Raw genomic sequence first — 288358 nt, forward strand, 5'->3', positions numbered from 1 at the left:
GAAAAGACCCTGATACTGGGAAAGATTGAAGGCAGGAGGAGAAGGGGACGACAGAGGATGAGATGGCTGGATGGCATAATCAACTTGATGGAAATGAGTTTGAGCAGGCTCTGGGAGCTGGTGATGGACAGCGAAGCCTGGTGTGCTGCAGTCATGGGGTCGCAAAGAGTCAGACACTTCTGAGAGACTGAACTGAACGGAAGAATGTATGTTTACATACAGGCTACAGGGAAAAGGTGCTATTTAATCCAAAGGAACCTGATGCCAGTGATGGACTTCTGGCTTCCTTGGCACTTGGGTAGATTGATAAAGGGATATTTTTGATCATCACTGATACCTTTCAGTCGCATCCTGCTTGACTGTTTCTCTTGTCTACTCCCATGCCAGGTGTAGGTTTTATTTGGCAGACAGAGGAAGTAGTTCTTTTTTCATTTGCTCTTGGTTCTACTTATCCTGGCAGTAACATTTCCCTAGAGGAAGGCAAATACTCCCTCAAGTTGAAGATCTCATTTGCAGTGGTGTCATTTGAGGTGATTGTCATTTGTACACTGTAGAGGAATGATTTTATTCATATGAGTGAACAGATGGGTTAACAAAGCTGTCTGAGGTTGTAACAGGGTTCAAAAGCTATTTTTGGGACATCCATCACGGCCATGATGCGGAATGTTGAACCACCAATAGTCTATTATATTATAAGTACCTTGAAAACCAGGGTTAAAGCTTGTGTAAACCAGGCCCATTTCAACACAGAGTAGAGAAGTACAGTTCACCTCTAAGTTTTAAAGGTGATGGGGTGTTTGTTACTGTTATGTAGCACAGAGAAAATATTTAAGCTATCACAATAAATGAATTTCATAAAAAAGAACTAAAGTGAGTTTTGTGCTATTTTATTCTAAATGTGTTTTCTTTATTACCTAACTTGTCTAACTACAAAATGGCTTTGACATCTTGGAAGAAATGATCACATAAGTGCAAACACACTTTTTAAAGAGTTGACATCTTATGAGCTTTAGGTGAAGGCATTCTTTTAAATTTGTTGTTTTAATTATGTTCTCAAGCTCTCCTACTCTTGTAGTGAGCTTGGTTTTGTTTTATGGTTCACTGCAGTATGCACTGAATTTGTTTTGAAGCCACATGAGAGAGGAAGATACCGAAGACAGTGGAAGTTGCTGTCTTGCTGGACCTCTGCTTGAGTCACTGTCTAGAGTGTACATCACAGGCCCCATTGATGCTTAATAGCATAAAGCAGTGATTTTCAGCCTTGGCTGCATGTTAAAATAATTTGAAAATCTTTTAAAACATACTGATTGAGTCAGAACCTCTGGCGGTGGGACTTTGTCTTCGGTATGCACTAAAATACGCTAGGTGATTCCAATGTGCAGGCAGTTACTGAGAATTATTGGCAAAACAGGTGTGAATATCAGTCCTTGAATTCAAGTGGTCAAGAAACTGAACTCAAATTGTTTTTTGTTGCTAATCTCAAGTTTGCTATTAACCTCAGTCTTTCTTATGGTTTGCTTATCCTCTCCCTCACACAGTTCAGTGTTGTTAAATAGCACAAAATTGGGAGATCAGAGGAGCCTCTTTATTTGTAGGTCATGTGTCCTGGTGGGTGTCCACTCTCCACATGACCCTTGGGGTCTAGTGGTGTCGGAGCACTGGTGTCTTTCCATGTTGTGCTTTGTCCAGGCACCAAGACTAGGGCTAAGGGAGTGCTACAAAATTCACTTATCACATAGATCATAATTTAATGAAAAATTTACAAAATATAAATTAATGCAAAAAATCCATGATGAACAATATATCACAATTTTAAAGAAAGATAGGAGCTATATACCCTCCATCATCAGGCATTCTCCTTGTGGGAAATACAGCCTCTCTAGCAACACTGCATTTTTTTTCCTGACTTCTAGTTGAGGAACTCTCATTTAATCTAAGAAAAGTCCTTTTGCCATCATGCTGGCATATTTGGCTTGCATATTTGATCTTTTCGAGAATAGTTCCTCTTATCCCTGTCCCCAAAATGGATTTAGACATTTGGAAGCAAAGTATATGAAGAAAGGTATTAGTGGGCGACTTTGAATTTTTTTTCTATTTGCTACACCTTTCTTTGTCCCTGAACGTTTAATACATTACCCAAGGTATGTGTGTGTAGTTTGTGATGTGTGTGTGTGTGTGTATGGGGGAAGAAGGTATCATAAGTTCTTTTCTTTCTTTTTCTCCCTTTCTTTATTTCCTTTCTCTCGCTCTTTCTTTCTTTCCTCTCATTCAATAAAAACAAATTGCAGAGATGTGAATGGACCCAGACACTATCACACAGAGTGATATAAGTCAGAAAGAGAAAAACAAATATTGCATATTAATGCATGTATGTGGAATCTAGAAAAATGGTAAAGATGGTCTAATTTGCAAGGCGGAAATAGAGAAACAGATGAGGAAAACAAACCTATGGATAGCAAGTGGGGAGGGAGGAGTAGGATGAACTGGAAGGTTGGGGTTGACATATGTACATTACCGTGTATAATACAGATAACAATGAGAACATAAGGAGAGCCTACAGCACAGCACAGTGAACTACTTGGGCTCTATGGTGACTTAAACGAGAAGGAATCCCAAAAAGAAGGGTTGTATGTACATCTATGGCTGATTCACTTTGCTGTACAGCAGAAACTGACACAGTGGCATAAAGCAACAGTTCAGTTCAGTTCAGTTCAGTTGCTCAGTCGTGTCCGACTCTTTGTGACTCCATGAATTGCAGCACGTCAGGCCTCCCTGTCCATCACCAACTCCCAGAGTTCACTCAGACTCATGTCCATTGAGTTGGTGATGCCATCCAGCCATCTTATCCTCAGTCGTCCCCTTCTCCTCCTGCCTCCAATCCCTCCCAGCATCAGAGTCTTTTCCAATGAGTCAACTCTTCCCATGAGGTGGCCAAAGTACTGGAGCTTCAGCTTCAGCATCATTCCTTCCAAAGAACACCCAGGACTGATCTCCTTCAGAATGGACTGGTTGGACCTCCTTGCAGTCCAAGGGACTCTCAAGAGTCTTATCCAACACCACAGTTCAAAAGCATCAATTCTTTGGTGCTCAGCTTTATTCACTGTCCAACTCTCACATCCATACATGACCACTGGAAAAACCATAGCCTTGACTAGACGGACTTTTGTTGGCAAAGTAGTCTCTGTTTTTCAATATGCTATCTAGGTTGGTCATAACTTTTCTTCCAAGGAGTAAGCGTCTTTTAATTTCATGGCTGCAATCACCATCTGCAGTGATTTTGGACCCCTCAAAAATAAAGTCTGACACTGTTTCCACTGTTCCCCCATCTATTTCCCATGAAATGATGGGACTGGATGCCATGATCATCGTTTTCTGAATGTTGAGCTTTAAGCCAACGTTTTCACTCTCCTCTTTCACTTTCATCAAGAGGCTCTTTAGTTCCTCTTCACTTTCTGCCATAAGGGTGATGTCGCCTGAATATCTGAGGTTATTGATATTTCTCCTGGCAATCTTGATTCCAGCTGTGCTTCTTCCAGTCCAACGTTTCTCATGATGTACTCTGCATAGAAGTTAAATAAGCAGGGTGACAATATACAGCCTTGACGTACTCCTTTTACTATTTGGAACCAGTAGTTCAATTAAAAAAAAATAAAGGCAAATTGATGGAGAACACAAAGCATTTATATTATTTTTCAAAAATAATGATTTTGTCACTAAAATGTCCTGTCTCTTATACCAAATACCAAGTATTTCTTTGAGTAGGTCTTATATAGGTTCTTCACCCAAAATTTCAACCCAGCAGGGCACTTCCAATGCACTAGAAGCATCCTTGGCATCTGCTGCCATCTTAGATGTACATGAGAGGATGCTTAAATTTCCCACTCCACATTTTACTATTTGAAAAATTAAAAAAACCCGCATGTGTGTCTCCCTGGTGGCTCAGATGGAAGGGAATCTGCTTGCAATGCAGGAGACCTGGATTCAATCTCTGAGTTGGGAAGATCCCCTGGAGAAGGGAATGACTACCCATTTCAATATCCTTGCCTGGAGAACTCCATGGACAGAGGATCCTGGCGAGCTACAGTCCATGGTGCTGAAAAGAGTCGGACACGACTGAGTGACTAACACAATGTTAGGGGTATGTTTCTGTCTCCAGAGCCCTTTGGGGAAAGAAGTCCGCCATCCATCTCTCAGAACTTTGTGGTCGAGGAATCACCATCATCTTGTCAATATTTCCTGTCTCTGTTCCCTGATCTTTGTGAATAAAATATTCTTCCTCCTATGGCCATATAGATATCAAGGGCCACACAGGAGTTAACTCAGGCGAACAGTCTTCTCAAGGAACCTCTGGGCAGAAACATCCAAACATCAGCAGCTCATCTGTCTTGGCTTTAAGTTTGACCCTGCTCTTTCTCCCACGTGCTCCACATCCATCTCTTTAGTAAAACTTATCAACTCTAACTCAGGATATACCCTTTTAGTTTCCACCAGCTCAACTGGCATGGTCCTGGTTCCAATCAGCATGGTCTTCCCTCTGGATAACTGCAGTAGCTTCCTACGTGGTTGTGGGCAGGAGCTGCTAGTGCTTAAACAGGTGTGTGTTCTTCCCTCCTTGGTTGGCACAGCACTTGCCTACATGGCACCCAGGAGGAGCTGTAAGACTGGTCCTCACCACTGGTATGAGAGTGGATGTTGCCTGCCTCCTCAGGTGGAGGAGTGTGTGTCCTTCCCCACTCTTTCTCTTTCTACATTTTCCAGCTAAATGGAGAGAGGAATATTGAAGATCCGGGGGAGAACTGGGCCACAACATGGGAAACATTACCATATGCCCGGAAGGAGGATCAAAAGCATCACGTGAGCAAAAGATAAACCCATTGTGCTGATCAGTGCTTGGCTCTGTGCCTTGATTTCTCAGCAACACCTGTTCTGTCCACCCCGTTTAATTTTAATACTTAACGCCTATCCTTCTCTGCTCTATTTTTTCTTCCTAGCACTTATCACTATCTAATACTATACGCTATTGATTTACTTTATTTTCTGGCAAGGGATACCAAACAACTGATCTGTTTTTATCAAATTGGGAATGGGAATCTTTTTAACTGATCGTATTTCCTTCCCTCTCTTTTAAAAATTAGCTCTAATAAGCTCAGCAGAATTTGTGCAAGGTCTAATTAAAGAACTGTGTACTAACCCTTCCTGACTTTGTCTTACTATTTGATCATCATTCCCCTTCATTCTAATTTAAAATTATATCTACTTTCGTTCCAGATCTCTTTTGAAGTGGGGCAAGTTGTAGATAAGGAATTTATCTTTATAATTGCTCATACCAGCAAAGTTTGTGTACATATAGGTTTTTAAAAAGAAGTTTAATAAATATAATTAAATTGTTAAAAAATTCCCACATTCTATTTTTGGAGAAGTTTACACTTACTTTTTTATTGTAAAGAGCATCTTTTCAAATGAATACAATGTTAATTTATATCAGCATACATTGATTTAGTTTGAACATTTTGGGGGCATATTTTAGGACAGGGGAGAGAAAAAATAAAAGAGCAAAACCAAGTCCCTCTAAGAGGAAGTCATGATTTCAGTATGGATGGTGCTCTTGCCTCCCCTTTAGCCCCATCCTTTGATCCTTCATAGTGTCATGATTTTCACCTTGGTTTAACAAGATCTCAAAATTTGAAAAGGGCCTTGATTTCCAACTCAGCTCCTCCAGAAACTGAATGAGGAAGGGTAATTCTTACCTCCTTGTCACACTTTAAAGGGAGGGGTTGGATTAGCTCAGCCATTCCTAAGGTTGGATTCAGCTTAAGTGACATGAAGAGCTTTTAAAAAATCCAGTTCCTCCTTGGAAATTCTGACTCATTTTATTTGAATGAATTGGGGTTTTTTTAAAGTTATTTTTTTTTTTTACTGCAATAAGCATTTGGGCATGAGACCCGAGCACTAGGATATTTTTAAAAGGCTCTCCATATCATTCTTTTGTGCAGCTGGAGTCTAGACCATTGGTCTCACTCATGTCTCTCCCAGCTTGTGACTGGGTGAATAACCAGATCTTTCTAGTTGTTCAGTTGCTTAGTCGTGTCCGACTTTTTGTGACCCCATGGACTGTAGCATGCCAGCCTTCCCTGTCTTTTGCTGTTTCCTGGAGTTTGCTCAAACTCATGTCCATGATGCCATCCAACAATATCACCCCCTTTTCCTTCTGCCCTCAATCTTTCCCAGTATCAAGGTCTTTCCCAGTGAGTTAGCTCTTCGCATCAGGTGGCCAAAGTATTGGAGCTTCAGCTTCAGCATCAGTTCTTCCAATGAATTTTCAGGGCTGTGAAAAGTCAAATCAGAATCCCTAGGGATTTCTGTTGTCTCTTGGACGTTATATTATATAGTGCCACTAGATGGCGTTAGCAACTCTAGGGAACGAGAAGATTCTGGTTATTTTGGATTTTTGTTTTCCCTGTGTGATACACTTGAGACACTGAGCTTAGGAAGCTTCATGGGGACATAACACGTTAGTTCCTTTCCCTGAGCTAGAGGCCCAGAGGTGCAGCTGTTTTCTTAGACAAGTTGATAGAGACTCGTTAAATAAGCGTTCTATCATCTGAAGAGAGAGAGTGAACCCCTGCATAAATATTAGCTCACATTTTTCTTATTATTTCCAGTGTGTGTGTGTGTGCTCCTTCTCTGTTTTCTGTATTTTTTTCTCTCTTTTTCTGTCAATGGCCTCTCTTTTCCTTTCTTCTTTTTTCTTGATTTCTGCCTCTAACCTCTATGTATAATTTGGTTATAATAACTAATGAGAGAATACAATTTCTTTTGCTGCCTTTGCGGTTGATAAAAATTTCAGGAACCTAACAATGATTCAGATCTAACATTTTCAGAAGGAGGAACATATTCAGTTACAATGGGAAAATTCTTATTCAGGGGGCTTCTCTAACATCTGTGGCAGCACCAGCCAAATCCAGGAAGAAAGGAAGAATTTTATGTGCCCTATCAGAGAAAAACAGTCAAAATCTTCTCCTTTTTACAGCAGAATTCGGGTGAGGGCCAAACCTCTGGGTGCACATATAAGTAGGGGTTTTGCACAATAATAGGGAGTGCTTCTCCGCTGCTTTGCATCCCAGAGATCTCAAAGCGCACACTTGCTGCTTTGTTCTGTTGAGCTGCCTGTTTTCCCTGGGCTGTCAAAATAGGAAGATGTGCTGTGACTTTTTTTTTCCTCAAAGAGATTGCATTCCTTCCATGGCTTTGTTCCAGCCCAGCTGCTTGTCGTTCAGGGAGACGCTTTGCTGTTGGTGCCAGGATATACCATTGTGCTTTCTTCTTTCCTGAGTGACACATAGCAGTGGGTCACTGCCCGGAACAGTGGAGCACAGCATGGTGTGTGTTCACCCGTGAAGAACTCTTGTTGTTTAACTATTCTCTGATCTCCATCTGGCAGCATCCCATACCAATCTACATTAAAAAAACAAAACAATCAACCAACCCTCCCCCTCAAAAAAAAAAAAAAACAATGTTAAAAACCAAAAAATACTAGAAAAAGTCTTTCTTTAGTTTATTTTTGCTTTTGTTTCCAATATTCTGGGAGGTGGGTCATAGAGGATCCTGCTGTGGTTTATGTCGGAGAGTGTTTTGCCTGTTTTCCTCTAGGAGTTTTACAGTTTCTGGTCTTATGTTTAGATCTTTAATCTATTTTGAGTTTATTTTTGTGTATGGTGTTAGAAAGTGTTCTAGTTTCATAGTCAGGACATGGAAGCAACCTAGATGTCCATCAGCAGACGAATGGATAAGAAAGCTGTGGTACATATACACAATGGAATATTACTCAGCCATTAAAAAGAATACATTTGAATCAGTTCTAATAAGGTGGATGAAACTGGAGCCTATTATACAGAGTGAAGTAAGCCAGAAAGAAAAACACCGATACAGTATACTAACACATATATATGGAATTTAGAAAGATGGTAATGATAACCCTGTATGTGAGACAGCAAAAGAGACACAGATGTATAGAACAGGCTTTTGGACTCTGTGGGAGAGGGCGAGGGTGGGATGATATGGGAGAATGGCTCTGAAACATGTAAATTATCTTATATGAAACGACTCGCCAGTCCAGGTTCGATGCATGATACAGGGTGCTCAGGGCTGGTGCATTGGGATGACTCAGAGGGATGGGATGGGGAGGGAGGTGGGAGGGAGGTTCAGGATGGGGAACACATGTACACCCATGGTGGATTCATGTCAGTGTATGGCAAAACCAATATAATATTGTGGAGTAAATAAATAATAAACCTGAAAAAAGAAGTTAATGTTTAAAAAGTGCAGTATGCCAGGTATTGTTTAAAACAATTGACATATATCTTATCATTGAATCTTAACATTAATGTCCTGATCTATGGTCTGGGCTTCCCCAGTGGCTCAGAGGTTTAAGCGTCTGCCTTCAATGTGGGAGACCTGGGTTCGATCCCAGGGTCGGGAAGATCCCCTGGAGAAGGAAATGGTAACCCACTCCAGTATTCTTGCCTGGAGAATCCCATGGACGGAGAAGCCTGGTAGGCTACAGTCCATGGGGTCACAGAGTCGGACATGACTGAGTGACTTCACTCACTTCACTTATGGTCTATTAATATCCCCATATTATGGATGAGGAAACTGAATAAAAGCAGGGGTAAGGAAACTGCTCAGTGCTGCACAGCTTAAAGTAGATGAGCCAAACTCTGAGCATAAGCAACCTGACATTAGAGACTGTGATCAATTAACTCTACACCTAGGTTCTAAAGAGTCAGGTATTAGAGTCCCACAGAAATAAAGGATAGGTTTTCAATTGGATGGTCATTGGGAAAGGGTGAATTTCCTGTTATAGTAACTATCTTTCCTTTGGTGTAAGATTGAATAGATGCTCCAAACACAGTTTTGGAGGACCTAAGTGCATTCCAAAATTCCCACTTCTTATTGATTAGGCAATCAAAAGGAGGGAAACTTCTCCCTTAATTGTGATTGACATCATGAAGTATGTACATACCGTCTTAAATAAGTTTGAGAAACAAGCAACTAGGAACATGATTCCTGTTTGTCTGTTGCTGGCTTACGTCTGCATTACCTGAGAGGGGGCAGAGACAGAGACATATATATATATATAAAACTCTGGACTTCCCTTGTGGCTCAGACAGTAAAGAATATGCCTGCTATGTTGGAGACCTGGGTTTGATCCTTGGGTTGGGAAGTCTCCCTGGAGAAGGGAATGGCAACCCACTGCAGTATTCTTGCCTGTAAAATCCCGTGGACAGAGGAGCCTGGCAGGCTACAGTCCATGGCATTGCAAAGAGTCAGACACAATTGAGTGACTAGCACTTTCACTTTTTTTTTTTTTTTTGTATATAAAACTAACAGATGGCATTTGGATGGAAGCTTTTCCTCCTAGCCATACACTAACATCTTTAGGTCAACAGAAGTCTAGAAGAAACACAACTTCAAACAAGGAGAGAGCATTCTTAGTGTAATTCATGTGATTTAGGGCCTTCAGAGAGCAGACAGTAGCTCTCTGAATGAGGTATTTTGGGGACACATAATAGTATTATGAATGGAAAATCTAGAAGGAAGAAACTTATAACCTTTGTGGCTTTGAAATCCCTTCGACCAATATAACATGAAGCTGCAGAAGAATAAGTCTCAATAGAAGAATCCAGGAGTCAGCATTGCTGTGCAGACATCCAAAGGAGCTGATGAAGAGAAACTCATTGTTCAAAGACCTTCATGACTCTGTAAGCAAAGACTGAGGCTTAGAAATAAGCTCGCTTCACACTGCTGATTTAGCCACATGGGACAAGGACAATATGGTGCAAGCCTAGAACAACATGGAAAGGCTTTTAGAGAGGCTCTTACCTGAACCACGCTAACTGAGGGTCAATACCAATTCTCTGGGCTTTCCAGGTGGTGCTAGAGGTAAAGAACCCTGCCAATGCAGGAGACATGAGAGAGGCAGATTCAGTCTATGGGTTGGGACGATCCTCTGGAGATGGGCATGGCAACCCACTCCAGGGTTGCCCAGGAGAATCCCCATGGACGGTAGAGCCTGGCGGGCTATACTCCATAGGGTTGCAAAGAGTCGGACATGACTGAAGCAACTTAGCACAGCACACGGAACGGCACACCAATTCCTTAGTGAGAAAGGACTAGATAAAACTCCAAATTGACTGATACCTTTTACATTTGGGCATATTTTTTTCATTTATACATTATCCATTTATACATTGAAGCTTTGATGGTTCTCAACAAACTTATTCATGTCAGTACACTTCTCTAGTTACAAAAATTTCTCTCAGTTTTGTTCTGTGTGAGTTACTGCACCATGAATCATACTCTTTCAGATTCACAAATGCCCCCTGACATTACCTTATGACCCAGAGGTAGTTCAGATTGAATGCTAACCATAATCAAAATGAAACTCACCATCTTTCCTCTGGACCTCTTAATTTTCCTGGAAGCCATATTTCAGAGAATCGACGAGCTACTTCATTGCTCAAACCTGAAACGTGGTTGGTAGCATCTCACACTACTCTCTCACACCTTCATCCTATCAATCTACAAATCCTGCAATTTCCACCTCGTAATACCATTGAATCTATCTTCTTTTCCTATTTAAGTGCCTTTCAGTTCAAGATTTTGTCCCTTCTCTCTTATTGCCTTTCGTTCTCCTCTTTGACAACATATCTATGTATCCTTCTCTTTGGTTTAGTGACTTTTTTTGTTTTGTTTTGTTTTAATTTATTTTTTAAATTTTAAAATCTTTAATTCTTACATGCCTTTAAAAAGTGCATATCTGATCATGTTGCTGCTGCTGCTGCTAAGTCGCTTCAGTGGTGTCCGACTCTGTGTGACCCCATAGACGGCAGCCCACCAGGCTCCCCTGTCCCTGAGATTCTCCAGGCGAGAACACTGGAGTGGGTTGCCATTTCCTTCTCCAGTGCATGAAAGTGAAAGTGAAGTCACTCAGTCGTGTCCGACTCCTAGTGATCCCATGGACTGCAGCCCACCAGGCTCCTTGGTCCACTGCATTTGCCAGGCAAGAGTACTGGAGTGGGTTGCCATTGCCTTTTCTGATCATGTTACTTCTCTGCTTAAACTCCTCCAGCAGTTCCATAGAACTTTCAGGATAAAGTGAGCTCTGCCTAAGTGCACGGAGCCCTTGCAGCTTTGAACCCTGGCCCCCTCTCTACATGCACACCCCCACTTCACCCTTACATGCTGTTTGCTATGGCATGTCTGTCTTCACACATCATTTCCCTCTACAAACTCCTACTTGTCGCTCAAAACTCAGCTCATGCCTCCCCCTCCAGAAAACCTTTAAATGACAGACCTCATCTGTACAATTAAGACTTCAATTTTCCTTTGTCTCTCCAATAGTTTTCATTCCTTCCTTTATCATTTCCTTGGTGTCAGGCTTTTCTTCCTCTTTGTCAGTTACTTATTAAAATATTATTTTCCTTTTTTGCTACTATTCTTTTAAAATTGTTTTATTATTTTTATTATTTCTTTATTTTTTGACTGTGCTGCATGACATGTGGGATTGTAGTTCTCCAACCAGGGATCAAACACACACCCTCTGCATTGAAAGCACAGTCTTAACTACGGGGTCACCAGGGAAGCCCCTCTACTATCCTTTTATTAATCCCTCTCTTCCTTATCTTTGTGCATAGATTAATATTTACTAAGTTTTGGTCTACTGTTTTCTATATCCTTTCTTTATTTCTATAAATATTTGCCCTATACTCTTTTGTGGAAAAGTAACTACTTTATACAGAAATTTTAAGTCCTGCTTATTCATTGATATTAACCTAAGGAAAATCCAGAAATAGACACACTGAACTTCTCTACCTAATTCCTTTAAATTAGTCTTCTTACTGTAAAAATACTGTTCTCAGCAGTTAAAGGTTTGTCTGTATCAAAGGTTAATACAGTTTATTGGTGCATAATCTTCAAAGAGAGTCTTAAAGTCTACAAATCAGAGAACTAGCACAGGGATGGGTCAGAAGTTCAGGGTGCAGTCATATGTGTGACTTATGGCAAGGTAAGGTTTCTATTTGTCAGTGATAAGATGGGTAGGCTAAGAGCAGCCCCATTCATAAATTTGGTCTGGGTCAAATCCAATTCATAGATATTCAACCAACAGAAGTGTGAGTTGCAATTGTTCATGGCCTTGAACTGCTCCACGTTGGATCCTGGGAAATCAATGTGGCTTTGTTCAGCACTGACTGCCTGAAAGGACCATAAATCAGGAGCTTCCATATACACCTTTTATTGTCAAGGTAATGGCAAAGAAAAATGATAGCAGTTATTACTCTTACGCAGTTTAGCCTTTTTCCTTTCTCATTGATGTTTCTTCCAGTTTTCTTTCCTTTCTTTTTATAATCTGACTGATGGGAGCATATAGCTCTTGAATTTTTTCTAGAGGATGATGTTATACAAAACAGTACATGGTTCTTAGAGGGATCTTAAATAATTTTATTTGTTGAAACACATTCTGGGTATGCCACATTTTGAACTTGTCCACCAAGTGATTATCCAAAATGGGAGTTTTTCATTTTTGATAGCTGCAAGCCATCTTCTATAATTTCATATCATAATTATATATCAGACTCAGAACATTATACATTCTATTAATGTGGTTGGGATTTGTTTATTTTCCCCTATACAGCATGTTTACTAACCTCCTATGGTTGTGCAGTGATAGTTTAACCACCACCACCATCAATGAGGTTTTGTGTATTCATGATACCCTGACAAGTTGATATGTTGTGATCTGTTGTGTCTTACAGGTAATTGATCACTAACAATTAAGACACCCAAGACTGTGAAAGATTTTGTTTTTCAGTTAGATTGGACTCACAGTAATTCTTTGGATGATGTTACTGCCACTTTATTTGGGGGAAGAAATAGTAGTGCTGAAGTCATTTGTCTTACATTTTTATGCTAAGTGCTAATTATTACCCAATATCTGGTCACTTCCTTTTAGTTAAAAAAACCATAATTTTTTAGCTGAGTACATGCATAGTTAGAATAAAGACCATATAAAAAATTAAAAAAAAAGAATAAAGACCATATTTCCAAGCTGTTCTTGTAGATAGGTGTAGCCATTGACTAAATTCTGGCCAATGGGATGAAAGCGGAAGTGGTATGTGCAATTTATAGGAAATGTTTTTAAAGGGAGAGAGCATGCTCCTTTGTCATCTTTCCCTTTTTCTGTTGACTGAAGTATGGCTATGATGGCTGCGTCTCCAGCAATCTCCTTGCGCCGTGAGATAACTTTGGTAAAAGAAGTCACTTAAGAAATGGAACTAGCTCCCTGATTCTGTGCAGCCTTCCACCAGCCCAGCTTCTTAATGAATGTGAAAGAGAACCATGTTTCTAATTTGTTAAACTTCCACTACTATTTTTCTGGACCTAATTCTCATTATAATGAAATCCAAGCAAAAGAAAGGTTGAGAATTGAAAGTAATGAGTCCAAGATTCCTAGAACTCAGACCAAAACTTCTGATTTCTGAACCTTTCCACGTAGATGACCCAAATTTAACTCATTAGCTTCTTGTCCAAATTTGCTCCTATTATGTTCTTCATCTCTGTTAATTCTAAACTAAACCTTGAAAGATCTTTATTTCTTTTCCTTCTCATGCCGTTATGAGAGAATTTACTATAGTCAAGAAGATTTTCTCCCTGAATTGGTCTTGAAAAAATCAGAATACATCCTTGATTGAGTCTCTTGATCAGTTTCTGTAGAAAAATAAATGTACTTACCAAGTTGTGTCCAGTTGTTACTTGTAATTTGTATACCTACTTCAATTTTTCTGGCATCATAAGTTAATTCTACCTAAAGAGGCAGAGTTGCTATTTAATACTCTAATTCAGTGTTTCGAGACCTGATTGCGTTTTGCCCAAGGTGTGACCATTGCTTTCTGAAATTACAAATAAGTTATGTGAAAATTCCCTGAGATGTAAAGAACATATGTATCTAAATTTCTCTAATATACTTCATATTTCTGATGCAATTCTGAAAGTAAAACTGTTTAATGCATCTCTTTGGCATCACTTCTAAGCATTAAATGAAGAAAAATATTAGAGCTAAAGTCTGAAGTATGAGAATTTACAAAATTTTCTTTCCTAGAAAGTTTATGTTAAAGGAAATGTTAGTAGTTAGGCTTAGGTCTAGTCTGCATAACAATTGTAGTGGACATCTATCATTATTTATAGCTGCCGATTAGTTTCTAAACTCCTTTTCTGTCTATGGAAAAGCTAATTTATCAAAAGTATGTCTTATTTTAGTTGGATTTTGAGCTCATATTCTCAGCTTTTGCATGTAGCTGAGTACCAGACGTATGACCCAAGGCTTACCATCAGGTGAACCTGAAAAAGACTTCAGTTCAGAAGTGGGCATTACAAAGCATCAGTGGAGTTGGCACTTTTCTGATATAAGTATTGGCAAAGATATTTGGCTTTAGGAAAGGGCAATGAGCTTTGGAGAAGTTCCTTATGAAAAAGTGCCATTGGTTTTGGTGGTTATAGTGATATTGTCAGAGATGAGTTTCAGTGTACAATGTTCAGAGAGAGCAATGACAGCTGTGGTTTCTCACTGGCTCAAGTTTCTACCATGTTCCTGGAAGCACATCCTTATGTTTATTTTTTTATATGCTTATATATTTTTTTCTTATGCTTATTTTTATATCCTTCAAACCAGTTCTGAGAACTACCAATTATTATTTATTATTGATATTTTATCAGTTGTTAAATTTATTCTTGTATCCTAGTTCATGCTACGATGGTGATATATGCTTTGGTATTGATTTTGGCTAAATTTATATGATTTTAAAACATATACATATAAAACAGATGCATGTATTTATTTAACAGGTTTATTGAGTTATAGTTGATACCCAATTCTGTCACTACAATCAAGATAATGAATATATCCATCACCCCCAAAGTTTCCTTACACCCTTTTGTAACTTCTCCTTTTATGTAGCTTTTTGGATCCATGGATCTTATCATATTTTTAGGTAATTAGAAAGAAAGAGCGTATCATTTGATGAGACCTCAAATGGAAAAATAGCATGCCAAATTAAAACCTCTTATAATCTATGGCTCTTATGAGAAGCTTGTGCTCCATTTCATTGGGTAAAATTTGACTTGAGAAAAGCAGTTCTGAGAGATTGAGGGGAATAATTAAATCAAATGAAAAAATACTATTTAATGAACAATCAAGGTAGTTAATCTCTTACTTTTTATTGTAAACAACTTAAGGCCATCATGGCATCTCAATATCTGAGTGATCTTCAGTGAAGTAAGATGAGAATTTCTTTAGGAGATGGGAGACCCAAGTTCAAGAACCCATCCCAAGACTAACTAACTTTGAGATATTGAACAGCTCACTTTTCTTATCTGAGATTCTGATCTGCTGTCTTCAGCATGGACTGGATATTGGAGAGTTTCTTAGGCTTGAATCTGTCTTTAGATAATTATCTGGAGACATTTTCTTTTTTAACCTCAAACCAGCAGTCTTTATTTTAAGACAGAGTAATTTGGAGTTTTTCTACTTTAGATCCTAGAGTCCAGGAAAGTTCCTGGAAAGGTGAGCTGACTAAATTCTGCATACATTTAAGGAAAAAATGCTCATGTAGACATGTATATAAACTGCTTGCTGTTATTTCCTGCAGTGGGTATGCTTGAGAGTGAGGGCAGTGTAGGGCAGGAAAATTTTTTTTTTATTTTTTCTGACCTGTGATGTTTATCCTTTGCTGTTTATCAGAGCCAAGGGCCCCATTGTGCAAAACAAACATGTGCTTAGTGGAGGCCAAAATTCAGCTGTACACACAATTATGAAGTAAATGAAGGTGCATTCTGCAGTGATTGTTACTATTTGTATGTTCCCTGAAGTTTTGATATAAGAAATTTAGTGATACTCATAGGTAAACATTCCTGCCACAACAACTGTCAGAAAATAGGCAGTCAATGAATATTACTTTCCTGAGCATTGAAGAATTGATGCTTTTGATCTGTGGTGTTGGAGAAGACTCTTGAGAGTCCCTTGGACTGCAAGGAGATCCAACCAGTCCATTCTGAAGGAGATCAACCCTGGGATTTCTTTGGAAGGAATGATGCTAACGCTGAAACTCCAGTACTTTGGGCACCTCATGTGAAGAGTTGACTCATTGGAGAAGACTTTGATGCTGGGAGGGATTGGGGGCAGTAGGAGAAAGGGACAACCGAGGATGAGATGGCTGGATGGCATCATGGACTTGATGGACATGAGTCTGAGTGAACTCCAGGAGATGGTGATGAACAGGGAGGCCTGGTGTGCTGCGATTCATGGGGTCGCAAAGAGTCGGACACGACTGAGCGACTGAACTGAACTGAACCTTCATTTTCTTCTATGTCTTGCCCCACAACACGTACTATGCTATTTATCCTTCTAAATATTGTTCTCTCTTCATCCATATTTCTCAGTTAAAATCTACCTCTGGCTCTGATTCTTTTTTAAACTTTTTTTTTTAACTAAAACTTACCTGCCGTATATATTTTTCCTTCTTGGACCCATTAGGTAACTAGCTAATAGAACGAAAGGGCAATTTATTTAGAGACAAAGTATTAACTTAGCACATAGTTATTGAGTGCTTACTATGCTAGGTAATAGTCTAGTGAGGAGGATACCTTTGGGAACAATGCAAATAACAGTTTCTGTCTACATGGAGCTTACATTCTAAATGGTGAAAAGTAGGGATTTGAATCAGTAATAGATATTTCACTTTTGCTGTCCCCAAGTCCATTTATCTACCTTCTTATTTAATGGTAACTGTACCCCCAATATTTCTATGGCAAACTTGTCATCTTCCTTTGATTAAAGTCTTAGTGGAACTGAGCCCCAAGCTACTCCTATCTCCTTCAGCCATTTGGGGCACATGGCCATGCTGGACCAATCAAGTGCTTCATCAAACTGCATAATGAACTGAAAATTATTGGAATGAATTCAACTCAAAGATGGCACTCTGACAAAGGCCACTGACTCCTGTAACCTAGAACCTCAGAGTTTAACTAATTTCCTATTAATTCCAAAGGCTTTATTCTTTGACTGCTCCTTCTGTGCAATTTTCCTTCAGTATTTCTTATTTAAGTTATTGAGTTTTGCGTTGCCTGGAAACCAGTAATCCTAACTATACTAAATTGGTTAAGTAAGAAGTATCACATTTCTTTACCTCTCATTATTAACTTAAATTCAACTCAACCTTACCCACTGTATTGAGTGAGTTAGTGAGTGAGTGAAAGTCGCTCATCCGGGTCCGACTTTGCGACCACATGGACTATATAGTCCATGGAAGTTTCCAGGCCTTTCCCTTCTCCAGGAGATCTTCCCAACCCAAGAATCAAAGCAGGGTCTCATGTATTACAGGCAGATTCTTTACCAACTGAGCTATGAAGGAAGCCCATCCACTGTTTTGGCAGGAAATTAATTTTTATTAGCAAGTCCTCCTTCCTTTTAGGATAAAAACTCAGGAGGTTCCCATTGTCTTCAGCCACTTGTGTGCATGGGTCATTGTTGAAATATCCACTACCCCAGCATCTGTGCCATTCCAGGGATAAGGAAATCTTTGGTGTGGCTGGACATGCTGAGTTAGGGTTCAGCTTCTACAGATACACCATGTAAAACTTAGTATATATAAATATATATAATTTCTCTGAAACTTTGTACTCTCCAGGTAATTATTCTGATGCAAAACCTCTCTCAGACAGTTAACTTATCTGAGAGCCTATGCAATCTTCTAAGAACAAAGGGCAAACTCTCATGTTCATTCTGTCTTGTTCCCTCACCTGTCCTCTCTAAATGATCCTGGGTTTGTGTAGTGAACTGGGAACAATTCAAATATTTATTCACTTAGCATGCATTTATTAAGTTTTGGTTCTGTTGGAGGCCCTGTATGAGGCTCTGGAATTACAAAGAATAATTTATCACAGTTTCTGCTTGACTGTGACTCATAGTCAGAGGGAGGGAAGTTGGGTAGCAGCAACATGATGGCTAAATAATCAAATAGCTATGGCAGTGATAAGTGCTGCAATAGGCATATGAAAGTAAGCAAGATGGGAACAAGAAAGAAGCTCTTGAATCTGTTTGGAGATGTCCAAGGATGGTGTGCAGAAAGAGAGGATAGCTGGGCTGAGTCATAGGGAACAAATAGAAGTTTGGTTAATATACAGGTAGAGTAAGAGAAGGTCTTCTCTGGTGGCTCAGCTGTCACCAGAAGAATCTGTCTGCCAGTGCAGGAGACACGGGTTCGATCATTAGATCAGGAAGATCCCCTGGAGGAGGAAATGCAGCCCACTCCAGTATTCTTGCCTGGAAAATTCCACGGACTGAGGAACCAGACAGGCTACAGTCCACAGTGTCTCGAAAGAACTAGACATGACTTAGTGATCGAGAATGCTCCGAGTGAGAGTAGTATACATTCCAAGCAAAGTAAAAGACAGAGGCAAAGACACACATACAAGGGAGAGAGAGAGCTGAGAGGGCAATGGAGGAAGAGGAGGAGGAGGAGAGGGCTGGGAAGGGGAGATGAGCGGATAGCAGAAGTGGCCTGTGCTAGAAAACACAGATAATCCAAGATGAAGAATTGGGGAGAAGAATTCACGGGGGGATCATGGGAAATGAGCCTGGAAAGGTAGGCAGAGGACAAAGCATAGTGGGTGAAGGATGACTTTTATAATTAAGTTGCCCTATGTGAAAATTCAAGTTCTGCCCCTTTGGTGCTGTCAAATCAATAAAGACACTTAACCCAATGTCCTTATCTATAAAGGGAAAAAGGTAGCTGTACCTCCTTTTTAACATTATGCAAGGATTACATGGATTCATGAATGTAAAGTACTTAGAATGGTGCCTGCCACATAGCAGAATCCAAGAAATGTTTCTCTCCCCCCTACCCCGCACACACCTTAGAATTTATCACAAAAGCCATAAAAGCTGAAGGTTGCTGATAAAAAGTGCTTGGTGGATGCACTTGGGAAGCAGTGAAAAATTGATTGAAGAGAGAGGATGAAGCTGGCTTAAAGAGAGCCTTTGAAGCTGGGTAGAAGTCTTTGTGAGTTAAAGTCACAAGCTTAAACATTATTTAATTGAAAGCATAGTATTAAAAATGACAACGGGAATCGATGATACAAATTGCAACAATCTTGTTAGCTAATCAATCAATACTGTCATCTATCCCTGATGTTTCTATTAGGTAAAGACCAAAATATCTACTAGTTTCAACTTTTACAGTTTTGTAGGATTAGTATAGATAGGATATTTATATTTGAAGTTTCACTTAAAATTAAGCCCTGATATTTTTTTTCAGTCACTTGACAGCCATTTTTTCTGTATTTTTTCCTACTTACTTTCTTCCCCTTAGGAAATCATTGTTAACAACTTGATGCGTTTCCCTCCCATATATTTCTCTACATTCATAAAACTGTATACAAATAAAACCACCTATACTAAATTACTGTTGTTCATTTTCCCAGAAATAGAATAACCATATATGTTTCTTTGTAACTTACTTCTATTATACAAAAATCCATCAAGGACATCCAGCTAATCATAGGACTCCCATAATATGGAATTGTATGCACATATTGAAAACTGATTATAGAATCTTTAGATCTATAACAGACCTTAGAGATTACCTAACTTAGCAACTCCCAAAGATATGTTTCCCTGGTTTAATTATTTTGCTGGTAGACAGGTTTTAAACATAAGAGAAGTGTTGAAAGCTCTATCAGAGATTCCTCTGGCAGTGGTGGGGAATTTGAAACCATCTTTCAAGACTCAACTCTAATCTTATTTCCCTTGGGGAAGCATTCCCTGATACTCCTGACTGGGATAAGTTACCCTCTTATGCGTCCAAATACACTTTCTATTTGTTATTTGTTACATTCACTGGCATATAAAGAAATTATTAGTTATTAATAAACTGCTTATTGTCCATCTTTTCTGCCCATTATATTTTCAATACCTAATACAATGCTTGACAGATTAAAAAAGACTCAAAAATGAATGAATGAGCAGGGGAATTTTTGCAGGGGGTTGATTATACAGATGTTGAAATTTAATGCCGCTGAGTGGAAGTGAAGGATGAGTCAGTAACAAGAAGGTTTCATCAGGGACTCAGAGACTGATATTTTGTTTGTGAGTTCATGGCAGTTAAAGTTATATTCCTTAATATTTTAGGGACATATCCTGATCTTTTCAGGGCTTCCCAGGTGGCGCTAGTGGTAAAGAACCCCGCTGCCAATGCAGATGACGGAAGAGGTATGGGTTCGATTCCCTGGAGGAGGACCCAGCAACCCACTCCAGTATTCTTGCCTGGAGAATCCCATGGAGAAAGGGGCCTGGCGGACTACAGTCCATGAGATTGCAAAGAGTCAGACACGACTGAGAGACTGAACACACACACACACACAATGGCTAACTGAATGTGAGTTAGGAAAGAAAAGAATGAATTTTTAAAAAGTGCTAGCTTTTACAGCTTGGGGTGATTGGGAAAATAGTAGAGAGGAGAGAAGTTAACATGCAGAGGGCTATTTATGGGCAAAGGAGAGAGGAAATTATTTTATGTTTGGCTTTATGCATATTTAAATTTATCATGATGATGTGATGTCCAAGTTTAGGTTTTTCAAAGGAGTTAATGTGCAAACAGGACTGGAAACATAAAGTCAGCTGTTCGTGTAGCCATGAGAACAGAACACTCCACTTCCAGGAATAAAGTCTGTGCATCTCTGACTCCTGTAGTTTCCTTGTACATAGGAACCATGCCTTATCCACCTTTCAGATTCCTAAGGCTTAGCACTTAGTAGGTGCAAGAGAAGTCATTCTGACAATAAATGGAACTGAAGTTTAGCGAGATAAGAGTAGAGTGCTAAGAAAGTCCCACTTTTCCCTGGAACTGGTTCAAAATTTCATCTTCATTTTTTTAAGGCTCTGCCAGCATAAACCTATTTTAGAGGCTACCTCTTTATGTAACCAGAGATCCCAGCATATATTGCCTTCTGTCAGGTTTATATGACTAGAGAAGGGTTGTTTTCATTTGCCTCCTTTGGTTGTTGGGTTTATTGCATTACTTAAGTCCTAAATATTGGCATCTTGAAAGAAAACAATGAAAAACATCTAAGTCTGCATTTCCCTTTGATTCTGAAAAAAAAAAAAGAAAAAAGAAGAAAAACTCTGGAAAGATAGTATTCCAGAATATTTTTGCTTACTTTTCACTACTTAATCAATACATTCACCAGCAGCGAAAGACAGAATGTTTTCCTTCACAGTGAGAGCAGAAACTAGGTTAGACACCCTGATAATAAGTGACAGTATTGTGGAGATGGATGGGGAGGGGGAAACTACAGATTTTATTTGGTTTCATCTTAACTGCATTTATTCTGTCCCCTTTTTATTGCCCATTCATTGCTCCATGTCAGTTCAGTTCTATTCTATTTCAACTTGAGATATACACACAATATAATGCTAGGCATTTTCACTCAAAAGCATTTTCAGATCTTGTCACCAGCTAAATTCTCTTCTTATGGATTTCAAGTTTCCTGTAATGAATTTTAAGGATTTTAAGCTCCTACTTTTTCAAACTTGTAGACTTTAAACATTTTATTAAAAATGCATGACTGTAGTATCTGGGTAAGGATTGTCTGTCTGTGTGCTCAGTTGCCCAGTAGTGTCTTGCTATTTGTGGCCCCATGGACTGTAGCCCACCGGGTTCCTCTGTCCAGGGATTTCCCAGGCAAAAAAACACTAGAGCGGGTTGTTTCCTTCTTCAAGTGATCTTCCCAACCCAGGGATAGAACTAGTCTCCTGCATCTCCCGCACTGGCAAGCGGATTCTTTACCACTAGCACCAACTGGGTTACCACTTTATAATTATTCCATGATAGTTGATAGTAAACACAATTTAGGGATTTTCATAAAAGATGAGGTCACTTATCTAAAAGTTGTGAAAAATTATCAAACTCCTATACAGAATAGCTTGTTTATACTATTAAGTGCATACAATTTTTAATGGGTGGAGTTACTAAATTCTACATGAGTTCTAATCATGTCTGTGGAAAATGACAATTTGCTTTCCTAAATGCCACTGATTCTTAATAAGATAATTTGACTCATCATTTCTTCTATCTTCACAGAGAAAATTATTCCCTCTTCTCCACCAAATTCCCTCTTGATGTCACAATAATAGCAAAATGATTAAGCATTGACTAGAACGCAGCTATTTTACATAAGGTAGGTACTCATTCGGAGAAGGCAATGGCAACCCACTCCAGTACTCTTGCCTGGAAAATCCCATGGATGGAGGAGCCTGGTGGGCTGCAGTCCATGGGGTCACTAGGAGTCGGACACAACTGAGCAACTTCACTTTCACTTTTCACTTTCATGCATTGGAGAAGGAAATGACAACCCACTCCAGTATTCTTGTGCGGAGAATTCCAGGGACAGGGGAGCCTGGTGGGCTGCAGTCCATGGGGTTGCACAGAGTCAGACACCATTGAAGCGACTTAGCAGCAGCAACAGCAGAAGGTACTCATTATGCTGATTTTACAGAGGAAGAAACCAAGGCTCATAAATGCTCATTGATTTGCTCAAATAAATGGTGGTATTAACATTCAAATTATTCAACTCCAGAGTCAGCACTTTTGACCACTATTGCCTCCCATTTCCCAGATAGTTGTCTTTGGTATACACATGAAAGACATGATGAGCGTCACAGTTACTGAAGCAAAGATTTTTTTTTTTTGTTCTGGGCTGCTGTGAAGGGTGTTTACTTTGATTGAGAGTAGCTATCTTTTATTGAGTGTTTTCAATACTGTAAAGCCAACTTTCAATAGTGCTGTGGGGTAGGTTATACTGTTTTTAATTTCTCAGATGAGGAAACCGAGCTTGAGTTTACATAGCTTAACCTCAAGAAGCAGTTGTGACTGGTGATGGTAAAGTCTGTAGATAAGTCAAGTTCCAAAATCTCCCTTTAGGATCCCAAATGTGCTTAGTTGCTCAGTCTGACTCTTTGTGTCTGACTGTGATCCTTTGGACTGTAGCCCACCAGGCTCCTCTGTTCATGGGATTTTTTAGTTAAAAGTACTGGAATGAGTTTCATTCTCCAGGTATCTTCCTGACCCAGGGATTGAACCTGTGTCTCCTGCTTTGCAATTGGATTCTTTACCCACTGAACCATCAGGTAAGCTAGCATCACAAATAGTGGCTCTGTTTTTTTTAACCTCAACTTCCATTTGCACTCTAGTTCTGAAGTGTGTGTAGCTGACAACCACCTACTTCAGAATCAACTGCTGTGCTCAGTTGCTTAGTCGTGTCTAACTCTTTGCAGCCCCATGGACTATGGCCTGCCAGGCTCCTCTGCCCATGGAATTTTCCAGGCAAGAATGTTGGAGTGGTTGCCATTTTCTACTCCATGGGATCTTCCCAACTCAAGGATCGAATCTACATCTCTTGAGTCTCTTGCATTAGTAGGCAGATTCAGCCGGAATGGTGGTTAAAAATGCAGCTCCCAGTTCCAACTGTAGCCATTCAAATTTAGTAAGTCCTGAGAGCGGCTCAAGACTGTATTTTAAACTATTATTCCGTGCCTTTTTTGTGCACAGTAAGCTTGGAAAACAGCTGTCTTACTTAATATCAGGAAAATGTTCATGAGAAAGGTAATGGCTTTTTAATCTTGATTCTTACTTAAGTATTACATATTCATTTTGAAAAACAAATGGTAATATTGTACTAAAAATTCTACCATGTCACCAGTTGAATAAAACTACAAGACTTGAAAGCTCTTTAAGACCCGACTTAAAATTTCTGGTTTCTGATATAGGAAAAATGATGACAGGAAGAGCAACTTGTATGCCCGTTGAAAGATCATGGCCTTGGGGCTGAAAGCCATAGGGAATTAATTTTAGCCAGAGTGGGCAAAGACAGGGAAAAAAAGTGTGAACTCTGCAGAACAGATAATTCTATGTTCAGTTTGAATTTTGAACAGAACTCTTCTGCCAATCCTTAGTTCCTGTGGTTTCTATTTAGCATTGTGTAATGGTCTCTCAATTGTCCAGTGATTTACTAGTTATTTTAGGATTTCTATTTCTTTGGTACATATCATCCCTGCCTACTGAAAAAGTGAACAATAAAAGTAATCAATTGGGAACATTTTAATGAGACAATCCAACCCAAAGCTTTGCATTCAAATATTTATACAAATTTGAGGAGGTTATGCCTCCAGCTTTGTTTCACTTGGCCTAAATGAATGAGAAAAAATTATAAGAAAAAGATCAGAGAATTTTTGGTAACTTGAGCAGCAAAAAACATCATTTAAGAGAAGTAGTTTGTAGTAGAATATTCTTTGAACAGATGGTTTGTTTAAATTGTTTACAATATACTACCAAAAAGGATGTGGGAACAAGATTATAATTTGGTCTTGATTTGAAGTGAGACTAGCCATGTTGTTGGATGAACTGAAGGTTAAGATTTAAGCACAAATGGATGGTTATAACTCTATTTTTCTGATCCTCTATGTGGTACTCTAGACTGCATTCTTATGAGGTGGAGACTCTGAATATAATTTTTCCTATTTAACTGTTGAAAAAATCTACTTTTGTGCATTAGGTTATCAGCTTCTGGTCCCTAAGGCAGTGAAAAGAGGAGGGTTTACTGATTGGCTGACATGATGCTCTCTTCCTAGGGTACAGAGTTTTGTTAACTCTGAACACAGTTCTCTGGTAATCTTGATTAGTTAGGAGATCAAACCAGTCAATCCTAAAGGAAATCAACCCTGATTATTTGCTGGAAGGACTGTTGCTGAAGCTGAAGCTCCAATACTTTGGAAACCTGATGCAATGAGCTGACTCACTGGAAAAGACTCTTATGCTGAGAAAGATTGAAGTCAAAAGGAGAAAAGAGCTGGCAGAGGATGAGATGATTAGGTAGCATCACCGACGCAATGGACAGGAATTTGAGCAAACTCCGGGAAACAGTGAAGGACATAGGAGCTTCGTGTATTGCAGTCCATGGGATTGCAGAGAGTCTCAACAACAATTGGTTAACTCCAGATTTTTATGTCATGGTGTTTGTTTAAGGCCCTTGGGTTGGAAACTTAAGCATGTCATTTGTGTTGACTAGATCACAAAGAACCAAGAGAATTTTAAAGAAGTGTAATTAATTTTGGAGCACTTTCATGGTGGCTCAGATGGTAAAGAATCTGCTTGCAATTCAGGAGACCTGGGTTTAATCCCTAGGTTGGGAAGATCCCTTGGAGGAGGGCATGGCAACCCGCTCTAGTATTCTTGCCTGGAGAACCCCCATGGACAGAGGTGTCTGGTGAGCTACAGTCCATGGAGTTGCAAAGAGTCAGACACTGCTGAGTGACTAAGCAGCAGCAGCAAGCCTATCAAATATATAACACCTTGATGAACTCTAATATAAACCATAGAATTGGGCTTCCCTGGTGGCTCAGATGGTACAGATCCGATTGTAATGCAGGAGACCTGGGTTCGATCTCTGGGTCAGGAAGATCCCCTGGAGAAGGTAATGGCAATCCACTCCAGTATTCTTGCCTGGAGAATCCCATGGACAGAGGAGCTTGGCAGGCTACAGTCCATGGGGTCACAAAGAGGCAGACACAACTAACACCTTTAATTAATTTTGGAAGGTTATATGACAACTCCAAACTTCAAAATAAAATAGCAAAGTCTGTAACATTGCCGAGTTTAAAGAGAAAATGTTCATTAGTCTAAGACCTTAGGGTCTTTTGGAAGGGGCCATGTCACTTGGAAAGTAGAAGATGAAAAAATTATTCTGAAGAATGGAGAGAGAACCTGAGAAAATGTTCAATGAATGGCTTTCAATGTAGCAGTCCTAAATAACTCTCTTGTTTTGAAATAGTGTTACATGAAACTGAAGTAGATGTATATTTTTCTTCCTGTTATTATTATTATTATTGATTGTCCTGAGTGGCATGTGGGATCTTAGTTCCTTGACCAGGGTTTGAACCTGTGCTTCTTGCATTGGAAGTGTGAAATCTTAACCATTGGATCTCCAGAGAAGTCCCCTCCCTCCCATCTTTCTGTTAAAACTAGGGTGGTGACTAGAAATGGATACTTGTGCACAAGCAATAGCTAATAGTTATATCTTGCCTTTTAATTTGGAGTTTCTTAAATCAAGAAAGATAGATATCTAGATTTTCTTGTAGTGGTATGTATTCTGATGCTCATAATTCTGGGTTGTTTTATTCAATTAAATAGTTTATGGTTACTTTGAAGTTATTTATTTAAAATTTTGGTTTGCTGCTGCTGCTGCTGCTGCTAAGTCGCTTCAGTCATGTCCGACTCTGTGTGACTCCATAGATGGCAGCCCACCAGGCTCCCCGGTCCTGGAATTCTCCAGGCAAGAACGCTGGAGTGGGTTGCCATTTCCTTCTCCAAAACTTTGGTTTAAGAGCTGCTATTTCTAAATAAAAATATATGTTTACCAGCAAGTTTAGTACTAAAAATCATTCCTGTACATGGTACCTTATTCCAGCTCTATGAGTTTGACAACAGGTTTGGCTCACAGTTCAGTTGGGAAGATTTTTTTTTAATGATACACTATTCAGCCTTGACATTCTAAAAAACTAAGACCATGGCATCTGGTCCCATCACTTCATGGCAAATAGGTGGGGAAACAATGGAAACAGTGACAGATTTTATTTTGGGGGGTTTCCAAAATCACTGTAGATGGTGACTGCTGCCATGAAATTAAAAGATGCCTGCTCCTTGGAAGAAAAGCTATGACCAACTTAGAAGCATATTAAAAAGCAGAGACATCGCTTTGCTGACAAAAGTCTGTAATAGTCAAAGCTATGGTTTTTCTAGTAGTCATGTACAGATGTTAAGATTTGGACCATAAAGAAGGCTGAGTGCTAAAGAATTGATGCTTTCAAATTGTGTTACTGGAAAAGACTTGAGAGTCCCTTGGATGGCAAGGAGATCAAACCAGTTAATCCTAAAGGAAATCAACCCTGAATATTCATGGAAGGACTGATGCTGAAGTTGAAGCTCCAATACTTTGGCCACCTGATGTGAAGAGCCAACTCCTTGGAAAAGACCCTGATGCTGGGAGAGATTGAAGGCAGAAGAAGAAGGGGCGGCAGAGGATGAGATGGCTGGATACCATCACTTACTCAATGGATCTGAGTTTGAACAAACTCTGGGAGATAGTGAAGAATAGGGAAGCCTGGTGAGCTGCAGTCCATGGGGTCACAAAGAATTGGACATGACTTATAGACTGAGCAACAATTCAGCCTGAAGATCACACTCTTTTACCATGATTATCTGAGACTTCTAGGTAAAACAGGTCTTCATGAAAATGATCCTGCAAGATGTAATCTCAGTTATTGTCAAGGTCAAGTGGCAATCCTGTGAGTGTCAGTGACCGATGAAATTGTGAGGGGCAGGGGAGAGCAGTACAAAGAAGGGAAGTGACTTTGGGTGAAAGATTTTCTTCAGTTCAGTTCAGTTCAGTTCAGTCGCTCAGATTTTCTTGGAGAGTGGCATAACCACAAAGAACAAGAAACTCACATCAGCAGGCCTGTCATCATCCTTGCACTCTCTCAAATGGATGGAATCTTATGGACTCAAAGAGGACAAGGATGAACAGGGTTCCCAATATTCTGAAGGGTTAAACTTAGGTCAGAGATTTAAAACCAGCAACTTTTCATAAGTAGGCTGTCTTGAGATTGCAAAAATAACAATAACGACAATGATAAATGAACATGTCTATGACACTTATTCTATGCTGGATACTGTTCCATCTATGATGCATGGCTTCCCTGGTGGCTGAGATAGTAAAAAAAATCTGCCTGCAATGCAGGAGACCCTAGTTCAATCCCTGGGTTGGGAAGATCTGCTGGAGAAGAGAATGGCCATCCACTCCAATATTCTTGCCTGGAGAATCCATGGACAGAGAAGCCTGGTGGGCTACAGTCTGTGGGGTCTGTAAGAGTCAGACATAACTGAATGACTAACTCTTTCACTTTTTTTTCCTATAATGCATGCATGCTCATTCACTCAGTTGTGTCCAAGTCTTTGCGAATCTGTGGATGGTAGCCCAGCGGGCTCCTCTGTCCATGAACTTTTTCAGTAAGAATAATGGAATGGGTTGCCATTACCTCCTCCAGGGGGGCTTCCTGACTCAGATATCGAGCCTGTGTCTCCTGAATTGGCCAGCAAGACTCTTCACCACTGAGTCACCTGGGGAGGCCTTCCATCTACAAATCACTCATTTAATTCTCACTATGATCCTATTGGGTAAGTGATGTCTTTTTTTTTTTTTTAATTGGAGTATAGTTGATTTACAATGTTGTGTTCATTTCAGGTGTACCAGAAAGTGATTCTTTTATACATATTCGTATATTCATTATTTTTTAGTTTCTCTCCTCATATAGATTATGAGAGTATTGAGTACAGTTCCCTGTGTATAGAGTGCATTGTTGTTGGTTATCTATCTTATAGATAATAATGGATAAGTAATGTCTTCATTCTGACTATACAGATGAGAAACTGAGGCAGAGAAAAGGCAAGTAGGCAATTTTCTGGAGTTCACATATTTAGTAAGCGGTGCAGTTAGGAACTGAACCAGTCAGTCAGACTCCTAAGTTCATGTTCCCAGTTACAAAACTGCACAAAGAACAGGATTCCTAAGGCATATCACCATGAAGTGAAGCTGTGCATGTCCAGATTCATAGGGCTGGAAGCAGTAGGAAGACGCTATATATCTGGCTTTCCAAAGCAATAAAAAGTCATCTGCTTTCTGGAAAGGAACCATTTTGGGTTATTTCCTAGCTTTTCAATCCAGGGGTGTCTCAATATCTATTTCTGGAAGGCACCTGAGGGATCATGTACCAGCTGCCAGTGGCCAAGGGGGAAATCAATCAAATGATCATTAATAAGCACCTTGGGAACAGGTTCATTTCAGAGTTATCAAAAATGATCCTTTGTTCTTCTTTCTCTTCAAAAGAAAGCCGTTGGGGAAGAGGGAAACTAACTGTTAGAACTCTCTCTGTCTGGTTTAATCAGATAGCGAAACATTGAATCAAGCCGATGTCCTTAACTGCCCTTTCTTAGCTGTTCTTGATTAGGCCAAGAGAACTGTGAGCGACAGAACCATGTTGGATGTTCGTGCCACATATTCTGATGAGCTAGACCTCGACTGCTCCTTCTTAAAAGGAGCATTAGGATATCCTGTGGGGAAACGAGCAATGTTTCAAGTGCAAAAAGGCTACTTGAGAAGGGGCTGCCCACAGTGGCACATGCTTGCTTAGGTGCACAGCCAGCCCTGCAGTGACTGATGGATATACTTTTCTCTTCATCTGTACGGAGAAAAAGGATGAAGGGCACCTTTGAAGGAGGAGGGACCATGTGTAATTACATCGTGTTCTTTCGTTTAAAGCCAATGTGTTCTGGAAAAAAAAAATGACTGTCTACTGTAGTAACAACGACCAAATACACTAATATACATTACTGTGGGTCAGATCTGTACATTTCTAGGATTATTCTGTGGGGACAAATTTATTGGATTGATTACATGCTTTCGTTAACTTGAAAGTATCTTAGCAGAAATAGGCAACGAGTCTCCAGGAGTTAATGCGCTTTACATGGAAATACAGAGTTGATAAGATATAGCAGAGCCAAAACTTACAGTCATAACTCAAATGTACAGAAATTATTGTTTATCTCTCTATTGTTGTTCTGTCTCTCAGTTGTATCCTACTCTTTGTGACCCCATGAACTTCAGCACACTGGGTTTCCCTGTCCTTCCCTGTCCCCTGGAGCTTGCTCAAACTCATATCCACTGAGTCAGTGATGCCATTCAGCCATCTCATCCTCTGTTGCCACCTTCTTCTCTCTCCTGCCCTCAATCTTTCCCAGCATTAGGGTCTTTTCCAAGGAGTTGGCTCTTCACACCAGGTGGCTAGAGTATTGGAGCTTCACCTTCAGCATCAGTCCTTCCAATGAATATTTAGGGTTGATTTCCTCTAGGATTGACTGGTTGGATCTCTTTGCTGTCCAAGGGACTCTCAAGAATCTTCTCCAGCACCACAATTCAATCCCCTACTCATTCCATTGTTTGAAAACTGTTACTTTTGCCACTTTAGCTTCAGTTACTTCCTGTCTATTCAGTCAAATTCTAAGGTTATCTTTCTGGCCTTTCTTTGATTGTCTCTAGACATGATCTCAGTTGCTGTGCAGCTTATGAGTAATCCTGCCACTGGGAGAGGAGTGTCTTGGACCTCCTGGTTTCCTCTGAGGTCGAGCGGGTCTTTCTAGCCTTTGGGCTTCATGTGCAGCATGTGGTGCTGATGTACTTGGCCTGACTCTCTTAGGACACAGGGCCTCTGAGCACTTCTGTGTTTTCCTTAGAGGATGCTCAAGAACTGATAGCTTTTTGTGCAAAAGATAGACTTTTTGGCACTCTAGGAGGCTTCCTCTGTCTCAACTGTATTGCCTTCCCCAGCCATTGTGATGGCCCTTGCACCATGTTGCTTTGGTGCCAGGCTGAATTTTCCTAAGAACTTGTGGTGTTTCCTGGCTATGCTTTGAGAAACAAAACATTTGAATTCCTGCTGTGGGTATTTTAATTGCTCTTCAATTCTGGATTCTTAAACATAATGGGGTGGGTGGGTAGGAAGATTATGCATCCACCCATGTCAGTGTGCTATAAAATACCCATCTCCCTGGTGGCTCAGAGGTTAAAACCTCTGCCTGCAATGTGGGAGATCTGGGTTTGATCCCTGGGTTGGGAAGATCTCCTAGAGAAAGAAATGGCAACCCACTCCAGTACCCTTGCCTGGAGAATCCCATGGACGGAGGAGCCTGGTGGGCTACAGTCCACGGGGTCACAAAGAATTGGACACAACTGAGCGACTTCACTTTCACTTTCACTTCTGTAAGCCTCTCAAGGGGTTCATCTCCTTCTCTCCTGCACCAACCTCCCATTAAAGGCTTTATCCACCTTTTAGTATTGGAGAGACTGCATGTTTTATCCCTGTTCTAAGTTTTATATTATAAATACTATGCTGAGTCACTTAAACTCTGACGTGTGGGAACCCACAAGTTTGTTTTCTCACAATAATACCTGAAACCCTTGCTTTTCAGACTATTGTCTCAGCTACTGGCTTTTTTTTTTTTTTAATGAAAACAGTATTATTATAATTATTTTGATTGGTATTATCTTTTTCACTGTTTATTTTTCTGTTTATAAATATTAATAAAGTTATATTCTGAGTGTAAGCATGTACTCCTACCCAAATTTATTGTCCGAGTGAGCAGGTTCTTTGTATTGTTTTAAATTTATTTTTAATTATTGTGTTGACTTCTGCCTGCCACACAACAGTGTGAATCAGCTACAGACACATATGTCTTCTCCCTCCTGAGCTCCCCTGCCCCACCTCATGCTACCTTTCTTGGTTGTCACAGAGCACTGGCTTGAGCTCCCTGTGTCCATACAGCAGCTTCATTAGTCATATTACACATGGTCAGTTCAGTTCAGTTCGGTCGCTCAGTAGTGTCTGACTCTTTGCGATTCCATGAATCGCAGCACGCCAGGCCGGTAGTGCATACATATCAGTGCTGCACTCAGTTCGTCCCCCCCTCTCCTTCCCCTGCAGGGTCCAGTCAGTTCTGTATGTCTATTCTATTCTGTATGTCTATGCATCTCTATTTCTGCCCTGTAAATAGGTTCATCAGTACCATTTTTCTAGATTCCATATATATATGTGTTAATACATGAAATTTGCTTCTCTTTCTGATTTACTTCACTGTGCATTACAGGCTCTGGGTTCATCCATCTCAGTAGAACTGACTCAAATGCATTCCTTTTTATGCCTGACTGATATTTCATTGTCTATATGTACCACAACTTCTTTCTTTTTTTAATTTACATTTCTGTTGATTTTGAATTTTAGTAAATGGTGTAGGTCATATAGTTATCACATGATCATAACACAGAACAGTTTCATTGTTCTCCAAAACTCCCTTGTGCTCTCCTTTTGTAATGAAAAACTCCCCTTTCCTGAGCTGTCCTGTGCTTGGTTAACTGCTGAGTTCTGTCCGGCTTTTTGCGACCCCCAAGGAGTGTAGCCCTCCAGGCTCCTCTGTCTATGGGGATTCTCCAAGCAAAAATACTGGAGTGGGTTGCCATGCCCTCCTCCAGGGGCTCTTCCCAACCCAGGGACTGAACCCAGACTTCCCGCATTGCAGGCAGCTTCGTTACTGACTGAGCCACCAGGGAAGTCCATGCATACTGGAGTGGGTAGCCCATCCCTTCTTCAGGGGGCCTTCCCGACCCAGGAGTTGAACCAGGGTCTCCTGCAGTGCAGGCAGATCCTTTTTTTCTTTAATTGAAGGCTAATTACTTTACAATATTGTGGTGATTTTTTGCCATACATCGACCTGAATCAGTCATGGGTGTACGTGTGTCCCCCTATCCTGAACCGCCCTCCCACCTCCCTCCCAACCCCATCCCTCTAGGTTGTCCCAGAACACCAGCTTTGAGTGCCCTGCTTCATGGATTGAACTTGCACTGATAATCTATTTTATGTAGGGTAATATACATGTTTTAATGCTATTCTCTCAAATCATCCCACCCTCGCCTTCTCCCACAGAGTCCAAAAGTCTGTTCTTTACATCTGTGTCTCTTTTGCTGTCTTGCATATAGGGTCATTGTTACCATCTTTCTAAATTCCATATATATGCATTAATATACTGTATTGGTGTTTTTCTTTCTGACTTACTTCACTCTGTATAATAGGCTCCAATTTCATCTACCTCATTAGAACTGACTCAAATGTGTTCTTTTTTTGTTGTTGTTCTCATTTTTATTTATTTTTTAATCAATGCTTAGTCACTTATTTTTCACATTTTTTTTTTCCATTTCAACACAGGTAGTCTCCGACTAACAAATTTACAATGTTTTGACCTGAAAAAAAAAAGTGTGAAAAATAAATGATTTCCATTTCTTTATAGCAGTCATTTTCAAATTGTCCTCTAAGGAGTTCCATAGGGGTCTGAAGAGGTTCCTTGGGAGATGGGAGGGCTTGAGACTCTTTGACTGATTTTAGCTTTGAAGTGAAGCGAAGTCGCTCAGTCGTGTCTGATTCTTTGCGACCCCATGAACTGTGGCCCACCAGGCTCCTCCGCCCGTGGGATTCTCCAGGCAAGAATATTGGAATGGGTTGCCATTTCCTTCTCCAGGGGATCTTCCCGACCCAGGGATCGAACCCAGGTCTCCCACGTTGCAGGCAGACACTTTAACCTCTGGGCAGATCAACAAATAAAACTGTAAAATATTTAATGTGTGCATTGTGTTGGTTTGATATTTGTATACATTGTGTGAAAGGCATCCCACTACCTAGTTAATTAACACATCCATCACTATGAATATTTATCTTTCTTTTCTTCCCTTTTCTTTTCTGTCAGTCTTTTCTTTTTGTGAAGAAATTTAAATTCTAATCTCAGCAAGTTTAAATACACACTACTCCCTTTTTTCAAGTTTATTCAGGTGACTCATGTAGATGCCATCTCTGTAGAAACAATAAAATATTGCTCTGAGGTTGCAGATAAATAAATTGTGGTTGCTGTTTAGTCAGTGGTGTCTGACTTTTTGTGACCCCATGTACTGCAGCATGCCTGGGTTCCCCGTCCTTCATTATCTCCTGGAGTTTGCTCAGACTCCTGTCCATTGAGTCTAGGATGTCATCCAAAAATAGGGATGTTAATTAGTTAAAATGGTTTAGAATCTATTGGTCTCTGCAACCAGAAGACAATGCCACAGTATGTCTTTGAACTCCAAATCTCTTCAAAATGGGGCATGGTAAGAAGAAGGAGGACCATAAACATTGGGTTTGGCTTTTTTGCTTTGTTTTTATTTTATTTTTAAAAATTAATTTATTCACTTTAATTGGAGGCTAATTACTTTACTATGTTGTGGTGGTTTTTGCCATACATCGACGTGAATCAGCCATGGGTATACGTGGATCCCTCATCCTGAACCCCCCTCCCCACCCCATCCCATCCCTCTGGCTTGTCCCAGTGCACTGGCCTTGAGTGCCCTGTTTCATGCATTGAACTTGGACTGGTGGTCTATTTCACATATGGTAATATACATGTTTCAGTGCTCTTCTCTCAAATCATCCCACCCTCGCCTTCTCCTACAGAGTCCAAAAGTCTGTTCTTTATATCTGTGTCTCTTTTGCTGTTTCGCATATAGGGTCATCATTACCATCTTTCTAAATTCCATATATATGCATTAATATACTGTATTGGTGTTTTTCTTTCTGACTTACTTCACTCTGTATAATAGGCTCCAGTTTCATCCACCTCATTAGAACTAATTCAAATGCATTCTTTTTAATAGCTGAGTAATATTCCATTATGTATATGTACCACTGCTTTCTTATCCATTCGTCTGCTGATGGACACCTAGGTTGCTTCCATGTCCTATCTATTGTAAACAGTGCTGCGATGAACATTGGGGTACACGTGTCTGTTTCGATTCTGGTTTCCTTGGTATGTATGCCCAGCAGTGAGATTGCTGAGTCATATGGCAGTTCTATTTCCAGTTTTTTAAGGAATCTCCACACTGTTCTCCATAGTGGTTGTACTAGTTTGCGTTCCCACCAACAGTGTAAAAGTGTTCCCTTTTCTCTGCACCCTCTCCAGCGTTTACTGTTTGTAGACTTTTTGATGGCAGCCATTCTGACAGGTGTACAACTTGTTTATCCATTCATCTGCTGATGGATATCTAGGCTGCTTCCATGTCCTGCCTACTGTATTAATGAATAACACTGCAATGAACATTGGAGTACATGTATCTTTTTCAGTTATGGTTTTCTCAGGGTATATGCCCAGTAGTAGAAATGTAAATTGATATAGCCACTATGGAGAATAGTATGGGGTATCCTTAAAATACTAGGAATAAAACTACCATATGATCCAGCGCTGCCACTGCTGGGCATATACCCAGCTACTGAATTTCAAAAGGCAGTTTTGAATATCAAAGTTGAGGAATGACATTTTGTTTCTCTGCTGTTTTCATCCTCTCCTGGAAGAAAAAATGCAGTTGTTTGATTCAATGGGTAGAGTAAGAAACAGTAGAGACTACTGGGGAAGAAAATGCGTTAGTTACCATTTCAAAAATACTATCTTAGCTATGATACCTGTTTTTTTAACTTCACGCACTTAAAATTTTTCTCTCTTCCTTTATTTTCCTTCTCTTTCTTTGATGACATTGAAACTTCCACATCTCTGGGTGGAGTTCTAAGCAACTGCAGCTTAACCTCTGCTCCCCCAAATCCGATTGCTGCCCATCTGTAGGCCATTTAAAATGAATGCTGCCTATGTGAGAGGCACTATTATGAGTTTTCATTTTCAGATGAGAAAACAGATTTCAACAGACTATGTCCAGTTTCACTCAGCTAGGAAGTGACAAAGCTGAGATTCAAACCCAGGTCTGTAATTTCCTCTCCAAAATTTCTAAAGATGACACTATACTGCTGTTTCCAATTCTAGTCTATTTCAAACTTACTACACAGACATTAAGCTAAATCCATCCTGAATACACTACAAGGAAGTTAATTTCCTATAAAAAGACTTTGCATATATACAGCTAAGAAATTACACACGTTTTAAATTTGAAAGAAAATCAGCTCTTCAGTTTCTAGTTATCTCAAAGTTTTTTTCTCGATATCTAGAAACATCATTCTGATTAAACAGTGCTTAGGTAACTCTTTAGATATGAGCTCCATTGACTGGCATATGATATACCTCTGGAGCTTATCAGCATGTCAAAGTACAAGAGTCTTTAAAATTCCTGGTAAGAGTCTTTAAAATTCCTGGTAAGAGTCTTTAAAATTCCTGGTAAGAGTCTTTAAAATTCCTGGTAAAATGCATCTGGTATCATTAAGAAAGGGAGTGGGTTTTAAAATGTGTCCATATGCCATCAAGGAACACTGGAATTACAAATACCAACTGTATGGATTTACATCGTAACACCTTTTTAGAGAATTTAATTTGCCTGAAAGACCTTATATCCATTAAGAAGGAAATGAGAGTAAGACAGAAAGAACATAAGAATAAATTATTGGATGGAACACTTGAATAATTTTTAGATCACTTCTAAAAAATTATATAGCACAAGATAAATAAATATGAATAGGAAAAAAGTTTTTGTAGTATTAACAGGTGATTTCACTGTTTCAAGTAGTAGAAATGTCAGCAGTTGAAATCTGTGATAAATTTATGTCATATTTATGAACATACCAGAAACGCACTCCCTTCCTTAATGATACCAGATGCATTTTAACAGGAATTTTTAAGACTCTTGTACTTTGAAATGTTGATAAGCTCTATCTAGAGGTATATCATATATTATCTAAAAATGAATTATCAGGTTTAGATTTCTATTTCCTCAAGTCACCACCAAGTTCAGTTACAGCACATTGTTAAGGGGTTAATTTTCAAACCAATGAGTGGGGAGAAGGGCTACTGATAAGAGAACGAGACAAAAGCAATTATAATTGGTAAAGTTCTTTCCATGTGAATATTTTTCTTTTTTGTAATTGCTGTGTGTTCCAGAAAGAACAATCACCTAATTTAGTTTGGTTGGAATAACAGGCATGTGCTGTGGGTGCTGTGCTTAGTCACTCAGTTGTGTCCATTTGCAACCCCATGAATTGTAGCCTACCATACTCCTCTGTCCATGGGGATTCTCCAGGCAATAATACTGGAGTGGGTTGCCATGCCTACCTGCAGGAAATCTTCCTAACCCAGGGATCAAACCCAGATCTCCCGCACTGCTGGCAGATTTTTTACCATTTGAGCCACCGGAGAAGCCTAAGAGTACTGGAGTGGGTATCCCTTCTCCAGCGGATCTTCCTGACCTAGGAATCGAAACGGGGTCTTCTGCATTGCAGGTGGATTCTTTACCAGCTGAGGTACCAGGGAAGCCCCAACAGGCACGGGGTTTTAGTAAAGACTCTATGTACAGGACAGCTAGTTTGCTCTAGCATGGAACTGCCTCCTCTTCCAGTGATAGGCTTGCCACATATAAATGAAAAACATAACACCTGCCAAAACAGCTGCCTGAAATACTGAGTACTGACATACCCCAGTGTTCTCTATATATTACAGCAACAATATTCGACTCTGTCTTTTTAAAAAATTAAAAAAATATCTTTATTGAATTTATTGGAGTGTTGCTTTTTTTTTTTTTTTGGCTGCAATGCATGTGGGACTGTTAGTTTCCCAACCTGGGATCCAACCTGCACCTCCTGCATTGGAAGGTGAGGTCTTAACCACTGGACCACCAGGGAAATCCCAAATCACAGTTTTAATCAAATATGATACCCTGATTTCAAGGCGAATGTCTTATACCATCTATCTGTAGTAAGCTACATTTCCCTGAATGGCATGCATGTCATTTTATGTGAAAACTCTTAAGACAGCAGTGATTCTTTTAGGATCACCAGATGTGATTATTGATGATGTGCTGTCTGGCCTTGCACAGAGGCTACAGCAGTCTGTACAAAACACATGCCATTTGCTCTTCTACACTACTCTCCAGTACACTAATCTTTACAGGCTGCGAGAACAATAGTGTAGAAATGGATTCTATTCCCATAGAATACGGGTGCTTTGATCCTCCTGGCCTAGGGGAAGGCAATCCTTTCATAATATCCTCTTGGATGATCCATTTTCGTTTGTGGAAGGATCAGAAATAACAATAGAGATTGTATACTTATATAATGAAATTATCTTCCAAATTAATAAGGTGCTATTTTCAGATTTTGTATCTTGTCTCAAGACACTATTAAAGTTTTAAAGGCCATTATAAATTTTACAGGAGCCTGGATTTTATATCTTAATAATAAGCCTGTATCCTTAATTCTTTCCATATTTATGTATATATGTACATAATTAGGCCTCACTTGAAATGCTCAATTTTGTATATTAAAAATTATATGATATAGCCCAAGGGTGAAGGTTCATTTGATATTTGAAAAAAAAATTAAAAAAACTAATTTTAGTGTGTAAACTAATTCATTATATTAAAATGAGATATCTTTATGCATCTAAGTAAAGATATACATTTTAATTTCAATAATTTACTTCACATTCTTCTATTTTTTAATAGAAATGATCTTATCTCAAGGAACTATTTTTGTTTGTGTTAGTGTTCTTGAGAGAATGCTATTGATCCCTATTTAATTGCTGTTGCATGATTAAAAATCAGTCTAATAACATCTGGTGGGGATGGTAGGATGAATGTTGTGCAATTTATTAACTTTCAACATTACCCAATACACATGCTTGCATTTTCTTATAATTTCCTGTAATATAAGAATACTGAAGATAAAGTAGAAGATAAAAAGTTATATCATCATACTCTCACACCACCATTTTTTTAGTAACATATATTTTTATCAACTTAGCAATGCAAAGAATACATTGCTGTAGTCTCAAAATGAAAAATTAAAGCATATGGATAAAGGTAAAATCTTTGACAGCACTCCTCTCTATGAAAAAACTCTTTCAGCTTCTGAGGAGAATATTATTACCAACTTGATGTATCTTTTCATGTCTTTTCCCAGTTTTTTACAGACAAAAATCAGAGGGTGTTGGTTTTTGCCTCTGTGTGTTTTCTTAATATTATGCAGTAGGCATTGCTCTATAAATCGCCTTTCTCACTCACCAGTGTGCCTCAGAAATCTTTCTGTCAAGACATCAGCACTAATTAGTAGGGGGATCTTGAGAAGACAATGTAATTTTTGTCTCCGTTTCCTCACACAAAACGTGAGAGTAAGAACAGAATCAGTGTGACGTGTTTGTTGAAGGAAGAAGAGGGTTAACACATGTGAAGCACTAAGTGTGGAGCCAATTCACAGAGCAAACGCTGTGTCAGTGTTTGCTCTTACTCTTCGTGCGTAAAGATCTGCTTTAATCTTTTAACCTGATGCCAAACAGTCCACAAAATTGACATACTGTGTCATAGCTCCATTGGATATTTTGAAGTAAGGTTTAAAATTACCCACAGAAGCCTCAACTTTGCAAAGGAAATGTAGCTTATGTTTTTAATTTTTTTTTAATAATTAACCTGATCTATGTTACCTGCTAAAAATTAATCTTTAATCTGGTAAATCTGGTCTTGAGTCCAACGCTGTAATTCAAACACTCCTTTTGGGTAACCCTGTCCCCGCTTGGTTGACCTATATAGATGCTCAGTTTTTCCATATCCCATTGGCTCACTTGATTTCATGAGGGCATCTGTCTGTCAGGCTTATGTGATTTGGTGGTGCAGAAAGGCAGGGTATCTGGATTGATGTAGTGTCTATGGACCTTTGTTGATATCTACAGAGGGACTGAGCTGGTCTGCTCTCTGTGCTGTCTATCTATATATCATTTGGTTCACGCTTTAGTATCTCTTGATGTATGTGTGTGCTCAGTCGGGTCCAACTTTGCAACTCTCTAAACTGTAGCCCCCTAGGCCTCTCTGTCTGTGGGATTTCCCAGGCAAGAATACTGGAGTGAGTTGTCATTTCTTAATGCAGGGGACTTTCCCCACCCAGGGCTTGAACACATGTCTCTTGAGTCTCCTGCATCGACAGGTGGATTCTTTACTACTGTGCCACCTGGGAAGCCTTCCTTTAAGTCACACACTGAGAGCTGTAACTGCCATAGAGTATGCACATTTTACAGTATATATTTTACTATATAATGATAAATTGTGTTACAAAGTGACTATACCGATTTACACTCACCCTATGAATGACTGAGAGGATCCTTTATCATCAGTATCAGACCTTTTACATAACTTATTCCACTTACATCCTCTCAACAGTCCTTCAAAGGAGGGATTCTATTTGCATTATATATATGGAAACCCTGAGATTCAGACAGTAAAAGCAACCTGTTCAAGGTCACACAGACAGTAACTGGCTAATTTGGAACCTTTTAAAGCAAAGCATAAGACACCTACTACTTAATCCCTCCATTCCAGACATTTGTCTTTATTTGGGGTTAAGCTTTATGATATTGATTACCGCTGTTTTCTCATGTCCTGGTTAATGATCTATGATAAAATGGTAAATGATGTACAAGTCATGGAAAAATAGTGCTATTTTCTTAGTTCAAACACCTATTTACTGGTCAAGGGTAAATAGTTTCCCCCACATCTTTTTGACTCACAGTCATTAGTGATATAGGAGAAGGACACAACTCAGTTGAATGAAGGGCTGGCTCTGCAAGTAGCTTTAGGACTAGGAATTTTGAGGCCTGAGGCATCTCCCCAAGACTAATCATCAGGGGTGCATGGTGCAGAGGGACACAAACCTTCAATGTTTGTGTCACCTGCTATTACAAACATCTTTATTGAGACTGACAGAGTGAATTCCTCAGGTCAGAAAACAGAACTCTTTCAGCTGAGTCGTGATATTTAAAAACCTCTCTTCTGCTCTCTCGCCTGGCCAATCAAACTGTCCTTGCAGAACAAACCGATGGATAATGAAACATAGATACTGTAGCTGAAAAGTGCTGTCCTATTTACAGCACCCGCTTCAGCCCGAGGCACATCTCTAGCTGCTCCATTTCTATCTATAAGTTAAAGCAATGGCCTCGGCAAGCAGTACACTCTGTACAGCAGCTGCAACTCGTTATCGGCTTTGTCCAGAATAACAAGCAGAACAAACACATTTTGCAAGGGCTTTCCCCCCCTCGTATGTAGAGAAGGAGGAATTAAGCAATCAGTGAAACGCTGATTGATCGGTTGTGCTGACTTGGAGAAGTTCAAGGCCGCATTAGTACTATTAACCCCTGAAAAACAGAACAAAAAAGTTTTTAGAACTTTCTTTGAACCCATATTTTTGAGCTGTATCTGTTCTCAGAGGGGAAAAACTGGAAAGTATTTGTCCTTCATTGAGCACAATTTACTCGAGATTGCTTTGCAATGTCATGATGGTTAATTATTTTTGTAAAGAGAATTCATGTTTTCTGACAGGTGTTGGTTGACTGCAGAACACTGGAGTTGTGTGAACTGAAGGGTATGATAAAAGTCAGTTTTAGCAAACTAACTCACCCCTATGCCTTAACTTTGACTCCAGCCACCAACTTCTGTGGCCACATTTATACCTGTCTTTACTAGAAATTGAACCACCTTCAGAATTCAAACATCCCTCTTTCCACATGCTGCTTCCTTATTCTTTGACCCCATGAACTCAAGTATTCACACTCTACATAATTTTTTGAGCACCTTGTCTTATGTAACTTAGAGTCTAGGGTATACCATTATGATCATTCCTTTCTAGATATTCTCAGCTTCCCCACCCCGTCTCTCTAACTGAACTGGAAACGCTCAAATCTTTGGTGAACAGTCTTCTATGTCAGTTAGTTCAGTTGCTCAGTCATGTCTGACTCTTTGCGACCCCATGGACTGCAGCAGGCCAGGCCTCCCTGTCCATCACTAACTCCTGGAGCTTGCTCGAATCATGTCCATCGAGTCGGTGATTCCATCCAAACATCTCATCCTCTGTCATCCCCTTCTCCTCTTGCCTTCAATCTTTCCCAGCATCAGGGTCTTTTCCGATGAGTCGGTTCTTCGCAGCAGGTGGCCAAAGTATTGGAGTTTCAGCTTCAGCATCAGTCCTTCCAATGAATATTCAGGACTGATTTCCTTTAGAATGGACTGGTTTGATCTCCTTGCAGTCCAAGGGACTCTCAAAGATCTTTTCCAACACCACAGTTCAAAAACATTAATTCTTCAGCACTCAGCCTTCTTTATGGTCCAAATTTCACATCCATACATGACTACTGGAGAAACCATAACTTTGACTAGATGGACCTTTGTTGGCAAAGTAAAGTCTCTGCTTTTTAATATGCTGTCTAGGTTGGTTATAGCTATTCTTCCAAGGAACAAGCATCTTTCATGGCTGCAGTCACCATCTGCAGTGATTTTGGAGCCCAAAACAACAAAGTCTATCACTGTTTCCATCATTTCCCCATATATTTGGCATGAAGTGATGGGATTGGATGCCATGATCTTAGTTTATTTATTTATTTATTTATTTTCTTAGTTTTTTTTTTAATGTTGAGTTTTAAGCCAGCTTTATGATTTTCCTCTTTCACTTTCATCAAGAGGCTCTTCAGTTCCTTTTTGCCTTCTGCCAGAAGGGTGAAGTGATCTGCATATCTGAGGTTATTGATATTTCTCCTGGCAATCTTGGTTCTAGCTTGTGCTTCTTCCAGCTTGGCATTTAGCATGATGTACTCTGCATGTAAGTTAAATTAGCAGGGTGACAATATACAGCCTTGATGTACTCCTTTCCCAATTTGGAAATAGTTCACTATTCCATTTCCAGTTCTAACTGTTGCTTCTTGATCTGCATACAGATTTCTCAGGAGGCAGGTCAAGTGGTCTAATATTCCCTTCTCTTTAGGATTTTTCCCTATTGCCTATATTGATATATATTGTACACAGCTAGAGAAAACCACATACATGAACATTCTAATGTCACTGTAAAGTCGTGATCACCAACTTCCAATGGGAACTAGTATACTGGATCTTCTGTGATGGTTCTTTAATGAAACCATGATCTAATTCTTCACAGGAATTGTTTTAAACCTTTCCATCCTCAGTTAACAACCATGCATCCTACTTCATTGTAAACTAGAACCATAAAGTGGCCATGCTCACGTCTTTATACTACCAAGTCTACCAACCCTTAGCTAGAGAAGGGATGTTTCATACATCTGCTCCTATGGCCTTCCTGTTACAATGGTAGAAATGTCCCTCCTTCTACGAATCCTTCATCATGTTCTCTAGATTTCATCTTAACTCTCCCAAAGCCTTCGGCTTTTGCTTATACTCTCATGAAAATTTATACTCCCCTTTCAGATAGAACAGTCTCATCAACTGCAAATATACCTTGATCACTTTTCTTTTAAACACACAGATGTACAGAAAACAAACTCTTAATTGCTTCACCATTTCATCGAGTTTCTATTATTTTACTTAACTGCTTTTCTTCCCATGTTGTCTTCACTTTGTTATGTCCCATTCACTGTATGCACTTCAATCTGGCTTCTCCCATCAACACTTCAATAAAATTAAATATGTGGTCTCAGATAAATTCTAGCCTTAGTCTGATCCATAGGAGAGTGCTCTGGAGCACAGATCACATAGCAACGTTGTCCCCTCTGGAGTGAAAGAGTTTGGTCTTTCATGATCTATGGTGGAGCAAGGCAATGCTCATCAAGCAGGGAAATTCTCTGGAAAAGGTGTCAGATGTAACAGAGTAGCAACCAGTCCTCACAGTGGCTGTGAGATGGATATGCTGGCCTGGTAGAAAGCCTCTGGGCAGGGCACACAGTCAGGTCTGCCATAGTTAGCTTTTTGCATGGACTCACCTCACATGTGATGCATTCTCTCTAAAGCAATCAGATTCATCTCTTTATAGTATAAGTAATTAAACTTTCTTTGTGCTACAGGCTGAATTTTTATGTTCCCCTGTCTCCATTCCCCTCCCCCCCCCAAATCCAGCCAAATTCATGTGTTGACACTCTAATTCTCAATGCCATGGTATTTGGAGATGTGACCCTTTGGGAAGTAATTATTTCATGAGGGTGGATCTCTCCTGACGAAATTAGTGCCCTTATAAGAAGAGAAACAAGAGAGCTTGCATCTTCTTTCTCTCTGCATTGTGAGAAAACTAGGAAGGGTCTCATCAGAACATGAGTATGCTAGAATCTTGGTCTTAAAACATCTAGCCTCCAAAACTGTGAGAAATCAACATGTGTTGTTTAAGCCACTCAGTTCATAGTATTTATTTTAGCAGCCTGAGCAGACCGACCCTATGTTAAAGTCCTTTAATGACATCCTATTGTACCATGAATGATAAATGTACATCTTAACATGTCCTACAAACCACTATGCCCTCCATGAATCTCAGCCTCATCATGGAGAAGGGGCTTGCATAACTCAATGAAGCTCTGAGCCATGCCATGCAGGGCCACCCAAGATGGATGGGTCATAGTGGAGAGGTCAGACAAAACGTGATCCACTGGAGGATGGAATGGCAAACCACTCTATATTCTTGTCACAAGAACCCCATGAACAGAATGAAAAGATAAAAAGATGACATCGGGAGATGAGTCCTCCTTGTTGCAAGGTATCCATACTACTGGAGAAGAGGAGAGGGCAATTACTAATAACTCCAGTAAGAATGAAGTAGCTGGACCAAAGCAAAAGCAAAGCTCAGTTGTGGATGTGTCTGGTGGTGAAAGTAAAGTCTAATGCTGTAAAGAACAATATTGCATAGGAACCTGGAATGTTAGCTACATGAATCAAGGTAAACTGGACACGATCAAGCAGGAGATGGCAAGAGTGAACATCGATATCCTGAGTCAAGTTAACTAAAACGACAGGAAGGGGTGATTTTAATTCAGATGACAATTTTATCTACTACTGTGGGCAAGAATCCATTAGAAGAAATGGAGTAGCTTTCATGGTCAACAAAAGAGTCCAACATTCAGTACTTGGGTACAACCTCAAAAATGAGAGAATGATCTTGGTTCGTTTCCAGGGCAAACCACTCAACATAATAATAATCCAAACCTATGCCCCAACTGCGAATGCCAAAGAAGCTGAAGTTGATCAGTTCGATGAAGACCTATAAGACCTCTAGAATGAACCACAAAAAAAGATGTCCTTTTCATCATAGGGGATTGGAATACAAAAGTAGGAATTCGAGAGGTACCTGGAGTAACAGGGAAGTTTGACTTATAGTACAAAATGAAGTGGGATAAAGGCTAACAGAGTTTTGCCAAGAGAACTCACTAGTCAGAGCAAACACCATCTTCCAACAACACAAGAGACAACTCTATACATGGATAACACCAAATGGTCATTCTGAAATAAGATCGATTATATTCTTTTCAGTTGAAGATGGAGAAGCTCTACATTGCTGTTTCTGTTCAATCACTGTCATGTCAGACTCTTAGAGATCCCATGAACTGCAGCACATCAAGCTTCCCTGTCCTTCACAATCTCCCAGAGTTTGCTCAAACTTATGTTTACTGAGTCAGTGATGCCATCCAACCATGTCATCCTGTCTTCCCCTTCTCCTCCTGCCCCTAATAATTCCCAGCATCAGGGTCTTTTCCAATGAATTGACTCTTCCCATTAAAGTAAAGTCGCTCAGTCGTGTCCAACTCTTTGTGACCCCATGACTGTAGCCTACCAGGCTCCACCCTCCATGGGATTCTCCAGGCAAGAGTACTGGAGTGGGTTGCCATTTCCTTCTCCAGGGGATCTTCCCAACCCAGGGATCGAACCCAGGTCTCCCACATTCCAGGCAGATGCTTTAACCTCTGGGCCACCAGGGAAGTCCAATTCAGTTCAGTTCAGTCACTCAGTCGTGTCCAACTCTTTGCGACCCCATGAATTGCAGCATGCCAGGCCTCCCTGTCCATCACCAACTCCCGGAGTCCACTCAGACTCACGTCCATTGAGTCAGTGATGCCATCCAGCCATCTCATCCTTGGTCGTCCCCTTCTCCTCCTGCCCCCAATCCCTCCCAGCATCAAAGTCTTCTCCAATGAGTCAACTCTTCGCATGAGGTGGCCAAAGTACTGGAGTTTCAGCTTTAGCATCATTCCTTCCAAAGAAATCCCAGGGTTGATCTCCTTTAGGATGGACTGGTTGGATCTCCTTGCAGTCCAAGGCACTCTCAAGAGTCTTCTCCAACACCAAGGCGTCCAAAATATAGGAGCTTCAGATATAGCATCAGTCCTTCTAATGAATATTTAGAGCTGATTTCCTTTCAGATTGACTGGTTTGATCTCCTTGCTGTCCAAGGGACTCTCAAGAGTCTTCTCCAACATCACAATTTGAAAGCATCAGTTCTTCAGTGCTCAGCCTTCCTTATGGTCCCTGCATGACTACTGGAAAAACCATAGCTTTGACTATATGGATCTTTGTCAGGAAAGTGATGTCTCTTTTTAATTTGCTGTCTAGGTTGTCATAGCTTTTCTTCTAAGGAGCATGCATCTTTTAATTTCATGGCTGCAGTCACTGTCCATAGTGATTTTGGAGCCCAAGAAAATTCTGTCACTGTTTCCAATTTCTCCCCACCTACTTTCCAGTAGTCATGTATGGATGTGAGAGTCAGACTATAGAGAAAGCTGAGCATTGAAGAATCGATGCTTTTGAAATATGGTGTTGGAGAAGATTCTTGAGAATCCCTTGAACTGCAAGGAGATCCAACCAGTCCATCCTAAAGGAAATTAGTCCTGAATATTCATTGGAAAGACTGATGCTGAAGCTGAAACTCCAATACTTTGGCCACCTCATGTGAAGAACTGACTCACTGGGAAAGACCCTAGTTCTGGGAAAGACTGAAGGCAGGAGGAGAAGGGGATGACAGAGGATGAGATGGTTGGATGGCATCACCAACCAACCAACCAAACTCATGGACATGAGTTTGAGAAAGCTCCAGGATTTGGTAATGGTCAGGGAAGCCTGGTGCTGCAGTCCACTGGGTCTCAAAGAGTCAAACACAACTGAGTGACTGACATGAACTTGCCATGAAGTGTCATGAAGTCGGACCAGATGCCATGATCTTAGTTTTTTTGAATGTTGAGTTTTAAGCCAGCTTTTTCGCACTCCTCTTTCACCTTCATCAAGAGGCTCTTTAGTTTCTCTTTGATTTTTACTATTAGGGTGGTGTCATCTGCATATCTGAGGTTATTGATATTTCTCCTGGCAATCTTGATTCCCACTGGAGCTTTTCACATGATGTACTCTGCATATGGGCTTCCCTGGTGGCTCAGTGGTAAAGAATCCGCCTGCAATGCAGGAGCTGTAGGACATGCAGGTTCAGTTCTTGAGTTGGGAAGAGAATCCCATGGACAGAGGAGCCTGATGGGCTACAGTCCATAGAGTCACAAACAATCAAACACGACTGAAGTGACTTAGCACACACTCATGCACTCTGCATGTGAGTTAAATAAGCAGGGTGACAATATACAGCCTTGATGTAATTGTTCCCCAGTTTTGAACCAGGCCGATATTCCATGTCTGGTTATGGCTGTTGTTCCTTGACCTGCATACAGGTTTCTTTATTGCCTTCAAGGCTCCTATGTCTATGGGATTCTCCAGGCAACAATACTGGAGTGGGTTGCCATGCCCTTCTCCAATAGGTTTCTCAGGAAATAGTTAAGGTGGTCTGATATTTTCATCTGTTCAAGAATTTTCCACAGTTTGTTGTGATCCACACAGTTAAAAGCTTTATCATAGTCAACGAAGCAGAAGTAGATGTTTTCCTGGAATTCTCTTGCTTTCTCTATGATCCAGCAAATTCTGGCAATTTGATCTCTGGTTCCCCTGGCCTTTTCTAAATCCAGTACATTTTGAAGTTTTCAGTTCACTACTGCTGAAGGATGAAATGGTTGGATAGCATCACTGACTCAATGGGCATGAGTCTGAGCAAACACCCAGAGAAAGTAAAGGACAGGGAAGCCCAGTGTACTGCAGTCCATTAGGTCACAAAGAATCAGACCTGACTTAGCGAATGAACAACAACAAAACAACCAACTCCTATAGGATCTGGAGGCTGACTATATCTCAGATCTCTTCATGTCATACTCCTCTCTTGTTCAGGACCGTTTTATCCCACCAATCCATCCCTGAAAGGTAGCATCGGTTCTCAAAGCAAAGTCTTCATGCATGGTGTCCCTCTGGCTAGAATACTTTTCCTCTTTTACTACCCATTTCATTAATATGTACCATTCCATCTTAGCTTGAATATCACTTCCTCAGACTGTCCCGAACCATCAAATCTAAATTTTGCTCCCCACAATTATTTTCTAGCTAAATACCCTGCTTTTCTTATATAAAGTTGTAATTATATATTGTAACATAATTTGTAATTATATGTTGTGTGATTGATTACTGAATTGTCTTCATACACTGAACGTCCTGATTCATTCATATTTGATGTCATAACCATCTCCTATGAGGTATCATGAGATTTGGTGCCATGTCAATTCACTTCACCATTGCATAATAAAGTATCAGGTATGTGGTAAAATGTACTCAACTTGTTGTATGACTAAATGAATGAATGGATAATGATGAATACATTAGATGTACAAAACCAGAGGATCAAGAAACTCTCTTGTGGTCTCTGGTTATCCCATAATAATTCTACTAAGGGTATTAATATAAGGTTATTTGATATTTAATCAAATTGGTGTCCTTTGCTGCTCTCTTTTGAGATCACAGCACTTGAAAGATATTCTCTCATTAAATTTTACACATTTCTTCATTTATTGACTTGCCCAGTTTTTAGAGAAACTGTGATATCTAGTCAGTTCCGTCAGATCAGTTCAGTTGCTCAGCTGTGTCTGACTCTTTGTGACCCCATGGACTGTAGCACGCCAGACTTCCCTGTCCATCACCAAATCCTGAAGATTACTTAAATTCATGTCCATTGAGTCAGTGATGCCATCCAACCATCTCATCCTCTATTATCCCCTTCTCCTCCTGCTTTTAATCTTTCCCAGTGTCAGGGTCTTTTCCAATGAGTCAGTTCTTCACATCAGGTGGCCAAAGTATTGGAGTTTTAGCTTCAGCCTCAGTCCTTCCAATGAATATTCAGGACTGATCTCCTTCAGAATGGACTGATTGGATCTCCTTGCAGTCCAAGGGACTCTCAAGAGTCTTCTCCAACACCATATTTCAAAAGCATCAATTCTTCAGCACTCAGCTTTCTTCATAGTCCAATTCTCACATCCATACATGACCACTGGAAAAAATATAGCTTTGACTAGATGGACCTTTGTTGACTAAGTAATGACTCTGCTTTTTAACATGCTCTCTAGGTTGGTCATAACTTTTCTTCCAAGGAGTAAGCATCTTTTAATTTCATGGCTGCAATCACTGTCTGCAGTGATTTTGGAGTCCCCCAAAATAAAGTCTGACACTGTTTCCACTGTTTCCCCATCTATTTCCCATGAAGTGATGGGACCAGATGCCATGATCTTCGTTTTCTGAATGCTGAGCTTTAAGCCAACTTTTTCACTCTCCTCTTTCACTTTCATCAAGAGGCTTTTTAGTTCCTCTTCACTTTCTACCATAAGGGTGGTGTCATCTGCATATCTGAGCTTATTGATATTTCTCCTGGCAATCTTGATTCCAGCTTGTGCTTCTTCCAGCCCAACATTTCTCATGATGTACTCTGCATAGAAGTTAAATAAGCAGGGTGACAATATACCGCCTTGACACACTCCTTTTCCTATTTGGAACCAGTCTGTTTTTCCATGTCCAGTTCTAACTGTTGCTTCCTGACCTGTTGTGTCTAATTCTTTGTGACCCTATGGACTGTAGTCTGCCAAACTCCTCTGTCCATGAAATTTTCCAAGCAAGAATACTGGAGTGGGTTGCCATTTCCTTCTCCAGGGGATCTTCCCAACCCAAGGATTGAACCCATATCTCTTGTGCCTCCTGCATTGGCAGGTGGATTCTTTACCACTTTGCCACCTGGGAATCTCCATTTATACATGTAAATATTACTTAAAATATGCTTAAGCCATAAATTAGTTTCAGTTGGCTTTAATGAGAATTTTCCTCACATTGGTTTGAGAGTATAGATAATCCCTGAAGTAAAACAATGACATATGATTTGAAATATAATTGCAAATAAAATTTGGATTGTATTTCTGCTGGTTATGTAAAATATGGCATGATATTTTGAAGTATAATACATTAAGTATGTCAAAGAATGGTTGTCAAATTTCATCTTGAAATTCATCGAAATATAGGGGTATATCTACTAAGGAAATGTGTTAATTTGAAGTTTTTTAAATTGAATTAAAGTATCTAGTACTTTTTTTTTTTTTTCAACCTATACTAATCCTAAGTCAGGTGATCTGGCAAGACCTCTAATTCTATTGGTATTAGAATTTAACCTGTCTCCTGGACTTTGAAGCCATGTCTTTTCTTCAGAGGAGATAAGGAAAAGTCTCTTATCTTAGGTCTGGAAGAAACACGGAATCCAGTATCAAGGTAGTGGAGTACTTATTTTCCCAGACATAGCACAAGGTTTTCAAGCCTGAAGAAAAAGATTAAGCTCCCTAAAAAAGGACTTTGCTAACTTGGGCCTGGACATGGCAATCCTGTTTCCAGCCATCCTATATATAAGCTTTAGCAGTCAGAAGTTTGTTTGCTTTAATTTTGATGTGGCTCACCTTTTCTTAGCTGCTTGTATTCAAGATTTGGAAAAGAAGGAACAGTGGTGAGCTGAGTGATTCACTGGATTCTGATGAGGAACTCCTGAGAAATTTTATTTTTCCTGAGTTTTAAACCCTTGTGACTTTAATATAAATTTGGTATGACTCTTGACTTTTTTTTCTCTGCCTTTTAGTAATTATATTTTGGTTTTCCTATTGAGTGTGATAGCAGCTATACATTTATAATTCATGGGTGTTTGGGATTTTGTTTTTAATTCACTATTTTTTTAATATGATGTCCTAAGTGTTTGTAATTCAGTATTAAACTAAACTTGTTTAAAAATGTACTTTATCATAAATATCTGTTTTTCATGTGTTCTTCAGAAAGCATTTGGTTTCTTAAAGCCATTAATGTGAGAGTTCAGGGTTTAGTTCTTTGTAGTCACACGTGGTATGGATATTTACCGTTTTCTCTAGTTAATTTGTTCAGTGTTGATCACTATGTCCTTTAGCCAAAATTGGCTGGTGAAGAAGTGTTAATCTTTTTTTTTCTCTTAAGAGGTTGTTGGATCTGAAGTAGCTTCTAAGGTGTGGGTCAACTCATCTGGGAAATGAAAGATGATATGAGGATTTTTTACTTTGTAAAGTGCTTTTAACAGGTGATCACATTTCATCCTGGGAGTGCTGCCGGAGAGGAATATATATTGATTTGGCTTTTGTTATCCTTGGGTCTTCCAGGTCTTGAGTTTCTTAAGTCTTTGGTTCTTTTTCTTATTCTTTATTGTTCAATTTGAGAGTAGAAAATAGATATCATGTCTCTTCTTAAGAATAAACCTGAAAGGCTTTTCAAGAGTGAGCTGTTTGGGGGACAAGTTTGTGTTCTCAGCCTTATTTCTATTCTAGGATTAAGCATTGTCCTTGGAACGTAAACAGCCTTCAATAAACAAGGAAGGGAAGAGTTAGAGAATTAATTATCACTTATGGCTTATGAGAGGTCACAGTTACTATTCTTTCCAATTCATTGATATAAAACAGAGACAACAAAGAAATCACTTAGGATCAATCACACAATGTGAATGACATAGAAAAGATTTTTAAGTGGTAGAAAAGAATATGTGTTGCATTTTTAGTTTTGTACTGTAGTCAAGAAGCAATGAGGAGCTATTTAATGATTTTAATCAAGAAAGTATCAGTGTATAAGTTAAGAGTATGTAAATAGCAACTGTATGGTATAACAAGATGGAAATTTTTTGGTAAAGTTTGTAAAGTAAGATTTCATGTAGCTTTGAAGAATTGACAGGATGTAGACTAGTTGAAAAAATTAATCCAAGAAGCGTACAGTCCTAAATATTGTCATCAGATTCTACCATCTTATGTTGGTTAAATGATTCACAATCTGTTTTGTTAATTATTCCTCATCATTTTCTTTATCTACTGCATTTTATAAAGAGACAAGTTCAATATAAAGAAGTTGTGTGGTCTTTGACACCATTGACAGTGTGCCAAGACACTGTGAGACAGATTTACAAGTTTTAAATGTACAGTCTGAAAATCTGAAAATCACACATTTCTCCTTTGACTTCTCTTTTTTCTTATTCCTTGTAGTCATTCTATCATGTCCTAAGCATTTTCTCTGGTGAAATTTGCATGGCAAGATGAGGAAAAGAAGAGAAAAAAGTAGTCAGAGGTGGGAAGTACTAAGACGCCTTGGGTTCTAGCTGGTGGCCTTAGTTGAAGGTAGTTAACAAACATCAGTAGGGGCTCTAGTCTCTGACAGGAGCCAGTCTTGGTCTTCAGTGTTAATTTTTTTTGTTTTTTACATAGGACTTTGCCTTGATTCCTTATAGTGTTCTTATGAAATAGCTGTATGTCTCACCTTGAGTGTTTAAGAAGCATCTGGGCATTTTACTGCCCCCACAAACTTGTGTCTGCCCGGAAGCTGAGCAGAAGACTCTGCTTATAAAATGCAAGGACTGAAAATAACAACTAAAAATGTGATGGTGCTTCATAGATATATTTAGTGGTTTTGGGGGTCAGTTATCATAATAAGCAACTTAAAATTTTTTTTTTTTACTTTATTTTACTTTACAATACTGTATTTGTTTTGCCATACATTGACATGAATCCACCACGAGTGTACATGAGTTCCCAAACATGAACCCCCCTCCCACCTCCCACCCCATATCATCTCTCTGGATCATCCCCGTGCACCATCCTCATGTAAACATCATTTTTTTAAAAAGCACTTTCTCTTTAAAAGACTGATTTTCACTGCAATTCATTCTGGCCTTTAAGCAGAGACTTAGACACAAAGACAATTTGCAAAATATGCAGTCAATTCAGTAGTTTAATTTTAAGTTTAATTTTAAACATTTTAAAATCTGTTTTCAATTTCAGTTCACTGTGATGTTTCAATTGCTTTTAAGTATTACAAAGATATGTATTAGGATATCTTTACAATAAAGAAATGTCCAATTTTTCTTATTCTGTACATTAAAAATGAAAGTAAAATGAGAGTTATGTAGTCCCGTGGGTAGCAATTCTTTTCATGTAATGTTCATAGTATGATCATTAGATCATAGGTTCTCTGATTTGCATGTGAATGGGGAAATTAAATAACACTCCTGAAAGACCTTTAGTTGAAGGTTTTAGTAACTTTCACTAGGGGTCAAGTCTTCAAAATTTATATGAATATAAAAATATTGATTGATTGACTAATTAGTTATTAATTAATCCAGTTAATTAATGGTAGAAAACTAGTCACTTTCGGAAAGTGACTTTATTGTTGGGATTTTTAATAATTTAAGGAACGCAGTTACCAATTTTAGAAAATAATATTCTAACTCGACAATCCTTTCTTTTCCAAAGTTACGTATTGGTGTACCATCCAGAGCAACTAATATAGTGCTGATACTTCTTTCTTTCATTTGTCTTTCTTTCTACAAAATGTCTAACCATTTCTTTTGTAGGATTTTTATTATTACTCATTGACTTCAACATCTATACCCAGATCATTAGCTTTTAAAAACAAAATTTTGAAACTTTGAAACTGTCAACTTTGAACAATCAATATTTTGCTCTTTCAGTGCACAAAACATTCAAGAATATTCTCTTGAAATAATCAATCCCTTAATTTGAGTTCAATTTGCAACAACATTATGTATTTCCCTCTTCCTGTTAGCTGAGGATGATCTTGAATAAGTGAAGAAGAGGTTTAAAATAAATGGTATCAAATAACCAATACCAGAATAAAACAATTAACTCTTCATCACCCTAGGAAATGTCAGGAGTTAACATCCAAATAAGCATTTTTAACTGTTAGCAGTTTGTAGAATTCAAGTAACAGGATATTTTTTCCTTCTCTTATTTCTTCCCTTCTCTGTCTCCTTTTCTTTTTTCTCCTCTAGAACATTACTTTTCTCCATATTTTTTTAACCTTGATAAAAGAAAAAAGGCACCCTGTCTTTCAGTGACTCAACTTAGACAACTCTGCTCTGTGTTATGTGGCAGCCAGGATGGGAGGAGAGTTTGGGGGGAGGATGGATACACATAGATGTACGGCTGAGCCCCTTTTCTGTTCACCTGAAACTATCACAACATTGTTAACCAGCTATATTTAAATACAAAATAAAAAGTTTAGAAAAAAAGGAGAAATTTCCAAAGCTGGAAGAAGCAATAGGTGTATGTCCATTCATGGGAATTCGTAATAACAGTTTGCTGCTGCTGCTGCTAAGTCGCTTCAGTCGTGTCCGACTCTGTGCGACCCCATAGACGACAGCCCACCAGGCTCCGCCGTCCCTGGGATTCTCCAGGCAAGAACACTGGAGTGGGTTGCCATTTCCTTCTCCAATGCATGAAAGTGAAAAGTGAGAGTGAAGTCGGGGAAATTTACTGTTTGTGAGAGTGGTGGTCTGGTCATTAGGAGGTCTGAATACATCTTCCTGGACCAAGCTCTCTTGAAAACAAGAGGTCACGAAGGAAATCACATTAATGTAGCAAATGTACTGTATGAGGGGGTAGAGTAAAAATGTGTGTGGGTGACCTGTTTTAGTTAAAAGAAAAGAAAGACTTCTACGTCATTACCATGTAAATTGCCACCCCTTACTTCAGTACATCGGTAGTTTCAAGACATGTTGCACAATTTGCTTCTTTGTGATTCCCAAATATATTTAATTTAAAGAGGGTCCAATATTCTCCCAGCCCATGACCTAGATTACCATTGGTAACCCCTCCTCATGGTTAGGGTTGCTCTTTAGAGCCTTGCAAAATCTTTTGTATTTACTCTGGGCAGAAGTTAAGAATTAACAAGCCCATCAGAGCTGTTCATTCTGTTCAGCACATTAAAAGATGATTTAGTTGCAGTGATAATCATTGTGCAAAAAAGGCTGATGATGAATTAAATTTAAAAATTTTCCTTAGAAATATTTTACTCTTTAGAATGACAATTGTCTAATGATTTAGCCATTCTATTTTATGAAGTTTATGCTGTAGGCAAGTTTAGGCCAAAATTTAAGGAAATGTTTAGGCTAAAATTAAGTGTAGAGTTTGATTTATGTAATTGTTAGTTTCTTTCACTAACTGTTTCATCATTTACAAAATTATTTCTATTTGAAGTGTAGTAATTGTTAGGAACTTATGTTTCTACAATGATTTCTACTAAAAACTTTAGATTTGGTGTTTAACTCAAAAATTATGAGATAACTGTTCATTTAGGTATCTATTTCTTGTATCTATAAAACAGAGCAGTTGGAAAAGATGATTTTAAAAATAACTTTCAGCTATATAAAACTATCACAAAATTATGTTATCTGATTGATGAGAATTTAGGCAATACTTTTAAAAAGAAATTAATTTCCTACAAAGTATCTTTTAGTTGGAAACAATCCTGCTTTCTGATAAATAGAAAGCACTCAAGAAGTAGTCCCTAAATTATTTTCTAAAACCAGTTTCTTTTTTTAGCAATTCTAGACTTTAAAAGCAATGATGAAAATTCAATGACATTAAATTATTCAGATTCTGAAGTAACTTAAAATAATAGGATCTAACATAGAAAAATATAAAATTTCCTTTGCTATTTTAGGTAAGTTGGGCTGAATCAGCCAACTAGAAGTATGACTCTCAGACCAATTAGTTTCACTAGATAGATTGCTAGAAAAATTTTATAGTTTCATTTCTATATTACCTTCTTCATGTTTATATTATTTTAATTTTAAACATGATAATAAATCAAAGAAGCATGAATGCTTTCTTCTCATTATTTGATTTTTACTGAACTTACATTTTATCCATTTCCAGGTCATGTCATAGTATTTCTAGCCTTGCAAGCTCTACAATCATGTATTCTTCCTGTGAAATTAATCTTAACCAGCCCACTCTTTCTAAATCATTTCGTGTTGCTGCCTCTCTTTTTCCCAGATATAGTTGACATGTTGGAAAGAGGCTGAACATTGGCTAAGAGCTGAGTTCTCATCTTGGCTTTGCAACTTATTAGCTGTGTGATCATGGGCAAGCTACTTAACTCCCTGGGACCCACTCAATATCTTCACCTGTAAAACAGGGATATAATTAACCACAATTTAGCATAGAGATTGCTTTTAAGGTTAGCAAAACTGGTATTCCAAGTGCCTTGCCCAAGATATGGCACTTAGTACGTGATCAAAAAATGGCAAATACCTCAACTATCAAGCAGCATCATATTTATCATCATTGGACTCATTAAAATTGATTTATTTAAGTACTTATTTGCACTTACTGGCATAATAGTGAGTAATATATATATCTCATAGATGTAAATATATGCTAATATATTATGGTTACAAATTACAATGTTTTAAATTCTATTGTAGGATCTTAAAAATTCAATACCCAAGAATTTCCCCTTTAAAACATTTTTTTAAAGACTTTTAGGAAGACTGAAAATTTTTGATTAGGAATCCTACATGACATGGTTTTAAATCTGTAGTTCTCTCATGGTCAAAATTTTATTTTTTGTGTGTGTTACAGGTTATTCGATATTTAACTTCTTAGTGAACTTTGAATTTTCTTTCTTAAATTTGACTCTAAATTCTGACTTCTATGTATAATTTATGACTTAATGATTTATAACTTTAATGATTACAGCACACTATGATTAACTTTGGGCAGCTGCTATATTTTATGACTACTATATATGCTTTTTGGCTTATTTCTATATAATCCTCTACAATTTGTGTTTGTGACTTGCTTTTCTTCCTCTTTTTGGACTAACTTACATTTGACCTCACTTTGCTTGTACTTTCATCTGTTTGTGTTTGACTATGTCTCCAGTTTGCCAAGGTCACTGTGATTTCTGAATCAACTTTCTAAGCCATTGCCCACTATGTTCTTCTCATCCCACAAATAGAAAGATTGTTTTGCTCACTGTGTAATTCAGTTTCCTCCTACATTTATATGCGTTCTCCAGTAAATGTATATGTACCTAATAATGCCCTAGAATGTATATTCAATGCACTTGAAGTAGCTCATGTCTAACATTTCTACAGAGTCTAGTAATAATGTCTTTTTTAAAGGCAGAAATTGGTATGACAAGATTTATTCTTTACAAATACATGCTGCTTGTACCAACTAACTTGCTCTCTTTAAGTTTTTTTTTTTCAGTCTTAAAAATGATTTCTTTTTTATTGCCCTAGAATATAATCACATGTACCTAGAATTTTAATATGTGAAATCATTTTGACAAGGTCTCTTTTCCAGCTTCATTTTTTCTCTTCCTTTGAATCACTTCAACCTTTATGCTATCAAGTGTTAGATTGATAAGCACATTCATGAAAATTGGTTCTTCACCTTCTATTTCTTAAAATGCCAATTGAATCTTAATGAATGTATCTTAATGATTGGATTTTCAAAGACATCTGATTATTTAAAAATCTCCTCATCTAACAGCCTAACATCTATTGTCATTATAGACAAATCTTCTCCCTGGTCAGACTTTGAGGAATCCTTCTTCTAGCTTATCCTAGTTTCTATGATGAGAGAAAGTACTCCTTTTTATGTGAGTACAAACCTGCGATGCTTTTCTTCAAAGAGTAGCCCTTTTTTGGTCCATATTCTCATTTGTGACAGTGTTTCTTGTTATATTAGGCTAATAAAAATCAGAATTGAACCCAAAAAATCACTTCTACCTTTTCTATTCCATTTTCATGCGTCTTTACTCAAATACTAAATAAAACTTTTTTCGGAAGTGGTGGTTCTTTACCTTCTTTTACTCTGAATTGTTTGCTCTCCAGACATACTTTGCTTCTTGCTGTCAGTTTATCTTTTCAAAATAGTCTTTTGTAGAATTCTTAACTGACAGCTTTCTTTTCCTTTTCCTAAATATCTTTATTTACTCTTATGTTCATGTGACATAATTTTACCTTCTTTTGCTTAAATAAGCATCATTGATCAGGCAGGAACTCAATATACAGGAATCCATTCATTCATTCAATCATTTTTCAAACACACCTCTTGCATGCCTGTTATATTAGGGACTTTTTGAAAGATGTATCACTATCTTAGAGTGTTTCAGATTCATTACTTAGCAAGATACACTTCAAGAAGGCTGTTGGCAGTTTTTGCACTTTTTAAAAAAGAATTGCTAATGCTATATTTTCTCTTTATTCTAAAACCTAAAGCCTTTATTATCCAGGATGAGCTGGTTTCATTTCTTCCAACTGGTAACAGGTCTCCCTCACTTATACCAGTGGATCATCCAAAAGAAGGAATTAGTACACTTGAAATTAGTGCAAATATAGGCTGTTAATCAGTGTTGTTTTATGTTTCATTTTAAGAGGTTTTCTTGATCATTAGTGTTAATGGATTAATGGGAGCAAAAAGATACAAGAATATACTAACTAATAGTGCTAAACAAAGGCATATGGAAGTGTTTGACTTCATGAGTAATTTAAAATTCAAATGAAAACAAATATAATTTCCTGTGTTCAAATAAGCAAATAAGAAATAATACCTGAAGTTGACAAGTGTGCATTAAAAGAGACATGTACATATTGTGATTGGCATGTAGAGAGGTGCATTCTTTTTGAAGAGAGATTTGGCATTGTTTATAAAATATGGCAATATTGATATGCATTATAGCAACAATAGAAGCAATAAAGATGAAAGATTTTTGTAGCCATTTCAGTTAAAGTTTGAAAAGAACATGTAATAACATTGAACATACCTTAAATATAGTATTACTCTACAAAAGTATATGATCACTGTTTTCAAAATTATGATTTGCATATAGAAATAAATGATAGAGGAAGATATGCTAAAACATGAATAGAGTTTATGTTTGGGTGGTAAGCTATTATCTATTTTTCAGTATTATCCACGTTTCTTTAAATAACAGATGAAAATAAATACCATTTAGTGATGGATATAGTAACATTTTCAATAACAGATATCCTAATGACAAATTCATCAAATTAAATCTCCTCAGGGGTTTGGAAGACTGAATGTTTCTATTTCTCTTAAGGAATGATAAATAATTATGTTAAGGATATTTTACTTGCTCTCTCTATATAAATATGTATATGTTTTAATCTCCTTATATACATACATATATACATATTTATTCATACAAATATTTAAGGCATTTTCCAATTTATGGAAGAAATAAAAAGTTTTATCAGCACTAGATTAAGAAGCACTAGAATGTATTACATTTAGAATGGATAAACAACAAAGTCTTAATGTATAACAAAGGAAAATATATGGTGATAAGCCATAGTGTAAAAGAATACAAAAAAAGAATGTATATATGTGTATAACTGAGCCACTTTGTAGTACAACAGAGAGATTGGCACAGTGCTGTAAATCAGCTGTACTTTGATTAAAAAATGTAAAAAAAGTAGTGGAGCATTGCTCCATCAAAATTGAGAAATATTTAGCTTAATAATTCTTAATTTTCCAAATGGCATTGTATAGCAACAGTAGCCTAGTACCATAAACAGTGATAACTATGATAAAAGTACCAGTAGAAAAGAGGGGGTAAATTCATAAGCAATATTTTGCTGTTTTGAGTGAGTGACTTATATGATTAGAGGACTCTGAATGACATGGGTCACCCAAAATACATTTCAAATACAAATTCCCTCAATCTTCTGTGTGTACGTGTGTGCATGCCTTTCCCTGCTTAGTGGTATGCAGACAGCTTATGTGAGAGGAGGACCATGTAAATGTGACTAGAGAAAAAAAATCATTCTAGTCTAAAAAAATATTCTTTTAAAATATGTTAAAAATTCTTTCATAAAAATGTAATATTTCTACTAATATTTTTATCTCTTTCATATTGACTATTAATCAGCTATCACCCCACTCCCTTGATTGGTTGTTTAGTCACTCAGTCGTGTTTGACTCTTTGTGACACTATGGACTGTAGCTTGCCAGGCTCCTCTGTTCATGGGATTTTCCAGGCAAGAATACTGGAGTGGGGTGCCATTTCCTTCTCCAGAGGATATTTCTGACCCAGGGATCGAACCTGAGTCTCCTGTTGTTCTAATGTAAACTCCCTCACCGATGTAATTTTCTTTTTTAGTTTGGTTGTAGATTTCAGTTCATCTTGATCACTTAAATCTGAATCTACCCACCATTTAATTTACTGGTCTTTCCAATTCCCAAGATGTTTGTAGAATCATGATGCACTAATTTTCAGAATATTTTACCAAACTCCGAATCTTCTGCCCCTTCTCCTTTCATTAGGATAACTAGAAACATGGACTGTACCCTATATCCAACATGTTTTACTAAAAAAATGAAAGCCCATTACAACTGTCAGGCTTATAGTTTTTGTTAGATTCTAGAGTCATGGAATTATATCCTAAAGTTGTTGATACCTTTTGGAAAACCAAGTTTAATTTACCATGCTTTTTGGCCAACTGGTAGAAGTGATTATGAAGTCAGTTACTAATGTCTTTTCCTTGTTCAAATTCTGAACTCCTCAGTATCCCAACTGTCATATTTAATCAAAGTGCAGAGAATAAAGGGGGAAATATCCCACAGTATTCACTCATGGGTACTTCTGGGTAATGAGGCTATGACTGTTTTAAATTTACTCTGCATCTTGAAGACTTTCATGATAAGTACATGTCATTTTTCTGATGCTTTTAAACTGTGGTGCTAGAGAAGACTCTTCAGGGTCCTTTGGGCAGCAAGGAGATCAAACCAGTCAATCCTAAAGGAAATCAACCCTGAATATTCATTGGAAGGATTGATGCTGAAGCAGAAGTTCCAATACTTTGCCCACCTAATGCAACAAGCTGACTCACTGCCAAAGACCCTGATGCCAGGGAAGATTGAGGGCAGGAAGACAAGGGGGTGACAGAGGATGAGATGGTTGGATGACATCACTGACTCAATGGACATGAGCTGAGCAAACTCTGGGAGATAGTGACGGACAGGGAAGCCCAGTGTGCTGCAGTCCATGGGGTTGCAAAGAGTCATACACAATTTAACAATTGAAAAATGACAATTTTTCTAATTAGAGAAAGACAAACCTCCTTTTCTCTATGTAAACATGTGAAAGTGAAAGTGAAAGTCACTCAACTGTGTCTTACTCTTTGTGACCCCATGGACTATACAGTCCATGGAATTCTCCAGGCCAGAATACTGGACTGGGTAGCCTTTCCCTTTTCCAGGGGATTTTCCCAATCCAGGGATCAAACCCAGGTCTCCTGCATTGCAGGTGGGTTCTTTACCAGCTGAGCCACAAGGGAAGCCCAAGAATACTGGAGTGAGTAGCCTTTTCCTTCTCCAGGGGATCTTCCTGACCCAGGAATCAAACTGGGGTCTCCTGCATTGCAGGTGGATTCTACCAACTGAGTTTTGAGGGAAGCCCCTATATAAACATATGCATGTATATGCAGACAGGATGAGTTCAAGGCCCATTGTACTTACTGATCCAAACCAGTAAGTGTTGATTCTTAGTTCTCTAAGTTGAGAGCTTTTCTTCTGCTATTTCACCCTCATTCATTTTGCATAATCTTTCTTTCACACAGATTTCACCTTTGTTCAAAACATTTCCATGACTACCATGAATGCTCTTTATGGATTAAGACCAACCATTTTAAAGCACACAAAGTCTTCCATGTAATGGCTCCTTTTCATTTCCCCAGCCTGTACTGTGCATCTAGGCTTTAGCAGAGTGTGTTAGCCTTTTATTTTAATATGTCGTATGATTTCACGTGTCTGTGCTGTTGCTCATGCTGTCCCTCCTGCTTTTTACCCCTCTAGCTACAGTTTTTACTCTTTGTATCCTTCAAGATAATATCGTTCAATGTGATCACATATTTAAATTTTACTGGACATACACAGGGAGCTGATCTTTTCCTTCCTTCCCTTCTTTCTTTCTTTCTTCCTTATTTCTTTATCTCCCCTCCTTGTCTCCTGCTTCTCACCTTCTTTCCCTCTCCTCTTTCTTTCTGCATTGTATTTGGACACACTAGCATAACATTGCTTATTTTATTAATTATATACACTAGACTGAGCCTTATTTTTTCACTTTTCTAACACCAGTTAATATGAAGTAATTTGGCTTCAGAGAATGTTTGTACATTATTACTTTAAGTAAGATAGAAGAAGACTGAGTTTAAACTTTGTTCTTTAAAAAAAAAAAAAAATCTCATCATACCCCTCTCCCAGTTCTAGCACTTATCCTACATTGGTGAAGTTTACAATCTTTTATGCCATTCTATGTCATCTTTCCCACAATGGAAAGCTCTAGAAGGAAGTCTTTATTTCTTGTCTTCTTTTACAAGAATATAATCTATATAAGCACATGACTTAAGTGAGAACTTTCTTAAGCCAATGAGACCTTTTGGTTGCCTGATTAAATGTGGGGTTGAGGGCTAAGTGAATTGATTTCAACTCAGATTGAAATGCAAATATTTTCATTTGGGGAATTTTATATTTAATAGTTTAAAAGCTAAAAAAAAATTCAATTTAGGAATGAGCATTAATTAAAACCAATGTTTACTTTGGTTTAAACCAAAGTATATGTTCCATATACCTTTTACATATTGAAAAAGTAAGAGAGATAAAAATAGGCTGCTTTTCTTCAGTTGTGTTTTAGTTAATATTACTGATTGCTTTAAAATTTGGAACAGAAAACAATGCAATGGTAAGAATGTAATACACTGTTAAACTAAAAAAAATGTAGAAGGGTTTATTCTATATTTGTGGATAAAAGCTTGTTCTAATGTCTTTTTTCCTATGTGTGGTGTCCATTGTCTTTTCCAAGCAGAAAATGGCTAGTCTTGAGTTTCTTTGGGAATTCAAAATGTCTTTTAAGGCAAATTAGACATCACATCTAACACAAGCAAAAATCTTTGACCCTTAGCATTATTAGGAATTTGTTACTCTTTAGGGTAAGTGATATTCCTAAGGTTGTCCACTGTGTCTAGGTCATTCTATTCAGCTGCATAAGCAATTCCTTTGACAGATGACTGGTTTTCCACAGCACTAGCATTATTTCAGCAGGAGAAGGTAGTGTTTGATGTGTTGCAATTTGTATTACATGTCCACGGAACATCTCTGGACATTACCTTGGGAGGAGGGCTTAAGAGAAGGAGGAGCTGTGGCTGAAGACATTTAATGACAGAATGAATGGAAATCCAAAGATCACTGTGCAGTCAGCCTTAACACGACTGCACATCTCCAGCTTTCTTCACATTAATTAAAAAACCTTATAACAAAATTCTCATAAAATATATGTAATTTTATTCGATTTTAGTCACAAATCGTCTTCAAAATGACAAGGATTTTGACAGCTTGCAAAGTGGTGAAGACCCTGAAGACAAGCTTTGGCTTAACCAAAGTGACGGCACACCATCAATGGAAATTTGCAAGACCTGGCATCAGACTCCTTTCTGTCAAGGTAATATTCCTATATTCATTAAAAAAAAATTTTATGGGGTATAGTTTAGTGTGAAACAAAGGTGTCACTAACAAAAGAAAACCAGAGTTCTGAACTGCCTGCTTATTAAAATTTGCTTTGCTAGAGAACCTACATATTTTGCAAATAATCATTATCTGCTCTGATAATTATGCTCTGAAAATTAAGAGTTTTCACTCAATGTAAAGAAGAATCACATGTCCTGTGAATATGTAAAATATAAGTGTTTTGTTTAGAAAACAATTTTCTAAAAAGGCTATTGGGGCTCTGTGCCTAGACAGCATTGCTCATGGAGGTGTATATATGTGCATGAGCCAGATGGCAGTAGATAGTGTGCTCAGCCTCTTATTCTCTGTTGGCTCACTGGTCAAGTATTCTAGGAAAAGATTTTGGAAGGAAAATATCTACATAATTTTGATATTTATAGATCATCATGTAGACACTGCCTTTGCTTTTTGCTTTTTCCTCTCAGCCTCTTTTTTTAGAAGGACAAATTTATTACTTTTATTTTGAAGATTAAGACATTAAGGCAATTAGCAGCTGATGAGTCTGTCTCTCTGAATGTACATAACTGAGGAGCAGGTCCAGGAAGAAGACATTAGATGTTCTTCCCCCACCCCACCGTTGAGTTAGGAAATTCCAGTAGGAACTTCTGTTCCTTCTTATACTTTTATGAAGACATTTATTACCAGAGAAGTCTGAAATTACTACAAGGAAACTTTGCCAATAAAAGTCATATTTAGTGAATATAAAATTTAAGTAATCAAAGAAGCTTTAAATATATTGCTTCTTAGTAGTAAGAGTTGTAAAAGTGAAGTAGGAAGAAAGCCCCAAACAACCTCTCCCTGTTGATGTAAAAATAGATTGTAATATTTTGAGTGTTCTGTTTCTACTTTGTGTGCTCAGTGGGTTGACTAAAAGTCCTCCAAATACTTTCCCAGCTTCAAGTGCTTAGGTTGCTGAAGTAAGAGGTTAGCATGACCTTAGCCCTGAATGATATCTTCAGGGTTAAGCAATGCCTATAGATTTTTGTGACCTCCACTGACAGGAGTGCGAGAGAAAGAGGAGTGAAATAAACAGAAGGAAGAGGGAGACATAAAGAGAAAGGAGGTGTGAAGGAAGAGTTATGGTGGTGGGAGAGAGAGAAAGAAAAAAGAGAATGAGAAAGCTCAAGATCTCAGGAGAAATATAAAAAATTACCATTTTAGGGACTTCCCTGCTGGTCCAGTGGTTAAGACTCCATGTTTTCACTGCAAAGGACATGGGTTTGATCCCTGACTGGGGAACTAAGATCCTGCATGCCATGTAGCATGGCTAAAAAGATAAAGTAAAAATTAAAAAAAAGAAACTACCGTTTTAAATTAAGAAACCCAGGAACAACTATTTTCTAGGATTTGGTGTATTTGGAACTAGAGAGCCAGAAGGAGATGTGTTTATCATCATCAAAGATAGAGTGACAACATATAAGCTATCAGAGTGAACATTTGTGTTAGTAATATCTCAAGGGTACTCATATATCACTTCAGAGAGAATAAATAGTGATGAATAGAATTACCTAAAGTTAGATGTGCCTTTTAAGACTTCAATGTTGTGTGCCTTGGAATAGCTTTTCCTTTTCACAAAAACAGGTAGAGAGTTAGGTGTATCTCTATCATATGAAACAGAGAAATTCAGTGACCACATAAAATGGCATAGATGTGACTGATATGAGAAACCAATTCTCCACTGTCATAATAAGTGCTCTATACAACCACAACTACAATAAAATGGTTTAATTATGTGGATGGTCCACTGTGAAAGTAGTTTTAGCTCATGGTGGCAGATCTGTTTTAAGGGTCTGCCAAAGTTCACAGCTAAGAATGACAAATTTGTAGGAGGAATAAGCCATTATTTCCTAGTGTAAAAGCCATTACTCACACTCAATCATTTCTGGCCAAAGTTTTGGAGGAATGCCAGGCATGAAAAATAGAAGTTCTTAAACTTCACAATAGTGAATAAAAATTCTATACAGCAGTCCAAGGCAACTTGTGCTATTATTCACTTATTTTGAAACAGTCCTCTACCTACTTTTCTTCATACCTTCGCTTTTAAAACTCAGTTCTCTTGGAAAGATATATTTAAGCTTAAACTCTTTTTATATGAGCATCCTATTTTAACGACAGTTAAAATCATTAGGATATAGTTACATATGGTTAGTGAAGGGCAATGAGAACAATCACAAAAGGTTAATAGCTTTATAGCCAGTTATAAATAGTTAAATGGATTGTGGAAGAGACTCTGGGATCAGATGTATAAGCACTGCAGTGTAAATTGATTGCCTTTTCAATGTCTTTGGAGGTCACCATCTCCTTGGCAATTGACAAGGAGAGTGAGTTAGAAGGCAGCAGTGATGCACTGGTACTTCTATGTGGACCTTCCTCATGTATTTGTAGGTAATATTTATAGAGTGTACCTTGTTAATAGACATAGGCTTCCCTGGTGACTCAGATGGTAAAGCATTTGTCTGCAATGTGGGAGACCTGGGTTCTATCCTTGGCTTGGGAAGATCCCCTGGAGAAGGAAATGGCAGCCCACTCCAATACTCTTGCCTGGAGAATCCCATGGACAAAAGACCCTGGTGGGCTATAGTCCATGGGGTTGCAAAAAGTTGGACATGACTGAGAGACTTCACTTTCACTTTCTTTGTTAATAGACACAGTTGTATTTCATTTGTAAGGAAGAAGAAATAATTTCAGGGTACTCTTTGTTTTAAAGGAGTTTTATATCAAGAGTATCAAACTATCATAATGTACAAATCTCTAGATAGTAATCTTAATGCTCATTATTATATTTAGTCATTTTTATCTGTGCAGTGGTAAACACACTGGATAGGAACAAAAGACCTGGATTCTAACCTTTCTCATGCATTTATCAATGTTCTAAACTTAGGTCACATATTCTCTCTAAACCTAAATTTTGCCATCTTTAGTGTGGAAACAATTCTCGATTTACTCCAAGAATTGTGTGACCACCAAACATGATCAGTGCTAAAAATCTATAATATATTTTAGTAAAAAACTGTTCAGCAAGGTAGCAGGGTACAAGATTGATATACAGAAATAGATTGCATTTCTTTACACTAACAATGACATATGATAAAGGAAATGTAAACAATCCCTTTTAAAATCACATCAAAACAACAACAACAACAACAACAACTTAGGAACAAATCACACCAAGGAAGTGAAAGATACATGTTGACAACTACAAAACATAAATAATGAAAATTGAGTCATCACTCAAACAAATGGAAAGATATCCCCCATGCTCTTGAATTGGAAGTATTAATATTGTTAAAATGGCCATATTGTCCAAAGCAATTTGCAGATTTAATGCAATATGTATCAAAATATCCATGAAATTTTTCACAGAACTAGAATAGATAAAGTTAAGATTTATGTGGAACCATGAAAGACTCAGAATTTCCAAAGCAGTCCTGGGAAAAAAGAACAAAAGAGGAAACAGGACCCTTTCAGATTTCAGGCAATCCTGCAAAGCTACAGTAATCAAAACATTGTGGTATTGACACAAAGATAGACATATGGATCAACAGAACAGAACAGAGAGCCCAGAAATAAAACCACACACCTATGGACAATGAATATTCAACCAAGGAGGCAAGAATATACAATGGGAAAAGATAGTCTCTTCAGCGAGTGGTGTTCGAAAAGTTGGACAGCCATACGTAAATCATTAAAGCTTAGAACACATCCTCACACCAATCTAAGCTCCAAATGGCTTAAAGACTTAAATATAAGACAAGGTACCATAACAATTCTTGAAGAGAACACAGGCAAAACATTCTTGGACATAATTGTACCAATCGTACATTATATATATATTGTACAAATCAAAGGTTTCTTAGGTTAGTCTTCCAAGGCAATAGGAATAAAAGCAAAAATAAACAAATGGGACCTAATTAATTTTATAAGCTTTTTCACAACCAAAGAAATCATAAATACAATGCAAAGACAACCTATGTACTGAGAGAAAATATGCACAAATGATGAAACCAACAAGGGCTTGATTTTCAAAAAGTAAAAACTGGTTACTTAGACAAAATTCTATTCTACACATTTTAGTATAAGGATCTCATAAAGACTTAGATCAGAGTTTCTTCATGTGTTTCTGGACTATAAATTATTACAGTGACATAATACCTGATAAAAATTCTCAAATACTTATAATGATTTTTTTCACCTGTGCCGTAATAGTAAACCTATCACTAGGTTTACTTATAACAAATTAGACTCAAGGACTATGAAGCAAAAATTTTTTTTCACTATGGTAAATTCAATTCCAAAAGTACAGTGAATTGTGTACATCTTAATATCCTACGTATTTATTTACTTAGCAAAAAAATATGAAACTTGTATCCTGGGAGTATACATGCAGAATAATAAGTGGATAGTCTCTGACTGCAGGAAACATACAAATTAGAAAATTCTGAGTTTGCAAGTCTTAGAAAGTCACTAAGACTAAATAGTTTTATTTTTACTTGCAAATGAATTTGGAAATCAAAGGTATTAAATTGAAAAGATCACTAACAAATAATATGATAAATTCTTATTAGATTAAAAAAAAGAAAAAAAAGGTTAAGTTCCTTATGAGTAGAAAAAGATTCAATAAGTACTATTTCTAACATTAATCTACTCTTTAAAAAAAAATGGTGACCTGTGTTATAATTAAGCCAAGAATCTAACAATCTAAGTGTCCTTCTCTCTGGTACTTCAGATACAAATGAGCCCTTGGAATCACCACTCCTTTTGAAAGGTTTTCATTTTCTAAGATGTTGTATTTTGATTTTAACATAGAAGTAACTATTTAGTTTAACCTTGAGGAGCTATTGTTATTTGCTTAGAAATTGGCAACTGCAAAAACTCCTACAATTAGAAGCATCTAGTTATCTTGCAGTAGTTTTAAAGACATTCTTAGGAAATAGAATTCATTATTATATAAGAGTCCTCTTTGTACATATTAGAAGTGGTGGTGGGAATAAATTTCTTATACACATTTAAGAATAATGATTGTATTAGGCTTTTACTACATATAAATACATTTTAGGGCTGAATTTCTTACATGATAATTCTCTTTTTAAAATAATAAATTGGGTTCCAATCCCAAATGAGATGTTGAATTAATTCAGATGATTTAGCAACTTGGCATATTTTTGGTGGACAATATTTTATTAGTTGAGAGGGATCCTCTCTTTTGAACATTTTTGTTTATTTACGCTACCTTTTAACCTCCCTTTTTAAGGTATAGACTCATCTGTTTGTTTGTCATCAGCAGTTTCTTCATATTATGAGCTTCTTGCTATGCTACTCAGAGAAGGCAATGGCACCCCACTCCAGTACTCTTGCCTGGAGAATCCCATGGACGGAGGAACCTGGTGGGTTGCAGTCCATGGGGTCATGAAGAGTTGGACACGACTGAGCGACTTCACTTTCACTTTTCATTTTCATGCATTGGAGAAGGAAATGGCAACCTATTCCAGTGTTCTTTCTGGGAGAATCCCAGGGACAGGGAAGCCTGGTGGGCTGCCATCTCTGGGGTCGCACAGAGTTGGACACAACTGAAGTGACTTAGCAGCTATACTACTGCTTAATCACTTCAGTCATGCCTGACTCTGTGTGACCGTATGGACTGTAGCCTACCAGGCTCCTCTATCCATGGAATTCTCCGGAGTGGGTTGCCATGCCCTCCTCCAGGGCATCTTTCCAACCCAAGGATTGAAGCTAGGTCTTGTGCATTGCAGGCAGATTCTTTACCACTGAGCTACCAGGGAAGCCCAAACTTCTTGCCATGAAGCCCTTAAGCAAGCTATAGTTGGACAGGGCTCAGGCTAAGGTAGGTGAGTGAGACATCTAATGTCCAACATTGAAGGAAGTTCTCACTACAAGGCTGACAGTGTGGCCCCTTTGATATTGTGCCCTTGGCATCTCACTCACCTCCCCTGGTCCCAGCCCTGGATCAGAAGCTAATACTGGATAAGGAAATGCCAGAACAACTGGTGCTCATCTTGGCCTCATGCAGCCCTCTCCTGCTGATGGTGCCTTGAGTTTCTATCTGACCATGCTTACCAGATTTGCTATACTTGTTTGAACAAGTATAGATTTCACTGCTGTGGAAATAGAGAACATTACTCTGCCCTCACATCTTCTTTCTTCATGTTTCTAGGGGCTTCCCTGGTGGCTCAGAGGATAAAGTGTCTGCCTGCAATGCAGGAGACCCAGGTTAGATCCCTGGGTTGGGAAGATCCCCTGGAGAAGGAAATGGCAACCCACTCCAGTCGGAGGGTGTAGTGGAGAGTTTCCAGTATCTCTTGGGCAATTGTCATACCAGAACTCACTTCAAGGCTTTTGGAATTTGCTATGAAAGACCAAATGTCCTTGATGGGACCAGTATTTCCTAGGGTCTTTACACTGACCGAGAGTTCAGGAAATCTACATGGGTCAAGGTCAGGCCTACTGTTGGACTGCTCATCCCTAGCAATCCCTAGCTTACTCTTGATTTCCTTCATCCTTCATCTGGTCTGAGTGAGTGAAGTCGCTCAGTCGTGTCCGACTCTTTGTGACCCCCGTGGACTGGAGCCCACCAGGCTCCTCCATCCATGGGATTCTCCAGGCAGGAATACTGGCGTGGGTTGCCATTTCCTTCTCCAGGGGATCTTCCCAACCCAGGGATTGAATCCAGGTCTCCCTCATTGCAGGCAGACACTTTAAACTCTGAGCCACCAGGGAAGCCTAGTCTAAATGAGTTCAACTCATGAAAACATTTTCAAGGCTCTTTGATTATTTTTCTCTTTTTTTCACCTTTATAAATGCCATGCGTGCATGCTAAGTCACTTCAGTTGTGTCCAACTCTTTGTGACCCCAGGGACTGTAGCCCACCAGTCTCCTCTGTGCATGGGATTCTCCAAGCAAGAATACTGGAGTGGGTTAGCATGCCCTCCTCTAGGGGATCTACCTGACCCAAGGATTGAACCCCCACCTCCTGCAGCTCCTGCATTGCAGGCAGATTCTTTGCTGCTTGCCACCAGGGAAGCCCCAATAAATGTCATGCTGCTAAGTCGCTTCAGTCGTGTCCGACTCTGTGCGACCCCATAGATGGCAGCCCACCAGGCTCCCCCGTCCCTGGGATTCTCCAGGCAAGAACACTAGAGTGGGTTGCCATTTCCTGCTCCAGTGCATGAAAGTGAAAAGTGAAAGTGAAGTCGCTCAGTCCTGTCTGACTCTTAGCGACCCCATGGACTGCAGCCTTATATTGATCTAAATATCATAGGGAGGTTGTTGGCTAATCTGAGGCTCTTACAAATGAATTAATAAAGTTGCTGTGTTACTAAGAATTTTACTGAATATATTTATGATGTAGAACTAAATATAAGACCCATAATAATTTATAATCATAAAATAAACAGCTTACAATATAGCAGATCCCTCCCAGATTCAGAATGATTTACCACATAGCAAATGCCCATTAAGTGCTTGTTAGTAAACCTTCACTTTATATGTTTTTGTGGTAGAATTTTTCTGAATGCTATTTTTTATTTATAATAAGAAACATAACTAGAATAAAAATTACTTATGAATCTGACTCATTTGTTTATAAATGTCCAGAACATAGAAATATTCAAGTAAATTAACCTTGTAATTTTCCTCCCAACATTGGTTTATCTTTAACCAAAGGAAGATGACTTAATATTAACTTAGGATGTTGTAAGGGTATTAACCTAAGATGTTGTAAGGCTTAATTGATTACTGCTGTTACAATACTTTGAAATACTGAAGTATTAGGCACTGTAACTGCAGAGAAATCTCATTAAATATTCTAGATGTAGCAAATTTTGCTTTAAATCTGAATTTTAAGAATCCATATTTTGAAAGTATTAACTCCAAAATAAAAAAAATAAGATTTCACTTACTAATAAAGGACACTTGAAGATTTTAATTTTTTATCTTATTATCTATGCAGTAGTAAACTAAAATACATTCTGGCTTATGCTTCTTACCTTCCAAAGCTTGGTTCAGATCTATTTTATTTCTTAAGAGGATGAGCACTAATGGCAACTAATAACTAAGAAACCTCAGGTGAGCCAGAAATCAAATGTTTTATATAGCTTTAGGCTTTGGTGAAAATAGAAATAAACAGATGGGGCTTCTATCTTTTTTGATATGGAAATAATTTACATAGACAAATCTTTTAATGGCAATACAATTAAATTCCCAGAGTAAATAATTTTCATTTTTACTACTAGCTTAAGGGGATTATTGTATTTAATAGCTATAATGCTTTATATTCAAATCTTTTATGAAACTTATTGCTAAATTGGCTTGAGGCTTTACATCCAGAACATTTTGTTGATGAATTCTCACTCCCAGGGGGAGAAACAGTGCTGTTATTCCCATTTCATAGATGTGTAAGTGCTGTAGTTAATATAAGGATATGTGGATGTCTGTTTCTGCATATAAAGTGAATATATACGTTGCAAATCTGGCTAGAGTTTTCACTGGGCCTCAAACATTATATGGATCTTTTGAATTTGGCATTTTGTTAGTGTGTTTCTATGAATATCTGAAGCTGTATTTGTTGTTTAACATGGCTTCCCCTGTTAAATTTTATTTCTTACTTGAGTCCATTTATGTATTCAATACTATATTTCAGTACAAAATAAATCAGGTTTTTCTTTTCCTTTCCTACCCCGTTTTCCTTTTTTGGGTTCTATTTCAAGAACAGGTTAAGTCAAAATATCAGTGAGGATTCCTGCTTTATATGGCTGTTTGTAATTCTATAAATATGGTATTTTAGGGTAGTGCTACTTTGTTGACATATTTCTTCCATTTCAACCTAAACATTGTCATGTGTTTGTAGTGAAACATGCTGCTTTTCAATTTTCAGTTTCTTTCTTTCTCTTGTAGTCCTGTAAACTACATGCACAAAAGTCTAATGTGGTACATGTTCATATAAGCAAGTTTTGGCTCCTTCTTAGAACCAAAATAAGTCTTATCTTGACTTACATGAATGAAAGGACTCAAAGAAAGCTAGCTCATGGTAAATAATTGGTATTCTCAAAGTTAGTCCTGTATGATGCTGGGATATGAAATGATTAATGAGCAAGTGGATAATTTTTAAAAACACAACACCCTGTTATTAGGCAAAGGAAAACCTAATAGTAGTAGTGCATGCTTGGCTGTTTCAAAACTTTTACAGACTTTTACGGGTCATATTATAAATTCTGTATGAATTTGACTGTTCCTTCTTAAGACAAAACTCTCTAAGTCAGTTGAGCGTAGGTACTTGGGATGTATTTTCAAAGCTTTTTGAAGGAAAATTTAGCTGTGTCTTCCATTAATTATTTTTGCATTGTTCTTGTCCTGGAAATTGCTTTGGGACATCTAACTTTTTAAACTTGATCTCAGACTGATAGTATTAGAGTATAAAATTCTGGTCATTTATTTGTGGTCCCATAAAGCTAATCAGGGCTTCCCTGGTGGCTCAGATGGTAAAGAATCTGCCTGCGATGCAGAAGACCTGGGTTCAACCCTTGGGTTGAGAAGATCCCCTGGAGAAGGGAATGGCTATCTAGTCCAGTATTCTTGCCTGGAGAATTCTGTGGACAGAGGAGCCTGGTGGACTATAGTCCATGGAGTCCCAGCGAGTCAGACACAACTGAATGACTAACACTGATACTAAAGCTATTCTATCATCAGGAAATGAAATAGGCCTTTAAATACTGGTTTGCAATAAAACTTAATTTTAAGGGAAAATGAAAAATCTTAAAGAGTGAGACATTTAGAGAAAATGTCACGTCTACCTGCAGTGTTACATTCTTTAGAAAAACTTTTTGGGCCCACCATGCATCATGCAGGATCTCACCCAAGACCAGGGATTGAAACTGCTTCCCCTGCAGTGGGAGTGCAGAGTTTTAACTACTCAGGGAGGTTCCAGTACACATTCTTGAAATGTCACATAATAGTAACATCCATTGCAGATAAGCCAACCAGTAGAGAATTTATTGCATGTAAATTTATCTATTTACATGCAATCTCCCTTACAAATATGTGTTTTAAGAAAAAATCAATTAAAATTTAGAATCCTCAGAGTTTATAAGTACTAGAAAGCACAATACAGAGAAGGCAATGGCACCCCACTCTAGTACTCTTGCCTGGAAAATTGCATGGACAGAGGAGCCTGGTAGGCTGCAGTCCATGGGGTCGCTAAGAGTCGGACAGGACTGAGCGACTTCACTTTCACTTTTCCTTTCATGCATTGGAGAAGGAAATGGCAACTCACTCCAGTGTTCTTGCCTGCAGAATCCCAGGGACGGGGGAGCCTGGTGGGCTGCCATCTATGGCGTTGCACAGAGTCGGACACGACTGAAGCGACTTAGCAGCAGAAAGCACAATATACAAAGATTGCCCAGTTTGTTAAAAATGCCTATTTCTAAAATATAAGAATAAGGCTCATATAGTTATGTAATCCATTTTAATGTAGAGAAAGATATAATTATGAAATAAAAGACTAAAAATGGAGCAAGTGCACGTTGTTCAGTTGCTCAATCATGTCCGACTCTTTGAGACCCCATGGGCTGCAGCACACAGTCCTGTTCTTCACCTTCTCCCAGTTTGCTCAAACTCATGTCCATTGAGTTGGAGATGCCATCCAACCATCTTCATCTTCTGTCATCCCCTTCTCTTCTTGCCTTCAATCTTTCCCAGTGTCAGGGTCTTTTTCAGATCTTCTTTACATCAGGTAGCCAAAGTATTGAAGCTTCAACTTCAACATCAGTCCTTCCAATGAATATTCAGAGTTGATTTCCTTTCCTTTCCAGTCAAACCAGGATTGACTGGTTTAATCTCCTTGCTGTCCAAGGGATTCTCAAGAGTCTTCTCCAGCACCAAGTTTGAAAGCATCAGTTCTTCAGTGCTCAGCCTTTTTTATGGTCCAACTCTTACATCCGTACATGACTACTGGAAAAACCATACCTTTGACTATACGGACCTTTTTCAACAAAGTGATGTCACTGCTTTTTAATATGCTGTGTAGGTTTGTCAAAAGTTTTCTTCCAAGGAGCAAGGGTCTTTTAATTTCATGGCTGCAGTCACCATCTGCATTGATTTTGGAGCCCAAGAATATAAAGTCTGTCATTGTTTCCCATCTATTTGTCATGAAGTGATGGGACTGGATGCCATGATCTTAGTCTCTTGAATGTTGAGTTTTTAAAATTTTTTTATCTATTTCTTTTTCTTTTTAAATTTTTTTTTATTGGAGGCTAATTACTTCACAATATTGTATTGGTTTTGCCATACCTCACCATGAATCCGCCATGGGTGTACACGTGTTCCCCATCCTGAACCCCCCTCCCACTTCCCTACCTGTACCATCCCTCTGGGTCATCCCAGTGCAACAGCCCCAAGCATCCTGTATCCTGCATCGAACTTAGACTGGCGATTCATTTCTTATATGATATTATACATGTTTCAATGCCATTCTCCAAAATCATCCCACCCTCTCCCTCTGAGTATAAATGTTCGCTCTACACATCTGTGTCTCGTTTGCTGTCTTGCATACAGGGTTATCATTACCATCTTTCTAAATTCCATATATATGTGTTAGTATACTGTATTGGTGTTTTTCTTTCTGGCTTACTTCACTCTGTATAATAGGCTCCAGTTTCATCCACCTCATTAGAACTGATTCAGATGTATTCTTTTTAATGGCTGAGTAATACTCCATTGTGTATATGTACCACAGCTTTCTTATCCATTCATCTGCTGATGGACATCTAGGTTGTTTCCATGTCCTGGCTATTATAAACAGTGCTGTGATGAACATTGGGGTACACGTGTATCTTTCAATTCTGGTTCCTCGGTGTGTATGCCCAGCAGTGGGATTGCTGGGTCATAAGTCAGTTCTATTTGCAATTTTTTAAGGAATCTCCACACTGTTCTCCATAGTGGTTGTACTAGTTTGCATTCCCACCAACAGTGCAAGAGGGTTCCCTTTTCTCCACACCCTCTCCAGCATTTATTGCTTGTAGACTTTTGGATCGCAGCCATTCTGACTGGGGTCAAATGGTACCTCACTGTGGTTTTGATTTGCATTTCTCTGATAATGAGTGATGTTGAGCATTTTTCATGTGTTTGTTAGCCATCTGTATGTCTTCTTTGAAGAAATGTCTGTTTAGTTTTTTGGCCCATTTTTTGATTGGGTCATTTATTTTTCTGGAATTGCTGCATAAGTTGCTTGTATATTTTTGAGATTAGTTGTTTGTCAGTTGCTTCATTTGCTATTATTTTCTCCCATTCTGAAGGCTGTCTTTTCACCTTGCTTATAGTTTCCTTTGTTGTGCAGAAGCTTTTAATTTTAGGTCCCATTTGTTTATTTTTGCTTTTATTTCCAGTATTCTGGGAGGTGGATCATAGAGGATCCTGCTGTGATTTATGTTGGAGAGTGTTTTGCCTATGTTCGCCTCTAGGAGTTTTATAGTTTCTGGTCTTACATTTAGATCTTTAATCCATTTTGAGTTTATTTTTGTGTATGGTGAATGTTGAGTTTTAAGCCAACTTTTTCACTTTCCTCTTTCACCTTCATCAAGAAGTTGTTTAGTTCCTCTTCGATTTCTGCCATTAGGGAGGTGTCATCTGCATACCTGAGGTTATTGATAATTCTCCCCACAGTCTTGATTCCAGCTTGTGTGTCCTCCAGCCCAGTGTTTCTCATGATGTACTCTGCATAAAAGTTAAATAAGCAGGGTGACAATATACAGCCTTGACACACTCCTTTTCTTATTAGGAACCAGTCTGCTGTTCCATGTCCAGTTCTAACTGTTGTTTCCTGACCTGCATATATGTTTCTCAAGAGGCAGGTTAGGTGGTCTGGTATTCCCGTCTCTTTCAGAATTTTCCACAGTTTGTTGTGATCCACACAGTCAAAGGCTTTAGTGTAGTCAATGAAGCAGAAGTAGATGTTTTTCTTGAATTCCCTTGCTTTTTTGATAATCCTGTGGACGTTGGCAATTTGATCTCTGGTTCTTCTACCTTTTCTAAATCCAGCTTGTACATCTGACATTTCTTGCTTCACATACTGTTGAAGCCTACCTTGAAGGGTTTTCAGCATTACCTTGCTAGCATGTGAAATGAGTGCAATTTTGTGGTAGCTTGAACACCCTTTGGCATAGTCCATGGGGTCACAAAGAGTCGGACACGACTGAGTGTCTTTCAGTTCAGGAAAGTCAAGGTAGCCCTCTGCAACTGAGGTAGATCCTGCAAGAAGGTAGACCCTGGTGACCATCCACTGACCTCACTCCTTGCAGCAGAGTAGCAGGTCTTTCCTGGAGGAGGACTGAGAGAAGCATCTCCACACTTATATTACCTGTGGTCCTAACAGTCTTGAGAACTTGAGAATTCAAGGGCCTGGAATCAGTGTAAAGAGTTCTCAAAATCTGCTTATTCGCTTCAGATTATAGGGTGTAATTAATGAATTGACATTTCAGTCTAATGACTTACAGACTTATAGATAGGTAACTCTGGGTTGATCTGGTTATGTTGTGGCTTATCCACGGCAGTTTTGAATTAAAATTCTTATAAGTAAATTTAACTAAACCTTATGATTGAATTGCTTTTTTATTCTCATTTTATCAGATAAATGAAACCATGCAGTATTTGTCCTTCTGTGGCTGGCTTATTTCACTTAACATAATATCCTCAAGAGTCATTTCTATTGTCATATATGGTGGAATTTCCTTCCTTTTTAAAGGCTGAGTAATATATCATAGTTTGTGTATGTGACATTTTCTTTACCCATTCATCTTAGATAGACGTTTAGGTTGTTTCCATATCTTGGCTATTGTGATGAACATTGGAGTGCTGATATCTTTTTGAGGTCCTGATTTCAATTCTTTGGATAAATATCCAGAAGCAGGATCACTGGATCAAATATTTCCAGTTTTAATCTTTTTGAGGAAACTATGTACTGTTTTCCATAGTGGTTGTATTATCTTGCATTTTCACCACTAGTGGAATTATTTTTAATTAGAACAATGATTATTTAAGTAACTTTACATTCCAGATGTGATTTGAGCTTTATTCCCAAGAAATATTAGGAAAAAGATGCCAAAGGGAGAGAAACTATAACTCTAATATCTTCCTGCTACACTTAATGTCTTTGGGTTTGAAAGATTTGTAAGACGAACCACTACTAGAAAAATATTGAATTAGAAAACTATGTTTTAGAAATGAGTTCAACCAAAAATAAAACAATTAAATTTAATTTTAAAATGTGGTTATAAGTAAATTTATACCAAATATAAAATGAAAAAAAATGAATGTTTAATATTTTAAGTATGAAAAGAAATAATAGGGGTGATACATGTAAGTTAAGAGAGTGTATACTTTTATTGTTTCATGTTGTAACCTTTCCTCTTTCACTGAGTTAGCTATTTAATAATTTAGCTGCAGTCTACTAAATAATTAGTAGATTTTCTGACTGAAGTAATTTTAGTGTGAATAAAATTTAATCATGATGTAATGGTTTTATCAAAAGGAATTGCTGTACCCGCTTACATCTCTATTGGTAAACTATGGAAGAAAAAATACTGTTGAAGCAGGTGATCTGTATTCCCTTAACTAGTTTCCCAGGAAGTAAATCACATAAAATTAAATACAGCTAAAAACTGCTCATTGCTTCTCATATTTGTGAGTAAAGCCTAAGAGGAATAGTTAAAATACAACTGCTGCTAAGTCGCTTCAGTCGTGTCCGACTCTGTGTGACCCCATAGACGGCAGCCCACCAGGCTCCCCCATCCCTGGGATTCTCCAGGCAAGAACACTGGAGTGGGTTGCTATTTCCTTCTCCAATGCATGAAAGTGAAAAGTGAAAGGGAAGTCGCTCAGTCATGTCCAACTCTTTGCGACCCCATGGACCGCAGCCTACCAGGCTCCTCTGTCCATGGGATTTTCCAGGCAAGAGTACTGGAGTGGGGTGCCATCACCTTCTCCGATATAAAATACAACTGGAGCATAGCAAAAATGCAATTTGCAAGCCAGTTATGTCTCAGAGAAACAGAAGAATTATGCAGCATCTTTGCTACCTGACAGCCATTCATGCATACATTCATTCAACCAGTCAGTATTTGCTAGGTCAGTTCAGTTCAGTCGCTCAGTGGTGTCTGACTCTTTGTGACCCCATGAATCGCAGCACGCCAGGCCTCCCTGTCCATCACCAACTCCCAGAGTCCACCCAAACCCATGTCCATTGAGTCGGTGATGCCATCCAGCCATCTCATCCTCTGTCATCCCCTTCTCCTCCTGCCCGCAATCCCTCCCAGCATCAGAGTTTTTTCCAATGAGTCAACTCTTCGCATGAGGTGGCCAAAGTATTAGAGTTTCAGCTTTAGCATCAGTCCTTCCAAAGAACACCCAAGACTGGTCTCCTTTAGGATGGACTAGTTGGATCTCCTTGCAGTCCAAGGGACTCTCTTTGTTAGGTATTTACAATAAATAGGAATCTAGCAGTGATAGTTAATCACACCTCCTCCTTAACCTCTAAATTTAGGAGCAGTTGAGAAACAAAACAGAGTGTCCGAAGACACAGAGATCTGAATATCAGCTTGATTACTATTAAAGCTATTTGGAAAACCAGGCCTAGATCTGTAACCAGATAGACTTATTAGAGCCCCCATTCCCTGAAACAAATGTATTTGCTCACAGTTGCAAATTTCCCACATTGATGTGCAACTGTAAATAGGTTTCTTTGAAAAAATTATTGAGAAGATTTGAACCAGTCTTGCTCAATTCCGTTTTCCAAAGTCAGCAATAACACCTGTTACTTTCCCTTGTGGATCTGGGGTTAAATGACTCCAAAGTCTCTGAAAATTTAACATCACTGGCCTTGGTATGAATTCATAGAGGTGCAAAATGGCCTCCCTGATCACCTACTGTGTGCCAGATGCTGTGTTATATGTCAGTGATACTGTGTTTGACACTTGAAAAGGCAGGGTCTCTCTGCTTGATATTGTCTGGTTTTGACCATAATCTTATTGGAGAAATTAGTCATATACTTGGATATAGGGCAGTAAAATTTAAGTGCCAAATTTTACTTAGCTTGTGTGTGTGCTCAGTCGCTACAGTCATATCCAACTCTGCAACTTTATAGACTGTAGCCCATCAGGTTCCTCTGTCCATGGAATTCTTCAGGCAAAAATACTGGAGTGGGTTGCCATGTCCTCCTCCAGGGGATCTTCCTGGCTCAGGGATTGAACCTGAATCTCCTGCTTATCCTGCTTTGCAGGCAGATTCTTTAACTACTGAGATACCTGGGAAGCCCCATTTTTACTTAACCTTTACTTTAAAAGTGACAATTCCTTCAATGCCTGTTTAGTTAATGTTAAAAGATGATTAGCTTTAGTTTCTAGCAGGAGGTAGAATTTGGGTATGTGGAAGGAAGAGAGGATATGTGGCAGGAATGAGGGTAAGTACCTGGGCATTCAGGAGTCATTATGCCCATTGGTCTTCAAGATTTGCTTCTTAGAGAAGTCTCCAAGAAGTCTCCAAGAGATCTGCACAGTTGGCTTTTAGTATGGAACAACTGATCAAATCAAAACCCAAACTAAGCAAACAAACATACAAACAAAACCCCCAAATGAGTAAAATCCATATTTTAACAGGCAGGGTGTGGAAGGGAAGGAGAAAGCCAGATAATGAAAGGTGAAAGAGATGATCAAAACTGTTCTCTCCAGCCTAACCCCATTTATACCCCTTCTTTCCTTACACCAGAGCACAATTTCAAACAGTTCCTAATGGATAGGGCTGCTTAGGGTGGGAATAATAAGGACATGGAACAGGAAGTGATTTAGTCTATGAATTTTATTTATTTTTATTCATGCATCTGCTCTTCTCACTGCTTTTCTTCAGAAGTATGTCCTCTTTATACTTAAAATAATTCCTCTGTAGTTGGATGAAAAATTATATTCTACTCATATGTGGAAATGTCTTTTTAAGCTGGTTTACAATTTAGATTAAGAGTATGTAAGCAGATTTAGGTAATAGTTATTTAGGGAATAGTAATAGATTATACGTATATATGTATAATTATTTTATCTTTCAAAATCTATGATCTGAGCATTTGCCAAGCTATTGAAAGAAGATTTCTAGATAGAAGCTTAATGTTTCTGCTGCCCCTTGTCATAAAGTTCTTATTATTATCTTTAATAGACTATGAATATTTGGGTTGATAAACAACTTTGAGTCAAGGATTGATTTACATTTGATTAACTAAAGCAGTTTAAATATCTCTTAACTTCTAAGTCAAAAATTAGTACCAGTAGAACCTGAAACTTTGTTATATTTCAGTATTTTATGTCTAATTGGTTAAGTCAATATGAATAAAAGATAACATCAATGACATCTAACTAGTTCTTTGACTCTGAAGCACTTAAATCTAAAATCAGATAATGAATTAAAAGTTAATTTTTTCTAATTGACTATGATCTTGAGAGTTGAAGAATATTCTTATGATTTCATATGCACTTAAATAGTGATGAAGAATTAGACTATAATGAAAATGAGTACCCAATTAAAATTAAGCCACTAAGTGGATCCTGTCATATGTGGAATTTAATTTACAAGGAGGTTTTATTGAGAAAAGTTATTGGAATTTTACCAAGAGACTCAGAGGAGAAAATGTGAAAAGAAGAGCTGCAGGACATATTAAAAGAATTGAGGCTGTTTATTCCGAATCAGGGAAAAAAGTAAAGTGAAAGGAAAAAAAAAAAAAACCCAAAGTAGTCATCTGACAATAATGTTTATATACATATTCATATTTTGGAAAGAGAAAAGTTGTTCTTTGTGTCTAGTGAAAGCAAACTGATCAAAATCCTCAATTCTACTAAGAAGGAGTCAGATTAAACTCACTTTAGAATTTATTGTCTGCTTTATTGCCCTGTAGTGATCAGGCTAGAGAGAAGCAGCAGACTCAAATTTCAAATTGAACTGGGTCAATCTTAGTCCATGCTAATTCAACCAATTTTGATGATTAAAAAGTTAAGAGATTTCAATATTCCAAATAACTTTTGATCTCTTTGAATTTGGCTTAGACCTTTCACTTGAATTTGCTATGGCAAAGATATGTGAAAATAACATGAGAAAGATGTTTCTGCAAAATTCATTTGTATAAGCTATTCTAAACCTAGGTAGAATACAGGATTTTCTTTCTGTACTCCTATATTTTAGGATACACTGGGTAAGGATAGCATTCTCATTTTTTCTATATCTTCAAAGTGAGAAAGGGGCTGAAATAATTTGTCATATAACTCAAGCACTTCAGCCTCTTTCATGTGAAGTCCCTAGTAAATTGATATAAATGATCCTTTTGTTTTAAATTACCATAATATTTGTTTTAACTCAGCATAAGGTGTATTTGAACACTCACATGCAGCATTCTCAGTATGCATATCCTGGGATAACCATCTTCTAACCTTTCTCCCTCAATGTCAGTCGCATCTCTTTCCCACCATAGCACCTCCAAGTTGACTGCACTTAAGCCACTGTTGTGAAAAGGCAACTCAAAACAGATATTTGTTATTTCAAAATTTATACCTAGAACAAACTAAAACTGAATGTACAATCATGCTTTTCAGTATTTTTAAGGTAGTATTTTCTTTAGATAATCACTTAGTGATGCTTTATTCATCCAATAAAATTTAAATGACTGTCTGCTCTGTACCAGGCACTGATGTTGGTCCTGAAGCAGGCACATCAGTGAACAAAACTAACCAAATCCTCTGCCCACATGAGGTTCACTTTCTAGTGGGATAAGACAGATATTTTAAATAAGACACTGGATGATAAGTTAGAAGGCAATGAGTGTTGTGAAGAAAGAGTAAACTAAGGAAATAGAGTGCTGAGGGGCATATTGCTATTTATTTCCACTCTTTTTTAGATTCTATTCCCATACAGGTCATTACAGAGCATTTAGTAGAGTTCCCTGTGATATACCGTAAGTTCTTACTAGTTATCTGTTTTATATGTAGTAGTGTATATGTGTTAATCCCAATCTCTCAGTTTATTCCTCACCCCCTTAACACTCTTCTGTAAACATGAATTTGTTTTCTGCATCTGCGACTCTGTTTCTGTTTTGTACATAGATTTATTTGTACCACTTTTTTTTAAGATTCCATATATAAGTGATATCATATGATATTCATCTTTATCTGACTTACTTCACTCAGTATGACAATCTCTAGGTCCATCCATGTCACTGTAGTTGGCATTATTTTATTCCTTTTCATGACTGAGTAATATTCCATTACATATATGTACTACATCTTCTTTGTCCATTCCTCTATCAATGGACATTTAGGCATATTGCAATTTTAAATAGGTCTTGCCAAGAAGACGAATGACTTCGAGTAAAGATGTGAAGGAATCGTTTAACTTTAGATTCAAAATTTGATGTTTTCTTCTTAAAATTTTAACTTTTATTACTGACTGAAATCATTGGCCTGCAAGAAAATTAAACCAATCAATCCTAAAGAAAATCAACACTGTATATTCACTGGAAGGACTGATGCCAACGCTGAAGCTTCAACACTTTGGCTGCTTGATATGAAGAGTCGACACATTGGAAAAAGACCCTGATTCTGGGAAAGATTGAAGGAAGACAAGGGGGCAACGGAGGATAATGGTTGAATGGTATCATTAACAGAATCGACATGAGTTTGAACAAACTCTGGGAAATAACGAAGGGCAGGGAAGCCTAGTGTGCTGCAGTCCACGGGGTTGCCATGAGTCAGACATTACTTAGAAACTGAACAACAATAACTGAGATCATGAATGGGAAGGAAAGGGGAAATTGTTTTATTAAAGAGAAACCTCTGAATGGAATGGATGTATTTTTATCTTTGTATTTCCAGGTGTTTTAGAGGTATCCTTTTTGAGGTTTCCTCTATTTTACCATCCTAGCACATATCCGGCCTTTTTACTAGATTCAATGGGAGGGGGACTGAGGACATTTATCCATGTATCTTCAGAGCCCAGCATGGTACTTGGCACATGGTAGGAGCTAAATAATGTGACCTGAAAATCTAAACTGTTTTATTGACATATACATTTTTTATTAAACAGTTAGGGACCATGTCATGATAGAGGTCATTTATTTTATAGAATTCATATTTATATAGTTTTTGGTTACTTTTCCTGACATTCTATGAGTGTGTAGACTTCTCTTCATTAAGGTTTACTTTGCAGTTTTATCATTCAAACTACAAAAGTGCTCTGGTAGTAGGCATTTGAATGATCACTTAAGGTTATAGTCTAAATCCTAGACTATGCACCTCTTTCTACTAGGACTGAGGCAACTAAAATATCCTTTGATGGTAACAGTGATTTCTTTCAGACTCATTGGAATGAAATAGCATTTGGGGACCTGTTAGCTAGAAGAGGGGATTCCAAATAATAGCTCTTTGTTCAGAGTATCTCCAGTGATTCATAGATAAGTCAGTTGGCACCTATCATTTGAAACTCATCAGAGGCCAATGTAGTTAAGTGGAATATAAAGGATAGTACAGGCAGTAAACAGAAGACTTGTTACAATATAATGTGCAGTGGAAAAGAGACTGGAAGATCAATAAAAGCTGCAAAAAAGAACAAAAAATATAATTAAAGGGGCAAAAAGACATACTGAACACAATCTCAGGGACTATTTCAGACAGCAGTAAATGTCTCCTCAAATATATCTTTAAAAGACAAAGTAGAAAATAGTCCCATGGAGAGAAGAAGAGAAATACCAAATAGAATTGTAGGAATAGGCTAATAAGAGTCAGATTGCTTATGCTAATTTTTACCTTTCTTTAAAATAATTAGATGGTGTCAGGTAGATCAGGGAATCTGAAATTCTTATATGAGAAGAGGATCAGTTCAGATCAGTCACTCAGTCATGTCCGACTCTGTGACCCCATGGACTGCAGCATGCCAGGCTTCCCTGTCCATCACCAACTCAAGGAGCTTACTCAAACTCATGTCCATAGAGTCGGTGATGCCAACCAACCATCTCATCCTCTGTCATCCCCTTCACCTCCTGCCTTCAATCTTCCCCAGCAACAGGGTCTTTTCCAATGAGTCAGTTCTTCGCATCAGGTGGCCAGAGTATTGGAGTTTCAGCTTCAGCATCAGTCCTTCCAATGAATATTCAGGACTGATGTCCTTTAGGATGGACTGATTGTATCTCCTTGTAGTCCAAGGGACTCTCAAGAGTCTTCTCCAACACCACAGTTTGAAAGCATCAATTTGGCGCTCAGCTTTCTTTATAGTCCAACTCTCATATCCATACATGATTACTAGAGAAACCATAGCTTTGATTAGATGGACCTTTGTTGGCAGAGAAGAGAATAGAGAAAAGCGAAGGGAAAAGTATAAACAGAGGTGTTATTTTAGGCAGGTACAACTGAGTACAGTGGATAAATTGGCATATATAAGACAACTGAAATTTTCAGTTCACATGCCAAGTTTTGCCAGCTAAGTACAGTTATTTTAGGTTCTAAGAAAGTTAAATATTATTTTAAAAAATATCAGGAGGTAAATGTTTCCTGACTTACCTCCATTTTATGAAAGCATTTGACTACACATGACTTCCTCAAGAACAGAAAATAATACTTTCAGTAGAAATTATTTTTTGACAGTGTATTTCCATGACTTGAAATGAGGGTTTGCATCTGCTGAAATACATCAGAGATACCTAGGACATTTTCCCAATAAATTTACCCCTACTGAGAAGCACCACCTTATACATTTGATTAACTTATAATCTTTGGAAATGTACTGAACATGATCACTTTTACTTCCTAAAATCATCAGCCTCTGTCCTGAATTACAAATAAAGAATGGCTGACAAGTTAACATGTAAAATAAGAAAATCACATTATGAGAAGTGACATGCAAAGATGATTTCCCAGACAGAAACAGAATTCAGACTGGCTAACTGTGTGTTAAGCCAGTGTCTGTCGGGGAAGTCTTGTTATCATGCATTAATTATATTAATTAATTACATACATTAATTACTTATTGTGCTTTCCTCTGTGCTAATTCCAAAAACTTTTTAGTTTAGTGGCTGAGAAGGTAAATCATGACTATTTAAAGATAAAGTATCAAGCTTGAGATCTTGAACACTGGTTCCAAGGTTGTAGATATAAGAAAACTTTGCCTCAAAGATTATTTGATAAGTTAGGTGAAGGATAACATACTTTTGGTTAACTCTGCTCTTGGAGTCTCATATACACACTGATACAAACACCTATAAAATGTGCCAGATAGCACTTTGTCCAACTTTCTGAAAGGAACTTGTGTACTTTGCTACTAAAGGAGGCACTGTATTTCTAAAGAGGAGTGTACAACAGAAAAATGATGAGGTTTTACCATCATGCACTTTGTTAAACTAGAAGAACATAGAAACAGAGGTCTAGAAATCATGTATTGTGTTCCTATTGTATACCAAGGTTGGGATATGTGTGTGTGTGTGGTAAGACTGGAGGTGAGTGGTAGGGTAGAAAAAGATTTGACACCATGGGATCCAGAGCTAAAAATGTGAGGAAAGGAAAGGAGAGAATTAGTATATTTCTATCTCTGATGGCTGCATTTCACCCTTGAAGAGAGAATAGCATCGTGGTCGTCTTTACTTACATGATTTCAACTCATGGCCAAATTTGTTTCATTCACATCTCTATTCATTCCCCCACCCTCAACTTCTGATTATTTGAAGAAATCTCAGATATGATATTAGTCTATCCTTAAGTATTTCAGTATATATCTTAAAAAATGAAAATTCTTAAAAATATAATAATGCTATTATCTGTCTTAAAAATTGTACTGAATACAATAAAATATCAATTTAGTTCCATATTTCCTCAATTATTGCTGAGATATTTTTCTTTATAGTTTACTTTTAATAACATCATAATGCTGGGGGCTTCCCTGGTGACTCAGTGGTAAAGAATCCATCTGCCAATGCAGGAGACATGACTTCCATCTCTGGTCTGGGAAGACCCCACATGCTGTGGAGCAACTAAGCCCATGGGCCACAACTATTGAGCCTGGGCTCCAGAGCCTGGGAGCTGCAACTTCTGAGCCTGTGTGCTCTAACTCCAAAGCCTACGTGCCCTAGAGACTGCGCTTTACAACAAGAGACGCCACAACAGTGAGAGGCCCAGATTAGCTCCTGTGGCTAACTTGTGCCTGAACTCTTTTGAGACCCCATGGACTGCAGCCCACCAGGCTCCTCTGCCCATGGGATTCTCCAGGGAAGAACAGGGGAGTGGGTTGCCATCTTCTAACTTGCATCTCCTGCATTGGCAGGCAGATTCTTTACTACTGAGCTACCAGGGAAGCATCCTGGATATAATTAATTCTACTAAAAAGCAAAATGCGATGTATTTTCAGATGTTCCATAAGTGCTTGCTTTTGCATCAGTATTCATAGAACAATAAAGTTTTAGTTTCTTTATGATCCTAAAGCTCAGGGAAGGGGCAGCACTTGAGGTAAGTTCATCAAACACAAGAGGTCTGTGGAATACAGTTTGATAGATAACCTTGAAGATCCCTTTTAGTTCTAAGCCTCAGAATCCTGATGAGCTGTATGGTACAATTCAGTGTTATTTCCCTTAAGTTATACTTGAGCAAAGCGAAGGAATACTAATAGGGAAAAGACAGACACATAGCATTTCAGCTAAATTGAAGTATTTCTGGGTTGTCAATAATTCTACAAGTGGACTGAGGATAGACAAAGTATTGATATGCTTCAGTTCCTCTTTCAAGCAAATCAAAACACCTGCCAGTGAGAAGAGCCATACATTTGAAGAAAAGTGGTCAGTAACAGGATATCAACTTCAAATCTAGAGTATGGTTTCATCAAATATACTGTGCATTTATTTAACACATTTGCATATTGTAATTTTGGATTTTTTTTCAGCTAGTTGTGCTTTATATTTTGTATTCTGCTAAGATTCACACATCTGTTTCTGTAGGCACAGACAGCACACATTGTCCTGGAAGATGGAACTAAGATGAAAGGTTACTCCTTTGGCCATCCATCCTCTGTTGCTGGTGAAGTGGTTTTTAATACTGGCCTGGCAGGGTGAGTAATGCTTCTCTTCCAGGGCTTTCTTCTTCCTTGATATAGAGGAATAACTGGATGATATGACTCATGGTGGGAAGTTGAAATCACCGCATCATCATCACACTACACATTATCCTGAAGTTGCCTTGTGCTTGTACACAGCTCGAACCTTGGACACAAACTCCTCCCTGTGGCTGTAAATGAAAGAGAATATAGACACTGGTGCTCCCCTGGTAAAAAAGAACAAAATTAATTCTAGAAACTTAGGGTAGGTAATCCATGGGAGACCTGGTACATAGATCTGATATTTTCAAAATTTATCAAGTGAGACTGAATTTAGTATTTAAGATCTGCTAATAGATATACATCAATGAAGGTAAGAGTTGCTACAGAAATTATGCAGCTGCTTTTATCTAGCCAACAAATGTTCATCTGGCAACCAGGAGGCTGAAGTTCTAGTCTCAGTGCTAATGGTAACTGATGTGTGATATTGAGAAAATTACTCAGGCTTTCTAAGTCTTTGTTTCCATACGTAAAGAGTGAGGGAATTGGATCAGCTAGTAATTTATAGCTGGGGATTTAAAAATTATGTCTTAAAAATTAGGTGGTTTCAAAAAGTTTCCATTAAAGATTCAAAAGACTAAACGTAAAATAGTTGATGAATTCTTAGGGAAATTCAGTTAGTCTTACCTTATAAAGACAAAGAGGCATTGGGTTAACTGATATTGAAGATATTGATTGACCAAGCTTCCATTATATCATTAATGTACATTCTTCACTAGACTCTTGCTCCCTGTTTGGAATAAAGAATATTAGATGATTTTTAAAATAGTTCTACTGGTAAGAACATTAAATTACAGAGTATGAAAACTGTTTGCAAAGTTTTGCTTCACCAGGCAATTATTTAAGCCTTTCGACAGCACTAATTACTAGCTGTGTTAATATACCTGCCAACAAACAACTGTTTAATATAGATCAGAATGATGGAGGGCACTAGAGTTTTCTTCTCTGTGATAGATTACGGGTAATAAATCTTGTCACATCACAAAAGTCAAACAGGACCTGATGGATTAATTTGCTTCCAACACTGCAGCTCTCTAAGACAAGCTGTATTTATTCATTTACTGGAGAGAGCATTGTAAGCTTATGTTTAAAGAGAGCAGCCAGTTCTTTTATGGAGAGAAAGAAGAAAGGAAGTAAAATTAAATTAATTAAAGGGTTTTTTTTTTCATGTAGAGAAAGGCGTTCATTAATAAGTTTAGTCCACAGATCCTATTTTCCATTGAGAAATGCTGCTTTCCTTCATTGAGTGGCTCACCCAGTAAGGTGGTTAATAATTAAAGGGGTTATTTTGTTTTTCATCTGCAAGAAATGCATTTATATTGTGTGTAAGCTTTGGTTTTAAAAATTATTAGTTCCTGACAGGTCAGAGCATTTGAGAAATTAGCTGATGGGGGTGTGGGTATGTGTAAATATCACAGCACTTTCGTCACTTAAGAGTTTGCTGAGCTGAGAAGCTATTCTGTTGACAGGGGAGTTCTGGGAGGAGTTAGTCTGGGTGGGGGTTAAAGAATTCATGTTGACTACTGCCCTACTGCCGGAGCTGAGGTTTTGAAGTTGTCATTCTGTCCCCCTCAGCACCTAAATTCAATTTCAATAGTAATCCACAAGAAAGACTAGGTTTAACTTGCTCTGTGGGAAGTAAAAATGTAGGAGAGTGAAAAAATCTCATTGCAGTATATTTCAAAATATGGAATAGCTATAGATAGATCCTGAATAAAATTTCATATTATTAAGAATAAACATTTTATATATAATTTTATTTATTATAGAACAAAAACAAGAATACATGTCTTTTTATTTTTTCCCTCCTTACACTTTAAAATAAAACCCTCTGCATTTATTCTTAATTCCATATCCTTACTTTAAAATAGTTACTTGGAATCTTTTAATTTAGAAGACAGAAATGCTTTTGATAAATTTTTGTAGCATTGATTTTACTCTATAAAAAAACTATCAAACATATACTATCAATAATAACTTGATAATTATCAAACATAAACCTTTCTATAACTAAAATATTTAAAAATCAAGTATTTAAAAATTTATTAATTTTTTCATAGAAAATAAATCAATATTTTAAATATTCAATACATTTTAACAAGCATATATACCAGGCAGCCACCACTGGTGTGATCAGTATGTTCTTCAGTATGCTAAAAGATAAAAAGACTTTTCAATTTTTGACAGTTAATATTTTGGCAAAACTGTCATCCATCAGTAGTAAATATCAGTTTGGACTCACTCATATCTGGTACTAGGGGAATCTTTGGGAATTAAAATATCTGCAAACTTTAAACAGAGCAATATTGGGATGGGGGACACGTGCACCCATGACTGATTCATGTCAGCTTATGGTAAAAACCACTACAATATTATGAAGTAACTAGCCTCCAATTAAAATAAATAGATTAATTTAAAAAATTAATACATTATGAAGAATTTTTCAAGGTATTAAAAATTTAAGAAAGTGAGGGAATAGGAAATTAAATGAGAATATGCCATAGTACTTAAGAGTCTTTTCATATCAGTAATATCATGGGATATATTTCCATATTTTACTGCAAAATTTCCCTAAGTTTGGCAAAATCTAGAGACAATCTCCAGTGTTCTTGCCTGGATCATCCCAGGGACGGGGGAGCCTGGTGGGCTGCCGTCTATGGGGTCGCACAGAGTCGGACACGACTGAAGTGACTTAGCAGACGCAGCAGCAGCAGAGACAAGCTTGTAAGACTTTATTCTCATGTTCTTTAATTTTCAAGGGTCAAATAATTCAGATCATGGATGCAGAATCAGAATAAATTAGATCATGTGTACAAATCAAGAATTTGTTGGTAATATTTTGGCTTCTTTACTCAGGTACCCGGAAGCTCTTACTGACCCTGCTTACAAGGGGCAGATTCTTACCATGGCCAATCCTATTGTTGGGAATGGTGGAGTCCCTGACACCGCTGCACTGGATGAACTGGGACTCAGCAAATATTTGGAATCTGATGGGATTAAGGTAGTACCAGTGATGACTATTTAAAAAGTATAGTTGATTTATTTTAAGAATCTAGGCTGGACAAAGTTTCAGCCTCTGTCCTGTAGTAAAAATAATTAAATTTATAGTCTCAGTCTCATTCCTTGGTATATGAGAATAAGTTTTATCATGGAACTATTCTGAATTTCATTTCTCAGGGCACTTTGCATTTATTCTTAATGCTGTGGATGAAATGTGGCTTCATTTGGAAAAATGTTGTTTTAAGTTCAGATAACAGCGATGCTATAAGAATTTGTGTTGAATCACTTTTTAAAAGGATTTTAAGAATCAAATCTGTATTAGTTATTTATATTTTAAATCTTACTCTCTTTGGGAGATAAATAAAAGATAACTTGTATGCCAGCCTAAAAGTAGAAGTAAACACAATGAAAATTTCCTATTCAATGTAAATTTGGGTAATATCATGGGGATATGAACTATATAAATTATTCAAAAATTTATAGAGGGTGCTGAGAAAGGAGATCTAGTTTAGCCTCCTGATTTGGCAAACCAGGTAAGACTGTCTGCCACATGACAATTAAGGTAGTGACTATATATCTTAAAAAATTTTTTTTTATCATATTTTGTTCTTCAAGTCTCCAAATTTTAAGCATTTTGTTGATTGGTAATAAAAAATCCGAGCTGACTCAAGTTACAAGAGTTGGATAGCATTTTGTGATCACTTTAAAAAACTGACTGCCTGTCTTTCTAGATTGCAGGTTTGCTGGTGCTGAATTATAGTGATGACTACCACCACTGGCTGGCTACCAAGAGTCTAGGACAGTGGCTACGGGAAGAAAAGGTGAGAAATATCCAGCAGCCAGTATCACCGAAGGATGATTGGTGGGGTCCTGGAAAGTTGGGAAGGTGTATGTAATTGCAAAGGGCCAAACAGATGCGGTAGATCACGTAGTTTGGGATCCTTTTGTTTCAGAGAGCGCTTCCTTCTGTTACTACAGGCTGAATGTCCAGAACTCGTTCTTTAAACAAAGGAACTTATCAGTTCAGCCGATCAGTCATGTCTGACTCTTTGCAACTCCATGGACTGCAGTACACCAGGCTTGCCTGTCTATCACCAACTCCCGGAGCTTAATCAAACTCATGTCCATTGAGTCAGTGATGCCATCCAACAATCTCATCCTCTGTCTTCCCCTTCCCCTCTCATCTTCAGTCTTTCCCAGCATCAGAATCTTTTCCAATGAGTCAGTTCTTCACATCAGGTGGCCAAAGTATTGGAGTTTCAGCTTCAGCATCAGTCCTTCCAATGAATATTCAGGACTGAGTTCCTTTACGGTGGACTGGTTGGATCTCCTTGCAGTCCAAGGGACTCTCAAGAGTTTTCTCCAACACTACAGTTCAAAAGCAACAATTCTTCGGCACTCAACTTTCTTTATAGTCCAACTCTCAGATCCATACATGACTACTGGAAAAACCATAGCTTTGACTAGATGTACCTTGACTAAGTAATGACTCTGATTTTAAATACGCTGTCTATGTTGGTCATAACTTTTCTTCCAAGGAGCAAGCGTTTTTTTAATTTCATGGCTGCAGTCACCATCTGCAGTGATTTTGGAGCACAAAATAATAAAGTTTGTCACTGTATCCACTGTTTCCCCATCTATTTGCCATGAAGTGATGGGAACAGACGCCATGATCTTAGTTTTCTGAATGTTGAGTTTTAAGCCAACTTTTTCACTCTCCTCTTTCACTTTCATTAAGAGGCTCTTTGGTTCTTTCTTGTTTTCTGCCATAAGGGTGGTGTCACCTGCATATCTGAGGTTATTGATCCCAGCTTGTTGCTTCATCAAGCCCAGCATTTCTCATGATGTACTCTGCATAGAAGTTAAATAAGCAGGGTGACAATATACATCCTTGACATACTCCTTTCCCTATTTGGAACCATTCTGTTGTTCCATGTCCAGTTCTAACAGTTGCTTCCTGACCTGCATACAGATTTCTCAGGAGGTAGGTCAGGTGGTCCGGTATTCCCATCTCTTTAAGAAATTTTCCAGTTTGTTGTGATCCACAATGTCGAAGGCTTTGGTGTAGTAAATAAAGCAGAAGTAGATGTTTTTCTGAAACTCTTGCTTTTTTGATGATCCAGTGTATGTTGGCCATTTGATCTCTGGTTGCTCTGCCTTTTCTACATCCAGCTTGAACATCTGGAAGTTCACGGTTCAAGTACTGTTGAAGCCTGGTTTGGAGAATTTTGAGCATTATTTTGCTGGCATGTGAGATTATATTTTCAGTTTATCCACTAGGTGGCACTCATACATGCTTGGTGAAAGTGAAAGTCGCTGAGTCGTGTCCAACTTTGTGCGAACCCCATGGACTATATAGTCCAGTGAATTCTCTAGGTGAGAATACTGGAGTGGGTAGCTTTTCCCTTCTCTAGGAGATCTTTCTCACTCAGAAATCAAAGCGGGGTCTCCTGCATTGCAGGTAGATTCTTAACCAACTGAGCTACCAGGGAAGCCTTTCTCAATCTGGAAAGGGGTTAGAGAAAATTTTAGAATTCTCTGTAGTCTGGAACAATTTAACTACTCCCTCCCCTTTTAACCAGATATGTAACTTGTTTCATAGATTCTTGTACCAGGTCAGTCATTAACTAGCTGTGTGACCTTGCTCTGGTCATGCAATCATACCAGACTTTCTTAATTTTAGTTTTTAATGAATGTGTACAGATTGCCATCAAGTCTTGGTGGGCTTAAAGGTTATGACTCAATGACATATAATTGGATATCATCTCATTTGAAGTAATAAATGAAAAAAGTTACTAACTTTACTTTGCATGCTAAGTCGCTTCAGTCATGTCTCACTCTTTGCAACCATTTGGACTGTAGCTCACCAGGCTCCTCTCTCCATGGGATTCTGCAGGCAACAATACTGGAATGGGTTTCCATCACCTCCTCTAGGGAATCTTTCCCACCCAGGGATGGAACCCACATCTCTTATGCCTCCTGCATTGGCAGGTGGGTTCTTTACCACTAGTGCCACCTGGGAAACTCTATATCTGCCTTTCTTTGAGTATTATTTTCTAATCAAATAAGAGTATTCTCCTGGGTAGAATGTCAGACATATTTAGAGTAATTAGAGTTAATGGACCTGCTATATTAAACCTCATTTCTACCATTATAGTGGCTGCTTTTTCTTAAGTTGCTATTGGGCCTGTAACTGACAGAATTTTAATCTGAAAAAATTCTGACACTCCGATGAGCACCTACTGCATATGTATGCTTAGATGCTCAGTTGTGTCCGATTCTTTGTGACCCTGTGCACTGTAGCCCGGCAGGCTCCTCTGTCCATGGGATTCTCCAGGCAAGAATATTGCAGTGGGCAGCCATTCCCTTCTCCAGGGGATTTTCCCAACCCAAGGACTGAACCCAGATCTCTTGCATTGCAGGCAGTTTCCTTACCAATCTGAGCCACCAGGGAAGCCCAAACATCTACTAATTGGGGCTCAATGTTACCTCTTCCTAACAATTAAGAAGAATATTGATCTTAGTTTCCTGGATATCATTACTGCTAAATGTTAAAAGAGATAGTAAAGTATCTGTAGTATCTCCCAGATCTTTTCTAGTTTCTTTCAATCATTATCTGAATTTACCTCTTTGTAGTTGTCCTTAATGCTTCCTTTGTGTTATGTAGGCACCTGATATTATAGCTGCTTTGTGTCAGAATTAATAGTTTAAGCTTAATCCATGGTTTGTTAGCTTGTTTTAAAAATGTGCCTTGAGTCTTCTTCCATAATCATAGACACATAGAGCAGAATAGGGTCTAAAATTATAGCTAGTTTTCCTCCTTCTATGGACAGGTGAGGGGAAACACCTTGCTCATACATCACTCAGATAATTGGTGGAAGAAAAAAGAACTAGAATCTGTTTCCTCCTTCTTAACTCATTGCTCTTTCCCCTCCCTTTTATCCATGGGGAAAATGTTCCAAGACACCCTGTGGATGCCTGAAACTGTGGATAGTACCAAATCCTATATATACTAATATGGCAGAAATTGAAGAAGAACTAAAAAGCCTCTTGATGAAAGTGAAAGAGGAGAGTGAAAAAGTTGGCTTAAAATAACATTCAGAAAACTAACTTCATGGCAAATAGATGGGGAAACAATGGAAACAGTGAGAGACTTTATTTTGGGGGGCTCCAAAACCACTACAGATGGTGACTTCAGCCATGAAATTAAAAGATGCTTGTTCCTTGGAAGAAAAGCTATGTTCAACCTAGACAGCATACTAAAAAGCAGAGACATTACTTTGCCAACAAAGGTCTGTCTACTCAAAGCTACGGTTTTTCTAGTAGTCATGTATGGATGTGAGTTGAACTATAAAGAAAGCTGAGCACTAAAGAATTGATTCTTTTGAACTGTGGTGTTGGAGAAAACTCTTCAGAGTCCCTTGGACTGCAAGGAGATAAAACCAGTTAGTCCTAAAGGAAATCAGTCCTGAATATTCATTGGAAGGACTGATACTGAAGCTGAAACTCCAATACTTTGGCCATCTGATGCAAAGAACTTATTCATTGGAAAAGGCCCTGATGCTGGGAAAGATTGAAGGTGGGAGGAGAAGGGGAAGACAGAGGATGAGATGGTTGGATGGCATCACTGACTTGAGGGACATGAATTTAATTAGGCTTCGGGAGTTGGTGATGGACATCGAAGGCTGGTGTACTGCAGTCCGTGGGATCGCAAAGAGTTGGACATGACTGAGCGACTGAACTGAACTGATATATATACTAATGCTATATTTTTTCTTATATATACATACCTATGACAAAGTCCGATTTATAAATTAGGCACAGTAAATGAATATCTGAATTTCCAACATCACTTGTGCTTTGGAGCTTGTATTAAGTAAAATAGGGCTGCTTGAACACAGCACTGAGATATTGCAGCCATAAACCTGATAATTCAGTTGGCTGCTAAGTGACTCAAGGTGGGATTCACTGGACAAAGGGGTGGTTTACATACACTATTCAAAATGGTACACAACTGAAAACTTATGAATTGTTTATTTATGAAGTTTTCCATTTAACAAATATGTTTAGACTGTTGGCAATAGCAGGTAACTGAAACCACAGAAAGCAAAACTGGATACGAGAGATAGATACCACATCTATCCCTATCTAATCTAGTCAAAGAAACTAAATCAAGGGGAGATGTTGCCTGATTGACCAATAGACTAGGCCAAATTTAACACAGGTGCTTAAGAAGCACCTCCAGGAAACTCTGGGGGTTGGTGAAGGACAGGGAAACCTAGTGTCCTGCAGTCCACAGGGTCACAAAGAGTTGGGCACAGCTGTGCGGCTGAACAACTAGAATAACCTCCAGGTAAACCCATTGATTGCCTACTATGTGTCAGAAGCATGGATTTGCATAGAATTTATGTAATTTTGCTTATGAAATTCACTTCACAAATTCTTTTTGTTTAAAATAGACACGTATATATAAAATTTTGTTACGTGTTTAACATCCTGGATTAAAAGCAACAAAACTGTAGTAGAAGATCGATGTTCAGAATTTCCCATTTTTCATTCTGAGGAATGGTCTGGGTATTAAGAATCCTATGCCCAAGAGGAACAGCAATTTACCTTGTTCTCACAACACAGTCACGCTACATCAGAGAAAAGAAGGCGTAGGGAAATTATTTACTGCTCAAGTAGACAGACGATGTTAAGTTGGTAACTTGAAAATACTATGCTGGACCTAATTTCCTCCAATGTTACTGTCACTACCCTTTTTTTTTCCCCTCCACAGGTCCCTGCAATTTATGGAGTGGATACAAGAATGCTGACTAAAATAATTCGAGATAAGGTATGATAATCATATTTAGCCAAATCTATGTTTATATATATATATATGTTCATGTATACATGCACACATATATATACACACATATGCATATATGTGTGTACATATACGTGTATATATACATATGTCTGTATGTACATATGTTTTTTCTCAGTGCCCAGGGAACCCGTTGGTATGTAAAAGAACAAATCCAGCCCATTTCTGTCACTTGGGTCTCTGTCATCCTGTTTTACTTTTTCAAAGTTACTTGATGTGACTTTCAAGACAATACTTGATTGGGATGTTTGCTCATGAGTGGTTTTGAGATTAATTCCCTCAGCAGTAGTTAATTGAGTGCCCACTCTATGTTCACTATCCCAGGCAAAACCTTGGAGATTCAGCTCATGTGACAGGGCTAGTGAGACAAGTGGAGAAGGTAACTAGACGCATAAGAGTTTTGCCTAAATTGAATACCTACCTGCTGAAAAATGCAAAGCAGGAAGCGTGCAGCACTAGGGCTGTTATTTATTTAGTCCTCTTGAAGGAGTTTGTGAAATTTGTGAGTGTATTAAATGAGCCCTCTATGTGCTACCTCAATTAGTCTTTCTTAAAGTTTTTCTAGTGACCAAGATGAAGGTGAGTTTGTCTATTGCTTTTCTATCTGCTTGCTGAAATATTTGACCCTTCCCCTGAGAATGCCTAGTCACCATCTGCTTCCTTCTCCTTGTTATAACAGGTGGACACTTTTTTCTTAAATGAAAACTTCATATCTCAGACCAGAAAGAAACTTTATCTCGTGAATATTAACTAAATTCCCTAAATGCCATTAAAGGTTTCTCATTATATTCTATATATTTGCTTGAAAAGGAAAGAAAGATACAATTTCAAAGTGAAAAAGGTTCTCCAAGAAAATCTGTTGTAGATTCCTTATTAGAATACATATTGACTCAGGATCTCTGTAAAGAGAAAGAAAGCTTTAAAAATAAGAACATGGCCACATACTTCGGACCAGAAGGAAGACAGAGAGGATGTTTGCAGTCCTACTCTGCCTCTGATTTCATTCCCTCCTCCATGATTTCCTGAGAATAAATGGTCTAGGTTATATATGTAGATTATACATCCCAGGTAGACTTTTGCATTTTCTTAGCCCAATGATGTTGTGGGAGCAGTAAAGAATGATGAGAGTGCCAGATGGGAGGGGAATAAAATTGGGAAATTCAGCTGTAGAATTGGCGGATTGGATACAATATAGACAGGCTTAGTAATTTAGGAAAATATAAGACCGTATTATGTTCTTCATGCGATATATTAGTTTAAGGTGAACCTTGCTTTTGTCAATGGAGTATTAATGGCAACTCACTCCAGTATTCTTGTCTGGAAAAATTCCATGAACAGAGGACACTGGCAAACTGCAATACCTGGGGTCTCAAAAAGTCGGACACGACTGAGCACTGCTTTTTATCAGAGGTAGTTAGGTTTTCAAAATCTGGTTGAATAGATTAGCAAGCAAAATAGTAGTATTGCCTATTATATTTGATTATGAGTAATATGGGCTCATATTAAAAATGTATGTTGTGGCTTTTAGTTCTGTGAGTCTTAGGTTGGAGAGTAAGGGTGTTTTTCATTCAGCATGCTTAAAGTAAAAGGGAATAAGAACTGAAAACCCAATTTCAAAATTAGGGATCCATAAATATAGTCAAGGAATTCTGTGATTTGGACTATAAAAGTAACTGGAGACCACCATGAAACTTAATAATCCAGTATGGAAGTGAAAGGTGGTTTTCACTGTCTTTCCCAGAGTTTGAGATAGTACTCTGGTTGTAATAATCACACTGAAATAACTGTCTGGATGATGTGCTAGCATCACCTCACTCCCAAGTTACTTCTTCCCATAAGAAATATGTTTCAGAGGGAAATAAAGACTTTCTTCTATTCCCTTCAGTGCAACAATTTCCTTGGAGAAAAGCAAATCAGTAAATTATTTTGATCTCCTCCCCCTCTCAATAAAGTCATCATTATGAAACATAATATGCCATTTTTTATAAATCTTTTCCCCTCTCAATAAAGTCTCCATTACTAAACATAATATAACATTTTTCTAAATAGGTCAAACTAGATTTACTAATAAATAAGCTAATCTCAGGACAGCAAAGAATAATATGAAAACATTTGTCATGTTCTGGCTAGCAAGGCTAATTTGTGAAAACTTTATAGAAGGTTAAGCCTTCTCTAAAGTTCAAGCCCTTATTAGCATATGTGAAAAATGAAACTTTCATTGCCATTTCTCAAAGTTTGTGACTTATACAACATTTCACATTTTTTTTTGCATGTGAATTTTACTCTTTAAACTATTTCCGTTCTTTTTCAATTTTCAACAAGCTTTATATTTCCTTTCTTTTTCTCAATCTATTATCTTGCCACATAGCCAACGAAATAGTTTTAGGTCATAAGTACACTAAATACTCTGATTTGTACTTCCTGGCAACCCAAATTCTGTTATCCTTTGACTTCACTTACCCCAGGTGACTATCTCGGCCCTAACAGAAGTAATTTTACTACCGAGCATGTCTCCCAAAATGTACCATACAAACTGCTTCATCTTTCCAAGTTGAGAAGATGAAGATCTGCTGATGGTTATGAGTAGTTATAAAGACATCTAAATATTGGAGCAGCTGTGTAAGTTCCTGTGAATTTGTCCTGCCAGCACCTGCATCATTGCCCCCTGTTAACTCTCTAATTTTTTAATTTGATAGGGTACCATGCTTGGGAAGATTGAATTTGAAGGTCAGTCTGTGGATTTTGTGGATCCAAATAAGCAGAATTTGATTGCTGAGGTTTCAACCAAGGTGAGAGATTTTTTTTCACATTTTGTGGTTTTATTTTATCCCCTTTAGACCTTTCTATTTTATAATACCAAAATCTACATTTAAGCAAAAATCATCTTCCACAAGCATCAGAATTGAAGGGAAAACAGTTATAAATTGATATATTGCAAAAACAGTGCATTTAAAGTTAGCAACTTCTACTTATAGGGAACTTGCATGGCTTGATTTAGAGTCTGTTTACTATTATTTTAATTTTTCTTATTTCTTTTTGTGGTTCCTTCACTCAAGACTTTAAAATGTCAAATACAAGGGTCATTCAATTGCCAAAGATAGGTACAGTGACAATTGCCAAAGATAGGTACAGAGCTAATGGTCTGCCAGAGAGTTGAGAGCAGTTTATAGAATTCAGACCCAATATTGTAATGAGAATTTGGGGTTATTTTGTCCAGGGAAAAGAATTCCTGTGCACACTGAAAATTTAGTGTATTATAGCTCCCTTCAAAAATTAAGTGTTCTTCAGGACGGCTATATCACTCCAAAGTGAGATATGTATATTGTATATTTACAAGAAGGCATACAATACATCTAAGTATTCTACAAAATCAATACATGTGTTGATATTGATTAAAGTTGTGAGTCTCTTGGGCTATAGTTTCTGTTCTTGGGGACTGTAGAGTTTGGCGGGGTACGCAAACAAGCAATCATCATGGAGCAAATACTGTAATAAATGCTGTCCTTGGAGTGTGCACAAGACACCATAAGGTCATGTGTGGGGAAACATCCAGTTAAAGAGGTAGATTAGGGGAGGCCCTGCAAAGGATTCAGGCTTGTCCTGAGACATAAAGAGTAAGTCAGTAGATGGTGAACTAGGAGAGCTTTGTTTTAGGCAGAGGAAATGGCACGTGTTGAAAGTGAAACAATATGGTGTGTTTGAAAAGTTATGCTTAATTTGGTGTGTCTGACCAATGGGCTCACAAATACAACTGTTCACATTTGGCTAAAGTTGAGTGGAGATGGACGGGGCCAGAGCTAGAGGATTTAGTGTCATTGACTCAATGAATCAACTGAACTCCAAAATCAGCAACATTTTGGAGCAAAATAAACTGGATAAAAGAGCAGGTAACTAGAAAGTTATTGCAGTTAATTCGGACAAAAGTCATGAAAGCCCAGACTGACCAGGAATAGCAAGAAAAGAAACAGCAAGATGGTTTAGACAAATAGGAGAAAGAAGGTGGCTTAGACAAATAGAGGGCTTCCCAGGTGACGCTAGTGGTAAAGAGCCTGCTTGCCAATGCAGGAGACGTAAGAGATGTGGGTTTGATCCCGAGGTCAGGAAGATCCCCTGGAGGAGAGCATGGCAACCCACTCCAGTATTCTTGTCTGGAGAATCCTGTGGGCAGAGAAGCTTGGCAGGCTATAGTCCACAGGGTTGCACAGAGTTGGACACGACTGAAGAGACTTAGCAGCAGCAGCAAACAAATAGGAGATAGAGATTTCAACACACTTTTCTATGAGGACTTCCCTGGGGCTCAGACTGTAAAGCATCTGCCTCCAACACTGGAGACCTGAGTTCAGTCTCTCGATTGGGAAGATCTCCTGGAGAAGGAAATGGCAACCCACTCCAGTATTCTTGCCTGGAAAATCCCATGGACAGAGGAGCCTACAGTTCATGGGGTTGCAAAGAGTCAGACACAACTGAGCAACTTCACTTCACTTCCCTTCCCTATGAAGAGATGAGACACAGCATGATAGAGGGCTATTTTTATAGAATTTTATTAGAGTTTAGAACTAACTTGGGGTTGCATTTCCTGAATGTGAGAAGCACTGGCCTGGAGAAAGTCACCTTAAAAAAATTCTATGGTCAAATAAGGTTGAAAAACACTGCATAATGTATTCCTCTCTTGGAGGGTCCTAGCAAATTCATGTATTCCTATTTCTATGAGGTCTTGCTTACTCTGTACAGAGGGTATATGGTGTGTTTGTGAAGAGACCAGATTGCAAATTTCATCCAAAACTTTTAAGAAACTTCGAAATCATGGTAAATTCAGAGTGTGTTTGCTGACTCTTGAAGCTGGAACCAGTGAAGGCACCCAGCCCTCTAGGCTTTCTATTTCTATTATTTCTTCTTTTATGACTTTGGGGAACTGCTTCTTGGGTAAATGCCTGTGAAAATGGATCTGACTCCAAGCAGTGCTTAAAACGTACATAATGATTATGATATGCTCTGGGATCCTTTTATGAAGTCTACCATTTAAATGCAAATGATTAGACAGTAACCTAAAGGGACCAGTGGTCTACACTAGCTTAGCAATTCCTCTGACTCAGACTGATTTTATCCATTAGCCCCACTTCCTAAGCCTCATGCACAATAGCTTTACCTCATCCAAGCTTTATTGCAAGTTGAGGATCAAGAGGTGTTTAAAGCATGATGTATCTATTATTACATCTGTTTAGTGCTGAATCAGGCAATAGTACTTGGAAATTCCATTGCTACTGGTTGTTAATGAGGCAAAACATGGGAAAAAATGTTTGTTAATTATAGAAGCAACCAATTTCTTAGGGATAATTGTTATTACTGTAATCAACATTTTATACAAAACAGCAAAATACTTTGTTCTCATGAACAAGATAGAGTTTGTGGCATTTGCTATGTCTTTCTTACAAACTGATTGTTAACTGCCAGCCACTCCCTAGTAGTTAGCTATCAATCTGTTACCAAGTGCAAAGCATCCTGAGATGTGTTTATGATATTGATGTGTTGCTCATGGCTGGACATTCCCTCTGACTCTGGTTTTTAAAATGGCAGGATGTCAAGGTGTATGGCAAAGGAAATCCCATGAAAGTGGTAGCTGTAGACTGTGGGATAAAAAACAATGTAATCCGCTTATTAGTAAAGGTAAGTAATTTGTTCCATCTCAAGGATGGGGGTTTGTAATACTGATCATTAGTATTAATCTGATTTTCTCTGTTTCAGAGAAAGCTTGTATGCTTTCTCAGAATGTCAAAGGATATATTCTCGCTGCCTTTGGTCTATGAGATAATACATTTATCCCTGTTAAAATTAGAGATGTAGATTGCTATTAAAAACAAAAAAACGTTCAAAGGTTACAACACACAGAAGAAAATATTGACTGTTCTTTTCACTTATTGATTGACATTCTGAGACCTGGCACAAGCACTGATTAATTTTATTAACAAAAATGTGCGTGGACTCATAAACAGTAGATGCTGTAGATGGCTTAGCCATATGGCCCTCTTATTTTATCATTTTAAGCCATTTTGTCCATCTTCCAATTGCAAGTGTCTGCATCTCATTGCCTGAGGGCTCTCTTTGGTTGGTTGGAGGCTGCTGGCAGGCAGGAAATGATATAGAATTAATGATCCCTGGAGCAGTCTCAATCAATGACAGTGTCAATTTCCCGGCTCCTTTGCCACATGGGTAGGCTGTTTTCAGGTGAATATTCTATACTGGCTCTCAGAGTTCCCCAGTGATCCAAAGCTCTATTTGTGCGTTGTGGTATCTGATTGATAACGCATACTTTATTAGGGTCTTTCACCGTGTTGCTTGCTATTAGTATTTCTTGGAAACTTTTCCAAAGAAACTTCTTTCTCTCAAATTCTTGACTTGCTAAATGCTTTTAGCAAAACAATCAAAGCCATCTTCCATCCACTTTTGTATAGAAAAGTTCTAAATTTTCTATTAGAATATAAATATGAAAAAACCCCAGGAAAGAAGGCTGATTAAAATTTGGTAAGGTAAAAAAACGAGGAACTGAAAAAGGTGAGAGGTGGACCAAAAGAAATACTGGAGGAAATAGGGTTATCTGCTGTTTTGCCACTCCCTTTCCTGGAGTAAGTGAAGATAACCTGTGTTCTTGGGTGCCCAGTCATGAAGCCTTTAGGTTTGCAACCTCCTGAAGTGAGAGGAAGTATGGGAAAGCACATTATCTATTTTTTTAGAATCAAAACTTACATGCTATTTTTTTCCACATTTTATTGCAGAGTCCCTTTCAGTTCCACCACACAAAATATGTCACCCTAAATAATTTTTGCTCAGAATTATTTATCTGAATCATGTACTCTGTTTCTCTTCCCTTTTGGGAATAATTAGCCAAGAGAAGGTTAAGCACTTTGGCAAAGAAAAATATTATTAAATTGAATTATTAAATACTATTAAATTCTTTTTTTTCTTTTTTTTTTGATATGGGCTATTTTAAAGTCTTTATTGAATTTGTTAGAAAATTGCTTCTGTTGTTTATGTTTTGTTATTTTGGCCATGAGAATCTTAGCTCCCCAATCAAGGATCGAGCCCATACGCCCTGTGGAGCACCAGGGAAGTCCCCAGCTGACCATTCTCGTGTTTCTTTTCCAGCGAGGGGCAGAAGTGCATGTAGTGCCTTGGAATCATGATTTCACCAAGATGGAGTATGATGGGCTTTTAATTGCTGGAGGACCTGGTAACCCAGCTCTTGCACAACCACTAATTCAGAATGTAAAAAAGGTATAGTGAACCGGGAGAGTGTGTGTCTGTGTATGAACTGGAGGGAGTCTGTTCTGTAATATACTTTATTTATACAAAAATATTTTTTGTACTTCTGTTTGTGACTTATGAGGTAGTGTCAGCACAGATAGTGTATAGGGGGAACGAGCTAGGTGAGAGTTCTACAGGAGAAAGAGCAAAGACCTTCAGGCAGAGCAACTGGGATTGTGTCCTTGAGTGTTGAGAGCTGGAGTCTGATTTCCAAATGTGTTGTCTGAACAATTGTAAAATGATAACTTGTGTTACTCACCGTGATCTTGGGACCTACAAGACTTTCGAATTTCTAGAGAAATAGTAAACTAGATTTAATTTAGTCTGGATGTTAAGTATATTCTAATGAATTTTAATGCTTGCAAATTGTCAATCCTGTCCTTATTCATAATCTAACTTTTTATTCAATTACTATTTTCAATTTTATTCAATTACTATTCAATTATGCTTCATTTTACTTCTTTCAGAGGTTGTGTGTGTATATATATATTGGACCTGATCTTTTGGAGTAATAAAGTTTTTTTCCTAATTTAGATCTTGGAGAGTGATCGCAAGGAACCATTGTTTGGAATCAGCACAGGAAATTTAATAACAGGATTGGCTGCTGGTGCCCAAGTCTACAAGATGTCCATGGCCAACAGGTAAGGCAGTTATGCTTCTGTTTACATGTCAGACTGGCTCTGAAATACTGTTAGTAACCAAACCAAAAAGGCTTAGAGAACTTACATGCCATTTTCTTCAGAATAAATAGATAACCACACTATTACATAGTTCACAGTTGTCTGACTACCTGATACTATTTTTATCACATTTTGGAAAGGCAGCCTTCTCTAACAATAACTTTGTCATAATTTAAAGTTATTTTCCTTTCTGTGACTTAAATTGAAGTTATAATACTCAAATGATATTCTGAGGGAAATTTTTCAGATTTTGAGCTTGATTTCAGAGCACTGCTGCTGCTGACAATATTATAAAACTAGTGTAACTCAAGAACCCAGAAATCTTCAGATCCTATTAGTTTTACTTCCTTAAGCTAAATGATGTTAATTTATTCAACATGGAACTTTCCCTCCCAGTCCACCCTCCACATGAAGTATAATTCAAAATGATTCAGGAATGAGGAGTAACCTCTTTATTATCCCCCAAGTACTCTCTTTTGGCTTTAAAATTACTGTAGCAGCCTTAAAAGAAATTGCTTATATTTGTCTGTCTCTAAGCTAGTAAGCATATCTTAACATTTTTGTTGTGAGTACAATTCCCCTTTTTTAAAACCGATCATATAAGTTTAATAGACCTGATATTTAGCATACAACAAAGCTTCCTGAATTGATTTTTTTTTTTTGCTAAAATTATTGGGATTAAGAATCTGTGATTTTTCTCATGGAGTAATTTTTCACTAAGCAATTGAAACTTTTGAATTTTAATTGTCTTTTCTTACTCTCTATTTTACATCTAATGCATTTATATTATTTTCTTTGCTTTTTCTTTTCTATCCTTTTTCACCTCTTCTATCCAGAGGGCAGAATCAACCTGTTTTGAATATCACAAACAGACAGGCTTTCATTACTGCTCAGAATCATGGCTATGCCCTGGACAGCACCCTTCCTGCTGGCTGGAAACCACTTTTTGTGAATGTTAATGATCGAACAAACGAGGTAAGTGAGTGAAGAGAAATTCAGGAGTTTTAATACTCTGTTTTGCAAATACCTTTCCCTTAATTATGTGGGCTTTTCTAGGGTATGTATGTGGAATAATTCTTGTTATAGATTATTTTCCATCAGTTCAGTTCAGTTCAGTTCAGTCACTCAGGCGTGTCCAACTCTTTGCGACCCCATGAATCGCAGCACGCCAGGCCTCCCTGTCCATCACCATCTCCCGGAGTTCACTCAGACTCACGTCCATTGAGTCCGTGATGCCATCCAGCCATCTCATCCTCTGTCGTCCCCTTTTCCTCCTGCCCCCAATCCCTCCCAGCATCAGAGTCTTTTCCAATGAGTCAACTCTTCACATGAGGTGGCCAAAGTACTGGAGCTTCAGCTTCAGCATCATTCCTTCCAAAGAAATCCCAGGGTTGATCTCCTTCAGAATGGACTGGTTGGATCTCCTTGCAGTCCAAGGGACTCTCAAGAGTCTTCTCCAACACCACAGTTCAAAAGCATCAATTCTTCGGCGCTCAGCCTTCTTCACAGTCCAACTCTCACATCCATACATGACCACTGGAAAAACCATAGCCTTGACTAGATGGACCTTAGTCGGCATAGCCATCTGCTTTTTAAAAAAGTAATTTTTTTCTGTCTTATTCCCTTATCAGTTGACTCATTAAAGACCCACAATTTGAATGGTTAATCAATGACTGTTTTACACATTCAATGCTATGGATTATTGGTGGAAGGAGATCTGTTTGGGACCAGTCTATGCATGTCTCTGCAACTCAGCACTGAAGTAGCCTTTGAGAAACCCTTGGAGAAGTAATTTAGGAGTTGGTTAAAAGAAGAGGATTTAAATGATTCTGATCAGAGCCTAGAGGGGCCTGAAATGTTATAGAACAAGCTAGTTTTTTTTTTTAAATAGGGGAACCACATCAGTTGCGTCTTTATTGGCCTAGTTTTATTAGTACTGTTTATTTTTAAAATGTTCTCAAACTTTTAACTTAGTTTTGAAAATTTGAACTTCATTGTCCACTGATTCATACCTATTCCTGGTTGACATTCATTGTTACTGTATGAATTTCTTCCAATTTCTTATTCCTTTAGGGGATTATGCATGAGAGCAAACCCTTCTTTGGTGTGCAGTTCCACCCAGAAGTTGGCCCAGGGCCAACAGACACTGAGGTATGTCAGAAAGATGAGGTCTATTACATATTAAAATTTTTTAAAATCAGAAATATACTTATGTGAAAAATTGAGAAACCAAAATAATTACCTAGGTGGTCTTGGTACAAAACATTCTTAAAAAGAGTGCTTTGATAATGCCTGTGTTGTTTGAAAAATTTCCTCATGAATATCATGGAGGAAACTTCAATCTTTTTAAAAATTTGAAGTCAGAAAGCCCTTAAGAAACTAATGCAATGTGATTTTTATTTAAATGATTATCATTTTAATATATTTAGTTCTGAAATTTACAATTGTTGCACTATGCAAATGAATTCCCTCTTGCTCTCTGGTTCTCATAACTGAAATGAAATTTTAATCCCCCATCTGTGACTTCACGAAAATCCCTATGGCAACTGGTTGTGTAGCCATAAAGGGGAAATAAACAGCAGCGGGAGCAAGAAGAAGAGCAGGGTTGTGGGGAGTGGGGAAGGTATACTTGCACACACATATGAGTCAGATGGCTTAAGCAAAGAACCATAAGGAATGCCTAGAGGAGTTTTGTTTTAAATTTAATATTGTTACTATTTCATGTGAGTTTTTGCTTCAGTGTTCAAGAACGTTTTTCCAAAAAGGGCTTGTGGAGATATTCAGAAAAGTCTGGGAAGTCTGAAGTGACTCTTCCTCTTGTACTTGCTAGGGCCTGCATTAGTGATACTGGCAATTCTTCCTTGTCGGCAGATGCTCTCAGAAAAGACAGCTAGGCAAAATGAAGAGGAGAATAGGAATTTTCCCTTTGTAGACTCTACTTCCTCATCCCTGAATTGCCCTTTTCAGATATTTATATTTTGTTCTTGTTTTGATATTATTAGGAAAGAATGGTTCTTAATAGCCAAAGTCAGTACAACATTATCTACACTCAAAAATAACATTAGTTACATACATATACATCTATTGCCTAATGTGTGCTAAATACTTTTTTAACTTAAAATTTAGATTATTTGCCTGTTATTTGCCTACTTCAGATTAGGAACACTGAAATTAAAATATGTGATATCTGGTCTCACTTAGTTCTTTTTTTCTGCCAAATAGTTGCAAAATGAATATATTTGTTGAAATTTGTCGTGTCTAGTGTAACAGTGGAAATAAATTCATTGTAAAGCTTATGAATCTTAGAAATATTTGTATATGTAACACAATCTTCAGAGATATTTTTAGACCTGATAGACAATTAAAAATCCAGTTAGTTCTCACAGTAGGGTACATAAGTAGTATAGCTTCCTTTTGTTTCTTTTTTTTTTGCATAGCTAGAGTTTTATTTAGGAGAAAATTCTTCTTAATTAAGGGGCTAAAATGACATTTTCAGAAGGCATTATCTGAAATGTTCATTGTCTGCTGAAAGTGTTCTTTTAATAGAAATTGACACGAGGAGTTAGAAGTGTTTATTTGATCTAATTCTTATAGTAATAAATATTTAGTTTTGCTAGCTTTGGCAACCCCCACCCCCAAACAAATATTGCATAGGAATACTTATCCTAAAAAGTTATTTGTTGCTTATCTAAAGTTCAAGTTGAACTGGACATACTATATTCTAAGTGACAGTTTTGTGAGTTTTGCAACTTCTAACTAGTTGGCTCTAATTTTTCTAGTACCTGTTTGATTCCTTTTTCTCACTGATAAAGAAGGAGAAAGGAAACACCATTACATCGGTACTCCCGAAGCCAGGCCTAGTAGCATCTCGAGTTGAGGTCAGTATGTGTGGGCTCCTTTTTGGTGTATGTATTTTGGATTTTCTCTGTTGTGTGATGCTGTTATTAAGCGGATGAAGTAAACTGTTTTGATGGCTATGAAAGATGATTGGTAATATTGCAATCACCCGTCGTTTTAGCAGCTAACTATTTGGTCTGCTCTACATGAGTCATTGGATGTTCACTGGAATCATCATGTTGTGATTTAAAAATCATGTCTTTTAAAGTTCACCTCTTCTAGAACATTTTTAATAAAAATAATTTAATGAGGACTAAGAATTAATTTAATTTCAAATTTGATGAATTGTCCATTACTCAATAAACCAGAGCCCGATGCGTACTTGAGATACAGTTCAGGCTACAGTCGTTATAATGATCACATTTTTTTAACTAGAAGATCTATTATTTAACATCATGAATGGAATAATATTATTTTACCTCTAAAGAGCAGATAGATAAGGATTAATATAGCCTAAGACCTGAATTCTTATTTGTTTGAATATGTATGTTAATATGAAAAGGCTTCACTCATTTCTTTCAAAGTTAAGGCACACCTACATCATTATTACATAAAATGTAAAAGGCTGTAGATGTATTTTTAAGTATATATAAACATATGTAAGTATATATATACATATATAAGTATACTTATACATATATAAGTATATATATACATATGTATATATAGGTACATACATACATGTACATATATATGTATATTATATATATGTGTGTATATATATACACACATACACACATATGTATGTAAAATCCTCTTATGAACAAAAATAATTGATTTATATGCTTACATAAAATGATAAGTTGAATTAGACAGTTTGTTTTAAAGATTTCTATGACAGCCTCTTTTACTGAGATGGAGAGGTTGGAGGTAATCCAGCCACTCCATGTGAAATCAGACTGTGGGTTCTCCATAGCTAATGAAGCCATCCACCATATAGTGTTTTTCTCAACTCATCTTTTTCAGATGCCTTCCTTTTTTTAAATGGTGAGGTAAAGGGGAACTTGGGATTCTACATTGCATTACACATAGTAGGCACTCCATTAATACAAACTGTTTCCTAAGTCCTTGTTTCTTGCAGTGACCTAGAACATCTTCTTCCTCTGAATGGCTTGGCAGTTGTGGTTAAAAATAAGCAGTATTATTACTTGCTTGAAGTCATATGTATAACTTGTATGAATTTCAGGATGTAGCTAAAACATAATCTTTTTATTATCATATTTTCTGTGAATATTTCTGGATTGAACCACAAAGTAAAGTCAAAATGTAAATATAAAGGTGTCCCTGTTTCCCCTTGCCTTCTGTGTTTTCTCTTCATTTGTTAGGAAAGGCTCACAGGCTTGTTTCCGTTTAAGCCCATTATTTGTCCAGCAGAAACCCATGGAATAATAATCCATTTAGTCAAATAAATTTTAAGGAGATTATCTAAAAATTATATATAAATTATATTTATTATAAACATATATAGATATACATTTTCATATATATGTAGTTATTTTTAGATATTTATATATGTTTAAATAAAATGTAGACTTCTTCCAAAAATTTTTTGTTTAAGTAAAAAAAGCTTCATGATCTTTGGAAATTGCTTTTTGAGATGTTTAAATTGTTGATCTTTTTACTCATGTATATTTCAAAACATTGTACTTTAAATCCCCATATAAAGCCAGCCAATCTAGTTTATATTTACCATACTTAAAAATGGCTTATTTTCCTATATTAGTAATAAAAGTGATGTCATTTTTTTTATTGCTTACAGGTTTCCAAAGTCCTTATCCTAGGATCAGGAGGTCTGTCCATTGGCCAGGCAGGTGAATTTGATTACTCGGGATCGCAAGCTGTGAAAGCGATGAAGGTGAGAGACCATGATCTTTCCTGGAATTAATATACTCCCTTTAATGAGTCTAATTAGTGTTTTATAATTTAGATTTATGACACTACCTCTTTTCAAAGTCACTATAATTAATTTCCTTCACTATTCCTTACACATCTTATATAAAAGGAAGTTTGATCACAGACAAGAGTTTTAGCTTTCTCAACTGTGCACACCTGCAAATTAAGAAGATTGGATTGATCTCCAAAATTATCTAAGATATCTCTATTTAAACTAAAAACATATAAGTCTACACTATAGATAGTACTTGTTAAGGCAGTGAGCTTTTGAAACGTTTGTCTTTCGTGTAAAAGGGAGTTTGGGCATACCTGGTGCTGTAAAGTACTTCGAATATTCTAAGGGATACTTCAGGCTTCTCTTCGGTTGAAATGGGGAAGACCCAACCAGAAGAGTAAAGGCAACAACACCTTTTGTCCGATCTTTAGAAGTTACTGTGGGCCACCTAATTTCACTGTCTGTGACTTGGACTGGATGACTTACCAGGATAGTATAACTGGATTTTTGAGTGGAATAGAGGGTTTAATAACTAAGTTGCAAAGAATATCCTCCCTGTTTCTTCAGTCTCTGGAAATCTCCCCCATCTTTATCATAGTAAAATAAACCTGTAGATGACTCACTGTACGTGTATGCTATTTCTGTTGAAAAACTAACTTGGCTTCTCTTTGGTGTCCTTATTTACAGAATAGTCCACATTTTAGCGTTAATCAGGCCATCCAAAGGCAATGTCGGGGTGGGGGGGAGGTGGGAGGGGGGTTCAGGATTGGGAACACGTGTATACCCGTGGCAGATTCATGTTGATGTGTGGCAAAACCAATACAGTATTGTAAAGTAAAAAAAAAAATAAACCCCAAAACAAACAAAAAAAAAAAAAACAAAAAAAAAACAAAGGCAATGTGTGCTCTCTGTGACATTGCCACAGGCTTTGTGGTGTCAAGCCACTCTTACAAAGAGACTTGGCTAGGAGAGAGCTACATAGGGAAGGCAGCAAGAGGCCAACCAACATGAAAGATGGCCAAATTTTTTGTTTTTCTCTTTATTTTATTCAGTACTCTATATACAGAGATTTTTCTCCCAACAGATGTCTGTTGAAAATAGACATAGCCCCCAGCCCCAATTACTTTACTCTTCTTTCCATTTGTTTTTAATACTCTTCTCCATACAGTGTGTTCACCCACGTGCACACAGGCTTTTTATGTACATTTTCAAAATGTGCTTTATTTCACAGTTCAGTTCAGTTCAGTTGCTCAGTTGTGTCCCACTCTTTGCGACCTCAAGGACTGCAGTATGCCAGGCTTCCCTGTCCTTCACTATCTTCCAGAGTTTGCTCAAATTCATGTCCATTGAGTTGGTAATGCTATCCAACCATTTCATCCTCTATTCCACTGTATTGAGGTTAAACTTATCTTTAGATAGATAATTAGTGGGTGTCCAATGGTTAAGATTGGTTAGAACACAATTTAAATGTGTTTGGAGTTTAGAACACATTAAACTAGCCTGCAGTTTTTTTTTATCCTATTTGGTAGTTTTATTAAGAACTAATATTTTCATAGCTTGTATTAATATTTTATATGCATTGTATCCAAAAGGTGAAGTTATACATTTTAGATGAAGAATAGGAATTATTAGATATAGTACTATAATTAATTAAGAGGTTAATAGATATGAATTTATGAATAAATATGTAAAAACTTATGCATACATTATAGCTGGAAATAGAAAAAATGATGTAACATTTATTTAAAAGGTTTGAAATTATTTCTAAGTTTTAAAATGAATAGAAGCTCATTACATGCATTTATGGGAACTTTTCCTATGTAATTTGATTTATAAAAAGTTATATTCATTGTATAGCACATTCAAGAAAACACTTAACAAATATACTTTTCTGTTGTTACTTTTCTAGAGCAGTGAGACCTTCTATAACTTCTGTTAATGATGTGTTCTTCATTTGGACTCAATTATTTAAATTCTAACATATTTTAAATGCATCTGATTATCTATCTGTATCCATTCAATATTTTGTTAATAATACTCTTTTTGAAAAACAATTCCTTACAGTTTTAGAGAGGAAAGGACATAGGACTTGAATCCTAAGACTTGGATTACAGTCCTAATTTTGTTTTTTATCACCTGTGTCATCTTTGGCAAGTCACTTAATCTTGTTAAATCTCAATTTCTTCATCTGTAAGATGAAACTTTCTTTCACAGTTTTGCTATAAAAATAATGTAAATCAAGTAAAAATAACATCACAAGTTTTAAGGCACTATTTGAATTTAAGGTAGCATGAAATATATCTCATTTTTCATCCAGACCCTTCCCCTAAGGATATGTAGGGCTTTCAAGGATGATTTCTATACTTTCATTTGAATATTTTGTTGACTATTTAGAAGAGTTCAAAATTGACATGTTGATGGGTAAACAAAAAAGAATCATCAGGCCATATTTCATAATAATTATTTTACTGTCACCCTTATCCTGGTTTATATAGTTATTATCCTTAGTACCCTACATGAAGAATTATTTTAGGGGTCTCTCCAGATGTCAGGTGGGGAAGACAATGGCACCCTACCCCAGTACTCTTGCCTGGAAAATCCCATGGACGGAGGAGCCTGGTGGGCTGCAGTCCATGCCGTTGCTAAGAGTCGGACACGACTGAGCGACTTCACTTTCACTTTTCACTTTCATGCACTGGAGAAGGAAATGGCAGCACACTCCAGTGTTCTTGCCTGGAGAATCCCAGGGACGGGGGAGCCTGGTGGGCTGCCATCTATGGGGTTGCACAGAGTCGGACACGACTGAGGCGACAGCAGCAGCAGCAGCCAGATGTCAGGAATGAGATAGGGCTATGAATATTGTCACATACACATATACACACAAATTTTTCTTTTTTCTTTTTCTTTGCCATACGGTCATTTTCTTTTTATATTATATGTATAAACAGTTGTATAATGCTCTTTGTCAAAGCACTACAGTAGGCATGAAAATCTAAGGAAAATGGAAACCAGCAGAAGGCTCTCAGTGCTTCCAGCTAGATGGAAATACATTATCTTGCATTTAAAGCACATGCTCAATGTTATTTTTCAAGAAACGTTAGAAAAGGAAGCAGTTTTGATGTCTTTTTCCATTTTATATTTTACTCATTCAGAAAAAATCAGAATATTTTATTTTTTTAAGGTCAGTTGAGCTGTAAAGTTGTGTAGTATTTGTGGACCTCTGGTCAAATTCTATAGAAAACATCTCCAGCTTTCCTTGATACGTGTAGTGACAAGGAATTTAGAATGATTGTCATGAGGTAGCTAAGAGTTGGCACGACTGAGCGACTTCGCTTTCGCTTTTCACTTTCATGCATTGGAGAAGGCAATGGCACCCCACTCCAGTGTTCTTGCTTGGAGAATCCCAGAGACGGAGGAGCCTGGTGGGCTTCCGTCTATGGGGTCGCACAGAGTCAGACATGACTGAAGCAACTTAGCAGCAGCAGCAGCAGCAGCTCTTTTTGGATAGTTTTATTTACAAGCAATTTTCGTTCTTCCTCTCACCAAATGTTTGCCATCTTTTAACTTCCATTCACAATGGTCCTGTTACTGATCTCTGCAGCCCATAACCTAAAATTTTGTTACCCAATAATCCTCATTTGAATTATGACTATTCTCTTTAGATCACGTGTTAAGATTCTAGATCCTTTTGTTTCTTTCAGGAAGAAAATGTCAAAACTGTCCTGATGAACCCAAATATTGCATCGGTGCAAACCAATGAAGTGGGCTTAAAGCAAGCAGATACTGTCTACTTTCTTCCCATCACCCCTCAGTTTGTCACGGAGGTCATCAAAGCGGAACGGCCAGATGGGTTAATTCTAGGCATGGGTGGCCAGACAGCTCTGAATTGCGGTGAGTTCTTTTATTTGCAGAGTTTTGGTTTATGTACTTATATATAGCAATTTGTTTTCATTTATTTAACAGTTGAGCTCTATGTGTTCATAAAAGCTTTCCTCTGTGTGAGGAAGCTTATCAGACAGCCACTTGATAATGTCACATGATGAATATTACCAGTTTATTTCCCAGAACAGCTGGGGGACAAAAGGGAAACCTTTTCCTTTAATGCTTTGCGGTAGTTAAGTAGGTTTTTTTGAATCCCCTCCTCTGTCCCATGATACTGCTTTTCTCTGCTTCCAGTGAAACTCTGAGAACTATTATGAATGAAAAATGAAAATTAACATTGATTAAGTGCTCTGTGCTCTTATGTGTCACATATATTTTCGTGGTCACATAGATGAGTCTCTCTATCATCCCTTCACACAACTGCTGAGTCTAAGCTCTGTTCTATTTAAAATGTTTTAAACCTTTAGAAATAGATCATTATTGAGAATCCCATTGCTAGTTCCAGGAAGCAGTTGGTGATGTAATGTGTATATCAACTGTAAAAAGCAGCCAAAATTGATGTCAAATTAGTGGGAACACAAACAATTTTTATAATTTTTAGCCCAGATAGAAACCCGCATCAGTGGGATTATTTAAATAAGAGAAGTTCATTATAGAAATAGACTTTTCTTAGAAGGAAAGGAAATATACTAAAATCTTAAGCCTTACAGTAATCCTATGATTTTTATTAATTAGAATAATGAATTTTATTCTGAGAATAAAAGTGAACATACATATAATAGTAACAAGAACAAAGTGCATGTGTGTGCCAAGTAGCTTCGGCCATGTCTGACTCTTTGCGACCCTAGGGACTGTAGCCCTCCAGGCTCCTCTGTCCATGGGATTCTGCAGGCAAGAATACTAGGGTGGGTTGCCAAACCCTCCTCAAAGGGATCTTCCCAATCCAGGGATCAAACGCACATCTCTTAAACCTCCTGCATTGGCAGGTAGGTGCTTTACCACTAGTGCCACCTGAAAAGCCCAGTACCAACAAAAACTTTTTGGAAAAATAAATTCTGAAGATATTTTAGCACCAACAAAATACGTTGTTAAAATGTCTTCAGAATTTTTCTTTCAAAACTTTTATTTACCCTAAGTATAATTCTTTTGTGGCTGATGGGGGTTTTTTGTAGTTAAGATTTTTTTTTTAAAAAGTTGCATTCAGATATCTGTTATAGAAAACATAAAATGTTTTAAAAACAGATTTATTTTGCTTATTTATTATTGTTATGTATTGATTTATTTATTTTGTTGTTCTGTAGGAGTGGAATTATTCAAGAGAGGTGTGCTCAAGGAATATGGCGTGAAAGTCCTGGGAACTTCAGTTGAATCCATTATGGCCACAGAAGATAGACAGCTGTTCTCAGACAAACTAAACGAAATTAATGAAAAGATTGCTCCAAGCTTTGCAGTGGAATCGGTAAGAAGTCATTGTTCTAGAGAAGCAGGGCCATTATCTGTCTTGCATTTAGAGAGAATGATTTATCATGCTGAAAAAAATTTCTTTACATATATTTTTTCCAGAAATGTGTTAGTACTTCAGAGACACTGTGTATTAATTGCAACATTCAACTGAAACATTAGGGATACATATTAATATTTTATTTTATGAAAAGGGAAGCATAAACCCACAGGTGATATGGTTTATCAATGGCTGAAGTGCCCTGAGTATCAGATCTCCTGAATCAAAACAAAGAAGCATTTCAACTTGCAATGCCAAAGTAATTTTTATCTTCTTCCTGGGATTAGTCACATATTTTGTGAGAATGTCCTACAAACAGGAAATGATTAATTTAAAGGTTTTTGTTAGAATGTAATAAACATTTTACAATAAAATCATCTACAAAAAAAGGCCATTGGATCTAATCAGTAATATTTATAATTGAGAAACCTGTGGCTTAGTTGTTTAAGGAGGAAAGTTTGTTTTGCATTTCTCTTAATCATGTTCCATAGTGTCCTGTACCTATTGATGGGCTTTTACTGGGTGCCAGGAAAAAGTCAGACTTTCTGTATATCTGTTTTTGTCTGTGACTTTATTCCTGATTTCAGGCATACAGTCAGTGAAATGGGGGTAGTGGAAGCAGTTTCTGATGCAACTTCCCCATTGTAGAAACAGGCAGATCTTCTGGGATAAGGCAGATACTGCTGGGACAACTAAAAATGGGCTATGTGTGTTTTCAGAAAAGAGCGTTATCAAGTACATAGCATGTTGCAAAGCTGTCAATCAGGAATAGTCCCAGGATAGCTCTGCTGAACATTTGGAAAGCTCCTGCTATACATTTATTCTTTCATTGCCCGATTTAATTATGTCCTTGCTTCCTTAGGATGAGAAACAGGCATATGGGAAAGGTGTAATTACACTCCCATTGGTAGTGTAATAATATTCCATGACAGAAAAATATAGCCACCATATGTTGTATTCTGTAAGTTTAAAAAAAAAATTCCAAGTTTCTGGGAGTACTCTCTGACTGAACTTCAAAAATGAAAACTCTTGTTCTATGTAGCGTTCCAGTTAGACTCTGTAGTAGAAAGCCTTTTTTTTTGTTAAGAGATGAAAACTTTTACACTGAATTTAAAATTTCAATATGGCCCTCATTCTCAAATTAATGACAATTATTTTGCCTTTGATCATTATTTTTATTTTTTAACAATTTATCATTGTTTTAATATTTTTATTAAATTTTAATAAAATTTACCCCAAAGGGATTAGAAAAGAGCCTTCACTGTACATTAAAAAATCCTGAAATTTAACTTAAAATCCTTAAAATACTACTTGTTTCTCAGAAGGCAATGAGGGAATAATCGAACATGGTCTTTTCCCCCAGATAAACTGACACACTTGAATCACCAGACTCTCTTGGTTGGTCTTCTCTGCTAGTGTGGTCAGCATTTACAGCTTTGAGTCCATGTTCTTGTTGACAGATTGAGGACGCACTGAAGGCAGCAGATGCCATTGGCTACCCGGTGATGATCCGTTCTGCTTACGCCCTGGGCGGGTTAGGCTCAGGCCTCTGTCCCAATAGGGAGACCTTAATCGACCTCAGCACAAAGGTACGTGTTTTTGCAGACCAAATTCTTACCGACCAAGAAAATTCCCTGATATACTCTTTCAATTAAAGAAAGTCACATAGATGGAAAAAATGACCTTTTTTCTGTTTATAAATCACTGCCACATCTCTAAATTGTTGTCCAAGAGATGACTCTTTTGAAATGGAGGTACAGTGCAGTTATTTACACTGGACACAGCCTTAACCCAATCCCAGGGACGGGAGCCTGGTGGGCTGCCATCTATGGGGTCGCACAGAGTCGGACACGACTGAAGTGACTTAGCAGTAGCAGCAGCCTTAACCCAAGGTCCATCTTCACTGTACGGTCTACTGATTTCATTGTTGGGCAGCCAATCCAATTCCATCTCCCTCTGCTTCAAAATCTGCTCCAAAACACATATGATGTTAAGCTTATTTTAGTGGCTTAAAGAAACACCCAGAATATAATATTCCATTTTGCTGTTATGTTTTGAAACAATTTGACGTGGATGGTGTCCAGTAAGGGAAATGTAACATACTGAGCAGCTTAGTTTTACTTCAAATTTAGGTGTCTAAAATAAATACAGTATAAACCTCATAGTGTCATGAATGAGTGGTATCTCTGCCAACTGCCGCACACACATATAAGCAAAAGTGAGATTTGAGTGCTTCCAATTCACTTTTCAGCAAAATCACTCTAACGTATTTCTGAACATTTCTTTTCTTAAGTATTAAAGGGAAAATCTTGAGAAAATTCAGATATGCTCCAAAAAATAGATATTAACAAAGAAACCATGCTCCATGAAAGCAGTGACTTTTGTTCACAGTTAATGAATGTGTTTGTGCCCAAGAGGCTCATATAACTTTCCATGGGGCAGTTATGGATACAAAGCTGACAGAATTATTGTGATGGCTATTTTGGGGGGTGTTGAGTAACTATCAAGCAGAGTTTATACCTTTATCATTACTTTTTGGAGTGAAAGAAAAAAGAATGAGGTCCTTGAATTGTAAGATTTTGAGAATAGATAAATAAAGTTAAATGTGCTTAAATAACTGCAGGGCTTCCTTGGTGGTTCAGTGATAAAGAATCCACCTGCCAAACAGGAGACATGGGTTTGATCTTTGGGTTAGGAAGATCCTCTGGAGAAGGAAATGGAAACCCATTCTAGTATTCTTACCTGGGAAATGCTATGGACAGAGGACCCTGGCAGGCTACAGTCCATGGGGTTGCAAAACAGTTGGATTTGGACTTAGTAACTAAACAACAACAAAATAACTGCAATGGCAAATTTACATGTCCAAAACTGGGACTGAGTTTTTCTAAAGTTGCCAAACAATCCCCTACAAAGGGAAACATATCTAATATGAATGTTTCTTGTTTCCATTCTGGACTTTTGAATCCTGTATTTAAAGAAAAGATGCTTATGGAGGTATACATTTTTTTTCCTCTAGCACATTAGATGTTCCTAATGTTTTTAATATTAATTACCTCATTATTACTGTCAATCGTGAAGGCATATTTATTGTCAATTAACATTTTTTTTACAGTATAAAAGCACTCTGAATGTTCAGTCATCCAAAATATTTACAATGAAGATTAACTTTGGAATGGGATACTTTAAAATTATTTATACAGCTAGCTTTTCCCGTGAGAAAAATGATGTGTATTGTTATAGTATAAGCAAAATAATCTGCCTGCAGTGTAGGAGATCTGGGCTCAATCCCTAAATTGGGAAAATCTCCTGGAGAAGGGAATGGCAACCCACCCCTATATTCTTGCCTGGAGATCCCATGGACAGAGAAGCCTGGTAGGCTATAGTCCCTGGGTTCACAAAGAGTGGGAAACAATTGAGTGACTAACACTTTCACTTTCAAGCTACCCCTGACTCTCTTGAGATTATATTTAGCATCATGAGAAACTGCATTAACCTGATGTAGGTCCCTAAATTAATCTTTGGATAAAATCTGAGACTTGAAAGAAAAAGAAGCTGAGGCAACAGCAGAAGCTGATCTTAATTGTCCTTGCGTCCAGTCTATTCCATTAGAATGCAAAAGGCTTCCCCCTATTCATCTCCTTTGTTTCTGAGATTTCTTCTATTAGCAGGTAATCCAAATGATAAATTAATCTTTATTAAGTTGTTCACACTGGCTACAGAGTTTCTTAACCACTTTGAAAACCTCATCATGGGTAGCGGTGAGGCCAAAAGTGTTACATTTTCAAGTGCACATGCTGGAGCCTGTAGTGTTGACTGAGGTTAAAAAAAATAGTGTTGAGGCACATCACAGAATAACTAACATTGAGTTATTATTTCATTACGGTACCTGCTAATAATTTGAAAAATTTCAGACTACTTTGTCCAGTTGCTTTTATTGCCTTCACAAATCAAATCTATTATGAGACAAAGGGACATTTCTTCCTTGGATTTTTCAGCAACTAAATGTCCTAAGGTTAGAGACTGCCTCTTTCAGATTTGGGGTTCAGCATTCTACTTACCAATGGGTACAGAGTAAATAAGGAATGATAATTATACTAATTCATATCTGTTTAATCAGGCATGCATGATATATGACTCAATATTTAAGCACTTAGGCAGTGATTACCCATAATAATAGCTGCATATGATTCTTCTAATTCCCAAGTTTCATATGCCATCTTGGCTAACTGTTTACAACCATCATCATCTCCTTTCTTCTCCTCATCAACATCAAGTGACTTTTATTGTGCATGTTCTTTACAAAGCATCCTCAGCTATTTTAGAGAAAGACAGAGTCTTTAGACTTATTTTTCCATATTTATTTGCACTTATCACATTTTCGGGTTTCACAGAAGCCTAGCTACTGAAATAATTTCATTTTCCTTTGCCTGATTGCTCAATTATTTTCTCTTTTGCCTAAATTAGTTTGATTTAATGTCATATCAGCACTTTGAATGGCAAGCCTCAATAATATAAATCAAGCATATTCACTGCAGGATGCTATTCCTAGTACCTCACTGATTTTCTGACACATGGTGCCTTCTGGAGCATAGAAAAGGATGGAGACTAGGCTTGAGACTTCAGTGGGACCAGGGTTTAGGCTGCGGCACTTTGCCAAATACATTAAACCTAGTTCCTTTCTTATTCTTTGGTTTCTTTTTTCACCAATTTCCAGGCTTTTGCTATGACCAACCAGATTCTGGTGGAGAAGTCAGTGACAGGTTGGAAAGAAATAGAATATGAAGTGGTCCGAGATGCTAATGACAACTGTGTCACTGTCTGTAACATGGAAAATGTTGATGCCATGGGTGTTCACACAGGTAGGCAAAGAATCTCCAAGCATTATGGTAATGCCTTCAACTCATGTCTCTGATGGCTCAGAGCACTTGTTATTAAGTTCCTTTCTTTAAATTACTATTCTTAGCAGGCACAATAGTGATAAAATTTTACACATACCTGCTTCACAGGATTGAAAATACTCCCATATTTAATTGCATCTTCATAAGAACTCTCTGAAGTAGGGGATGTATTATTATCTTGATTTCACTTGAGGAAGGGGTCAAATATAAGCAATATAGTGAAGGTAAAATATGTAAGACTTGATGTTGAGACATAGGGCATGAGATTAAGAAGGCTTAAAGCAGACTGAGTTTTAGTCACCAAGTGAATAAGAAAATAGTCACAGTGAATAGAAATAGATGAAATAAATAGGTTTCTCAGGAAGTGAAGCTGGTTAGACAAGAGGGCAAAGACGATGACTTAGGATTTAGAAATGCTAAATTTGAAGGGTGGGTGTAAATCCCTAAAAGAGGTTTGAGAATATAGAGTTGTAATTCAAGACAAAGGATAAAAGTAAAGAAGTTAATGCAAGGTTATTGGAAGTCTTGGTATAAAGGAAATAGTGGAAACTGGAAGCATTGACTAAGTATTCAAGACCATAGGTGTAGAAAAAAAACTAGAGTCAATGATCAAACCCTGGGAAACAGATTTATAGGGCAGAAGAAAAAGAAAGGATTGGTGTCGAAGAAAAGAAAGGGAGTGATAGTTACCAAGTAAGCCAATGTAGGCACAAATTTTATAAAAGAGCTTTGATTTTGGCTGTAGCAAATACTATGAAAGCTAAAAAATGAGGATTTAATGTTGCTTTTGGATATTTAAGAGAACAGTTTGAATGCAAGGTCGTTATGTGAGCCATGTGGAAAGGAATTATATGGCTACGAGTGATGAGTAGAACTGGTAAACTTTCAAGAGGTTTAGTCATTAAGGAATGAGAGAGATGTTTCTTGTAACCATCTGGCAGTTGGGAAAGGGGCTTTTTGAGCTATAGTGATTAGAGCTTGTTTGTAGGCGGAAAGGATGGTGACTAAGGAACAATGTATTGAAGATACAGGGACTGTGATGCGAGAGAAGTGAGAAAATGGGAAGGGATGTGATGCAGAAAACTGATGGATGAGCCAGGATAGGTGAAGAGGAGTTGATATTTTATGGAAGGAAGAACTTGAGACATGATTTATGATACAGAGAAGAGAAACTGAAGAAGTTAATGTCAGTCGAGTAAGTAGATGACTAAGCCTTGATTGCTGGATGTGTTTGGGAAAGCTTAGAGTGATTTCTGTAAACATGTCTGAGCTATCATGGCTTCCCTGATAGCTCAGTTGGTGAAGAACCCACCTGCAATGCAGGAGACCCTGGTTCAATCCCTGGGTTGGGAAGGTCCGCTGGAGAAGGGATAGGCTACCCACTCCAGTATTCTTGAGCTTTCCCTGTGGCTCAGCTGGTAGAGAATCTGCCCACAAGGTGGGAGACCTGGGTTCTGTCCCTGGGTTGGGAAGATCTCCTGGAGAAGGGAAAGGCTACTCACTCCAGTATTCTGAGCTGGAGAATTCCATAGACTATGTAGTCTATTGTCCGAGTAATATAGGTGAAACAATCAGAGGGAACATGCCTTGTATGTATTTCCTTAAGATAATTCTATTCCCAGCAAACCCTTAGCCTATTCTGTGTCTTGGGTCACGCAAATGGATGGTTAAGTCACTAAGTTGGTTTAGATATGCTTCCAAATAACAAGTGTTTCTTGGATGTACAGGTGATTCAGTTGTTGTGGCCCCTGCCCAGACACTCTCCAACGCGGAGTTTCAGTTGTTGAGACGTGTTTCAATCAACGTCGTTCGCCACTTGGGCATCGTGGGTGAATGCAACATTCAATTCGCCCTTCATCCTACCTCCATGGAATACTGCATCATTGAAGTGAATGCCAGATTGTCCCGAAGCTCTGCCCTGGCCTCAAAGGCTACCGGGTAAGACCAGAACGATTGACCGTGGGTCTGCAGATTCTTTACAGACTGATTTGGAAGAGTGACAGCTAGTGAAAGACTGTGCTGCATTTGCAAATTATAGTTCCCATTTATGTAGGCTGGCTCCCAGTCACGTCCTCTATAAACGTGGTTATTAATGAGCTTGCTGCCAGATTGAGGCAAACGGTTTTGTGAGCTGCCTTTGTTTGCTGGCTAATCATAAACTAATCAAAATCTGGGTGGTCAAAACCGGCTGTGAAAAATCTGCTTCTTAATTGCACTTTGCAGATGTTGTTAAAAGTGCAAATGAATCCTTAATTTTAGTCCTCAACTATCTTTTTCAGGTGTATAGCAAGCGTTAGACAAAAAATATAGTTCTCTTGACGCAAGGATGTAATCACATTATTTATTTCAGCAAAACTTCACAAGACCAAGTAACATATGGTTTGTCTATAGGTAAATCTCACAACTAAAGGAATTTATATCTATTTAACAATTGCTAGCAAGCACAACTGGAAGGAAAATTAATTAATGCCTTTTGTATCTTTTAATATATTTAACATCTGGTATTTAAATTCCATGCCATTTATATGAAAATATATTTACCTCTAAAGGTATTTTGGGGGCTTCCGTGGTGGTAGCTCAGATGGTATATAATCTGCCTGCAATGCAGGAGACCCAGATTCAGTCCCTGTGCTGGGAAGAACTTCTAGAGAAGGGCATGGCAACCTTCTCCAGTATTCTAGCCTGGAGAGGCCTATGGACAGAGGAACCTGGTGGCTTTATAGTCTATGGGGGTCACAGAGTCGGATATGACTGAGCAACTAAGCACACACAAAGGTATTTTTATGTAGCTACAGTGTTTCATGGAGTTTTGACCTAAGAAAGAGTCAGAGAACCTGAATTATCCTTTTAATTCTTCCATTGACTGTGGGACTTTGGATGCATCAATATTGTCTCTGTCATTTTCCTCACTTATTTGATTGGGAAGTTGTACTAAAGGACTCATATATAATTCTATAGTTCTATGAATTGATTTATCAAGTACAATTACCCAAGCTGACATTCCAGAAGAGTATAATCAAGTTTCCAGAATATTAGCTGTGTAAAGAACCCAAAGTTCAAAGATGATATGGAGACAAAGCAAGGACCCGAACTTTCAAGGACTGCATTTTATGATCATTACATACTCCATTGTTATTACTGTTGATTAGTTGCTAAGTCATGTCCAACTGTTTGCAACCCCATGAACTGTAGCCAGTCAGGTTCCTCTGTCTATGGAATTTTCCAGGCAAGAAGACTGGAATAGGTTGGCATTTCCTTCTCTAGGGGATCTTCTTGACCCAGGGATCAAACCCACATCTCCTGCATTGGCAGGCAGATTCTTTACCATTGAGCCAGCTGGGAAGCCCACATACGCCATAGTACCAGCTAGCTTCCCCGTCTTCCCATGTATATATTTTTATAAAAGAATATTTTGTAGATTCTTAGTGAAGTTTATACACAAGTGAGTACTTTATTTATCAAGGAAACTATTGATTTTGGACTGAAGAGTTGAAGGTTGGGAGTTGTAACACTGCATGTCAGGCATAGAGAGTGAACTCTTTTGTGATTCATGCCTCTGTACTTTGTTATGACTCACTATGTTTTATAAGGAGCTATTAAATTTTCATTCAGAACCAAAAATCAGGTATGCTTTATACCCTGATGTGAAATAATACAAAAATTTCTAAGAAAAGCCAATTTATATTTTGAGCTGTTGTTAATACTTATTGCTGAAAGAAAAAATTGTCTCCTCTTTTACAGTTACCCATTGGCATTCATTGCTGCAAAGATTGCCCTGGGAATTCCACTTCCAGAAATCAAGAACGTTGTATCAGGGAAGACATCAGCCTGCTTTGAACCTAGCCTGGATTACATGGTTACCAAGATTCCCCGCTGGGATCTTGATCGTTTTCATGGAACTTCTAGCCGAATTGGTAGTTCTATGAAAAGTGTAGGAGAGGTGAGTCCTTAGTTAATTCCTTTAGTTCACTCTTCTCAGTTATTTTGTCAAACCCTTAATGTCATTGAAAGTCTTAAGTTTCCTTGGTTACTGGGCTCTTGACTGGAAGATACTTCAGTTCAGTTCAATTCTGTTGCTTAGTCATGTCTGACTCTTTGAGAGCCCATGGACTGCAGCACACCAGGCTTCCCTGTCCATCACCAACTCCCTGAGCTTGCTCAAACTCATGTCCATCAAGTCGGTGATTCCAACCAACCAACCATCTCATTCTCTGTTGCTCCCTTATCCTCCTATCCTCAATTTTTCCCAGAATCAGAGTCTTTTCCAGTGAATCAGTTCTTTGCATCAGGTGCCCAAAGTATTGGAGCTTCAGCTTCAGCATCAGTGGTGATTTCCTTTAGGACTGACTAGTTTGATCTCCTTGCTATCCAAGGGACTCTCAAGAGTCTTTACCAGCACCACAGCTCAAAAGCATCAATTCTTTGGCATTCAGCTTTCTTTATGGTCCAACTCTCACATCCATACATGACTACTGGAAAACCATAGCTTTGATTATAAGGACCTTTGTTGGCAAAGTAATGTCTTTGCTTTTTAATATGCTGTCTATATTGGTCATAGCTTTTCTTCCAAGAAGCAAGTGTCTTTTAATTTCCTGGCTGCAGTCACCATCTGCAGTGATTTTGGAGCCCAAGAAAATAAAGTCTCTCACTGTTTCCACTGTTTCTCTGACTATTTGCCATGAGGTGATGGGACTGGATGCCATGATCAGTTCAACTCAAATTACTAAACATTTCCTGAGTTTGTCCCTTGGACTGTAAGGAGATCAAACCAGTCAATTGTAAAGGAAATCAATCCTGAATATTCATTGGAAGGACAGATGATGAGCCTGAAGCTCCAATACTTTGGGCACCTATGTGAAGAACTGACTTATTGGAAAAGACCCTGATGCTGGGAAAGATTGAAGGCAGGAGGACAAGGGGATGACAGAGGATGAGATGGTTGGATGGCATCACTGACTCTATGGACATGAGTTTGAGCAAGCTCAGGGAGTTGGTGATGGACAGGGAAGCCTGGTGTGCAGCCTGTGTGTGCCATGGGATCTCAAACAGTTGAACACAACTTAGCTACTGAACTGAACTGAACTACTACATATAAACACTGGAATGATAGAAATAGTGAATGAGATGTAGATAATGGTGACACATTATCTCCAGCTTGTAAATTCAGAATATATTAACAGACCTAAGTATAATATGAATTAAACTGTGGTAAAAGTTAGAACACAGTATTTACAGGCAGGCATTATGCGAATGCAGTTGGCTAGGGTCAGGGAAAGCCTCAATAGTTATTCCACTGAAAAACGGTGCACTCTTCACTTAATGGATATGAATTTTAATAATGTAATGTATTGAAAATCACAAATTTTGAATAAACATGGCTATATATTCTTTTATTATTACATTTCCTTCTCTTTTATTGAATGTTCTCCATATCCTGTCATACACTCAAAAATAATGAAAATTCATGCTGAGTTACTTATAGAACTAGTTACTGATACTAAAAATTTTATAAAGTACTCTGAAAATATTTTCTTAATTTGGTAATACTATAAAATACCTAATTTCTGCTACTCTCTCCTGTGCTTAGACTAGCAAATCTATGAATACATTGTCTAACTGTTCAAATACCACTATGCTTCACAAATTGCATATCTGAATTGGGCTAACATTTTCTTTATCCTTTTCTTGAGACTCTTCCCTTGTTTCTAATTAGGTTTGGAGCAGTGTGAAAAGGTTATCTGTTTGACTTTAGTGATCTTGGAATATGCAGCTTGTCATACAACTGACATGAAGATTTACCAAATTGACATTAATGAGAATTCCAGTCTATTTGAGGCCTCATGGAAGTTTACTGAAGGCAGTGTTATGCCTGTTATTATTTTAAATTGTAGACCAAAAATGCATAGCAATCTATTATTCCATGGAAAGAATCAAAGCCAGTGTTTATCCACTGAATAACTGGGTAGGCTTTAAGGTTAATTTAAGTTTAGTTCTCACTTGTAACTTGTCCAGACTAAGTCAGCATGTGGTTTTCCTAATTGATTAGTGTACAATCAGCTACAAAGATTGGGGGAAGATATGTTGAATTTGTCATGGGAAATTTAGTCTCCATCTATATTCGGAATCTGAATCGGTCAGTATTTGTTGTGATTCTCAAGGTTGTATTAATATTAATGCTTAGCTGTAAAGAAAGCCAACCTGTCTCGGATACTGACTGATTGCCATTTAGAAATAGTTCTGTTTTTGTGTTAATATATGTCTTTTCTCTTCATTTACTTTTTATTCTAAAGGACATCTACATGAAAGCAAGATCTTTTTAAGGAAGGGTCTTAATGTTCTGGCCACAGACTCTTATTTTTTGATGCTATGGTTCAGAGCAAGTACAGATGATTTCTTCATCAGTCTCATCAAATCAAGCTAAATTCCCTAAGTGGTAAAAGAGTGACCTAATGATGTTAAAGACTCATTATATCAAATCACGGTAAAAAGGCAAGGATGACCTATGGGTGATTCATGTTGATGTATGGCAGAAACCAACACAACATTGGAAAGCAATTATCCTCTAATTAAAAATAAATACTTTTTGAAAAGGCGAGGAAGAAAAATAACTTAAATTTTAGTAGCATCCTTCCTTTATATATCTTGTTCCTAAGTCTTTTCTGCAAAATATTCAGTTTCTTGCTTTGTTACAAATTAAAAATATTCAAGCTATTTTTAAAAATATGAGTCTTAAACCTGTGTTACAGGTCATGGCTATTGGTCGCACCTTTGAGGAGAGTTTTCAGAAGGCATTACGGATGTGCCATCCTTCTATAGATGGTTTCACTTCCCGTCTCCCAATGAACAAAGAGTGGCCATCCGACATTGATCTCAGAAGAGAGCTGGCTGACCCATCCAGCATCCGCATCTACGCCATTGCCAAGGTAGTGTGTGACAAGGGGCCCTGAGCTACCTTTCATTTTCTTTTCATAATATAGTCAGTCTGGACTTCAATGTAAAACTGAATCACAAAGTGGTCTTGAATTCAGGGGCTTTTGGAAAGTTTTTAATTCTTTTTAATAGTATTAAACTGGAGATTTATTTCTATGGACCATCAGATCATTCCCTAATTAATGAAAAATTTTATTTCACTTTAAGCCTGGACTTAAGGAGAACACTGCATTATTTTTTAAAGATTTTTTTTTAATGTGGATGATTTCTAAGGCTTTATGAATGTGTTACAATATTGCTTCTGTTTCATGTTTTGGGGTTTTTTTTTTTGCCACGAGGAATGTGGGATCCTAGTTCCCTGATCAGGGATCTAACCTGTACCCTCTGCATTGGAAAGTGAACTCTTAACCACTGGGCTGCCAGGAAAGTTCCAACATTGCAGTTTTAAAGGATGATCACATAGATTAAATGTTCTTCCCTTTTAGTAAAGATGTTATCAATACTCTTAGATATTTGATAAGATTGACTTTTGATTTCCCATCACTCTCATTACTTACTTATTGAAAAATGGGCAAAATTACATTTTAAAAAGAAAGATGCATAAAATGGTGTCATTTAGTATGTGCTACCTAAGGCTCCAAAATAAACTTCGTTTATTTGGTGGTTCTTCTGTGTTTAAACAACAAACTCTAAAGAACTACCATGATTATAGGCTTTTCTATGTAATTATTTTATTGTTCTTAGAGACCAAAAAGCTCCACACTACTCACTTCCACTCACTAGTTCCCTTTAATGTAAATGAAATGCCATGTTAATCTCCGTTCATGTTTACTATGCTTAGAGTTTTGAGGTTTCAGTTCATTTGATTTCATAAAAGGTGATTTTGGCAGCTGAGATCTGTCTGGTCAGAAATCCCTGAATTGCTTTTTGACATTTAAGGAAGCTTAGGTATTAATCCTCCAACAGTATCAAGCCACACTGAAGCTGCAAAGCCCCACTGACCATTTTATGTGTGTTATGTGTACATGTGGAATGAGTTGGTGAGAATATGAAATTTGGGATCATGGGAATCATGGGAATCTGTCTCTGTAACTTGTTTTTGTGAATGTGTGTGTACTAAGTCACTTCAGTCATGTCTGACTCTTTGTGACCCAATGGGCTGTAGCCAACCAGGCACCTCTGTCCATGGGATTCTCCAGGCAAGAATACTGGAGTGGGTTGCCATGCCCTCCTCCAGGGAATCTTCTCTGGATCGTAGGAATCTTCAAACCTATGTCTCTTGTTTCTCCTGCATTGACAGGCAGGTTCTTTACCACTAGTGCCACCTGGGAAGCCCAAACATGTCTTGGTGGTGACAGAAAAATGCTGTTAGTGATTTCAAACTCTGCAACATTTATGCTCATATATAGAAGGAGGGGAGGGAATGCTTCCTTCATTACATTTAATTTATACCTGGCTCATCAATTCTGAAGTAGTTTGAGAGATATTAGTATTTTTTGATTGACATTTCTCAGTGTTGAATCTCAGAGTAATAGTCAACATTGTTCCATGATGGTAGGAATGATACTAGTGATGAGAAGTTGTTTTAGAAAGCCATTTCGCTTCTTGTTCTTATTTCAGACTTCTGTTTAAAAAGCAACTTGTCACATTTATATATGTTTGTATATGTGCATGCATATGTATGTGTACATATAATTATTTTTCCAGACAAAGAACAGTAAATAGATCTCCCCACTTGAGTCTAGTCATCATCCTCTGCCATTTTGACGTGGATGAAAAAGGGGAGTCTTTCCAAGTTCCTAGTGAGGCTGTAAAACTCAAGAAAATCTCTCATTCTTTTCTAACAGACTTATAAAGGATGAGAATTCAGGGAAAATGCGTAGAGATTCTTTCTTGTACAGAGTATGAGCATGAAGTGCAGAGCCTGAGGTATAAATTATTGCCTGCCAGAGTGCCGGGAGAAGGAACTGATTTCTGTTTGTTAGAGGTCATCATTACTGTTCATTTCCACAGCAACCAGGAACTTGGTGATTTTGACAAAGAGTGTAAGGAGTGTGGAGGGCTGAAGGGGAAACAGAATGAAGGGAGTGAGTAAATCTTCACTCGCTTTCATGATTCTTAGAAAGGGCGACTTGCTCTGAGGCCTGATTTTTGCAGCAGTCTCATTTCAGGATGACTGGATCATCACCTCTTTTGATTTGGGGAGCATACAGGGCATTATTTTAGATTTGGTGAACATTAGAGTCACCTCAAGTGTGTTGGGGTCATTATGAACTTCATTACAGCTGTGTGACATGGCAAAGTTGCAGCACTTGAAAGACAGGCAGGATCTGTTTGAAACTGTGGATGCGATTCTAGTTGTCCTTTCTCACAGTAAAATGACTACAGATTCTGGGTCCTCCATCAGTCGCAGGATAATTACTGTGTGCAACTGTATGAAAATGTCCTTTAGTCTGTCAAAAGTGTCACTGCCTTAAGTTTCTACCCCCTCACAGTGTTGATGGCCAAATAGCTAATTGTCCCTTTAATCACTTGGCAAATAAGGCAGAATTAAGTCTTTGGGAATCTGGCTGTAGTTAGAGGGAGAATTAAACAAACAAATGAAAAACAGAAATAGGTTTAGGAAAAAAACATGTCTTTGAGTATTCACATTAGAGGTCATTTTATTTTAATCTGTAGAATTATGAGGTATGTTGTCTCTCAACATGTATGATCATGGTTTCTCTGATTCTAGAAACGAGTAAAATTTTTTTTAATTAAGCTCTCTGAATTGAATTATAGCAGCAGTTATTAGTTACATATATTTCTTAATGGGATTTAAAACCATAGTGTGCCATTCTAAACTATGTGTTTTGAAGTATTATGTGATTATCATTTTTCATTGATATGAATGTGTATATAAACATTGTAAAGAAGAAGAGTAGACATCTTTTGAAAGTGAAGGTTTTGGCTTGAGAGTTTATCTCTTCTTTCAGCTATCTTTTGTACTCAGCTTAATGACCCATAGTTGTAATTTTACTTTTGAGAAATTGCTAAAGTAGGCTTGAATAAAAAGCTGAGCTGCCCATCAGAGGTTATTACTACATTGTTTTGGAATATATTAGGATATTGTAAAATGCCTGTCTTAGGACAAAAGTCATAGTAACTGATTCAAAATAATTTTTTTTGTTTGTTTGAAGTGTCTCTGTGAGGAAATGTTTGAGAGAAATAACACCAAGCCAGATATGATTCATAAATTCTCAATGACTGGTTTTTGGACTGTGGAATGAAGTGATAAAAATTTGTTAAATATGCGAAAGGGTAATTATCCAGAATACAAGTTAAATGATCATTATATTGATTCTACATTTTCTTACCAGTTTGGCACAACTGTAGTTTCAAGAGATTCTCCTTAATGCCAAAAAGATGTAGCAGATTTAGAACATAATTGTTAACACAGTCATGTAAAAAGCAAGGAAGCAGAGCCTGTTAGGGGGGTTTCTCTGAGCACACACTGCTCTGATTAACTCAGGGCACCTCCTTTGTATCCCATTTGTAGATATAGCTGGCAGTATCTGTAGGTTTATTGGGAGAAACGTCAATGATATGATATAGCCTCAGGCTCTCTGAGTAACATGCAGAGGAATGCCTGCCATGTTTTCAACCAAATAAGACGTTTATGAGATGTTTGCCAAAGAAAGCATCTCTTCTCCTTTTGGCAGGCCTTGGAAGACAACATGTCACTTGATGAGATTATGAAGCTCACATCCATTGACAAGTGGTTTCTGTATAAGATGCGTGACATTTTAAACATGGAAAAGACACTGAAAGGGCTCAACAGGTAAGGCCCTAGCGCTCTGATTCACTCCAGCTATCTTCTGTGCAATTTTGTCTTCCTTTTCTCCTTACATGTTTGGCCAAAATTCTGCTTCAATGAAATAAATAGTTGGAAAGACATAGTCATAGTCAGAAGAAATGGCAGTTTTTAGATGTTTACCTTTTGAAAGGCATCTATTAATAACTTTATTTCTTTTCTACCCTGTCTCTTGCCAGGAAACATAGTGATGTTTTTATTAGGTCTTTTGAATTTATGAAAAATCTATGTACATTTATGAATTATTGTGCTATATAATTACCAAATATGACCTTTGTGTGTCCTAAGTTGCTTCAGTTGTGTCCGACTCTTTACCACCCTATGGACTAGCCTGCCAGGCTCCTCTGTCCATGGGATTCTCCAGGCAAGAATACTGGAGTGGGTTGCCATGCCCTCCTCCAGGGGATCTCCCAGATCCAGGGATCAAACCCGCATCTCTTAAGTCTCCTGCATTGGCAGGTGGGTAATTTTACCACTAATGCTGCCTGGGAAGCCCTTCAAACATGACCTAGATTTAAATTTTATTAATCAATAATGAAACTATTTCTGCTTTCTATACATTTTCAAAATGCTGAAATCTATTTTTCTCTTTTAACATCAATCTACTCATTTCTGTGTCTGGAGTGAGCAAGCATATTCCTCTTGCATTCTATTGATATTTTTAATTTTAGGACATCCAGTTAATCATACAAATAAGCCACACTCAAATTTTTGTTAATAGACTTTTACCTCTCAGTTATTTGCATTTTTATTTCCTTCATTACCAATTATTTAAAAATTTTTATTTTATGTTCAGAATATTCTGATAATGTCAGTGCTTTAAAATCTACATTTTTCTATTTCCTGAGAATGTTTGTTGAGGCTATCCAGGCATATAAGTCACAATAGATTTTTAAACTTGGATCTGTGATAATAGGGGCATGTATTACCAATTTAGGAAAGATGGTGTAATTCTCTTTAGCTTGTCTCCTTTAAGAAGGCTTTGAAATACACCACTATTGGGAAAAAAAAAATCTCAGCTAAAGCCTAGGCATATGTTTAGAGAGGGAAAATTTTTGTTTGTAGAAATTGTTCTCAAATGATTTTAGGAAATGTAAAAGAATTAATCGCTTAAAATAATGAAGAGAGAGGAAGCTCTCAAAGCCTGATTTTCTCAACTATTTAGAAACTGCAACATATAATTGGGTTACTGGGTTTACCTAATCAAAATACACAAACTGGGCAATAAAAATTTTTGCCTTTTTTTTTTTTGAGCAAAATGAGGTTCTTTTTCATTTATTCAACAATCACCCACAACAAATTCTTAGTTTTGAAAATGGGGGATTCCAATCTGTCAAAAATGAAACTAGCAATAGTTGCTTGTAAGTCATCCTTTGTAGTGATCACATAAAATGAACAGTAGATTGAAGTTAAGGACTGAGCCTGTACATTCGTCTTAGAATTTTGCTGACTTGAGGTTTCTTTTCTTGGTTTACGATGTCAGCAGAACTTCTGTGTTGAATTATAGTCTGTTCCACTGTTTTCAGTTTCAGACATCTGATTTCAAATGCCTATGAAACCATTCCAATTAAACCACATGAGGGTGCTAGAAACTTATAGTACACCAGTTGCAGCAGTGGAAGAGACCTGGGGTGAAAAACAGCAGATGTTATTGTGATTTAAATTTCCACTTGATATACATTCTGATTTTTGAACAAATTCAGTGTTTTAATTGAATAGTTTTTGTTACAACCAGAAGGCAGGTTGAAATTCTAACTAAGAAAAAAAGTGTATATTGATAGTGAAAAAGCTCCTTGGAGGCTTATTAGAACCACTCACAGTTGTAGATCACCTACAACATTGTTCTGATTTCAACATTCTGTTGTATTTTTTGCTGTTAATTTGACATTTTAAAATAAAGTCTCCACTTTCTGGTATAATTATAGTTGTAAGTAGAGATTTTTCTATTGTTCATAATGACCTACAATAAACTTTTTAATGTGAAACTTAATAACTTAAAAGAATCTAAATATAGTACTTAACAATTATCTTGTTTCAAGACCTCAACAGAGGATCCATGGTGTTGGTAAACTTAAAACCTGAACTTATTATTATGTGATGGACACTTCATTGTTTATTTTTAAAAGTATCTTAGATATACACATAGCAGTTTGATAATGATTGTTATTTAGAGAAGTTGGATAAATGAAATAAGAATAGATGACTACTGAAGCTACCTGTCTCAATCATTCTGTGGTACACTGAGATATGAAGTTGAAGGATATTGTAGCTGATGGAGGGTGAGTGTAGGACTTGGAGGTTTTTTTTTTTTTAATTTTTTTCCCCCTATTTTGATTATCTTCATGATTATCCTGGATTATGACATCTTCCAGTATTTTTATTTTTTTTAATTTAGCCTCTAAATATCCAAGGAAGCTTGGTCATTGAGGCAGATACTACTCCAATAGTGATAGTTCTCTAATAACATTTGGTATTATGTGTTTCAGTTAAGTATTACCAGTTTGGAGGAAAGTCAAGGTCATCTTTATTTGTGGTTCACTTTGTTTCAAAATCTCAACTACTTCCATGTTGGAAAGGCTGATGTTAGATGAAGGCCCAGGAAGTAGCTATTTTATTTGGTCTGATTTGGGCCAACTCCCAAATTCTCTTACCTGATCATATCCCTGGTACCTGTGTGCCCAGGTCCCTCAGCAACTTTCTTCTAAGTTCCTGGGAAAATAGGTAATGGGAATTTTAATTAGGATAAAAGGAGAAACTTAAAGAGAGGATAAAGTATAGAATTATAGGCATTTGTTAAATTTCAACTGGTTCCTGCCTTGTACATTAGAAGGAGTATATTCTGTAGAACCAGTCAGATGGGTGCAGTCTTACCCACTGTGGAATCACGGGCATGTCACTTCCCTCAATTCTCCAACCTCTTCCTGCTAATGTCTGTTTTATAGTTTTGTTTTGGAGCTTAAATATAAACACAAAGGATTCCTTGAACAAGATGAGTGTCCAGGAAAGTTTTCTCTATGGCCCCTGAAAATGAAAATGTTACTTGTTATACCAAAGATTATTTTGTGATTTTAGACATATGCTCATTTTGAGTCATAATTTGCATTTGTATATATATTTTATAACATATCATTTCTTAATTTTTTTATGATGCATTGTCACTTATTAATACCAGACATATTTTATAAGGAAGCAATAATACAAATGCCATTCTTATCAAAAGATCAATAATACTCCTTTATACTAATGAGCAAATATTCCCAATCATGCTAAAATTTTTCTAAATGCAATAAACACATTCACTAGCAGCAGATGAGATTAGCACTTAGATTGATGGCAATCTATTACTTGTATTTACATATAGTCACCTGGAATGAAGCTCAGAATTTTAATTCCAAATGGAATACCCATGCATTAGGTATATACATGGATGTCCACAGATTAGAGTAGAGAAAAAAAACAACAACAACAGTGATTGTAACAAGGTTAGCACCATGGAAATAACTGATATGTTTTATGTGTCTATGACAAAGTAGAAATTACAGTTTTCTTATTTTCTTAAAGGGTGGAGATTAACATGTATCATGTTGAAATCCTAGTCTTATTCAATGATGAGCCAAGTTAGGTGTTAGAATAATGAACTGAGTATCCCAGGTCTGAGTGCTTGCTTTCATCAGAACTCAGTTTGCTGTCTTCACTGTATGAGCATAGCAATGGCAACGCTCTGGAAACTTCCAGAGCAAATATCCATTCATCCCAACTTTGGTGTTAATCATTATTCAGACAGCTTCAGCAAAAAAAGGAAAAAAAAGAAGAAAAAAAATTCTCTTCTATACTTCAGTTCACTGACTTTCTCTTTTTCTTTTTAAATTGTTTATTCCTGCCCAAGGGTGTGCTAGGAAAGTTGACTGTTTTAGGCATTCCCCAGATTTATAAGCCGGTGTAGTGGCATGAACTGACCTAGAATGATAACATATTTCACAGTGGATTTCTTTAGCTTTTGAAGAGTTTCTCTTAATGTGATGAGTTGTGTCATGAAGGATTCCAATGCATATTACGCTTATGTACTGGGATTTATATGTTTGATCTATTAACCGCATATTACCGGATCACTTAGCAAGTTTAAGAAAAACTAAGCCCGTCAGAATTTTCTGTGTAACTGCAACATTTACAAAACCTTTCTTCAGTGGCTATACAGACTTTAGTACATCTGTTTTTCTCATACTCACTCATCTTACCAACACTGACTCACATATAATGTGAAAGTGAAAGTCACTCAGTCATGTCTGACTCTTTGCCACCACATGGACTATACAGTTCATGAAATTCTCCAGGCCAGAATACTGGAGTGGGTAGCCATTCCCTTCTACAGGGGATCTTCCCAACCCAGAGATCAAACCCAGGTCTCCCGCATTGCAGGCAGACTCTTTAACAGCTGACCACAAAGGAAGCCCAAGAATATACATTGCTCCTCCCATATAGCATTTTCACTAGAAGAAAAATATGTTTATTTTGATCTGGTAAAGATTACAAAAATCTCACCTGAAATTCTCTCCTTCATTGGTTCATAGGCAGATTTAGTTTTAGTTGTGCAAATAAAACTGGATTGGAGGACAGAATTACCGGTACTGTAAGTAAATAGATAAATATGTCAATGTCTTTATCATTAGATTCTCTTGACATAGCTGGTATGGCAAAACCAATACAGTATTGTAAAGTAAAATAAAGTAAAAATAAAAATTAAAAAAAAAAAGAATGGATTTAAAACTCTATTAATATAGAAACCTGAATTTTGATTCAAACACATTCCAAGTGTAAGATATTGGGTTGGCCAAAAAGTTCCTATGGTTTTAAGTAAAAGTTAAAGATAGTTTTCATTTTCACTAAGAACCTTATTGAACAATGTATCCACTTAACAAACAAACTTTGACCAACTCAATAGTATGTGTGTAAGTTTGTGTGTATACATATACACATTTATGTATACATTAAGGGTTTAATATCAAATATTCTAGGTTCTGGAGTTCAATTCTATCATTTATTAGCATGGGATATCAAGAGCCTCAGTTTCATATTTATAAAATTGGGATGATTACTGACCTTCTTAGGTTGTGGTAAGGATTAAATGTAATTACAACAGAACCTGATATATAGTCAGTGAATTCAGTGATTAATGTTAGGTTGGGAACACACACACTCACACACACACACACACACACACAAGAATATTTAAGTTTGTGAAAATGTAAAAAGGTAGATTATATAACATCTGTTGGAAACCAGATTACATGTAGTAGATGCTTCCAGTTCAGTAACAGTATTTGATAAGGGGATGATAATCCCATACCACAGATCTAGCATCAGAACTAATATGTTTGATAAAGGTTTCAACAATATTAATAATTAATAGATAAGCACAGGTACAAAATATCACTTTCACTATAAATAAGGAAGGGAGTTAACTGTAGGAAAGCTTCTTTGTGAGCAAGAACTATTTCAAGACACTACACTCCAAACCTTTTTTATTTATAATTCCAGGTTGAATTAACAATTTTAGATTGAAAGATAATCATGGTTGTCTCTCATGATTAAAAATCCCAATCTGAACAGGCAAGAAAAAAATGTGAATGTGCTAATTAGCAGCTTTGAACATCTGCTTATAATTCTTTTCAATTTTTTTATTTCCTTGTTTTAATTTTTAGGTTTTTTTGTTATTTCTGACTGACATGTCTAGCTCAAGAATTTTCTTATACCCCTCTAAATTGTATAATTTTGCTTTTTTACTGGCTAAAACGAGATTGAATTAAGTTTTGAGTCCTTCTTTCAGTTATTAGCTTAAAGAAGGCAGCTAGCCACTGCTTGTGCTGCCCCTTGGTAAGTCGCCAAATGGAAAGTTTCCACCATTTTTGATGACTGTTCTTTTGCATTTCATTCAAATTGGGCAGTTTTCCCAGTATGGTCCATTTTGCTGTTTATATTTTTTTTTCCTCACAATGCTGCTATATATGTTAGTAACATAATGCTTGACTGTTTAAAAGAACTCTGCTTTCGCCCACTTTAGATGTTCAAAAGTAGAGGGCATAACCATTGTGATACAGTTTATACCATATATGAGGCTAAGATTTGGATTTATTTCTAAAATGATTATTTTTTAATGTTTATTGGAGTATAGTTGATTTACTTCATTAATTGTTGATATAAGCTTAATTTACTATGAATTAATGCGCAGATTGTTTAGATTTTGTCCACTATTCATGTGTTGGTTAAGTATTAATTCTGATAATATTAATATCTCTTCTCTCTACACTGCCCACGTATTGCTGTACTCAATGTAGTAAAAAAGAATAAAGTTCGCTTTTGAAGGACACTAATTTTCATGTGAGCATCTCAGTGTTCAGTGTGATAAACTACATCCATTGATGGGTGCTGAAAAGTCATAGGTGTGCCTATAGCTTAGGAAAACAATCTAGGGCAAGCCTGGTGAGTTCCACTTGGGCATTCAAGTGCTAAATTGAGCTCAGTAAAGCTGGCCATTTCCCTGCAGCCACAAACTTCTGGCAGATATAGTAATTCAAGTATCACCTTAGCTGGAACACTCCCTTTGAATGTCCTCTTCTACATGTGTTCGTTTCTATTGCCTTTTTATGTAACTTGCTCAGGAGGCATGGCAAAACCAGACAAAACGTTTTGTGCTTGTATTTAATTGAAGTTTTCAAGGGAGAAGTGTTACCTAAAAGTTATTAAAACTTAGGCACAACTGCTATGTACAAAATAGGTAACGAATGAGGACCTATCGTTTAGCTCAGGGAACTCTACTCAGTGATCTGTGGTGACCTAGAGAGGAAATCTAAAAAAGAGTGGATATATGTCTATGTGTAACTGAATCACTTTGCTATGCAGCAAGAAACTAAAACAATATTGCAAAGCAACTATACTCTTATAAAATGTTTTTTAAAAACTTAAGCATAAGATGGAGAAAGATCAGTACTTTCTAAAGATAATTTTTACTTTCTGGTAGAAAACATAGCAATAAGCAAATATCTTTAAAATGTATTAAATATAGAAATGATTTAGAGAAGGAAAGATATATTTCACTATGTATAATATATAACACATGTTATATTTTTATGATCCTCTATTATGATTTATGGGGCTTCCCTGGTGGCTCAGTGGTAAAGAATCCACCTGTCAATGTAGGAGATGTGGGTTTGATCCCTGGGTTGGGAAGATCCCCTGGAGAAGGAAATGGCAATCCACTCCAGCATTCTTGCCTGGGAAATCCCATGGACAGAGGGACCTGGCAGGCTACAGTCCATGGGGCCACAAAGAATCACACATAAGTTAGCACGCCTGCACTATTACTTTGGCTTGCAATATCATTTATTGTTTTCTCCACTATATCCTGTGGAAATTCATATATATATATATATATATATATATATATATATATATGTATGTATGTATATGCACACTAGGTATGTGGCTGTGTATTATTTTGAATGTAGAATTAGAATAGAAATGGTTGCTCACTTTAGTGGAACCCATTGATCTGATTTACTAAAAATAGTTTGTGTCCTCTGACTTCATTATCAACTCATACAACATATCTAAGTCTCAGTTTCACTCTAGTTTTAAAAAATATATTGTTTTATTTCACTATTAACTGTGCTGCTAAGATGAATATATAATATACTATGTATAAATTAATTGACTCTAAAGCAAAATAATTTTATTAGTTACTGTTTATTAGTAGCCAATGATTTTAATCTTCAATACCCTAAACCATTTATCTAACAAACAATACTAATTATTGGACCTTATATAAAAGGTTATTTTTTCTCTGTAAAATAGGAACATTACTATGGGAATTTCCATGCCTGTGAACTAATGCAAAAAAGACTTTTCCTTTTACATTTATGTTCCATGTGTTCAGTTCAGTTCAGTTCAGTTGCTCAGTCGTGTCTGACTCTTTGTGACCCCATGGACTGCAGCACACCAGGCCTCCCTGTCCATCACCAACACCCAGAGTTTACTCAAACTCATGTCCATTGAGTCAGTGATGCCATCCAACCATCTCATCCCCTGTTGTCTGCTTCTCCTCCCGCCTTCAATCTTTCCCAGCATCAGGGTCTTTTCAAATGAGTCAGTTTTCTCATCAGGTGGCCAAAGTATTGGCCATGTGTTAAGACAGGATATTTTATGCACTGTCACAGATTTCACAGGCCTCTATTAATTTCAGTTAATAATGAATTGTATCAGCGACATCTTGAATAGAATAAAATTTCACATTAAACATTTAATGTCCTGAGAAACCTCATTGAATTTATTAAACCATGTTTTCTTTGTTTTGACAAATAATTGTGCATTTTGAAAGTATATGAGATAACTTGAATCTCACATGGGCGAGATTCATGTTTCATTTAAAATATTTTCAATGATGGCCACATCACTCATAAAATAAATATTATTTATTTTCTGCATATGTTTGATAGTTCCAAAACCCTTAAGTTAATTTAAAATAACATATACTTTATATGTATATATTAATATATCTATTAATTGTCAGGACTTAACAGATTTTTCCCTATGTCAATATCAGTGATCTCAGCTTGATAGGATGTATATTTGCTTGATGACATTTCTCTTTATTAGGAGATGTTATTAGACCAAATGATATTGTTAGTTCCCTTCAGTGGGTTTGTAACCTATTTTTGAAAATTTATGTAATCTTCAAATTTGGATTTGAAGATTTGTACACACTTAGGTATACGTAAGACAGGATGCTTTTAATGGACCAACAAGAGGCAGAAATGCAAAGCCAGCAAAGTACGTGCATGTGTGCTAAGTCACTTCAGTCATGTTCAGTTCTTTGTGACCCCATGACCAGGATCCTCTGTCGATGAGATTCTCCAGGCAAGAATATTAGAGTGGGTTGCCATGTCCTTCTCCATAGGGAAGTAGAATGCAGGTTAAAAACCAAAGCTCTAAGACCTTTGTGTATGTTATCTAAGTCACAGTTGAAGAGTTCATCTGTATCCATCCCTACCCCATAATTTATAAACAAAATTATGACTCAGAATATTTAAGTAAATTTTTCAAGATTTCAGGGTAAGTGCATATTGAATCCAGGATTTGAGTTCAGGACTTTTGGAATCCAAGGACAGTATCTTTTCTTCAATATATACCTATGTCATAGGAACCAAAGGAAAAGAGAATTATGAATAAATAATATAGGAAAAGACTCTTTTAACAGTATGGCATGGTTTAGGGAGAGCAGAAAGGGAGAGAACTGAGCAAGTCCACCAAAATTGATGATGGGGAGATAGGAGTAGGAGCTAGATTATAAAGAACAAATGTGCAGTGAGAAAGAGGAAGTAGGTAAATGGATAAATTCTACTTAGGAAGTGACAAATTGTGTTTGCTCTTTTTCTGTTATATTTCTGTTGTGTTTTGTAAAAATGAAAATCTTACTATGAGAAGATTAAGGCTGTGAAGAGAAAGTAAGGTGATTATCTATTTTTTTGCTCAATGTAAATAGTTGGAGCCATACAGTTTCACTCATAATTACAACTTGCCTGCTATTCAGTTCAGTTCAGCTTCTCAGTCGTGTACAACTCTTTGTGACCCCATGAACCGCAACACGCCAGGCCTCCCTGTCCATCACCAACTCCTGGAGTTTACTCAAACTCATGTCTATTGAGTCGGTGATGCCATCCAGCCATCTTATCCTCTGTCGTCCCCTTCTCCTTCTGCCCTCAATCTTTCCCAGCATCAGGGTCTTTTCCAGTGAGTCACCCCTTCACATCAGGTGGCCAAAGTATTGGAGTTTCAGCTTCAACATTAGTCCTTCCAATGAACACTCAGGACTGATCTCCTTTAGGATGGACTGGTTGGATCTCCTTGCAGTTCAAGGGACTCTCAAGAGTCTTCTCCAACACCACAGTTCAAAAGCATCAATTCTTCAGTGCTCAGCTTTCTTTATAGTCCAACTCTCACATCTATACGTGACTACTGGAAAAATCATAGCCTTGACTAGTGGACCTTTGTTGACAAAGTAATGTCTCTGCTTTTCAATATGCTGTCTAGGTTGGTCATAACTTTCCTTCCAAGAAGTAAGCATCTTTTAATTTCATGGCTACAGTCACCATCTGCAGTGATTTTGGAGCCCCCCAAAAATAAAGTCAGCCACTGTTTACTGCTATTAACATGCTCCAATTAAACTGTAAATTATATTATGGTAAATTTCAAAGGCCATAACGTCTTACTTTACTTTTATTAGGAGATTTTTCTTAAGAGCTTTTGCTGATTTGTGTGACTGAAGAATGGAGCTCACCATTCCAAAGTGTTGTGTCAATTCTAGAATAGATAAGAATGGCTTCCAAGTCTTTATTTACTATATATTTTCTTGGGAACTGATATTGCATAGAGTGAAACTCAATGATGTTTGTATGATAATAGTCCCATTAAATAAATGAAAGTATATTCTTGGCAGAAAGTAAAAATCAGAATTTCTCAGTCATGCCACAGAAGGGAAATTGGAGTGGAAGAAAATGTATTATAATTCCTGATTGCCCAAGGGACTCACAAAATTATTAATTGGCAAATGTGTAGTGCAAAATATAAAAGCTCTGAGTTGGAAGACACTAGAAAGCAGCATCTCTAGGTTTTCATTATTTAAGTGACTATATGTTTACTAGGAAGGTCTTCCCAGGTAGTGCTAGTGGTAAAGAACCCACTTGCTAATGCAAGAGATTTTAACAGACATGGGTTGAATCCTTTAATCCTTGGTTGGAAAGATCCCCTGGAAGAGGTCATGGCAACCCACTCCAGTATTCATGCCTGGAGAATCCCACTGACAGAGGAGCCTAGTGGTCTATAGTTCATAGGGTCGCAAAGAGTCAGACACGACTGAAGTGACTTAGAATACACACATGCACACATGTATTTACTAGGAAGGCTCTGAATAAACTGTTTTCTAATAAATGGGGATTTATCTAATTATTTTTTATTGTCAAATAGAGATTTTATACACTGGGAGCATTATAATACTTAACATGGGCATTATAAACTCTATTGGGAATGAGCTACAATTAAGAAAGCTTTGATTTTAAAAATTATCTAAGTCTTCAAAATTGCAAATTTTTAGAAAAGTTTTTATAAGGAATATTCATAAATATGTAGAGTGGTAGTGAAGGCTATGATTTAATTAACCAGCAAACACAACTAAGGCAAAAGTACATAGCTATAATATTTATAATACAAGGATTTATATTTCTCTGGTGACAAAGTACATTTCTGTTATGATACAGTTGTAAAAGAATTACTATTCTATTTTTGTAGAAGGTGAAACTGAGTCACACAGAGGTGTGTGTCCTGCTTTATGTCACACCAGTCAGAGGGAAGCAATAAATCCAGCCCAGGGCTTCTGCCTTCAGTTCTAGTCACTAACCCTTTTCAAAAGCTTCTTTGTAGAGATATGACTTTTAAATCAGACAGCTGGAGATCAGTTCCTCCTTAGCTGTCAAGTTGCGAGCTGCATGTTTTCCTGCCTGAATTGTTGACCTCACTTAAAGCAGAAGCCTTGTAAGAGATGTGCCCTTCTCTAGAACTCTTGTGAGGGAAACATGGGGGCCTGGCAGGGAGAAAGCCTTGGTGAGTCACCTTAAAAGATGTAAACAGAATTTTCAAGGGTATGGAGAGCTAGCATAAGAATTTTCTTTTGAAATTTTGCTGTATTTATAAGACAGACATCTCTGCATGTATGTATGCACACATACATACAAATACGTATATTTTTTCTTTAAATAAAATGTAAATGCCTTATCTCCCGTGTTAATGAAGGTGTGAGTTTAAAGCTCCTGAAGTATACAATGGAAATAAAACTTAGTCAAAATAGTCTTCCTGAGCAATAATTACAGATGCTAGATAATCACTCACTGGCTCCCAGGATTTTTCACCTGTTCATTCATTCCTGAAATGCCTTAAATGGGAGTAGGACCACCGCGTGTATGCTGGGAGCTGAAGTGGGTGATGCCTCCCTCGAGGAGTGAGGCAGTGGCCTTGACTTCTGACCGGAGTAAATGCCTGAGTGAACATTATCTCCAGGAGATCATTTATGCTTTGCAAGGGATATGAAGTATAGTGGGCCTTGCCCCCTCAAGATCTGGATACAGGAATGCTACAGAAAGAGGGAGGAGACTTAGACAACCCAAGGTGCTAAGGCCACGTTTAGGGGACTTGCCAGTCTTGTTCTGCTAAACTCCTGTTGCTTCTCTACCTCCTCTTCCTCTTTCTCCTCTCTTATACCTGCTCCTTCCCCTTTTTCTTGTCTTCTGGCCTTGGCATCTACGAACCACTTACTAACTAATTGGCACTGTGCTAAACAGTTGACACGTTCATCACTTCATCTGATTAATGGGATTTTTATCTTAGTGTAGTTAGCTGGAGCCTAACTCTAGATTCAGCCAGCAATATTGGCTTATCTCAGGCTGAGTAGGCAGTTAGGCATGATTTGCCTATGTAAATATAGTGATGGTAATGTAAAGGCCATCACATGGTTACGTTGATATTACACACACTGCCTCTTACTGCACCTGCTATCTACCTTGGCTGATGGTTGGGTTTAATTGATCATCCTTTGCTCTAGCTAGCTTGAAGTGGGGGCTACTGAGTTAGTTCTTGAATCTACAGTCATAAGTATAAAATAGATGAGAATTTTTGCTATCTGGATATTATATGTTTTCTTCTGAAAAACTCTCAGTGACAAAGATTTTTGACTTCCATGTGGATAGTAATCCTCAAATTAACATAGATCTAGTGTGACATGGTGTGACAAGACTTTAATCTGAGAATTTTTCCACATCCTCCTGAAAATGGCTTCAGATTTTCCCCCTTCCTAGAAAAGGTTTACATTTTCTTATTCAAGAATTGGGGAATATCGGTCAAAAGTTATTTCTACATATGTTACTCTTAGCAAGAAAAAAAAAAAATCTAAGCAGTTTAGTTCAGTCACTCAGTCGTGTCCAACTCTGTGACCCCATGAATCGCAGCACTCCAGGCCTCCCTGTCCATTACCAACTCCCAGAGTTCACTCAGACTCAAGTCCATCGAGTCAGTGATGCCATCCAGCCATCTCATCCTCTGTTGTCCCCTTCTTCTCTTGCCCCCAATCCCTCCCAGCATCAGAGTCTTTTCCAATGAGTCAACTCTTCACATGAGGTGGCCAAAGTACTGGAGTTTCAGCTTTAGCATCATTCCTTCCAAACAAATCCCAGGGCTGATCTCCTTCAGAATGGACTGGTTAGATCTCCTTGCAGTCCAAGGGACTCTCAAGAGTCTTCTCCAACACCACAGTTCAAAAGCATCAATTCTTCAGCGGTCAGCCTTCTTCACAGTCCAACTCTCACATCCATACATGACCATTGGAAAAACCATAGCCTTGACTAGATGGACCTTTGTTGGCAAAGAAATGTCTCTGCTTTTCAATATGCTATCTAGGTTGTTCATAACTTTTCTTCCAAGGAGTAAGCGTCTTTTAATTTCATGGCTGCAGTCACCATCTGCAGTGATTTTGGATCCCCCAAAAATAAAGTCTGACACTGTTTCCACTGTTTCTCCATCTATTTCCCATGAAGTGATGGGGCCAGATGCCATGATCTTCGTTTTCTGAATGTTGAGTTTTAAGCCAACTTTTTCACTCTCCTCTTTCACTTTCATCAATAGGCTTTTTAGTTCCTCTTCAGTTTCTGCCATAAGGGTGGTGTCATCTGCATATCTGAGGTTATTGATATTTCTCCTGGCAATCTTGATTCCAGCTTGTGCTTCTTCCAGCCCAACATTTCTCATGATGTTCTCTGCATATAAGTTAAATAAGCAGGGTGACAATATACAGCCTTGACGTACTCCTTTTCCTATTTGGAACCAGTCTGTTGTTCCATTATCAGTAAATAGGCTTCATGTAATTCTGGGCTTCCCTGGTGGCTCAGACGGTAAAGAAACTGCTTACAATGCAGGAGACCTGGGTTCAAGGAGGAAATGGCAACCCATTTCGGTATTCTTGCCTGAGAAATCCCATGGTCAAAGGTGCTTGGTAGGCTACAGTTCATGGAGTCACAAAGAGTCAGACACGACTGCATGACTAACACACAAGATTCTAAGTAACAATTTCTAGAAGTCAAAGGAAGTTCACATATTGAGAATTATAATACATTTGTTGCTTGGACAATATATGTGATATTTGGATAACTCCTCTATGAGAACATGACTTTTTTTTTAAGATTTTTATTTTTTTTGGTATGGATCATTTTTAAAGTCTTTGTTGAATTTGATACACTATTGCTTCTGTTGTTTATGTTCTGGTTTTTTGATTGCAAGGCATATGAGTGGGATCTTAACTCCCCATTCTGGGATCAAACCCTCATCCCCTGCACTGGAAGTTGAAGTCTTAACCACTGGACCTCCAGGGAAGTCTCATGCTTTAAACAAAGATGATGGATACATTTTAAAATATAGGGCTTCCAAAGAAACTTGTTTGTGAAATAACAAATTTTAAAATATCAAAGAATGCTTAATCAGTGTCAGTTTTCTACTGGAGCCTTATACAATATTTCTTTTTATCTGTTGGATTTCAGTTCTGGATGTATAACAAACCTATGTTCATAGAAAAATTTAGGATTTTGCTTATTGAATATTCTCTTAATGTTTTTAAAAAAGAATACACTGAATTCATTTAAAATTATGAATAAATTTGTTAAGCAGAAATAACAGAAGCACTATCCCATAGTATAAACTTCGCCTTTTAGCTCAGTCTGATCAGGTAAAAGCTATTTTCTTAATAAAAATATGCTCTTTTGAGTGTAGCAGAGCACTTTTTTTTTATATACTATTAAACATGGTGCCTCTGTGGTAAAGAATCTGCTTGCAATGCAGGAGATGCGGGTTTGATCCCTGGGTTGGGAAGATCCCCTGGAGGAGGAAATGGCAACCCACTCCAGTATTCGTGCCTGGCAAATCCCAAGGACAGAGGAGCTTGGCGGGCTACAGTCCACGGAGTTGCAAAAGAGTCAGACACTTTTGAGGGACTGAGCATACACATTCATAGGATACAATTATGATATTATAATCGACAGTATATAAACATACCAGATTAAAAGTTATATAACAATATTTCTGGATTATTGGGATTGCTACAGATTGGTTAAAAATGAACATAGGATTCAGGAGTTTAAAAATATCCTACTTAAAAATACCTATAATATAAATTTCTCATGGTATTTTCTTTCGTGTTGTGATTTGTTGTTTGTAATGCCCTTTAAAGTGAAGTATAATTTTACGTGTGTCGTCAGCACTTGCAATTTTATAGCATTATTGTGATAGTGCTACGTGAACTCAGATCCTAATAAATACTTTTCATACTCACATAGTTTCATATGAACATGGGATCTAATTGTTTGTCCTGGACACGAGAGATAAAAGATTACGGTTTTCTTTAAATCCTCTGAGGACCTCACTGCTGTACAGAAATGAAGCGTGGTGCTCTCAAAAATTAAGAGAAAATGGTGCTACTTACCCAATTTCCTGGGTTTTTATAATTTTCTTCCCTAAATGCTACTGCTGCTTTTGAAAAATGTTTATCTCATTTCTCTCAAGGAAAGAGGTAACAACCTGTCTCCTTGAAAGAAAAGATGAGAAGACAAATAACTTCTCCACTTGATTGCATTATTGAGATTGTGGCATGGGCTTGAACCCGTGAAATGCCAAAACTAATCAATGAAGCCCTGCAGAACTCAGAAGAGAGGCTGGTGAGGGGTCTTGGAACAGAGAACATACATCTTACTCAGTTCTCTTCCCTTTTGAGATTTGCTGTCATTACTGAACATCAGGCCTTCTCCGTAGCTTTTCTTAGCTCCTGCCTTTGGGGGGATTTTTTAAGAGAAGATAATAATACAATTGCAAGCCCATCCCATAATTGTAGGCCAGGTGGAGCACTCATTTTCACATTAGGGCCTTGTGCAATCTGGGGGGAAATTTGTTTAGTATTACTTATGAGTTGGTGGATCAGATAAAAGCCAGTCAAGTGGAAGAGAGGACTGTGTGAAGTGTGTGGGCTCCCCAGGTAATTGCAATGCTGCAGGCGTTCCTCTGGTCGGGTAATAGATTTCCCCAGCTCCTCTGTGCCAGGTGAAATTTCCTCATTAAGGGGAATTTATTCCATTTCCTTTTATCATTTATTATTGAAGACTAAGTGTGAGTGGAGGAAACCTCAGAGATGACAGGCTAGAATTTTAAACAACAAAATCTACACCGGAAGTAGAAGAGAAAGAGGAGAGAGGCTTATTTTGTTTATAAAAGGAGAGAAGGCGGGAGAGAACACTTCTCCCTGTAGAAGCTGAGCCATCCTGTCTTACGGTTAAAAGATGATGGGAGAATGTATAAAAGTATGATCGTCTTATTTTTAAGACTTTTTTCCCCTCTAAAATTTCAGACTGTCATTTTGTGCTGCTCAGGAGAGAAAAACTGAAGGTTATGAAAAGGCCAGCCTCAGAGCTGTTTGGTGTTTCTTTGTTTTATTGTTTAGATTCTATTAAGCGATATTGAAAGTGTAACCTTTAAAGAGTTTGCCCTTGAACTCCGAAAGCAAGGAAAGCTGTTAGGAGAAAGAAAAGCTGTATATGTATTTTAGAGGATACAGTTCTGAAATATGGATTTAATGTGTTTGTATTCATAACAGTAAAGATAAACATAGACTTACTAGTACACACAAATACATATCAAATAATGGAAGAGTAATTTATTTATTGTACAGATTTTAAAACTGTGTGCTTTAGTGCAACATGCTCCATTCTGCTGAGCACATTTCTCACTTACTATAATGCTTTTTCAATTTACAACATAATATCAATAGAACATTTCCTATTGAGGATTCAAAAATAGTTTTGAATTACAAATTCAAATTTTGTCTTTATTTTAGTATTTATTCTGTTTTTAAGTTTGTTCCGAATTAAGATTTCCCTTTGAAAAAGATAGAAATATGATAGCCCTGTCCCTAAAATAATTTTTACCTAGCTTGATTTTAAAAAACAAGTCTCATTCTGATGCAAGTTCCTTATAGCAGACAAAATGGAGGGCAGCCCAACACAGGCTGATGAAGATGAGGAACATATATCTAAGTCTCCACATTGTTAAGTGAGCTTTATGTTCACTTCAGATTATTCATCTTGTATCTGATTCTGAAGAGATTTAACCTTATCTAAATCACTGGCCCAAAGCTAATGAATCGTGTCTTCAAACTGTCTCTTCTTTTATTTTATTATAATGGAACTCAAAATAAAATTTTGTATCAGAACAAGTAGGGAATGAAGTGAATTTTCTACTGTGTGTAATGACATGCCAGCCAATCTTATGTGATGCAGTGGATACAGTGGAGACAGTGAATGAGGGAAATTTGGAGAGCAGCCACCTATGTCATCCTGTGGGTTAGGGACACCTCACAGAATAAGGACTCTGGTCAATATGGGAAGAAGTCTAACTTGTCTGTATCTTCGTAACTGCCATGTTGGGTCAGAATCCTCATCTCTTTTTTCAGTGAGGAGGATTGCAATGTACTTTGCACTATTTCATGAACATGTCTAAAGAGTCGAAATTATTAACCAGTGAGGCCATGATTTCATTCTTGGCCTATAGAAGACATATCACTTTGAACTCCATAGGACTGTATCTATCCCAGATTTTCATTCAAGTTGAAATAGATGAACATGAATATATTCATATGCCATTCCAAATTAGTACACCCTAATTTTTAAGATATGTAAAAATATCATGCTATTGATCTAGTTGTTTGAATACTGAGTGAAAGTTAAAGCAATTTTTGGCTCACCAAGAAAATATTCTGAAAATCAGCTTGTGAGCTTAAAACATGCACTTTGCAGGTCTAGCTTGAAGCATCTGTTTTAGAACTCTCACCAGGTATGATTTGAAGGGGCACCCATGGAGAAATAGTTTTCACCCCTATTCTGAAACTCTGTCATTCATTATTCATTATTTTATGTTACTGTTGCTTTCCTCAGCATCCCCCTTAAATAATGAAAACTCTCTGTGGTGGGGATGCTATGGGAGCAGTAATGATTGAGTTAGTTTTAGCTATTTTTTTGCCACAAAGCTGAACACAAAATTAATTCAGTTTACTTTTGTATGCAGAGGGCCAATTTTATCAATCAACCTTTCTTTTTCTTTTCTTTTTTTAAATTTGTTTGTTGGTATGAGTTCAATTTTATTTGGTGGGTGCAGGAGGAATACTGTATATTCGCTGGAGATGTCTTTATATGCTCTATTGGACTTTTTGGTGGGAAAGAATAAGAGGAATTATGCATATTTCAGTAATAGAAATGCATAGCTGAATGCAGACAAAAAAATGCAAATTTCTGCATCCTTAATAGAAATTTGAGGAATCTGAATGGTTTCTTTTTTTGTTTGTTTAATACTATTATTTATAATTTTTATTTAAATTATTATCACAATCTTTGAAGAACTGACTGATCCTCTGTACTATAAGAAAAATAAATCATTTGAAGCAAAAAAATAAAAAGACTCACCAGTAGGGCTAAAGATAACTATGTTACTTCTGGTTATTTTTTGACTTGAAGAACTTGCATTTCTGCTAGTCCATAGTAATAATTATAGGTGTGATGGTTCTTTTCAAGGCATGTTTCTTAGTGTGTCTGTATCATTGTTGTTCAAGGTTAGAATGTAGTCATTTTAGTTAAAGTGATTGTTAATATGGTAACATAATATAGGTTTTGCCTCAGGTAGTTTTTTGCAATAATGAAGAAATGTCTAATTAAAGATTTATTTATTTATTGCTTGTTTTTCCTTTTACTGCTATCCCGCAATGATGGGAAAGTGTTCTGGCAGGTATCTAGAAAAATCTATGGGTAAGAATTTACTCAGTGTTATATGTACAGTGTTTCTCCACCCAACTCAAGCTTCATACCAGTGTTTATAATAAGATTGCAGATCACAGAGAAAATGTGTAGTCTTTCCTCACACAGGTAAACATGATTTGAAACTGTTCAGTGAAGTCATGATTTAAAAAGAACATCATCCAAAGTTTTAATTTAGGAAAATAGTTTATTTGTCAAGCATTTCCATTTTGAGCCTGAATGCACATTTGCACATAAACAAATGAGCAATTGGTGTAGGAACATAGTCTTGGCAAGGAGAGTGGAAATATACATTTCTAAAACAAGTAGAAACAACAACAAAAAATCTTTTCTCTGCTTTTGTCTGGAACTTTTTTTTTTTTTTTGTAAGACTAAAAGCAAATGCCATCACTTTGAGTGTTTCAAGGGCCCTCAGAAGCTCATCAGTCACCTTCACCTATTGGGTAAAACTTTTCCAGACTTCCCCAGTGGAAAACTGAAAGTCAAAGTCACCCAGTCATGTCTGACTCTTTGTGACCTCTTGGATTATATAGTCTATGGAATTCTCCAGGCCAGAATACTGGAGTTGGGTAGACTTTCCCTTCTTCAGGGGATCTTCCCAACCCAGGGATTGAACCCAGGTCCCTCACACTGCAGGCAGATTCTTTACCAGCTGAGCCACAAGGGAACCCAAGAATACTGGAGTGGGTAGCCTATCCCTTCTCCAGTGGATCTTCCTGGTCCAGGAGTCAAACCAGGGTCTCCTGCATTGCAGGTGGATTCTTTACCAACTGGAGCTCCTCGGGAAGCCCTTCCCAGTGGAAGTTGGGGGCATTTCCCCTGAACCACATCATCCTTTTGTGTGCATTTATCTCATAGCACCTCTCACTGTGCTATCAGAGAAATAGCGATTCAGTTGCCTTGTAATATGCTCTCAGCTCCATAAATGCAGAGATTTGTTATTTTAATCTCTCCATCATTAAAACATATAGGACAGAGCTCTGATACACAGAGTGCTTGTTCACCAAGTGTTAAAACACTAATGAAGGAATGACAGTTAGTGTTGCTTAACCTTCACCATCCACAATTCCCTACTAACTCGGATTTCCAACAACAAATCCTCTGTAAGTTCCTATATGCCCTGCCATGCCCATTGCTTCCTCACATTATTGCAGACCCAGTGCCCTTGCCTTGTCAACCCTTTTTTTCTGTATAAACTTGAATTTATTTGAGGCTTTGTATTCATCCCTCCACTGCCATAGTATTTTTCAAGTACAACCACTCACATGGTTATCTCTGTTCTCTGACCTCACCATTACATAGCTTATTTCTCCATAAAATGTTCAGAATCACTCTCTATTGCTACATCGTCTCAAATACTATTTTGTATCTTCTTGAGCATCATTGTCTGGTAGAATTTTCTGTGATGATAAAATATCCTGTAATCTACAAGTGGATTACAGGATAAAATATCCTGTAATCTACTCTGTCCAACATAGTAGCCACTTGCCTATATGGCTACTGAGCACTTGAAATGTGAGTAGTGAAAGTGTGGCTCTGAATAATTTAAAAAAAATTTCAGCCAATTAACATCTGAATTTAAGTAGTTGTGTGTGGCTAGTGGCTGCTGTCTGGGATGACATAGTTCTAGTTAGCACAGTGCTTGGCACATAGTAAATGACTAATAATACTTAATAGGCAGATTGTGTTTAGAAATTTGACAGGAAAATGTGTTGTTCTGGGGAGAATGCTTATCAAATACTTGAGAAGTTTAAGAAATCAAAATGAAATAGGAAAAAAGAAATTAAATTCACTAGGAGAAATAATAGATTTGAGAGATAGAAGAGAAAATAGGTCCCATTGAGAAAGCAAATTGACTAGAAACTGCTGAAGCTTCAGAAATCCAAACTAATGCTGATACACAAAAGCTAGAGAAATAGTTATTTAATGTACCAGCTTGATTCTTTCTTCTGTGAACTTAGAATATGAATTAATTAAATTAAGAAAACTGAAGGATAGAATGAACAAAATGCTGTAGATTTAATTCAACCATACTCTATTAGAATTTTGATGAAAATGTTTTATTTATTATTACATCTTCTGGCGAAAACTTTTATATTTTAAAATCATTGTATTGACTATCAAACTGTTTTAATTGAATTTTATTGTATCGACTACTGCTTGAAACAGCTTGGCCGCAGCTATTTGGTTAGAGATACTTTTTGTAGTATTTAATTCTTTTGTACCTTAATCCTTTGAAAATTATTTTGTGTACATTTTGAATTCTAGTTACAAGTGTATTTTAATTGCTTCTCTTTCCTGTAAAGTAAAAAAGCTCTAGAATTACAGTTTCCTTCATTCATGTAATAAATATGTATTGAATGCTGTCTGTGAGCCAGACAGTGAGCTAGGCTTTGGAAATAATCTGGTAAATGAGACAAATATCTTCTTTGCCCTCCTGGAACTTGAATCTAGCAGGAAAAATGTCTGGATACTGAAGAAAAACTAAGAAACATTAAAAATATCAGGAGATAATGTCGTGCTAAAGGATATGGTTCCAACTATGCCCCTGGCTCCAACAAGAGTCAGTTAAAGGTCCAGAAAGATCCATGTGGGTTAGGGCAGACTAAGAAGGCTTTGAGGATGAGCTTTGGCTTTAACTGACCTGGGGGGCATGGCTGGGATTTGGAGAGAGGACAGGTAGGTGATGGGAATGTTAAAGGCGTTACAGGTGAGAGACGTAACGTGAATGGTGTCTACACTGTGGAAATCATCATGGGAAAGTGAGGAGACAAATCTGGTTTGAGTGGAAAAAAATATCAAAATCACAGAACTATCTTCTCAACACAGAGAGATATGTGACACTAGTAAATAGAGATAGTTTATGAAGAGGACACCCAGCCCAATGCCATGTTGGGATGCCTAGGTAGAGAAATTCTCAAAGCCCATAAAGACCTGGAGCACAGGTCAGACACTGGAGGAGGGGCTGTGAATTTGGGAATTATCAACTAGTTATGTAGGACAACTGGTCATTATGAGCCAATGGCAGTGGCTAAATTTAGGAAGGGAGAGAAAGTAGCCAGATGTAAGCAGGCAATGGAGGAAAGAGCCATAGAGAATAAACAGTAAATTGTTGTTGTAATAAAGTAGGGTGGGAAGCAACTTATTGCCAGAGACATATATTTTTAAAGAATGAAACATCAAAAGGGTCACATACTGACAGACTGCGAGGATGAAAATTAAGAAAGTGCTCCTGGGTTTAGAGTAAGTGAGTGAGTGAAGTTGCTCAGTCATGTCTGACTCTTCGTGACCCCATGGACTATAGCCTACCAGGCTCCTTCATCCATGGGATTCTCCAGGCAAGAATACTGGAGTGGGCTGCCATTTCCTTCTCCAGAGGATCTTCCCAACCCAGGGATCGAACCTGAGTCTCCCGCATTGCAGGCAGACACTTTAACCTCTGAGCCACCAGGGAAGCCTCCTGGGTTTAGAAGGTCCTGACTATTTTTGAAAGAACAATTTCATTAGGACAGTAGATTCAGAAGCCACTTTTCAGGAAATAGGAAGAGAAGAGGATATATAGGATGTGGGAGTGGGAAACCACATGTTTGAGAAAGCTGGCACTGCTAATAGTAGACTTCATAGAGCCTAGACCACTTAGTGGGGTATGTGTGTATTTTTAAAAGTTAGCAGACCTACTTGGAAAGTTGGAAAATAAGGAGACTGGTGATTTCAAAATTGACTAGTTCACTACTTCTTACTGTGTCTGGTCTAAACTTGAATTCTCTTTTTCATTAAATCCTAGTGAGTCCATTACAGAAGAAACCCTGAAAAAGGCAAAGGAGATTGGGTTCTCAGACAAGCAGATTTCAAAATGCCTCGGGCTGACTGAGGCCCAGACAAGAGAGCTGAGGTTAAAGAAAAACATTCATCCTTGGGTTAAACAGGTAAAGGAATAAAAGAATTTTTCTTTCTTCCTAGGATTCCATGGGTAAAATATGGGCACCAATCACGGGAGCCATTTTTAATGGAAAGAGGTGGAATTTGAAAGTGAATTTACTTATTCATCTGATGTGCATGATGTCACTTATTTTATTCAGCACAGGATTGATTTATGATTTAAAGGGGAAAGGATGTAGGGGCATTGGGATGTAGAAGGAAGAGTGAGAACATGATTTTCTTGGCCTGAATGAAAAAAAAATTAAAATGACCTCTCCTCTACTTTTTGACCCATGTGCAAATATATCAGTAGTAAGAGAAATCCTTAGTGTAATAGAAAGGCTTGAAATGCCCTAGTGTAGTGGCTGACTCTCTTGAATAGTTCTCTCTTTTGGCACTGACTTTTTACAGGGTAATACTTTATTTTAAGTGCCCTATCATTATGATCCATTTAGTATTCATTGTGATAGGGCTGGGCATAATGAGCTCATCTAGTATTCATGACAATCACACTAGAACTTTCATAGGTGTACCGTTGTGATTCTTTTTGGCCTTTAGGAGAAGAGATGCTTTGGCTTAAAGTACCACCAGCTGGTTTTTGTCCTTTAAAATCATTGGCTTTTCCCCGTGTGCTCAGGGGGCACACACATAACCTTAGGTCTGGGACTTGATGCCAAATATTTCCTACTCAGCGATTATTATCTTTCTTCCTTCTCACTTGCCTTACATTGGTTTGCCCTGTTGGCCCCAAAAATCTTGCTCACTAAGCTGAGCTTCCTGGCCCTTGAGAGCTGAATTGATTTACTTTCCCCAAATATGTTCAATGAGATCTAGTCCCCTTCCCTACTTGTCTATGCTTTGTGGTATTTAATCATCCCATTGAGCAGTGCCATAGGTAACTTCAGTCCTATGCATTAATCTGCAAACCAAAGACATCCATATATATATATAGATCATTTTGTTCTGATTTTAGGTTTTATTTGTAATTGCTTAAGACAGATGGTTGGGTAAGTTTTCCTGGTAACCAGTTGACTATAATGAGCTCTTTTTTGTGTTCCTGAGAGCTAATACATAGTAATCTGATACTCTGTAATGTGTATTGTTATTCATTGCCCAAGAGATAGCTAAATCATATTGTTTTTTTTCTCTGCTCTCACTTCTGTAATTAGAAAGCAACTGGATGATACATACATTTTTCTTGTCTTTATATTTGATAGAAATGGGCATTAAAAGAATATGAATGCAGAACCAAAAAAAAAATCCACAATCTTCTTGAAAAAAAAAATTGTATTAAAGGGGAATAAAAATCCACATGTATGTATGTATTTATTTCATGTATGTATTTATTTCTCTTTCAGATTGATACACTGGCTGCAGAATACCCATCAGTAACAAACTACCTCTATGTTACCTACAATGGTCAGGTAGGAACTGCCAAAGTTCTGTAATGCAGAAAGCTCTACATTTAGTAGATGGTCTATTTACTAGTATATTTAGTAAATAAAAATGACATCATTTGAATTGAATGTAATGATGTACTTTTATACTCAGTCTTTTAAGAATTGCCTTAAGATGATTAAATAAAACAAAGGGAGAGATAAAGATAATGGTTACATGATTGACACAACATTATAAATTAATTAAAAAAGACTGGTGACATACATAAACATAAAATTATACTGTTTTCTCACGGCTAATTGAAACTGAATAAGTTTTTACAAATAAGTAGGGTTTATATAACATTTTATACTTATGGATTCCCAAAGACTAATAGAAGATGCATATCAACAAAAGAAAGAATGAGAAAGACACACTCAAAGGCATGATACAGTTTAACTAGAGGGAAGAATAACATAATAATTGCCACATCTTCCTTTTCCTCCCCCTTAGGAGCATGATATCAATTTTGATGATCATGGAATGATGGTGCTGGGCTGTGGTCCATATCACATTGGTAAAGTGATAATTTATATTTACATAGAACTTTTCAGTTTATATAGTACTTTTCACATATGTTAATTCCATTATTCTAAGAACTATGTAAAGTAAAAGCTATCAAAATAAAAATTTTACAAATTAGGAAACAGAGGTTCAGAGCTATGTATCCCAATGTATACAGCTATTAAATGAAAGAAGTGAAGTGAAGTGAAGTCGCTCAGTCATGTCTGACTCTTTGCGACCCCATGGGCTGTAGACTACCAGGCTCCTCTGTCCATGGGATTTTCCAGGCAATAGTCCTGGAGTGGATTGCCATTTCCTTCTCCAGGGGATCTTCCCACCCCAGGGATCGAACCCGGGTCTCCCACATTGTAGACAGACGCTTTACCATCTGAGCCACCAGCAAATGAAAGAAGTAGGACTCAAATGTAGGTCTCAACCACAAATTCCATCTCCTTCCCTTTTATCTTGTTATCCGTTTTTCATTTTCATTCTCATGAGCTAAACTTAGCCTCTTACTGGGGTTGGCGAGTGAATTACACTTTAACTTTTTCTCTTCCTGTATAATTTTTCACAAAGATCTGTATTTGCTCAATAATTTTTACATAAAAGAGTAATCATTTTTGTAGACTCAATGTCTGACCTAACATATGATGTGGGTTGACATCAGATGCAAAGAGCTCATCTCATTGGGACCCAGGAAGAGTATCACATAGTTTAATTAAAACATTCTCACCAGAATTTGTTGTATTTCTCCCAGTCACTTAAAATTAGATATTTAATAATGAATCAAGATCTATTACAGTTGCAAAGTATATATTTAAATAGATATTTCTTAGCAAATATATCTAACATCTAGCCTCTGCAAGGTGTTTTAATATGGAAATGATGAAACATATGATTTAAATGTATTTTAAACATAGAGTTTATTACAGTTTTTACAATTAAGTGTTTCAGGATATGGTAGTTTGCCAATTTTTGGCCAAACCTTAAAGTAGGCCGAAAGCGTTTATACCTTTGCCACTTTATCTTATGCTTAAATAGCCTGGACACCTTCACCAGGACCTACCTTTCTCTAAACCTTTCTTCTTTCCTTTTCAAATTTCACTTAATTTATGCAACCATTCTACATTGCTTTAGAAAGATTAGCTGAGCTAATAATCAAGTGTGTACTTAATTGATAGTGAGGTTTAACATGCTACTATATTTGGACAACTTATTATGCTGACAAGCATTTTTAGGAGACAAAGTCCTAATGCAAAGGATTAGTACAAATCCCTGAACTTCAGTTCTATGGCATCTCAGTAGAGGTGATATTCTGAGGCATTTAGGCCATTATTATACATCAAATCACTTCCTAGAAGGTCACTCACTCTGCATGGGGTGGCCTTGCCAAGCTTAAAAGGATATGCTTGGAAAGGCCAGGACTTTCCAATCAATCAAGACATGTCAGAGCTGCAAGGCACCTCAGGGATCATTGGGTTTGGCTCTCAGACAGCAGGGTAAGTGGAAGGACTTAAACAAGAACTCAAGTGTTCTGATCACAAACTTTATTGTGTGTGCTGAGGTCAATATGTTCACTTTGAGTTTCTTTTCAGTAAATGAGGTTTATAAAAATTATTATTATAGTTCTCCTCCATTAACTTTGAGGTTCTGAATGTTCCAAATACTGAGATTACCTCTCGCAGAACTTAATATACAAAGCAAGCTAGCCTGTTGTTGTGGTTTAATGAGTCCCCGTTTTTCCTAATAATAGTATAGTAGGAACTAGTATGCATAATATCAATAGATCTGACATTTATATTTTGGAAAAACATTGAATTGAAAGGGCATTAGCTTCCTTAGCCTTGAGTGACTGGCAATATATTTCTGCTTCTCTTTGTGTTATAACTTCAGGATTCTCTTCCCCTCTCTCCCCAATTTCATTGTCTCTGTAGGTAGCAGTGTAGAATTTGATTGGTGTGCTGTCTCCAGTATCCGCACATTGCGTCAGCTTGGCAAGAAGACAGTGGTGGTGAATTGTAACCCTGAGACCGTGAGCACAGACTTTGATGAGTGTGACAAACTGTACTTTGAAGAGTTGTCTTTGGAGAGAATCCTGGACATCTACCATCAGGAGGTAAAAAAAGAAAAAAAAAAAGGGTAAAAAAAGAATAAAAATATATACAATGCATACTTTATATATGTGTATCCATGTATGTAGATTTATGTTGCAATTTACCTTCAGAGAAAGAGCTTCTGGTGTCTTCCATTATCTAATTTTGAGATGAAACTCTGAAAAATAATCACTCTAGCCTTAGATTCTTGAGGCCGTGGCACAGAGTAATTCTTTTTCATATAAAATACACCTTTTCTTTCTCAGCATTCCATCTATACTGAAAATTCTTCTTGGTAACATGTGCTAGACACATATTAATTAGCATAAGACAGCCCCAATAGATATTTTGTAAAGCCATTTAATTAATCATGTAGACCCATGATAAGAAGTCTCTCTTTAGTTCACATTCTATTGTTTAATGATGACCACTTCTCAGAGGAGACAAGTTAGTCACTCACAAAAGACTGGTTAATTCTTTGTGCTACAGATGAAGCTATTAGTATTCAGTGTAAAAATCAATGAGTTCATTCTAAATGATTTTGGTAGCATTATAGCCTTCTCTTAAGTAGCTCTTCTACTTCTATTCCAATATTATAGAGTGTATCTTCACTGTGGATTTATATGATCCTAGGTTAACAAGTTATTTTACAATTAAAAAAATGCCTACTTGAAAATTTTAGTCTTGCCTTTTGAAGTTGATTATAATTAATTTCCTGCTGTAGAGAATCATCCCTATGTACAAAATATGGTCACTTAAGGAAAAAACAATTAACCTGGAGCCACAAGACTTAAATTTTTGACTTGAAACTTTGTTTATTTGTGCCAGTTATTTAAATTCTCTGTGCTTCATCTTTGTTGTTGTTGTTAATGAATCATATGAGTGTTAAAACATGGTACATGTAGGTACTGTGATGGTAACATAGATTTGTGGTTGAGATTGCATTGTTGAATATAAAGTATAGTGCTAGAACAATGTGATGATTTTATTATTGTGAAAAGAAATAGACAAATTGAGGATTAATGTATAATCATAGTTTTTTATTTAGGCCTGGCCTACTAATCTTTTAATATAATGAAACGAAACCATTAGGTACAGCTTCCCAGGTGGCTAAGTGGTGAAGAATTTGGCTGCCAATGCAGGAGATGAGGGTTTGAGCTCTGGGTCAGGAAGATCTCCTAGAGGAGGAAATAGCAACCTACTCCAGTATTCATGTCTAAAAAGTCCCATGGACAGAGGAACCTGGCAGGCTACAGTCCACGGGGTCACAAAGAGTTGGACACAACTGAGCACAGCACACAAACCATTAGGTAAAATATACACAATTTTCAGTTCTTTCACTGACCAGACTTTTCTCATAATTTCTTTATTCATTTTAGATAAACTGGTGGGGATCAAAGCAAGTACATATTCTACAAATATTTCTTGAGTATCTTTTAAAAATCAGGTTCAGCAAGATCAGTTCAGTTCAGTTCAGTCGCTTAGTCATGTCCAGCTCTTTGCGACCCCCATGGAGTGCAGCACGCCAGGCCTCCCTATCCATCATCAACTGCCAGAGTTTACTCAAACTTAGGTCCATTGAGTCAGTGATGCCATCCAACCATCTCATCCTCTGTCGTCGCCTTCTGCTCCCACCCTCAATCTTTCCCAGTATCAGGGTCTTTTCCAATGAGTTAGCTCCTTCGCATCAGGTAGCCAAAATATTGGAGTTTCAGTTTTAGCATCTGTCCTTCCAATGAACATTCAGGACTAATTTCCTTTAGGATGGACTGGTTGGATCTCCTTGCAGTCCAAGGGACTTTCAAGAGTCTTCTCCAACACCACAGTTCAAAAGCACCAATTCTTCAGTGCTCAACTTTCTTTATAGTCCATCTCTCACATCCATTCATGACTACTGGAAAAGCCATAGCTTTGACTAGACAGATCTTTGTTGGAAAAGTAATGTCTCTGCTTTTTAATATGCTGTCTAAGTTAGTCATCTTTTCTTCCAAGGAGCAAACATCTTTTAATTTTGTGGCTGCAGTCACCATCTGCAGTGATTTTGGAGCCCAAAAGAATAAAGTCTATCACTGTTTCCCCATCTATTTGCCATGAAATGATGGGACCAGATGCCATGATCTTAGTTTTCTGAATGTTGAGTTTTAAGCCAACTTTTTCACTCTCCTTTTTCACTTTCAGCAGGAGGCTCTTTAGTTCTTCTTCGCTTTCTGCCATAAGGGAAAATAGAGAGGATAGAGAGGGAGGATAGAGAGCTGTAAAACCAGGCCCTTACCTTTGAGACATTGAAATAAAACTGGGATTAATGACATAATATCTGAAAAGTTACATAATTATTAAAAAATATTAAGAAGCATTACAAGCGGTAGTGGCAGGCATTTAACATGTAGTTAATGATTTCTGTATGAAGTGGTTTAAGGAAAGATGAAAAACTTCTATAGTTGCCTTCATACATATGAATGCTAATGAAGTCCTTTTATAACTGAATTCAGTATGATAGAAATAAATAAACTGGCCCTTATTTGAAGCTAAATTTTTTTTTTTTTTAGTGCCACTACATATACTGAGGTAATTTTAAATGTTGTGTTGAAGAGCATAAGAACAGTATACCATTGATACATTCTTTATGCTACCCTACAAGAAATGTGATTTTAATATATCACATGCACACATCAGGCACATATGTATGTATATTTGTGTATACGTTTCCTCGTATAAGCTTGTTATGTATCTCCTCACAGCAGGCTTTACAGGCATTGTCTCTCATAATGGGTGTGCATCAACCTTCAGGAGGCTGCCCTTGTTCGACCTTGGATGCCCCTAGTGATCAGGAAGGCACTGAAGCATTCAGTAGTAAATTTGAAGAAAATTGGAAGCATGTCTAATCTTATTTAAAAGCACGCATTTGAGTCACTTAGAAGGGCAATAGGCTTTCCCAAGGATACATAGCTACATGGGATGATAGAAAACATGATAGGTCCCTTGGTCCAGGTCACTTGGTCGAGTTCAGGACCAAGCTTGTTTCCATGGCATCAAAGGAGCACCTCGAAAGAAAACCTTGAGGGGAAGTCAGAAAAGTGATGTGCCCTGTGAGAAAAGCAGGCTGCTTTGGAGGGACGTCTGGATCAGAAGTTGAGTGAGAGAGGATGCTAGAAATGCTGAAATCTCCTTCCACTTCTTCTTCTTCTTTTTTTTTTTTTAAATAGAAAAATTTGTAGTGATATATCCCTTTAGCTGCAGGCATTTTTTTTTTTTTTATACTTGTAAAGGGCAAACCCTTTAAACTGAAGTCATTAATTCCTTATGATTGTATTCATGGATTCTGCTCCCTGAGAAGAACTTTACATTTTTATTTTTTATGTTTTGGTGTGTGAGTGTGGAGAGGAGCCAAGACATTGAGAAGTGGGTGTCTGCCATCTATAAATCTTCCCAGGTGGTGCTAGTGGTAAAGAACCTGCCTGCAAATGCAGAAGACTAAGAGACACGAGTTCAATCCCTGGGTCAGAAGATCCCCTGGAGAAGGGCAGGACAACCCAGTCAAGTATTCTTGCCTAGAGAACCCCCATGGATAAAGGATCCTGGGGGACTACAAAGACTAGGACCCTACTGAAGCGACTTAGCACACCATGTACATGGCTTTGATGGATGATATTTTTTGCCTGGTTCAGTTTTGTTTAGGACACTCCTTAAAAAGGCAAAAGATATTCTCAAATTATATTGAGGCATATGAGTTGAAAATGATTACTTTGTTTATAGAAGTGCTAACACTGGTCTTCTCTTTTAGTAGTGTGCTCAGTCACACAGTCTTGTCCAACTCTTTGAAATCCCATGGACTGTAGCCTGCCAGGCTCCTCCATCCATGAAATTTTTTAGGCAAGAATACTGGAGTGGGTTGCAATTTCCTACTCCAAGGGATCTTCCCAACTCAGGGATCAAGCCCATGTCTCTTGCATCTCCTGCATTGGCAGATGGATTGTTTACCACCGCACCATCTAGGAAGCCCCTCTTTTATTAGATCTATTGTTAGATCTGTTTCCTTGGGATGCTGCTGCTGCTGCTGCTAAGTCACTTCCATCGTGATGGGTTATGCAATAATCTTTATAGACTATGACGATGAGGGAGACTCTCACAGATCCTTTCTAACTTCACATTTCCCTTTCTTTCTTTGGAGACTCATGGTTTGAAAAGTTATAAGCAAAGCACATTAATTTAATTCTTTTAGTATTTGCTCATTAAAAAACAGGTCGAGTTTAAAAATTCAGGCAACATGTTTGACACTTTATGATGTCCTGTCTGATTTGAGTCCTGATTATGTATTTTTTTTCTTTTACGATGTGTAATTTACTGGATCATACCCTATAAGGATGTACTCTGATTAATGATTTAATTCTTCTATTTTTAACACCTAATGCCGTATGTATTGGAGAAGGACATGGCAACCCACTCCTGTGTTCTTGCGTGGAGAATCCTGTGGACAGTGGAGCCTGGCGGGTTACAGTCAGCAAGTGGGTCACGGGGTTGGAAAGAGTCAGACACAACTGAGCAACTAAGCACATCATATTATAATAGACAGTGGTACCTTTGTACTACAGCTTGAGTTAAGTGAATCAAAGAGTGACAGACATGAATCACTGATAGGCAAAACACCTTAGGGAATGGATCACTCTAGACTAGAATGGGGTTCATTCCTAGCATTTGGTTTCATTGCAATTAAATATTATCTTAAGATCCTGTCTGAAATGATACAAATGTTTTACTAAAATGTGAATTACTGAAATATAATGCATGCGCAACCTCACTGATTGACGTGTAAATAGTGAAAATGTAAATTAGAGAAAATACATGAAATTACAAAAATCAGGACTATTTTTTGGTGAAGTAAATGATATTTCTGTTAGTAAGACCAACTTTCTTATATTGTATTCTGCCTATATTAAAACATTTAATTTGTCTGTAAAATAAGGACTGCTCTAAGTGATTAATATGTAAAAGAAACTGAAATGATCTGAAATACATCTGAAGTATTTTCTGTTTATTCCTCACCACTAAAAATAAATTTGTGGTGTGATTTCAGCTTAAAAATTATTGGAGAAATATTTTTGTAAGGTGATGCCTTAGCTTCATGATATCAGATTTAAAAACTAGGAAACTAAGCTACAAACAAGTTTAGGTAAGATCAGTAGAACTTTGGGAGCCTAGTGGAATTATTTTAGGCCTAACATATTTAGAAATCTGTGAAACAAATCTGCATTTTAGAATATTTTGCTTCAGTAAATTACTTGAAATTAAGTGTAAGTGATTGTATATGATATTAATTCATCTGTGTAGGATACCAGATTCTCTTCTCTTATCTCTACAAGCTCTGTGCTTAGAGTTGGGACCAATTTAAAATAAAATTCTTCCACAAAATTCTCCTCTATTAACTTCATCCCTCAAATATGTTCTCTTTTACTGAATTCCCTTTGCTGTGCAGGCAAAATCTGCACTCAACCATCACACCATTACTCAGAAACATTCCTATGGACATGATTTATCTTCCAAATAATGGTCTTTATTTTTGGAGGTCAATGATGAGAATAGGATATTGGAGTGAAAGTGTTTCTATCTACTACTTCCCAAAAAGAATGTTTAAGAAATATCTCTTCTACCATTTAACATTCACCACCTTTGAAACAAGCCAGGAAAATCAGGATTGATTTCAAATTCAGACTTGGCATATTAGGTAAGCATAGCTGCTTTACAATATGCAGAATCTCATTCAAGTAATTCTGTGTTTGCTAGGTAAGAAATATCAGCAAGTCACTTGACCTTTACCATGCCTGTTTATTTAGCTGTAAAAATGGTATAAGTAATAATTGCCTCAGAGTGAAAACCATGAGGGTCAAAATGTAGTTTAGGTGTATAGTAATGTACTAAATGGGCTTCCCAGGTGTCACTAGTGGTAAGGAATCCACTTGTTAATGCAGGAGACGTAAAAGATGTAGGTTCAATCCCTGGATTGGGAAGATCCCCTAGAGGAGGGCATGGCAACCCACTCCAGTATTCTTGCCTGAAGAATCCCATGGGCAGAGGAGCCTGATGAGCTACAGTCCATGGGGTCACAGAGTCAGACATGACTGAAGTGACTTAGCATGCACACACACAATGTATTTAAGTAGCAGTAGTTTATATTATGGGGCTTCCCAGGTAGCTCAGTGATAAAGAATTTGCCTGCCAAGAAGGAGACCCAGTTTGGTCCTTGAATCTGGAAAATCCCTTGGAGAAAGAAATGGCAACCCACTCCAGTATTCTGGCCTGGGATCCCGTGGACAGATGAGCCTGGTGGGCTACAGTCCGTGGGATTGCAAACAGTTGGACACAAAACAGGAGCAGCAGTTTGTATTATTATTTCTAAAGTTGTTAATTTATTGAAAAATTGAAATCAATTCCATAGAGTTATTTTGGAAACTACTGATGTATTTATTACACACAGCTTTTTTATTCATCTTTAAATGCCTATTTTAGTCCAATTGACTCTAATATTTGCTCATAGCTGGTTACTTCTCCCTTAATTTTAGAATTTATTTTTAAAGACTTTCACATAAGAGACTTTTTGTATATATTTAATATTTAATTGAAGAATTAGTTTCTTAGTCTCTAAAATATTAATGCCACTAATAAACTAAAATAATTAGCAAATAAAAATACTATAGTTAAGAAAATAATTTTTATTTAAAGTTTTACAAAAAATAAATAGTGAACATAAAAATGATGATAAAAGCAGCTTAAGTGTACTCATAAGTATGCAGAAATGTGGACCGTTATTTTCCATAATGTTTACAATGCATTTAAATACTCAATTGCAGGGTGTTTGCTTAGGCAGTATATAATTTCTCTTATCAGAGAGAAATTAGTTTCGCCCCTTTCAGTAATATTTCAGAATAATTTCAAACAGTGACAAAAAAACATTTGTGTGTGTGCTAAGTCACTTCAGTCATATCCAACTCTTTGTAACCCTATGGACTGTAGCCTGCCAGGTTCTTCTGTCCATGGGATTCTCCAGGCAAGAATACTGGAGTGGGTTGCCATTTCCTCCTCCAGGGGATCTTCCCACCTAGGGATTGAGCCCATGCCTCTTATGTCTGCTGCATTGGCAGGCAGATTCTTTAACACTAGTGCCATCTATTACTTCAGTAATATTCAATTGTAGGTTGTTATGGCAAAGGTAAATTATGCCAAGATCAACGGCCTATCTGATATTGTAATATTTTCTAATATAAATAATAATGTCTTATTTATACACTTACAAGGTGTAGCACCTTTAATGTTTATTATCCTATTTGATCTACATACATAGAAATCTTATGAAGTAGATAGGTATTATTATCCTAATTTTATAGACAAGGGGATGGAACCCCGGGGAGAGTTTCACAGAGGGAACAGGAAGGAGAGGGACTTTTAAGTCCAAATCCAATTCCCCACTGTCCCTCACTGATTCCCCCATCATCTCTATAACACTAGTCTTGAGAAATTTGAGATTTTGGGGGCTTAAAAAAAACACTATTTTGACTATTCATAGGAGATTAATGTTAATGATTCAAGGACTGCTTATATGGCAAATAGTACAGAAATAGGAGCTAAAATCAGTTATGGGTACTGTTCAGGTACCAAGGCAGCAGTAAAGGGGAGAGGATGTCAAAGTGAGAATTAGGATTTAGACTGCGCTTCGGGGGTGGTTAGTTTAGATAAGGGGAAGGAGAAGGAAGGAAGGAAACAAGGCCGGGAAAGGTTAAGCGGTGAGAGAGCTTGCTGGTGGGAATGCATGTAGGTGGTGACAGTAGGTAGGTGGTCTTCCTGGTGCTGAGAGGAGTGATTGTAAATAAGACTGGAAAGCCTGAATGGCCCCAGCGGTAAAGAGTTAACACTTTACCCTTTAGGCAACAGAAGCATTTGGAGAACTCTGAATATAGGAGTAACTTGGTGAGGAGTCTTGTGAACAATTAGTCTGAATGTGTGGCTTCCCATCTGGCACTAGTGGTAAAAAAAAAAAAAAAAACAACAACACACCTGCCAGTCCAGGAGATGTAAGAGACATGGGTTCGATCCCTGGGTTGGGAAGATCCCCTGGAGAAGGAAATGGCAACCCACTCTAGTATTCTTGCCTGGAGAATCCCATGGATGGAGGAGCCTGTCCATGGCAGGCTACAGTCCATGGGGTCACAAAGAGTCGGACGTGACTGAAGCGACGGTACGCATGCACAATCTGAATGTGAAGTGCTGGAGTGGAGAGGAACAGCAGAGATGCATGTTAAAAGGAGAGATCTGTATCCATTCAGGAAATTACAACAGTAGTTCAAGAATTAATTGAATATAATATAAAGTACAGGATGAAAATATTCATTGACTTGATTTTCTAATTGCCACACATGCAAATGTCATACATTGACATGCAATTGTATGGAAGTCATACTTGGCAATCATATTCAGGAGTCTTTCATGCTAATCACATGTAGTTTTCTGGGAGTCTTAACAAAGATTTTGGATGGTGTGTGCCTGGGGACTTCCCTGGCGGCTCAGACAGTAAAGACTTTACCTGCAATGCAGGACACGCAAGTTTGATCCCTGGGTTGGGAAGATCCCCTGGAGAAGGGAATGGCTATCCACTCCAGTACTCTTGACTGGAGAATTCTATGGACAGGATCCTGGCAGGCTACAGTCTATGGGGTTGCAAGGAGGTGGACACGACTGAGTGACTAGTGTGCATGTGCATGTGTGTGTACCTGGAAAGTCAGGAAGAAATCCATTTATCTCTCTGTGGCATAACTTAATATTATCCATTGATGGGAGTAATGAAAATATCACAATCATGTTCCACGTTTTCAGTAAGGAAATGGAGGCAGTAGTATTAGCCCAGTTGTTCATCATCCGATAGCTGATATTGCGGACATATTTTTCAGGCATGTGGTGGCTGCATCATATCAGTTGGGGGCCAGATTCCAAACAACCTGGCAGTCCCCCTGTACAAGAATGGTGTCAAGATCATGGGCACAAGTCCTCTGCAGATTGACAGGGCTGAGGATCGCTCCATCTTCTCAGCTGTCTTGGATGAGCTGAAGGTGGCTCAGGCACCATGGAAAGCTGTTAACACTTTGGTAAGAAGAGAACTACATGTAGGTTTTTAACATTTCCTTTTGAAAAGTCACGACCTGAATGCTAGCTACTGTGGATGTTAACTGCAGGGCAGATAGAATACACTATGCTGAGTGAATTTACTTTTTAAAGTCGCTGTATTTCCATGATTGCAGTTAAATGGGGGTTATAAATTGATAGGAGTATTCTCATTAAGATTCTGACAATGAAAAGAAGTTCACACTATTTTTGAACTAGATTTGATATTTAGAATTAGAAACTAGAAATTTTATGTATTTCTATGTCCAATTTACATTTTAATGGTGTCTTTTGAGAGGAAGAATAAAAGGCGTTGAGTTACCACTTGTTCTAATGATACCATTCTGCATTTTTATTGACTATTTTACACTATTCATGCATTATGTTGTTTCTGTTAATTAGAATGAGGCATTGGAATTTGCGAAGTCTGTGGGCTACCCCTGCTTGTTGAGACCTTCCTATGTTTTGAGGTAATATATTGTGTTCTGAAACAATTATTCAGAAATAGGAGATACCCAACTGCATTCTGTATGCTAGGAGCACTAGGCTTTGATGTGTAGTAATTTGTAAATCCATCGACAATCCTGCCGCCAACAAAGCCAGGGTGAGGACCTGGGCACTATTCTTCAGCGCAGTTCGTGCTTTTCCTTCTGGGAGTGACAATAGTGTCTCCAGTCCTACCTCTTAGAAGCATGGCTTACACCCTCTCCTTGCCAAGTGAAGGGAGGATATACCTTTACATTAGAGAAGAGGACAATTTAAAAAACCGAAGAGCAAAAACAAAACAAGATTGGGGTGTCTCTCACCAGTGTCTGTTTTCTGATACTCAGAAATGAAAGTTAATCTTTGACTCTTGTCATCTCCTTCCAGTAGTGCTTGTGGTTTGAATATTGTGGGGTTCTTTTTGAGATCATAATTTTTAATAAGTGAATTATAATGTTGGAGGACATGGACAGTGTCTTTTATAATAAACTTGGAAACTAAATTTTACCATCAAAGGAGAAGTCGTCAATTGTTACTTATTTTCTTCAGATGTTACCACATGTGAGGAACAATTTCAGTGAACAGGGGATAAATAAGAGAAGCGTAATTTGCTGAGCACAATTTGCAAGTGTAAATGGAATTGGAGATGCGACCCTTTAAAATAATGAAAAATTTCAAATGAGGTGGAAAACTTTCCTTTTTATTTAAATGACATTTTGTGTAAACCACATTCTGATAATACTACTTCTCTGAGGTATTAATGTAAGTTAATTTCAACAACATAGACATTTAAGGAGGTTTGCAGAAAGCAACTCTGACTTCTGTGCTTCTTCTCATCATTTCATTCCATATCTTTTAGTTTCTTAGCCTGTGAATTATCAACATTATTATTACCTTAGCCTTCTTGCCTTAAATAGATGAAGAAATTGAAAGCTCTTTATGCATAAAATTTGCAGTATAGTAGAAAAGGTAAGGCGAATGCTACTTTTTAAAAGGAAGTAGAAAGTGATATTTTTCTTCCTTATGGCTTCCCTTCCTCTTAGTTTTCGTTCTTTCCTCCCCTCCTATCCCATTCTGCAAATGCCAGCTTTCTGAATAAATTGATTTCAGATAGTATTCTTTCTCGAGAGTTTGAAAGGACACAGTTGAATATATTTCAATCAGATACTGCACCTTATATTAGCAAATGTTACTAAAAAAAATTGATTCTTTTGTAACCCAGCTGAGATAGTGGAATGACCTGTTTTGACAGCATATTTGTGGGTTAGAATCTGCTATAGGTAGTGAACTGGGAAGACGCAAGTTTAGAAAACTATGTTCAAATGATAAAGAGAAAGGATGAACCTTGAGAATGTGTCATCTCTAAGACCTACCATTGTTCTCTTTGGGTATTCTCACAGTTCTCACCCCCTTTCCCCATCCCCAACCTGGGGGACTTTTTACTTTGGTTGATTGTCCTGTTGATTACATAAAGTTTCAATGCAGAAAGAGACACCTTCTTACTTACCCTAAATTGGAACTAGAGTTTTCCTGGAACTACTCTGAGAAGCAATCGTGTATAGCATGCTTTACGTCTGAAGTGGTGAAAGAAATTGACCTCTTTTTTTTTTCCCCCTTCTTATTCAGCGGGTCTGCCATGAATGTGGTATTCTCCGAGGATGAGATGAAAAAATTCCTAGAGGAGGCCACTAGAGTCTCTCAGGTAGTGTCCTGTTTCTTCTTGGCGACTTCTACCTCTTCTGTTAATTGCTACCTTGTTTATATGTTGTTTTGCTTTGCACAGGATGTTTTTCCTTTTTTGTTCTACCCATTATTCTCCTAAATACAGAAATGAGAAAACGCAAATGCATTTAATTATATTTGGATCCTTGGGGTTAATGGAAGAAGGGGAAGACCAGTGAATATTTTATCATAATAGAGTTTTATACAATTTTAGTCTCCAGGAGCAAGCCTGAATAAGCATGAACTTTGTTCACGAGTTAGATGCTGGTCAAGTTACCCATGGGATTCCCCGTCTTACAGGCAGCCCAACCATGGTCATCACGAACAAGTGACGGCTTCCCTGATTTTTAATTCTCAGACCTGGAGAGATGCTCTTTGCCTTAGTCAATGCTGCAACTTTAATAGTAAATCCCCTCACTCACCTATTGATTTTTCTCATTCTGGTACATTCCATTTGTAAGTTAATGAAAATGTTTATAATTTTCTGGCCACTCAACCACCTTCCTCCACTGCCCCCAGCTTTTACTTTCTCCTTCGGCATTACCTCAGTGTGATCCATTTAAGATTTACCCAGTGGGGTTATTGATCTGCAGACCTCATACTGTAAAGGATAAAAGTAACGTTTTCTTTTTAAAAGCTTTCAAAAGCTAGTTGGGGCTAAAAGAAAAAAAAGGAGAGAGAGAGAAAGCACAACTCGTAGAGAAGAGTTTGATGTTAGGCAGTAGAGTTTGGAGGGAGCCAAGCAGTGAAATCAGAGGCACTTCAAAGAGGAATAAAGGGTGTGGATAGTTCCTGCATGCATGAAGTGGGGCTTCCTCTCTGTGTGGTAGCTGCTCCCCATAGAAATTTGTTCAGTGTAAAAAATGGGTAATGATAAAGAGTGAAGAGAGACAAAGAGTAAAAAAAAAAAAAAAGCAACCAAGTGGATTTTGAATTCACTCTTTGTGAAAGTTAGATAACTGAGGAGGGACTTTCTCCAACAGGCCAGTTTTCATTAATGTGTTCTGAAGTCAGACATGGTCCTCTTCTCTGTTGCACTCCCTGAGAGGGATCCTGCAACTCTGATGTTTTGAGAAAACAGCAGCTACACCCAGCTAGTCTCATGTGAGTGATGAGGCAGGTTTTCTCTGTCTGGGATATTGGATTTCATAGGCCCTCTATTTGGTAGAATATTTTTTAAATAATTTTTTTTTTCATATGGATAGAATCCTAACAGGCCCAAAGTTGTATCATAGAGATGTCCTAATGGAGTACTAAGTTGAAGTCTTCCATTAAACTACAGCAGGACCTGGGATTCTCAATTCAGTGAACTTAGAGTAAAACTTGGAGAAGGCAATGGCACCCCACTCCAGTACTCTTGCCTGGAAAATCCCATGGGTGGAGGAGCCTGGTGGGCTGCAGTCCATGGGGTCGCTAAGAGTCAGACATGACTGAGCGACTTGACTTTCACTTTTCACTTTCATGCATTGGAGAAGGAAATGGCAACCCACTCCAGTGTTCTTGCCTGGAGAATCCCAGGGCCTAGGGAGCCTGGTGGGCTCCTGTCTATGGGGTCACACAGAGTCAGACACGACTGAAGTGACAGCAGCAGCAGCAGAGTAAAACTACCATTCATTATGACCTTCTATGTAGGGCTTTCCTGGTGGCTCAGATGATAAAGAACCTGGCTGACATGCAGGAGACCCAAGTTCGATGAGCTATTATGTATCCATTCATATTTGCTGCTGCTGCTGCTGCTAAGTCCCTTCAGTTGTGTCCGACTCTGTGCGATCCCATAGACTGCAGCCCACTAGGCTCCCCCGTCCCTGGGATTCTCCAGGCAAGAACACTGGAGTGGGTTGCCATTTCCTTCTCCAATACATGAAAGTGAAAAGTGAAAGTCAAGTAGCTCAGTCGTATCTGACTCTTAGTGACCCCATGGACTGCAGCTACCAGGATCCTCCACCCATGGGATTCTCCAGGCAAGAATACTAGAGTGGGGAGCCATTGCCTTCTCCCCATTCATATTTAGCGCCTGCTACATAGTGGCAGTATTCTCAGAATCAGGAATTACATTCATGAAAAGAGAGTCTCTGTGCTCACAGATGACTCTCTTTATTAGGAACATAAGACGTCAAATAATGATGATTAAATATGATGAGCAAAAATACATGATGTTGAGAGAAAGTGTAAAAGAATTAGGGACCAGTCTCTGAAGAAAGGACTTTTAATTTGGTTCAGAATTGTTGATTCAGAATTAAAAGGTTTACATCGTGGATATGAAGTAAGAAAGGACAGCAAGTATAAAGGCCTGAAGCTGAGAATGGGCTAGAAAATGACAAAGCATTCACTTTTATGCCTAGGATGCCAAACACGGTAGGAAGTGCTAATTATAATGATGATAGGGTAGAAAGTGAAGGAGCAGATAGAGAGAACCTTGTCAGTCACTGAGTTTAGATTTTAGTCATATTTTCTTACTGAATCACTGTGCTGTACACCTGAAACTAATGCAAGAGTGTGAATCAATTATACTTCCATTTTAAAAAAGGAGCAATTGAAAGCTTAAGAAAAATTTCTCTTCTGCAGTACAGAGAGTGAAATAAATCTGGGACAAGACTGAATTCATGGAGAGAGGTTAGGAGGCTATTGTGTAGCTCAGGGTAGAGATGACAGTGCCTTGGATCAGAATGATGATAGTGGGGCTTCCCTGGTGGCTCAGTGGTAAAGAATCCTCCAGTGCAAGAGACACAGATTCAGTTCCTGTGGGAGATCCCACAGGCCATGAAGCAACTAAGTCCGTGCATCACAACTATTGATCCTGTGCTCTAGAGCTGGGAGCTGTAACTACTGAGCCTTCTTGCTGCAACTGTTGAAGCCTTCACACCCTATCTGCAACAAGAAGAGTCACTGCAGTGAGAAGCCCACGCACCACAACTGGGGAGTAACCCCCACTTGCTGCAACTAGAGAAAAACACGTGCAGCAATAAAGACCCGGCACACCCCCAAATAAATAAATAAATAAAATTATATATATTTATATAAAAGAATAATGAGAGTAAAGGGGCTTCCCTAGCAGTCCAGTGGTTAAGATTCTGCACTTCCAAGACAAGGGGTGCAGGTATGATCCCTGGTTGGGGAACTAAGATCCCATGTACTGTGTGTTGGGGCCAAAAAAGAAAAAAAAAAGATCAGTGATAGTACAGATGGAGGGAAGGGCATGTGTTCTAGAAATATTGAGGATGTGCATTCAGGATGTGAATGGATGGAGACAGAGGGTAAAGAGAGGATGAAGGATGATTCCCGAGTTTCTGCCTTAGTCAGCTGGATGGACAGAGGCACCATTTATTGAAACAAGGAACACTTAAGGAGATAAATTTTAGAGGGGAAAATCGTATCTAATTTTTGACCTTTTGTATATGTGGTGCCTGTGAAGAGTTCAAATACAGATGTTTAGAAAGGAGAGGGTTCAAAATTGAAGATCAAGATCACAGCTAAAGAGAAATATATATTTGGAAGTCAATAGCTTATTATTGGAACCGAAGTTTTAAGATTGGAAGCAGTCACTGGGAAGAGTATAGAGGAAAAGGAACAGTTAAAACAGAGAGGAAAAGAATACTGGCATTTGAGGGCTGAGTAGGGAAGAAAGAACCATGAAGGAGTCTGAGAAAGAAGCCTGAAAATGTGATCATGGATACCTAAGGAAGAAAGTGCTTTAAGAAAGCCAACTGCTGAAAGGTTGAAGTTTATTAAGAAATCTTCTTCCTCAACATAGTAAGGGCTATTTGCAAATGTGTTTGATTGGTCAAGATAGAGAATGATCTTGTTGCCCCCCTCAGATCCTTTACCTGTGGGAGCACCCACCCCTCAGCTGCTGTGAGAGCTGATGATACCTCCCAGCTACATTTCTCAGGATAATTGTTGTTTAGTTGCTAAGTCATGTCTGATTCTCAGTGACCCCATGGACTGTAGCCTACCAGGCTCCTCTGTCCTTGGAATTTCCCAGGCAAGAATACTGGAGTGGGTTGATATTTCCTGTTCCAGGAGGTCTTCCCGACCCAGGGATCAAACTCACTTCTTTTGCACTGGCAGGTAGCTTCTTAACCACTGTGCCACCTGGGAAGCCCACTCAGGATAACTATTTTCAGTCAAATGGGAGCTTCTGGCACCAGGAAGCAAGACCCCTCACCTCACCACCACCCTCAAACCCTGGACAGTGACTGCCCTTTGCTTCAAGTTAGGACTTACTCTGTGCTGTAACTCAGAGCTCCCTGTGGGGTGAAGTTGAATCCAGTCCCCAGTGACCCCACAAACTACCTAGTGTTATTCCCTGTGTCCCATCCTGCTTTTCTCAATCCCTTAATAAATCAGTTGAACAAGAACCTCTGTCTCAGGCTTGGCTAGAGAAACTAAGACAGCTATTGAACTTTATCTTTTTTTTTTGCAATTATATTGTTATCATTATATATTTTGTGGAAAATTCCCACAAAGGTCCCAATACAGCTCTTCCAGGCCTGCCAACACCAAATATTCAATATTTTTAAAAGAAGGAACAGAGATTAAAATGTTTTTTTGTGTGTATGTGTGTGGCTAATCAACAATTTAATGCCTAATAGGCTTTTGAAGAAAAGGGAGTGGGGAAAGTTTCTTCATTTAATAATAAATGTGAGAAGAGAACAGCTTATTTATGGCATAAGACATGGGTTATTTTGAATTTTTCACTAAATTCCATTCTATTTAAAGTGTTCTGCTAAAGGAGATAAGATATATTAAATTCAACACACATGCCAAAGATGATGAACTCCATGATAGTGGGCAAAAGGGGTTTGTGTTCAGAATAAAAAGAGATGTTTAGAGAAGGCTTCAGGGAGGAGGTGGTATTGGAGCCAGGCCTTGAAGGATGGGTTGAAGTTTGAAAGATGAAGTGAGGACAGAAGCTGGTGTACAATGGGGGAGGAGAGGCATGGAGATAGGTAAAGGCAGGTTTTGACAAGAAAACAGCAAGTGTGCAGTGTGCTAGGGTCTCGCACAAAGAGGAGAAGAGATGTTTAAACTCTTGAGGTATTCATTCAATCGCTTCAATTAGTTTGGAAAAAGCACGTAGTGATTGGGCTGTGGAGGGCATTGCAGTACTGCTGTGGAGGAGCTGAGTGGGGGAAGACGTTAAAGAATACTAAGGGGTCTGAAACAGCTGAGAAAGCAAGAACACTTTGAAGAATGTTTGATTTTGCAGTTGCAAACGTCATATTGTAGAAGTGATTTAAAGCATGCCAATTTCAGGTAAATAATTCCATCTTTGGTCTAACAAAACCGAAACAAAATACTTCTCTCCTTCTGAGTTCATTCTCAATTCTCATGTAGAGAAGTGATTGAGGAAATTGTAGTGCTTGGAAAAGATAAAGAAGAGAAAAAATACCTGAACTAAAAACTGATATAAATAAAATAGAGAGATATTTATAATTCTGGAGACAAGTAAAGGAGCCGCCTGCATTCTGTCCTCTCCTTTGCCTCCTTTTTTTCTCTAACTCACCTAGAGTCTACATTTGAAACTTCAAAACTCATGTTCAATACACTGAGGACTCAAAATTGGAGAAAGATTTCCTGTTCCTCACTGTAAGCAGAGAGTGACCTTGTTCTTAACAAACAAATTGGCTAATGAATTTGTGCTGTGTGTTGAGGAGTTTTTTTTTCGAGTTTTGCCCAAGTATTGACTTAAGGTACATGATTTACTTGACACTTTGCATAAAATTTCAGCTAAAGATTCTCCCCACCCTGTTTTCCTTGATGACAGGAACACCCAGTGGTGCTGACGAAATTTATTGAGGGGGCCCGGGAAGTGGAAATGGATGCTGTTGGCAAAGATGGACGAGTAAGTGTTGCATTACCCCCCACTTCCCCCGTCTCTGCCTTCCCATCAATTTTTTTCCTTGGCAATTTAGAAACATAGCACAGATTAGAGCTCACGATTTCTACAAAATAGGTCTCTAATAATAATGGACAAGCTGCTCAGTCAAAAAAATGTTCAAATTCACTGACAATTCAGTTATGTCATAGGTATCATTTCTTCTGCTTTTCATGTTAGAATTTCTCTTTGATGATATTCAAAATTAATTATCATCCTGTACTTATTCTTTTTGAATAGATTTTCTCTCTAGTTTTCCTTTGTCTGTGGGTTTCCTTTTATGTTTCAGTGGATATCATAAAAAAATCTGATACTTTTCTTTCTGAAGTTCCTAATTGAATCCCTACTTCTTCATCTCTCTTGATTTTCCATCCTCCCCCTTTTTATTGGGTTAATAAAGACAAAACTAAACAGAGCTGATGGATAAAGATAATATAAAATTGACTTACCACATCACATCTGGTATCACTAATACAATCAATGTCTCTAACTTCAGGGAGAAATGAAAGTGTGAAGAATGCCTTTCTTTAGTTTTAAGGTTGTACTAGTAAGGCATTTATTACTTATCTTGAAACAGAGAAAGTTATACTTTAGAGTCCATATCATTCTATTTGCTTTAAGGAAATAAAATGGATTTTATCTTGGACTTCATCTTCTACTTTACACTCTACTAAAAATGATAAAGTTTTTTTTTTTTCTGCTTGTTTTTGTCTTCCAGATTAACAGTTCAAAGTAGTGTTGTTAAAAAAAATTACATTTATAGTAATGATGACCTCTTATATAATCTACTGTTTAAGCACCCATTTATTGAATAGTCATTAAGTCACGTTTGACTCTTTGTGACTCGATGGACTACAGCTCTCTAGGCTTTATGTCCTTCACCATCTCCTTCAGTTCAGTTCAATTGCTCAGTCATGTCTGATTCTTTGGGAACCCATGAACTGCAGCATGCCAGGCCTCCTTGTCCATCACCAACTCCCGGAGCCTACCCAAAATCATGTCCATTGAGTCGGTGATGCCATCCAACCATCTCACCCTCTGTTGTGCCCTTCTCCTCCTGGCCTCAATCTTTCCCAGCATCAGGGTCTTTTCCAATGAGTCAGCTCTTCACATCAGATGGCCAAAGTATTGGAGTTTCAGCTTCAACATCAGTCCTTCCAATGAACACTCAGGACTGATCTCCTTTAGGATGGATTGGTTGGATCTCCTTACAGTTCAAGGGACTCTCAAGAGTCTTCCCCAACACCACAGTTCAAAAGCATCAATTCTTCAGTGCTCAGCTTTCTTTATAGTCCAACTCTCACATCCATACGTGACTACTGGAAAAACCATAGCCTTGACTAGCAGACCTTTGTTGACAAAGTAATGTCTCTGCTTTTTAATATGCTGTCTAGATTGGTCATACCTTTCCTTCCAAGGAGTAAACGTCTTTTAATTTTATGGCTGCAATCAGTATCTGCAGTGATTTTGGAGACCCCCCAAAATAAAGTCTATCACTGTTTCCCCATATATTTGCCATGAAGTGATGGGACCGGATGCCATGATCTTCATTTTCTGAATGTTGAGTTTTAAGCCAACTTTTTCACTCTCCTCTTTCACTTTCATCAAGAGGCTCTTTAGTTTTTCTTCACTTTCTGCCATAAGGGTGGTGTCATCTGCATATCTGAGGTTATTGATACTTCATCCAACCCACCATTTCTTGTGATGTGCTCTGCATAGAAGTTATGTAAGCAGGGTGATAATATACAGCCTTGACAACTCCTTTTCTTATTTGGAATCAGTCTGTTGTTCCATGTCCAGTTCTTTTTCTTTTTTTTTCCATTTTTCTACATTAACTTTATTTTTTTAAAAAAGTTTTTTCAGTTTTTATTTATTTTACTTTACAATATTTTATTGGTTTTCCTGACCTGCATACAGGTTTCTCAAGAGGCAGGTCAAGTGGTCTGGTATTCCCATCTCTTTCAGAATTTTCCACAGTTTATTGTGGTCCACACAGTCAAAGGCTTTGGCATAGTCAATAAAGCAGAAATAGATGTTTTTCTGGAACTCTCTTGCTTTTTCGATGATCCAGTGGATGTTGGCAATTTGATTGCTGGTTCCTCTGCCTTTTCTAAAACCAGCTTGAACATCTGCAAGTTCACGGTTCATGTAGTGCTGAAGCCTGACTTGGAAAATTTTGAGCATTACTTTACTAGCGTGTGAGATGAGTGCAATTGTGTGGTAGTTTGAGCATTCTTTGGCATTGCCTTTCTTTGGGATTAGAATGAAAACTGACCTTTTCCAGTCCTGTGGCCACTGCTGAGTTTTCCAAATTTGCTGGCATATTGAGTGCAGCACTTTCACAGCATCATCTTTTAGGATTTGAAATAGCTCCACTGGAATTCCATCACCTCCACTAGCTTTGTTCATCGTGATGCTTCCAAAGGCCCACTTGACTTCATATTCCAGGATGTCAGGCTCTAGGTGAGTGATCACACCACTGTGATTATCTGGGTCATGAAGATGTTTTTTGTGCAGTTCTTCTGTGTATTCTTGTCACCTCTTCTTAATATCTTCTGATTCTGTTAGGTCCATACCATTTCTGTCCTTTACTGAGCCCATCTTTGCATGAAATGTTTACCAGATTCATGTTCATTGAGTTGGTGATGCTATCTACCATCTCATCCTCTGCTGCCTTCTTCTCCCATTGCCTTCAATCTTTTCCAGCATCAGGGTGTTTTCCAATGAGTCAGTTCTTCACATCAGGTGGCCAAAGTATTAGAGCTTCAGCATTAATCCTTCCAATGAATATTCAGTGTTGTTTTCCTTTAGGATTGATTGGTTTGGTCTCCTTGCAGTCCAAGGGACTCTCAAGAGTCTTCTCCAGCACCACAGTTCAGAAGCATCAATTTTTCAGCACTCAACCTTCTTTATGGTCCAACTCTCACATCCATACATGACTACTGGTAAAAACAAACAAACAAACATAGCTTTGACTATATGGACCTTTGTTGGCAAAGCGATGTCTTTGCTTTATAATATGTTCTCTCAGTTTGTCTTAGTTTTCCTTCCTATCCCTGGAAAGATGTCATTTGTTTTCTGTTTAACTCTCTTGGTTATACAAAGCATAAAAAGTTGCAACATGATATATATTTATATGTGTATAGTTTTTGCTTTTATTTCTTGGACTTCTAATATATTCCTTTTCTAATGTACGCCTCCCTAGAATTTTCATCCCTGACCTCCTGATCTCTAGAGTTATGGAGCATTTGTTTAATCTTTTCCTCTTTTCAATACTTTACCTCTTTGAGGCTGAGGTGTAAAATAAGAGTAATGTGACTATACCAATGTGGAGGTGGAGAATATAAGACTGACCTACATACATTTGTGCTTTCTCAAATATTGTGCTGTAAAGTAATTCTGGTCTGTTGGCCTTATTTAGTTCCAATTTGCTAGGATATGCTCTTTCCCTAAGCTTCTCTTAGACCCCAGCGTTGCTTATCATTCTGGATTCCTTCTTTTGGAAGTATTTCAGGTTGTTCACATAATTTTTAAACAGTCACACTCAGAAATGGACATAATACTTCAGTTCAGTTCAGTTGCTCAGTCGTGCCTGACTCTTTGCGACCCCATGAATCGCAGCACGTCAGGCCTCCCTGTCCATCACCAACTCCCGGAGTTCACTCAGACTCGGCGTCCATCGAGTCAGTGATGCCATACAGCCATCTCATCCTTGGTCGTCCCCTTCTCCTCCTGTCCCCAATCCCTCCCATCATCAGAGTCTTTTCCAGTGAGTAAACTCTTCGCATGAGGTGGCCAAAGTACTGGAGTTTCAGCTTTAGCATCATTCCTTCCAAAGAAATCCCAGGGCTGATCTCCTTCAGAATGGACTGGTTGGATCTCCTTGCAGTCCAAGGGACTCTCGAGTCTTCTCCAACACCACAGTTCAAAAGCATCAATTCTTCGGTGCTCAGCCTTCTTCACAGTCCAACTCTTACATCCATACATGACTACTGGAAAAACCATAGACTTGACTAGACGGACCTTAGTCGGCAAAGTAATGTCTCTGCTTTTGAATATGCTATCTAGGTTAGTCATAACTTTCCTCCCAAGGAGTAAGCGTCTTTTAATTTCATGGCTGCAATTACCATCTGCAGTGATTTTGGAGCCCCAAAAAATAAAGTCTGACACTGTTTACACTGTTTCTCCATCTATTTCCCATGGAGTGATGGGACTGGATGCCATGATCTTCATTTTCTGAATGTTGAACTTTAAGCCAACTTTTTCACTCTCGTCTTTTACTTTCATCAAGAGGCTTTTTAGTTCCTCTTCACTTTCTGCCATAAGGGTGGTGTCATCTGCATATCTGAGGTTATTGATATTTCTTCCAGCAATCTTGATTCCAGCTTGTGTTTCTTCCAGTCCAGCGTTTCTTATGATGTACTCATGAAGTACATAGTACTTCAGACATGTTATAATGTTTTCAGAGCTCAATAGGACATCGTTGCTGTTCAGTGTCTCATTTGTGTCTGACTCTGTGACCTCCTATACTGCAGCATGCCAGGAATCCCTATTCACTGTGTCCTGGAGTTTGGTCAAACTTATGTCCATTGAGTCTGTGATGCCATCCAACCATCTCATCCTCTGTTTCCCCCTTCTCCTCCTGCCCTCAGTCTTTCCTGGCATCAGGGTCTTTTTCAATGAGTCAGGTCTGCGCATCAGGTGGCCAAAATATTGGAGTTTCAGTTTCAGCATCAGTCCTTCCGATAAATATTCAGGACTGATTTCCTTTAGGATTGACTGGTTTGATCAGTGGGACATTGCCTGCCCATTGCTAGACAGTATAAAAAATTTGAGAGCTTACTCTACACTAAATATCATTCCAGACTGTACTTGTGTTCTCTTTTATCCTTACAAACATTCTATGAGGCAAATACCATTCTCATTCCTATCTTATTGGCAACCACGGCTAAACATCTAAAGTACCTTGCCCAGGTCCCAGAACTCATAAGTGACAGCAGGAATGGAAGTGAAAGTGAAAGTCACTCCATCATGTCTGACGCTTTGCAACCCCATGGACTATAGAGTCCGTGGAATTCTCTAGGCCAGAGTACTGGAGTGGGTAGCCTTTCCCTTCTCCAGGGGATCTTCCCAATCCAAGGATCGAACCCAGGTCTCCTGCATTGCAGGTGGATTCTTTCCCAGGTGAGCCACAAGAGAAGCGCAAGAATACTGGAGTGGGTAGCCTATCCCTTCTTCAGTGGATCTTCCTGACCCAGGAATTGAACCAGGGTCTCCTGCATGGCAGGTGGATTCTTTACCAACTGAGCTCTCAGGGAAGTGACAGCAGGAGTGCTGGCACTCAAATGTCACTTTGCTTTAAGTCGTCTGTAAATCTGACAAACAAATTTTCACTGTAACTTATTTAAGTCTTTTACAGTTACCCAATTATTCTCCCATAATCTCAGCTTTATCATTTTCTGAAGACACACATACTGTTAACATTTAGGTTATAGTGACTGAGGCCATAAACTTTGCAATCTGACAGATAAGGGTTCAAAATCCTGTCTTGGTCATATAGACACTTGTACTTGCATTATTTATTCTTATATTGCCTTGATTTTCTTACCTTTAAAAGAGGACAAGAATATTTCCCTCTTGTTTTCCTTCTATCTTCAGGAAGATCCCCTGGAGGAGGAAATGGCAACCCACTCCAGTATTCTTGCCTGAAAAATCCCATGGACAGAGGAGCCTGGCAAGCTACTGTCCATGGGGTTGCAAAGAATTAGATATGACTGAGTGATCAAACACGCACTCCCTTCTGTCTCAAATTTTCATTTAAAGATCTCTTGTAGGTGGTGAATTAGCTCATTTGGTTATGGTGTGGAGGTGATAAGAATCCCTTGATCTTCAGATCTTACATTTTCTTTCTGATCCACCTAAGTTATGACATTTACCTAAGCTTGAATTTACCTCTTCTGTCTTTTCTTTTCCAGTGTTTAAAACTTAACCTGGAAGGAAAGGACAAAGATGTCTCCAGTGCCCCCAGAATGCATTAGTTTCCTATCTATTCTTAAAAGTCATTACAAGTTGGCTTGAAAGTTTGGTGTAAAGTTTTAGTCACTCAGTCATGTCTGACTCTTTGAGACCCTGTGGACACTAGCCCAACACATCTCCTATGTCCATGGGGTTCTCCAGGCAAGATACTGGAGTGGATTACTGTATCCTTCTCCAGAGGATTTTCCCAATCCTGGGACTGAACCCATGTCTCTTGTGTCTCCTACATTAGCAGTTGGATTCTTTACCAGTAGTGCCATGAATTGGCTTATTTACCTTCTTTTCCTAGCATTTATAGTGATTCTAATCAATGGAATAGGGAGGTAAGCTCCCAAACATTCTCAGCTGCCCAAAAGGTGGTCTGTCACTGAACAGGGAGGCTTGGTGAGGCTGCATGTGTGGTTCCTTCTGCCCCCTCACTGGAGACTTAGCAAATAAACTGCTCAAAGCTGGAGGTATCTGTTAGAATTAAGGGGTATGCCAGGCAGCAGCTTCACTGAAGAAGAGCTGACAACTCTTTCTCAAATCTTCTTCTGGCCAGGTCATCTCCCATGCCATTTCTGAACACGTGGAGGATGCAGGCGTCCACTCGGGGGATGCTACTCTGATGCTGCCGACACAAACCATCAGCCAAGGAGCCATCGAAAAGGTCATCATTTATAAATAAAGGTGGAAGAGGGGAAATGATTAAAAGCTTTTAAAACTAAGTAGTAGGATAGGACATAACCCAGGTAAAATTTAATTATGAAGGGGACTTCTTCCTCTGAGTTTGCTGTGTATTTTAAAGATAACAGCTTCTTTTTCTGCCCTTTAGAACTCTTGATTGTATTCTAGAACAATAGTCCTCTAATTGTGCTCACTGTTACCACCTGGGGGACTTGTTAAAAGATTGTGGGATTCCATTGCCCGTTTTGATTCTGTAGTTCTGGGGCCCATAATTTGCATTTTTATTGAGTTCCCTTGTGATGCTATTCCTGCTGGTCTGGGGACTACATTTGTATAACTGCTGCTGCAGATGATTCTAATATTTGAGCCACTTACAGGTGAGCAGCACCTAAAGTAATATTTCTCAGTTAGAAGCAGATATGCAGTAGTCACATGAGAACCTTCTGGAACCAATGCTTTCACTGTCTACTCTTACCCTCACTCAAAAAGTACTTTAAGATATGTCTCTTCCAGTGGTTTTGAAACTGCTACTTTAATGACCTTTCCAAGAATGATGATTCTGCCTCAGTATTCAATATGCATTGCTAGGTTTCATCTTTTTTTTTTTTTTAATTTTAGTTTTTTATTTTTTAAATTTTAAAATCTTTAATTCTTACATGCATTCCCAAACATGAACCCCCCTCCCACCTCCCTCCCCATAACAACTTTCTGGGTCATCCCCATGCACCAGCCCCAAGCATGCTGCATCCTGCGTCAGACATAGACTGGCGATTCAATTCACATGATAGTATACATGTTAGAATGTCATTCTCCCAAATCATCCCACCCTCTCCCTCTCCCTCTGAGTCCAAAAGTCCGTTATACACATCTGTGTCTCTTTCCCTGTCTTGCATACAGGGTCGTCATTGCCATCTTCCTAAATTCCATATATATGTGTTAGTATACTGTATTGGTGTTTTTCTTTCTGGCTTACTTCTCTCTGTATAATCGGCTCCAGTTTCATCCATCTCATCAGAACTGATTCAAATGAATTCTTTTTAACGGCTGAGTAATACTCCATTGTGTATATGTACCACAGCTTTCTTATCCATTCATCTGCTGATGGACATCTAGGTTGTTTCCATGTCCTGGCTATTATAAACAGTGCTGCGATGAACATTGGGGTACATGTGTCTCTTTCAATTCTGGTTTCCTCGGTGTGTATGCCCAGAAGTGGGATTGCTGGGTCATAAGGTAGTTCTATTTGCAATTTTTTAAGGAATCTCCACACCGTTCTCCATAGTGGCTGTACTAGTTTGCATTCCCACCAACAGTGTAGGAGGGTTCCCTTTTCTCCACACCCTCTCCAGCATTTATTGCTTGCAGATTTTTGGATCGCAGCCATTCTGACTGGTGTGAAGTGGTACCTCATTGTGGTTTTGATTTGCATTTCTCTAATAATGAGTGATGTTGAGCATCTTTTCATGTGTTTGTTAGCCATCCGTATGTCTTCTTTGGAGAAATGTCTATTTAGTTCTTTGGCCCATTTTTTGATTGGGTCGTTTGTTTTTCTGGAATTGAGCTGCATAAGTTGCTTGTATATTTTTGAGATTAGTTGTTTGTCAGTTGCTTCATTTGCTATTATTTTCTCCCATTCAGAAGGCTGTCTTTTCACCTTGCTTATAGTTTCCTTTGTTGTGCAGAAGCTTTTAATTTTAATTAGATCCCATTTGTTTATTTTTGCTTTTATTTCCAGAATTCTGGGAGGTGGATCATAGAGGATCCTGCTGTGATTTATGTCTGAGAGTGTTTTGCCTATGTTCTCCTCTAGGAGTTTTATAGTTTCTGATCTTACATTTAGATCTTTAATCCATTTTGAGTTTATTTTTGTGTGCGGTGTTAGAAAGTGATCTAGTTTCATTCTTTTACAAGTGGTTGACCAGTTTTCCCAGCACCACTTGTTAGATTGTCTTTACTCCATTGTATATTCTTGCCTCCTTTGTCAAAGATAAGGTGTCCATATGTGTGTGGATTTATCTCTGGGCTTTCTATTTTGTTCCATTGATCTATATGTCTGTCTTTGTGCCAGTACCATACTGTCTTGATGACTGTGGCTTTGTAGTAGTTTCATCTTAAAGACTACCTGGGGATGTTCCTTTAGTCTTCAGGTATGTGAGGTGAGGATTAGCTTTTAAAATGAGACTTCCCAATAACCCTGCCATCAGAATCTCAGCAGCCTGTCTGGCTAGTTGTACATTGGGCTGGTTTCCAAAGGTCTTGCCTTGTTCTAGAGTGTGAAGATAGCAGGTTGCTTTGCAATAGCAGCAGCATGAAGGAACAGTATCCTGGGATTTCAAATGTGCTTTAATTTTTCATATTGGAATAAATGATCTCAAAACTCATATATTTTGAAATCTCTCAAAGCTCAGTGTGTCATGGACCCCATTTCCTTTTGTAACTGATTGAGTTGCTAAACTGCAAAGGCATGTAAGATCAGTGAATGAGAAGCTGTTGATTCTAGCAGCCAGTGCCCTCTCTATGCATGTGATCCTTCTGGCTCTGGTTGGATATGGGAATTCCTGTAGATGACATACACCTCCCTGCAAGGGAATGTGTTTCCTTCTGACCGTAATAGCCATCCTTGCAGAGTCCAGGAGAAAAGAAAAGCACATAAAAGAAATCTCTCTGGTCTCTTTGCAGTACCATGTAATTTCAGGGCCTGTACTTTTCAGCAGGTAGGTCATTAGATTGATACAGTTTGGACTGCAGCTTTTGGTGCTGAAGCAAACAGACTGAAAGGATTCCATTTAGCCCTCAGAATGAAACCAGAGTATATGACGGTAGGTAGATAGGGGCATTTGGCAAAAAGATAATCCTGTACCATTATTTGCTCTTTTCCCTGCTGTCCTGGTGTGAATGTTTAGAACATTTAGTAAAATTATTATTTTGTTAATAGAAACCATCCATTATTACTTCATTATTATTACTCCATTATTATTATTACATATTATTACTCCATTATTTGTAGAGATGTAGTTCTCTGTAAGAGAAATGAAAAAAATCTAAATTTAAGGTGATGTACCTTTTTTGTTTGTTTTTAAACTAAGAAATGCTCTTTAGTACAGTATCATTGTCCTTTTGATCTAGGTGAAGGATGCTACCAGAAAGATCGCAAAGGCTTTTGCCATCTCTGGCCCATTCAACGTCCAGTTTCTTGTCAAAGGAAATGATGTCTTGGTAAGAAATGCCAAACGGTTTGAGGGGACACCACTGCTATGTTAGGTCCTATTAGTTTATGTCCCTTTGGGAACACAGCCACAGAGCAGCTGAGACCCTGGCAGCTGATAGTGTCTTAGTGTGGGTTGTGGCACAGCATATAATACCTGCCTTGTTTGAAAACACTGGTCTTGGAGGCACTGATGTGTCAGTGACAGCTTTGTAAACACCCTGATGCACTGGAAAGAAGATCACTGTCTGCCACCTACAGTAGAGTGTAGATAGATGCGGTGACCATCACAAACTAGTCTGTTCGGATTACTGTGGAATAGTCATAATTACATGCACTGGAGTTTTGCTTTATTCATTTCCTGGAAAAGAAAGCTCTTTTGGATACCATTTACCAATAAATACATATAATAAAATAAAAAAGAAAGAAAGAAATTTAAAAAATGTTAAGGTGATTAGGTTAGTCTTAATTAATTTAATCTGCTTAATGTAACTAATCAGTAACCAATATTGCTCCTCACCTACTACGCAAAGTCCCAAAGCGGCAACAAAGATGTATAGAACCCAGCTTTTGCTCTCAAAGATTCATAATTTAGTGAGAACTGGGAAGAATATGAATTTGTAGATAAATATAAGTTAGAATATAGTAGCTGCTGGAAGGAATGTACAAATAAAGTGATATTGGAGGCATAGAATAGGGAGTGCCTGTGTGTGTGGGGGTGGTGAGGGTGGGGGTCTGTGCCTGCACGTGTGTATGAGCATGTAATTGAGTGTCATATGCCTGGTTTGGGTGGATAATAAAATATTTCAAGGAAGATTTTGTAATTTGAGCTGGGTCTTAAGGAATGAATAACAAATAAAGGAAGATAGAGAGGGCAGTACACATACAACATCTATGGGAAAGTTCAGTGCGTTTTAGGAGATAGTGACCAGTTCAGTTTATCAAGATTATTTTTCCAGGGAAATCATAGAAGGTAAACTTGGAAAGAAAGACTGTGTAAGAAATGAATCACCAGTCTATGTTTGATGCAGGATATAGGATGCTTGGGGCTGGTGCATGGGGAGGATCCAGAGAGATGACATGGGGTGGAAGGTGGGAGTGGGGTTCATGTTTGGGAACTCATGTACACCCGTGGCAGATTCATGTCAATGTATGGCAAAACCAATACAGTATTGTAAACTAAAATAAAGTAAAAATAAAAATTAAAAAATAAATGAACAAAAAAAGAAAGAAAGACTGAGACCAGGAAAGTGGTACAAGATAACATAGAAGGCTATACTGAAGCAAGAGGATAGAAGGCTGTCAAGGACTGGACTTCACTCTCAGGGCTAGTAGAAATCCACTGAAGACTTTCCAGTATGGATGTGGCATGATCTGAACTCTGCATAAAAACAAATCTGTCAAGAGCTTGTGGGGCTTCCCAGGTCACGCTAGTGATAAAGAATTCACCTGTCAGTGCAGGAGCTGAAGGAGATGTGGGTTTGATTCTCGGGATTGGGAAGATCCCTAGGAGGAGGAAATGGCAGCCCACTACACTATTCTTGCTGGGATAATGCCACAGACAGAGAAGTCTGGTGGAATACAGTCCATGGTGTCGCAAAGAATCAGACACGATTGAACTGCCGAGTACACAAACACTCATGTCAAAAGAGTGCGGGGATGAAATAGCAGAAAGGGGTGGGAAAAAGTCAGAGTTCAAAGACACTAACTGAAAAGAAAGAAAGGAAGTGAAGTCGTTCAGTCATGTCAGACTCTTTGCAACCCCATGGACTGTAGCCCACCAGGCTCCTCTGTCCATGGGATTTTTCAAGCAAGAGTACTGGAGTGGGTTGCCATTTCCTTCTCCAGGGGATCGTCCTAACCCAGGGATCGAACCTGGGTCTCCCGCACTACAGGTAGATGCTTTACCATCTGAGCCACCATGGGACCAAAAAGGAAACCAGTTAGCAAAAGTCTACAAGTGGCACACAGACATAGAGAACACATTTATGGACATGGCACCAGGGGTGAGGAAGGAGAGGGTGAGATGTTTGCAGAGAGTAACATGGAAACTTATTTACTATATGCAAAATAGATCTCCAATGGGAATTTGTTATATAACACAGGGAACTCAAACTGGGGCTCTGTAACAACCTAGAGGGGTTGGGACAGGGAGGGAGGTGAGAGGGAGGTTCAAGAGGGAGGGAACATGTATACCTATGGCTGATTCATGTTGATGTTTGGCAGAAACCAACAGAATTTTGTGAAGCAATTATCCTTAAATTAAAAAATCAATTAAAAAAAAGTCTATCAGGGGGAAACAAGGAAGAGGCTGGCAAAGCAAGAGCTGGGCCAAGTTGCAGGGAGCATTAATATGGTCATTGTCTCTCACCATCCTTTCTCTTCTTTTGAATTTGTTATCTCTCCAGGTGATTGAGTGTAACCTGAGAGCTTCTCGATCCTTCCCCTTCGTTTCCAAGACACTTGGAATAGACTTCATTGATGTGGCCACCAAGGTGATGATTGGAGAGCACATTGATGAGAAACCCCTTCCAACACTGGAGCATCCCATAATTCCAGCCGACTATGTTGCAATTAAGGTATATTTTAAAAAATCTTAGTCATTTTTTAAGTTCCAAAGGAATTAAAGGAATGATTTTTCATCAAAAAATGATCTTAGGACTTCCCTGGTGGTCCAGTGATTACAAATCTGCCCTCCAATGCAGGGGATATGGGTTCGATCCCTGGTCCCAGAACTAAGATCCCACGTGCCACGGGGCAAAAAAGACCCATCCTAGTCAAAAATAATTTTTTAAAAATAATCTTGATACTTTATGAACCTTCTAACTAAAGTGCTAGACTAGGGATTTATAATGTTTGCTTTGAATAATGCAATGCAGTTTCTCTATAGGCAACTTTATGTGTACTCTTGTGCATTTCAAAAATTAAAAAAAAAAAAATTTAGAATTACATAACTTCAAAACCAACTAGCCGAGTGACATAAGCTACATTTATGAAGTTGATGCTTAATGCTGCCAGTTTAGTTGGTAAATAGAAATTCTGATATAACTTGTAGGATAAGGCTTGAATTATGCCAAGGCTTTCAGGAATGCATGAGTCTTGTAAAAGTGTTACCTTGTGGAGTTACTTAAATTTGTATTGCCTTGACCACCTTTGCTTAGTTCCTATTTCTTTAGTGGTATAATTTTGTTGTAGCAGTACTGTGAGGGTAATGAAATTGATGGTACCTTTATGAAGAATGGCCAGGAAAATGTAAGGTTTGTTCACTAAATACAGGCATGACTTGGAGATATTGTGGGTTTGGTTCCAGACCCACCGCATTAATTCTACACTAATTTTTTGGCCTCTCAGTGCATATAAAAGCTATATTCACACTATATTGTGGTTTGTTAAGTGCACAATAGCATTATATCTAAAGAAACAATGCACATACCTTAATTAAAAACTACTTTATTGCTCAAAAATACTAATTATCATCTGGGGCTTCAATGAGTCACAATCTTTTTTTCCGATAGTAATAATAATGAAGAAGTTTGAAATACTGTGAGAACTACCAAAATGTGACCAAGAGACACAGTGATTAAGTGCTATTGGAAAAAATGGTGCCAAGAGACTTGGTTGATGTAGGGTTGCCATAATATACAAACCTTCAATATTTTAAAAATTCAGTATCTATGAAGCACAATAAAACAAAGCATAATAAGACAAGAAATGCCTGTATATATTTGCATATTTCAAATAACTTAATAATAAATCCATTGTGCTCCTCTAGCTGCTTCAGCATGCCATGAACAGAGTATTTATAATTATGACCTTTAACTACCTCACTGGACAGTATGAGGATTACTGAGATATTATGTAAATATATCTGAATTTTTTAAAATAAAGTACACAATGAGATTAATTTATATTGTATAATATATCTATGTGATATTTATATATTCTGGGTGACTTCAGAGCTTTCTGTCCTTATATATACTAGTGACCTCAACCATAATCATGTTACAACTGAGACTCTGACTTCTGACTTTTACAGTGGAAGTTTTAAGTTGAAGCTATAAATTAAAAATATTTATTAATCTTATTTAAGTTAATAATTTAGGATTCCCTGGATTTTACAGTACACTGAGGTAGAATGTTTTAGGGTAGCATTTTATTCCTGGATGCTACGACACAACATAAAGTGTTAAATTTTCAATGGGACTATATATACACAGGGTTTTATTGTTTGAGACCAGTAAGTAGAAGGACCCCCACAAATATTTTTCCACTGGAGATTCTGTATATGAATTTCAAACTCATGTTTCTTTATTCTTGGACACAGGAGTATACACACAAATATATATACACACGTGTATGAAACAATTTCCAACTGGTAACAATACTGATGGATAGATGTGAATTTTTCAAAATGCACTGTCTTCTAGATTACGTCTTTCCTAGTTATCCTTGTACATGAATCTTGATTTTTTTGTCAAATTACTTTTTCATAGTCAATCTTAATATTGTCCTAGTGAGGTGGGTAGATATCAATGGTTGAGGTAGAGAGAGGCTGGAAGGCAGGAATATAATGTAATAATGACTAAGATGACCCAGTGAAATAACTCCAAGCTAGAATTCCCATAATGACTTAGAGGCATGCCTGAATCAAAGAAGGAATAGTCTAGGCTGGATAAATAGATATATGAAAAAAACAAAAATTTGATTCTTAGTGAACTGCATTGATAAAATAAATGGAAAGAAAGCACTCCTATCTATGTTCTAGTTCATATGAAAGTTCTGGGCAAAAGTATTTCCAAGCAGAATACTTTTCAAAGGTTTTTAAGAGGTGTCAAGAACAGCTTAATGTCTCAGAAGTCAGCTTGCAGACAGACGTTTCTGGCAAGGTGGCTTGTTGTAAGTCCAAATGATCAGAACAAGAAGAAGAATGTTTCAAAAGCCTACCAAGGAAAAAGTGTGTTTGAACTCTGTCTGGGGAGACCAATGCCCAGTAGAATTTGTTTGAAATCACTCCAGTAAGAATACGTGTAGGCTAGATCAGAAACATTGGCTTAGACTGGTCACTGGGGCCCTATTTACAGAAATAAATTGTGATTATTTAACCCAATTTGGGCCAAAAGCTCAAGAAATTCTTGGAACACAGGTTTAAAGCTATTTTTCAAGTCAGATGCTTGGACCAAAGACGTTTTTTTATGTGTCTACCATAGCCTAAATGAATCCTTTGAGAGATGATTCACTAAATGTATTTATCCTCCTTTAGTCTTGTTATAGCCTTCTTTCACATATTTTTCCTACCCGTTATTTTGATAGGCTCCAATGTTTTCCTGGCCCCGGTTGAGAGATGCTGACCCCATTCTACGATGTGAGATGGCTTCCACTGGAGAGGTAACTAGTTAATGATCCATGAACACTTTCATTAAATCTACTTCGAAGTCTATGGTTTTATGATCAGAATATAGTAAAGTAATTTAGTAAGTAGGAAGCGAGACACTTCTTTTGTGATCAGAATAAGTCTGAAATGGCCTGGGAATTTTGAGCTAAGAAAAAAATCCTTGAATTTTGTAGCCCAGAGTCTAAATTCTCACTTATATTTCAACAGTTGGCTATATTGTCTGTGTGTTTCATTAATTTTCACATTACAAATTGAGAGCATCTTTCAAAGATTTCTTTAGATGTCTAGGGAAATACCTTCCTAGGTACTTAAGGTTCTCAGGTCTCAGGTTTCTCTGTAAAGGTTCTCAGTTCTCTCTGTAAAGCACCTCTCATCCCCTCTAATTTGCCTTGCTATTGTGAAATTAGATCATTGAGCTTTTAATAGCAACATGTAGAATGAAGGTACAACAGTAGAAAGCTAATGGGGCCATAATACTGTGGGATCTGTAGGTATATGCAAAGTCCCAGAACCACTGTTTTCCAAAGCAACTGTAGTCACCTGGAGATTATCTAAAAACTATAATGAGACTGACCACTGGATGTCCCTCTTCACTTGTGTTGGAGCCTTTGTCAGCTGGAGATTTCTTTAAGAATGTGAAATGTGTTTCTTGTAGAAAGCTGTCAGATTCCAGAGAGTTCCCTACATGTCAGTGTCAGGACATTGTATGAATCACCTAGCCCTTGACAGACTTACTGTACACAACCTTCAGATTCTCATCAGTGCACACCAGAGTGGCAACATCAGACTCGGAGGCATCATTGTTTCCTCTTGGTGTTGAGGAAAACCTGAGAGGGGAAAAGACTTAATTGCAACAAATATGTGATGTTTTATATGGTTGCCTGGTTACAAGCAAAATCTGTGATGAGAAGCCAAGTGAGACAGGAAGGGAGGCAGTGAGGAATAAATGGCTATCTTGTTTGTATTTGGACTGATGATTGCCTTCTCTTAGTATCTTTGCTGCTTCCGTTAATTTAATAGACGAGAAAATCTAACTTGAAGACAAGGGACATAATGCTGAATTTCCCTGCCGTTTAAGGAGGTCCTCTGATGTTCATCTTGATCTCAGGGTCACTCAGTAGCAGGGCTGTTTTCAGCTAGCCTAGGATTCAGATCAGGGTGAGATCTGCTTTCCTTCGTGCTGTTTTCTCTGGTGTGGCAAGCCTGTTTTCAGCACCTGTGTCCATTCTGCCTCAGACATACATTATTGGAATTGTTGAAATACGAACATATGAGAGAATTAGAAATTCAGCCCTCCCCTTCCTCGTATCTGTTTTAGAAGTACAGAGAGATAATTCCTCTTCCATTATTAGAGTCATATTTCCAAATGTCACTTAGTGTGATGTTACAAGTTCTGTTATTACTGAAATCAGAATAATAATTCTAGCTCAGTGAAATCTCAGTTATGCTCCAGAGACATTTTCAGTGTTAAAATGGCTTGTTGTGGGATTAAATAAAACTTTAGCTTTCCTAATGATGAGGTGGGGATGATAGTCCTAATCTTTGTGCTCAGTTGTGTCTGACTCTCTGTGACCCATGGACTGTAGCCCACCAGGCTCTTCTGTCCATGGGCTTTTATAGATAAGAATACTGGAGTGGCTTTCCATTCCATGCTCCAGGGGATCTTCCCAACCCAGGGGCTGAATCCACATTTCTTGCATCTCCTGAATTGGCAGGCAGGTTCTTTACCATTAGCACCTCCTTAACTACTTTCTGTTTTTTTTGTAGAAGACTGCTGAAACCTTGTGTTTGTATATGCACTTATGATGAAATTGCCTAGGTTCTTTCGGTAGGGTTTGGGTCCCATTAACTTAGGTTGACATTTCTTAAGTTGGTTAGCCAGTACTTGAACACAGAAAATGTTCACTGTGGTGTAAAAAGCAGCAGGTCCTAGTGGTCCACAGAATATCATAGTCATGAGAACTTTCCTTTGACAGTAAAGGAGTCATTTGCTTAAGGAACAAATTTAGCCATCAGTGTTATTTACTCTAATGGTGATTCTCTACCTTTGTCAAATAATGATGTACAAGTCAAGGCGTACTTCCATCATGCTCAGATTAACCCCTTATTCCATCGTTAGGGTAGCTAATCAACTTGTAGTTATATTGTAGTGCTATTACCCTACAGGAAGGCTCTGTATATCCCAACACTATATTAATTTGGACTTTTTCTCTCTTTTTTTTTTTTAACTTTGGGCTGTAGTATTAAGAACTGATAGCAAGGTATATTGCCTCATTTTATGAAGGTAATAAAAATGAAGAAGTTCCTTTGAGATTTTCACAGATTTACTGAATTTCTCAGAAGGCTTTCCCATATGTATGAAATAACTCCTAACCAATTGATTAGCAGTTATGTATTTGTGCTACTGACCCATGAATTCATGCATTGTTGCATAGTACACATACTTATACTATTATTTAAACATTAAGTCGTATTAACATTTGGCAGCTCACCATGTTATGGGCCAGAAGCTGTAATTTGTATCCAAATATCTCACAGTAGAATCCAGTTATGTTGCTCCATGGAGTGTTGTTGGATGGAGAAAGAATTGCTTATTCATTCATTATGTTTAATTAAAAACATAAGATACATCTGCCCTGGCCAGACTTTTAATCCCTAGATTCAGATTGCATGGTCTTTGGGCGACTCAATAAAATCTAGCATAGGAATCTATGACTTCATTTGTGTTTCTTTTTTGGTAGAGCTGGGTGACTGTCATTTGCTTCCTTTTACTTTATTTTTTTTCATTTCTTCTAAACAGGTGGCTTGCTTTGGTGAAGGTATTCATACAGCTTTCCTAAAGGCAATGCTTTCGACAGGATTTAAGATACCCCAGAAAGGCATCCTGATTGGAATTCAGGTAGGTAGTGTGTGGTTGCGTGCATGCTGGGAGCTGGTAGGGGAAGTGACCTTAATGTTGCTAGAGAAGAGAGGAAATATTTTTAAGATTCCACTAAAAAGCCAGCAAATTTGAGAAATAATGGACATTTTTTTCTCTGTATAGTCCTTGAATTTTTGCCTTTTTCTTCTGTAGCAGCCAATACAAATAAGTGAATAAACAAACAAAAAAAAAAAGAAAGAAAGAAAGAAAGAAAAAAGCTCTAGTGAAGGATGTTTATTCTGAGTGGGATTCAGGGTACCTTTAAAAGGACTCTGTTCTTTCCCTTGGTTGCATCTTTTCTACATGGCTTGCTCTTAGTACTATCTCCTTAGCCTCTGAATAGAAGCTTTCCATAAAGTTGGTCTCATGGCTTTTTTTCTGTGACTGTGTCTAGCATTTTCTTTTGACTTTCCCCTTTGCCAGCTCATTCATGTCTATCCACTCTCCCATTTCAAACTATCATCTTTAAATCTTAATCCTCAGCCATCCTCTGTTTCCAGCAGTTTGCTGGATATCTCCATCTGGATGTCTCAAAACCAGTATATCCCAAACTGAAATGAATATTACCTGCTCCAAACCTCTGTTCTTTCCTTCATTATATTCATTAATTCATTCGCATTTCAATTTCTACAAATATCAAAGATTCAGAGTTGAAGAAGACATGGGCATTATTTGAGAAATTTTCTTAACGTAGTTAAAAGTTCTCCATGACTGAGTGAAAGTTCTTAAAGGACAGTCACCTAATGGGCTTAAGAAAGTCAGCCCATCCCACAGTGTACTGTGGAAGTTCTTGAAATATTATTACTTAGTAAACCTTCTAAGTCAAAGCAGGGTGTAGTAATTGTAAGTGAATATCTTCATATGATGAAAAGGACATCATTGGTTTATTATTGTGAGTCAAATGTAAATCTTAGGGCAAAATGGGAGCCAGGGAACTCTTTTTACTCTTTGGAATAATTATTGCAAGAATATACAAACTATTTGTTTATAAAGTTTTAAAAAATACTAGATGTTTCTCAACTGATCTTTCACTTTCATTGGAGGTTAGCAATCCCTGGGCCTATAAAAACAATAGATGGTCTTATCTATCACCCCTGCCATTCTTTCAATCAATTCAAACCCTGCACGGTTCTGTACACATCAATAAAATTGTAATTAGAAAAATACCAGGTATTTTCAAGTAGTGGGTTATTATTATAGATGCTGTTGCATTAGGGTGCCTTAGTGTCAGCAAATTAGACTCTGGAGACTGGATGGGTGGCTTTGGAGAAGTTTCTGCAAAGAGTCACTTGGGATTTTGCTTCATAAAGGTGCCAGAAGGGCGATGGAGAACAGTTAGAACAGAGGCTAACAAGATGACTTGCAATTGTGAAGCTTAATGGCAGTTTAGAGACACATCACACCATATGAGAGACTCATCACGTTATAATGGGTATTAAGTATTATTAAGTCACAAGTATGAGAGTATTTGTCCAGCTTCCAGTTATGGCTTAAAGTTTAATGTGAGACCTGGGGGCATTCAGAGGAGACCATGCCCTTAGTCCCTGTCCTCACAACTAATCATAATAGTGCTAACATTTTAAAATACCACTTTAAGAAGGCAGTGATGTATAAAATTGTGCCTTGTTTGGTTTCAGTGCTGCAGGGAAATATAAAGCAGAAATGAATTTGATCCCTATGAAGTACTAGCATGATTTTGGCAAGAGTGAACAGAATTTTTGCTTTGTAGGGAAAGAAGGAAGTTCATAGGGAAACAAGAAGACTTCTAAAAGCAATGTTCTACCTTTCAGTTTATTCTTCTTTAAAGAAATCAGTGTTCTAGAAGCTACATATATTTTTGCAAAGAACTTTCTTTCTGTACATGCATGCATAATATTAGGAATTTAAATGTATATGTATTTTAATTACAGAGCTTAAAAGTATATTCAAGGAAATATTTAATAAACTGACATTTAACAAAATACTTGCAGCTGTGTTAAAATTAATCATCAAGATTCTAAATCTCTAGAGATAGGTAAGAACCATTTTCTAACCTACTTTATATGGGAAGCAAAGAAAAGCTGCCATCACCAATAGTCAGTGTATAATATCTTCATTACTGTATGGAAGATTTTAATTTGTAGTGATTTTTTTCAAATGTATAGTCATAAATTTGACTGAACGATATGATAGAAGGTGCTAATCAGAGTTAATAGCTAACTCACTGGGCATCTTCTTAGTAGAATGGTATAAACCTAAACTTCATAGCAACTGTGAATAAAGTAATTAGAACCTATGTTTCAGGATACACTGTACTTAAAAAAATCATCTTACTTAACATGATTTCACTTAGCCAGAAGAATTCATATAAACTCATTCAAAAGACCTTCTTTTCTCTTCATCACCCTCTCCTGAGGCAGCTGCTGCTAGGAGTAAAGGATTTAATTGAAGAAACCTTACCTCTAATTTTTCACAACAGGTTGCAAGAGAAAACTAGGGGGAAAAGAGAACTATGGAGGAAAGGCAAAAGTGACTCTGATACAGGAAATATTTTTTCTTATTGTTGGTTGTTTAACTCATATTTTAAGTAGCAGTTTATCGCTAGCAAGTATCAACCACTTTTCAACATTTAATAAATAGATTGTGTGTGTGTGTATGTGCATGTGGGTGTATATACACGCTTGTTGGTTATATTTATTTTCCTAATTTTTCTTTCTTTTCTTTTTCTTATCCTACCCCTTTATGCACACAGACTGTTTCTGTCCATTTACTATTAATCCTATGGTCAAATTACCTGGGAAATTTGAAATATTTTGGTAACATCAATCTTGCCTAACTAGGATTTAGGGGGAAAAATCAAGATTTAGGTTTTATCAAAGGATTCTTGTCAACTTAACTGTTACAGGCACTGTGTGTCTACCAAGAGCCTTTTTAAGCATAGACCCTAATATAAGAAAGGCATAATGTAGGTTTATGTGGCAACAAAATCATCTTTGATTTTCTTGCAATATTTCCAGCCTCTTTTCATCCCATCATGATTTATTTTTAGTATCTAAGAGTGGGCAATCTGCCTTGTCTTGAAGGTTTCTGGAACACTCTTCCAACAATAAATGATTTACTCTAGAGCAAATCAAGAGCCCTTGCTGTTTTTTGCCCTCTGATTGGGCTATTCAGTGATGCTCGTAAACAGCCCTCATCCTGATATCTGTGCTTCAGCATGGCTCAGAAACACAAAGCAAGAATTTTATTTGAAAAAGACAACTCCAAGTGACATGAATAACCTTTTATCTTCTATACAGAATCATTATGAACAACCATAGAGTTGTCAATCCTGACATCCCTGTAGAGTCCACAGACATCACACCATCTTAACCTGGCTTTTGGTTCTGTAGCCAGAATTTGGATTAATGTGAAATGATAAATGGAGGAAATATATATATATATATATTTTTTTTTTTTCACTTTTAAAGGACTTCCTTTCTTGCAAATGTTTTCCAGGAAATAAATCAGCTTGTACTTTTCACCTTTAGTAACAAATGGTTTCTTACCCAGGTATTTTCATTCAGCTATTAAATCTGGGGCTACTCAGATGAAAGCTGACAGCTGTAATTTCTTTTTGTAGAGAGGCTATTTTATGTGTCACAAGTGTTCAATACATGTTTGATAGAAGTTTATAATGCGACTATGAAAGCCAACACCCCAGACCAGAAGGCAGAGTAGTTCCCTGGCTGGAAACTGCCAATACTGTCATGTCGAATATTTATCTTTTCCACTTGGGGGACAGCACTGAAACAGCTCCATAATGAGGTTCTGACTGGTGTCTGCAGGACTTAGAGGTCTTGCTGACTTATTTTACTTTAAAATAGCAAAGAAAAAAAAATTATAGTCTGGTACTCCTCCTTCAACCTTTTTCATAGTGTCTTTGGCCAAGGTTAACGCATCTTCACCTTGAATTACAAAATGAATGAAGGGTAGTCCTCTTATCCCCTCTTACTTCCTATCCCTAAATGTAAATGTGAATGTGAATGTGCACTGGCGGGTTTGTTAAACTGCAGATCCCTGGGAACCACTCCCAGAGTTCCTGATTCTATAGATCTAGGGGTAAGGCCCAAGTTTTCATAATTTAAGCAAATTCCCAGGTGATGTTGATTCTCTGGAGGCCACATCTTGAGAACTATTATACGTGTGAAATGGTATTCTAGAAAATCGATGCAATGTTATGTTATCATATGGCCATATATTATTAGTGACTTTTTGCTAGGGGGAAATGTAAGAGATTGAGATTAGTACCTGACTAATGTATCAACAGGTCAAAAAGTGTTGGTTACCTCTATGGTGAGCTTCCAGTGTGCTCTGATGCTTCCTTATGTCTGCTGTGTGTTTAGCAGAGGTTCATAAGGTAATGTTCCATTTTAGGTGTGCTTGATGAAATTCAGAGGTTTATTTATAATATTTCACATGTGTTTGCTATATTTCAAGAAATCTAAAACACCAAGAAAACCTAAAATGCCATTTAATTCAGTCCCTTGCTTTTTAAGCAGAATCAAATGAGTAAAAGATTGTCCTAATCTTTTGCTTAATCTATTCTTAAAGAAACTGCCACAAAACTCATTAAATTCCCTTAATGTCTTGAATTACTTTCTGATTTTATACTTATTTAATTTTATATCTATCCATGAACTTCTTGCATCTAAGCCCATTTCTTCCTGTTGGGTCCTAAGTGGGAATGAAAAGCTACTGCCTTGGGCATGGTTACAATTTGTGTTCTAGAAGGCTGTTGTGAATAACCCCTGAGCCTGCTTTAGCTGAGATTCATCCTGTTGCATTTATCTTTTCTATTTGCCAATAGTTTCTTCTCATAAAATTGCAGTTCTGGGATTGAGAGGGCCAGATTCTGAAAGGATTTTATATTTGAACATAGTCTTGGGGTCTCTACCTAGGATTTAGATCTTTTCTCAAAAAGCCTCTACAAGTATTAGGAAGTTTTGTGGGCTGAACATTATCAAAATTGTGCAAGGATCTGGATGTTTTATCACAATTCTTAGTTTCTCTAAAACTGAAATAAGATCATATCCATGACTTTTCTCAACCATTACTAATATAATTTCTAATGGATTATAAAATATTTTAAAAGTAACCAAATTGTATCATCTGTTTACAAACTTTTGTAAATAGTTCAAAAAAAAAGTGAAAATTTCTCATTTGAAGCAGAATGGATATGTTTTTAACATTGTACAATTTTGCATATTGTTTAGCTCAGTTACTCAGACATTCATGTTAATGGGATCAAGGTCAGAAGTTCATGATTGGGTAGGCTACTGAGCTTGTTTTCTTCCACTCTGATCACTGTATTGCAAATATGTGCTTTTGGTCACAGGAAGGAAGTGTGTTCAGAATTAAGGAACCCTGATGGCGACAGACAGTCCAGGAAAGGCAGGACCCAGAAACTGAATGGGTCCAGCTGGGGTTTTCAGAAGAGCACACAATTCTAAGAAAATATCTGAACAGCAAGATTGAATACTAGGGAGCCTGGTAGGAAGGAAAACATATATGAGGATGATACTGGTTTGTGTTCTAAGTGTGACAGCCAGTAGAGGAACCCAGGCTTCAGAGCTAGAGTGCAGGGACAGGAATATAGCCTCTGTGAGGCTGAAAAAACAATTATTTTAATAATAATAACATTTAATGATAACTATTAATGAGCCAGCAATTGTGCTAAATTGACAGCTTCCCAACGTGGCTCAGTGGTAGATTATCCATCCGCCAATGTGGGAAATCCCAGTTTGATCGATCTGTGAGTTGGGAAGATCCCCTTCCCAAGGAGGAAATGGCAGTCTGCTCCAATATTCTTGCCTGGAGCATGCCATGGACAGAGAAGCCTGGAGGGCTACATTCCATGGGGTTGCAAAGAGCTGGACACAACTGTGTAATCGAGCATGACCACTGTACTACCGCTTATGGCGGACTTCACTCACTGAATACTCACAGGGACCCTCTGACATTTTGTTGTTGTTCAGTCACTCAGTTGTGTCTGACTCTTTGTAACCCCGTGGACTGCAGTTCGCTGGGCTTCTCTGTCCTTCACTATCTCCAAGAGTTTACTCAGACTCATGTCCATTGAGTTGATGATGCCATCCTACCGTCTCATCCTCTGTACGATTACTCCTATTTAACAGTTGAGGAAAATATATCACAGAGAGGTTAAGTAAGTTGGTCAAGGTCACCCAATTTATTGTGGACCATCAAGAAGTAGATACACTATCGGAGTCACTGTTTTATAAACGAGGAAATGGAGGCTCAAAGACATTAACTTTTCATACAAATGCATGGTAAAGACAGAGTGAAATGCAGCTTAGTGACTTTTCTTTTACTCTTTGCTTTAGAGTAAATGCCCAACTGAGTTCCAAATGATTGACTTGTAGGGAACTTTGCATGAATTGCTAGGTCAAGGCCTAAGAATTGAAGTGCAGTCCAAACTTAGAATTTAGCCATTAGAACAGGTTGAAAGGCAGAACATCCAAAAAGGCTGATGTGGCATTGAGCACCTGAGAGAGATGACTTTAAATTTTCTCTAACCAGGAAAATGATCCAGCCAGAAGTAAATCCAGGGGTAAATCTGACTCTATACTCAGACACTCAATAGATTAAACAATGAGTAAAGGAATTTGAGGTGTAAAAAGTAAGACAGTAGAAAGCAAGACAATGTGGATGGAATTTCATCTATATGAGAAAATAAGTAAGAGTTTATAATCACTCTAGGAGGATGAAACTTGTCATCTTTGAATATAAAGCACCAGGCAACACATGGCATTTCCTTTTATGGCATAACAGAATGCTGTATTGCATGATTAAATTAATAACGTGTATCTAGAAAGTGAATTTTGTTAAATTCCTTTAATTTCAGCAATCATTCCGTCCACAATTCCTTGGTGTGGCTGAACAATTACACAATGAAGGCTTCAAGGTATGTGATATTATTTTTCTTAATTGCTTTCTGTCAGCAATCTATCCACAAAAAAGAATATTTAAGAATATTGGGGAATAAAATCATGCAGGATATGACCTCTCCATATGAAAACTATGACTAACTTTATAATTTCAAAGCTTCAATGAAATAAACTAATTAGAAAGACTAGTTTAAGTTTTAGCACAATTACCACAAACTTACTAAATTTGCTGGCTAAAAACCTAGAAACTTTTTCTAACACAGAACTGGGATAAAGTTTCAATGGATTTCCATATATTTTCCCTTTTTCCTTTTCCTGTTTCCATATGAAGTCATAGTTTCCAACAGTTATAGGCAAAATTCTTTGCCATGAATATCTGCACACAAAGCCTGGTTCTGTAAAACAGAATGAGTCCCAAGGCTCAAGGTGGGCCTGTGGTCATGAGGCTTTATTGGTCTGATAACTGAATTTTCAGTCACCAATAACTCTTTCTTTTTCTCTCCTACAAAAGCAGTTATAGTTGAGGTTATTAATTTTTTTCTTATTGCAAATATTTTAAAAATATTTAAAATGCCTATAACAATCGATTCTGTCTTAATCTCTATTTCTGACATCATTTTGCATCTCCTATTCACCATTTTTTCCTGCTCTATGTTTTAAATGACTCAAGTGTCCCAATGGGTCCCTTTGCTTCATGAAAGCTTTTCCCTGCTACAGTAACTGACTTTTAAAAAAAAATTTAAATACAGCTCTTCGCCACGGAAGCCACATCTGACTGGCTCAATGCCAACAATGTACCTGCTACCCCAGTGGCATGGCCATCTCAAGAAGGACAGAACCCCAGCCTCTCACCCATCAGAAAGTAAGAACTGGGCAGGTTATTCTGAGATAACAAAATAGATGGAGAATTAGCTTTGGGAACTAATATGATATAAGTATGAGGTTTGCCAGGTGGCTCAGTGGCAAAGAATCCACCTGCCAGTGTAAGAGGCCATAGAGACACCGGTTCTATCCCTGGGTCAAGAAGATCTCTTGGAAGAGGAAACAGCAAGCCAATCCAGTATTCTTGCGTGGAAAATCCCATGGACAGAGGAGCCTGGCGAGCTACGGTCTGTGGGGTCACAAAGAGTTGCGACTGAGCAACTGAGTATGCACACACACATGATATAAATATACTTTACCCTATTGCAAGTCTTCTAAAAATCTTTTTAGTTAACCAATTTAAAATGAGGAAATTTGTGCATGACGGTAAAGCCTCCTTCTCATGAACTTTGCTGTTATTGTAAAACACATAATGCCATATATGTACATGGTGATATGTAGCATCTTTCAAAATATTTCCAAGTAAATGTCCATTCCTTTGACAGACAGCAACCAAGATCTCAGTGATGAGAATCATGGGCCCAAAGAAAGTAATGCAGCGCTTTGTGTTTTATGTCAACTTGCATTGTGTATATATGTGTATATCAAGTGTAAGATTAACCAGCTGCATTCACTGAGGTTGTGCATCAATGAAACAGTCAATTTATTGAGAACTTGCTACTTAAAGGGCACCATGGGGAGAGATATGATAATGTCACCTATTAGACTGCCTGATTTGCCATTCTTTGATTAGGTTGGTTATTATGCCTTAGGCTATTTCTTCATTAGGTTTTGTAAGACATTTATTTCAGCACACTACCTGAACCTTCAGAAACACTGACACATTAACACATACAGAACTATGTGGTGTAGGTACATAGGAGAAAATTCTCAGTTGCTCCAGGACATTACAACCTACTGGATGGCTAAGTCCTAACTAACAAACAGTATATGATATACTATCTGTCAGGGCTCTTGAGAAAGTAACCTACAAATCATCATCAAATTAATAAAAGAAGGCACATTATTCCAATGATGCTAGAAGCCTTTCTTTGTTGTCATTTTTAGTCCATCAGTTGTGTCCGACCCTTTGTGACCCCATGGACTGTAACCCGCCAGGCTCCTCTGTCCAGTGGAATTTTCCAGGCAAGAATACTGGAGTGGGTTGCTACTTCTTTTTCCAGGGGATCTTCCCAACCCAGGGATCAAACCTGCGTGTCTTGTGTCTCCTGCATTGGCAGGCGGTTCTTTACTACTGAGCCACTAGGGAAGCCCAGAGGCCCTTCTTAGGGCTTTGTAAAACAAGAATTAGTACTGCTTCCTGCTTTTGACATTTAAATATCTCCTAATGTTTATCGCAGCCCAGCAACAGAATGTGAAGTGGTTTAATTCAAAATCAGGCAGCCTGTATTTCATAACATCAGCTGAGACACTAGGAAGCAGACAGTGAAGTAAAGTTGATCTGAAGTGGGTGTGAGGGGTGGGGAGTGGAATGGCCTTCGATGCTGGAAGAACCACCTTCTTGTAAAATAAGTAACTGTCTCTCAAATTACCAATTCTCGCTATCTGTAGCATTTTAAAGATAAAACATATATTTCCATTTGATTAGTTAGACATTCAACAGCATTCTTTCAAGAACACAATAAAAATATTATAGCCCCCGAATGTGTATAGTTTGAACCTCTACTTAGAAATAAAGGAGGGCAGGTGTCAGTCAACTCAGTATGCCATTGACTTGAATGGTTTTGAGACTAATTTACGTTAGTAGTTTGAAAACTAATTATAAAATATACATCATCACATGCAAGCTTCTATTTATTTTGTTTATTTCTTCAGATTGATTAGAGATGGCAGCATTGACCTGGTGATTAACCTCCCCAATAACAACACTAAATTTGTCCACGATAATTATGTGATTCGGAGGACAGCTGTTGACAGTGGAATTGCTCTCCTCACTAATTTCCAGGTATGTTCTTTTCCTCAAACATAGTCCACACGAGGGTTTTTATTTCTGTGCCTCTCTTGAGAGTACACGTCTCTCTTTTCTCTTTCTTGTAACTTTCAGAAAGCAGAAGAATTTCTAAATAGAATCTAAATTAATGGTCTATTATGGTAGGTCATGGCCTGAGACAGTTGGTGATCAAGGAGTTGAGATAACCAGAAGCCATGGATAACCATGGTTCTCTCATTACACATACAAATATCCTCTAAATAAAAAGTGTGGTATGGCATATAATAATGATATGCAATTTTATTCCATTGTGTCTAAATGAAAGGCACCTCATAAAAGCAACAGGTAATGGTAATTGAAAGCACAGATATAGTGCAAGCACTTGTCCAGTCCAAAGGAAATGATTACTGAAGGCATGTTCTCTTCTACTTGAACATGACCCAACGAATTTATCACTTGGAGAACTGTTTGTAAAGACCCTATAAATTTCTGGCCATTGTATTTTTTTCCCCCGAGTCAGTTTTAATTTCTGTGAATGGTGAGGGGAAATAAACTTATTCATGTTGAGGTCTGAGATATAGGAGAAAGTCCCCATTAAATAAAAATGTTTGTGTCTTTCATGCCATACCCCTTTGAAAATCAGGAACAGAAACTGTGACTTTTTGCTCCTGCTTCATTGAACATTCACTTTCATTTCATGTGTGTTGCTAAGATTCCTAACTTCATATTTTCAGGTGACCAAACTTTTTGCTGAAGCTGTGAAGAAAGCTCGCAATGTGGACTCCAAGAGTCTCTTCCACTACAGGCAGTACAGTGCTGGGAAAAAACTATAGAGAGATAGAGACACTCTGTCTCCATTCTTAAATCAACCTAAGCCACTTTTTATCTAAAGGAACTGATTTGCAGCTTTCTTTCCTAGAAACAAATATTGATATCAAACTTTATTTCAGTGTACTTAGGTGTGCCTTAATATTCTTTTCTCTCACAATTAAATTGTTGTCAGTCACCTTTAAAAAATTTTACTTAGAGAGTCCTCCCCAAGTCACTGTTCTTCATGAGAGCCTTTGCTTATTAATGCCTTATTTTTGGTGGGCCAAGTTTATCTACGTGCTTCTTTGCAGCTAACATTGTATAGTGCTGATTAATGATGATCAAGGTAGAAAAAATTGCTGCTCTGTCTTCTGAACTCTTTCTATATATCCTTTACAGACACTATTGCCATTTTTAAATAGCGTCTGCCATACTCAGGACACTTTCATATAACAAGGCAGAATACTCTAAAAATGGTTCAAATGAAATATGGATTTAATTTAAGAACTCCTCCATCGTGATGTTTGTGTATTGTTTCTTTTCAATAATCATTCTCTCTGGCTTATACAGGAATATCATCATCCCCTCCCACAGAGCTGAAATTGAGAAGTGTAGCAGAGGTCTTTAAAGTATGGATTTATTAAAAGGATACCGGTTTGCAATTTTGTGTTTTGTAGTATGTCAGCAGATGGTGGATACCACCGAGGTTTTGTTCTTGTTTCTCTTTGGATTTTTAACCTGAGCCAAGTGAAATCTTCAGATTTATGCCATCTCTCCCATACCCCTCCTTTCTGCCCACTTTGGAATAACTTGGAAGTTATGTTCATTCCCTTCAGAGGAGAGATTCTGTTAATCTACTGAGTCCCCTGATACAATGTTAAGTTTTATACATTTTAGGCACAAAGTCCTTGTTCCTTCTCCATACAAGAAAAATCTTTGCTACAGGGCAGCCTTTGTCACTTTTAAACTTTTTGTGTTATTACAAGTGCTCTAATTGTGAACTTTTAAATAAAATACTATTGAGAGATAAGACAGTGGTATTCTCACATTTATTGATTCATTTATCTTTGCATTGATCCACAAAATCTGTTCATTTCTCTGATGAAACAGGGCTTGGTGCCAGGATTATATCTTTTTTTATTCTTTTTTCCACACAAAGCCCTATAGGGTATGAGCAAATTAATATTAAACATAATGAAGCTTAAGCTGTTAATTTCTCTTTTTTTCCTCCTCCTATTCCTTGCTTATAAATCTCCTTAAAAATTCATTCCCTTGTTACGTGGTTATATACTTCCTTTGATCTGTATACTTTCTTTTTTTTAGATATTTATGTGGCTGCATTAGGTCTTAGTTGCAACATGCAGGATCTTCGTCGTGTCATGCGAGATCTTTTGTTGCAGTGCAACAAAGATCATAACAGATTCTCTGGTTATGGCACATGGGCTCCAACTTGCATGAGCTTCAGTAGTTGTGGTGCACTGGCTTAGTTGCTCCATAGCATATAGGCTCTTAGTTTCCCTTCCAGAGATCAAATCCACGTCCTCTGCATTGGCAGGCAGATTCTTAACCCCTGGACCAGTACAACATGCCCAGATTCTTTCAAATATATAGCTAAAATCACAAGGAGATCTAATCAGTCCATTCTGAAGGACATAAGCTCTGGGATTTCTTTGGAAGGAATGATGCTAAAACTGAAACTCCAGCACTTTGGCCACCTCATGAGAAGAGTTGACTCATTGGAAAAGACTCTGATGCTGGGAGGGATTCGGGGCGGGAAGAGAAGGGGACAACAGAGGATGAGGTGGCTGGATGGCATCACTGACTCGATGGATGTGAGTCTGAGTGAACTCTGGGAGTTGGTGACGGACAGGGAGGCCTGGCGTGCTGTGATTCATGGGGTCTCAGAGAGTCAGACACGACTGAGCGACTGAATGAATGAATGAAAATCACATACTAACCAAAGATTTCCATGCATATATAATAAATTAAGCTTAAAAAAATGTCTTGTGGAACACAGAGAAAAGTATTTGAAGGCAGTCAGAGGCTAATCCATATTGTCTGATAGACAGTATCAAGGGCCGCAGTGATACCACAGCTAGCCTAGAAATACCACCTAAGATGTGGATTTGTAAAGTTTCTAAGACAATGAGGACAACATGACTTTTATCCCTTCCCTTGATGTAGATCTGCACCAAGTCTTTCAGAATTGATTTTATCTTATTTCCTTCTTTCTATGGCCTTGGTTGAGACCTTCATTACTTCTTCCCCACAAGATCATGGCAGTGCACTCCCTGGTCATCCATTCATTCTCCTGAAAATATTTAATGAGTTTATGAAAGTTTTAGTGTATAATACACTATGATCCCTCCTACACTGACTAGTCTAGTACTTTTCTGATGCTGTATTACTTTACACCATCGCATCACGAGTACCAGCATAATAAGTAACTACTGGTAACATTACCTGCTATTGGTAACTACCTGCTACTCCTCAGGTGGTTCTAAGTCCTTTATATGAGGTAACCCATTTAATCCTCAAAATATCCCTATGAGTAGGTGCTACCATCTCCACATTACAGATAAAGAAACTCAAATACCAAAATGCCCAGAGTCACAAAAGAATGCAGTTTCGTTTTTTTTTTAATCTTGTATTTTGATGAAGACAGATATGTAAAAGAATTCATTTCTTATGATGAAGAAAACACTTGCCTGCAGAGATCAGGGAAATGCTTTTCTGGCGAGACGCCCTGTCTTGTACCATGTGTTGTCATTCTCCAGGTAGATAAGAGGATAAGCACGTTAATCTGAAGAAATTACAAGTAGTGTGGTATAACTGGAGCTCAGGCTATGTTTGAAGAGAAAGGACTAAGGGCAGAGGTTGAGACTGAATTTTTGGTTGTACGTGTTTGAATCACACAGAAATTTCAAAACTTTTTATTTGGAAAGAATTTTGGACTTAAAAAATTGCAAACATAAAAATTGCTCAGATTTTATCCAGATTTACCTATTGGTAATATTTTATCCCATTTGATTTATTATTGCTTACTCCCATCTATCCTCTATCAATCAATCTATTAATATCTATCACCAACTATCTAAATACACATATGTATATGCACACTCAGAGGAAGAGAACAATTACACTTTGGACAAAAGTAAGCACACTGTTAGTAACCAATTTAAAAATGTTAACTCATAATTTGAAACAAACAGAATTGCTTGCTGAAAGTACCAAATATTCAAAGCAATTGAAAGTGAAAGTCACTCAGTTGTGTCCAACTCTTTGTGACCCCATGGACTATACAGTCCACGGAATTCTCCAGGCCAGAATACTAGAGTGGGTAGCCTTCCCCTTCTCAAGGGGATCTTCCCAACCCAAGGATCGAACCCAGATCTCCCGCATTGCAGGTGGATTCTTTACCAGCTGAGGCACAAGGGAAGCCCAAGAATACTGGCATGGGTAGCCTATCTCTTCTCCAGTGGATCTTCCTGACCCAGGAGTCGAACCAGGGTCTCCTGCATTGCAGGTGGATTCTTTACCAACTGAGCTATCAGGGAAGCAATAGTTAAGGTTCATACTGTGGAAATTTAATAAAAGCTCTCAATTTTTATATTAATTTGAACAGGCTATTTCTAAAATATGATAAAATGGTAGAGTAATAATTAAGCAGTATTGTTTCTAAATAATCCCTATATTTTTGTTCCTGAAATTTAGGGTTTTGGGAAAACAGATGACATACACTCTCTCCAAAGGTGCTGAAAATGAAATTATATTAATTTTTGCTTGTGTTACCTTTGTGTTTTCCAATATTCCAACCTTTAAGAAAACTAAATACAAATACTGTATTCAACAGTTTGGTTGGAGGAGGGAAATGGAAGCAAATGAAGCAGATTTGTGTTCAGATTTGGCAAGTCTTTGTCCCTTTGGAATATTTGTATTTTTTATATAAACAGGTTAACACATTAAAAAATGTCTGAATCTGTTATATATCACAACTGCATACAACATGGGGCTATGTCTGTAGAGGGGAACAGGAATTGAAGTAGCTTTTTCCACACTGAGAATTTAATAGCAGGGAAGGAGGACCAGCTCTAGTGGTGGGGTGAAGAGAGAGCTTAGCCAGCTTGTGAAAGGAAGAAGAAAGAGGACTAAAGAATGATCCAGTTAAAGATGGAGGATTTTATGGCTTTGGAAAGGTAAGTAGAATATTTTAACTGTACTTCTGTTAAACTTTCCTCTTAAACAGCATTCCTACTGGAAACTTTTAAAAACAGCTACTACATTCGTGTATCTCAACAGCTGCAGGTACTTGAACCTCAGCTTCCACAGTGTCCACAGCCTCTTGAACAATGAAAGTGGAAATTATCAGAGAAACAAACCAAGGCTGAATGCAGTTAAGTGCTCTGTAATTACACACCAGTATTACCATTTGGCTGCTGGTGCGGCCCCCCTGCAGGCACAGGTGCCACGAATACTCACACACACCCAATCAAATCCACAAAGACCTTTCATTACATATCATTCTAGACAACCTTAGCTAGAAAAAGACTGGCTTAACTTTCTTTCCCTTCTTTCTCTGTTTCCTTTTCCTTTGTTCTTATATATAAAAATTCTATTTTCCCTGGTGAATATTATTGTGCTATTTTATGAGATGCTGTTGCAGTTGGTGAGTGCGAAGGGAATGTGGCAGGAACAAGAATGTCTATCCTCCTGAGTGGCTCCCTAGGTTCTGTGAAAAATTGGTAATAATTGTCCCTACTTCTCTTGTGCATAATGTAGGGTGCAAGGGTTCCAGGAAGAGAGTTTAAGTACCTACAGCTGTTGAGCTCATGCAGTAATGGAAAAAAAAAAACAACACAAAACCTCAGCAAATCAAAATTTGCACCATTTGTGAGAGCCCCTTGTTTTTGAAAGATCATTTTTAGAGTCTTTACAACTTTCATTTTATAAAGGACTTGTGTTCACAAAGAAAACTATTGATTGTTGACCAAAACAAAAAATAGGCTTTTCTGATAGCAGTAAAGGTTCACTTTCTCTCCTGAAACTACCAGCCTAGCTAATTATTTCTGTAAGGTGTTTCCTAGAAGAAACACACAAACACCAGAGAAGTGCTTCTGTTCATCAAAGGAAGCAACACAGCAGTCTCACACACAAAAAAAGTCAAAGATGCTGTGTCCCAAATGACATATTCCCACACAAATCTTAGTGCTGTTGGCAGCTGCAATGAAGACCAAGATATGAGTACATAGAAAAGAGAAAGAATCTTAAAGTTCAAAGCAAGTTATTAAAAAAGAAATAATTAGAAAATGTATGTATTTTATTAATAAAAATACATTCTAATATCCAGTGTCCAGATAATTGCATTTTTCTTTCTGAAATTTAAGCACATTCAGTAATCTCTTTCATAGTCTCTCTTCTACCTGCCTATGCAAGGTCCTGAAGGATGAAATATAGTGGGGCATTGAGGTCATTAGCATAACAGAAATATTCTGCTAAGTGTTTCCCATAACTCTTTACAAATTTCCACATAGAATGCTGCAAAGGAAATTTATATGAAATAATTTAATTAGACTGTAACATTTATTTTAATCTCTCCATTCAAGAGGATTTACATATGGATCCTTTTTAAAGAATGTTTTCCAATTAAACTAAGGACATAATGTCATATTATTTGCCAGGTTTGATACACTTTCCTTCCCACTCATAATTAAAATATATAGGGAGCTTCAGGGGGAAAATGGTCTCATTGCAGTAAGATGTGAATGAGTAGGAGTTTTCAGAGATTTTCAAAACCATGAGGCACAAGTATTTGATGCAAATTAAGCTCATACTTTATTCATTATCTCACAATAAGACAAAGCAATACTAACTTTCACAATGCTGGGCGAGCCTCTAGAGCAAAAAAATATTACCCTGTGCTAAATCTATCATTACATGCCTTGATGTACTCTGTGAAGTCCTATTCTTTTCAGAAGTAACTCGGTCACACTAGAGTCTGATTCTGTTGAAATCTATGGATCTGTGGGGCCATAGGGACTTATAAGGGCTTCCTGGGTGGCTCAGCAGTAAAGAATCTACCTGTAAATCAGGAGCCACAGGAGACCTGGGTTTAATCCTTGGGTCAGGAAGATCCCCTGGATGAGGGCATGGCAACCCACTCCAATATTCTTGCCTGGAGAATCCCATGGACAGAGGAGCCTGGCGGGCTACAGTCCATAGGGTTGCAAAGTTGAACACAGCTGTGGTGACTTAGCTCTCATGCACTCAGGGACTTCTAAATGTAAACAGATGGTACTTTGTAGACTGATTTCTCAGAGAACGGTCCTTGGCTTACCCTGTTTGGGTTTTGCCATGCTAATCTCTCTGGAAAGGTGAGTTCAAACAGATATTTTTAGAAATACATGAAACATATGATTTGTTGGTTTCTATATTTGTACTAATGTCATTAAGACAGGGTTGCTTTTAATGAATGATGATTTCCTTTGATCTATTGGGGCTATTCCGCTATAAATTATTTCAGATCATCTCAGCACCTATTCTTCCACCTGAAAGCTAAAGCTGAGAGCCAGTTTCGCGGCTCTGATTCTTATGCAGATCTATGGAAGGTAGGGACATACTTGTTCTATTGACTATTACATGCCTGGAACCTAATAGGTGTTCAGAATTATAGCTTCCACACAGTTTTGACTCCAAAAAATGATTGTGGTGCGAAGTGCTTCATCAGAATAATTGTTTTCCGGTCCTCCTTTTGAATTATAAGTTCCTATCTCCTCCCTTGGCTTAAGGGAGGCCCAGTTTACATAGGGCCTCCAGTCTTAACTTCACTGTTCATATATTCAGGGGGCTGAAAAGCTTGTAAAGGAAATCCTGAAAACACTAACTTTCCAAAATCTTCAGTCAACTTTCCCCTCAAGATTATTATAAATCCAAAAAATCCTCTTCAATCTTAGTTATTTCAGTAATCTTATCAATACTTATGTATATCTCTGTGACCATGGTGCCTCACTCTTTGTGACCCCATGGACTGCAGCACGCCAGGCTTTCCTGTCCTTCACCATATCCTAGAGTTTGCTCAGATCATGTCAACTGAGTCAGTGGTGCTATCTAACCATGTTAGATGTTTATCAACCTCCAAAAGTTATATTTAATCTGTACCTTCCTTTATTCTTTCTCCATTATAGTTTGTTCATGACCACTCACTTATCATTTTTCATCTTTTTAATGGCTTGTTTTAGAATATTTCATATAGTCAGGCAACTCTATTTTCTGGCAGAAAATAGACAATTTTGGAGTGTGTAGTTTCTTATACATAGAATATCTATGTCACCTTTCTTTAGTGCTTTGTGTCTTAAATTCATTAATTAAATTCACAAACATTTATTGAGTATTTATAAATAAAAGAGTAGATTTGGACTAATGAAGCTTATAGTTTAGAGGTGGATGAAGGGAATTTAAAGATAACTACTATAGTGGAACTTGATTAATGCTGTCATAAGAAAGCTCAGGGTCTGTGTGAACACTTGCCTGGGTGGATCCTGGCAGGCTTCCATAAGGAACATCTAAACTGGAACCCCGGGGGATAAGTAAGAATTTTCCAGGTGAAGAAGTGTGGTGTGTTCTACAGTGTGTATGCACAATGAAAATAATATGTATGAAGACCCCGAGGCAAGGAAATATATTGAGTTTGAAAAACTGAAGGCAGCTGAGTGTGGCTGGAGCATTGTGCATGCAGGGTTGATGGTAAGGCTGAGAAATAGCTCAGACTAAGACCTAAGTGCCCTGGAAGCCATGTTAGAGAATTTGGACACTTGGCTAAGGATAGCAGGAAGCTGCTGAAGTGTTTTTTTAAGTTAGAAGGTGACAATTGCTTCAGTATTTTAGAGAAAGTCACTTTGACTGCAGAATTGAGACTGGACCGAATGAACTAGGATTGGAGGCAGAGAGTAGTTAAGAGGCAAATACAGTGATCTGATCTAGGACACACACACACACACACACACACAGAATCACAGGAAAGAGAAAGCAAGAAGAAGAATGATGTATTAATATTTGGGACTAAGAACTGGCATAATGTGTTTGGATGACTCAGAGAAGTTACTCAGATTCAGAGCTGCCTGTTTGCCTGAGCAACAGGTAAGAGGTCATATGATATTTTTGGCATTAATGAACCCAGGAGTTAGTGCTGAGTGTTGGTTGAGGATGGTACATTCTGTTTTAGGCATGAGATTTTCAGGTGTCCGTGAAAGGCAGAATTGAAATGGTGTATTTCAGTTTCAGTTCAGTCACTCAGTCGTTTCCAACTCTTTGAGACCCCATGAACTGCAGCCCACTAGGCCTCCCTGTCCATCACCAACTCCCGGAGTTTACACAAACTCACGTCCACTGAGTCAGCGATGTCATCCAACCATCTCATCCTCTGTTGTTGCCTTCTCCTCCCACCCTCAATCTTTCCCAGCATCAGGGTCTTTTCAAATGAGTCAGCTCTTCGCATCAGGTGGCCAAAGTAATGGAGATTCAGCTTCAACATCGGTCCTTCCAATGAATACCTAGGACTGATCTCCTTTAGGATGGACTAGTTGGATCTCCTTTTAGTCCAAGGGACCCTCAAGAGTCTTCTCCAACACCACAGTTCAAAAGCATCAATTCTTCTGCACTCAGGTTTCTTTATAGTCCAACTCTCACATCCATACATGACTACTGGAAAAAACATAGCCTTGACTAGATGGACCTTTGTTGACAAAGTAATGTCTCTGCTTTTTAATATGCTGTCTAGGTTGGTCATAATTTTCCTTCCAAGGAGTAAGCATCTTTTAATTTCATGGCTGTGGTCACCATCTGCAGTGATTTTGGAGCCCCCCAAAATAAAGTCTGTCACTGTTTCCATTGTTTCCCCATCTACTTGCCATGAAGTGATGGGATCGGATGCCATGATCTTAGTTTTCTGAATGTTGAGCTTTAAGCCAACTTTGTCACTCTTCTCTTTCACTGTCATCAAGAGGCTCTTTAGTTCTTCTTCACTTTCTGCCATAAGGGTGGTGTCATTTGAATATCTGAGGTTATTGATATTTCTCCTGGCAATCTTGATTCCAGCGTGTGCTTCCTCCTACCCAGTGTTTCTCATGATGTACTCTGCATATAAGTCAAATAAGCAGGGTGACAATATACAGCCTTGACATACTCCTTTTTCTATTTGGAACCAGTCTGTTGTTCCATGCCCACTTGTAACTGTTGCTTCCTGACCTGCATACATGTTTCTCAAGAGGCAGGTCAGGTGTATAAGCAGTGGTTAAAAGCCAGACTTTGGAGTCTTCTTGGGTTTAAATCCAGGCTCTGACACTCAATAGTTGTGTTATCCTGAGTAGATTATTTAAACTTTTCATACTTCAGTTTCCCTTATAAAATGGGAATAGTAATGCCAATACATAGGCTTGTTGCAATGATAGCTGTGATGATAAGATTGAGAAAATGTAAATTAAGTACTTCAAATAGTGCTGAGTACAGTGTAAGTGCTGTGGCAAGTTTCAGTCATTATTATGATTGTTGTTGATGTTATTTTTTGGAACATCTGAATAGAGAAGTCTAGTGGGCAGCTGTATGTTTATTTTTACAAATTGGTTATTAGTAAGTACTCATCTTATTCAATATCTGTTATATTCTGAGAGGAAAAGAATCCTAAAGGGGAAATTCTAATAGTTATTACTGACCTTATCGTATTATAAAAAGTGAAATTCACATAATGTTAAAATGTTTAAAGATCTCTGAATTTTTATTAAAAAGTATTCTAGGAAGAATATTTTTCTTGGTTGATACAAAAATGTATTTCAGTATCATAGTATGCTTCTTTACCACTAGGGCCAAATGGGAAGTCCTAATAAATTTTAATATTTTGCTAATCAGATTAATTCAATTTAAAATAATTTTGATATGTCCATTAGAAATAATGCAATCATATTGAACAAAACTATGAAATTAAAAAGAGTAATTTTGTTGCACAATTAATTTGGATTTCTGGAATGACCTCAGTGACAGTTTGATAGATAATTTCTTTGCATACTAGGGTTGGACATTATACTTATTCACACCATGGCACACTGTTTTCGTGGGAAGTGTGGTTACTTTGATTTGAAGGTTTTGATTATGGTAGAAGTGATCCTGAATGATCCCAAATGGAATTTAGATTTTTATGAGAAGGAGTTTTGACATGTTGTAGTAGTTGTAGTCAGACAAGTGTTTGTTGGCCTGTGTTGGCATGAGTTGAGTGTCAAGTTCACTATTGCTTTAGGCTGAAGGATATTAGTAATGATGTTTTAATAAGGTGAAAATATTTTGAGCACTTACTCTGTATCCTATGCTCATGTTTAAATTATGTGATGCAGGTGGCACTGGTGGTAAAGAATCCACCAGCCAATGCAGGACACAAGAGATACAGGTTTGACCCCTGGGTTAGGAAGATCCCCTGGAGAAGGGCATGGCAACCCACTCTAGTGTCCTTGCCTAGAGAATCCCATAGACAGAGCAGCCTGGCAGTTTACCAGGTCCAGTTCAGTTCAGTTCAGTTCAGTTGCTCAGTCTGTCCGACTCCTTGCGACCCCATGAATGGCAGCATGCCAGGCCTCCCTGTCCATCACCAACTCCCAGAGTTCACTCAGACGCATGTCCATCGAGTCAGTGATGCCATCCAGCCATCTCATCCTCTGTCATCCCCTTCTCCTCCTGCCCCCAATCCCTCCTAGCATAAGAATCTTTTCCAATGAGTCAACTCTTCACATGACGTGGCCAAAGTACTGGAGTTTCAGCTTTAGCATCATTCCTTCCAAAGAAATCCCAGGGCTGATCTCCTTCAGAATGGACTGGTTGGATCTCCTTGCAGTCCAAGGGACTCTCAAAAGTCTTCTCCAACACCACAGTTCAAAAGCATCAATTCTTCGGCGCTCAGCCTTCTTCACAGTCCAACTCTCACATCCATACATGACTACTGGAAAAACCATAGCCAGGTCCAGAGGGCTGCAAAGAGTTGGACATGACTGAATAACTTAGCATGCACACATGACCTAATTTTAATGTTCACTGCATCCCTAATTTACAAATATGAGGAGAGGCAAAGAGACTGCCTGAGGTCAAACAGAAGTGAAAGGAGGAGGCAGAAAGAAGCGGAGGAGGCAGAAAGAAGCAGCATGTTTGGGAAGGAGATGGAGCTGTAGAGGAGAGAATCAATGAGAGCAAGGGGTGGATCCAAGAAGTTGACAGAGGAGGGCAGACAGGGAGGAAATGCAGATGAAAGAATTGGACGTTGTCTGAATACTTATTTAGTTGCATGAACTGATTTTTGTGTCCAGGTGAAGATGTCAATGAAAATATGAATTATGGTCAGAAGCTATGGGAGCTGAAGCTCTTTTAATTGGCCAAGGGATAAAGAATTCTTCCAAGAAAGCAGTCAGCTTGTATGGACTCTTTTCTTTTTAAAAAATATTTATTTATTTATTTGGCTGTTTTAGGTCTTGTCTTAGCACATGAGGTCCAGAGCACACAGGCTCGGTAGTTGTGCCTGTGGGCTTAATTGCCCCTAGACATGTGGGATCTTAGTTCCCCAACCAGGGATTGAGCTCACATTGGAAAGTGGATACTTAACCACTGGACCCTCAAGGAAGTCCCTGGACTCATTTCTGAATACATTGGGCATTTACTCTGAGTGGCCAGCAATAGAGTAGAGTCAGAAACCCATGTTTATTGAGTTGAATCCCAAAATGGATGTGAAATCTGCTTTTAAATGTGAACTGACTTCTTTAGAGCCTGGGGACTTTGAGGTTATGTGATGGTAGAATGTCATATTTGATTCCTTTGTGGCAGAGCCATCTATCATTTTCTGTTGTGGTTATTCATCCATTGCTGCATAACAAACTACTCCCAAACTCAGTGGCTTTAAACAATGTTTTATTGTATCTCATAATTTTGTAGGTTAGATATTTGGAACAGACTTGGCTGTATGACTCATCTGTTTTTGTGGCACTGCATGAGGCCACTTTGTGTACTCAGATTGTAGTTGGGTTGGTTTTGAAGGTCCACACTGGCATCACTCAATAGATAGTAAGAATGAATGGAAGCTTGGACTCAGTGGAGACTGCTGACCAGAGCACCTATATTTGGCATCTACAACATGTGATTTCAGGGAAGTTGAAGTTCTCACAAGGTAGCTGGGTTCCCCCAGAGTAAGCAAATGAAAGACCTAAGTGGAAGCTCTTGTTTTAAGACCCATCCTTGGAATTCCCAGTTTATCACTTTCTTCTCCCCAATGAAATTGGTCAAATACACCAATAAGGCAAGCTCAGATTCAAGGAGAGGGAGAAATTAAACTCCACCTCTCAGTGGGAGAAGTAGTAAAGAATTTATATCTGTATTTAATTATCACACACCCGTAACTCCAATTAGATAACTTGCAAATAATTTCAGTTGATTCATGGGCCTGATGGAGTCTGTGCATCATCACCGTTATGGCTGCAAATACCATTCACAATGCAAATCTCATCAGCAGTGTGTGAACAGTATTTTCTTATTTGAAGACAAACCCAACTCTCCCAGAGTACAGAGTAATTCTGTTGAAGGTTAGACAATACTTTAAAGTCAACTGAGGTCAAGATCTATAATAATAGCAATTCTGACTGACTCAAAGTAAAACAGAGAATCCTTGCCAGAAATCTCTATTTGGATAAGGCTTAAAAAGAGACAGGCAGTGAGTTCTAAAACAGCTGTGTAGCTACAACTAGGAGCAACTTGTCATCTGGCAAAGCTATTACTTTGTACATGATCTACCAAAAAGTCACCTACATATAGTCTATGGAATTTTATGGCATTGATCACAGTGGTTTGTGACAGTAAGCATGGTATAGGCTTCAGGGAAATGAGTCAACGTATATATATGCATACTTTTCTATTCTATAGCCAAGTGAGATAATAGGAGTATCATGAGTAAAATCTGGATTTCTTGGGTTTAAAGTATGTCTTCACTGTTGACTTGCTGTGTAACTTTGGGAAAGCTGCTTAAACTCTTTGTGCTTCATTTCCTGGGCTACAGGACTGGAAAAGGTCAGTTTTCATTCCAATCCCCCAAAAAAGGTCAAACTACCACACAATTGCACTCATCTCACATGCTAGTAAAGTAATGCTCTAAATTCTCCTAGCCAGGCTTCAATAGTATATGAACCATGAACTTACAGATGTTCAAGCTGGATGTAAAAAGGCAGAGGATCAAATTGCCAACATCCCTTGTATCACTGAAAAAGCAAGAGAGTTCGAGAAAAACATCTACTTCTGCTTTATTGACTATGCCAAAGCCTTTGACTGTGTGGACCACAGCAAACTCTGGAAAATTCTTTAAGAGATGGGAATACCAGACTACGTTACCTGCCTCCTGAGAAACCTCTATGCAGGTAAAGAAGCAACAGTTAGAACTGGATATGGAGCAAAAGACTGGTTTCAGACTGGGAAAGGAGTACATCAAGGGTGTATATGGTCACCCTGCTTATTTAACTTATATGCAGAGTATATCATGAGAAACACCAGGTTGGATGAAGCACAAATTGGAATCAAAATTGCCAGGAGAAATATCAATAACCTCAGATGTGCAGATGACACTATCCTTATGGCAGAAAGAGAAGAAGATCTAGAGACCCTCTCGATAAAAGTGAAAGAGGAGAGTGAAAAAGTTGGTTTGAGGCTCAGCATTCATAAAACTAAGATTATGGCATACGTTCTCATCACTTCATGGCAAATAGATGGGGAAACCGTGGAAACAGTGACAGACTTTATTTTGGGGGGCTCCAAAATCATTGCAGATGGTGACTGTGGCCATGAAATAATTGAATGGCACTTGCTCTTTGGAAGGGAAGTTATGACCAACCTAAACAGCATATTAAAAAGCAGAGACATTACTTTGCCAACAAAGGTCCGTCTAGTCAAGGCTATGGTTTTTCCAATGGTCATGTATGGATATGAGAGTTGGACTATAAACAAAGCTGAGCACTGAAGAATTGATGCTTTTGAACTGTGGTATTGGAGAAGGCTCTGGAGGGTGCCTTGGACTGCAAGGAGATCCAACCAGTCCATCCTGAAGGAAATCAGTCCTGAATATTCATTGGAAGGACTGATGCTGAAGCTGAAACTCCATTACTTTGGCCACCTTTGATGCGAAGAACTGACTTCTTGGAAAAGACCCTGATGCTGGGAAAAATTGAAGGCAGGAAGGGAAGGGGATGACAGAGGATGAAATGGTTGGATGGCATCACTGACTCAATGTACATGAGTTTGAGTAAACTCTGGGAGTTGGTGATGGACAGGGAAGCCTGGCTTATTACAGTCCATGGGGTTGTAAAGAGTCGGACACGACTGAGCAACTGAACTGAACTGAACTGAAGGAGGGTTGGTAATATTATCTGGTTTATAGAATATTTTAGTTCAGGTAAATAATATAATCCATGGAAAAGAAAAAGAAAGATAAACCATGGAGACTGCTACAGAAAAATATCAGGTATATGGCAAAACAATTAATATGTCAGTTCTTAAATTACTTTTTTAAGAATGAACTGCAGATTTCTGGGGTCAGTTTAACCTTTTGTGGATATAAAGGTCATTAAATCCATAATGTCCTTGTTAAGGGACGATCTCACTCACAACAGTTAACTCAAAACAGGATCTGACCAAATCAGAATGAATTTTGAAATGCTTTGCCATGTTTGTGCTCTCAAGCACAGAGGTACCTAAAAATCAATGCAAAGATAGATGCCCAGCTGTTCAGAGATGAGAGGGAAATACTTCTCCTAATAGATAATAAACAGAGAAAGTCTCTAAGGTGCAGAGAATGACAATTATATAAAGACAAACCCAGGAATTTAGTTCCTGGTTTCCAAAATGTAGGAAAGTTGAAAATAATGGATGTATTTAATCTACCACTAAAAGCAATGTTATACCAAAGCTACTTAACTAAAAATAAAATGGTGTTTAAAAAATTAACTGTTGGAAAAATAGCCTCAACAAATTTAACTCACTAGCTACAAATGAGGAAAAGCTTGTTAACAACAATTGGTGGGTTCTCAGTTTTTAAGAATACATAATTAAATTTTATTATCTTAAAAGTGATTTGGATTATGTCCATAATAGACTGATGCTCATTCTCCACGTTAAGGGAGGAGATGGCAGTTTCAGAGAATCCAGTCATTTACTGCAACCCTCAAGCATTTTGTTTCCTGCCAAGGCAAATCTGCTACAAAGCCCCAGTGCCTCTTAGGATTTACTGAAAAGTGACAGGTGTTGATTTGCTGGTATCTTTCTCAACAGATCCGAATGAGCTAAACAAAATGACTTTTCTACCCATTTAGGCAGAAAAATAAATGGGGACACCAGCTAATGAGGGAATGTAGAGTTAGCCGGACTCAAAGCATTCCAAGCTGTTGGCAGCTGGAATCAAAAGAGGAATCCTGCAGACAGTTTCTCATGTTTATTGCTGAACGTGAAATTAGATGCTTCATCGTCCCCACAGGTGCAAGAACATATAGTTAATAATTACAGCAAAACATATTTATTGACAACCCCAAGCATGCAAAATCCCACACTCAGCAAATGGCTTTCAAAGTTCATCCAAAAAGCACTTTAAAATCAATACAGAAACATTGCAGAGTTGACGAATCTGTGTCTAGTAAAATTCTGTATTTTGAAAGCATGGCATACACTGTCTCTTAATATTCATACAGTTTAACATCATCAATGCTTTCTTTATTCTTGTAGGAAACCTGTTAGACAAAAAAATTCCCCAATTTCCTGTTGTTTTGATTCGTATGATTAAAGACTATTAGAAAGGTTGAACTGATTTTTCTCTTTTTCTAGAAGTTTTAAAACAATTTTATCCTTTCATTGAGCCATGGGCCATATTAAGCCATTTGCTCATTTACTAATTTAGTAGAGGTCTATTGAATACCTATTATGTGGCAGGTACTATTCTAAGTGCTGTGGAGAAGGTATGTAGATACCTAAGGACTTAAAGGGCTTCCCTGGTGGCTCAGAGGTTAAAGCGTCTGCCCCCAATGCAGGAAACCCCAGTTCGATCCCTGGGTCGGGAAGATCCCCTGGAGAAGGAAATGGTAACCCACTCCCGTATTCTTGCCTGGAGAATCCCATGGACAGAGAAGCCTGGTAGTCTACAGTCCACAGGGTCACAAAGAGTCGGACACGACTGAGCGACTTTACTTTCACTTTCAAGGACTTAAAAACTTATGGAATCTATGTTACAAAGCAACTAGAACATACTATAAGAGAGTATTTGACCAAATACTGAACTGTAACCAACAGATATGATTGTAGTCAATGGACAAGAGCTGCTGCTGCTGCTAAGTCACTTCAGTCGTGTCCGACTCTGTGCGACCCCAAAGACGGCAGCCCACCAGGCTCCCCGGTCCCTGGGATTCTCCAGGCAAGAACACTGGAGTGGCGTGGGTTGCCATTTCCTTCTCCAATGCATGAAAGTGAAAAGTGAAAGTGAAGTCGCTCAGTTGTGTCCGATTCTTAGTGACCCCATGGACTGCTACCTTCATTCTGAAAAAATTAAGCGCCTGGAAAATTTACACAGGAGGAAATCCTGAGCTAGGCTGCCTACAGACACCAAATGACATGCATATTTTATGTAGTTTTCTTTTTTTCAACTTGTCTTATTCCAAATAGAATTTGAAACAACTTATGGAAATGCATACAGGTCAACATTAAAATAAAATAAGAGATGGATAAAATGATATTATGCAATGACTCTGGGGTTGAGCTCAGGACTTCCAATATGCACCATAAATTTCTGTCTGGCTTTTGGAGATGGGTCTCAGATTTGGTCCTGGGTTTCTTGGCAGCAAAGATTAGAAACAAGATAGGGTACAAGAGATATGTGATCCCAGGTCTGAGTAAACAAGTTGCTAGCTGCTCTTGTATATAAATATGTAAAATAAATAACTCCTATGAGTCCTTTAAAGGAATACTGTGAAATATGGTAGATTAAATTCTCAAATTTTTAAATGAGAGATTTTATGGCTATATGTCCCTCGATGTAGGTGACTACTCTAAAAATCCAGATTTATTTATTTATTCAATTAGAAAATACTTAAAATGTTGAGCATTTGCTACGTGGTGAACTCTGTTCTAGACACTGGAGATAGACAAGGTTTCAGAAGTGAGGTACTCTTTGGAAAATAGGCAATAAAACAATCAAAACCAAAACTAAATTTGTTTCAAACAGTGTTAAGAGCAATGAAAATGATACAACAGGATTATGTGATGGAGAATAACTAGGCGGATGAATATATGTGTGTGTCTGTGTGTTAATCGCTCAGTCGTGTCTGACTCTTTGCTACCCTATGGCCTGTAGCCTGTCAGGTTCCTCTGCCCATGGGATTCTCCAGGCAAGAGTATTGGAGTGGGTTGTCATTACCTTCTCCAGAGGATCTTCCTGACCCAGGGATCTAACTCTGATCTGCACTGCAGGCAGAGTCTTTACTTGTGCTACCAGGGAAGTCATTTTTTTTGAGGCACATTTTTAATGATAAGTAAATAGACATGACAAGATTAGGAAAAAAAGTTATTAGAGAAAAGTAATTTCAAGATTCCAGAGAAAGAAACAGTTTTGTTAGTAGGACAGATTACAAGGAAACTGGTGTGACTGGACCATAGTGAATGGAATTGAGATGGAATTAGGAGACATAGTAATCTGTGGTAAAACGTGTGGATTTTATTCTAAGGGCAGTGGAAAACAGGTTTCAGGATTTGGAATGTTTAGAAAAATGGGTAATTGAAATCCTCTTTGAATTTTATTTCCTATCTATTTAAAAAATTGAACATCAGATGATTTGAAAATATCTTCTCCAATAAGCCTTGGGAATCAGAAATTCTGTTAAAAGCTGTTTCTCACTTCTTCTTATTATCTGAATTTGGGGAGAACATTTCACAAGCCATATGATCCCAGGCATTTTTTAGTGTCAGGTATAGCTCAACAAATGAGTGAAGGGGCATTTGAGTTCCCCAAATTCTATGCCAGATAACTATATATCATGGTTATAAATATTTGATTCTGAAAACACAAAGCCAAAGAAGATGTTCTCAATTGTTCATAGTAGCCATAAAAATATCAAAAAGGAAACAACAGAATGCCTAATATTAACCCAACACAATTCCTGGTATATCTCCAACATAAACTGTGTTGAGAAAAACATACATCTAGATAACTAATTGAATTGACCTATGATATAAAGTTGTTAAGTACAAGCCAATTAAGATTTGGAAGCCTGCCAAAAGGTTTTAAAGCTTTCAAGTAGGTATATTAAGCCATACTTTCTGTTAGTAATAAGGTGACAAAATTAGTTATCCACTGAGGCTACTCTTAGTTGATGACAATAACACACGTGATCAGTATATACAGACATCCCCTCTTTCAGACTTTTGGTCTTTTCTTGGGGTAGGGAGAAGACAGATATTTCACCAGTTAAGTCAGCCAGTGTAGACAGTCTGCTTTCTTTCTTTTTTTTTTTAAATTTTTATTTTTACTTTATTTTACTTTACAATACTGTATTGGTTTTGCCATACATTGACATGAATCCACCACGGGTGTACATGCGTTCCCAAACATGAACCCCCCTCCCACCTCCCTCCCCATAACATCTCTCTGGGTCATCATGCACCAGCCCCAAGCATGCTGTATCCTGCGTCGGATATAGACTGGCGATTCGATTCTTACATGATAGTATACATGTTACAATGCCATTCTCCCAAATCATCCCACCCTCTCCCTCTCCCTCTGAGTCCAAAAGTCCATTATACACATCTGTGTCTTTTTTGCTGTCTTGCATACAGGGTCGTCATTGCCATTTCTAAATTCCATATATATGTGTTAGTATACTGTATTGGTGTTTTTCTTTCTGGCTTACTTCACTCTGTATAATAGGCTCCAGTTTCATCCATCTCATCAGAACTGATTCAAATGTATTCTTTTTAACGGCTGAGTAATACTCCATTGTGTATATGTACCACAGCTTTCTTATCCATTCATCTGCTGATGGACATCTAGGCTGTTTATAATAGCCAGGACATGGAGACAGTCTGCTTTCTATAACTTAGGTCCTTGGGCCTTCTTGATAGAGGGCTGCATTGAGATAATTATTCTCAGGGCTTCACACATGGCTCAGTGATAAAGAATCCACCTGCCAATGCAGAAGACATGGCTTTGATCCCTGGATCTGGAAGATCCCCTGGAGAAGGGAATGGTGACCCACTTTAGTAATCTTGCCAGGGAAATCCCATGGACAGAGGAGCCTGGTGGGCTACAGTCCACGGAGTAACAAAGAGTTGGGCATGATTTAGTGACTAAACAACATAACAAAGATTATTCTCAAGCTGTTGACAGCCTCACCAAGCCAACTGAGAGAGGGATGAGGCTGGGCAACAAGAAATGTTTAGATTATATCTTAAGAGCAGTGGGAAAATATTGTATTAAAATACCTTGACTAATTCACTTTTAAGATAGGTAGTTTATACACACGGTACATATGATAAGAAAGTATGTCATCCTGCCATAACTATCCCCCAGGATAGTCATGTCTCTTGTCCAGAGCGGGGTCGCCAAAGACAACAATGGATCTGTAGGAAAAAAGCAGAAATTAACTACTTTACACTATTATATGTTTAATTGAGATATGATTTAATAAAAGATTTGTCCTTTCTCGTTATATTTCAACTTTTATAATCTCCCAGCTAATTGTTGATGTGTTTGTATATAAAATTTATCCTATCTTTTTCTGAAAGTCTGCTTTAGTCACTTTGATTTTGAACTATAACATATATACAGAGATGTTCATCAATCATAAATATACAGATTGACAAATTTTCACATACACAGTTAATCATCACCCAAACCAAGAGAAAGACATACCAGCTCCCTAGATGCCACTTCTAGTCTCTACTTCCTCACAAGGGTAACCATTATCTTGCTACCAACACCATAAATTCATTGTACCTGCTTTGGACTTTACAGAACAGAATTGTATATGTATTCTTTGGTATCGGACTTTTTTGGCTAAAAATATGGTAATAATACTCACTCACATTGTTTTGTATAGCTGTAGATTGTTCATTCTCATTGTTAAATCATAGTCTGTAGTGTGAATATACTATTTCTTATTTATCCATTCTAACTCTTAATGGGGACTTGAGTTGTTATTAAACAGCTGTTTTTTAAATTAAATTAATTTATTTTTGATTGAAGGAAAATTGCTCCACAGTATTGTGTTGGTTTCTAACAAACATCAACATGAATCAACCATAGGTATACCTATGTCCCCTCCCTCCTGAACCTCGCTCCCACCTCCCTCCCATCTCAGCACTCCGGGTTGTTCCAGTGCCCATGTTTGGTTTGAGTTCCCTGAGTCATACAGCAAATTCCCATTGGCTATCTATTTTACAAATGGTAAAATATGTTTGCATGTTACTCTCTCCATACATCCCACCCTCTCCATCACCTCTGCTCCCATGTCTATAAATCTGTTCTCTATGTCTGTGTCTCCATTGCTGCCCTGCAAAAAGGTTCACTAGTACTATCTTTCTAGATTCCATATAGATATGTTAGTATACGATGTTTGTTTTTCCCTTTCTGATTTACTTCACTCTGTATCATAGGCTCTATGTTCATCTACCTTATTAAATAGCTATCTTAATTGGCTATTCTGAATAATACGGCTATGAACATCCTGTTCTCTTTTGGTGGATAGGAGTTTAGTTATGTTGGGCATTTATCTGAAAGGAGAACTGTTGAGTCAAAGAGTATGCATACATTTTCAGCTCTAGCAGATACTGCCAAGCAATTTTTCAAAGTTGCTGAAACTATTACACTCCTGCCAAAGATCAATGTTTTATTGGCTATACACTCTCATCAAAATTTGTTTTTCCTTTTTCTTTTGTAATTAAGCTCACCTGGTGGACATGTGGTGATGCTATAGTATGGTTTAAATTTGCATTTCTGTGATGATAAATGAAACTGAATGGCTCTTCATACTTGGTCATTAGGACACACTTTATTGTAACTGCTTATTTAAATCTTTTATCTATTCTCTATTGGGTTATCTTTCTTTTCTTACTAATTTATAGGAGTGCTTTGTATAGTCTAAATTTGAGCCCTTTGTTGATTATTGTTGAATGTGTGTGATTGTGTAGGGTAAATATTTCTTCTAGTCCATGATTTGCTTTTCTCAGATTTTTATGACATATTTTGACAATTCTTAAGCTTAAACTATTAAGTTTAACAATATTTTACATTTTGGTTGGATATTTCATGCACCATTTCAGATTTTTTTCCCAACTAAATATCATAATGTGTTTGCCTATATCTTAAATTTAGGAACTTAGTACTTCTCTTTCATGTTTACATTTATAATCCATCTAGAACTTATTTTTACAGAATATGAAGTATTATGAGTAGTTAGGATTAATTGCTTTCCTAATCTTATTCATTTAAAAGTTATCTCCATTATACTGCTTGTTTTTTTAATTAATGAGGTCATCTTAAATTTATAAGCTAATTCATGAAGCTTTGACATCTAAGATGAGGGATTGCTTTTATATTTATCCTAGGCTTCCTTGGGTATTTTCTAATCCTTGAAGTAACACTTTAAGATTTTTCTACATTAAGATCTTTTTTTTCTTAAGAGTATTCCTAGTTATATTACTTTTTTTCCATGATTAGCTCTATAAAGAACATGTTTTCTTCCATCACAACATCTAGCAGTCTTTTATTTGTATATATTGAGGCTGTTATTTTCATATATTGATTTTGTATCCAGCCATCATAACTGAAGTCTTTTATTATTTATAGTTATTTACAGTCTAAATGTTCAAGCTGGTTTTAGAAAAGGCAGAGGAACCAGAGATCAAATTGCCAACATCTGCTAGATCATGGAAAAAGCAAGAGAGTTCCAGAAAAACATCTATTTCTGTTTTATTGACTATGCCAAAGCCTTTGACTGTGTGGATCACAATAAACTGTGGAAAATTCTGAAAGAGATGGGAATACCAGACCACCTGACCTGCCTCTTGAGAAACCTATATGCAGGTCAGGAAGCAACAGTGAGAACTGGACATGAAACAACAGGCTGGTTCCAAATAGAAAAAGGAGTATGTCAGGGTGGTATATTGTCACCCTGGTTATTTAACTTACATGCAGAGTATATCATGAGAAATGCAGGGCTGGATGAAGCACAAGCTGGAATCAAGATTGCCAGGAGAAATATCAATAAGCTCAGATATGCAGATGTCACCACCCTTATGGCAGAAAGTGAAGAGGAGCTAAAAAGCCTCTTGATGAAAGTGAGAGAGGAGAGTGAAAAAGTTGGCTTAAAGCTCAACATTCAGAAAACGAAGATCATGGCATCTGGTCCCAACACTTCATGGGAAATAGATGGGGAAACAGTAGAAACAGACTTAATTTTGGGAGGCTCCAAAATCACTGCAGATGGTGATTTCAGCCATGAAATTAAAAGACGCTTACTCCTTGGAAGGAAAGTTATGACCAACCTAGATAGCATATTCAAAAGCAGAGATATTTCTTTGCCATCAAATGTCCGTCTAGTCAAGGCTATGTGTTTTCCAGTGGTCATGTATGGATGTGAAAGTTGGACTATGAAGAAAGCTGAGCGCCAAAGAATTGATGCTTCTGAACTGTGGTGTTGGAGAAGACTCTTGAGTCCCTTGAACTGCAAGGAGATTCAACCAGTCCATCCTAAAGGAGAACAGTCCTGGGTGTGTTCTTTGGAAGGACTAATGTTGAAGCTGAAACTCCAATACTTTGGCCACCTCATGCGAAGAGTTGACTCACTGAAAAAGACTCTGATGCTGAGAGGGATTGGGGGCAGGAGGAGAAGGGGACGACAGAGGATGAGATGCCTGGATGGCATCACTGATTCAATGGACGTGAGTTTGAGTGAACTCCGGGAGTTGGTGATGGACAAGGAGGCCTGGTGTGCTGTGATTCATGGGGTCACAAAGAGTCAGACACGACTGAGCGACTGAACTGAACTGACAGTTCCTTGAGTTTTTTAAGCAAAGAATTTTTTTCCTCTTTCTGTTCACCTTCACTTTTTTCACTCCTCTCTTTTCTAGCTATTTCTCAAAAAGAATTATAAGTAATAATCATGATAGCTGTTGTTTTGCTGTGTTTCTGATCTTAAGGAGGGGGGGTGTTTTTTTATTTTTTCCATTAAGCATAATCATATTAAGAAAAATATCAGTTTACTGTATCTAGAATTTTTATATCCATATTAGTAAATGGAATTAGACTGTAAGTGTGCCTTTATGTTTTATCTTAGTCTAGTTGGATATCTCTGATATATTAAGTTTTAAAAATTAAGGACATGATATCAATCCAATGTGAAGCTTCCAGGACTGGCATTATTTTTGTGGAGGAGTTATTGATTTCTGAACATCACTTAATCTAAAATAATTTTTCTATCTAGGTTTTTAATCTCTCTGGAGCTTTGTTGAAGCTTTATATTTTTCAAGAAAAATTATTCATTTAATTTGGGGTTTAGAATAAATTTATTTAGAGTTAAGCAAGATATCTCCATGTTTAAAATTTTTATATGATTGGATCCCCATTACCATGCTTCTCTTGTGTATTTGTGCTTTCCCCAATCCTTTATTCCTTCATTGTGTTAATTAATAGGTAAGGTATTCTATCACTTTTTCCTCCTTCTCTTCACAATTAATCTATCCAGATTTATTTATAATTCTAAAAATTCCTTTTTCCCTGTCATTGATTTCTACTATTCCCTTGACTTATTCCTCCAATTTTCTTACATTATTTTACTATATTTTGTTTGTGACATCATTTGATGATTGATCTACTGATTTGTTTTCATTCTTTCTCTATAATTAATGTGTCTCCAATGCTAAGAATACTACTCTAAGCCACCGTTTTATATGAATTTTCAATAGAATCTCATAGCTGTCGTTTTTACTTCAGGTATTTCCTAACTAATCTGCAGTTTGAGTCCTGATTTTTAAATCAAATAATTCTCTAATAAAAAGCTGTACATTTCCAAGTATTTGGATTTTAACTGCTTTTGTGTTTTGTTATTAATATCTATGGGCTTCCCTGGTGGCTCAGTGGTAAAAAAGAATCCTCTTGCAATACAGGAGCTGAGGGTTTGATCCCTGGGTTGGGAAGATGCCCTGGAGAAGGAAATGGCAACCTATTCCACGATTCTTGCTAGGGAAATTCTGTGGACAGAGGAGCCTGGCGGGCTATAATCCATAGTGTTGCAAAGATTCAGATATGATTTAGTGACTAAACAACAGCAATTAGACTTATACATCTTGAAAAAAAATCATATTGTTTGCTATATTTACACTTTTTAATTTTTAATGGAAGTTTTTTTTTCCCTTTACATATGGTGGGTATAATTGAATTTCCAAGAGTATATAGAAAGTATGTATAGTGTTTGATATTTATTTATTTTGTCCACTTGATATATCATGGAGAGATAGGCAAATTTACTTTTGTGTATTTTTCTTATAGATTTTATACTGTGAATTTTAATGATTTGTTTAGCACAAAATGTTCAAGGTAGGATGATCTTTATTGCATATAGTATATTGCATTTTTGTATATGGCATATTCCATTGACATAGAATAATATCATTAAAAATGTCCTACCTTATTTTATTACTAATACCTTTGTCTCTATATTCAGCTTGGTTAGCTATTATGTTTATGGCCAAATTTTGATTTTATTATTTATTGATTTTAAATTTGTCTGTGATAGGTAAGCCTTTGTTCATAATGCTTTTTTCAGTCTTCAAAGTCACATTTATTTAAATGCACAAGCATTTATTTCACATAATCAAAATTTAGGCTTGATTTTTATGTGTCCATTGCTCTTTTGTTGTTGCTATTTTGGGCTTTTTGAAAGTCAACCTTTTTTTTCAGAATGCTTTTACAATTACAGAAAAATAGCAAAGATAGTACAGGAAGTTGACATATAATCTATACTCAGTTTCCCCTAATATAATCCTTTTCTATTAATATGGTATATTTCATTAATGAATCAATAGTGACATATCAACTAAAGTCAATACTTTGGTCATAGTTCCTTAGTTTTTACTAAGGATTATGATTATGTTTCATCTCACTCTACTGTTTCAGTGTATTTTTTCTGAGATTTATAGTTCTTTGAGCTCTTTTACTAATTTACTTAGTTACTCTGAACATGGCAATAAGATTGGCCTATATTTTTATCTGCTTTGTGGCATTTTTTCTGGTTATTGTTTCTTGCTTGCCTTTTGCTTTTTCTATTTTTTCCTTCTTAAAGTATTTAAAAATGATTTTATCAAAGGAAACAGACGGCTGGTCACTGCAAACTAGAAGAAAACCCTGGAAAATCTGTGGTCACAGAATCCAAGGAAGAAAGTATTGTAAAAAGGAGAGAGGCCAATTATGGGAAATGCTTTTATGAAGCCCTATAAAATGAAGAGTAAAAATTTTCTTTGAGTCACAAAGATTATTTGCTTTATTGAAATATGCTTTCATTGGTGCTATCACAGAAGCCACACTGGAATGGCTCGAAGAGCTAATAGAAAGTATGAAGAGTAAAGGCGGAGAAATCTTTACAAGAGTTAAGGGGTAAGCCAGAAAGAAAAACACCAATACAGTATACTAACACATATATATGGAATTTAGGAAGATGGCAATGACGACCCTGTATGCAAGACAGGGAAAGAGACACAGATGTGTATAACGGACCTTTGGACTCAGAGGGAGAGGGAGAGGGTGGGATGATTTGGGAGAATGACATTCTAACATGTATACTATCATGTAAGAATTGAATCGCCAGTCTATGTCTGACGCAGGATGCAGCATGCTTGGGGCTGGTGCATGGGGATGACCCAGAGAGATGTTATGGGGAGGGAGGTGGGAGGGGGGTTCATGTTTGGGAACGCATGTAAGAATTAAAGATATTAAAATTTAAAAAATAAAAAGCTAAAAAAAAATAAAAATAAAATGTGTAAAAAAAAATAATAAAGTAAAATAGTTATAGCACAGTGCTATAAGAAAGAATCACTTGTGTATTTGAAAATAGTATGGAAAAATAAAATATTATTATTAACATTAAAAAAAAAAAGAGTTAAGGGGAGAAAAGGGAAGAATAGGTTAGGAGAACGTAGGATCCAAGGATGGTTTATCTTTCTTGTGTTTTAAGGGAATGATTAAAGCAAGTTTAAATATAAAAAGGGGGCTTTTCAGGTGGCACAGTGGTGAAAGAATCTGCCTGCCAGTGCAAGAGGTGCGAGGCATGCAGGTTTTATCCCAGGGTCGGGAAGGTCCCCTGGAGTAGGAAATGGCAACCCACTCCGGTATTCTGGCCTGGAAAATTCCATGCACAGAGGAGCCTGGTAGGCTACAGTCCATGGGGTTGCAAAGAGTCAGACACACCTGAGAGACTGAATGCATGTGCACATAGACAAAAAGACACACAGACACACACAAACATATTTCCTGTCTCCTGAGCAACCTGTATGCAGATCGAGAAGCCACAGTTAGAACTGGACATGGAACAACTGACTGGTTCAAAATTGAGAAAGGAGTACATTAAGGCTGTATATTATTATCCTGCTTATTTAACTTATATGCAGAATTGATCGTGTGAAATGCTGGGCTGGATGAAGCACAGGCTGGAATCAAGATTGCAAGGAGAAACATCAGCAATCTCAGATATGCAGATGATACCAACCTAATGGCAGAAAGCAAAGACTAACTGAAGAATCTCTTGAGGGTGAAAGAGGAGAGTGAAAACCTAGCTTACAACTCAATGTTCAGAAAACTAAGATTACGGTGTCTGGTCTCATCACTTCATGACAAATACATGGGGAAAAAGTAGAAGCAGTGACAGATTTTATTTTCTTGGGCTCCAAAATCACTTGGATGGTGACTGCAGTCATGAAATTAAAAGACAGTGGCTTCTTGGGAGGAAAGCTAAAACATACCTAGATAGCGTATTAAAAAGCAGAGATAACACTTTTCTGAAAAAGGTCTGTGTAGTCAAAGCTATGGTTTTTCCAGTAGTAATGTATGGATGTGAGAGTTGGACCATAAAGTAGGCTGAACAGTGAAGAACTGGTGCTTTCGAGTGGTGCTGGAGAAGACTCTTGAGCATCCCTTGGACAGCAAGGAGATCAAACCAGTCAATCCTAAAGGAAATCAACCCTGAATATTTATTGTAATGACTCACGAAGATGAAGCTCAGACTTTGGCCACCTGATGTGATGATCTGACTCATTGAAAAAGACCCTGATGCTGGGAAAGACTGAAGGAGAAAGGAGAAGAGGGTGGCAAAGGGTGAAATGACTAAATAGCATCACCAGCTCAATGGCCATGAATCTAAGCAAATTCCAGGAGATGGTGAAGGACAGGGAAGCCTGATGTGCTTCAGTTCATGGGGTTTCAGAGACTGAAGTGACTTAGCAACCAAACAATAACAAAAACAGGGCCTAAAAGAGAGAAAGCAGAGAGTCCAGGGAAGAAAACCTCTAGTTGAGAAGTTATGGGCGGTGATAGGTAAGGCCCTTTTAAGGAGGCGGGATATTTCCTCCAATTTTAAAGTAGAAAAAGAGGTGAATCTGGGAGCCTATATGAGTAGGTCTATGTATTTGGTGATGAGAATTGTGCTTCTAATTTATTTGCAAAATCAGAGAGGGGATCTTGCATTGAAATTCCAGAGGATAGAGAAGGATTGAAAATTAGGGGAAAGCAGAAATGTTGAAATGAGAGTAGGAAAGCAAGGCAGGCAGTCCTAAGGGCCTTGATGAGTTGGTAAAACATAAGTGTGCCCCACTATGTTACTTCTCTCCAACAATTTGGAGCTATCTAAAAAACTAACAAGACATTGCAAATCAACTATACTCCAAATAATTTATTTTTAAATGCTCAACAAACAACAATAACAGCAAAAGAAAGATTCAAGATATGACCCTGGCAACACAAGCCTGGCTGAGTTTCTGTGTTGTCTCTCTCCAATGTACTTTAATACCAGACCACAGAGAAGCAGCTTGAAAGCAAACTCCCTTTGTTGCTTAATTGAGGAAAGTCTTGTGGCAGGTTTACTCTGTAAGGTAATTCTACTATCTTAAATAAAATCTCCCTGTGGAGTGGTGACTGGTAAGGCCAACAGGTGGCTTTTGAAGTCAGAAGTTAAAATCTGCCTATCCTTGATTATTCCATCATTTGTCTTAATCATTCATTTTGAGTTCAATTTGGAGTGCTTTTTACACACTAACATTGTGTGCCTACCTGTGTGATAGTCATTATAGATAAAGAAACAGAAAGCAAGGAATTCATGATGTTCTGAGTTTAAAGAGATTGTTTTCTTAATATTTGCATTAAAACTTTTGTTGTTGTTTTTCAGTTGCTAAGTTGTGTCCAATTCTTTGTGACTCCATGGACTGAAGCATGCCAGGCTTCCCTGTCCTTCACCATCTTCCAGAGTTTGCTCAAACTCATGTGCATTGAGTCGGTGATGCTATCCAACCATCTCATCCTCAGTCACCGTCTTCTTCTCCTGACTTCAGTCTTTCCCAGCATCAGGATCTGTACCAATGAGCCAGCTCTTCTCATCAGGTAGCCAAAATATTAGAGCTTCAGCATCAGTCTTTCCAACTAATCCAAGGCTAATTTCCTTTAAGACTGACTGGTTTGATATCTTTGCTGTCCAAGGGATTCTCAAGAGTCCTTCTCCAGCACAACAGTTTGAAAGCATCAAGTCTTTGGCACTCAGCCCTTATGGTCCAACCTCACATCAATACATGATTACTGAAAAAGCCATTGCTTTGACTATATGGATCTTTTTCAGAAAAATGATCTCTTTGCTTTTCAATACGCTGTCTAGGTTTGTCATAGCTTTCCTTCCATAAGCTAGCACCTTTTAATTTCTTAATGGCTGCAGTCACTGTCCACAGTGATTTTGGAGCCAAAGAAAATAAAATCTGTCACTGCTTCCACTTTTTCCCCATGAAGTGATGGGGCCAAATACCATGGCTTTAGTGTTTGGATGTTGAGTTTTAAGCCAGCTTTTTCACTCTCCTCTTTCACCCTCATCAAGTGGCTCTTTAGTGCCTCTTGGCTTTCGGCCATTAGGGTGGTAACATCTGCATATCTGAGGTTGTTGTTATTAGTCTTAGCAATCTTGATTCCAACTATGATTCATCCATCCTGACATTTTAAGTGATGTACTCTGCATATAATTTAAATAAGCAGGATAACAATATATAGTCTTGATGTACTCCTTTCCCAATTTTGAACCTGTCAGTTGTTCCATGTCTATTTCTTGATCTGCCTACAAAGTTCTCAGGAGGCAGGTAAGGTGGTCTGGTATTCCCATTTAAGAATTTTCTAGTTTGTTGTGATCTATCTACACAATCAAACTTCTACTGTATGTTGCTGCTGCTGCTGCTAAGTCGCATGAATCATGTCTGACTCTGTGCAACCCTGTAGATGGAAGCCCACCAGGCCCCTCTGTAACTCTTCAAATATTAAATTTACATTTATAAATCCATATTTAGACTAAAACCAAGTTATTTATAGAGCAATATGTTTTAATATATACTGTTTCTCTAACTCATTTGATTGAGACATTTCTGGCTTTGCTAGTAAAACATCTCCTTAAAAAGAGCAAAAAACTTCTTTTATAGAGCATAGTTAAAGAGGGTATTACATAAATAAATTTTTTTTTTGCTTCCGTCATGTCCAGCTCTTTGTAACTCTATGGACTGTAGTCTACCAGGCTCCTATGTCCTCTTAGGATTCTCTGGGCAAGAATACTGGAATGGATTGCCATTTCCTTCTCCAGGGAATCTTTCTGACCCAGAGACTGAACCCAGCTCTGCTGCACTGCAGGCAGAGTCTTCATGGTTTGAGCCACCAGAGAAGCCCTAAAAGCTAAAATTTTACAAAATTTTATTTTTTCTTACCTGTATAAGAATTTGAAATACTTAATTTCCCCCTACTTCTCATACAATGCTGAGGCATGTCACAAAGGTTAAAAAAATTTAAACAATGTTCTCATGAGTTGTTGGATTGCAAGCCACACTTGAGTGTGTTGTGAACAGGAAGTGGGGGCAGAGAAGACAGCAGATAGTACTTTCCAAAGAGAAGAAAGTTAGCTCATTTATTAAATCTTAAGTACTGGTGTGCATGAAAAATTTTACTGTGTCTATCTAAGCCCAAAATATAGAAAATGAAATGAAACCTTTAGTTTTAGATGCTTCAGGTCACCTATTCAAAATTACTAAGAAAGAGATGTTATAAATTTTTTTATGCAAGAATTGTTTTTGTAAAAAGCATGTGTGGGTAGCTTTCATTTAAGACTAAAATATTTTGACAAATCAAAACTTCAACTAGAACCACTGTGACTAACTTTAGATGAATACACTGAGATATAAAACGGCAATAATCACATATTTCAGCTGTCAAAGTCCCTGGCAGAGTAGATTAGTGGAAAAAAATGTCATAAAAGAACAGAAAAAAATCTGAAAGGGGAAAAAAAGATGGTTATAAATGCAACAAATTTCCTCCGTATATTCAAATGTTTCCACTAAACAAGTCAAGAAAGGATAATTTAAATCTCTACAAGGAAGATTTGGGAAGTCAAAATAGATATAAAAACACCATACACGTGACAGTTAAATGAATGGAGAGAAGTCCTTAATAATTTTTGACTAAGGTCTTTTAATCTCATTGAATTTGAATGTGATTCTAACTTGAAGATATTAGGAAATCTAAGATCAGATTTGTTTTTCCTATTGATATTCAGCTGAAAGCATAAGTCATATATTATTTAAATAAAGAATAATAAAACCATTTGAAAGGACTAGATCAAACTCATAGAGATATGTATTATTCTCCCAGAACTTTACAGACTCCAAAGGCAAGTAGAAGACCCCAGAGGTCATGCAGTTCATTTTCCTGTTCTAAGAGCACTCCAGAAAGACAGCTTTGCTTCCTCTTATTAATTTTGCAGTTGCTATACTGCTTGTCCAAATTCCATTGAATTTTATTTCAATGATTTATTCTCTATTGTCTTCAAATCTTATTTGCTCAACAATTAGCAAACATGTAGTATATGTCAGATACTATAAAAATCCCTGAAATAACATAAGCAAAGAAGAGGACCACTTCCCTTGGGAAACAGATAGCTAAGTGGAATGAACTGGGTGTTCTAGAGGTATGGGCAGGGAGTGTAAACAGGATAGAGGGGCCTAGGATGTGTTTGAACCTAGTCTTGAAGATCCAGTATAAATTAGCTAGGCAAAAGAGTGAAAGCAGAACATTTCTGGAACTAAAAAGATAAGAGGTTGACAAGAGTGTGATGGATTCCAGAAGTTCCATAGGTAGTGGGTAAATGTAGAGGGTAGTAGAAGGTGAGGCTAGAATAACAATTTCCAAATATCTTTTGAAGAATATTGGTTGTGCTAGAAGCAATGAAAACAACTATTTTGGACTTTGTTGATTTGAAGAAACAAATAATTTTATCCTTCTTCTGGAGACTTAAAAATATGTGATTCGATTATCATTTTAAGAAACCCTATAGTGTTAACTCATAGTCAACAAAAGAGTCTGAAATGCAGTACTTAGGTACAATCTCAAAAATGATAAAGTGATCTCTGTTCATTTCAAAGGCAAACCATTCAATATCACAGTAATCCAAGTCTATCACTAATGCCAAAGAAGCTGAAGTTGAATGGTTCTATGGTGACCTACAAGACCTTCTAGAAGTAACACCAAAAAGAAAAAAAGAGATGTTCTTTTCATCATAGGGGACTGAAATGCAAAAGTAGGAAGTCAAGAGATACCTAGAGTAATAGGCAACTTTTGCCTTGGTGTACAAAATGAAGCAGGGCAAAGGCTAACCGAGTTTTGCTGAGAGAATACACTGGTCATAGCAAACACCCTCTTCCAACAACACAAGATAAGACTCTACACACGGACATCACCAGATAGCCAACACTGAAATCAGATTGATTATATTTTTTGCAGTCAACGTTAGAGAAGCTCTATACAGTCAACAAAAAAAGAAAAGGAGCTGACTGTGGCTCAGATCATGAACTCCTTATTGCAAAACTCAGACTTACCTTCAAGAAAGTAGGGAAAACCACTAGACCATTCAGGTATGACCTAAATCAAATCCCTTATGATTATACAGTGGAAGTGACAAACAGATTCAAAGGATTAGATCTAATAGACAGAGTGCCTGAATAACTATGGAGAGAGGTTCATGACATTGTGCAGGAGGCAGTGATCAAAATCATCCTCAAGAAAAAGAAATGTAAAAAGGCAAAATGGTTGTCTGAAGAGGCCTTACAAATAGTTGAGAAAAAAAGAGAAGCTAAAACAGTGGAGAAAAGGAAAGATATACCCATCTGGATATAGAGTTCCAAAGAATAGCAAGGAGAGAAAAGAAACCCTTCCTAAGTGATCAATGCAAAGAAATAGAGGAAAGCGATGGAATGAGATCTCTTCAAGAAATTAGAGATACCAAGGGAACATTTCATGCAAAGATGGGTACAATAAAGGACAGAAATGGTATGGACCTAACAGAAGCAGAAGATATTAAGGAGTGGCAAGAATACACAGAAGAACTGTACAGAAAAGATCCTAATGATGCAGAAAACCACTATGGTGTGATGACTCCCCTAGAGCCAGACATCTTGGAGTCTGGAGTCAAGTGGGCCTTAGGAAGGATCACTATGAACAAAGCTAGTGGAGATGATGGAATTCCAGCTAAGCTATTTCAAGTCCTAAAAGGTGATACTGTTAAAGTGCTGCACTCAATATGATAGCAAATTTGGAGAACTTAGCAGTGGCTACAGGACTGGAAAAGGTCAGTTTTCATTCCAATCCCAAAGAAAGGCAATGTCAAGGAATGCTCAAACTACCGCACAATTGCACTCATTTCCATGCTAGCAAAGTAATGCTCAAAATTCTCTAAGTGTGGCTTCAACAGTACATGAACCGAGAAATTTGAGATGTTCAAGTTGGATTTAGAAAAGACAGAGGAACTAGAGAGCAAATTGTCAACATCTGCTGGATCATAGAAAAAGCAAATGAACTCCAGAAAAATATCTACTTCTGCTATATTGACTACTTGAAAGCCTTTGACAGTGTGGATCACAACAAATTGTGGAAAATTCTTCAAGAGATTGGAATACCAGACCACCTGACCTGCCTCCTAAGAAATCTGCATGCAGGTCAGGAAGCAACAGTTAGAACTGGACATGGAACAACTGACTGTTTCCAAATAGGCAAAGGGATACATAATGGCTGTATGTTGTCACCCTGCTTATTTAACTTACATGCAGAATACATCATGCAAAATACCAGGCTGGATGAAGCACAAGCTGGAATCAAGATTTCCAGGAGAAACATCAATAACCTCAGATATGCAGATGACACCACCCTTTTGGCAGAAAGTGAAGAGGAACTGCCTCTTGAGAAACCTATATGCAGGTCAGGAAGCAACAGTTAGAAATGGACATGGTAAAACAGACTGGTTGGAAAAGGAGTATGTTAAGGCTATATATTGTCACCCTGCTTATTTAACTTACATGCAGAGTACATCAAGAGAAACTCTGGACTGGAAGAAACACAAGCTGGAATCAAGATTGCCGGGAGAAATATCAATAACCTCAGATATGCAGATGACACCACCCTTATGGCAGAAACTGAAGAGGAACTAAAAAGCCTCTTGATGAAAGTGAAAGAGGAGAGTGAAAAAGTTGGCTTAAAGCTCAACATTCAGAAAATGAAGATCATGGCATCTGGTCCCATCACTTCATGGCAAATAGATGGGGAAACAGTGGAAACAGTGTCAGAGTTTATTTTTTGGGGCTCCAAAATCACTGCAGATTGTGATTGCTGCCATGAAATTAAAAGACGCTTACTCCTCAGAAGGAAAGTTATAACCAACCTAGATAGCATATTCAAAAGCAGAGACATTACTTTGCCAACAAAAGTCCGTCTAGTCAAGGCTATGGTTTTTCCAGTAGTCATGTATGGATGTGAGAGTTGGACTGTGAAGAAGGCTGAGCACCGAAGAATTGATGCTTTTGAACTGTGGTGTTGGAGAAGACTCTTGAGAGTCCCTTGGACTGCAAGGAGATCCAACCAGTCAGTCCTCGGTGTTCTTTGGAAGGAATGATGCTAAAGCTGAAACTCCAGTACTTTGGGCACCTCATGCGAAGAGTTGATTCATTGGAAAAGACTGATGCTGGGAGGGATTGGGGGCAGGAGGAAAAGGGGACGACAGAGGATGAGATGGCTGGATGGCATCACTGACTCGATGAATGTGAATTTGAGTGAACTCTGGGAGATGGTGATGGACAGGGAGGCCTGGTGTGCTGCAATTCATGGGGTCGCAAAGAGTCGGACATGACTGAGAGACCGAACTGAACTGAACTGAAGAGGAACTGAAGAGCCTCTTGATGAAAGTGAAAGAGGAGAGTGAAAAAACTGGCTTAAAACTCAACGTTCAAAAAACTAAGATCATGTCATCCTGTCCCATCACTTCATGACAAACATATGGGGAACCAATGGAAAGAGTGACAGAGTTTCTTTTCATGGGATCCACAGTCCCTGCAGATGGTGACTGCAGCCACAAAATTAAAAGACACTTGCTCCTTTGGAGAAAAGCTTTGACAAACCTAGACAGCATATTAAAAAGCAGAGAAATTACTTTTCTGACAAATGTCTCTCCAGTCAAACTATGGTTTTTCCAGTAGTCTTGTATGAATGTGAGAGTTGGACTATACAGAAATCTGAGAGCTGAAGAATTGATGCTTTTGAGTTGTGGTGTTGGAAAAGACTCTTCAGAGTCCCTTGGATGGCAAGGAGACCAAACCACTCAATCCTGAAGGAAATCAGTCCTGAATATTCATTGGAAGGAATGATGCTGAAGCTGAAGCTTCAATACTTTGGCCATCTGGTGTGAAGAATTGACTCATTGGAAAAGACCCCGATGCTGGGAAAGATTGAGGGCAGGAGGAGAAGGGAACAGCAGAGGATGAGATGGTTGGATGTCAACACAGCTTGATGAACGTGCATTTGAGGAAGCTGCAGGAGTTGGTGATGGACAGGGAGGCCTGATATGCTGCAGTCCATGGGGTCACAACGTTCGGACATGACTGAGTGACTGAACTGAATTGATATTATTAAACTTTATTTAATATCAAACCTATTGTACCAAAGAACTTCCTGTTTTAATACAACACTTTCAATACACAAAAATGCTACTCTGTAGTGCTCACTTTGGGAAACATGTACCTAGTATAGAAGAAAAGGTCAGGATTTTTTTTGCAACCCAGAGAAAGAAAGTTAGACTTCATTTTGGGAACATGTGGGCAGACAGCTGAATGGAGTTTTGACATTAACTCAACACATTTGTCAATGTCATTAATCATTCATTATATTTTTCTGAAATCAGTATTTTTATTTAGAATCATATTTCTTTAATAATAAATACCTCCTTTAGCATGATTCTGCTAGCCATAAACAACTTAAAATTTTCTTTTTAATAATTAAAAAACTTTCTTTTTGACTAATGAAAAGCTGTGCAGAATTAATGTATAAAACTAGATGAGTTTGGAGATAAGCATTCACCCATAAAACTACCACCACAATCTATGCCCTAAATGTATTTGGCACCTCCAGAAGTTTCCTCCTACCTCATTATTATTTGTGTGTGTGTGAATGGTCTTAAAGCAGGGAACAGATATGATGAAGCATTCATTTTAGAACTCTCTCTGAAAGTTTGGATGCTGCCAGCTTTGGAGCCTATGTTGGAAAAGGGGCAGAGAGACTAATTAGATCCTGATGTGGCCTTTAAGAACATCAATGCTGGTGTGAACAAAAGCAGTGGCAATGGAATGGAGAGGAGAGGATAAACAAGGGGGATGTTGCTGAAGCAGGTAAAATCTGATTGGAAATACCAATAACAATATCAGGTATTGGAAATACCAATAACAATATCAAACTTGTAGGAAAGTTTGATTGGGAGGGCAGGCAGTGGGAGGAAGCAGTGGAGGCAGAAAGCTTGGAGCAGTATTGGAATAAAAATCTGGGAAACGAAGAAAAAACAGAGGAGTCTTTTTAAAAAAGAAACTTTATTTTATCATATTTATTTGGTTGCATTGAAACTGAAAGTGTTAGTCACTCAGAGTCCAACTGTTTGCAACCCTATGGGCTGTAAACCTCCCAGGCTCCTCTGTTCATGGAATTCTCCAGTGGGTTACCATTCCCTTCTCAAGGGGATCTTTCCAACCCAAGGATTGAACCTGGGTCTCTACATTCCAGGTAGATTCTTTACCATCTGAGCCACCAGGGAAGCCCAGTTGGCTCGGTTGGGTCTTGTAAATCTTAGTTGTGGCATGTGGGATCTAATTTCATGACCAGGAATGGAACCCGGACCCCCTACAATGGGGTCTCAGAGTCTTAGCCACTAAACCACCAGGGAAATCCCCAGAGGATTCACTTATATTAGGAAGAGTGGCTCTGAAAGGCAAGAGTGAGAGTAACATCTGGAGCTTTAGTTTCTATCACTACTTGATGGAGACACCATGGAGATATTATCCAAGTGTATACAATACTTTCCTGATGGTTCAGATGGTAAAGAATCTGCCTGCAGTGCAGGAGACATGAGTTCAATCCCTGGATCAGGAAGATCTCCTGGAGAAGGAAATGGCAACCCACTCCAGTACTCTTGCCTGGAGAATTCCATGGACAGAGGAGCCTGATGGACTATAGCTACATGGCTACAGTCCATGGGGTCTCAAAGAGTTGGACATGACTGAGTCACTTTTACTTTCATACAACACTTCACATCTATAGTCTAGTCAGGCTTTGCCCACTGATCCTTTCTTGCAAAATATACTATGTTTTGGCTCCTCATCAAGTGGTGTGCTTACCTACACACATGCCTAGCTTCCTTGATACTTTCTTTCTGAATTGGCTGCCTCCAGATAGGTTACATAAAGTTTCCTCAAAGACAGGCTGGAGCTTCAGGGAATCTTGTCTGGCTCTGTTATCTCTTTGCTGAGCTGTTTTCTCTAGAACTCCCTGTTCATAATCCAGTTCTTTATTCTCTCACTGACCCCTTGAGAATCCAATAATTCTCAGGCTCACTTCAATTCAGGATGTGAGATGACAATTTTACTTTCCCTTTTGACCACCCTCTGAAACTATGATTTCATGCTATACTCATACCCTTGCTGGCATCTAGGTATAGTCTGTTTGGCTGAATACCCTGGTAGGATGACCAAACTGTCCTTATTTGTCCATGACTGAGGAGTTTCTGGGATGAAGAGCTTTCTTTGTTAAAGCCAGGAAAATCCTGGACCAGTGAGGACAGTTGGTCATGCTAAGCCACTCTACTTTAGTCACCACTATCTCCCAGCATGGTAGCTGCCACATGGTGTTGTTGTTATTCAGTTGCTAAATTGTGTCTAGACAATATATTAAAAATAACTGAGCCACCACTTTGCTGACAAAGGTCCATATAGTTAAAGCTATGGTATTTTCAGTAGTCATGTATGGATGTGAGAGTTGGACTATAAAGAAGGCTGAGCACTGAATAACTAATGCTTTTGAACTGTGGTGCTGGAGAAGACTCTTGAGAGTCCCTTGGACTGCAAGGAGATCCAACCAGTCCATCCTAAAGGAAACCAGTCCTGAATATTCACTGGAAGGACTGGTGCTAAAGCTGAAACTCCAATACTTTGGCCACCTGATGGGAAGAACTGACTCATTGGAAAAGACCCTGATGCTGGTAAAGATGGAGGGCAGGAGGAGAAGAGGGAGACAGAGGATGAGATGGTGGATAGCATCAATGGAGATGAGTTTGAGCAAACTCTGGGAGATAGTGAAGGACAGGGAAGCCTAGCGTGTTGCAGCCCATGGGGTCACAAAAAGTTGGACACTAATGAGGGACAGAACAACAACAAGTTGTGTCTGATTCCTCTTTCCTCCTCTGTCTCCTGGAGTTTGCTCAAATTCATGTCCATTGAGTCTATAATGTTATCTAGTCATCTCATCCTCTGTCGTCCCATTTTCCTTTTGTCTTCAATCTTTCCCAGCATCAGGGTCTTTTCCAATGAGTCAGCACTTCATGTCAGGTACCAAACGTTTATGGATCTTAAGCATTTCAAGTAAATCTTAGCTTAATTAATTGAACACATAGATTTAGGACTCCCTGGTGGCTCAGATGGAAAAGCATCTGCCTACAATTCGGGAGACCGTGGTTTGATCCCTGGGTTGGGATGATCCCCTGGAGAAGGAAATGGCAACCCATCCCAGTACCCTTGCCTGGAAAATCCCATGGACAGAGGAGCCTGGTAGGCTACAGTCCATGGGGTTGCAAAGAGTCAGACATGACTGAGCGACTTCACTTTCACTTTCCACTTTCATTTCACTTTCTTTATAGATTTACCAGATGTTTGTATGAATTATATCATTTTACCTAGATGGTAAAGAATTCTCTATTTATTTTACATATTAGTGACTTAAAACTCAGGAGGTTATTATCTACCCAAGGTGGGCAGAGTTAGTAGGTGGCAGTTATGTTTCAAACCCAGATCTGTGTGATTTTAAACTTGTGTTATTTCCAGAATGCAACAGTGCCTGTATAACAGCCCACCATCCAATTGTTTAAGCTTTTGCATTAGTACTGAGCTTTGGGAGCTTTCAGAAACAGCCTCCCAGGGAACCAGAAATGTTAATGGAGTGCAGCACTTTGTAAACTCTCAGTAATAGCTACTACCCTTTTCTCTCCAGGGCCCTTTTCCCCAGGGCAGCTTGTTATCTAGAAGAAACATGAATTTGTGAAAAAGAGAAAATTCTGAACTATCAGCGTGAGTTAGAAGGCAGACATTTGTAGTTACCTTTATCTTTGTGCACATATCATAAAACTTATTGCTTTAATAACCCTAAGCCTTCATGTACTCTTTGAATAATAGCTTTTATAACTGAAGTTAAGATGCTAGAAGGATAAAAGGAAATATTTCTTCTCTGTGTTTACTTGTAGGTATCTTCACAGTGGAATTTGTGCCTTATGTATTTTCTATTGACCATCTCATGACAATAGCTGGCATATGATAGCTTCAATTTTGGAACACAATGACTCTCCAATCACTCTAATTTCTCTCTATAGTTTAGATTTATAATGCGCTGTTGAATGTTCTTAACAGAATATTATTGTCAGATTAGTTAGTCTTATGACAGCTATTATTTTACTATAAAAAACAATTGTAGCTCATAGTTGTAAATTGTATTGTGATTAATGAATGTGTCATTCTTGCACAGCAGTAACATATTTGCTCTTGTTTAATCAAATTTAAAAGGAAATGGAAGAAGGAATTATAATATGACACCTACTAGAGATGAAGCTGATAATGGTGCTCCAGGTCACTGCTTCTCTCTCCTTCATATAAGCAGTTTCCTTGATATAAATTATTGGTGTAGCCAGCAATTAGAGTGGATTGAAATGTACACAGGGTCACACATCTATCATTAATTAAATAATCTAATGTGAAAAGTTTCCTTTTTAAAAGAAGAGCAATGAAAATTAAAGTAACTGAGCTACGACTGCACACCCAGTGGCTTGCCTAATCTATATATTTCAAAACTCTCCCAAATTGTCACTGCTTTTCTTTCTTGGTGTGTGAAGTGTAGGTGTTGCTGGCCAAAATCTTGGCCCTCTCTGCCCACCAACGCTGAATTTAAAAAGTACAGAGACAAAGTTAGGAGGAAATAAAAAGGTGGCTTTAATTCTCAGCTGGAGGAGAGGGGAACCCAGGCTCATGCCTCTAGAACTGTGCCCCCCTCCATGAGGAGCCTAGGGTCTTATATAAGGAAAGGGTCTCAGTCAGAAGTCGGTGATGAGGAATAAAGGTGATAGGATCTTGATTCCTTCCTCTTGCATTGTTTCAGACAGTCATGAACTCGTGTCAGTAACCCAGTAATTGAGGCTGCCGGTTTGGTGGCTCTGAGGCCTACTTTCTCATACAAGGGGAATGGTGTTGTAAGGGGAAAACTAGATAGGGGATGTATTTAGCATACAGTCAAAGGGGAGAAAAAAAGTGAATTGTCGCTCCTGCAGAGTTAGAGGGCAGAAAAGCAAACCTAGTTACAGACATTTAGAATTAGGAGCAATTAAAGTAAAAAAACTAGGAATGCTCAAGCCTACTCACTATTTCTTCATCTTCTTTGTTTTCAGGAAAGGGAAAGAGAAAAACTCACTCCCCTTTATTCCTTTTCACTGCAACATAGGCAACTCTGCAGTTTATAGTTTAGTTGGTTTGGTAGATTACATTTTTTAAAAATGTGTATTTATACCATAGTTGTTAGAATATTCACTAATAAATATGAAAGCCTAGTATGGAAAGTAATAATTGATTATCAGAATGCTTTAAGCAATATTTTCAGCAATAATCTGAAGGCGAATATTTTTCAATGCCAAGTCAAAACAAAAATACCTTTGCCACTAGAAATAGGGCTGTTTTGTGGTTTTCATTTTAGAAGAAAGTGAAAATATTCTTATTTATACCACTAAGTACGAGAAGTTTTGGTCAACCAGTGTGAACACTATGAGCAATAAACCTGGTGCATAATAATCTGAAGACCAATATGGTGGTCATTGGTTTAAAGAGATTCAAACCATACATTGGCATACTTATTACATCCCATTTTCTCTCTTTCTCTTTTATTTAAAAAATATATTTATTTAGTTCTGTTGGGTCTCAAGGCAGCCTACCCCCAAATACGCCACAATGGCATATTGATTATTTTGAATTAAAGTTACTTAAAAAACAGTCTCCTTTTGAACTGTGGTGTTGGAGAAGACTCTCGAGAGTCCCTTGGACTACAAGGAGATCCAACCAGTCCATTCTAAAGGAGATCAGCCCTGGGATTTCTTTGGAAGGAATGATGCTGAAGCTGAAACTCCAGTACTTTGGGCACCTCATGCGAAGAGTTGACTCATTGGAAAAGATTCTGATGCTGGGAGGTATTGCGGGCAGGAGGAGAAGGGGACGACAGAGGATGAGATGGCTGGATGGCATCACTGACTCGATGGACGTGCGTCTGAGCGAACTCCAGGAGTTGGTGATGGACAGGGAGGGCTGGCGTGCTGTGATTCATGGGGTCGCAAAGAGTCGGACAAGACTGAGTGACTGAACTGAAAAAACAGTCAACACAAGAGGGACACTCTGACCCTTCCTTCCCGCTCCCCGAAAACAGGAAATAAATCTCTCATATGAAAGATACCTTCCCTGCATCTGGAAGCACAGTTCAGTTCAGTCGCTCAGTCATGTCCCACTCTTTGCAAACCCATGAATCGCAGCATGCCAGGCCTCCCTGTCCATCACCAACTCCCGGAGTTCGCTCAGGTTCACGTCCATCGAGTCAGTGATGCCATCCAGCCATCTCATCCTTGGTCGTCCCCTTCTCCTCCTGCCCCCAATCCTTCCCAGCATCAAGTCTTCTCCAATGAGTCAACTCTTCACATGAGGTGGCCAAAGTACTGGAGTTTCAGCTTTAGCATCATTCCTTCCAAAGAACACCCAGAACTGATCTCCTTTAGAATGGACTGGTTGGATCTCCGTGCAGTCCAAGGGACTCTCAAGAGTCTTCTCCAACACCACAGTTCAAAAGCATCAATTCTTTGGCGCTCAGCCTTTTTCACAGTCCAACTCTCACATCCATACATGACCACTGGAAAAACCGTAGCCTTGACTAGACAGACCTTAGTCGGCAAAGTAACGTCTCTGCTTTTGAATATGCTATCTAGGTTGGTCATAACTTTTCTTCCAAGGAGTAAGCGTCTTTTAATTTCATGGCTGCAGTCACCATCTACAGTGATTTTGGAGGCCCCCAAAATAAAGTCTGATACTGTTTCCACTGTTTCCCCATCTTTTTCCCATGAAGTGATGGGACCAGATGCCATGATCTTCGTTTTCTGAATGTTGAGCTTTAAGCCAACTCTTTCACTCTCCTCTTTCACTTTCATCAAGAGGCTTTTTAGCTCCTCTTCAGTTTCTGCCATAAGGGTGGTGTCATCTGCATATCTGAGGTTATTGATAGTTCTCCCGGCAATCTTGATTTCAGCTTGTGTTTCTTCCAGCCCAGCCTTTCTCATGATGTACTCTGCATAGAAGTTAAATAAGCAGGGTGACAATATACAGCCTTGATGAAGTCCTTTTCTTATTTGGCACCAGTCTGTTGTTGCATGTCCAGTTCTAACTGTTGCTTCCTGACCTGCATACAGATTTCTCAAGAGGCAAGTCAGGTGGTCTGGTATTCCCATCTCTCTCAGAATTTTCCACAGTTTATTGTGATCCACACAGTCAAAGGCTTTGGCATAGTCAATAAAACAGAAATAGATGTTTTTCTGGAACTCTCTTGCTTTGTCCATGATCTAGCAGATGTTGGCAGTTTGATCTCTGGTACCTCTGCCTTTTCTAAAACCAGCTTGAACATCAGGAAGTTTACGGTTCACGCATTGATGAAGCCTGGCTTGGAGAATTTTGAGCATTACTTTACTAGCGTGTGAGATGAGTGCAATTGTGCACTAGTTTGAGCATTCTTTGGCATTGCCTTTCTTTGGGATTGGAATGAAAACTGACCTTTTCCAGTGCTGTGGCCTCTGCTGAGTTTTCCAGATTTGCTGGCATATTGAGTGCAGCACTTTCACAGCATCATCTTTCAGGATTTGAATTAGCTCTACTGGAATTCCATCACCTCCCCTAGCTTTGTTCGTAGTGATGCTTTCTAAGGTCCACTTGACTTCACATTCCAGGATGTCTGGCTCTAGGTGGGTGATCACACCATCATGGTTATCTGGGTCATGAAGATCTTTTTGTACAGTTCTTCTGTGTATTCTTGCCACCTCTTCTTAATATCTTCTGCTTCTGTTAGGTCCATACCATTTCTGTCCTTTATCAAGCCCATCTTTGCATGAAATGTTCCCTTGGTATCTCTAATTTTCTTAAAGAGATCTCTAGTCTTTCCCATTCTGTTCTTTTCCTCTATTTCTTTGCATTGATCACTGAAGAAGGCTTTGTTAGCTCTTCTTGCTATTCTTTGGAACTCTGCATTCAGATGCTTTTATCTTTCCTTTTCTCCTTTGCTTTTTGCCTCTCTTCTTTTCACAGCTACTTGTAAGCCCTCCCCAGACAGTCATTTTGCTTTTTTGGATTTCTTTTCCATGGGGATGGTCTTGATCCCTGTCTCAACACCCTTAATGCCAGAGATAGGGAATTTAGGCCCAGAAGCCTGTATAAACAAATATTATTACCTCTTTAATTTACCACCCAAGCCCCAGTTCTGTTTGGATTCTTCGCTAATTCAGCACCATCCTGTCAATTGTTTATATGTTAAATGTGTTGTTGTTTTTTCTTTTTTTGTCAAAAAGTATAAAAGCTGCCTGCTTTAGCCACTTCTTAGGTTTCATTTCTTTGAGAAATGAAATGCCTGAATTAAAATCTGGTTCTTTTTCTTCTATTAACCGTTTTTTTGTCAATTTCATTGTTAGTCTGGCGGCAAGAACACAATATGGGTAGAGGGGAAATTTCCCCCTCCCTAGCAGTTCCCAATTGTCCATCTAAAATCTAAATAACTTAGTAACAAAGAGATTTTATCTAATGTATTTCTCATAAAGTCCAGCATAATCACTCACATCTTTTTGTCACTTGTAAATTTGTATTGATTGCTTGACCTATAATTTTGGAATAACTATTAAGAGTGTGGAAAGACTGTTATTGAGACAAGCAAAATAAATTGATATGACATATCTCGACGTTAAGGGATTAATCAATTATACTTTAAATTTGATAGAAGGAATAATATCCCACTAATTACCAGAATTTAATGATCCATCATTGCCATCAATTTATTGCCGCTGCCACAAGCTGGGAGATGCTGGATTGGATGTGGTTGGCTAGATACAGGCTTCTTACTGTGCCCAATATGGTTCAGCATTTTGCCATGCTTGACAAGCACTATTTCTATTTAAAAGTCTAGTTTATTTTATTTATTTATTTATTTATTTATTTATTTATTTTTTAATTTTAGTTTTTTATTTTTTAAATTTTAAAATCTTTAATTCTTACATGCATTCCCAAACATGAACCCCCCTCCCACCTCCCTCCCCATAACAACTTTCTGGGTCATCCCCATGCACCAGCCCCAAGCATGCTGCATCCTGCGTCAGACATAGACTGGCGATTCAATTCACATGATAGTATACATGTTAGAATGTCATTCTCCCAAATCATCCCACCCTCTCCCTCTCCCTCTGAGTCCAAAAGTCCGTTATACACATCTGTGTCTCTTTCCCTGTCTTGCATACAGGGTCGTCATTGCCATCTTCCTAAATTCCATATATATGTGTTAGTATACTGTATTGGTGTTTTTCTTTCTGGCTTACTTCACTCTGTATAATCGGCTCCAGTTTCATCCATCTCATCAGAACTGATTCAAATGAATTCTTTTTAACGGCTGAGTAATACTCCATTGTGTATATGTACCACAGCTTTCTTATCCATTCATCTGCTGATGGACATCTAGGTTGTAATCAGAAATCTTCCAGCAAACAAAAGCCCAGGTCCAGATGGCTTCACAGCTGAATTCTACCAAAAATTTCGAGAAGAGCTAACACCTATCCTCCTCAAACTCTTCCAGAAAATTGCAGAGGAAGGTAAACTTCCAAACTCATTCTATGAGGCCACCATCACCCTAATACCAAAACCTGACAAAGATGTCACAAAAAAGGAAAACTACAGGCCAATATCTCTGATGAACATAGATGCAAAAATCCTCAACAAAATTCTAGCAATCAGAATCCAACAACACATTAAAAAGATCATACACCATGACCAAGTGGGCTTTATCCCAGGGATGCAAGGATTCTTCAATATCCGCAAATCAATCAATGTAATCCACCACATTAACAAATTGAAAAATAAAAACCATATGATTATCTCAATAGATGCAGAGAAGGCCTTTGACAAAATTCAACATCCATTTATGATAAAAACTCTCCAGAAAGCAGGAATAGAAGGAACATACCTCAACATAATAAAAGCTATCTATGACAAACCCACAGCAAACATTATCCTCAATGGTGAAAAATTGAAAGCATTTCCCCTAAAGTCAGGAACAAGACAAGGGTGTCCACTTTCACCGCTATTATTCAACATAGTTCTGGAAGTTTTGGCCACAGCAATCAGAGCAGAAAAAGAAATAAAAGGAATCCAAATCGGAAAAGAAGAAGTAAAACTCTCACTGTTTGCAGATGACATGATCCTCTACATGGAAAACCCTAAAGACTCCACCAGAAATTTACTAGAGCTAATCAATGAATATAGTAAAGTTGCAGGATATAAAATCAACACACAGAAATCCCTTGCATTCCTATACACGAATAATGAGAAAGTAGAAAAAGAAATTAAGGAAACAATTCCATTCACCATTGCAACGAAAAGAATAAAATACTTAGGAATATATCTACCTAAAGAAACTAAAGACCTGTATATAGAAAACTATAAAACACTGATGAAAGAAATCAAAGAGGACACTAATAGATGGAGAAATATACCATGTTCATGGATTGGAAGAATCAATATAGTGAAAATGAGTATACTACCCAAAGCAATTTACAAATTCAATGCAATCCCTATCAAGCTACCAGCCACATTTTTCACAGAACTAGAACAAATAATTTCAAGATTTGTATGGAAATACAAAAAACCTCGAATAGCCAAAGCAATCTTGAGAAAGAAGAATGGAACTGGAGGAATCAACTTGCCTGACTTCAGGCTCTACTACAAAGCCACAGTCATCAAGACAGTATGGTACTGGCACAAAGACAGACATATAGATCAATGGAACAAAATAGAAAGCCCAGAGATAAATCCACACACATATGGACACCTTATCTTTGACAAAGGAGGCAAGAATATACAATGGAGTAAAGACAATCTGTTTAACAAGTGGTGCTGGGAAAACTGGTCAACCACTTGTAAAAGAATGAAACTAGATCACTTTCTAACACCGCACACAAAAATAAACTCAAAATGGATTAAAGATCTAAATGTAAGATCAGAAACTATAAAACTCCTAGAGGAGAACATAGGCAAAACACTCTCAGACATAAATCACAGCAGGATCCTCTATGATCCACCTCCCAGAATTCTGGAAATAAAAGCAAAAATAAACAAATGGGATCTAATTAAAATTAAAAGCTTCTGCACAACAAAGGAAACTATAAGCAAGGTGAAAAGACAGCCTTCTGAATGGGAGAAAATAATAGCAAATGAAGCAACTGACAAACAACTAATCTCAAAAATATACAAGCAACTTATGCAGCTCAATTCCAGAAAAATAAACGACCCAATCAAAAAATGGGCCAAAGAACTAAATAGACATTTCTCCAAAGAAGACATACGGATGGCTAACAAACACATGAAAAGATGCTCAACATCACTCATTATTAGAGAAATGCAAATCAAAACCACAATGAGGTACCACTTCACACCAGTCAGAATGGCTGCGATCCAAAAATCTGCAAGCAATAAATGCTGGAGAGGGTGTGGAGAAAAGGGAACCCTCCTACACTGTTGGTGGGAATGCAAACTAGTACAGCCACTATGGAGAACGGTGTGGAGATTCCTTAAAAAATTGCAAATAGAACTACCTTATGACCCAGCAATCCCACTGCTGGGCATACACACCGAGGAAACCAGAATTGAAAGAGACACATGTACCCCAATGTTCATTGCAGCACTGTTTATAATAGCCAGGACATGGAAACAACCTATTTATTTATTTTTTAATCTTATATGTCAGTGTGATTATTTTATTTTTTTTTCATTAATTTGTATATTTTCACAGATCATGCCAAAAAATGTCATATTGGAAAAAATATGTATATTAGATTCAGTTAAGTTCAGTCACTCAGTTATGTCCGACTCTTTGCAACCCCATGAATTGCAGCATGCCAGGCCTCCCTGCCCATCACCAACTCCCGGAGTTTACCCAGACTCATGTTGTTTTCAAAATATTGTGATCATTTAAGGAACCTCAGTGCCTTAGGATAGTTTCTGCAATTTAGTGTTTTTGGTGGGGCCTACCTTAGATTGTTTTCAAAATATAAACAGATAAACATCAATTAAGTGACATCTGGCACCAAATGACAAATGACTACTGGGAGGGAGGAGTTAAAATGATTCATGGAAAGAAATGACCAATGACTGTACTGCTCCCTTTGAAAATGGACTTTCTGAATGACTATAATCATATGAAAGGTATATAAGGAAATGTGCAGAAGTTCATCTTTTCTGCTAAGTGCACGGAAGAAATACAGAAGTTCTACCTTCAAGTAGAAAAGGTAAACCAATGTTTTCCTTAATTAATGTGGACACAGATTTACAGTCTGTAGTTGTGGCAGAGAAGTTAAGAGACCCTCGGACACTCAAATACTGGGGATGGCTGAGAATAAATTTCTGGTGAGGTTTTTTAAGCACAAACTGAGATGCGTGTTAAAAGAGAAATGTCTGAGGTCTTCCCCACCCCCCAACCCCTTTAAAGGAATTACTAAGAAATACACCCTAGGTTTTTATTTCTGAAAGAAATCTTTCTCTAAAAGAATTATGTTTCATTGACTAATATTCCTTACATTTATTTGCTTTAATAAAGGGTTATGTTTAAGCATCATAAGATATATTCTAATCTCTTTTCTTAAATATAAATAGCTTTTTTTAAAAGCATAGATGTGGTGTGGTGACAAAAACTATGGGTTTAATATCGTTGAGTGGTAAATAAGCCTAATTTTAAAAGCTGACTCTCCTAAACTCAAAGCACAGCATCGAAGCACATTGTATACCAGAATACATAACTAATAATGAATTAGGCCAATCACTGATGTGGGAATGGAAGGAAAACTATGGATCTTATTTACTAAGCCTCAGGTCTTTAGAGGCAAATCTCACATCATAGAGCAATACTGAATCTTTCAGTTCCTGGCCAGGGGTTCATCTACAGCAATACGTACTTTATTATTGGAAAAAAGAGACTGTAAAGTAGTTTAAAAATGTCCCCTCTCTCCACCACATAACTATAGGAATACTCTAAAAATTTTGGGAAAAAGCACAAAATTTTAGGTAAAATCCTAATAGTGTATGTATGTTAGTTCATCAAGGAAGGTAACTGGTTGAATTGCTAGTTTTTTAAAAACTGCTGTGTTGAAATATAAATTACCTACCATCCAATTCACCCTTTTAAAATGTACAGTTCAGTTTTGCTTAGAAAATTCACAGTTGTGTAACCATTACCACAATCAACATGAGAAACTGTTAATAACCTCAAAAAGAAATTTCATAACTTTTAGCAGTCCTTTTCCATTTCTTACCAACAGCCTCAGCTTTAGGCAACCACTCACTCTCTCTCTCTATGGACAAACTGTGGTCTTCATGAGTAGCTCATTTCATTAGCAAAATGTTTTCAAGGTTTATTCGTATTATAGCAGGTATCAGTATTTCATTATTCTTATTGCCAAATAATATTCCCATTATATGGATATATGGACCACATTTCATTTGTAAATTTACCAGTGTTAGGATATTTGGATTTTTATACCTTTTTTGATTATTATGAATAATGCTATGTCCATTTGTGTATGTTTTTGTGTGGAGACATGTTCTGTTAGGGCTTCCCAGCTGGCACAGTGGTAAAGAATCTGCCTGTAATGCAGGAGATGTGGGTTCTATCCCTGAGTCAGGAGGATTCCCTGGAAAAGGAAATGGCAACCTGCTCTAGTTTTCTTGCCTGGGAAATTCCATGGACAGAGGAACCTGCAAGGCTACAGCCTATGGAGTTGCAAAGAGTTGGACATGACTTACTGAATAAACAACAACAACCTGTTCAATTAGGCTGCACCCCAAAGGCCTGCAAGCTTGATAGTTTTCCAGTCTTAAGACTGAACAAAGACCTTGAAGACAGCAGCAGAGAAATCAACAATTTATTGGACAGGGGACTTTACATGTCTGAACCAAAGGTTCTGGAGTAACACCCCACCATGGATTGCAGAAGTCAGGAAGAACACAGCAGCAACTTTCACCACTTAGGGGAGGAGGCTACCATTTATAAGGGGAGTTGATGTTAAGGTGGCTTATCAGTTATCACAGAAACCAGCAGCTGGGGCAGCGGACAGCTTGTGTGCAGTTACTAATTAAGGTCCATAATTAAGGGGATTGGATAGTCCTATGAGTGAATCAGAGTTGGTCAAACATGAGATATACAGAGAGCCAGACAACAGCCATCTTGAATGGCCTACCCATACTTGTGGCAACAAGAAATGTTGTTCACAACCAGTCCATCCTAGAAGAAATCAGTCCTGAATATTCACTGGAAGAACTGATGCTGAAGCTGAAACTGCAATACTTTGGCCACCTGATGTGGAGAATTGACTCTGATGCTGGGAATGATTTGAAGGCAGGAGGAGAAGGGGACGACAGAGGATGAGATGGTTGGATGGCTGAGCGACTGAACTGAACTGAACCCACTTCTACAAGAATTGGGTCCTTGACCCAAGGACTGCAGTCCTTGACTGTGACCTGAGCTGTAATAGTCCTCAGGAAGTCACCAAATAAAACGGAAACTCATCACTTTCACATTGTGTACTTTTATTTCAGTTGATGTGTGCTTTCTTTTGTGGGGGAAGAGTGTACACCTAGGCGTGGAATTGTTAGATCATGTGGTGTGTGCGTGTGTGCTCCGTACTTCAGTCGTGTCCACCTCTTGGTGACCCCATGGACTGTAGCTCACTGGGCTCCTCTGTCCATGTAATTCTCCAGGCAAGAATACTGGAGTCAGTTGCCCCCCTCCAGGGGATCTTCCCAACCCAGGGATCCAAACAGTTTTTTCTGTGTCTCCTACACTGGCAGGTGGATTCTTGACCACTGAGCCACCCAGGAAGCCCAGATCATATGGTAGCTGCCTGTTGAATCTTTGGAAGAACCATCAGACTCTTTGCCAAAGTGACTGCACCATTTTTTATTTCCGTCAGTCTTCTATGTGGGTTCTATCTCGACACTGATTTGTCCCTCCAGGGCTCACTGTGGTTGTTGATGTTTGTTTATACTTTTAGTTGCTTGGCTGGACACTTCAGTGAAATCTGTTTCCTCACAGCATGCAGTGTCAGAGAATGTAGCCTTTTGTAGCATACACAGGTACCCTGGGATGACAGTGGCTTTAGCTGATCTCTCTGTTTCCCTGATCTGTTAAACTGTCTGCCTCTGATGGTATCACCCACTGCCAGCCTCCTCTAATTGCTGGCTGATTGTTCTATTGTTTTTGACAATGTCCTGGGGCATAAACCACTCCACAGTCCAATCCAATTGAAGTCCATTCTCTGCAGGGTAGTCTTTGAAGCTTGCCTTTGAGGTTTGTTCTGACCTCAGAAGGGATCCTCTTAGCTGTCTGTCTCTTTCCTTGGTGCTCTTTGTTAAACTTCTCCTGGGTCTAAGGTTTAGCTGGTTGCTTATTTATGGAGCTATGGGCCTCCTTTTAACTGCTTACCACTGAACCTCTGTACCACTGGTCCAGAGCTGAGGCCAAGGGCTATAACCCACTTCTCAAGAGATGACATTCCTTTCTCACAAGTGGGCCACTGGGTGTGCCATTAGCTTCTGGCCTTGGCTTGCCTCTTCACATGTGGAAACTTTATCTTATCTACAAGCCAGTAGAGATGAGCCAGTCAGGACCCAGTATTTTTAATCTGATGCACGGAGAAGTCGGCTTCCACCATTTGAGTGAGAGCTGGGTGGAAGAAGGGATCATTGGATCACTCAGCCACACTTGCCTGGAATATGGCTTCTGTAGCACAGAGCTGGAGCATGAAATGCCCTGGCAGCCTGCCCTGCCAGGGGAAGATGGTGCGACCCCAGGGGAAGAGATCCCTGGGTTCTTGGTTGAGGTGGAGTTAAGGTCACAGTCATGGTGAGCTGGGGGGAGGAAAGTAGAGGGTTAAAATAACACAAACTTTGTGTTCTTACCAAGGCTGCATATATGTTAGGTGTTTCTCCATTTGCTTATGTCCTTAGGGCAATATCCAGGACTTAATTTTTTTTTAATGTCACTAATATTCACCGGTTATGGTTATTTCACCAGTGATAGGGTCAACAGAGCTCCTATTGTGCCATTTCAGAAACATCTGTACCTGTGCTTCCTTGAGATTGTGCCATCCATATAAATCCCAATTTGGTTAAGACAAAATGAAAATTCTAACAACTACAGTAGAACAAGGGGGGGTCACCTACGAAAAACTGCAAATCAGTTTTAAGTCACAATTTTTGCAACAGAAAACTAGTTGTAAGAAGAGAATGAAATATTACTCAAGTATTAAAGGAAAATGGGGGCAGGGGTGGGAAACACCCAGCTAATCATCTCACAGTGTCTGTCGGGAAGGAGCACAGGCTCAGCTTCGCTAGAAATGGTTCCTCTGGGATCTCACAGTCCGCTCTCTCAGTACCAGCCAAGCTGTAGGTTCATCAGAGCTTTGACTGGAGGAAGTCCTGCTTCTCAGCTCTCTGTGGTTGCTGTCAGTTTATCTCCTTGCAGTTGTGAAACTGAGGTCCCTGTTTTATTGCTTGCTGTTGGCTGTTCTCAGCTACCAGAGGCCCCCCACTTCAATACAACGTGAGCTTCTTGATGGGCCATCTTACAATATGAGAGCCTTATGTTTAGGCCAACAGGAGAATTTCTCTCTCCAGTCTTCTAAGCCAGAGTCTTATGCAATATTCACAGGGGTGACATTGCATCACATTTGCTATACAAACCAGCTTAATCAAAGGCTTGATATCTTATCATTTTTGCCATAATCTATCATTTAGAAGCTCTAGCAGGTTCCATCCCTGCTCCAAGGGAGGTAGTTACATAAGGGCATGTCTCACTGGGGTCACCTTAGGATGTGTCCACTAAATTTCTATACTAGGAACATTTTGAAAGAATGATTAACACTTGCCAGTCTTCAAGGTTTTATTTAATTTTAGGAGAGTCAGTGGCGAGTACTAGTTGAACAGTCAGTTCACGGAAAAGAGCAGGATCAACATCTTCCTTCCAAGCCTCCCTGATGCAGAATCCAGGGAGTGTCCCGATCTTCCTCTATTTGTTCTGCAGGCTCTGATGAGAACCACAACATCAGACTACAACATAAGTTATTTATTTTCCATTTCTCCTTTACATTCTGTGGTTTCAGCCTCCGAGGAGTAGGGTTTTTCCTTGCAAACTGTTAGTTCCAAACTCAATGTTGAAAGTGAGAACTTTGGGAGAGGAAAGGTGTGAAGAAGCAGGACTGGGTTAGCCAGGGGGAGGATTTTAGGAGACAAATGTATACATGAGATAAGAACAAGAACAGCAAGGGGACAAAAGGAAGGACTTTGTAATCTTGCTTTACAGTTCAGTAGCAAATCAAAAGAAAAGGAATAAAATCAGCTCAGCTATTGACACACACCTTCTAAAATCTTCAGTTAATCAGCTAAATGAATTTTTTTTTTTAAAGTTTAGAAAGTGTGAGGAGCATTCAAGGCTAAGATATTAGTCAAGATGAACACAGTGAATTTCATTCTACAGTCAGCAGTGACTCCAACTAAAAACTAAGGTAGCCAGTGACTTATCAATGAGACACAGAAGGGCCATTTCTCTATACAGAGTTTTTTTGTTTGTTTGTTTTTAATTGCTCTGTCTCTCCTCATAGTTCTAGTACTTGGTAGACTGCAGGTATATGTTAGAACAGAGGCTGTGGTTGGCTTTGATTGCCAGAGGCTGATTAATGATAGTCTTCCTAAGTAAGCAGAAGTTACCAATAAAATTGACTCTAACGGGTGCTTGGGGTGTCATTATTACACAGCTGCAGACAATAAGCCAAGAGAGAAACAGATGATGTACATCTTGAAATCAAGATAAGAGATGGTGCTTAGAGCTATAGTTTAGTAGAAATTGCAGTGTATTTATAGTATTTATTGTATTTGTGGTGCATCAGTTTAACTGGCAAGAGTACAGTATTGAGAACCATGGATCTGATGCTCAAACACACATTGGGCATAGTGTGTAGAATCTTCTATGCCAGTCACTGATGTGGGAGAGCCTTATAAATCAGAAAATCTGCACATGTCTTTCATCTACTTAATTTCTATTGAATTTTTAATTTAAAGTATTATTATTATTTGATTTTAGGATGAATTCCCAGAACCTTACATAACCTGTAAGACTTCCCATTACTTTTTCTTTAGTCTCTTTTCAGCTCTTGCTTTTGGTGCTCCAGCCTTCCTGGATATTGTTTTCCTTCAGTGTAGCTTGGGTGTTTTCATACACGCTGCTCCCTCCGTTACCAATACGTTATTTCCCTCTCCTTTATTGACCCTACTCACAGTTCATCTCTCAGGTTAAATGGCCCTTCCCTGAGGAGGCCTTTCCACATCCTCTCAGTAAAACTAGTCTCCATGATATATGCTCTTAGAACTCCTTATGTCTCCCATGGTCCACTTGTAACGCTGCTCAGAATGTAGTCATTGTCTGGCTTTCCGGCTAGACTGAAAGGTCCTGGAGGACAAGCTGGGGCTGTGTCCTCAGCTGCTAGTAATGTTGGGCACCCAGCAGGCTGCTGTGTATCTACTGCTCAGGTCAAGTGATGAAGAACAGGATTTGGGGCCAGAAACAATCAGCCGAGAGCTGAATGCAGAGTGCCACCCTAGGCAGGCTACTTAATCTCTCTAAACTTATTTTCCTTCCCTGTGAAAAAGACTATCTTCCTTGCACGGTTTTCTGAGAATTAAAGTAAATGAAATCACGCATATCAATCTATAGGAACAGCATAAAAACTATGGTTGATGAAGCACAGATAACTTGGTTGTGGCTTTTCCATGGTATGCATCTCATTATCTTCTTTTGTTATTTTTTGATGAAAAATGTACATATCTCAGAGTGATGAGAAACATACTCCATAAGACACATAACTAATTTTTTGAATAATGTGGTTTGTGTCTGAGTTTGTTTTTTTCTCTAGGCTCTTTTTCTCTAGACCATCACCCTTTATGTTGGGTAATTGCGGGTCATAAGAGCTACAGCTATTTCCTCCTATGGTCATGTATGGATATCCCTGCCACATCTCTTTAAACCTGGATCTCTCGTGTTATCCTTGTGTCTTAGAAAGTTTCCTTCTCTGTTGCTTTATTTTCTTTCAAGAGATTCATAGTGTTAGGAATAACAGTAAAAGACAAAAATGAAGGTCCAACAACCATAAAAATTAGCTTTTAATAAAGAGTGTCTAGAATAGTGCAGGAACTGAACTTGCAAGAGTAAAACAGGATCATACCATTTTTACCCAGGTAACCTTCTTTTTAATAACAACAGTGAGAGCCAAGGCAATGTACTAAACACTTGCCATGTGCTAATCTTTGCCATAATACTTTGGGATAAGGACTCTTAATATTTTCATTTTAGGAACAAGGTACAAGGTACTAAAATGACCTACCTAAGGTAAATTATGCCACTTATAGTATGATGGAGCTGGCACCCTTTACTACTTTGCTACTCAGCCAGGCATTTCTTATCTCATAATCAGGAAGTACATTTCTCAGGTTTTAGAGTGAATCATAGCCACCTGGAAGCACTGGAAAACAAACAAACAAAAAGAACATTTCCCTGAAACTAATATAAGAAACTCTGATTTGGTAGCCTGGGTTAGGGCTTAGAAATTTATATTTTTAAGCCATATTTCTAATGAGTTAAGTGCAGGAGTTCCACCGGTCAGTTTGAGAAGCATGGATCTATATAACCTTAAATAAAACATTGAATCCTTGGAGTTCTTCTATAAGGTAAGGCTGAAATTCCAAAGTGGTTTTCTAAGTGCAAAAATCATTTTTATATGCTGAAACATTTTTATCTTGATGTAATCAAAATCAATATTAATTAACCAGAGTAATACTACATTCAAAAGAAGAGGTTCCAAGTAAATAATTATCATAAGCATATATGCTGGTGGGATAAGATTGTACTCAAATTCTAGGAATTGACATTCCTACTGTATGGTGGTCTGGGTTCCTCAGACAGATAAGACCATCATTAATGGTCGTTCTACACGGCTTTCTTTAGTTCCTCTTCTGGGTTGCCAGCAAGAAAGCATTTGCAAAAGAAAAAATAAAAGCCTCAACAAAATATCAACAAATAAAACCTGATAAAATGTATTTGATTAATTCAGGTAAAAGAAATCCAGGGACTATAATATAAGCCTGTGACCTTATTATAATAATTCCCTCTGCTTCCCTCTGAAAAATTAGGCTGGGCCTGAAATGACTTGCTTATAGTTGATTGTGCCTTCCCCCAATACCCTGTTTCCTCTTTAACCTCTTTTGTGTATTTCTCACTAAAAATCACATCTCCAGTCAGACAGAAATATAGCACCTGTCCTGATTTCAAGCTTTCCTTTGCCAAGTTTCTCTTGGTGAATCCATGATCAGATTCTCCCGAGGCCAATCAGACTAATCAGCCTGCCCAGACTGACCCAATTAAGTTTAATTAGTTGTTTTTTTAGCTTTAAATTTCCTAGCCAGGTGGATTTTATGATTTTTATTCAACAATGAAGAAGAGCTGAATCTTTGGAATTAGTTGGCCTCTCAGGTACTTTCTGCTGATAATAAAACTCCAGGAAATCTTAGGTCTCCATAAGGAAGTCAAATGATACTAAAAACAATTTGACTCTGCTTCTCTCTGGCTCTAAATGGAAAGTGTTCCTGTTTCCATGTGAACAAACATTAATCTTATCTATGGTTCTTTGCCAAGATGTTACAGCAGTGGACTTTACATGGCCCTCTAAGTCTCACCACTCCCCAGATGGCATCTTTTTCAACTTTTTTATTAGCTGAAAATCAGCTGGATGAGTTTGAACATAGGCAGTAAAGGGGGTTTCAAGAAAGTAATGAAGGATTTAGAATGAAAGCAAAATTAAAGTAAGCCAAGAGGCAAGTTAGATGGAGAATAGGCCTCCTAAGACAGATGTGCCTTGGAGAAAATAAATAATAGTTAATAAAGGACGAAAATTAGGATTTTGAAGGGGCTGTGAGCTAATATTAAGCTGTTTGGGGATTAGTAATTTTATACAGATATTACCCATATTAGGTGCCAGAAATGCATTTTACTTTAATTTTCTCAGATGAATTCTTATAATATTGTGAGGTAATTATTATTAACTTCCAAATACCACCTCAAAGGTGGCTCAGTGGTAAAGAATACACCTGCCAATGCAGGAGATGTGGGTTTGATTCCTGAGTCAGGAAGATTCCCTAGAGGAGGAAGTGATAACCCACTCCAGTATTCTAGTCTGGGAAATCCCATGGACAGAGGAGCTTGGCAGGCCACAGTCTTCGGGGGTCACAAAAGAGTTCAACATGGTTTAGTGAGTAAACAAGAACAAAATTGTTGATCATATACGTGTAAGTACTCATGTGAAACTGAAAAGTGTTAGTTGCTCAGGTGTGTCTGACTCTTAGTGACTCCATGGACTGTAGCCCACCAGGCTCCTCTGTGCATGGAATTCTACAGGCAAGAATACTGAAGTGGGTAGCCATTTCTTTCTCCAGGGCATCTTCCTGACCCAGGGATAGAACCCTGGTCTCCTGCACTGCCGGCAGATTCTTTACCATCTAAGCTACCAGGAAAGCCCTAGATATCCATCAAAGTATACCTGTGGTTCTCCCTTCCTCTCACACTCCTATGTCCCTCCCATCTTTCTTCTCAGCCTTCCACTCAGTTTCCCTAGCCCTCGTCCCCTTGTTGTGCCCTCACCTTTTCTTTCTCTCCCACCTCTCTTTTTTTCCTTTGTCTCTCTCCTCCCTACTCTTTTCTTCCTGGTCCTCCTGTCTCCCTTTCTCATCCTTTAACCCAGCGTTTATCAAACTCTATTTGTTGGAATCACCTGGGGAGATTGTTAAAGCACTATTGCTGGTCTCTACCCCCAGAGTATCTAATTCAGTATATTTGCATTGGGACCTGAGAATGTGTATTTCCAGCAATTTCCAGGGGCTGCTGCTGCTTCTGGTCCAGGAACAATACATTAAAAGGCACTTCTTTAACTGACATGATGACCTGGTCTTTGCTTTCAAGTTAAATCAACAAAACTTTAGATCCATCTTAGGATTTATTTGTGAAATTGCCAGTACTGTCCTAGGTGATCTCTGCTATCATTCTAGGTAATGAAAATTGGTGTTACAATTACTTAAAAATGAATATTTGATAGCTTTTCTGATGCAGTACTATAATATTAATACTATCCATCAGAATCACTTTCCAAGTGGAAAGAACTGAAGCTCTCAAATTGGGGTAATCCCTGAGCTGTATGTAATGCTGCCTCAGTGAATTGTTGAAGCAAGAAAATTAGAAAAGCATAAAGGATTGCAACATTTTTCACCCAATTTAAAAACCTTCTAATTTTATGTCCAAGGTAATTGCTTTTTGAGTCTGTTTTTCTTGGCTTCTGCTGTCTTATGCACTATTAAACTATTGCCCCCTGATACATATTAAATATGATTAGGTTACCCTATCTTTGGGAAGAGATGCTAAAACTTAGAAGGGCCACTTTCCTAGCTACTAGGCCAGAACCAGTTGTCAGGTGGCAGGACTACAATGGAGACAGAATAAGGGTTAAGGTTGGAGCTGGGGGATGCACAGAATGGTGACAGAATGATATTGCTGGAAACGTTTTCTAACCCTAAATTTGAAAATGAAGTGCTCAGTAGCATTTGGTTACTTCTTCCTCCTAGAAACATTCTCATATATTCCTTTCTGATACCTTTGAATCTCATTGGTAGTTCTTTCCTCTCTTTCCTTTGCTGAATCCTCATCTTGTAAAGGCCCCTGAATATTGAAACATCTTAGAGTTTTCAGATTCCTTCTGGTTATAGTCTGTTCTCTGAGTCGTCTTACATAGCCTCCTATCTTGAGATAATGTATATGTACTCAGTTCAGTTCAGTTCAGTTTCTCAGTCGTGTTCGACTCTTTGCGACCCCATGAACTGCAGCACACCAGGCCTCCCTGTCCATCACCAAGTCCCGGAGTTCACTCAGACTCACGTCCATTGAGTCCATGATGCCATCCAGCCATCTCATCCTTTGTCGTTCCCTTCTCCTCCTGCCCCCAATCCCTCCCAGCATCAGAGTCTTTTCCAATGGGTCAACTCTTCGCATGAGGTGGCCAAAGTACTGGAGTTTCAGCTTTAGCATAATACTACTTCATTCTAAATTTATCTTCAATCCTGATTAATCCTCTTAGCCCAGACTTCTATATGAATGTTTAATTTTCATGTCTATCATTCTGTGATCATAAATAATGTCCTTATTTTCTTCTAGAAACTGTTTCTCTTCCAATCTTTTTCATCCTGATACTCTGCATTTCTATTTGCTGAGGCCAAAACTGTTGGTACCATTCTAGTTTCCTCTCTTGTCCATTTCTAACTCCTTGATAAAATCCTGTTAGCTCCATCTTTGAAATATTTCTTACCACTTTCACCCTTTTGCAAGCCACATTGTTCATCCCTTGGGTTCCAGAAATATTCTCTTAGCTGATTTCTCTGTCTCATCTCATACCCCTCTACAATATTTGTGAGCATCCAGAGTAAGCTTATAAAATAGAAATTTTATAATGTCACTCATTTGCTTAAAATGTTCCAATAATTCCACTTTCCAGGTTGGACCCTCTGTTAAACCTTTTACAATGGCCATAAGGACTCTATTTCTTGGTTTTCTCATTTGACTTTAATTTGTCACCAACTCAGGACTGTGGCTTACTGCACATACCATGCTGCTGTTAACCTCTGTGTCCTCTATAGTGGGTTCCTCTGACTGGAGTATTTTCTCCCTATTTGCCTGACTCCTACCCACTCTTATAATTAGAGCGTCTCTCTTCTCTTAGATTTTCCCAGATATTATTTCTCATTCCTTCTTCCTTTGCTTGCATGCTTGGTTAGAGAACTGCTTTCCTTCCTTCCCCAAAGCTCTATGCATGTTTTTACTCATTTAATACAATAACAATCAATTGTCCATTTATATGTCCGTGTACTCTTCTAGGTTGTGAGTTTCTTAAGAGGTGACTTAGACAGTGAAAAATTCACTTGCAATGTGGGAGACATGGGTTCAATCCCTGGGTTGGAAAGATCCACTGGAGGAAGGCATGGCAACCCACTCCAGTATTCTTGTCTGGAGGGTCCACATGGATCGAGGCGCCTGGGAGACTACAGTCCATAGAGTCACAGAGTCTGACACAACTGAGCAACTAAGCACAGAATAGCACAAGGGCTGAGTATTAGTCACCCATATGTTTCCAGAGTTAAACTTGGTGCCCAGTGCATAGTAACAAATGCTCAGTGCTTGTTGAGAGAAGAAATTAATGAAAGATGAGGCTGAATATTAGTTTGGGAAAGAAAGTTGGGCAGATTTCCCAATCAGAGTACCAAAGGAGAGAAGGATAATAGTGGATAGAACAGGTTTTATCACACACTATTATTAGGGTGGTCTGAAAAGTTAAAGGAAATTTCATGTGATGGATTCTCTTTTTTTTTTCCCCATTGTAACTTGGGTAGTAAAAACATCTACAAAAATCAAGAGGATTGGAAGTGTGTATGACACCCGAAACAATTAATCTTCTGGAATGGCCGTTTTATAAAAAGTGACTTGTTAAGTCAGATTTCTTATAGGATTAAGTAACAGAAAACTCAACTCAAGGACCTTAATTCTGTCAACTTCTCCCTCACCACCAAATGAGTACTGTAAGGAACTGGTAAATCTATGGGCACAGTTGGTATCATAAAGTTACATGATGTCAAATATTTTTCTGTCTCTTCTACTCTTTTTTTAATCTTTGTTTTCCTCTGTGTTCCTTCCACATTCTCTTTTACTGTGGAAACGGTCTCCATGTGGTAGGAGACATTAAGAGGTTGCAACCATTGCTATACTTACATCATTCAGACTAGCAGCCCAAAGGAAAGACATTTATATTGATTAAGTCTCTGTGAAGCCCCCAGATTGATCCAACTTAGAGTTTGTGCTTGTTGCTAAGCCAGCTGCCACTGTGTTGATCAGTTCAGTTGCTCAGTTTTGTACCACTCTTTGTGACCCCATGGACTGCAGCATGCCAGGCTTCCCTGTCCATCACCAAATCCTGGAGCTGAATCAAACTCATGTCCATTGAGTCAGTGATGCCAACCAACCATCTCAACCTCTGTCATTCCCTTCTCATCCCTCCTTCAATCTTTTCCAGAATCAAGGTCTTTTCTAGTGAGTCAGTTCTTCACATCAGGTGGCCAAAATATTGGAGCTTCAGCATCAGTCCTTCCAATGAATATTCAGGACTGATTTCCTTGGATCTCCTTGCAGTCCAAGGGACTCTCAAGAATCTTCTCCAACACCACAGTTCAAAAGCATCAATTCTTCGGTGCTCAGCTTTCTTCACAGTCCAACTCTCATACCCATACATGACTACAGGAAAAACCATAGCCTTGACTAGACGGTCCTTTGTTGGCAAAGTAATGTCTCTGCTTTTTAATATGCAGTCTAGGTTAATCAAAGCTTTTCTTCCAAGGAGCAAGTGTCTTTTAATTTCATGGCTGCAGTCACCATCTACAGTGATTTTGGAGCTCAAAAAAATAAAGTTTCTCTCTGTTTCCATTGTTTACCCATCTATTTGCCATGAAGTGATTGGACTAGATGCCATATCTTAGTTTTTGGAATGTTAAATTTTAAGCCAACTTTTTCACTCTCTTCTTTTACTTTCATCAAGAGGCTCTTTCGTTCTTTGTCACTTTCTGCCGTAAGGGTGGCATCATCTGCATATCTGAGGTTACTGATATTTCTCCTGGCAATCTTGATTCCAGCTTGTGCTTCATCCAGCCTGGCATTTCTCATGATGCACTCCACATATAAGTTAAATATGCAGGGTGACAATATGCAGCCTTGATGTACCCCTTTCCCAATTTGGAACCAGTCTGTTGTTCCATGCCCAGTTTTAACCATTGCTTCTTGACCTGCATACAGATTTCTTGGGAGGCAGATCAGGTGGTCTGGTATTCCCATCTCTTGAAGAATTTTCCACAGCTTGTTGTGATCCACACAGTCAAAGGCTTTGGCGTAGTCAATAAAGCAGAAGATGTTTTTCTGGAACTGTCTTGCTTTTTCAATGATCCAATGGATGTTAGCAATTTGATCTCTGGTTCCTCTGCCTTTTCTAAATCCAGCTTTAACATCTGGAAGTTCACAGTTCATGTACTGTTGAAGCCTGGCTTGGAGAATTCTAAGCACTGTGGGGATAGGGAACACTATAAAGGGCCAGTCTGAATCATGTGTTCACGTACAATGATGGGGTGGTTGTTATTTGCTTAGTATCTCTGTTATTTATAGGTAATCCTAACAACAACAACACTGACTTAAACAAGATAGAAATAACTTAAGATTTCTGCTTCATAGAATTTTTAGAGGCTCAGGTTTATTCTCTCATGATGCTTTTTTTTCCCCCCTGTGGAAATATGAAACATTTATTTTAGGTATCAGACAAGGACAGAGCTAAGTAATCCAATTTTACTGCAGCATTATAAAAGCCATCCCTTCACCACAGTGTAAGATTTAACTGCGTGTGCACAAGGGGACATGTGATACGAAATGTGTTAAGATGGCTGCTGTCCTGCCAAGGACTTCCAGTCCCTACCCAGGTCCTACTGCAATACTGGTGGTCCCAAGAATTTACAGAAGCAAATCATTTAAAATAGTAATAACAAAGCAATTAAAAAGACAAATCAAAATGCCTCAGTAACCGTATGTCCGATTCAAATTTTATTTATTTAAATGTTGTATTTGCCTCCCACTAACAAATCTTTCAGTTCAGTTCAGTCGCTCAGCCATGTCCGACTCTTTGCGACCCCATGAATCCCAGCACGCCAGGCCTCCCTGTCCATCACCAACTCCCGGAGTTCACTCAGAGTCGCATCCATCGAGTCAGTGATGCCATCCAGCCATCTCATCCTCTGTCGTCCCCTTCTCCTCCTGCCCTCAATCCCTCCCAGCATCAGAGTCTTTTCCAATGAGTCAACTCTTCCCATGAGGTGGCCAAAGTACTAGAGTTTCAGCTTTAGCATCATTCCTTCCAAAGAAATCCCAGGGTTGATCTCCTTTAGGATGGACTGGTTGGATCTCCTTGCAGTCCAAGGGACTCTCAAGAGTCTTCTCCAACACCACAGTTCAAAAGCATCAATTCTTCAGCGGTCAGCCTTCTTCACAGTCCAACTCTCACATCCATACATGACTACTGGAAAAACCATAGCCTTGACTAGACGGACCTTAGTCGGCAAAGTAATGTCTCTACTTTTGAATATGCTATCTAGGTTGGTCGTAACTTTCCTTCCAAGGAGTAAGCGTCTTTTAATTTCATGGCTGCAGTCACCATCTGCAGTGGTTTTGGAGCCCCCCAAAATAAGGTCTGACACTGTTTCCACTGTTTCCCCATTTATTTCCCATGGATTTATTTCACTCAAAGTTGGAACAGTAAATCTTCCACACTGATGTATCTTCCTTGCCTAATTAATTCAAAGGAAAAAATCAAAATGATTAGTAAAGAAAAATGTAGGGGTTAATGCATCTTTTTAATTTTAAGTATTTGTAAGGTTTTAAAATTGCTTAAAGTTTTTAATTTCTAGTAGGAAAACATTATCTGAATGAATACCCTAATGGCAAACCACTGTAAAATGTGTTCAGCTGAATTTGGGGGAAAGGGGTAGGGATTATCTTCAAAGCACCCCAGCTTTCTTCGTGAGAAGGTCAGAGATACATTGGTGTGTACTATTGCAACATCCATTAGGTGATCTAAGTTGCTTTTCCTCCATCAGGGGCTTTATGTCAGAAGGGCATTATGCTTAACCTCCAAATTTGGCTGACAATTCATAAACTTGGGTTGCTCTGTTATTTTAACATATTTGCCAGGTTCTGGACCACATCTTGGAAGGCCACCATAACTTCTGAATCCTGCATGGCTGCAAGGACCTTTGGATCACTAAGAATTTCATTGAGCCTAGCCATTCCTAGCATTCCAGGCATTCCCATTCCCATTCCAGGCATTCCTCCAGGAAAATTACCAGGCATTCCCCCAGAAAGCCACCTGGAAAAGAGCCAGACTGAGATCCTGATTGTCTTCTGGCTTCTTCCTCCCTCTGGGCTCTCTCATGTTCTTCCCAAGCCCTCTTAACCCTTTCTATTCTTTCTTTGATCTTGCGCTCTTCACGTTTTTGCTCATACTTTTTCTGTTTTTCAGCAATTTTCTGGACCCTTCGTTGAACTTCCTTCAGCATTGCACTAGCATCTTCATCATAATCCAGCTTAAAGGCAAGGGCAAGATCATGGGCAACTTCTTCCCAGTAGCCCAGAAGTCTGTGTGCTTTCCCTCCCCACTTGTTTATGGCTGAGCTGAATCAGGATTTATTTCAATAGTGCTGTCAGTCTCGGATGGAAGCATTTGGCTTCTGTAGCTTGATGAAGACACTGGCTCTCTTGGCATACAGAATAGCTAAACGAGGATTTAGCTTGATGGCATAAGTGAACATGTCAATGGCTTTTTGTAGTTCACCATCATTTAGGGCATTAATGACAGCCACATTTTTATCATTTGCCTGATCCATCATCTCCTCAGTTATCTCTACATTTTCATCTCCCATTTCTTGAGGTGCATCAGTGTCTGGTTCAATCACACCTTCATTGTCAATTTCTAGATCACTTTGTTCACTTGGTTCCTCTGTCTTTATGTTTTCCTCCAGCTTCTTACCACCTGTTTTTCCTTCTTTGGTATTTTCTTCCAATTTAGATTTAGGAGCAGCAGGTGCTATTTTACTCCCCATGCTCTCCACCCATTCCCTCAGGAAGCACATTTCCTTGGTGTACAGAATGCTCTGGTCCTGCATACACATTTCCACGAAGGCTCGAAGCTCGCTCACTTTGTAGGGGGCCACAGCAGCAGCAGCAGCATAGTCTAGAAGTGGCAGGAGGCAGCAGGCGAGGAAGAGGCAGCAGGCGAGGAAAAGGCTTCAGTCCAATTTCAGGCCCAGGTGCTATTTCAGTATGACCTCATAAAGGGGCTCTCATGATGCTTTTGAACTATGGTGTTGGAGAAGACTCTTGAGAGTCCTTTGGACTGCAGGAGATATAACCAGTCAATCCTAAAGGAAATCAGTCCTGAATATTCACTGGAAGAACTGATGCTGAAGCTCAGATACTTTGGCCACCTGATGTGAAGATCTGATCACTGGAAAAAACCCTGATGCTGGGAAAGGTTGAAGGAGGGAGGAGAAGGGAATGGCAGAGGATGAGATGGTTGGAGGGCATCACCGACTCAATGGGCATGAGTTTGAGCAAGCTCTGGGAGATGGTGAAGGACAGGGAATCCTGGCGTGCTGCAGTCCATGGGGTCTCAAAGAGCTGGACATGACTGAACGACTGAACAACAACAACATGAAAGGCTTCATTCTCAAAATTACCTCATAGTCCAATGTTGATGATCTAGCTTCAACCTTCAAATTCATCTCCCATCTAGCAGGAAAGAAGTGTCACAGAAAAAAAGATAAAGAGAATTTGCTAAAGTCTTTCAAGAGGGTTTGAGAAAAGCACTTGAGAAAGTGCTTTTTCTCATCTGCCGAAACTTAGATACATGACCTTTACAAAGAAGACTGAGAATCATAGTCTATTCCAGTTGACTGTTGCTTTGCTGTATTACTACAGAGGTAAAGGAAAACATTATCTTGGAAGACAATTAACCGTTCCTGCTACTGTATCATACAGCATTGCTGGTTCTACCACCTCCTGGGAAGATAACAGCTACCTACTAAATGCAGGTAAAGGCCTAACTGCTAAGTCACTTCAGTCATGTCTGACTCTGTGCGATCCCATAGATGGCAGCCCACCAGGCTCCCCCGTCCCTGGGATTCTCCAGGCAAGAACACTGGAGTGGGTTGCCATTTCCTTCTCCAGTGCATGAAAGTGAAAAGGGAAAGTGAAGTCACTCAGTCATGTCTAACCCTCAGCGATCCCATGGACCGCAGCTTTCCGGGCTCCTCTGTCCATGGGATTTGCCAGGCAAGAGTACTGGAGTAGGGTGCCATTGCCTTCTCCGTAAAGGCCTAAAGAAAGCTAGAAAAGTTTCTTCAATGATTTCTGTCATATTACTAGCCTTTCATTTTATAATTTCATAGTGAATCTCATCATTTTTCTATTATAAAGTCTAAGCACTTACCACCTAACTCACAGTGGTCTATATAAGAAAAGTTTGTAAATGAGACCTGTGTCCCTAATGGTTAGAAATTCAAGATAAAAGATCAGTGTAAGATTGTCTCATCTCTTGAGCTGGTAACTACTTTTTCCTAGATGGAACCCTAATGCTAGGTTCTTGGGCAATCATTAACTTATTCACATATAAAGATACATGAATCTTTCTTTGAATGATTAATAGGTACTTTTATCTTCAACAAAGATTGAAAACAAATTAGATATTTCTTAAACAAGGTGAATGGTAAAATGAATATTGCTCATATTGACTAAAACCTGGTTTAGACTTTAGTAGTTGTAGTGGATTTTGTCATTTTAGAATGAACCAATGTTCATTCATTTAGTCATAGAATCCAAAGTCTGGGAGAGAGGAATTACTTGTCTTCTCATGGTATACAGTTTAACATAATTGACTCAGGGTGTCTTAACCCTTCTAACCATGGGACTAAGCTAGATTCATGGGACTAAGCTAGATTCATGGGACTTTTCTCCCTGGAATTTAAGGGACATAAAGACAGAAAACACTTGGGGTTCATTCTTTTGAGACACTGCAGAGAACTACCTGCTCCCTAAACCACTGTTTTTTTCTGGTTCCTGCCAATTTCTAAGTGTGATTTTTTTTTTCTAGCGTTTTATTTGATTTTTGAAATCTTCTGATACACTTTCAACTGTTTCCACATTTTACTTATTGTTGCCAGTGTATTTTTGGTTGTTGTTGCTTGTACCCAAACAATGATATATACACAGTGACGGAAATCACTGGGTTACATAGCTATGTTTGACCTCTTTACCCAACTCTAGAGAAGAAACTTCATGCCAAATTTATAAATCTAGCCTGAGGGAAAAAAAGCTCTATATCTTAGTCTCTTCTATTGTAACTTTCTCCTACTGCTAACTATAAAATTCTCTGGATGTTAAAGAGGGGAAGAGCATGTCACTCCAAGTTCATTAGGGTTATCTGTAAGTGAAATTTTATCCCTTTTGTTAATCTCCATAAATTGATTTTGTTTGGAGTTTCACTACCAGTTCTATCTCAGATTATTATTTTTTTAATTTTGGTATTAATCATGATATGGAGAGAATAGTATCTGTTAGCATGATAGAAGTATGATGAGAACCGTTTAATGAGCCTCCATTTCCTTGGGATCAAATAATTCAGTACATGAAGCAAGATGATCAATTTACTCCACACAACCTAATTAAATTTAATTAGTACTTTTGTTTTTCATTTTTCTCATTCATGTATATTTTTGAATTGTTAAATACTGGTTTTCTATTGGATACATCACGATTACACAAATTATTGAAGAGTGGAAAAAAAGGTAAAATAAGTCTTTGAGTGGTCATTATGACATAAGAAACATTTGGTCTTTGATTTTCTGAGCTGCAATATATTATGCATATTTATTCATTTAAACTGAGTCACTTTGCTGTACACCTGAAATTAACACAACATTGTAAATCAATTATACTTCAATGAACAAACAAAAATCAAGTAATTTTGACATGAGGACTATGGAAGCTCAGAACTGCAAAAAGTTTGAAAGCAGGTCAATAAAATTGTGATCTTTATTCTTATTGAAATTTATAGTCTCATTAAAGAGTAGAAACTAAGTGTTGCAGGGCATTGACCACACTCTCATTTTACTTGAAATAAAAGATAGTTTAGTCAAGTTCAGCCAGATGTTTTTGCTTGGCCTTCCACCTTCCCCACTTTCTGACACAATTTTCTTTGTTGTTTTAGTTTTTTGTTTAATTTTACCCCAATTGAAGTTGTTGCCTTGAAAATCTATTCATCTTATCCTTTCTCCATGCCTCAGGTAGTAGACATGTTCTCCTTGGAAATCTCAGAGGGATCTGTGGACTTCAAAATGCATGTTGGCATCAAGAGAATATATGAAAATATTTAAAAACATAACTCAAAGGAATCAAACTTGAAAAGCTTATTTAGACTGTATCTCTCAATATATTATATATGATCATTCATAATAACCTTTTCATAGTTTGTTCTAATCACTTTAATAGCACCCTTTCCATGATAAGCAATGAGGTCATTGGTATAAAAGATAAGAGAAGTTAAAAAGCAAGTCAAAGATTGAAAATTTGTCCTCATTTTAGAGCTATTTGTCTTGGGGTCTTTCCCAGGCATCTTATCCTCCCTTGATAAGCCCATCAAATACTTAGGCATACGAACCAGCCAGGACTTGGCAGTCTGATATTAATTAAGGTATCCCTGCCAAGGTGCTGCTCAGACGCGTACTGTCCTTCTCAATTTCCAGAAGCAACTGACAGCCACCCATCCTGTGGGGAGTACTTTGAGTTTGCCACGATTTAATCTTGTTTATGTTGGTTTCAAGTTCTCCCAGTTTTAGTTTTTGTGCTCTTGAATCTCTCAGCTACCATAACTGCTCTTATTGTTTCCAATTTAGTCAGACATTTTTCTTCTAAAGTTTTCAGGCCTTCACTGAAAGTCACTGAGAAGAAATATGGTAGCGCACGAGGGAAAACACCTACAGAATCTGCTTGAAGATTTAGAACTCACTCTCCCAGTTGGCACTAGAAGCTGTTAAAAGGAAAACTGTTCACTTGGCATGATTTTTTCCAGTGAACCCATGATGGCCATTAGTAACTTCACTTTCTTTTCTATGTACTCATCATCCATTTGTTTAATAACTTATTCTAAACACTGGCCAGGGAACAATGCTAATGTAAACCATTGGCAGGTACAGAATTTAATATTCTCTTCTTTCTGAAAAGCAAGGTATTTAACAGTGTTTGATGTTATAATACCTCTTTTAAAAGTTTCCATAATTTGAAGATTCAAAAAATGATGAATCTCATCTATAAGTTCTTTCTGTCTCCTGGATTTTATTTTTCTAAAAAGAAGCTAATTATCTTCTTATCCATATTATGCTTAATTTCAGTTATCACTTAATAATATACCTACTTTTTCCATTTTGATATTTTTTATTTTTAAAAGATAAAAACACAATAAAATTTTAATACTTTTACTTTCTTTCTCATATGTGTTCTATACTAGTTTTATAAGCAGTTTTAAAACCCAGGAAATTTTTCAGTGCTAAGGGTTATTATCCACTTTTACAGAAGAATCTTACATGAATATTTCACAAGGAAACCTTTGATTTTAGAGTAATTTAGGTCACTATACACCAGTGAAATGAAAAGGGAGCAGAATATGCAAAATATTTACTCCTTATTTACTAAATTATTTAATCTATTATATTTTTAATATAAACCAGTGAAATTTGAGGGACAGTTGCTTACCTCTGTGTCACCACAGTTTTGTCTTTTCTGATGCCATGTCTGGTATCTGCTTATAAACTTGTAAAATAGTTTTCTCTTCCCTTCAAATTTCAATTTAAATACATTTTGATTAGTTGGCAGATATCCTACCTAACAATTCTCCCCAGTTTTCTTTGATAGTCTTCCTGTCCCTTGCTAAAATTATTTATTCTGATGTAAAATTGATAAAAATTATAGGATTATTCATATTAAAAATAAATACCAGGATATTGGATTCTGCTTTACTTTTCTCAAGTATACACAGACACACATGCATATGTTCCATGAAACAAGCCCTCTTCTTGGGTTAGCTAACTAAATGGATAGTCACTACTATTTCCATTTTAGTACCCTTCTATCTACTACTGGCCTTATGCTGCTGCTGCTGCTGTTACTAAGTTGTTTCAGTCGTGTCTGACTGTGTGCGACCCCATAGATAGCAACCCACCACGTGCCTCCATCCCTGGGACTCTCCAGGCAAGAAAACTGGAGTGGGTTGCCGTTTCCTTCTCCGCTGGCCTTATGGGTAGGGTATTATATAGGCAGTTAATTAATCCTTTAAGAACCACTTGAGAATTTGCTGGAAGCTCTCAGATACTCAGAGTAATGAACATAGATTCATTGATATAATCTGTGTGTGGTGGGGGAGTGGGAGGTAGTGAAATTTGATTTTTGACTTCTAAATAGTGTTTGTGGAAACCAGATGAAGTACCTTTGCATTAAAGACCAATCCTAGTTGCTTCTGGAGGTATTTTTCGCTCTTCTGAGATGAACACACAGGCTGTGTGCTGGGTAAGCATTAACACAGTCTTTGCTCTGTCTGGGCAGAACAGCAGCCTTTACTATTAGTCATGGTCATTAGGACCAATAACAGCGGTTAATAACAACTGGTGTGTATATAGGCATCTTTCTTTTCCTCAAAAAGACTTCACTTATGGGTATGAAACAGATTCTTGCCTGCTGGGACCTAAGCAATCCATCTTTATATTCAATAGAGAGTATGATTTTGTTGCTTTTTTATTAACGTTTCTGCCAAACTATGTGTGTGTGTTCAGTCATGTCTGACTTTTTGCAGTCCCATGGACTGTATCCCGCCAAGCTCTTCTTCCCGCCAGGCTCCTCTGCCCAAGGAATTTTCCTAGGCAAGAATACTGGAGTGAGTTGCCATTTCCTACCCCGGGGAATCTTCCCAATCTAGGGAATCGAACCCGCATCTCTTGCATCTCCTGCATTGTCAGGCAGATGCTTTAACTATGAATCTTTGATAAACAAAGATCCAGATTTTCTTATATTCTTCACTCTATTTTATGAGGGTTCATATTCTGTTTTTCTGTTTCTACTCCTGAGATTCCTCCCATTCCTGCTCCCCTCATCTTTCCCTGAATATTTACTTTGTGCACTTGAAGATCTGTTCATCTGCTCCACTTAACTAAATAGAAGGTGTTCTCAAGATGCCATCTCACTTCCTCTCAGAAGATCAGCAGGCATGTGAGGACAGATGCTTCTGTGTGTGTCCAGTGGGTCTGCAGACAGCTCTTCCCAGTAAGTCTGTAGAAGAGTTTCCATTGCTCTTATTTGCAGTCACAGTACTTTGTGACCTTCTCTGGGAAAATCCTTCATAAGCATCTCAACAAATTACCTATTTGCCCGGCCTTTTGGCATCTGGACCACTTGACCCTGTGTTGATTGACTCCCCTTCCTGTTAGTTTCTGTTGATTCATTAATCATTTGCAACTGACACTTGCAAGAACTAGATGTCCCTTCTTTCCTTCAGAAAACCCAAAGAGGCCCTTGACTTCTTTTGTATTAGTGTCAAACTGGACGTCTGGACGTCGAATGATTTATTTTGGTTTGGGAAAAGATAAACTTTGTTTCTCAGCTTCGAGCATGATAAAGAAACACTTCTCAACCTGGTCAGTGAGAGTGATGGTTCTCTCACTGAATTTGAAACTTTATTCTGAAAGTACCCATTCAAAGGGAAGGGTTTCATCCTCGATCTCTTATCAGATGTAGTGGGTAAAACAAGAGGCTTTGAAAACAACTGCTGTGGTTTTTTTTTTTTTTTTTTAAGCCCTTAATCCTTCTCTTGGACCTCTAAGACATCAGTTAGACAAAGAATAGTCAAATTTAAAATTTACTAGTTTTCCTTAACCCTGATATTAAATGCTAATTTTTGTACCCCAGAAAGTGAGGACAGATGATTGTGTGTATATTAGTGGGTTTGCAGATAGTTCTTCAAATCCAATGGACACAGGAAGGTGATAGTAAAAAAAATCTCATAAAGATGAATCAATAGAAATGTGACATTTGAAACTGGAATATTTTTTAATATTTGGAAAATAACAGTCTTCTTAATATTTATCTCCCTTTATTGATTATCTATCTAAAAGTGACTTTGGCCAAAGAGAATATGGAATTTGAGATAGTGATGAGATTTCCACTTAGAAGTGCTTCTCACTTTAGAACTGCCCATTGGATTATTTCACTTTATTTCTGGGCTTCAGAGATCCATAGCTTTTGATATATGTATGCCAGATATGAAAAACAAATTTGCTGAGAAAGAAATTACAATTGATTATAATAATGTTTGCAGGCTCAGTATATAGTTTTCCTTATTGATTTCAGTTCATGTAAAATTAATTTATTCAGAATTATTGTTGCAATTACTAATAATTGTCAGCTCAGCATAATTATAAGACCTTTCACTCCATCAATCCAAGCATTCTACTCATTTCCCCTATTAATTAAATACATGAACATTTAAATAATTAGTGTAAATTCAGAGGATCACAAACAAAAGTAGCAACAAGCAAAATTAGCGTTACCTTTTGTTAAAAAAATCATTGTCTAAAGACTCTTCAAATTGATAACATCTAGAAAATTATTTGGATGTGTGCTTTTTGGAAATGATAAAGTTTATACCGTCTTTGAATTATATTAATAACATTAAAAAGTGTAGAAGACAAGATAAAGCTTTTATAAAATTTTTGTTATTATAGCAATGAATGCTGAATTGTAAATTTCCATTGAACGTGGATAAATGAGAACCTTTTTTTTCCTCCTCCTCCTTTTTAATGAAATCCTTTTTATTTCTTTTTCGTTGTATTTTGAGAATCTGGGAAGAACTGAAACCAAACTACTGAATGTCCTAACAAGAATCCAATCCAGACTCAGATACTATTACAGACCTTCTAACGAGGCAACCTGCTGGGAAGCAGCCCCATTTCTTAGTCTTAGCAGACCATTCTTGTCTTGCAGTGTGCATGTGTCCTAGCTGAATCGCTTAGCTTAATGGGGGTGATATCACACATGAACGTTTTGATGAAGTAGTTTTATCAGGAATCACCTAGTTAATAGGTCCATAAAAAAAAATCTTCTATATGCCCAGTGCTGTGGGCAAATAAGGCTCCTGATTTCCTCATCTACCATTCTGAAATCCCAAATCTCAGAAAACTAAAAGTTTTCTTTTCAGTCATTTGGCTGCAAAATCTGCTTCAACTGAGCTGAGGTAACATATTGTTTTTTTCAAAACTTTGCTCAATTTGAATAATTATACATTTCACCACAGAATATTAATGTGTTTGATTAAGGGGTACTGCCTCACACCTCACTGGAGGTGTCATACACCAGGGCTTTACTGTGTATTATCTTTCTAAGGTCTGAGTAATTCTGAATTCTGAAATTTGGCCTGAAAATTTTAGTTAGGGGAACATGGGCCTGTTCTACCACCATTGTAAATCATTTGGAAAGTGTTTGATAATCAGTTTTCAGTACTTTTTTTTTTTATCATATATTGACTTCATATCATACTAGATTACTTGTTTAGGAGAAAAAGTTTCTAAGAGTAAAATATATTAAAAAAATATCCAGCTTTTGACTATATCTGTGGTTCCCACTGAGTTTATATATATATGTATTACATCATTTTTAACATGTATAAACAAACATGTGTATCATAAGACTCCAAAGATTAGCATACTATTCATATCTTCTGTATAAACACTGATCCACTATCTACTTCTGTAGATTAGAGTTCTCTTTTATCTGTCTTTTGATTCTTTCAAGCAGCCTGATGTTTTTAACATTCATCCATATTGTTGCAAATAAAACAACCTATTTTAAAATACATTTTATATGCATAGACCCTTGAAAGTTCCAGTGATCAGTATTACTTTTATTCATTAATTTTTTACTTTATTGTTTTAATTAGGGAATTCAATTCATCCAATTAATTTTTTCTGTTTTAATTCGTGAGTTTCTGCTTGTAAATTTTCATCTGATAACTGCTTTCAGTGTTATTGTGAAGTTATGATGATGCATAGAAGTTCTCAAAAGTGATGCTAAACCTTATCATTTTAGTTTGTATTGGCTTTCATGCAAGAGTTGTTTGATATGTAATTTTAAATCCATATAGAAAGGCTCTTAATATTGTTATTAATTTTTATTTTATTTTGTTTTGTAATATTTCTAGTTTATAGAAGTCAGTAGTGTTTTCTTCATGACAACATTTGGGATTATAATAAAATATGTGTAATTTTATGACTATTTCCTGTATTAAAATTTTTTTCTCTGCTCAGGTATAAAGTTTATACATACACACATAGTCTACATTATCATGTTGTTTAAGTATTCTATACCCAGGCTTATTTTTGTACACTTTGTTCTTGTATTAAAAGTGTAATACGTTCAAATCTTACTAGTGTATGTCTCCTTGTGTCTTCAATAGTTTCTATTTTTTAAAGTTGTTTTTATGCTATTTGATGTATAGTCACAACTTTTTCAACTTAATTGTGAATTGTGACTTTAGATGATAACACTTAAAATTTTGTTTTGAGTTGTACTTTGATATGAAGATTTTAACCTATTTGAAAAAAAATGATATTTTTGCATTTAAGAAAGTTATACGTTTTCCCCTAGCAATTGCCTTTATAATTATACATTTTATGCCCTGTTTCTCTGTTTTTTAATTTAACCTTTTAATGTCTTTTTGGTCAGATTTTAAAAATATATTTTGGCATCTATTTGTTGCCTATACAGCAATCATATTTTGGATGTAATAACTCTGGAAATCAGATTCTTCCCCCTTTTCACAAGGTTTGTTTATGTTTCTTGCTGTGGGCTACATATGTTTACTTGTTTAGTGTTTTTTCTAAACTATTTTTGTAAAGTATGGAGTTTTTGGCACATATGAGCTCTAAAGTCTGTTTTTCTGTTATTTTAGCTTGTGTTCAGCTAGTGTTTTCACAGATTTCCTTGAAGTCCAGGAGGGGAAAAAAAAAAAAAAAAAAAGAAAGAAAGAAAACTCTTCTCCAGTTTTTGCAAACCGCCTTTCCTTCAGTGCTTGGTGATCATTCATGACTCTGACTTAGCCTTAACTTCCTGCTCACCCTGAGCATCAGCAATAGCTGAAGGTGAAAGCTTAGAGTCTTCTCAAGTCTTTTCTGAGTGTGTATCTTTCCCTGCACACGTACATGCTTTTCTAAATTTCTCAGTAAACACGTGTGCTTTTGAATGCTCTCATTTCTGAATGGAAGTCTTTCCTTAGAACTCTCTCCCCATTTTTTTCTCCCAGGCTTTCCACTTGTCTATCTTTTGCCTCAATTATTAATTTCCTTTATAATGTTTTTAGGAATGGCTTCCCTGGTGGCTCAGAGGTTAAAGCGTCTGCTGGGAATGCGGGAGACCCAGGTTCGATCCCTGGGTCGGGAAGATCCCCTGGAGAAGGAAATGGCAACCCACTCCAGTACTCTTGCCTGGAGAATCCCATGGAGGGAGGAGCCTGGTAGGCTACAGTCCATGGGGTCACAAAGAGTCGGACATGACTGAACGACTTCACTTTCACTTTCTGCACACCAGCTTTTCTTCCCTAAGTTTATTTTGATTTAAGCAAAACAAAAATAAATGCCGTGGGCTAGCTCCTCCTGTAGCTTAGAACATACAAACGCAATTCTCTGAAAATAAGTTCTGCTCTGTTTTCTCCAGAACCCAGAAACAAGAGAACACTGAGAACATGGGCTGATTTTAGGACCACAACCGAACAGTGAAAGTAGGTAGGGCAAGAGTGGGTAAAAATGCTGCAATGTTTTCTTACAGTTGTTAAGTTGTATTTTTCTTGAGTAAGGGTTTGCTTGGTTTCTAAAAAGCAGAGACATTACTTTGCCAACAAAGGTCCGTCTAGTCAAGGCTATGGTTTTTCCAGTAGTCATGTATGGATGTGAGTTGGACTGTGAAGAAAGCTGAGCGCTGAAGAATTGATGCTTTTGAACTGTGGTGTTGGAGAAGACTCTTGAGAGTCCCTTGGACTGCAAGGAGATCCAACCAGTCCATTCTGAAGGAGATCAGCCCTGGGATTTCTTTGGAGGGAATGATGCTGAAGCTGAAGCTCCAGTACTTTGGCTGCCTCATGTGAAGTGTTGACTCATTGGAAAAGACTCTGATGCTGGGAGGGATTGGGGGCAGGAGGAGAAGGGGACGACAGAGGATGAGATGGCTGGATGGCATCACCGACTCAATGGACATGAGTTTGAGTGAACTCTGGGAGGTGGTGATGGACAGGGAGGTCTGGTGTGCTGTGATTCATGGGGTCGCAAAGAGTCGGACACACTGACTGACTGAAATGAAATGAATTGAACTGAAAATCTTTAACTTTTTCCAGAGTTCTTTCAAAGCTAATGATTATAGTTACACTTAATTTTTAAAATAATTTTGTGGCTGGATGGGCCTCTGGAGCTACATACTACTGTCACAGACATTTTTACTGTCACTCTTTTTGTCATTGCTCTGATGTAATAGGCTCTTCAGTTTTGTTTGGATTTTTTCTTCTTCTGTGGGAATATATTTTATCTCAAACCCCTTTTCTCTCTTTTGGACCATTTTTCCACATGTCACTAACTCCCTGAAAACATTGTGGCAGGAGCCCAAGAAATAGTTCCGATGGGAATTGGCATTTATTTTTCCATTTTTAGGTAATCTGAAATTTACTATGTCCTGTCTTCTAGTTTTGCTGAAATCATAGAATTTGTATGTTTTTATTTGTTCTTATTGTTGATCTGTATAGTTTTGATGGGATGCATGAAGAGATATGGGTATGCAGCTACCATTCTCTTGGCTACCTGGAAGTCCTTTTACCATATATTTTATTGAAAATGATTATGAAGGTGATGGCATCATTATTATTCAAACTGGCTTATCATTGATTGTTATTATATTAACAGTTATGAGTATATCTTAGGGGTCAAATTTTATATTTAATATTTAACATTGAAAGTGTGAAGATACTGTGGTATGATCAGTATTCTAAGAAGTTTGTGTTCTAGGGAAGAGATAAATAGTAATTTTCATATAATGTGATAATTGCTCTTATCACTCTCCATATTGTAGTTAAAGGGGTAATGTATGTGTATGTCTCATCCTCATATTCTTAAGAGATATCGTCCATGGCAAATGGGAAACTCAAGAGCTCTTTCATATAATTCAACAGTACAATGATGCATACCTTATGCAATTATTGGGTGACACCTGCAGTCAGTTTTGGGTACCAATCAGAAAACATAAAGTACCATGGAAAGGATGGTTTGCATCCATATCTCTGAATCTCCAGATTTTCATATTTTGATTAATTTGTACACATATACTGAGTATTTGTACACATCTACATAAGGATTTATGATGGGTTGGTCTTCTATAGGTAAACAATAAATGATAAAAAGACCAAATCAACACTTTTCAAGTACCTGGTACAAATCAGTGGAGAAGAGCACATACACAAGTTATTTGAAACAAAGCAAGATTTATGTTAAGTGCTGTAATATGAAGGTTAGATTTGGGGATGTTATCTGGAGTTTTAGAAGCAGGGAGGCATTTTCAGAAGCTTTGGGAAATGTTAATCCCTTTGCATATTAACACTTTGATTTAAAAACCGTCAATTGTCATATCAACCTCTCTATGCGAGTAGACTTTTCATGTCCGAAGTAAAAGAATAAATACCAGGGACCTCTACAGGCAGGCTACCAGCACTGGACAATAGAGCGGGCTTCACTAGCCAAGCTTCCGAGTGTTTTTTGAGCTATGAAGCTGACAGGACTTCTGACTGTTTTGCACCCTGTAATTGTTGTATTTGTAAAATAATTAATTGATGTTATCGTTGCCCTTATAAAAGGGAGGCGGGTATATAATAGAAGCCTATAAGCTATAACTTATGTATATGTCAATTCAAGATTTATTTCTAGATAAAAAATAGCTGGTTTGGCAGTAAGAATTTTAACTGTTGAATCTGTTATGATTCTGGATTTAATTAATTGTTTATTGCTTATTTAAAACAGACTGATGATGTTGATTTGAAACAGTTTGTGATCATAACAGAATTGCTTATACAGGCTTTTTCCTGGTATTTTTCTTCTGAGAATATGTTCTGCCTGTCAGAGCACTGTGTGTTTGCCTAATTGAAATAAGTCCACCCCAAACCTAGCGCATGTGTAAGGTAATATTGCTCAATTAGTTTGCATAATCTTATAACAGGAATAAGATTTATATTCTGAATTAGTTTTGTGATTCATAGCTCACACTATATCTGAGCATCTGAGATGCGTAGCACTCTGTTTCAGTTAAAGAACATTGTATGACATGAACTTTATTTTATGCTTTATTTTAAGCATTTTAAGTCTCATTTGAATAAATTGTTTGGTTGGCCAAGAAGTTCATTTGAGTTTTCCTGTAACATGTTATGGAAAAACCCAAATTAACTTTTGGCTAACCCAATATAGATTAGTGGCCAAAGATCTGATGATGGGTCATTTCCAGGTTCCCATTTTTTTTTTTTTTTTAATTTTGCATTTTATTTTATTTTTTTTTAAATTTTTAGTTTTTTATTTTTTAAATTTTAAAATCTTTAATTCTTACATGCATTCCCAAACATGAACCCCCCTCCCACCTCCCTCCCCAGAACATCTTTCTGGGTCATCCCCATGCACCAGCCCCAAGCATGTTGCATCCTGTGTCAGACATAGACTGGCGATTCAATTCACATGATAGTATACATGTTAGAATGTCATTCTCCCAAATCATCCCACCCTCTCCCTCTCCCTCTGAGTCCAAAAGTCCATTATACACATCTGTGTCTCTTTCCCTGTCTTGCATACAGGGTCATCATTGCCATCTTCCTAAATTCCATATATATGTGTTAGTATACTGTATTGGTGTTTTTCTTTCTGGCTTACTTCACTCTGTATAATCGGCTCCAGTTTCATCCATCTCATCAGAACTGATTCAAATGAATTCTTTTTAACGGCTGAGTAATACTCCATTGTGTATATGTACCACAGCTTTCTTATCCATTCATCTGCTGATGGACATCTAGGTTGTTTCCATGTCCTGGCTATTATAAACAGTGCTGCGATGAACATTGGGGTACATGTGTCTCTTTCAATTCTGGTTTCCTCGGTGTGTATGCCCAGAAGTGGGATTGCTGGGTCATAAGGTCCACGTAGTTTTGAATGCTGGAAAGTTCATTATTGACATTTAAAAATAATATGAAATTTAGATTTCTGACTTTCTTGAAAATTCAAAGTGTTGGCAATGCTGGGGTTAAGCTACCACATGGCAAATCTCAACTGCAATGCAGAGATTTTATTCTTGTTCACACGGACAGTATTTCCAATTTAATAGTCTTTGCTTTCTGGTTTTTTTTTTGTACTTACCCACTTCACCCAATACTGTAGGTATTTGGGCTTAAATGAAAGCATTTTTTTTAAGTAAGTCACATTTCAAATACTACCAAAGTTGCTAAACTTAAACCTCTCTTTTCTTTATTTTATGGAACATATATACAACAAATTTTCAAATATAGAACATGTTCCAACAAATACATAAGTAATAGTGATAACATGAAATATCCAGGTCAGATATAAATTTTAAGAAGTCATTTGGATTTTTTAGCAAGACCCTAGGAGTAGACATATGGTTTCATATCTGGAAAATACTACAAAGCAAAGAAGAAATGACACCCCCCAAAAGATGCATTTAAATCTATTAACTGTTCTGAAAACTACTCTTTACCATATGAGATTCTTAATTTTATTACATAAACATTTAATATGGAAAGCTATCACATTAATTTCTTTTTATCTTGAATTTAAATATATGTCATCTCCATATTATGGTACATTGTGGTTTACCTCTGTATCTTACACACTGGCAATTATGTGTTTTAATATCTGGTACCTCTGCCTTATCTAAATCCAGCTTGAACACTTGAAAGTTCTCATTTCACATACTGTTGAAACCTAGCTTACAGAATTTTTGCCATTACTTTGCTAGCATGTGAAATGAGTGCAGTTGTGTGGTAGTTTTGGCATTGCCCTTCTTTGGGATTGGAATGAAAACTGACCTTTTCTGGTCTTGTGGCCAATGCTGAGTTTTCTAAATTTGCTGGCATATTGAGTGCAGCACTTTCACAGCATCATCTTTTAGGATTTGAAATAGCTCATCTGGAATTCCATCACCTCCACTCAGTTCAGTTCAGTTCAGTCACTCAGTCATGTCTGACTCTTTGCCACCCTATGAATCGCAGCATGCCAGGCCTCCCTGTCCATCACCATCTCCTGGAGTTCACTCAAACTCATGTCCATTGAGTCCGTGATGCCATCCAGCCATCTCATCCTCTGTCGTCCCCTTTTCCTCCTGCCCTCAATCCCTCCCAGCATCAGAGTTTTTTCCAATGAGTCATCTCACCTCCACTAGCTTTGTTTGTATTGATGCTTCCTGAGGTCCACTGGATTTTGTACTCCAAGATGTCTGGTTCTAGGTGAGTGATCAAACTGTTGTGGTTATTTGGGTCATTAAGATCTTTTTTGTACAGTTCTTAGTTTTGTAGTCAGTAAAATATTGATTACATATCTATTTAATCTTGGTAGAGATCAAGATATCACCAGTAACAATGTGGCCCAATTATTCTTCATTGTCATTGTTGTTATAAAAAAAGAAAAACAAATAATAGAATTTAATTATATAATATCTTGATAGAATTCTGGTGAAGAAAAAGTATTGCCTACATCTTAGTTTCACAGAGATAAAGACAGGTGGGTTTTTCTCAAAAACATTTTTAAGTGGAGCACTGAAAGATTTATGATTTTAAACTTTTTAGCAAGAAATGTTTATATTCTTCAAAACATCTGTAGGTCAAAAGCAAGAAGAGCAAGTGGAGAGAAAAACTACAAGAAACTGATCATTTTTTAAAATTGTGATTCCCCACCCCTATTTTCCTTTACTATATTTCAGTTCAGTTCAGTTTCTCAGTCATGTCCTACTCTTTGCAACCCCTTGAACTGCAGCACGCCAGGCCTCCCTGTCCATCACCAACTCCCGGAGTCCACCCAAACCCATGTCCATTTAGCAAGACCAAAAAGGTAAACCAAGACTTATCTTTCACATCAGACATCCACATCACAGATCTACATTAAACAGTAGCCCTAAAATTGTTCTGTGGTTATCAAGCAATTTTTCTCTCTCCTTCTGTCTCCAACTGTTTACCAAATCAGTTTTTTTAGCACCTTGAAGACTATGATTGTATTAGTTTCTATCTACTAGACTATTATCAATAATTCCCTGGTGGCTCAGTGGTAAAGAATCTGCCTGTCAATGCACAAGATATGGATTTGATCCCTGGTACAGGAAGATCCCCTGGGGAACGAAATTGCAACTCATTGCAGTATTTTTCCCTGGGAAATCCCATGGACCAAGGAACCTGGCGGGCTATATTCCACGGGGTCTCAAAGAGTCAGACATGACTTAGCAACTAAACAACAGCAACAACAAATGAAAGTTTAATATACTTTAGACAGTATTTTGGATTCTCCCTGGACATTTTTTTTAAAACAAATACTTATTGAACACCTCTTAAATCAGGTATTCTGCTTGGAGGTTGAGTTAAGTGATTATGAATCTAGATTTGTTTCTAGATCACGTTTAAAATTCCACAAAATCTCCAGAATAACAGAATGAGAAATTTGAAGTAACTCTTTTTTTTTTAATTTTAACAGTTACTGTGTTTTCACAGCTTATTTCAAATGTACTGCTTAGATGGAGAAATACATGGCATCATGTAAGTTGAAAAAGCACTGCACCCAATACAAACTTGAACACTAATGGCTCATTACAAATATATCAGAAGTTATTAAAATTAACATCTATGTAAATATGGTGTTTGTTAAATGTGTTTATTGCTACAAAACAGCTAATTTGAAGCTCATTACTGAACTTAATTTTGTCATAACAAGGAGAGGTGTGTTAAAAATGATCTGTTTCAGATGTCAATTCTAGATATAGCACTATTAATCACCTATTTGGTATTCATCAAATATTATTTAATATTGCAATAGATTTTAAGGACCCCAAGGACAGAAAGGAGGCTTATGTTTATTGTCATCCTTTCGGTGGTTGAGTACATAAGGAAGACCTTGTAAGTAGCTGTATTTGTTGAGTGCATGCATGTATGAAACTGATGGAGGGCATGTTTGTTGAAAGCACTAATATTTAGTGAATCCCAGTGATATCCTAGGTGCTTCATATGTTCAAGCTAAAAAAAGATAATTGATTGGTTTACATACTTTGTCATAACCACTGAGATAGATAGGAGGGTTTGACTGTCAGCCCATACTATGTAACCATTTCTGAATATGCTTACTTGCCCTCCTTGAAGGAGGGGACAGTGACCAGGTTTCTATCAGATGATTTTATGCCTTGTTTGTCCAGAGATGGATTCAGAATCCAAGAAGAGAATATCAAATTCCCTTTCTCCAAAGAATTAATACAGTCTCAAGAAAAATGGAGACCTGAATCAGGTTTTGTTACCTGATTGGTAACAAAATTCTAGGTATCCTACTTGGATACCTAAAATCTTGGCAAATGGGGAATTCAGCATGAGTGTTGGCTTTTGCAAAACCAATAATAGTAAGCAGTGTTTGGAGGAGCAAAACTTAGAAGCCTGTTAGAGATATCTGCAGACAAAAATGTGAATCAGATAAATTGCAGAGTAGAAGAGAGATTGAGGGAGAGCAAGCCAGAACATCTGAGTTCCTATCATACCTGGGCATACTTATGCTGTGTATATGCTGTGCTTAGTTGCTCAGTTGTGTCTGGCTCTGCGAACACATGGACTGTAGCCCACGAGTCTCCTCTGTCCGAGGGGATTCTCCAGGCAAGAATACTGGAGTGGGTTGCCATGACCTCCTCCAAGGGAACTTCTCAACCCAGGGATCGAACCCAGGTCTCCCACCCATGCCAGTGGATTCTTTACTGCCTAAGCCACCAGGTGCATACTTGGGGTCTAGTTAAGTCTTCTGATTCCTTATAATACATTCTGTTTTACTCATTTCATTGTGATTGGGTTTCTAATCCTTGGTCAGATCATGTCCTTGCCTTTTCCTTGAATTGTTTGCTGTAGATTTTCTTTATCTTTTAAAAAAGAACATAAGTTTGAGGACAGTTAGATCTTGCTTTAGTCTCTCTGTGAGATCTCCAGTACTCTGAAGTGACGTTGTTCAGTCACTAAGTATTGTCTAACTTTGCAACCCCATGAACTGCAGCACACCAGGCTTCCCTGTCCTTCACTATCTCCCAGAGTTTTCTCAGGTTCATGTCCATTGAGTCAGTGATGCTATCTAACTATCTCATACTCTGCTGCCTTCTTCTCCTTTTTTACCTTCACTCTTTCTCAGAAATAGGGTCTTTTCCACTGAGTCAGCTCTTTGCATCAGGTGGACCAAGTATTTGGATACGCTTCTAACTCTGAAGTTAGAAGACCCTGGAAAAAGACTTTTAGAATAAATACTAAAATACATATTTAAACTCTTTTCTTATGACTACAATCATTTCCTCATAGTGACTGTACCATAGTTCTTGTAGAGTAAATATTCTCTTTGAAACTCTGGTAAAATCTATGACCACTCTTTAGAAGCATTCATATTACATACACACAGACAACGCTGCATATAATTTCAGAGGTTTTACAGACTTTAGGAAATCTAGTAACAAACCCCAGTAGCCCAGGTTGGAAGTCTCAATTTTTCAAGAATAATTATATTTCTGTAAATATATTGATATCAGCATATCAATAATTTACTATGGGAATTTCTGTTTAGTGGAATCCTATAATGATTTATTTTCTGGATTAAAGAAACTCTTCTGAAACACAAAAATGTTTTAAAATTTCTCCTTGTATATTTCTGAATTTTTTGTATGCAACTTATTTAATACCAATATTATAGAATTCTAAGCATATATCAGATTTAAATTGCTTATATTTACTTGGCTATGAGGCTACCTCACCATGTGACTAGTCCAGGGACTGTAGTTATGTCAATTTTTCATATGAGAAAAATTCCACTTACAGAGGAGAGTTTTAAAATTTAATATTAAATAATTAAAATCCATCCTCACATAGACATCTCAAATTAAGATTGTTTACATGCTTTTTTAATTAGGTGCAATTAAGAAGCTCTCTCAAAGCATTTAAGCCCAGAGGGAGCTTTGGTTGTGTTGATAGAATGACTCTTAACATACAAGAAGTTGCCTTGGTATTTGTGGAGGAGTTTCTTAATCAAAGACATGATGGGTACACTTTTGTTTTTACCACATGAGAAAACAGATGCTGAGAACTTTTATTAGAGAAAGATGGATGAAAATTTCTGCATGACAGTTAAGGACAGTAAGAAGTTTTCTTTGCTCTTTCATTGTCTTTCCAAACTCTTTTCTCATTATAATAATCATAGTGATACCTAAGCCAGATCATGTCATTCCTTTGCTCAAAACACTTCAATGCCATTGGCCTCCTGAGAGTAAATGCCAAGCACGTCTCATGTTGGTCAGGCCCTAGTGCCCTGCATGGTCAGCCTCCTGACCCCCACTCAAAATTTCATCTTTATGGTTCTTTCTTATCTCTATCTTCTAATCCTCTTGCTCTGGTTCATTTGGCTCCAAACACACTTGCTGTCTCCGCCTGGAATGTTCCCTGGATATTCACATGGCTTGTTACTTCACTTCGTTTCTTTTCAATATTTGTTCACATACTCCTTTCCAGTTGGTCTTTCCCACATTTCTTCCTTATCCTTTCCAGTCCCTTCTCCTTGATTCTGCTTTCCATACCCCACTTTCCTGCTTATTTTTTTTTTTTTTTTTGCTCTGGCACTGGTGACCATCTGACATACTACATATTTTATCTGGTTAGTTTATTCCATCTTTTTCTGCTAAAATATAAATTTCAAGAAGGCATGGGTTTGACTATTTGACTTTTTTAAAAAAATTCTGTCTGCACAACCTATAAGATTATCCAAAGTAGGGACACTGTATGAATTTGTTGAGTGATTTATGGATGAATAAATGAATGAAATAGGTATAATGGGATTTCCTGATTAAATTACACATTTTGGTTTGTTAAATTTTTTTTTCCTAAATGATTATTGTACTTCTTGAGTACTAGATGTTGTCTGTGCCTAAAAACTGCAAGAGAAACTTACTTTTAGCACAAACACTGGCCAATTCACTGGTTTATTTAGTTGTGGCTGAAACTCCTCTGGCTAAAGTAAAAACTTCATGAAATTTGGTAACAATAGTTGCTATAAA

General features: G+C 37.9%; 1 protein-coding gene and 1 pseudogene across 1 annotated transcript; one reads left to right on the top strand and one right to left on the bottom strand.

Moving 5' to 3' along the window:
* The first annotated feature begins 62795 nt into the window (after positions 1 to 62795).
* On the top strand, positions 62796 to 205033 carry CPS1 (carbamoyl-phosphate synthase 1). The gene is made up of 38 exons (XM_069578246.1): positions 62796 to 63201; positions 87271 to 87380; positions 90282 to 90426; positions 91157 to 91246; positions 96205 to 96261; positions 98991 to 99083; positions 101869 to 101958; positions 103435 to 103563; positions 104128 to 104234; positions 105110 to 105248; positions 106347 to 106424; positions 108053 to 108151; positions 109930 to 110025; positions 113760 to 113949; positions 115242 to 115399; positions 116902 to 117030; positions 120156 to 120300; positions 122067 to 122277; positions 124081 to 124279; positions 127086 to 127262; positions 130971 to 131089; positions 153842 to 153983; positions 155334 to 155399; positions 155866 to 155929; positions 157851 to 158032; positions 166943 to 167137; positions 167556 to 167623; positions 169263 to 169338; positions 175126 to 175203; positions 181814 to 181921; positions 185065 to 185154; positions 187552 to 187722; positions 190454 to 190528; positions 193336 to 193434; positions 200339 to 200398; positions 201131 to 201243; positions 203079 to 203208; positions 203928 to 205033. Exons 1-38 carry the CDS (start codon positions 63076 to 63078, stop codon positions 204024 to 204026), a joined length of 4503 nt encoding a protein of 1500 aa, XP_069434347.1. The 5' UTR covers positions 62796 to 63075; the 3' UTR covers positions 204027 to 205033.
* Positions 205034 to 267045: 62012 nt separating this feature from the next.
* Positions 267046 to 279616, bottom strand: LOC138432454 (hsc70-interacting protein pseudogene; annotated as a pseudogene).
* Between the last annotated feature and the right edge of the window lie 8742 nt (positions 279617 to 288358).

The sequence above is a fragment of the Ovis canadensis genome, chromosome 2, assembly GCF_042477335.2.
Source record: "Ovis canadensis isolate MfBH-ARS-UI-01 breed Bighorn chromosome 2, ARS-UI_OviCan_v2, whole genome shotgun sequence".
Classification (NCBI taxonomy): domain Eukaryota; kingdom Metazoa; phylum Chordata; class Mammalia; order Artiodactyla; family Bovidae; genus Ovis; species Ovis canadensis.

Excerpts from the sequence above, each read along its gene's own strand:
- CPS1 (XM_069578246.1), top strand. The coding sequence starts at position 63,076 with ATGACAAGGATTTTGACAGCTTGCAAAGTGGTGAAGACCCTGAAGACA. Across the intron at positions 105,249-106,346 it reads TTAATGATCGAACAAACGAG|GGGATTATGCATGAGAGCAA; the intron begins GTAAGTGAGTGA and ends TTATTCCTTTAG. Across the intron at positions 122,278-124,080 it reads CTGGCCTCAAAGGCTACCGG|TTACCCATTGGCATTCATTG; the intron begins GTAAGACCAGAA and ends CCTCTTTTACAG.